The 282,555-nt window shown below is 39.4% G+C and overlaps 9 protein-coding genes across 15 annotated transcripts; 5 read left to right on the forward strand and 4 right to left on the reverse strand.

Annotated features, from left to right (window-relative positions):
- Positions 1 to 8,849: 8,849 nt before the first annotated feature.
- rnaseh2b (ribonuclease H2, subunit B) lies at positions 8,850 to 12,233 on the forward strand. 2 transcript variants are annotated; one of them, XM_077216536.1, is made up of 11 exons: positions 8,850 to 9,230; positions 9,513 to 9,584; positions 9,720 to 9,827; positions 9,945 to 10,021; positions 10,113 to 10,227; positions 10,330 to 10,394; positions 10,980 to 11,082; positions 11,176 to 11,257; positions 11,397 to 11,442; positions 11,754 to 11,831; positions 12,070 to 12,233. In XM_077216536.1, exons 1-11 carry the CDS (start codon positions 9,167 to 9,169, stop codon positions 12,178 to 12,180), a joined length of 921 nt encoding a protein of 306 aa, XP_077072651.1. In that variant the 5' UTR covers positions 8,850 to 9,166; the 3' UTR covers positions 12,181 to 12,233. The 2 variants fall into 2 exon arrangements, with proteins under 2 accessions (XP_077072651.1, XP_077072652.1); XM_077216537.1 differs by lacking the exon at positions 11,754 to 11,831.
- A 101-nt stretch (positions 12,234 to 12,334) lies between these two features.
- c9h13orf42 (chromosome 9 C13orf42 homolog) lies at positions 12,335 to 15,803 on the reverse strand. 2 transcript variants are annotated; one of them, XM_077216541.1, is made up of 4 exons: positions 15,684 to 15,803; positions 15,001 to 15,518; positions 14,309 to 14,453; positions 13,665 to 14,044 (listed from the first exon to the last, which is right to left on the reverse strand). In XM_077216541.1, the coding sequence occupies exons 2-4, from the start codon at positions 15,412 to 15,414 to the stop codon at positions 13,794 to 13,796; spliced, it is 810 nt and encodes a 269-aa protein (XP_077072656.1). In that variant the 5' UTR covers positions 15,415 to 15,518; positions 15,684 to 15,803; the 3' UTR covers positions 13,665 to 13,793. The 2 variants fall into 2 exon arrangements, with proteins under 2 accessions (XP_077072655.1, XP_077072656.1); XM_077216540.1 differs by having other exon boundaries at positions 12,335 to 14,044; positions 15,001 to 15,789.
- Positions 15,709 to 19,868, forward strand: LOC143723763 (TLR adapter interacting with SLC15A4 on the lysosome). The gene is made up of 2 exons (XM_077216539.1): positions 15,709 to 18,084; positions 18,860 to 19,868. The coding sequence occupies exon 2, from the start codon at positions 18,860 to 18,862 to the stop codon at positions 19,688 to 19,690; it is 831 nt and encodes a 276-aa protein (XP_077072654.1). The 5' UTR covers positions 15,709 to 18,084; the 3' UTR covers positions 19,691 to 19,868.
- Positions 19,869 to 20,944: 1,076 nt separating this feature from the next.
- On the reverse strand, positions 20,945 to 25,054 carry LOC143723751 (nuclear factor 7, brain-like). Its single transcript, XM_077216514.1, has 6 exons — positions 24,527 to 25,054; positions 23,155 to 23,250; positions 22,835 to 23,065; positions 22,724 to 22,746; positions 22,525 to 22,646; positions 20,945 to 22,437 (listed from the first exon to the last, which is right to left on the reverse strand). Exons 1-6 carry the CDS (start codon positions 24,965 to 24,967, stop codon positions 21,896 to 21,898), a joined length of 1,455 nt encoding a protein of 484 aa, XP_077072629.1. The 5' UTR covers positions 24,968 to 25,054; the 3' UTR covers positions 20,945 to 21,895.
- Positions 25,055 to 39,784: 14,730 nt separating this feature from the next.
- il1rapl1a (interleukin 1 receptor accessory protein-like 1a) lies at positions 39,785 to 145,657 on the reverse strand. Of its 3 annotated transcripts, XM_077216501.1 has the most exons (12): positions 145,213 to 145,577; positions 132,227 to 132,324; positions 98,870 to 99,155; positions 91,149 to 91,335; positions 90,348 to 90,501; positions 79,382 to 79,456; positions 47,264 to 47,396; positions 46,129 to 46,274; positions 43,323 to 43,469; positions 42,987 to 43,157; positions 42,292 to 42,336; positions 39,785 to 42,119 (listed from the first exon to the last, which is right to left on the reverse strand). In XM_077216501.1, exons 2-12 carry the CDS (start codon positions 132,309 to 132,311, stop codon positions 41,398 to 41,400), a joined length of 2,151 nt encoding a protein of 716 aa, XP_077072616.1. In that variant the 5' UTR covers positions 132,312 to 132,324; positions 145,213 to 145,577; the 3' UTR covers positions 39,785 to 41,397. The 3 variants fall into 3 exon arrangements, with proteins under 3 accessions (XP_077072616.1, XP_077072617.1, XP_077072618.1); XM_077216502.1 differs by lacking the exon at positions 42,292 to 42,336 and having other exon boundaries at positions 145,213 to 145,657; XM_077216503.1 differs by lacking the exon at positions 98,870 to 99,155 and having other exon boundaries at positions 145,213 to 145,226.
- A 72,241-nt stretch (positions 145,658 to 217,898) lies between these two features.
- On the forward strand, positions 217,899 to 223,306 carry cmss1 (cms1 ribosomal small subunit homolog). 2 transcript variants are annotated; one of them, XM_077216533.1, is made up of 9 exons: positions 217,899 to 218,004; positions 218,454 to 218,662; positions 219,816 to 219,893; positions 220,246 to 220,381; positions 220,475 to 220,534; positions 221,525 to 221,627; positions 221,709 to 221,857; positions 221,944 to 222,032; positions 223,031 to 223,306. In XM_077216533.1, exons 1-9 carry the CDS (start codon positions 217,956 to 217,958, stop codon positions 223,112 to 223,114), a joined length of 957 nt encoding a protein of 318 aa, XP_077072648.1. In that variant the 5' UTR covers positions 217,899 to 217,955; the 3' UTR covers positions 223,115 to 223,306. The 2 variants fall into 2 exon arrangements, with proteins under 2 accessions (XP_077072648.1, XP_077072649.1); XM_077216534.1 differs by having other exon boundaries at positions 217,908 to 218,004; positions 218,463 to 218,662.
- Positions 223,307 to 223,611: 305 nt separating this feature from the next.
- tmem30c (transmembrane protein 30C) lies at positions 223,612 to 228,223 on the forward strand. Its single transcript, XM_077216531.1, has 7 exons — positions 223,612 to 223,940; positions 224,709 to 224,825; positions 225,443 to 225,550; positions 225,720 to 225,810; positions 225,893 to 226,042; positions 226,128 to 226,340; positions 227,295 to 228,223. Exons 1-7 carry the CDS (start codon positions 223,743 to 223,745, stop codon positions 227,480 to 227,482), a joined length of 1,065 nt encoding a protein of 354 aa, XP_077072646.1. The 5' UTR covers positions 223,612 to 223,742; the 3' UTR covers positions 227,483 to 228,223.
- A 1,361-nt stretch (positions 228,224 to 229,584) lies between these two features.
- Positions 229,585 to 250,785, reverse strand: dcbld2 (discoidin, CUB and LCCL domain containing 2). Of its 2 annotated transcripts, XM_077216507.1 has the most exons (15): positions 250,454 to 250,785; positions 247,743 to 247,967; positions 247,093 to 247,230; positions 244,294 to 244,345; positions 244,139 to 244,211; positions 238,984 to 239,117; positions 237,979 to 238,019; positions 237,574 to 237,789; positions 237,363 to 237,487; positions 233,581 to 233,728; positions 233,371 to 233,499; positions 232,095 to 232,188; positions 231,877 to 231,923; positions 231,684 to 231,797; positions 229,585 to 231,598 (listed from the first exon to the last, which is right to left on the reverse strand). In XM_077216507.1, the coding sequence occupies exons 1-15, from the start codon at positions 250,557 to 250,559 to the stop codon at positions 231,228 to 231,230; spliced, it is 2,013 nt and encodes a 670-aa protein (XP_077072622.1). In that variant the 5' UTR covers positions 250,560 to 250,785; the 3' UTR covers positions 229,585 to 231,227. The 2 variants fall into 2 exon arrangements, with proteins under 2 accessions (XP_077072622.1, XP_077072621.1); XM_077216506.1 differs by having other exon boundaries at positions 233,371 to 233,728; positions 250,454 to 250,774.
- Positions 250,786 to 270,166: 19,381 nt separating this feature from the next.
- Positions 270,167 to 278,779, forward strand: col8a1a (collagen, type VIII, alpha 1a). The gene is made up of 3 exons (XM_077216505.1): positions 270,167 to 270,255; positions 276,322 to 276,541; positions 276,821 to 278,779. Exons 2-3 carry the CDS (start codon positions 276,325 to 276,327, stop codon positions 278,743 to 278,745), a joined length of 2,142 nt encoding a protein of 713 aa, XP_077072620.1. The 5' UTR covers positions 270,167 to 270,255; positions 276,322 to 276,324; the 3' UTR covers positions 278,746 to 278,779.
- The last annotated feature ends 3,776 nt before the right edge of the window (positions 278,780 to 282,555 follow it).

The raw sequence follows: 282,555 nt of genomic DNA on the forward strand, positions 1-282,555 counted from the left end.
AAAATTATGACGGCGCACTGTTTTTATATAGTATGTGCAAAAAAAGCGAGAGAAAAGGGCACCCTGGTCATCGTCGCCTTTTTTCCGCTGAAAGAGGAACAAAAACTGTAGTAAAGAATAGGACAGTGTTGGTCGGTGTGGCATCCCGGTGTATCGCTCGCTGATAGGCTGTCGGGGTCGCCGGCCGTCTCGCTCACATCACCAATCCCGCTCAAACTTAACGTTTAAAAAATGCACAAAACCACCTCGCTCCACCAAACAACCCACGTCATTTTATTCGTCGTCGCCTGCGATAATTTTTCGAATTTTTTATTGATTTTTCAAATCATCCACGTAATTGTTGGATTTTTTCGAAAAAATAATACAAAATATATCGTTTCCACAGCGCGGCTCCAATCTGACGCCCCTTCTTGGCTGGAGATGCTAGCCAGATTAGCCTGCTAGCTCACTTCAGACTCCACTTCACTATTTGTTGTCACTACACATCGTCTTTTGTGTCCGCTGCATCCATCCACCAGGAAACAGCCGTCTAAAATTTGTGGTAGATTTCAGGGAAAAAATCCCTCTTTGTTCTCTGGAAACAAAAAGAAAGAAGTGTCCCCTCGCTCAAATTACAAGACTAACGTTACAGTACGGAGCCTCTCTAGGCAGCTGCTGTTGATATAGCTGCTCACTCGAAAATGGCGCCGAAAGCTCTAGTCTTCATTCAAATTGGCCGGAGCCTCCCCCTGCCCGCATTGGGCATGCCGGGACCTAGAGCACCGCGCAGGATTGGTCGAGACAAAATGCACCCTTAAACCGGCTAGCAACCCAAAACCCACGCACAATATCCTTACACGGCCAACAGAGCACGGTTTAACTGTAGCTCTGTCGGTCTGTGTTTGAAAAAGCGATTGTTACCAGTGCAATAGCGTTCACACCATTGATAATTTTAGGCGTAACGTTACGTAGCCTACATGGTTATATGCAATACATAGCTCAGGGATTTCAATTGCTTCCAAAATCAGATAGCTTTCAACGCTGTCAATGATAAATTCACCCTATAGAACGTGATTTAACCCTAAAATGAACATGAAATGAATCGTCTGCTGAAGTATTGGTTTTCTAGTTACTATATTGAGCGTTTTACCAAGCGAAGAATCTTTATTTATTATTTTTCCATCATTCGTGATTTTAAGAGGGAATAAAACGCTATCGCGGTTCAGATTTCTTTTTTTATGGCCAGTTTTGAAGGTGCGTGTACTGTTTCTAAAAGAAGATGAATGCATGCATGACCGTAACGTTAACCGTAAAGACGAAGCAAACGACCACAACACTGACTGCACGTAGCTTGACAACAGATCCTGTGCTGCTTTTCTACAGCAGACAGCAGCAGCAGCGAGAGCAACTGCGAGCTGCGTCACTCACACCACCAGCAGCGTGAAGGTTGATTGGGAGAAGAAAGAAACTGCGCTCCATCTGTCAAATCCGCCCCTTTCTGATGACTGCTGACTGCATCATTCGGATAATGACTTAAAATTTGGCACCGCTTTGTGATTATTTGACCAGCAAACCCCGATGATTCATTTAGGAATATCTGGTGGCTATGTGACTATTGCTTTCTAAACTTCAGCCTTATTTTGGAGGCATTAACTGTAACTGTACACCACAAAAGCTATCTAGGCTATAGTAGTTTTTCTATAAGCTATGTCAAAGAAAACATGATGGCTTAATTCCACAGCCATAATCTGCCCACCTTTTTAGCTATATTGGGTGGCATCATTGCCTCATGCATATTTCTTATTTTTAGACACACCCACATAAACTCACATGCCACTGCTGACTTAAACAAGCATGACATAGGCTATCTGCCAGTGAGTGTTCCTACATATGTGAGAAAGTGTAAGGTGTTATAAATGGATGTAGACATTGGGGAAAGGAAGTGACTCCTCATTTTATTTAAAGATACACTGTAAAAGAAAGGAAGTGTGTCAGCAGTAAAAGAAAATAACAAACTGTTCTATACTTATCCGCCATGGATGACTAGGCCGAACACTACAACTCTGATCTGTGCTAAGCCTATATGTGAAACCTTATGGTCCTCTTTTTAAAGTAAAAAGATTTTTGGACAATTTTATGCTCTTTGCATGTCATATTGAATTTAATGATAGCCTACACCTTGGACTTGAATGGCCATTATTATTGTTATGGTCTATTTCCTATTTACCCATGCCATATAACAAATCCCTTGTTTTAATTTTCTTACTTTTTTTTGCACACACAACTTTAGACCATTCGTGTTATTTCCACCCCATCACTTTGAACTGCTACAAAACCTCTGTGTAAAAGTTGAAGCATGTCATAAGCTATTTTCCTCCCACCATCACAATAGGTGACTAATTATCTGAACATCAACACCACCCCCCAACATTCATGTTCACACCAAAGTTTCATCTTCTCCTTTATTTTCATTTATCCACCAGACTTATTAATGGAATTACTTAGTACCCTACTTTAGGCTATTTAATAAAATCATATAGCCTAACTTTTATCCTTCCGCACAACTTTCAAAGTAACCAACTTTACATTTATTAACCACAACAGATCATTCATTAACCCTTCATTGTAAGAAAAAAAAGAAGAAAAACAAAAAAGAAGTCTATTGTTCCTATGCTTTTAAAATCTTGAAAGAATATGCTTCGTGTTTTGATTCGTGAAGGTTTTTATATAGGCGACTGTATATATTTTATCAGCGGTGAAACTAATAACAAAGCGCACTGCAGGCAAGTCCAGACAAGCGCGTCAATCCTTGCGGATGTCCCGCCCCTCAAAGGCAGTCCTCCGATGATGTAACTCTTTCCAAATATAGCGTGTTGCCGAAGCAACCGTGCCACGCTATTGGTGCAGCGCTCTGTCAATATTGAAACGTCATGAAGCTAGTGTTATTATTGTAAACAGGGTGCTTACTTTCCACGGGCTCTCGGGTCCCGAGCCTTTGCTACGCGCTTCTTTGTTCTACATGAGAAGATCAACACGACAATAGACTACTTACGAAAAGACGTTGTAAACGTTATGGACCTCGTGTCGGCTAATCGTTAATGAACAAAACAAATAAAAACGGAGTAGTTTAATACGGTTCTCAGTCAAACCCTTAGACACTTTAAAATGACACGATATCTTCGAAGACAGCCGGTAACTTGTGCGTATACAAAAATGTTGCTGAAGTTTTGACAAGCAGCGCGTTTTTGAGACTGAATCTAACGTTGTTCAATTTGCAGTAGGCTAACGTTCTTAATTCACGGAACGCTAGAATTGAACAACTTTTTAGAACATCCACATCATGATGTAAAGCAACAACCCGGTTGAGTCAAAAACTTTTCGACTGTAGTTCGACGTAGCTTGTTGTCGAATGTTGCCACTCCTGCGCATAAACAGTTTGTGTCATTGTTTCAACAAAAACACATTTCAGTTTCCACTATGCCACTGAAATTCTATTTCACAAAATGCTCAAAAATCTATCAAAAGTTACGCCAATTCCCTATGCGACGAGACTGATCAGAATCTACATCAAAGTCGATCTGAAAAGGACTTACCCAAAGCTCTGGGGGGAAATTGAGGATGTGTATGAAGACATCACTTAGTGGGAGTTAATAAATCGCCTACTCAAGCACGTTAACGGGTTAATTTCAGTTCGCACAACAATTTCAGCTTATTTAGGCTACTACTACCGTTTCACAAGGTATCGAGGAAGTTCTTTTGTTCCAGTATTTATGCACAGCGTCAAAGTTGCGCGTTGAGGAGGCGGAGCGGTAGCGCTGCGCGAGAGGAAGAAAAAAAGACCAAACACCAGCGAAAGACCAAGCGCCAGCGCTCGACCTTAGATACTCAAGACTCAAACCCTACGACCCACACCGGATCAGATTAGGTCACGTGCTGGCTGCAGCGGCGACCGAGTTGGGTGTCATAACTGCAAACTATCCTGATCCCAACGACATGATGAGACCGGTGTTCCACAGCATGACGCGGGAACGTTGCTTTACCTTCAGCTGCTGAGATGCCAAGTGTCTTACTATGATCCGTTCAAGTGCACGTTCACAGATGACTATTATTGCTAAGTCTCCTTCCAATGTGATATTTGATTGAATTTATGATAGAGGTAAGAAACTTCCATCACGAAATTTGAGATTTCTTCGAACTGATAGCCTACGATAACAAAAACAACACCCAACAAAAATCATTTTATTTCAGCCCAATAAAGACAATAATGCATTGTTTAATTTCAAAGTGTAAGGTGGCTCTGAATATTTCCCCCCCACCTTTCTTTCTTTACAGTATACCATTAGATAATTTGAGCATATATTTGTGTTTTATGGGGAAACAAAGTATAAAAGAGAGAACTTACTGTGATTTGAAACAGCTGCCTTCTGCTATTGGCTGTGCGTTCAACTGCATCAGAGCATCTAAAGCCTGTCAAATATCATCTACTGAGCCCCACTTTGGTTTGGATGCGTGGCACGAACGTTCAACAGTAAACAAAACTGCTTAAGCACATGTTTTCTAAACAATTTCATTTTTAAACCTATATAACATAGTTCATTATAAGGATTACAGTTTTTTTTTCTGAGGCAAATAAGCACTTTTCACCTTTAAGTATTTTTTGTTTCGTGTCAAAATGCACTTATTAAAACAACTTTATGGTTAGGCCATACAAAGACATTGACTTAAAAGTAATCCAGCTGCTGTAAACTAACAGGGGATTCGTACAACTAATTCATGCAAAATTTTGCTTACAATGTGAATATTTTATTTGAAGAGTTTTATTTTGGATGGCACGTGGCGTTATAGGAAGTTAATTTGAAAGTGGTGCTATTTATAACAAGGAAAAACACACGGCCTGTTGACACAGCTGAGGTGAGGTTTTCAGCATTTTCCAACCTTGCTCTCACTCTCAACGAGCAAATAGCCATACAGGCGGACGACAATCACGTGGCTGTAAAGTGATTTTAGGATTTAGTAAAATATATAAACAGGTATCCATCAAAATAGCATGTTCAATAAAATAACAATCACCTAAACAAATCAGGCTAATTGATTTTATATGCCGTTCATCAGTGAAAACAGTCAGATATTGCCTGATTTCGTTATTATTATCGTTTCTTTTAGTGATGAATCAAAGCATCTTGACCAATTCCAAACACAGTCAATCTGGTGCAGCCTATTTCACGACGACTCGAGACATAAAGTAATGGAAGTAAACGTGAAAAATTGCGAAGAAAAGTTTAAAGCAATAAACTAGTCTCTCTGCTAAAGAAAATCATTATTCTCGGTTTTCAACAACACAAATGAAAATGTAGAACAACGAATTAATTAATTCGACTAATTAATTTAGCCTATTAACCCAACAGGGTGGATGTACTAATGACTAACGAATTTGTTCGTATCCTTTCAGTTACTACTATAGTTTAAAAGTGTGAAAATGTAATTTTTTCACAAACAATTTTCATGTATGACAATAAATCCATCACCACATCCATATCGTAAAGTTGCTTATGTAAAAACGCTGATTATGTGATTTAAATAGGCTATACAATTTGTAAAATGGCACACAGTTTATATAGCTTTGTTACATTTACAGCATTGTTATAAGGTTAAGATGACATTGACAAAATTAATTTGATTTTATTATCACGGACGCCTCAGACTTTTTCATCAAGCTTGATAGGCTATATCATACCTTCACGATTAAATTTTAGCCTACACTGAAACTAAAAACACTAGTTCGTATTATAATCGCGAAAAAACATATTCTTACGACCTATTTGTGGAAAATTATATTTTATCTGATAGATTGGGCTCTTTTTGACTCATCAAACCTCCTAATGTCAAAACACGATATTTTCATCGAGTTCAAAATGAAAATGAACGACGATTGGTGGTCATTTTATGCAACGCATCTTTATAAGGTTGCCCATCGTACTAAAATATCTATAAATTCAGATAGACCTCAGGTAGTTTACATAATCCACACATTATAAAAGATAAGTTAGCGCTTCAATTTTAGTTGATGATGAGCGATGAGATTGCACGGCTCAACCCAGTTTAAACTGATGTGCTGGTGCATATGTGAATTTCCCTCCTGAGTGTGTGTTCATGCAAGAATAAAACTAAAAACACGTCCCCTGTAAAATGCCACTATTTTCTTTCCAACTATGTTAATGTGCAAGATAATTTTGCATGTGTGTGGGAGGAGGTAAGGCTTAGATGCAAAATAAGAATCGTTATTCTGATCTGCGCCTCCATCAACCAGATTATGAAACAGAGCAACAAGTCAGATGTGGAGAGCGAGTCTGAGCTGGAAATGTCACAGTGTGCATGCCTTTAAGTTTTTTCCAACCAGATTTCGTTGTCTGCCTCTTACAACACAAATTAAGTTTCTCAATATAGGCTAATGGTGTCTGTGGAAGAAAGATAAATGAGCAGTGAATGGATGAGAGGGAACAATACCTTCACTATTAGAGTATCTTAGACAGATTATTGTTGTTAAAGACATGTTAACCAGCATAATATTTTAGAATATTAAGAATTCATATGGCATTCAAATTGTTATATATTTTTTCAAAACTAAACTGTGATGGGCCTTTTTATTAAAAATGATCGGAGCATAACATATAGGCCTATGACAACTTACTTTGCTATATAAAATAAACTTCTCTTTTCTTCTTCGATGGTTAATTTCTTGTACAGCTGTGACGTCCTGGAGTCCCTGCTCCCCCTCCATGTCCTTGCTCAGCAGACCTTGCTGACCTGAATACCACAGACTTATGGCAGAACAGGGGGTCCCTGATTCTCAACCAGCAACACATGAATGCACACCCATAGATTGTGTCAATGCATGTCTTGGTTTGTTATTTTAATGAGTGACAAAAGTGTAAAAAGACACATTTCCTTTGCTCTCACAATATAAAGTGAGATAAAAAAAAAAGAATGGTAAGCTGAGTCACATTCCGAAGTAGCCAACAGACTCTACGAATAGCCTTGTTGTTATAAGATTCTGAAAACCAAATGGGGGGAAAAAGAAAAGAGAGGAGAATCTGCATATTCAGTCTCATGGTAAGTTTTCAAACACATACTGTAACACACTCACACTTATTTATTGACATTATGTAAACTATATCTCTCTTCTATTTTTTAGCATTTGGTCTATTTATTGTAAATAATTTTACTTTTACCATTCCTGTGTCTAAAATATTGTAGGCTATGTTTGAATTCTTTGATATTTTATTGAAATATGTAGCCAGTAAAGCGTTGTTCAATGTGATTGAGAAGACATGGGAATAAAGTCATTATGATTTCTTGAAACAATGTCTAGAACTTTCCAGCAGATAATCAGCAGTGCTATAGGTGAATTCTGCCTGAGGGAGTTACATTATGCATTTTCAAGATACTGGCGCCATCTTGAGGTGACTTATAGAACCATAAATTTTGCATAGAGGTTGGTAGGCCTGTTTTGTTTGAGTTTTGATCTTTTGTGCTGAAATTTGTTGATTATATTAAATGTGTTGTCTTTTGGTCATCAATTTTTAAAACATGGATTAACCCTCATGTTTTCAGGTCATTTTGATCCGGCAGTGATTTTCTTGCTTGTTAACATTATCGCATTGTACTAAAACTTAGGCCACTGGCTTTAGCTACTCACCCAGCGTATCACTGCTTCCCCAATTTTCTTTTGATGAGAAATTTTGTTCTTTTTTGTGACCCCCTCTTTTTTGTCAACTTGTTGTCTTTCAGTTAGGACAGGTTTTGTATTTTTTTTTTTAAACTGATTGTTTGTAGGCCTCATTGATCTGAGCTTATATTGGTCAAAAATGACCATCCATTGGGAGAGACTGAAAATATGAGAATCATTTAGTGTTAAGGAGCATGTTCATCCTGTTCATGTTCACATATGTATATGTGTGCGTGCAAAGATAAAGGCCTCGGACCTGTGCATGTATCCACACACATGTACTCACACTACCACGCACAAACACACACGTTCATGTACACAGAAAACTATTTTGAGTAAGGCTTTCTTTTTAACAGAGATTAACTTTGTCCTCAGATCAATGAGGCCTATACAAATCAGTAAAAAAAAAAAAAGAATACAAAAAATGTCCTAATTGAAAGAAACAAGTTGTTAAAAATAAGCTCTTTTTTGTAGGCTAGTCATTTTTGCCTGGAAACACCACAAGTGTGACTTTGACATTTTGTACAACATGAGAATATTGCTTAACGAGCGATTTACGAGCAATTTTTAAAAGGCCGGACATTTTTGACTGGGAATACAAAAGGTCGTAGGCTATTAGGCTAAAGGATTTTCCACACGGGTTAACATGTCACACCTCCTAACCTGCCTTTAAATAATGTAGAAACAAAATGTTTTCACTTTTTGTTATTTTTTTATTTGATTTTTTCAAAATCATGACATTATACTGTCACTAATTTTTTTATTAATTAATTTAGTTGAAGTTTTCTCAACATTGATAAGACATTTTAAATTGTAGCCGAATAGTTTACACAGAAAAATCAGAAGGCTGTACTCAAAGTTAAACAGATACATTTATGTTCTTTATACATAAACTATTTTTGTCTTCTGTTTTGTTCCAGTACAAAGGGTAAAATTATGCATTTATATAATTTAGTCATTTTAAGGCTACATAGATTGTAAATCAGTAGTTATGCGACAGGCAGATAACTTTTAAATAAATAGCATATTACAAATTATATATAGAAAATATGTGAAGAATATCGAGAAATATCTTACAACTGTATTTTTAATAATGCTTAAAAATGTGCTACTATGTCTTTAAGAAATTCTGGAAGACTGAACCATTTTGAGAGAGGGGTAGCTGTGTATACGCAATTTCAAATGAGGTGTTGTTCTGTATTCACATTTGTTAGACATTTTGAATAGTATTAATGTTTTACTTACTTTTAAGAAATCTATTATGTTTCAAAGCCAGGCTATTATGTTATATTTATGAAACATAAATATTGTATGCTTCACACACCTATTTGAACTGTACACAAATATTTGCCGCCATTTTTCTAGAGGCAGAGCATCTACTCATCGGTCTTGCGCGTTTACTTTATTATACACATCAGAAAACCGGTTGTTACAGATTAACGTTTTAACTCAATCCTTGAAATGACCACTAAAAAGAAACGCACTGCGCACACCGACAACGACAGCTGGGTTGTCATTGCTCCAGGTACATTTACTAAATTTACTCTGTGTTCCATGCTAACGTTACACACTTTTAACGTTACTTGGAGAAAAGTTGTATACACAGTTTTCAGTGCACATCTTTTTATTTACTGTGGCTTTATTGTGGAAAAAAATTGTTTAAATGTGCATTATTAATGTAAACGTTGGCGTGAGTGTAAGTTTCTTTTTTAGCCCACCTAAATCTACTTGCAGTTCGGTTATGCAGTTGATAAATCCCTATTTAGTTGAGTTTTATGGCATGTGCTGACCCTTCATTCACTTTCAGATTCCACACTGGACACAGGCAGATCCGAAGACAGTGATCCATCCTTCATCAAATTAAAGAATCCTGCTACAGGTGGCTTTTAGTGTTACAATAACAATTTAATCAACTGCAACTGAGAGTTTAGTGGATATATAACTTTATTTAGTCATCCTGTCTATCAGCTAAATAAACTGAAACTGACTGACAGATCTATCATTGTGAGTGCAGGAAGTTCTTCGCTGTACCTATTTAGCTGTGGTGATATCAGTGTTTATGAAGTTAAAGCCTTTTCTGAAGACTTTCGATCTTGGTTTATTGGACAGACAGTGCAAAGAGGTAAGCTCACCTTACAGAAAGTGAACTATTCATTCAACATGTGATTGTACTAGTTGTCTAGTAAATTGTTGATGCCATTTAAGTGAACTAACAGCTCTTCTATTCCTGTGTCCTCAGATGGTAGACTGCTGTATGTGACTTCCATTGATCCTTTATATCTGCTTTTGCCATACATTAGCAGTATCGCCAACGAGGTAAACAATTAGTTGAAATGCAAATATGATTGTAAAAGTCAGTTTGTTTTTCACATGAGCTTCACGAGTAATGCTAGCACTATTCTCATAGGGAAAGTTCCAACCGGTGAAGCAGATGGTGATGGATGAGGATTACCCTGGATGCACAAGACTTCTGCAATGCAAACAGGGAATAGACTCTCTTCATCATGTGGCTGATGAGAAAGGTGTGCGAGTCTGTAGGCATGTATATAGTGCCAGATCATGTACAGATGCAGTATGATGTCCAAATTGTGTCCCACATATATAAATTGAATCCTGTTTTTCAGAGTGTGGTGGCCAGAAGTTTCACAGATATAACCATGAGAAGACCTTGGAGTGGCTTAAGAAAAAGGTTCAAGCAATTTTGAACTTTTATGATATAAAACCCCATTTCGATTAGGGCTGTCACGATTCCTCGATTAAATTCGAGTACTCGATTTTAAAAAATTTATCTGTTTCGAGTATCTGGCAAAATACCGGAAGTGGCGCATTTTACAGAAGAGAATCTGTTATCCGCATTATTAGACCGTTTTCTAAGGCTAACCGATGTAAAAACCATACTATAGCATAGTGCCAGTTTTGAATTAACAAAGACTACGATTCAGTTGAATAAATATATTTTAATATATATAAAAAAAATATATATATATATATATATATATAAATGATATGCCTTGTGGGTTAAATATATACTATATGCGCTGTGAGTTTGGGTTGCTTATAACGTTCATCTGAGAATATGTATTTGTATATATGTATTTTAGGTCTTTGCTTAGGTCTATTTTTATTACCACAAAAATATCTGATTACTCGTCAAAATAATCGACTGATTACTCTATTGCCAAAATATTAATTTCTGACAGCCCTAATTTCAATAATAAGAATTTTCATTCTTACCTTAACCCTATTTGAAAGGAATTTTGAAAAATTCTTTCAGGTTCAGCAGACAGTAGGCACACTCAAAAAGAGCAACTTATCTGTGGGTGGAGGAGTGAAGTCCAGCACATTTGTCAGAGTCAAACAGGAAGATGCTACTGAAGGTAAAAAAAAAAAGGATGAATAAATAGTGGTAAATAGGATCATGCTTGTATGCAATCTGTTGCTAATGAAATGGTGTTTGTTATTCTTTTTAGAGGACTACCTCCGTTACGCACATGGTCTCATATCAGAGTACATTAGTGAAGATCTGAGCAAAGATCTCCTCAAGTATTTGCAGTATGTACACATACATGTGTTTTCATGCACTCATCGTTCACATAACCTTACAAACTTGTCCTCACAAACAAACATTGCCAGACTGTCATTCACATTTTTACCTTGTCATCCAGTCACATTTAGTCTCTCATGTTACAAGGTTGCCAGAGATCTCCAGCCCTAAAGAGACAGAGCCACCTTTTAAGGTAATCTTACTGCTTGAAATACAAAATATTTTCATGTTACCGCCATGCTTGAATTTTAATATTTAAATTATGTCTGGTCAAGCTTTACTTGATTTTATGCAATGTTACCCATATCTGCTTGTAATTGTGTTGTGATTTGTTTTCTGAATTCTATTTCTTCTCAAACTCAGTCAGCTTTTGTCAATGCTTCAAGAAGCATCATAAATGCTTGTTTCTGAATGCAGTTAGTGGAATGGGTGTTTCAGTTCACTTCGGTTCAAAAAGATCTTTTGGTGGCCTTTTTTTTCTGACTGCTGTCTTGCATTTGATAGAAACGGAAACTGTCAGATAAACCAGTAGAGGCCGGAGAAGACTACACCAAGTTCAACAGTGGCGATTTTGCACGAAAAGTGAGTTAGAATAACAAACAATGTGGTGATGGGATTAATGATGCAAACATTGAAAGAAAATGAATGCCGCACTTCTGCAAAACTATCTTTTCCTCTCTGTCTATGCCTAAAAAGAATCATTCAGCAGTTCTTGCTTCCAATATTATTGGTTGTAAATGTATGTTTTCTGATCAATTTTAGTTACTGTGCTACAATTTTAATAATTGTAATATTTTAAATATGGTCTATGTTATCTCAGCCACCAAAGAAGATGACTGCAGCTCAGAAGAGTCTTGCCAAAGTAGACAAAACTGGGATGAAGAGCTTGGCAGTGTTCTTCAGTCCCAAAGTCAAACAAGAGAAGAACTGAGTGTTTGCGTGAGTGTCAAAACATTTTTGTTAATAAAGTTATTAGAAAATAAATTCTGCTCTATTTCTTTTTTCTTTTTCTTTTTTGCCTCTCACATTGTGCTGTGATATACAATATGACAATGATATACAATACAGTTCAGGAGTTTGTGGTCGGTAAGATTTGTTTATGTATTTGACAACATGTCAAAGTCTCTTTGGCATGGAAAGAGTTGGTAAGTCTCTCCTCACCAAGACTGCTTATTTGGTCGGAAAAAATAAAACGAACCGTAATATAGTGGAAACAGTATTACAATTTAAAAATGTTTTCCATTTTAATATATTTTAAAATGTAATTTATTCCTGTAATGCAAATCAGAATTTGTAGCAGCCATTACTAGTCTTCAGTGTCACATGATCCTTATAATATGTTGATTTGCTGCTAAAGATATTTTTTTTCATATTCTCAGTTAAAAAAATAGTTGTGCTGCTAAATATTTTTGTTTTTTCAGGATTTTTTTAGGAATAAAAAGTTCAAAATAACATCATTTATTTGAAATAGCAAATTATTGCAATAATGTAACCTTTATTGTCACTTTTGATAAATTAAATACAATACTAAATCTAGCGCTAAATTATTTAGAAACAATCTTACTAACCCCTGAAATTTAAACAGTAGTGTAAGTAATGTAATATAACACATTCTTCTTTGGATAACTTTAGTCGTATGTTGTTAACTTCTTTAACTTTATTCTCTATTATTGATAAACACTCATTGCACCTGGTTTGGTGTTGGTATTTTGAGTTTAGTTTTAGTCTTAAAGGGTAATACCCGATTCCTACTTCCTTTTTTCAAAAAAAGAAACCTGACCTATTTAGCTCTGGATTCAAACACATGTGTTTAGTTCCTCTTTATAGGTTTTAATGCTAAAAAACAGTCTCAATAGTAGAAATACGTAACTTAAACTAGTTAATGTAGTAAGCACGATTTAGCATTCTTTTCCGGGTAAATGATATACTTGCAGATAATCACAAATCATCATTAACAATCATAAAAAAATAACCAACGAAAAGCACCTACTACCAGTTTGAGGGATATCATACAAAGAAAGACTAAAGTAAAAAAGTTTTACTGTTAATGTTGTCTTAGCTGTCAAATTGTCTTAGTTTTGGGTTTGGCTAATAAAGTCTTCTCACCTATCGTGACAAGGCAGTAAATAGCTGGCCCCTTGGCCTTGATGTGTTTTGGATCATTCATATGTCTGATTATCTGGCGCGCGGGTCTGAACCCACTCCTGGTGGAGCTGCTGCCCTGGGCTCTACTGGTGATCCTCAGATCTGTGTAATTGTGATAAGGAAATTCCAGTTGCTCTGTCTGGAATCGGTGCGTAGGATTGTTCCACGTCAAGCAGAATGGTTACGCTCTGCTGATTGCCTTAAGTGTTTGCTATGGAGAGCAACTGAAAAAGAGATTCTAATCTGCTGTGGATTATTTATGAAGCTTGGGCAGTGAGTAAGCACTGACATGTCACAGAGCTCACGTCCTCTACCAGGCCTTACTTCTTGATCACCCAACAGTGAGCACTCAGTTGTCCTCTGGGCACAAACAGTGGAATAACAGTGTTGATTAAGCAGCTAGTCTTTCTTCTTGAGCTTGGGCTTGAAGCGCAGAGTCTGAAAGGCACTCTCTACCACTTTTGGCAGGTGGATAGGGTTTCGTTGCAGACATCTCCTGCTGCCTGTGCTTCCCATGTGTCCCTTCCGTTGGGCTGCTTGCCCATAACTGATGTGTGAATTCTTGGGCTGTGACTCCGTCATGGAGATTCGACGAGGGTCCCGAAGCACCCAGTTTGAGTGAAGGTCATGCTCACTGGTACTGGTTGCCACTAGAAAACATTAAAATTGGAGGAGGGATAGAATCAGACATGAAAAAAAAAATCAAACAAAAAAGAACAACAACAGATGGCTTAACAAACTTTCATTTTTTGATGTTTCCTGAAGGTTCAGAAAGTACAATATAAAAGTAAAGTATACTTTCTATTAAGATCTATAAAGTACAACATCCCGCAACTCCATCTTCCATGCTGCCTTTTTTGGAGTATTCTAGAATTTGAATGTAAAGATAGTCTTATGTAAAGTTCCATACACACCTATGAAGTCCACATCTGCATGCCCGTTGTCCACATGTGGTTTTCGACTGGGTTCTGGGTCACAGCTTGCAATGACTGCATCAAAGAACTGGAGAGTGTCTTCCTCATTTGGGATTGGTGGAGCAGAAGGTTCAGGCCGTGAAGTCTTTGAAATACAAAAGATGATGTGTGTATTATGATTATAAGTTGCATTCCTAATTCAAAGAGTATTTCCTTAGGTTTCTTCAAGGTTGTTGTTATTCTTAAAACTACTGATAAAGGATCAAACTAAAACTACTGTACCTCCTTAAAATTAAAAGCCTGTTCACACAATCACAATTTTCAAACTGAATGATCCAAGATTTTCCTTACAAAATTAAACCTATAGCATTCACACAAATTTTAGGGAACTGCAAAGCGGGAGCAACATTCTCCTAATCCCTATTGTATTGAAATCTTTGGAATATTAAATCTTCTCATGGTTATATTATGAATATCTTTAACTAAATAATGCAAACTAAGATTGAACTTTAAAAAAATGCATCTTCATATTTTAACGCAGATGAAAAAACTAAGAACACGTTTATGGCCCTTTAATAGGCTATAGATTTCACAACTTACCTTACTTTGCCCTACAATAATGTTCACTACTTCTTCAATAAGGCCTAAACTTACTCAACATACAGTATAAACCTTGCCATGTTGCATCTCACCTGTGCAGCTCTGTTTTGCGGTGGCCGAGGAGCGGGGTTCTTCTTGCGGGACGCGGTCTCTTTCCGCTCGCTGTTGTTCAGGTCATTGATGCTCTTGGTGTACTGACGCCTTAGCGCGACCAGTTCCTGTAAGTACTCTAAGCAGTTCTGGTTCTGGGAATAGAGCCATACTTGGTCCTCTCGACTCTGGTAGTAGTACAGGGCCGTGCTGGAATGAACACTCACGGCGCTTACGCTCCTCTTCAGTGTGGAGTCCTGCTGCGCGCGACTGCTCTCCCCGACCACGAGCATCGACGTGCTCCGGACCAGTTTCACGGTGCACGCGCTGTGGTAATCCTCATTGGACCTGAACCTGTCCCGTGAGCGAGGCCCAAGATGGTTCGGACGGAAAACTGCGTTGATTTTCTTAAACATCACAGTCGGGGTCCGGGTGCTGTCGTTTAGTGGTTAAATATCCGGGCTGACGACTGAAAGGATGCAGGTTCAAACCACACGAGGGTTCTATCATCATTGTGCCCCTGATTTATACTGTTAGTAGCGTAAGATTAATAAAATAAATGACTGATTAGCTTGCTTGTTTAGTAATGTATAGTAATGTAGCCTACTATATAATTATTTATGACATTCAGCCTGTTCTGTTTCTCCATATCCCTCTCCACTTTGCACCACGCGCGAAAACTTACTTTATATCTTCTTCATGAAATTCAGATCCAAGAGTTTGTTGGTTGATCTTGTCCATGGTGCTGAACTCCTGTTTTGTTCCTGTGATGACCATTTCTCAGCCGTAACGAAGGTAGGTTTCTAACACACAGCCATGACAACGGTGCGCTTGTAACTCTACACTAACAAATTAATAATGAACCAACCTTGGACATATTGGGCTACACACATGTGCTGGCCATCACAGTTAGCCCTATGATGCGTTGGATAACATTAGATGCATTTTCTTATGCATAAATTATTTAATCACAATGAAGGCCTATGTGTGTTCACTTGATTTTTAGAACGTTGCGGGTGGAGTGTTGTCATAATGTAAATCGCCTATAAATGTCGATGTATTTAGGCTAGCTTACCAAAAAATTATTTTTTACATTGTAGGTTGGTTTGATGGAAACATAGGCTATCACAAAAGAACTTGTCGTTTTTCTTGACAATCTGCAAAAAAGATAAAGATAATACCATCACATTTTTCCAAAATGACCACGTGGATACATCTGAGATAATTTATCTGATATTGACTATCAAAATTTGTTAAAAAAGGTTTGAAAAAATATTAAATTATATATATTTTAAAAAACAAAACAAGTTATGACAAAGTGATTTTGGATTGCTTTAACTCATCATTATAAGTAAAGCAATTTTTTGTAACTTTTTTATAACTTACAACTTTTTTTATAAGTTAGTTATACAAGATTCAACTAATTTGTATTAAGTCATTTTAATGTAATTTAAGTTGAAATGGCTTAAACATCCAAGTTGATTGAACTTTAATCACAATGTAGATTAAATGTAGACACCCCCCCCCCCCCCCCCCCCCCACCACAGTGTAGTGCTTAGATCCATGTGTTCATGTTCAACCGAGTCAGACACTTGAGCTATAGAGCCACTATGACAGGATGGCTAAAGTTTCTGGTGAGGTATTGGGTGGATTCTAGGAGCTGTGTGGTCACCATAGAGAGAGTTTATTATTTTTTCCCTAGGTTATATATTAGATAGTCATCATTTTAGTTGTTTATTTTTAACACTTTCTCTGACCCTTTTAATTAAATGGGTTGTTAATTTTTTTTGGTAAAAATTAACACCTTTATTACAGTTGGTGTATAGACTGCACCTTATTCTGATCAAGAACCACCCACTTAGACTGGAAACGACATGTAAAGCTACCAGTTTTTTTGCTTTTTACATGCTGTTTTTGGTTGGGTTGTTTGAAATATATTAAAGCACAATAGTAAACCAGTAGGCAAAAAACTTCATACAATGGGTCGCACTCTCAGGTCGCTATACACCTTATAATGGCAGAAAATTTGACTGACTTTGTGATCAGAATTTCTGTCTGTCTAAAAGTAATACGTACTGATTAATTCACTGACATTACTCTAAAAACAAGTAAAAATACAGTTCTTTGTGTGCCTTATATGCTAAGTCCATACTGTGAGAAATAGCCGAATGCATACAAATCTAAACACTGTATAGAAATGTGTTGAGTTTGTGCTTGTTCAATTGTTTGTTGGTTTATCTTTCTTTTTACCACAGATAGACAGATGATCACATGAATTATGAATGTCGGTGATGCAGCATTTTGTCACTAACCTTTTCTTTCACAGAATAACTAGTGCTAGAGGTGTGTACAATCTACACATGACACACCAACAAGTGGTTTCAATTACACTGGAATTGGATTATTTATGGTTTCAATGAGGAAATGAAGATTACATAAGAATCCAAATAGCTGCAGGTGCAAACATTGATGTTAGAAGAAATAGACTATAGATAGTTTTTATTCTAATGAAACTGCAACATATAACAGCTGCATGAAGTGTAAGAGTTTAAGAGAAAAACATTACAGATTACAACTGTGTGCCAATAAATACCCATAACAGGACCATGGTCCATCTCTTATTAGCACAGGGTTTTTTTATTCACCAGAAAAAAAAAATATACCTGCTATAGCTTTTATATATTTAAAGTTAGTATACTCTCCATTAGGGAAATTACCCATGAACCCCTCTTCCTAAAATAGGAAATCTTGGGGGAACACATTAAAAAGAATTGGGTGTGCTCATCTGAGATGCTGTGGAAATACACTTAACATGGCCATGGCTAATAGCACACTCCATAAATTCAAACAGCAATTTGAATGTGACAAGCTTGTATCATGACAAGAGGCATGCTCAATAAATGCACTATACAGTGGTTCCAAATTTACACAATACTTTCACTTCCTCCCTTACTGGAGCATAAAACTGAAGAATTATAGCACAACTTTCACTATAAAACCCTATACAGCAGTGCTTAAATACTGCAGAGACTCGGAGACAGAACCACCCCAGCTCAAAAGCCAGAGATTCTTCAGTAGAAAAAAAGGTACGCTTTAAGGAACTTTCTATCTGGGTGATGTGAGGTGGACAATACAATTGAATTGTTGGGGTCTCAAACTACTGGCCCATGGGCCACATTTGACTTTGATATTTCATATGGCCCCTCAAGTGTTAATAGTTTAACCTTAAATATATTTATATAAAATCATCTATTTAGTATTTTTAATTACATTTATTGTTATTCTTTTTTTAAGTATGCACTACTGTTCAAAAGTTTTGGATCTGTAAGATTTATGTTTTAGAGACAAATCTCTTTTGGTCACCAAAGCTGCATTTATTTGATAGTGTAAATACATTTTAAAATATTATTACAATTTATAATAACTGTTTTCTATTTTAATATGTTTTAAAATGCAGTTTATTTCTTTGATGTCAAAGCTGAATTTTCCGCATCATTACTCCAGTCTTCAGTGTCACATGATCCTTCAGAAATCATTCTAATATGAAACATTTTGACAAAAGTTGTGCTTTGTGGTGCTTAATATTTTTGTGGAAACAGTGATACATTTTTGTTTTCATGAACGATGACTAGAAAGCTCAAAAGAACAGCATTTATTTAAGAGTAGTGTTTTTTTGTAACAATGTAAAAGTCTTATTGCACTTTTGATCAATTTAATGCATCCTTGCTCAATAAAAGTCTGAATTTATTTATTTATTTACTGACACCAAACAACTCTAGATCATTTGAGTTTGAGACTCCTTTTCTAAACGGTTTAGTGTGAACTGATGTCCTCTATAACTTCTGTGTATGTGTACTGTAGATGCTGTGTGAAGGTAAGCTGTGGTGTTTGGTGTTCGAAGCTGAACCTGAGTGTGTAAATCCTCCTACATGTGACACGGCCAGAGCACCATCATCGTCTCCGCTGACTTATCCCCTCTCAGCACAAACCCCCGTCCTCTCACCTCTAGAGACCCACGCTAATACGACCCGGACAAAGACCCAGCAGGGCGAAGCTTACCTTTCGTCTACCGCCCCTTCGGCAGGACGGCAACCCGCCCTAAGTGTGGATATCCCCAGGCAGGCAGACATAATAGAAACAGAGGCATTTTTAGTGCCTTCCAGCTGCCAGAGTATCTGTCAGCATTACAACGATTTACACATCGCTGGTGGCCAGGTGCTGCCGCTCAGCCCCAGTGCAGGGGACGTACAGGGCAATCACATTCAGGACCCCCAGGCTGGGCCCTTTCTTCTGTCTGGAGATGTCCCCTCACCCTCCCTCCTGCCTCCTCTTGTCCATGAGTACAGGAGCTCGAGGCGCTGGAGGGAGGAAAGCGGGCGTGAACGGCCCTCTCTTCTGCAGTTCAGCCGGCCCCTCTCTAACTCACAGCTCAACGGCTACCTGGAACAGAAGCTTCTGGAGCTGTACAGGGAGTACCTGACCGAGGGACCCACGGCGACAAGGCCGGTCATGGCCTCTGAGCTACTGCAGACCAGCCTGGACCTAATGACCCTCCAGCTGAGCCGTGAACAGAACATGGAGACGGCACGGGCCAAAGACATGCTGCTCAGCTGTCTGCTGAAAGTCACCAGCAGTTATCAGTCCAGCGAGATCAGCACCCCTCTACTGCAGATCTCCACTGAGACAAAGTGAGCTGGATACGAGGCAGAAAAAGAAACGTTGTATCAGTAAGACCAAGGAGATGGACTTTCATATAACTTGCAACAAGTTCTAGCTTGAAACACGTTACTCAGGGATTTCTGTAAATTATAATGTAATAGTAATTCTGAAAAATGCAACTGTGCAAAATAAATAAACATTTTAATTAGAATGCTGATGATTATTCAAGGTGTCTACAGTTATTGAAAGTCTGGATGAATAAAATCTAAAAAAGGCATGGACATTTTTCTGTTGAATATAAAGCTCTAATGTTTCATTACCAAGAAATTACTCTCTGCAAGTCAGCGTTATTTTAATATTTTTTTATATACCATTATAATACTTATTCATATTTTATATTAGCTATTATTTTCCATTTTTGTTTAAGTTTCTGTAATGTTATTAACTTATTTTTTATTAGTTTTCTATTTCTATATAGCTATATTCACTGTATATATATATATATATATATATATATATATATATATTATATATATATATATATAATATTTCAATTAGCAAAAACTATTTAAATAGTTTTAGATAACGACACTGTCAGTGCAATATTAATATGAAATCATTCAAAAAAAATCCAGTCATCACAAATGTATATAATCGTGGAATTTCAGTCAACTGGTGTTAAAAAACTGTTATTGTTCTAATGGATATAATTAGAGGTCAAATCCGATTCAACTGACCTGAATGTGAAGAATAGCTTATCAATTTGCACACACACACAAGCAAAAAAGCAATATATATCAAAAGCTGTTCTGTTTTACATTTTCTTTTATATTTTGCTAATAGATCATTACAATCTATGAAAAATTATTGACTTTCCCTTTCTCAGGCAAAATGTTTAACAACATTTTGATCAAATGTTTAAATGTTTAATGAAAAAAGTGAAAAGGAATACTCAACCTAAGAAATCCTCTCATCATTTACTCCTTATCCTGTCTCAGATGTATATGACTTTCTTTGCTGAACTCAAACAAAGATTTTTAGAAAAATAATCAATCTCAAGTCCATACAATGCAGGCGTATGGTCCATCAAAGTTGACGCTTCAAAAACCACGCAAAGTGAACACGACGGTAATCCTAAATTACGACTCCAGTTGTATGAACCCATCAATGAACCCACTGACTATAATCAAGCTGTGAAGCATAATGTAAACACATTGTGAAACTTGCTGTTTGTCTGATAAACAAAAACATGTAATGGGTAATAGAATATATTGAGAAACTCTCTTCTGCCACCTACTACACAAATTGTAATTTTTAATTATTTACATTTATATTTCCATGCCTTGATTGTATCAGAGCATTTTGGGGACAACTGCACCTAGTTACACAAAATACCACCATTTACACTCTTGCATTTAAAAGGTCAAAGTAATATTAAATACATAAATGCCTTAGTCTTAGCATCAAGAGGTTACTGAGCATTTATTTTATGTAAGGAATAATTGACTCTGGGCTGTTAAATTATTAGAAAAAGCGGAGTGGCCGTTAAACATTGGGTGTGCATTATTTTTCTAATAATTCAACTGCCCGGAGTCAATTATTCCGCTTGTACTACAGTTACCACACCTCAATACATTGTATTTCAAGACATTTGTCAGGTTTTTGTCAATGTCGGTGTAATAGCGTCGTTATTACACCGTTAGTGAGAAATATCATGCAACTTTTAAGTTGTTTAACTATTTTATATATAAAATTGCCAGAGCAGCGCTGACAACATTTCTGTGCGAGTGTGTTTCCGTACTGAATGTGTGTGCGTTTGAGAGGAAGAGAGAGTAGGAGTATGTACTTTTCCATAAAAAAATAATAAATGCATAATAAAACGAGATTATGTGGCAAAAAACCCCTATGGAAATCATTTGTAATTTTTATCCTATTGTATAAAATGTTTATTTGCTTGGTCAGTGTCGTTGTAGTTTTTGGTTCTTTTGCTGTTATAGGCTGAAAAGACCTTTCAAATAACTAAAATCATTTGGCAAAGTGATATAGACTTGTAATGCGGTCAATACCTGCCTGGAACTACTTTAGCCGTGCGTCTCCTTAATTGCACACCTTAGAACGTTCATAAACCAATCAGATGCAAGCATTCAACAGCCCCGTAGTATAATTATTTATATATGACATACATCATCAGCACAGTCAATTATATAAAAAATAAATAAAATTTAAAACTTCTAAGATCTAAAGTGAGTCTTTTTTTACTGAGAAATTTACTGGTAAGATGAGCAGAGGAGAAATATTACAGCCAACACCGAAAAATGGAAATAATCTTTCAGTAAATGTGTGTGTAAAAGAATATATGTGTGTGTCAGTAAGAGGGTCAGAGAATGAGAGTTTTCCACTGTCCCAGTCCAGATGAACTCTGATCCTCTGCAGTTTCTCTTTCACTGGGAGGAGAGCTGGTGATTGTGGTGGTACATGTGCTTTATATTCACCACAGAAATGCCCCACCAGCCAGATTCCACTCCTTGAGAATATTTTATTCCTCCTCTGAGCGGATTCATTCATCACTCCGAGGAACCAGCCCGTACTGTCTCCGACCTCAACATCCCAGCAGTGAGACCCTGAGTCAAAGCCCTCTGAGCCAAGAACACACGCAAACATGTCGAATCTCTCTGGATTATCAGGAAGTGTCTGTTCCTCATCGCTGTATGTCACACTGGTCAGATCATCAGACAGGATGAGATTACAGTGAGCAGTGTTGGGGTCAAAGGTCACAGGAGCTGAAGCAAGAGAAAGACACTCAAACATGAATCAAGACAAATGACTCTTATGATGGAGCTGAATTCATTGTTGTGTTCTGTACTCACTGTATTCAACACTTTTCTGCATCTTCTGTAACACAGTGAACTTCAGGTTACTCAGGTGTTTTGGCACATTGATCAGCACTCCAGAAATGTTCTCTGGATCCGGCAGTCTACACTGGGAAAGTCTGGAAAAACATTCAGGAGTCAGTGATGATGTAAGTTTGAGTTCAGAACAACAGAAAAACAGGAAAAAAATACAAACCTTTTCATAGTGGCCTCATAATTCTGTAATAACAGAAATAGATTAAATAAATTAACCTTTTTTTAAAAGGGCATATTTGCCTTTTCGTAAATAAATAAACATGCTTCATACTTGTAAGAATAAAGCATCTTCAGCGTTCATCTCCTCCTCTATAGCTGTGATTGTGACAGAAAGACATGACAACTCTCTGCTCATCTTCTCAATCTTCTTCCTCATCATCTGACTCTTTTGCTCTTCTTCCTCTTTCAGTGCTTTTTTCCTGGCCGCCTCTTCATTACATAAACTTTGGTGAAGTTTCACAAACTCATCCTTGATCCATTTCTCTGTGTATTGAGCCTGAAACTGATACCATTGACATTCCGGATGAAACATAAACATACATTTTACAAAGATGGGGTGCTTCACAACTTTATACTATATTAAATACTAACCTTAATATGTTCTGCAGTTTGAAGTGAAGTCTTTTGAAACTCCTGAAATATTCTCAGTCTTGCCTGCAGTGGTTTTAATGCAGTTTTGAGTTTCTCCTGGAAGAAATCAACAGAACCGGTAAATATGAAAATGTCTGTTTTCAGCTCCTGTATATCTAATAAATTAAACTTATATTTGGGTCAAAAAACCTGATCAAAACATATTCTACAATTATTTTATATATGTGAGCTTATTGTGAATTCAAAATGTTGAGCAGGTTGAGAGGAGGCAGTTCAAATGTCAGTCACTGGGGGGGGGGGGGGGGGGCATTATACTTTATACATAACAGGGGATTATACATAACAGGGCAATGAGGGCATTATACTTCCTGTTTCCCAACACTGAAAAAACAGTGTAGGATAATACCGTAGGATTTGTTCATATGAACATATTATATTATAGTATGCACTGTGGCCTGGCCCAGTGTTAACATAGCACATGGCCAGATACATGTGAACCGGCCATCTTGCCAGCTCAGATGTGGAATCACCTGGCTTCAGTAACCACTCCAGCTGATTTTACAACTGATTGCATTGACATATTGCTCTCTGTGTTTCAGGTTGTGTCAAATCTTTGCAAGGGGAAAAATAAATAGAGGTTAAGTGAAAAGGAGTAACCAAAACAACACCTGAATCTGAATGCATCCGTCAAATAGAAATATGGCTGAAAAGAATACAAATTAAATAAGGAAACTGATTTTTTTAAATACTTTGATGAACTTCTAAAATATGAACTTCTACATTATGCTTGTGATATAACTGACCAATATCAGATATATCTGAGCTCACAGTGAGTGCGCTGTGAAGTTACACTTTTAGCTCGCAGTGACCTCACAGTGTGACCACACCATGAGTGTCCTTGGAGCTCATGGTAATATCACTGAGAGATCAAATTGTCGACTGGGATCACAAGGTCCCTTGACAAAGTGCAATATTATCAGTTTAAGTTTTATTTCCTTGATACAGATTTTTTAAGGGTATTTATTGTAATTATATATGTCCCAGTTCAGTTTGTTGCAAACACGAATCATCTAAAAAATACGCAATTTAGAACATAAATATAATTTACATTAAACAATACAAAAATGATTTAACGTCTTTCGGATGAAAAACTTTTTTTCACGTAATACATTACCACAACGTTTTGTAGGAATATTTCCAGAAAGTCTTCTTTCTTAGCATTTTTTATATGGCATTATGGTTTTATATGGAGTCAGATAAAACAACAACAACACAGTAACTTCAAAATAGTCTTATTTAAAGCAGATAGTATTTTGTCCTAAAATACAAGTCATCATTGGTCGTAGTGTTTCCAGAGATCAGATAACTTTACCTTTGCTGCTGCAGCGGTGTTGGTGGAATGTAGTGGGATGGATGCAATGTTGTTGTCCTCATCATATGCTGCTGTGTCCACCAGTTCTCGTCGTCTCTTCACTTCCAGTGAAGGAGTTGACTCCGCACATCGCTTCTCTCTCATCTTCTTCCACGTATCTTTAATAAGCCATTTTATTCTCTCCGCGTCTTTGGACACGCGATCGTACCTCAATAACAGAGTTCTGCATATGCCGCAGACGGCCAGAGTCGTGTCCTGAAGTTTGCCAACTAATTCCTCCAACACAACCGTATATTCCGCTTTGTTTTCAGACTTGTGTCCGTGATAGAGTCGATGCTTATTACATTTGGTTGGATAGAAGTCCCTACCACAAAGCAAACAGCCATTTTCTACTTTCTTCGGTTTGGCCTGTACAACGTTTCGCTGAGACTCCTGAGCCATTATTATCAGCGATTTCAGATTTACCCGCCCCTAAAAACGAACAGTATTTTTAAAAGCGAACCGTGATTGGTCGCTTTACATGTCGGTCACATGATTTCTTCCGGTCTAATTGGGCGGTTGTTGGTCCTTTTTGTCCCTGAGCTAAAATATACAAATATATCATATTGATATATGGATGGAAAATGACATCAACATTAATTTAATGTTTAGTTTTATTTTAACACAACAAGAAGGAATGAAAGAACGAGCTTTGTCCCTGCAAACGCATAGAGATAATAAAGGGATAGTTCATCTAAAAAAAAAAAAAGTAATCGTTTAGCTACCCTTACAAAAGATTACAGCAGTTTTTGTTACATGTAGAAGTTTTTTGGAACGGCGTCGGCAATATTGCAGTAGCCTATCCTATAACAATAGATGTATTTAATTTTACTGGAGTAGGGCCTACAACTGCAGTTTTACTGCAATAGCTACAAAGTAGCCTACTATTTAACTTAAATACAACTGCATTACAGCGGAAGTATTACTGCAATACAGCTGATAATACTGCAATATAACTGAGGTAGTACTGCAATACATAACGCAACAAAAGTACAATTACAATACTAGTCTACCGAAGAGCAATATGCCTACTAATAAAATGGTGTAACACCATTAAAATAGAACCAGAATATCCAGAATAAGTTATTTTCACACATCTGCAATATAATGAATTAAGGTAGTCTACAAAACCACAGTGGATGTCTCAAACGGCAATGCAACAATAAATGTGATTTTACTCTCACAGGCTGTTAGACAATGTATTTATCCACTATTTCAGCTCTCTCTCTAGCTATCATCTTCTCCGAGTAAGAAGGACATTTTTTCAGTGTCACAGAGTTCAAAGAATGATGGAATCAAGGTTTCAAATCTGGGCAGAAAAGATTCTCTTATACTGGTATATTTTGAACAGATGAGCAGAAAGTGTTTCTCATCCTCTATGTGCTGTAGATCATAGATAGATGTCTACAGATCCTCTGCTCTCTCTCTGTCCATGTTTGTCTATGTCTTCCTCTCTCTATCTCTAGTCTAGATCATGGTCACTTAATCTGTATTTGGAGAGGATTTGTCTTCCTTTAAAATGTTTATTAAATAGATAACTGGCCAATTTAGTGGTTCTATTGAGGGTCAAGTAACATTGGAGTTTATTCTGGAGGTCAAAACTTGCTTTTAGTGATTGATCATGAGTGTGTTTACCTGTGTGTGCATTTCTTTAACAATAGTTTTGGGGCTGTAGCTGTGGTCAGTGGGGGGTGTAGTCTGATGGAGGAGTTGTAGAGCGACTGTGTTAGGAGGATGAGGTTCTGCTGAGGTTTCATTGGCAAAAAGGGCTTTATATTGGACTGACTCTGGAACAGACTGATGGAGGTGATGCCAGAACTGGACACATCTCTTCTGGATCTCGATGTCCAGCGGGTACAAGCCTAGCTCAGCCCTGCAGGCGGCAGTGGACGTGTTTCTATGAACCCCTAAAATATTTTTGGCAATTTCCAATTGTAATTTTTCTACTGGTGTTTTATCCCAATTTTCAAAATTTAGTACTGGTCCCCAAATTTCACATCCATATAAAAGAACTGGTTTTATTATTGAATTATATAATTTTATCCAGGTTTTAACGTGTAATTTTAAGTGGCCACAACGTGATTTTATAGCATAAAAAGCCCTCCGAGCCTTTTCACTCAGTGTTTTGACAGCCAGACCGAAGCGTCCCGAAGCACTGATGTCGATGCCCAGATAGCTATAGCTAGTGCTGTGCTGCAGGAATAGTTTATAAAATAAAGAATAAAGAAAGTAACTTATTGCCCACCATTATTTGAGTGCTGCTTTGTTTCACCGCAGCCATTATCTTCAGTTGAATAAATTTTTTGGTCTTCTGTTTTTAGTTGTTACCAGTGCATTTTCCTGAAAATAGCAATCACACAATAAAAAGTATGTCTGAAAAATGTCCTTTTCTGCACATTAATCTCAAACTATTGAATATAATTGTTTGTGTACAGTGCTGTGAAAAAAGTCCTGATTTATTCTATTTTTTTTATAGGCTATCCAATAGTGTCAGATATTCCAAAGAAACCTAACATAAAACAAAGACAAGTACAATTATCATTAATAAACATCATTTTGTGTTTATTCTGGTTGCCTTTGTTTCGTTCTCTTTTGTCTGAATATCTGAAACCAATTTATGTCAAGTCACCATTATTTATAAAGCACTTTATACAATAGATTGTTTCATAAAAGCGTAAGGCCTGCAGTAGCAAAAGCGCAATCGCTTCGTTTTTTAAGTCTGGATCTAGGCAGGAGTAGACAGAGATCACTGGATCATCAGAGTTCTAGAAGGAGTGTATGGACAGAGCAGATCGATTCATTTGATTCACATTCCATGCACATTGGATTCGATTCACATTCAATTCATATTGGATTCGATTCACATTCATTCAATTCACATTCATTGGATTCAATTTACATTGGATTCGATTCACATTCAATTCATATTAGATTCGATTCACATTCATTCAATTCACATTCATTGGATTCAATTTACATTGGATTCGATGCGTGATTTTTTTTCCCAAACCACTTCAGCGGAAATCCCGCCCTGCAGCCGATTCTAAAGTTTTCATTGGTCATGTCAATCACTGTACTGATTGCCTACACCAAACACTGATCCCTAAACCTACCCGTCACTGTAACCTAAACCAATGAAATCGGCTGCAGGGCGGGATTTCCGCTGAAGTGGTTTGGGAAAAAAAATCACGCGGATTGGATTCACATTGGATTAAATTCACATTCATTCGATTCACATTTAATTCACACTGGATTCGATTCACATTCATTGGATTCAATTCTAAGCTTCCGACTACTCTTTCAGTTTATATCTAAAAACATTTTCAGATATAATAGTTTATAAGAGCACAATTAAAAGCACAATGAGGCTGTAAAAGCAGACTGACTTTACCTGTTCGACGTGATGACGTTTAATGTGCCCACAGCCTTGTTAGCAACTGCCTTTTCAAGACACATAACAACTTTTAAAAAACTCTAGAGGCGGGTAATATTTATGTATTTTATGTCATAGAATAAAACATGAAATTATCTTGAGCTTGTGTTCACCACAGACCCAATTTCAAAAAAAAAAAATTGGCTTATGAAAGATGGAACAGTAAGTGCTAAAATGCTAACTCGTTTCTGCGTTTTGGTCTACAAAATATTGTCATACTCTATTCAAAGTCAGAAATGACTGCCAAAGAAATAAATGGCAAATTCAAAAATACAAAGTGATTTTCTGGGTTATAATCTTCGAATCAGGCATGATAAGGTATTCTTTCATAATGTCTAAATATATAGAATATGCAACTGGAAACCTATTGAAAGTAATTATATCTGACAGGGAATGCATAGACTTATGGCTATACAGGTATACAGCGGTATTAGACAAGATTTTCTTTATTTCTCCCACAACATGGCACAAATCCCCCTTAAATGCATTGGTTTAAAAAGTCTTACATTAATTGAAAATATTTTTATTTTATATAGGGCCTAAAAATAAATGGTGAATAATTTAGAGAATAATGTAGAGTACCATGAAATTCCCTCAAAATACAATATATTAAAGAATAAATATTATAGAAAGATAATATACATTCCTTATTTTTAATTTAATAAATGTATGCTTATTGTCTTTGGTCCGTTTTGACCACCTAAGAACACAATTGTGACCCCTAAGTGAGGAATACCTGAGAGTTGATGAGGGTGAGAGAGCTCCAATAGAAAAGGGCAAGATTTCAGCAAAATTCATTTATAGGTAAGATAACCAAAGGTGAAATGTTACAGCCAACACCAAAAAGTGGAAATAATCTTTCAGTAAATGTGTGTGTAAAAGAGTATATGTGTGTGTCAGTAAGAGGGTCAGAGAATGAGAGTTCCCTTTCGTTGTCACTCTGAGTTTCGTCGGATGACGACGAATGGGGTTTCGCTTAGAACACCTATCGACTTCAAGTATTACAAAACGAGCCAATGGCAAAGAAATGCCATGGGTCTGCGGCAATTTGCATAGCGTAACTCCGCCCCACCTCGTGGGTATAAAAGGAGGAAGCCGGCAACATGCAGATATGTTTTCGCTTCGGAGCCAAGAGTATTTCTTCACTCCACAGTCATCTCTGACTTCGCTCTACGAGACGAGCTTCTCTCACCGGTGTTGGTGTGACGGCGATCTGCAGCGAGCTCACAGTGCCTGCTGATCTGTGCAGTGATCTGCCAGTGTGTGTGTGTGTCTCCCTGTGCGCTTCAACATCGCAGAGTTTTTTTCTCCTCTCATAAAAGAGCTTGCACGCGGCACGTCTTTTTAAAGACGGCTCGCCCGTGCATTTCTGGTTGCAGCGGACTGGTATCGGACTCTGATGGGCACGAGCGCTGTCTAGTGTGTTTGGGCTTTGATCATGCTTGAACAGCGCTCGTGGGTGACTCATGTTCTCGCTGGGAACGTGATCATCGCGTCATATATAGGTCGAGACTCGGTGAACTCCCAAGACTGAGAGTCCCCTCATCCATCCCCTGATCTTCGGCTGGTGGCCAGGGTGACCTGAGGGTTACGGTCTGGATCAAGGCGCCGACTATGTGTCCGCGACCCCAGCCCCCCTCTTAAATGACAGTGCCCGCTAGTGAACTGCTGATTCCCGGGAGTCTACCCTCTGGTGGCCCGCGTGTTTCAGTTGAAGCTACAGAGGAAGGAGGTCTTCTCGGGACCGCTCGCTGATCTCATCCGCCTTTCCTCCCCTTGATGGAGCCGCTGCCCATGGGTACACTGGGGTCCCCCCAGCTGAACGCTCTGTTGCGATGCTATGTGTCCTCAGAGTGCTTCTTCTCGGCGCAATCCTAAGCACCCGCCCATGGCCTCTAGTTTTTCGTCTACACTCGTGGCGAGATCCTATACTGCCACGGGACTGGCAGCCGCCTCACTGCATGCCATGGTCATTCTGCTGGTCCAGCTGACCCAGATGCTCATTGACCTGCACGAGGGCGGGACTGACCCAGGGCTCTTCACTGAGCTATACGCCGCCACTGACCTTGCTCTTCGAGCGACGAAAGTGGCCGTACGCTCCCTGGGTCAGGTGATGCTCACCATTCTGTGGGTGAACCTGTCTGATGTGCTGGATGTCGCGCAGACCCGTCTGTCCGACATTCCCATATCCCAGGTCGGCCTCTTCGGCGGTGCGGTTGAGGGCTTGCCCAACAGCTTTCAGCCGCCCATGAGCAGACTGACGTTGATTCTGTCCCGACGGCTCCGCCGTCCGCTCAGATCCCTCGGTCTGCCCACCGCCGAAGGCGCCCTCCCGCGGCTCCCACCCCGGACGAACTGACTCTCCCGTCTCTGAGCACAGAGAGTTCTCGGACGTCACAGAGCGCCGCCCACAAGCCGTGCTCTCCTCGTCCCCCTCTGTCCCAGAGGTGGTTGACAAGGCGTGCCGTCCACGGACCGCTTCGCCACTGTCCTCCTCTCTCGCCAGACCCCTGGCAGAGCAGGCCCCCGTGGGACGACCAGCCTGGTCCTCCCCTGGCCCCCTCTGCCAGGGCGCGGTTGCTAACTGTGCCCCCACATCGGGCCGCTATGCCGTCCACATCTGGGCCAGTTACTCCGCTGCGCTGCCCCTCTGGGGGGACGCCTGTGGTTAGCATGATCCCGCTGGTTCAGTTCCTGGGAGCCTGGTTAGAGCTTCCCTGTCTGTCCCGCTGGGTCGCGCGGACCATCAGGCTCGGCTATGCGATTCAGTTCGCACGGTCTCCTCCCCGCTTGGGGAGTCCGCTCCACTTTGGTCGGTGGCTATGCCCCCATCGTGAGAGCAGAGATTGCCACCCTGCTGGCGAAGGGTGCAATCGAGACTGTCCCTCCAGCCGAGATGAGGTCCGGCTTCTACAGCCCCTACTTCATTGTCCCCAAGAAAACCGGTGGGTTACGGCCGATCCTGGACACGCGCGTGCTGAACCGCTCTCTTCAAAGGATGCCGTTCAAGATGCTCACCGCCAAACGCGTTTTCGAATGCATACGGCCCCAGGATTGGTTTGCAGCGATCGACCTGAAGGACGCCTACTTTCATGTCTCCATTCTTCCTTGACACAGACCGTTCCTTCGGTTTGCTTTCGAGGGGCAGGCATCCAGTACGCGGTTCTCCCTTTCGGGCTAGCCCTGTCTCCTCGCATCATAACGAAGGTCGTCGAGGCTGCCCTTGTTCCCCTTTTGGGAACACGGGGTTCGCATCCTGAGTTATATCGACGACTGGCTGATCATAGCTCACTCTCGAGTTCAGGCTTGCGAACACAGGGACCTAGTGCTTCGGCACCTAGCTCGTCTGGGCCTTCGGGTCAACTGGGAGAAGAGCAAACTTTGCCCCGTGCAGAGGATCTCTTTTCTCAGTATGGATATCGACTTGGTCGCCATGTCCGCGCAGGTTACGAGCAGATGCCTCCTCCACGGGCTGGGGTGCCATGTGCAATGGACGTGCTGCCGCGGGCTCCTGGACAGGACCCCGTCGCCTCTGGCATGTCAATTGCCTCGAGTTGCTGGCCGTACGTCTTGCTTTGCGCTGCTTCCGGGCCGTGCTCAAGAACCAACACGTACTAGTCCGCTCAGACAATACCGCCACTGTAGCGTACATCAACCATCAAGGTGGTCTACGCTCCCGCCGTATGTCGCAACTCGCTCGCCACCTCCTCATATGGAGTCAGAAGCATCTGAGGTCGCTTCATGCCATTTATATCCCGGAGCCCTGAACTGTGCGGCCGACGAGCTCTCACGGCTTCAGCCAATCCCTGGAGAATGGCGACTCCATCCCCAGTCGGTCCAGCTGATTTGGGACCAGTTCGGGGACGCACAAATAGATCTGTTTGCCTCCCACGACTCGACCCATTGCGTCCAGTTTTATTCCCTGACTGAGGCCACGCTCGGCACGGATGCTCTGGCGCACAGCTGGCCGCAGGGCCGCAAGTATGCGTTTCCCCCAGTGAGCCTTCTTGCGCAGACCTTGCGCAAGGTCAGGGAGGACGAGGAGCAGGTCATTCTGGTCGCGCTGTACTGGCCCGCCCGGACCTGGTTCTCCGAACTAATACTCCTCGCGACAGCACCTCCCTGGCCGATCCCTCTGAGGAAGAACCTTCTTTCTCAGGGACGGGGCACCCTATGGGACCCTCGTCCCGATCTCTGGAACCTCCACGTGTGGCTCCTCGATGTGGCTACCCTACCAGCAGCGGTGGTGGCTACCATCACTTCCGATAGGGCGTCGTCCACGAGACACGTCTATTCTTTGAAGTGGAACCTCTTCGTCAGCTGGTGCTCTTCTCACCGAGAAGACCCCCGGAGATGCTCGATCAGCGTTGTGCTTTCCTTCCTTCAACAGGGGCTGGAGCGAAGGCTGTCTCCCTCCACCCTGAAAGTCTATGTTGCCGCTATTGCCGCACACCATGACCTCATCGAAGGTAAGTCGGTGGGGAAGCACGACCTGGTCATCAGGTTCCTGAGAGGAGCGAGGAGACTAAATCCGCCTCGCCCTCCTCTCGTTCCCTCTTGGGACCTCTCAGTGGTTCTAACTGCCCTGAAGAGTGCTCCATTTGAGCCCCTGCAATCAGTCAAGCTTAAATTCCTGTCTATGAAGACAGCGCTCCTGGTTGCACTGGCCTCCATCAAGAGGGTAGGGGACCTGCACGCATTCTCCGTTGACGAAGCGTGCCTGGAATTCGGGCCGGCTTACTCTCACGTGATCCTGAGACCCCAGCCTGGATATGTGCCCAAGGTTCCTACCACTCCCTTCCGGGACCAGGTGGTGAACCTGCAAGCGCTGCCCCTGGAGGAGGCAGACGAAGCCTTGGCACTGCTCTGTCCAGTACGCGCTCTCCGCGCCTATGTAGACAGAACGCAGTGTTTCAGGACCTCAGACCAGCTCTTTGTCTGTTATGGGGGGAAGCTGAAGGGAAAGGCTCTCTCCAAGCAAAGGTTGTCTCACTGGATAGTGGACGCCATTGCTTTGGCTTACCAGCAGCAAGGTCGACCCTGCCCCCTTACTGTGACTGCCCACTCCACCCGGAGTGTGGCATCCTTTTGGGCTCTAGCGCATGGCGCCTCGCTAACAGACATCTGCAGAGCTGCAGGCTGGGCGACAACTAACACATTCGCCAGATTCTACAATCTCCGAGTGGAGCCAGTGTCCTCTCATGTACTCGCTTCAACCAGCTAGTACTGGATCCGCTCAGGTGTCTTCGCTTGCTGGCCATTCCACTCCGCGGACTGGATTGGTGCGATATTCTCCTCAGGTGAGCTTCTCCGAAAGCCCTGAGTTCCTCCAGCACTCCTGACGTCGGCGCCAGTGTCTATTGCCTGCGCGTCGGCTAGGTGCCTCCCGTGTCCATGGTCCCTCCTCCGAGCGACCCCCACATGTGTATTTCCACTTTAAGCCTCTCTGAGCATGTGTCTTTCCCTTGGCAAGCCACCTGGCCACCCCTGGGGTTGAAATATTCCACCTGAGGCTGGACACCCCAGTGTTCTCCATATGCATCCTTCGGGTCATATGTGTATTCTCTAAGTCCCCCCCGTTGGGCTGGCAATAATTGCATATTTCCTCTAAGCTATGGGATATGCCCCCCAGTGTACCTTGGTATTCCTGTGCTAAATAGGAGTCCTTCGTCCGTGCCAGTCTCACGACAAGGATCTCAAATTTACGCAGGGCACTAGAAGACAGCCGAGAAGGTGGCGTGATTAGACTGGTAACCCCATACGTCGTCATCCGACGTAACTCGGAGTGACAACGAAAGGGATCGTCCCGGTTACATATGTAACCCTCGTTCCCTGAGTAGGGAACAGAGACGTTACGTCTGCCTGCCACTTTCCGCTGTACCGCGGGGATCGACTGAGCTCCGTCTTGGCTCCTCAGCGAAGAAACATATCTGCATGTTGCCGGCTTCCTCCTTTACCCACGTGGTGGGGCGGAGTTAAGCTATGCAAATTCTGCAGACCCATGGCATTTCTTTGCCATTGGCTCGTTTTGTAATACTCGAAGTCGATAGGTGTTCTAAGCGAAACCCCATTCGTCGTCATCCGACGTAACGTCTCCGTTCCCTACTCAGGGAACGAGGGTTACATATGTAACCGAGACGTTTTCTACTGTCCCAGTCCAGATTAATTCTTCAGCTGTTCAGAAGCTTATTTTTCACCGGGAGGAGAGTTGGTGATTGTGGTGGTACATGTGCTTTATATTTATCACAAAAATACCCACCAGCCAGATTCCACTCCTGCCAAACAACACAAACCTTGTCATAGCTGCATCATAGTTCTGTAACATTGCAGATCATACAATGTAACTTGAGTTCAAACTTGCTTTAATTTGTCTCCAGTGAAATCAATCTGCTGTAAATAAATATGCTTCATACTTAAAGAAATAAAGCATCTTCAGATTTAATCTCATATATGGCTCTGATAGTGTCTGAGAGGGAATCTCTCTGTTCATTTTCTCAATATTCTCATTCACCGTCTGACTCTACAGCTGTTCTTCCTTCCTCAGTTTAGCTATCCTTACTGATTCTTTCACAAACTTTAAAGGGTTGTTTTTAAAAGTTCACAAACTCCTCTAATTCCTCTAGTTCTAATCTGCCTCTCTGTGTTGGGCCTGAAACTAAAACACCATATCTTTAAGACAAATATATAATGATAACTCTATGGTCTATCCACCTTTTTTAACACAAATTTGTGCACAGCCATTTTTAACTTGAATGTGATCTGCGTCAGGTGTCATCTGCTTCCAGTTAATTTAGCTGTACAAAAACAGTCCATAATCAAACAAACTAGTTTGTGAAGCAAATTATTTTACCTTCTACTGCACTTTGTTATTATTTGAAAAAAAAAAATTCAGGCAGGATCACGATACACAATCTCATCACAGTTCTTTCTCAGGTTGGTTTTTAAGACAATTATTTTTGTAAAATCAAAAAAAAATGTATGACAGACCATTTAGTTATGTGCCTATAGCAGATAATTAAGTCTTGCATATTCATAGGAAAAAAGAACAATATATTAATAAACATTTTCACATGGAGTAACCTGAAAACATGGTTTAATTATGACCTTTTGCAGTTTGATGCAAAGTCTGTTGAAACTCATCAAATATTCTATGTTTCCCCAGTAACGGTTTGATGCAGTTTTAAGTTTTTCCTGGAAGAAATCAACAGCTCATAATAAACATATAGTCACAATTCAAACAACTTTAATAAATGAGATCTACCAAAGTTCTAGTGTCTCACTCCCCAGCTACATTGCTCCCTCTTCACATGTGTTAACTTGAGTCCAATATGCATCCTAGAAAAAAGCAGTGTGATAATTCCAAACACAGCAATTTTTACACAAAACGTTTTATTTCCATGGTGATAGACACCACTCACATCCAATTTCACGAGGTCACGAGAAAAACGGTATATACAGTCTGAAACATTCATCGAGTAGTAATGCCAACTGTTCACTTACTATTTAAACATTGCTGGCACGTAATGTTTAAGGTAGCATTTTATTCTGAACATAGAAGAATATATGTAGAATATATATATATATATATATATATATATATATATATATATATATATATATATATATATATATCACAATTCTAATGAATTTATTATACTATGCCTGCATAATCTAGGTTTGTGCACAATCATTTTGCCAGACAGTTTAGCGTGTAGCCTACTTGTCGCCTGCAGGATTTTACCTCAAGGTACGCACAAAACTTGGTATTAGTGTTATTATAATAATTGTAGTTGTTACATTTAATTTATTGCCACACTTCAATATGTAAATTATATTATCAGAAAACTACACACATTTAGCGTTGTCAGGGTTTTAATTTTTAATAAATAAAGAGCTGAGTTAATTTTGAGCTTAATGAATCACTCAAATGAAACTGCATGCTGTTTTCGACACTTAATTAGTTTTCGGCTTAATTTCTCCATCCCTAATAGTTTTGGACATTCTTGTTTTAATCAAATTTAGCTTTTTTAGAGAGCGTTTACTTATTTCGAGTCTGGTTTTATTTCTCTCTGATCTGGTCTCTGTGAATGTCATTAAGTTTTGTGAGTGTGTGAAAAATTACAAATTAAACAAAACTAAACTGTTCAATCAGATTTCTTGGTAACACTTTACAATGGTTAGTTAACTACTTTAGTTAACATGAACTAAGAATGAACAACACTTCTACAGCATTTATCTTAGTTAATATTAATTTCAACATTTAGCCTACTAATTAAAATCAAATGTTGTGTTTGTTAACATTAACGCACTATGAACTTACATGAACAAACAATTCCTCCAGTAGCGGTGGAGGAATACGGTATACGGTGGTGAATCAATTTACCACCGTATAATCCGCATGTTCGCAAGCTTATGCCCGTGAAACAGTCGTATTTATTACATCTAGGTGGTTTGAAACTCTGATTACATCGACTACATGCACTTGCATCTTTCGGCGGAGATTTATTTTACTGTCAGCCACTTCTTCTTCCCTTGTGTTACACGGTGGTTCATTACAGAAGTTGTGCATTATCGCCGTCTATTGTACATCGTATGAATCACACGTCGTCCTCAAAGCCAAGTGCGAGTGTCTGCATGTTGGAGAAAAGGGCGTGACGAAAGGGTAGTTTCTGTTGTAGCAATTCACCTTTCGCCACGCCCATTGCCCTGACCTACTATCCCCGTCTCCTCAAAGGGGCGCTTTAAAGGGATAGTTCACCCAAAAATGAAAATCATGTCGTTCCAAACCAAGCGTGCCGCACAAGCCCTGAAAAGTGAAGCCAAAGCGTCTCGATCGCCCCCCGGTGACTGGTCCTAGTATAGCTCATAAACCCCGCCTCCCCATGGTATTCAATGGGACATGAGACCAACTAAACAATTAAATTACACTTCACATATCTTTTTTCCAAAGATAGTTTCTGTCATTTACTGTAGTTTTCATCACGCTGATGTAATTTCAAGTGTTTGTTTTTAAAATAAGTTTGTTTTTAGTTAGTTATCTGATGCTATAAAAACGGAGCTGTGGCGTATATGATTGACAGCTGTGATTGACAGGTTCTCTGAGCAAAGTAGTCACTGAAGCGACAACGGACTTTTTTTCGGGATCTTTGGAGGACTGAGGAGATTGGAGCTTTAAATTTAATATGTAAATTTCTATAATTAATTATAGATTATATGCTTACGATTAATTCAGCGAGGGTGAGGGCGGGACCAGAGCGGGACGCGATATTTTTTTTCACAGGATGGTAGGGGAAGATGCATGAATATTCATTGGGGAACTCATCCCTGATTGGTCTTAACCCCAGTGACTGGTAGGTTTAGGGGCGGGGTTAGGGGTAGGTCATCAGACCCCCAGTGACGGGTAGGTTTAGGGGCGGGGTTAGGGGGTACCCAGCTAACAAAAAAAGTTCCCAGAACGTCCCCTAAATGGCCTGTGCGAACGTCCCCCCGAACGTCCCCGTGTAGGGTCCGCTTGATGTCCCGCGGACCTTCGCGAAGACGTCCTCCGGACGTTCAAGAGGACGTTCCCAGGACCACCAGCGGCCATTCGGGACGTTTATGGGACTTTCGCGTTTAGTCCCCTGAATTTTATTTTATTTTACTTCTGGCTAAGCAAAGAAAACAGACACGGTGTAAGGAACAAAGTAAATTGTTTATTTAAACAATTGTAAAGGTGTTGTGCTATTTCCGTGTATGTGTCTTCAGGTCATCAGACCAATCAGGCATGAGTTCCCTAATGAATATTCATGAGTCTTCCCCTACCATCCTGTGAAAAAAAATACCGCGAGCGGGACGTTGATTTCTCGGCTTTACTTCCTGCTCACTACTGCGCATGTCTGGTCCCGAAATCGCAACTGCGCAGACTCAAGACCCAAGATGTCAGCGCCATATCGGGACTCTTTGCAAAACAAATGTCTTAAATTGTATGTAACATCAAAATATTTATAAACCTTTTGGAACAAACTAAAAACAAAAAAGCATTGAAATGTATTAACTTTATTTGTCTGGTAGCTATGTTGTTAATAGTGACTATGTAATACATATTGTTCTTGTGGCTTTGAATAAAAAAATACTAAACATTTATTTTTTCTCTTTACAGACATTTATAATGTGTTCATAAGTTATTAAACTAGAAAAAGTTGAGTAAACCAAGATAAACTTTTAATATTGGGTTGACAGGCCTTGCCTGAGAGTCTGAAGTAGTTTTAAAAGCTTAGGTTTGAGGTATCAGGATGGGCTGAAAGGGAAGGTTTTAAAGGTGTACTGCACAACTGGGATCGATGTTTGCTCAAATGTTTAAAAAAAAAGTTATAACCCTGACCTGGAAGGACATCACTCATATCGCTGTACCAAAAACTCCATGTGCAAAAATGCTTTTATGCCGTTTGGACCATTGATGGTACATCAGTACTCCTTAAATGGATAGAGCATCTACATGTAAAGAATTTTCATTTCAAAAAGTTGAATTTATGGACACCACGCTATTTGCTTATCGAGCTAACATGTGCTGGATAAAGTCCAGCAGCATTTGAACAAAATTAATGCCTTTAATACAGGCACACCCCAATGTACCTACTGCGTGATGTAAATGCCAACAGCGAGTTGGTCCTTGCATCAAAGCGCTGCTTCAGCAAATCCGTATGAACAGCACTTCATCCGACTGGCGTTCCTCAGGGATGTGTGCAACTGTATCTCCCCTGTTATATCATGTTAATAGCAGTGAAGTTCAATGTAACAACAGTGACCTGCTCCTTTCAAGTAAGCAGATGTGAAGTGAGCTTTGGTCACTTGCCAGAAGGATGTAAATAGTCTATTTCCAGTATGTTGACAGCCGTGTCTTCTGGTTTGATAACAGCTCTCTACGCATTAATATCACCAAGATGAAGGAGCCATGATTAGAAAGTTGCACTCAAGCTGGCAGCACAGGATGTGAAGCAGGTCACTGTGCACTATAATAGACAGGAAACTTGACTTTCAGAGCAACACTGACTACATCTGCAAGAAGCCAAAGCAACAAACACCATTTAATTGTGAAAAATGTATAGAAATCCTGGTTAAACATTACAGTAAGGCTCAATTTGTTAATTCATTAAATATCAGAAACTGCTATAATGTTAATTTATACATACTAATTACATTTCTAATATATAAATTAACATTATTTAATATATTATGAAATAATATGTATTAACAGTGAACAACAGTATGTTTATAAATGAACATTAACCTAGATAACAAATGCTATAAATGTTTTGTTCAGTTAGTTGAATTGAACGTCACTGTTACTATTGGCAGTAATCAAGTTATTCTGTTTAATTTTGCTGTTGTGATGTAACTTTACTATTTGAATTTGGTCCATACTGCATGTCTGCTTATGTTCAATGATTAATTAAAGTCTATAAAATAAAATATTAAATATTTATAAATGGTATCTGTCTGCATGCTTTTAGCCAGTTTCAAAGATCCTTCTATGACAATAAAATAAAATGTTTTCAGATATATCAGTCTGTTTGTAGTAATACATAAATAAGTGCATATATTTCAAAATAATTTTTGTCTATTCAACTGTAGTGTACAGTATTTAGCATTTTGCTCATAATTGTGAAATTCAGTTTAAGAAACTCACCTAGAACCTAGAACCTTGAGTTTGGCTCTCAAACTGTCTGTCTTATAGACAATGCACTGAGGCCTGACACTCCTCTCCAACCATACACACACACACACACAAAATTTTACCGACCAGCTTATAGTGGTTTGTGACTTTACTGTACACAGTGAGAAACAATATAAAAAGAAAAATGATTGTGCCTCTAGAGAGATCACATATCTCTCTGTGATAGCTTTTGTTCATAATACAGTAAATATTCAAATCAGGATACACAACTAGTCTCTATGCATACTCAAGAGGTGAACATTCATACATAATTCTAATTATTTTTATAAACATTTTTTTTTGCAACTGAATCAAAAAAAAAGGAAAAATAGGAGAAAAGAAATTACAGGAATAGTTTCAGATTTTTTTTGTTGTTTTTTTAGTTTTGTTTACAGTTAGACCTCTGTTTACTTTCAAACAAGTTGATTCTGATTCTAGCTTTGTGTTTTTCCCCCTTAGAGTCATCAGTACATGCTGCCATAAGTGAAAACCCCTAGATCAGTAAAACCTCTAGACAACATACAACAAACATATGTTGTCTTTGGGCATTTATTAAATCATATGGTATGTGTTCAAGCGGAGATTATTTGCTACCCTAGAATGCGAGTATACAGGCCCGTGTCCCTCTGTGAAACATGCCAGCATGTATCTGAGTTACACAGCAGCTAGAGGAGAAAAAGACAAGCATGTAACCAGTGAGTTAGACATCAGACTGAGAGTTAAACGGATTAGAAATGTGAAAGAAAGGTGAAAAGGTCTGTATGTGGATCAAAAGTCCTAGACTATGAACATACATAAAAAATACAAACAAAAATGCAGCTGATTATTGTTTCAGAAGTTAACATAAAACATTTACTTTTCTCCACAGATGAGAACAATGTAGCAAACTGTATAAAATACCCAAATTCACAAATAAGAGAGTCTTCAGTCCCATTGTCCCAATGACCCTGTGGTATTAGAGAGAAACAGCACTCTTCAGATATAAAAATAGATTTCTCGTCTTTTAAAATCCCCTTAATATTTGAGAAATAATGCTGTTCCTCTTGTAAGAGAAGACAGCACCGCTCTCTGATCACCTCCGTCGACCCCTTTAGGCTTTCGTATATTTTGCATAATTTGTAATATATTTCCTTCTTGAAAATTTTGCAATTAAAACCATAAATACATACCTTACATTGGACAACAGAAAGAGGGACGGAACAAAACGCAGTAGCTTCCGAGCAGAACGACAGTAGCTAAAATCAAATGAGGAATATTTCAGTCCATTTCAAAAGAAGGTAGAAAAAAACAAACAAAATCTCAATCAAATGTCCAAGTCCAACCTAAAAAAAGAAGAAAAAGGGACAACAAAAAAAAATCGAGCATTAACAAGTAAAAATAGATGGAGTGATCAAACCAAACATGGAGACAGGAAGACAGCGTTGCTACAAATATAACGCTAACATCTACACGAGACCCTGTATACCTCCGTGTGGTGTGACTTTATATGCTCAGTTCACACCTACAGATATGGCACTACGTCGTCCCTCGCAGCTGGAGCAATGCCCAAAAAAAGACTCAAATCCTCAGACCCACTTAGCGTGGACAGAACGATCATTTTGCTCACAGGAACCCACTAACCTCATTGTGTCCTGTGCTGTATGCCAGCTTATTTAGTCCCCCGTGTGCCAGGTGGCCCATACTGAGTGCGTTTCACTTCCTCTGTCTTTACCAGATGACGCTGGAGATGCTCGTCTCTCTGGGCAGCAGCGGGAGCATGGCGTTGTTGGCGTGGTGCTCGTCCAGGCTGTGTTGGCGCAGGGCCTTGTTGTTGACGGGCCGCTGGCCGTTCAGGAGGGTGAGGGGCAGGTTGCAGTAGGTGTGCTGGGGTGGCAGAGTGCCTCCGGCCGTGAAGGGCAGCTCGTAGTCGTAGCTGCGGTAGTGCGAGTGTTTCTGCCGTGCCAGCGAGTGCGAGCGGTACGAGCTCCGCAGGGACGGGCGCAGCTCGGGGTGAGCCGGTGCCAAGGCGGCGGACGTCGCCGTTGCCATGGAGATGGCCGAGACGGTCTGGAGGTCGGCGAAGGGACCGGGTTCGCTGGCGTCCAGCGCGTGATTGGTGAGGGTTTGCTGGGGGCGGCGGTACGGCATGGTGTAGCGGAGCTGCTTCCAGAAGCGCGAGCCGGGCTTGTTGCTCTGCGGGCCATTCCAGTGCACCACGCTCAGGCATTTAATGGACTGTTTTAACTCCTCCACCTCCTGGTAGTTAATGACTCCTCGCAGATCGGCACACTCAATTAGGATCACTTTAATGTCCCCTGAAACCAGAGAGTTGCGGAGACGGGACTCCAGCTCAAATATACTCCACCCGCGGCGCAGCACGTAGCTCGGGGTCAACACGATGATCAGACGTTTACTCATGTCTATGCAGCGGGACACGTCCTCTATGTAAGCTACATGACAGACAAAGAAAAACAAAACTGTAACACCAAAATCACAGATTATATGAGGGCTGAAAATAATGGACATTTGAAGACAAACACACATTTAAGACACAACAACCACAGTCATTCATGAACAACAATCTGTGTGTGCGCGTGTTTTTGCATTCAAACAAAGCTGTACCTCTAAGAAGATGTGTGTCATCCTGGTAATGCTGACTGCTCATACCTGGACATAAACATTCAGCTTTCAGACAAAGCACACATACAGGGCAAAAACACCTGACATATGAGCAAAACAAACACAGTGTTACATAAACGGTCTCTGACGGCTAATAAAAAATATATATCATTATTATTTTGGTACTTGTCCACATTTGGAATATTAATGATAGTTAAATTATCGTTGGGTTCTACAGAACGTTTACACAGAAAGTTTTAAGACTAGAAGTTATTTTGTTTTTTAACTAAGTTTTTTTTCTAGTCAACATAAGGCTTTCTGATCATATTAATGCTGATGAGGGAGTTTAATTAGTTTTAATTACAAATGATTAAATTACTCTGCAGTATTAGGAAGCAAGGTAAATCCAGTGCTGCTACCATGTTTATGAGATGAAAATGTCACACTTTATTATGAATGAATTTTCATTAGCTCTGTACAATTAGTGCTGTTTGTCAAATCTGTCCATACAACTTTTTATGATTGTTGTGGGTTTCTGAATACACTCCTAAAACTTCTCAAGAAATAAATGTCTCTGATTATTTCTGTGAACATCTGGCTTGCGCTAATGAAAATGTTTTACACATTTAAGACAACATTTACAAACACACTAACAAAGACATACATGCATTCACACAAAACACACATTCTGCACATACTGCTGGTAGGAATGAGATCTCGGTCAGGGATGAAGAGTTTGTATCCATAATGTTTCTCCAGGACATCAGGGAGAATCTCCAGAGCAAAGCGTTCCTCCTCCTGTAATTCCTGACCCCACTGATCCAGCTCCACCTTACTGTAGGACAGGTACGCATCATACTCTTTATTTTCTGAGGAGAAAAGAAAGAAATAAGAGGGTTTAAACAAAATATTTTGTAAATTATTCTGATGAAAAAAGAGTCCTAATTACATACAGTAACAATCAGGATCAACAAATATGTAATTGCTGCAGTGTTGTGCTCAGTAACTCCTGTAGGGGGAGTGTGTGTCTTTACCTCCGTCTGTATCCTCCCCACCAAAGTGATGCCTGTAGCAGAGCAGCAGCTCAATCCTGTAGCATTTATACACAGACAATAACAATGCCAACAGCAGAAGAATCGCACCCAGACCACCGGCCAACTCAACAGTGTACATCAGCTCCACTGAGAGACACAAAATGAAAAGAGAGACAAAATAAAGTGACAATTCATCCTAGAACACATTAACATTAGCATATCATGTATTTAAACCCTTCAGCCTGTAAAACTACTGTGCCAGTAGCATGAGTGCTGGGATAAGCAGCAATTCCACATACTACAAATCAGAGAATACCATGGTATTGCCATCATATTTGTGTCCAATAAACATGGTATTGTTACATAGTCATCTCATATAATGACCTCTCTGTTTAAAAAAAAAAATACTGTAGCTGTATAGAGCAGTGCCCATACACTTTTTTAGCAGCCTTGATTCCGGAAGTATTTTTCCCATACACACACACACACACACGTCACATGTCAAATGTACCATCATTCATTACCCACAGATCTAGCCAATCGTCACTGGACATCTGGACAAAATAAGTCTGGTTCACACCCAGACTTACTACCCATTACTACGTTGGCAGATACTGACGCTAGCGTTCACCCCCATCCTCCCCAACACCACCAGGTCGGTCCCAGTCCATCCATCAGGTGTAGGCTCCACCCCTGCGTTCATCTTCAGGCAGGAACTGCAAGTTTCTATTACCCTCCGGATTTGAACTACGGACGGGGTCTACGCCAAAGAACTTTATCATTTCTATTATCTATTTAATACTAATTTGCATATAACTGTTAAATAAATCTTATTCATATGTTCTCTTGTCTCCTGAGTCTTTCTGGTAGAACTACAATTCCATGAAGCATTGTGAATGAAAATCGAATTAAAAATTTGATTGGTGGAGATTCTCTGCGGAGTCATGGGTAAGTTCACAAGGACTTTTTTCCCCAAGGAATTCCGCCGTTAGTTGAATGCTGGCTAGCAATATGGTCCATGATCCCTAGCATAGGATTCTAGGTTTGCTGGCATCAGGCTTCTTGGCGAGCTAAACCGGCAATACTTCCTTTGTCAATTAGCTTCTCAAGCAAATCTACCAGTCAGATCAGCACCAAACCAGCCTGGACCAGCATGGAAATTCATGCTGCGCTAAGGACATACACAAGGGGTGAGAAATGCAAAATGACTTCAGAATGATTAAGTGCTAATGATGTTCATATTGTTCAAAGCTCCTTTGCGCTACAGCTAATGGAGGAAAATACGCAAGATATACTCAGATGCTTCAGAGAAGCTGAAAGATTGTGAAAACATGTTTGTTTGTGTGCTCAGCAATGAGCTGAAGGAGAGAGAGGGGGTGCATATGGAAGATTTGGTTGTGTGTGTGTGGCTTTGAGATTATCAGCAGAAATGTGTGTGTACAGCTAAGACGAGTTGAAAGAGATAGAGAGTGTGTTTTTTCATTTGTGTGTGTGTGTGTGAGAACAGTTGAATCAGTTTTGAGTTGGTCTGAGAGGGAGAGAATGTTTGTGAACTGCTGGAGCCGTCTCCTCCTATGAACTGCCATTAAAAGAGAAGATAGAATGCCTTCAAAGCAGCTCTCTTTAAAAGAGTGTGAATTTTAGATGTTGATGCATTTCCCTAAAGGAGAGAAAGAAAGGGACAGACAGAGAAGAGGAGGGAGACACAGGAACATGCTGTGCTGTTTATGTAAAGAAATCCCACAGCACATTAAAGGGATAGTTTGCCCCAAAATGAAAATCCTGTCATCATTTACTCACCCTCATGTCTTTCCAAACTAGTATGACTTTGCTTCTATGGGAGAAAAAAGGCGTGGCTTTGAAGAACGCCCAAGCTGCTCTTTTCCATACAACGAAAATACTTGCATGAAAGTATGGTAACAGTAGGGGACTAGAGTCTGTCAAAATACTGATTTTATTTGATAGAACAAATATGTAATAATTTTCAATAATATGTTATTATTGTTCAATATTCATTTATTCGACTCTTTAGGTCTTATTGTGGTCCCCCCATCCCCAAAGGAATGTGATTTTTAATCCTCACCACTCCAGAATTTGGTAACTTTACCCATTATCACCAGCAATTTAGCTGGATACTGAATTACATACTGGACTCCCATCAGCTGTAGCTTTTGCCGTACTGTGTAGAACTCGTTGAATGGCGGCAGAAAAATCTTGATAAAACCAGATTCTGCTGTTCTAAAACATCAGGTCCACTTTTTGCATCGCACGTCTACTGGCAACCAACACCTGCTTTGTTCCCCGAAAGTTGGATCCGAACAATAAGCGGACAGAGTTGACCCATGCCATCATTGTTCGGTATAGAGATTTGATGAGCTCCCTCAAATTTAACCAGACCCAATTTGGTTTTAAACCGAGGAACTTCGGCAGCCATGACTAAATAAACAAGTTCGGGGTGATACCTTCAGCATTTTCAGGCAGACCAACTGTTTTGATAATAAGAAATCTTTCTTGTGCACCAAATCAGCATATTAGAATAAGTTCTGAAGGAGCATGTGACACTCAAGACTGGAGTAATGTTTATTTATTTTATTATGGTGTTTTGTTTTTTTATATGACAGCCCCTGGTCAATGTCTGCTGAAGAAGATCAGCCAAAACATCCTTCAAAGTCTCTTGAAAGTCATACAAACAACATAAGAGTGAGTAAATTATAGAATTTTCATTAGGAGTGAACTATCCTTTAACTAAGAAGCAGCTGGTATGACTATCGATTGAGCTCATGTGTGTTACAGTTGAATGTGTTACCTCGTTTCCCAATCTGTACATTGGCTTGTCGTCTCCCATTGCCGTTTTCCGCATAACAGGAATAATTACCCAGATCTACCTCCTCCAGTGAGTCTATGGTCAGAGTAATGGACACTTCCTGTTCACCCAGGTGTTCTCTGACGGTCCTGGTGGAGAGAACGAAACAATGAGCCATTGTTTACCCTGGGCTGTGGAATCAAAGTTTTTTAATTAGCCCCTTTTAACAGAGGATTTTGGGGATAAATTTTAGACTGAGCAGCTTGTAGAGATTAGACATTTTGGGAGGAAGGGCTTTGAGTTTGGTCGGCACTCAACAAATGGGGCTCTCATTTAATTATAACAAAACATTCAGTCTCTTGTTTGTCCTGGCTGAATCATTTGAAACTGAAATTTCATTTAAAAGATGCTGACATCGCTGCTCCTTAACTGCATGTAAATGCAAATGCATTCGGTGCATGGTGCGCGATACATTTTGCTGTGTTATTAGGATGTATTCAGAGCAGCTCTGATCCAGCTCTCTTTCAGACAGAGGAATTAATAATAGTATGTCATCACAGCGACCACCCCAGCTAGATATTAATAGGCTCATATACAAGCTTGTGATATCAGTAATTGAAAATGTACTGTCGACATCTTAGTGAACATTTAAAGTGTGCTTTACGGTGCACCATCTATTGTATTGAATAAGTGATTTCACAGTGGAAGCTAGTTTTAAAAGTAACTGTTTCTTGAATTCCATTAAAAATCAGTGAGGTGGAACAGTAATACTAATACATTCCAACTTTGATATATAATGTGGTACTGAATTATAACCTTATTCTTTTACCATGGTATTTTACACTGAACTAAAAAGTATGACCAAATTTGTATTTTTTTTAATAAATAGCCAGAATAAAATGATCCACCAGCTAAACCAATCCAAACTGTAAATATAAATGTTGAAATATTTGATATTAATAAAAAAAAATCAGTCTAAGCTGCTTCTATACACCTAATGCGCAATATTCTTGCAATTCTCTTGTTTGCACATGGTTTTCAGTAAGACATCCTTAATTTAGCACATGGGCTTTTTTTTATAGGATTTGTTATTGCAGCAAAACATGTTTCCTCTCGCTTCCATTGTGTTCCTCCTTACTTGATTTCACTCTCTCGAATGCGACTCTGGTCCATGTCCTCAATGAACTTCTCTCCTTTCATCCAGTAAACAAGTGGACTGATGTCCCCACTGTACCCGAAGAAGGCTCGGCACGTCAGGTTCAGCATGCTTCCTGCAGGGGGAAGGGAGGTTTGTGATTACACATTGATACCAAACTTCTGTTTTCTATATTCAATCGTTTCTCTGCCCACTGCCCAGGGATTTTGGTCTTATGTAAGAAAATGTAGGGCCCATACTGTGTTTGTGAAGCCAGAGACAATTTCCCTGCACTGGCCACTAGTGGCTCTCCATGTAATCAATGGCAGCTGACAAGCTCACAATGGCATATTGTAGATTAATGAGACTCACCAGTGTGCTTAAAAAAAGGAAGAAAATCATGTTTTTCTTGACAATACATTATAGTAGTATACTATTTCCTACTGAGAGCATATAAAATGCAGTTTATTTTCAGTTCTTCGAATTTAATTTTATAAGATTTATTTTAAACACCCTGAAAGGGATAGTTCACCCAAAAATTAAACTTCTGTCATCATTTACTCACAATTATAATGTTGTTCCAAACCTGCATGCATTTCTTTCTTTTGAAGAAAAGAAAGAAAGCATGCTATGAAGAATGTTGACAATCAAACAGTTTCAGTTCCAATTGACTTCCATTGTATTTTTTGTCCATACAAATTGACACATGAGAACCAAACTGTTTGGTTTCTCAGAATATCTTCTTTTATTTTCCACAGAAGAAAGTAAGTCAAAGCAAGACTCTTTAACAGGGGGGCCATGAAACTTAGGAGTGTGCCAATTATTGATCACACACAAAATACATTTATACAAAATATGCTTCAAACTTATAATTTATAACTTTAAATGATCATAAGCCAGTTAAAATGCTACACTACAATGTGTAACAGCAGGTTCCTGTTCTGTTTAGCCATCCTTGGTCTTAAAAAGGTTGAAGAGCCCTGTTTTAAAGTATTTACAGATAGCATATAAAAAGTACATATTTTATGTACCCCCTTTCACTTGTAATTTAATTTCTTTAAGTTAACTTTTAAAAACTTTCAAAGCTTCAGTATCAGTGAGATCTATACTTGTAAAGCAAGTGGGGGGGGGGGGGGGGGGGTTTGTTTTAAACACAAAACTGAGAACTACAATCCTCCAAAACAGTGAGTTTATTTATTACTTTATGAACATGTTTATCCTCAGTGTTTTGAAGTGCTATTTCTATCTTTCTTTAGTTGCGGTTGAGGTGGTATTTCCGCCTTAAGGTTGTGATGTTTGTCAGTTGTATGACGTTAATTAGGCATGTCTTTAGACTACCAACGAATAAGGCCCAGCACCAGTGAAAATCTTGCTCCAGGCCCCCAAAACAACCCAGAAATAGTGTCTGTCTCTCACCAGGATGTGAAGTACATGCAGAGCATCTGATCAAAGAGATACTGAGACCATGAGTGTGTTAAACAGCACCATACACGCACACTGTGAATGACATCATGTCACAGAAATTTAACTGATACTGGGTTTGATGTGTTGTTGACATATAATAATAAACACAAATTACATTTCTGGAATGCTAATGTTTAGACATTCACAGTTTCAGACCTTTGAATCAATTACATTTACATTTAATCATTTAGCAGACGCTTTTATCCAAAGCGACTTCCAAATAAGGGAAAACACAAGCTATTTATCATTCAGGAGCCAGCAACATTAGCAGTGCCACAATGCTGAATTTCAAGAGTAAACAAAAGCTAGAGCAGAAATATAACTGCAAAAGAGCAGAGAAAAGAGATTTGAATTTGATTAGGATGTCAGCGGAGCAAGCCCGAGAGGGGTGAGATGTCGACCCTCTCCGGCCTGTTAATGACCAGAAACATTGGCGTGTTCTTAAATTGTGCAGGCTTAATTGCGCTAGATTGAAGGCTGGCCAAAAAAGCACCGCAGTACTCAAGTCTCAAAATGACAGGATTCTGGATTAGGAGCAGCCCCTGTATAGGACTGTGCACTAAAACACCCAAGCAACCACAAAGAAACAAACTAACAACCACTCAGAACAAACATGAGCAAAAGCCAAAATACAGACAATTAACAGCAGACTAAAACTGTTACACTACAATTGGCTTATGCGTACCTATATAACTCCGGTGAAACTAAACAAAATTTATAGCAACAAACCGGATACCTGTTTTAAATGTAACTGTGTAAAAGGCACATTAATTCATTGTATGTGGGAATGTGATAAAATAAAAGCGTTTTGGAAAGAAATTAATAATATGAAATGGAAATATATTCTCAGTAAGATTGCCACTGGATCCTGGGCTTTTCATTATTGGTATTCATCCTGATAACTGAAAAAATTAATAAGGACACTCAAGTATTGATTGACATGTTTATTCTACATGCCAAACGGCTCATCGCCATTTATTGGAAAAAGATAGAAAGGCCTACTATAACTCGATAGTTAAGAGAAATATCTTCATGCATTGCAGTGGAAAAGATAACATATATTCTTAAGGGTAAAGAAGACGAATTTAATAGGATTTGGAGTCCCTTTTTATTATTTATTGAGCAGGGGGATATGAAGAATATAATAGAGGAGGAACAAAATGTTTGATTAGGTATTATATCCATTTGAAAATATATTTTAATTTGCACTAACCCTATTTTATTTTATTTCTCTTATCTGTGGCTATTGTTGATTGCAGTGTATTGTTTACTCAGACTTCCAAAGTGCATACTTTATAATCCAATGTTGGTTTGTGCTATTGCACTTTTTCGTGTAATATGAGCCCCGGTGTTTGTTTGTTTTTGTTTTTTTGTTCTGTTTTGTTTTTGTACATTATATGCGATGTTACAGACATGTGATTTACATTGTTGTGTAAGTGTTTAAGAAAATATAATAAAAACAGTATTACAAAAAAAACAACCACTCAGAACACCAGCAACTGTATAAAATTGAAATACTGTTATTGCACAAACCTGAGATAGTTTTTTTAATGCCACAAATCAGTCCTTCGGTATGTCTGTCTGACTGTACTATCTGTACTGTACTCTAATTAACCTGACTTTTTTTCATAGTGGATGCTGAAAAATCTGACAGACATCCATTGAAACTTTCTGAATCATCTATCTTTTTGATCTCTCAAGTTTTCTGGTTTTGTATCTTTCTCTCAAACTCTTAATGCTATATAACCTTGAAATTTCAAGGATTTTTAAAGCATTTTTTTTTACTCTCAGAAAAAAACTTTTCTAGGTATTACAATGCTTGTTAGGCAGTACAGATATTCCCATTGAAAATCCTCAAATGCTATGTTTTGTTGTTTTTCTTCTTTCTCAATTTTTTTGCCATTACTTTAGCCCAAACTGTTATGTAGACAGTTATCTACACTATCGTTCAAAGTAATGGGGTTGGTAAGATTTTCTAATATTTTTGACTCTTATGCTCACCAAGGCTGCATTTATTTGATAAAAAATACAGTAAAAACAGCAATATTGTGAAATATGATTACAGCTTAAAACAAGAGTTCCCCTTCGTCAGCTCACTATGACGTGAGTCATAAGTGATTCTGATGAATGAGGATCGCTTGCGAGAGTCTATCTACTTCGTGTGTAACTAAACGAGCCAATGCACATTGGCATGTGATAATTGCACCAGCTGCTGTGCATCGCAGCGCATATTGGCGCCAATATGGCAAGCCAAACATGCCAAAATCTGCAGAAAAAGTTTTTCCTCTCTCACTACCCATGGTGGTGGGGTGTCTTTAATGGCAGATCGCCTCTTCCCTGCATGTGATGGCCACCCTACAAGTCTGTGGAAGACCAAAACACACAATGCACTAGGGGAGTTCTGAGTCGGGGTTGAGCTGTGCATAGTGAATGACCAAGGTTTAAGTCACAGCACTGGCCCTCGGTCAGACGATGTCCACGCTGGTGGTCCAGAAGCACCCCAGGGCTAAACCTTGCAGAGGTGCAAGACATCGCACGCTTTCAAAGCGTTTTTCAAAGCTCGCTTTCTCGATGCTCTCATCTCACGAGGTGGCCTTTTTTTGACATGTTGGAGACTGTGCCCAGTGGTTCTCCACAGTTCAGAAGCAGGCTAAGACTTAAACCATGAGTTTTTTTTCCGATGTGCTACCAGAGTTACTTGTGGGCTACCCCTCAGTCTGTTTGTCGCCAAGAAAACAAAACAAAAAAACAAAACAAAACTCTGTCACAGCCAGCTACAGCCTACTGTGATGAGCTTTCGCAGGAAGACTGCGCCACCTGTCTCAGCAGCCCAGCAGAGTCAGGTGCTCTTCCCTGGTGACAGGCGGAGAATCTTTTGTTTATTCAAATTCTGTTCCGCCACTGGCGTCTCAGTCAGCGGTACCCAAATTCTCAGTAAGAGCAGTTTCTCTATCTCTGGGTCTCAAGAGGGCGTGGATGGCAGTGAACGATGCTTCCATGCCTTGCCACTACCATCCCTCTCTATCGCCAGCAGTCAGCAGTGTGTGGTTCGGGGACGCTACCAGGCCTTCCCACGCACCCTCTGCCCCACCCTTGAACCAGGTAGTATTGCACAGCACACTCAGACCCCACTTCGGGCCACCTCAGTGCCTCCCGAGTCGAGTCCCTGTGTTCCACATTGCTGCTCCACCCCGGATCCGTCCATGCTCCCGCTTGCACGGTGTCTGGGAGCCTGGCTAGCGCCCCCAGCCCGTCTCGCTGGCTCATCCGTACAGACTCGGCTATGTGATTCAGTTCGCCCGATGCCCTCCAAAAATCAGGGGCATCCACTTCACCTCCGTGTGGAGCAGCGATGCCCCTGTTTTGTGGGCAGAGATCTGTCCTACTGGCGAAGGACGTGATCGAGCCGGTCCCTCCAGCCTATATATGAAGACAGGGTTCTACAGCCCCTACTTTATTGTACCTAAGAAAGGCAGTGGGTTATGGTCGATCTTGGACCTCTGAACTTTGAATCGGACCCTGAACAAGCTCCCGTTCAAGATGATCATGCAGAAACGCATTTTTGAATGCATCGGTCCCCAAGATTGGTTTGCAGTGATTGACCTGAAGGATGTGTACTTTCATGTCTCGATTCTTCCTCGACACAGACCGTTCCTGCAGTTTGCTTTCGAGCGATGGGCATATTAGTACAAAGTCCAACCCTTCGGGCTGTCCCTGTCGCCCCCGCGTCTTTACGAAGGTCACGGAGGCAGCCATTGTTCCACTCTGAGAACTCGGCATTCGTAATCTCAACTATCTCGATGACTGGCTGATTCTGGCTCAGTCTCGGGATCAGCTGTGCAAACACACGGACATGGTGCTCCGTCACCTCAGCCTGTTGGGGCTTCGGGTCAACTGGGACAAGAGCAAACTCTCCCCTGTGCAGAGGATCTCTTATCTCGGTATGGAGTTGGACTCGGTCAACCAGATAGCGCGACTCACAGAGGAGCGCGTTCGGTCAGTGTTGAACTGCTTGAGTACAATCAAGAGCAGGATAGCGGTCCCACTGAAACTTTTCCAGAGGCTCCTGGGATATATGGCATCCGCAACCGCAGTAACGCTTCAGCACTGGGTTCCCGGCTGATTCCGGAGACGGGCGTGGCAGAGCGGCATGTACCAGGTGCACGTCACCCCGCACTGCCTCCAACCTTCAGCCCGTGGTCGGACCCTTCGTTTCTACGGACAGGTGTTCACCTAGAACAAGTGTCCAGGCATGCTGTGGTCTTCATGGATGCCTCAGCCACCAGCTGGGGGGCCACGTAGGATGGGGGCATGTAGTTTCAGGTCTGTGGACGGGACCTCAACTGCATTGGCACATCAATTGCCTCGAGTTGCTCACAGTACGCCTTGCGCTGGGCCGCCTCATAGGGCCACTACATGGCAAGCACGTACTGGTCAGTATGGACAGCACTGCGTCCGTTGCGCACATCAACCGTCAAGGTGGTCTACGCTCACACCGCATGTCGCAGCTCCCCCGCCATCTCCTATGGAGTCAGAAGCATCTGAGGTTGCTTCGTGCCATTCACATCCCTGACGTGCTCAATAGTGCAGCAGATGAGCTCTCACGACAGCCTACGCTTCCGGGAGAGTCTCCATCCCCAGGTGTTCCAGCTGATATGGGACTTCTTCGGAGCCGCTCAGATAGATCTGTTTGCCTCTCCGGACTCAACTCATTGCCAGTTGTTTTATTCCCTGACCGAGGGGACAGCACTTCGTTGGCTCATTCCTCTGAGGAAGGACCTGCTTTCTCAGAGACCCCTGAAGATGTCCGATCAGAGTTGTACTTTCTTTCCTGCAAGATGGGTTGGAGTGAAGGCTGTCTCCCTCCACCCTCAAAGTGTATGTTGCCGCTATCGCCGCACATCATGATACAGTTGAAGGTAAGTCATTAGGAAAGCATGACCTGATCGTCAGGTTTCTGAGGGGAGTGAGGAGACTAAATTCGCCACCTGCAAGCGCTGCCTTCGGAGGAGGCGGACCCAGCCCTAGTTTTTCTCTCTCCCGTCCAATCTTTGCGGTTATACGTGGACAAAACACAAAGCTTCAGGACCTCAGATCAGCTCTTCGTCTGTTACGGAGGCCAGCAGAAGGAAATGGCTGTCTCCAAGCAGAGGATGGCCCACTGGACAGTGGATGCCATCGCCTTGGCTTACGAAGCCCAAGACGTGCCTTGCCCGTTCCTCCTGGGCGCTGGCTCAAGGTTCCTCGCAGACAGATATATGTAGAACTGCGGGCTGGGCGACACCTAACACCTAGATTCTATAGCCTCCGTGTAGAGCCGATATCTTCCCGTATACTCATCCCCAGTGGCCAGTAGCGTGAGGGACCTGTTCTTAGTGTCGGCTTGCAACACCCCTCCCGCCCCCATTGGCCGGATACATGCATCTATTTGCTCCAGTAGTGTTCCCCAGAAATGGCTAACCCTGTAAGTTCCTCCATCACCCCTACGGCAGTCAGACGTTGCGGAGTGTCTAACGCCAGGCCTACAGTCGTATGCATATTGGAACCTGTGTTAGGCTGGGTGTCCATATGTAGTGGTCCCTGCGGCGACCCCATATGTGTATTCCTCCATGATCAGCTCCTCTGCTGGTATTCTTCCCCCCTATAACTAGGCTAGAACCACCCCAGAGACTGCCATATGTTGTACTACCCTGCTTGGCTAGTCCATATGTGTATCCGTCACAGTGCCTCCCTTCAGGGTAGGATGTGTCTTCCACAGCGTTCCCTTCCCTAAGGGCACGCTTTCCCAGCGTTATCCAATAAGTCACACTGAGTGGGTCTTGCGGAACAGCAGTGACTGACCTTCTCTGCTTAGAGCTCCTACTTAGAGCTCCCAACACTGTGGTCACGCCAAGAGGCTCAAGCTGAGCGCTGGAAGGGCCAGCAGCCGTGCCGTTTTGTTAGATATCCCCATTTGTCAGAATCACTTCTGACTAACGTCATATTGAGCTGTCAAAGGGGAACGTCTCGGTTATGAATGGTAACCCTCATTCCCCGAGGAGGGCACAGAGACGTGAGTCCCCTCGCCACAGTCACTTAGCTTCCGCTGTACGGCCGAGTCACAGGTCCGGCTCCTCAGCGGAAAAACAAGGATGCAAGGCACTTGGTGCAATTATCACATGCCAATGTGCATTGACTCGTTTAGTTACACTCGAAGTAGATAGGCTCTCGCAAGCGATCCCCTTTCGTCAGAATAACTTCTGACTCACGCCTCCGTTCTCTCCTCGGGGAACGAGGGTTACCATACGTAACCGAGACGTTTTCTATTTAAATATATTCTAAAATGTAATGTATTCCTGTGATGCCAAAGCTGAATTTTCAAGCATCATTACTATAGTCTTCGGAGTCACATGATCTTTCAGAAATTACTGTAATATGCTGATTTGGTGCTCAAGAAATATTTCCTACTATATTCAATGTTGAAAACAGTTGTACTGTTGAAACTGAGATCTTTCAGGATCACATTTTTCAGGATCTCTTTCATAGAGAATTCTGATTGGTCTAATCATGCGTTGTGTGTTTATTCTCGTGTACAGGAGTGTATGTGCTGATTGCCATGACAACAGCAAAGTGGCTCTGATGCGGAATAACTATGTATGTGTAAACCCAAGCTTAACTAATACTTTAACAATATTCATTTGCAAGCTCTGATATTTCCTTTAGAAATTGTTGTCTCCACTGTTATCGCCACAATCCCTTCGGCCTCCAAATCATGGGATAACGCACAACAGATATGGAATAATTGAGCAATTAGAAATACATCATTTACGAAGCAGTTAGAAAAAGCATTTGTTTAATAAGGTCTGCCACCAGAGAGAGCTCTAAGCTCTATCCAGGGCCATTGTGCTGTTTGGACTGTGTTTGAATGAAAGGCAAGTGTACTGAGCTGTTAGCTTGCGGTGTTTCGCTCCATTTACCAACACAGCTGAAATACTGACCAAGCATTCCTTTGCACACACACACACACACACACACACACACACACACACACACACACACACACACACACACACACACACACACACACACACACACACACACACACACACACACACACACACACACACACACACACACACAGCCATGAATGAACGAATAGAGACCTACGTCAACATTATGACCTTCACTGAGAATTCACTTCACTTAAAGAATAAATCTCACAGCACTGCTGCTTTAGCAGACTGAATGCACAGATTTCTTTGTATCTTTTCTCCCCTCCTCCAATTCTTCAGCTGATTTGTTCCTCAGCAGTGCAACCCAACGGGGACATGTAAGACTTTAATTATCTGTATAGAATAGGGCTTTGTGAACAGGTACTCCTCCGCAGATCCTTTCATACTCCCTGTCCTCCCCTCATCCTTTCTTTCTGATGTCATAATAGAGACCCTGCCTCAGCACCTCTCTCACCGATGTTACAGCGTGTGTGTCTGACACTGAAAGAGTGTGCAAATGAGAGAGAAAAGACAATTAGTGCAGTTTAATCCATTTTTTAGAGCTGTGAGCACATTTGAATTGTAAAGGGAGATTCGTGAACAAAGAGAAAGTTTTCTATTATAAATCAAAGACTCACACACACATTCGATTTAAGCACTAACTATTCTAGAGGTTTTAAAATGGTCCAAAAGCACACACACTGACACATATGTGTCCCCTCCCCCTCACACAGGCGGCATTTCTCCAGAGGATCTGTTTCAATCTCCAAAATAAATCTAAATCCAGATATACCAACACGTCAGCAGGCCCTTACGTATTCAACCCACTGCTTCTATTCTTCTCTCTCAGCATTCTCTCTCTCTCTCTCTCTCTCTCTCTCTCTCTCTCTCTCTCTCTCTCTCTCTCTCTCTCTCTCTCTCTCTCTCTCTCTCTCCCCGTATAGCTTTCTTCCGCTGACAGCGGGATCAAACTCCGTCAGACCCCTGGGAGATCATGTGTGGAAATCGTATGCGTCACATGACTTCCTGTTGGTATGTGACTATAGCACAAGGCTGATTAACTGTGGTAGGCAATTTTGGAGATTAAATCACATTAGGATGGACTGAGGAGTCAATAGGATGGTTAATTCAATATATTCAAATGTGAGAACCAATTCAGTTTGCCTTTAAAAAAGGTTCAAGGCTTGGCTGGTTAGCAAAAGTAGCCATATATTCTGACAGATTAAAAAAAAATATATATTATACACATACCATTCATAAGTGGGTAATATTTTTCAATGTTTTGGAATGTATTCTCTTATGCTCACCAGGGCTGCATTGAAAAAAACAATACAGTTAAATCAACAATCTAAAAATAACTGTTTTCTAGTTTAAAACATATTTTATTCCTATAATGGCAAAGTCATCACTGCAGTCTTCAGTGTCACATGATCTTTCAGAAATAGATATAGAGGGCTTTGGAATGACATGAGGGTGAGTAAGTGATTTTTGGGTCAACTATTCTTTTAAATGTATCTTTTTATATTTGTATTTAATAGGACTCACATTCTCTTCAGTTTCTTTCAGCTTCTAAGAGCCAGCAATGAGGACTGTGCGCTCAAATCCCCAAAGGAAAGATAATAAACTCTGGATATCTGACAAACTGCCAGGATGGACACAAATGAGGTGTTTTTTGGGCTGCAAATATGATTTGATCTGATTATTCTTCTAGCTCAGGCTGGGAAAATAAATAAAAATGACAGTTTGTTCAAGAATGTGTAACTCCTAACAGTTTGTAGATGACTGACTGTGAAATGCTCTGTGTTTGACACGATCAAGTGTGTGTGAATGTGTTTGTGTTTTATACTCCTCTTTTCTGAATGCAGGTGAGTAAGAGTCTGTTAACAGACTGACAGGAGGTTTATGTATGGTTTAAGCTACGCCTGAAACTAAACCTCAGCAGAAGGGAGGCCGGATGTTGTGGAATGTCAGATGAAAGGATTTCTTCTTATTAAATTGAAGGATAGAGATCAAACAATATAGAGAGATGCTGAGGATATAGTGTCATGGGTTAAGAATGAAAGAGAGGTGGAGAGACAGAAAGTGAAATGACACTGTATTTGTTGTTGTCTCTATGCAAGAACAGATGATTGGTTATAAATTTTCTCCTCGGCCACATTAGAGACTTTTGATAAAAGCTGTGTCCTTTTTGCTGTTATTCTGGCCAGGACTAGCTTACTTAGAAAAGAAGATATTGTCTGGATGACATATATGACCAACCAGCATTTATTTTTGTCCGTCTGACCAGGATGATTCTGAAACTGGAAATTCCAAATCCCAAACACTGTAGTTGTAGCTATGAAACAACATGTCTAGATGGAAGATGGATATAGATATGGTAAAACCGACGCCATTGTTACTGTTTATATCACTGTTTATACACTCTCTAAAGAAGCCTCCAGAGCTGAATGTAATGGCTGTTTTGTTTCCGACACGCCCTGTAAGCAGTAGACCAATCACAACAGACTGAGCCGTCTGACCGCTCAGAGCAGAGAAAGCTCTCGGAAAGGAGGGGTTTAGAGGGGCTGAATCCTTTATTGAGCCATTTCAGACACTGACAAAAAAGGTGATGCTGCAATGTAAATTATGAGAAAATCAAACTGTTTTCTGACTTTGATGCATGCAAACCTATTGTAGGAGACCTCCATAACAACATTAAGAACCTTTGAAATAGCATAATAGGGGCACTTTAAACAAATTCATACACTCAAATCCTACCGTAACACCTTACAATTAAAATATGAAATTCCACATTATACATTACACAATGAAACACAATTATTCATAACATTCCTATAACAACGCAATTTCAGTTAGTAAAAGCCCTACTTTATTAGCCAACTGACATAGATCACATTAGGACCAACTTTGCAAAATTCCTTGCAAACAGACTTGCATTACATCCTTCAGCTTTCTTCCTTTGTAGTGTGAAACATTTTTCTCAGATATTAAAGGTCCCATATTATGCCCCTTTTCACAAGATGTAAAATAAGTCTCTGATGTCCCCAGAGTGTGTATGTGATTTTTTAGCTCAAAATACCCAACAGATAATTTTTTACAGCATGTTTAAATTGTCATTTTTTGGTGCTCAGAAAAACACGCTGTTTTAGTGTATGCCCTTTAAATGCAAATGAGCATGGCACAGGGGGCGGAGCTTCAAGAGCTCGCGCTCAGTCTCAGGACAATATAATCTCACGGAATGATGATAATAATATCAGAAACTCTCAGTAACGGTGTTCATTTCGACCCGGAGTCGGACAATAATGCCTACAGAGTCAGAGTGCTGTATAGAGATGGAACAGGTATAGTTTAGTAGTTTAATTACGGTTATAACGTATTTGCTTGTATGTATCCACTATTAATAGCTGTGAGAAAGTCTCACTAATGACACTGATTTGTGACATGGATGTATAAGTGTCTCTTCCCGATCGCGGGGACTCTTATTTTGGCGGAACGCAGCTCATTCGGTGGATTGCTTCAGAGCACAGTGCGCGTGCGATCCAGTCTGTCATCAGCCGTCATCTTCAGTGAGAACGAGCCGTAAAATTCCCTTACTGAATGCCGTTAAAGGATCGTCGTTATGTTCCTTTGAGTGTTAAAGTTGTGTGCGTCCAGAGAGAAAGTGAGTCTTGTAAATTTCACTATGTTACACGAGTTGAGTTGATTGTTGTTCACTGAATAGAGAAGTTTAAAGAGTGATGACACAAAATGGATGCTAATGTGAAGTATAGCAGTATTTAAGTTATCATCCAGTACAGTGTAATCATGTAAGCTGTGTGTATGGTTTAAGTTCTACTGTATTCAAAGGCAACACTGTGTTGACGATTGGGGGATGCCAGTAGTTTTAATGCTATTTATGTTGTTATGAATGTGATTGTAATAAGGAAGAAGCATTGTTTGTTAGAGCATATCTTTTATTTGTTTGTTACAGACCACACACATATATGCTGACCCACGTCTACGGACATAAGCACGAGACGATACCACTCAGTGCCAGTATTCATGCTCATCCTTGATATGTGTACAGAGAGCACTGTTTAACTCAACCTGATAGGATCTGGCCCCCCCTCTGCATATGCTTGTTCAAATAAATCTGTTGAACTGGATTCCTTCTCCGACTTTGGTGTTCTAACCGGCACACCCGTATCAGCTTCATCTCATTAGCAACAGCTAGCACCTTACAGTCCTTAGCCCCTCAGCTACATTGGTCCTTCGAGCCGGATACAAGCTGTTCCGGGAACATGCAACAAAGCGGTGAAGCATCCTGGATCCCATCGACTCGACCTAAGAGGCAGCGGAGACCGCCGCAGTATCTTGAGGATTATGAGGTTGGTCCAGTGAGCCAACAGACACATGTTTCACCTCATACAAGTTCGTTACAGCATATGCAAGGGCTAGAGGGGTGGAGCTCTCATCATGAGGGAGCGGTTATGATGACGCCCGCTGAAAGTGCACATGTCACAAGGTCCCCTCGTCAGGTTCAGTGGGACTCCGATATTAGTGAGCACGACGAAGAGTACTCTCCCAGCTATGATATACGTTCGACTGGCCGACGTGCGGAGTGGACAGACACTCTGACACCCTATGCAGAAGACGGAAATGAGCTGTATGAGATGCGTAGAGAGAACACATCATTATATCGACCAGAAGAGAGCAGGCAGATCGGTCGTGCACGGTTTTGGGGGATCCAGAGGGAAACGCTTTCTCCTGTAGCCTCAGTTAAGACACTGCAGAGGGCACGTCAAGAATCGTGGCCAGTACCACCCCCTCCTCTAGAGGATCACTTTCCGACCCGAGGGGAAGAAGAAGAGGAGTATGACGACTGGTTACCGCCTCCACCATGGCCCTCTGCTGAACCACCGTCAATGCCTCCAGAGGGTGAGGAGACACAGATGGTCACTATGATTGATAGAATGATGAAGGAACTCCAGCTACTCAGAGATAGTGCTGCATCTAACTCAGCAACTAGAAGTCATCTTTCTTCAACCCCTAAGAGACCACCAGCTAGGACTCTTCATGATACTCAGCCTCTGACTCACTGGTCGCAGTATTACTCACCAGGCATCAACTCTCCTTCTGTCATGAACCCAGCTAAATCTGGGCCTCCGCCTAAACACGTACCAGGACCTCATATGAGTCATCGTACCCCCTCTCAAGAAGTACCATATCGGCCTTCATCAGCTATGGTGAAGGAAAAGGAATACCATGGGCCAACACCGAAAATTCCCCTCTTCATCCATAGGGACCCCATGGAATTCTCCCGCCTGAAGCTCGCCCTAACCAATCTGTTGCCAAGGGACGCCACTGAGCTCTTCAAATATCAGGTTCTTGTGGACCATCTGAGGTTGGAGGAGGCTTGCCTTATAGCTGACTCATACATCAATTCACGTATGCCGTTCTCCGATACAATGGCCGCATTGAATGAGAAGTTTGGTCAGCCACATCACGTCGCCTTAAAGAGAATTGCTGCTGTCATGGACTCACCAGAGATAAGGCGGGGAGATACAGCAGCCTTTGAGAAGTTTGCTTTGCATGTTCAGTCGCTAGTGGGCATGTTGAAGACCCTGGGCTCTGATGGAGAAGTTGAACTGAGATGCGGCTCACACGTTGCACGGCTGCTCACGAAACTTCCGCCTGAGTTGAGGGCAAATTTCCGCCGTCAGATGTTCCATCGATCTGGCTCTACTCATACCCTGCTTGACTTGGCAGAGTGGCTCCAGTATGAGTCGTGGTGTCAGAGTTATGACGTCCCATCCGAGACCCGAGTCCAAGGGTCACTGAGCCACAAAGCTGAGAAGCGACACAGTAGATCAGCGGCTACTGTGTTACATGGGGCAGAGAGCTTTGGAGATACTGAGGCCACAAAGCGAGAAGGTCAGAGTCCCTCAGATTTCAAAAGGAGAGGCAAGATAAAGCAGTATTGCCCATATTGTGAGAGTTCAGAACATTTTCTGAATAAGTGCCCAGCCATTCAGAAGTTGACAAGGGAGGAAGTCATAGAATGGATCAAGGTGAATAAGAGATGCTGGAGATGTGGGAGGTCCCACCAAGCCGCACAGTGCGACCTCAAAAGACTTTGTGACCTGTGCCAAGGAAAGCACTTGAGAGTTCTCCATAGTGTGAATACCCGTCCCACTGCAGAGCCACCCAAAGTAGAGAGTTGTTTAGTTAACAATGGTACCGAGGTTCTTTACCTGGACCGTCCATCAACTTCCACTCGTGTCCTATTAAAGGTTGTGAGAGTGCTTCTTCGGAACAAGGACCGTACTCTTGACACCTATGCGGTATTGGATGATGGATCAGAACGCACAATGCTCCTGCCAGAAGCTGTTGACCGACTTGGATTGCAAGGTAGACAAGAAGATCTTGTCCTCCGCACAATACGTCAGGATGTTCAAACGTTGAAAGGATCATCCGTCTCATTCTGCATATCACCCCTTGCACATCCCAGAAAAAGCTTTCAGGTTGCAGAGGCGTTCACTTCACAACGTCTCAGCCTGGCGGATCACTCATATCCCATCTCCATGTTGAAGAGGAAATATAAGCATCTGGCAGACCTCCCTATCGAACCATTCGAGCATGTCAAGCCACTTGTATTGATAGGAGCTGATCACCCCCATCTGCTCACTCCAGTCGAGCCAGTGAGGTTAGGCCCTCCAGGAGGACCGGCAGCTATCCGTACCAGACTGGGTTGGACGCTTCAGGGGCCGACTCACCTCATCCAGTGGATAGCATGCACACAACAGTGCCTCCTTACCAGTGTTTCACCGCAGACAACAGAGTTGATGAGGAATGTTGAGAAACTCTGGCAAATGGATGTGCTGCCTTTCCAGAGTGACAAGATGGTGGTGAGATCAAAGCAAGACAAGGAGGCAGTAGAGCACCTGGAGGCAAAGACAAGGAGGGTAGAGGTTGCTGGCATCCTCCGGTATGCTACTCCGTTGCTGCGGAAAAAGGACATGCCCCTGTTCCAGGCATCCAAAGAGGCCGTTCTACCGAGCTTGAGGAGTACAGAGAAGCGATTGGCAAAGGACCCTCAACGTGCCAGAGCCTACTGTGAGGCAATCAATCAGCTGGTACAATCAGGAGCTGTCAAGAAGTTGGGACCAGACGAGATCTCAATGACTGGTGAAACATGGTACATACCTCATCACCTAGTTAGCCATAATGGGAAGAATCGGCTTGTTTTCAACTGTTCCTATCAGTTCCGTGGACTGAATCTGAATGATGCCCTTCTTCCAGGACCGACCTTGGGCGCATCTCTTCTTGGTGTCTTGCTGCGCTTTAGGCAACAAGCAGTAGCAATTAGTGGAGATATTAAGGGTATGTTCCACCAAGTCCAGCTTCTGCCAGAAGACCGGCCACTTCTCAGGTTTGTGTGGAGAGATATGAAGCGAGAGGATCCCCCTGATACCTTCGAGTGGCAAGTTCTGCCCTTTGGCACCACCTGCTCACCTTGTTGTGCCACCTTTGCTCTTCAACGGCATGCCAGAGATCACAGTGTTCCAGAGGATGGTGTCATAGACTCTGTAGAACGCTGTTTCTATGTCGATAATTGCCTTCAGAGCGTAGCAACTGCAGCTGAAGCAAGGGGGTTGGTGGACAAACTCAGAGAGATTCTGGCGTCGGGTGGGTTTGAGATCCGTCAGTGGGCATGTAACATCCCCAGTGTCATTGAACATCTGCCGAAGGAAGCAAGGTCGGATAGTATGGAGCGCTGGCTCTCACATGATGACACAGGTCTGTCCGAATCAACTCTTGGACTTAGTTGGCATTGGGAATCGGACATCTTGGGGTATAAGAACCGCCCGCTGGACTATGGCATACTGACTATGCGCAACGTGTATAAAGTTCTGGCTCGACAGTATGACCCTCTGGGGTTCATATTACCCTACACAACCCGCGCCAAGTTGCTTGTCCAGAGCATGTGGGATAAGCATCATCACTGGGACGACCCCCTCCTTCCGCAGGATCTCCAGAGAGCTTGGAAAGAGTGGGAAGCCGAACTCAATCTGTTGCCTCGCATAACCTTACCTCGATCATATGTTCCAGCTCATGTGGGCCAAACGGTTGTCTCTAGACAGATCCACATATTCAGCGATGCATCTGAGAAAGCATACGGCTCGGTTTCCTACCTGCGGACTGAGGATGCCCAAGGCCAAGTCTACCTCTCATTCCTGGCAGCGAGATCAAGAGTCGCTCCTCGGCGACGACACTCCATTCCACGTCTAGAGCTCTGTGGTGCCCTGACTGCAGCCCAACTGGCAAAGATGTTGGAGGGGGAGCTGACCTTGAAGGTTGATCAGACTATACTTTGGAGTGATTCAACCACAGTGCTTACCTGGCTGCAGTCAGAGTCGTGCCGTTTTAAAGTATTTGTGGGAACCCGTGTAGCTGAAATTCAGGAACTCACAGAACCCAGCGCCTGGCGTTATGTGGACTCCTCACTGAATCCTGCCGATGATGTCACACGGGGTAAGACTCTTGGGGAGCTTGCCTTGCCTAATCGCTGGAGCCAAGGGCCCCCTTTCCTCCTCAAGGGACTCGACGAATGGCCGTCCCAATCACCTAAGCTGTCTGTTTCAGATTTGTCAGAATACAGGAAGTCAGTCTCTTGCGGTATTGTGACTAACAGTGACTGGCCATGTTCTCTACAAGGAGGCCAACACACTTGGAAGGATCTCGTTGAGGCTACGGTGCGTGAGCTGCACGGGGCGGCTGGACAGGGTAGCGCTGTTACTGCTTCAGATTATCATCAAGCAGAAATGACAATCTACAAGAGAATCCAGCAAGACTGTTTCCCAGAAGAATGGCATCACCTCAAGAAGGGCAAGTCAGTACCGAATAGTAGTCGCCTACTTACCTTGTCCCCAGAGTTAGACTCTAAGGAGGCGATCATACGTGTTGGTGGGAGATTGCGGCGTGCTGAAGCTCTCGATTCTGCTTTTAAACACCCGATCGTCCTGGATCCTGGTCATCCAGCCACCAAGCTACTTATACAGGACTATGACACTCGTCTCTGTCACCCTGGACCTGAACGGGTATACGCAGAAATGCGTCGCGCTTTTTGGATTCTGCGCGGGAGAGAGGCAATCCGTCAGATTCAACATCTCTGTAAGGAATGTCGAAGATGGAAGGCTAAGCCATCAGTGCCCAAGATGTCAGACTTACCCGTGGCCCGTCTGCGTCTATATAAGCCAGCCTTCTATTCCACAGGTGTAGACTGTTTTGGGCCTTTCCTGGTGAAGTTGGGACGCCGCTCTGAGAAGAGATGGGGTATTATATACAAATGTCTCACTACGCGAGCGGTGCACCTGGACCTCTTACATAGCTTGGATTCAGACTCGTTTCTAATGAGCCTCAGGAGATTCATTGCCCGTAGAGGGACGCCGGCTGAACTCTACTCGGATCAGGGCACAAATTTTAAAGCAGGAGAGAAAGAGCTTCGCGAGACATTTGACGGTCTATCCTCAGAGCTTCAGCAACTTCTAGCGAAGCAGAAGATTGCCTTTCACTTCAACCCTCCGGCAGCACCCCATTTCGGTGGGGCATGGGAGCGAGAGATAAGATCGGTCAAATCTGCTTTGTATACAGTTATAGGAGCTCAGCCGGTCTCCGAAGAAGTACTCCGTACCGTCTTGTTGGAAGTCGAGGCGATACTGAACACAAAACCCCTGGGATATAGCTCAGCCAACATAGCAGATCTGGATGCAATCACTCCGAACATCCTCTTGATGGGGCGGCTCGATGGTGCTTTGCCCCAGGTGGTATACAACAAGAGTGAAGGCTTGAGCAGGAAAAGATGGAGGCACTGTCAGGTCTTGGCAGACCACTTCTGGTCTAGGTTTATAAGGTACTACTTGCCCACCTTGCAGCCTCGACAGAAGTGGCATATAACCACAGGGGATCTTGCGGTCGACTCTGTTGTTCTGATGATGGACCCGCAGCTTCCCAGGGCTCTTTGGCCAGTCGGTAGAGTGACTAAGGTACATCAGAGTGCTGATAGTCGTGTAAGGTCAGCAGATGTCCGGATCAAGGACAGAGTCTACACCAGACCAGTTGCCCGTCTCATCGCCCTTCCAGCTATCCCAGATTCATAGGAGGGAAAGAATTCCGTCGTAGTGTCCACGGAAGATGCTGAACAGTGAGCCTTCCTCTGGAGCAAATTGCATGCAATTTGGGGGCGGCTGTGAGAAAGTCTCACTAATGACACTGATTTGTGACATGGATGTATAAGTGTCTCTTCCCGATCGCGGGGACTCTTATTTTGGCGGAACGCAGCTCATTCGGTGGATTGCTTCAGAGCACAGTGCGCGTGCGATCCAGTCTGTCATCAGCCGTCATCTTCAGTGAGAACGAGCCGTAAAATTCCCTTACTGAATGCCGTTAAAGGATCGTCGTTATGTTCCTTTGAGTGTTAAAGTTGTGTGCGTCCAGAGAGAAAGTGAGTCTTGTAAATTTCACTATGTTACACGAGTTGAGTTGATTGTTGTTCACTGAATAGAGAAGTTTAAAGAGTGATGACACAAAATGGATGCTAATGTGAAGTATAGCAGTATTTAAGTTATCATCCAGTACAGTGTAATCATGTAAGCTGTGTGTATGGTTTAAGTTCTACTGTATTCAAAGGCAACACTGTGTTGACGATTGGGGGATGCCAGTAGTTTTAATGCTATTTATGTTGTTATGAATGTGATTGTAATAAGGAAGAAGCATTGTTTGTTAGAGCATATCTTTTATTTGTTTGTTACAGACCACACACATATATGCTGACCCACGTCTACGGACATAAGCACGAGACGATACCACTCAGTGCCAGTATTCATGCTCATCCTTGATATGTGTACAGAGAGCACTGTTTAACTCAACCTGATAGGATCTGGCCCCCCCTCTGCATATGCTTGTTCAAATAAATCTGTTGAACTGGATTCCTTCTCCGACTTTGGTGTTCTAACCGGCACACCCGTATCAGCTTCATCTCATTAGCAACAGCTAGCACCTTACAGTCCTTAGCCCCTCAGCTACAATAGCCTACAAGTCTGCTGTTTCGGACCAGGTCCGAATGATGATCAAACATATACTGATGAGTTTAATAAAGTTTATTGTACATAACACAAAAGATGAAGCGTCAGTTTTACTTCAGTAACTCACCGTAAGAGCAGAGTAAACAGTAAGATATAAGAAGTGCGCAAGTACATAAACGAATTTCGGTAGAGTTGAGGGAGCATTTTCTTTAAAAACAAAATATCCACCTCGTCTTCAGCGGCTGCCTCAGATTTCGGGAGTATATAGAGAGACCTATGTGGATTAATACATCCAGCCACACAACACCTACAACACTGGGAGACATTCTCGGAACTCGATCAGGGCGGGTCTATGTTAGAACGGTGTCTGTCAACACTCGTGGGCGGGGCCTGTACTTAGTGACGTCACTAAAAACAGCATTCTGAAAACAGGTCGTTGGGAGACACTGCTGATGATTTATGGGGATTAATAAAAAAGGAGTGAGTGGATTTTTATCACTATTGGGTGGTTGTGTACACACACTGCCAACACACATTTATGTCCAAACAGCATGCAAAAGTGAATTTTGCATAATATGGGACCTTTAAGCTAAATCTCTCGGAATGAAAGTCATATAGGTTTGGAATGACAGGGAGGGTCAATTAATGATAACAGAATTTTGGGTGAACTTTCCTTTTAAAGGGCATACCAAAAATTGCAAGTGCAGTAAAGGTCATGGCGGCTCTATCAGGGTCATACGCATGATTAGAAACCATGGCCTTGTGGGTCAAAAATGTGTGACAAAGGACTCTGGATTGGACTGAAGACTTCAGAATAGAGATAACGCGACTTCTCTGTCAAGTCATTCCTCTTTTGTGCTCTCTCTCTCTCTCTTTCTCAAATTAAGCTGAAAATGTATGTGCTCAAAAATGTGAAGCGGATAACTAAGCTGCTGCTCATTGGCTGTTACGATCCCTCATTTGCCTACTGCGCATTACATACAAATGTTTATTAAACAAAGATTAGATTTAAATTAACAAGAAATGGCACAAAAATAATCATTTAATTCATCATTTAATCCACAGCTGTGGCCAGATAGCTGAAAATGGACTTGTAAACCACAAATATCTGGTTCCAGGCTATTTAGCCCAACATCCTAACAGCAGAAACACGGTTTTTGCACATTATCCACTGCTTTTGTACTGTTCCTTTAAGGATATCAGTGGCCAATCTTACCCAATAATAAATTTAGATGTTTATTTAGAGAAATGCCCTCATCTCCCGATGGTTGCTTAGCGACAACAGTATTATTTTGGGCAAGGGTGATTAATATTAAGAAGAGTTCTCTGAATACCTCTGCACAAATCCTACCCACTTCTGCGTTAACGTACGTCTGTGTTTCTCTGTGTGTGTTTTGTGCCATCTGTGAGAAAGCAAAGCATAGGGCACACAGCGAATACATTTAAATCAAGTTAAATTATGTTTAGTTAACCCTCATGTTCATTTGAGATTGTTTTTTTTTTAAACAAAACCCCCAATGACACACAAAGAAGGGTCAATGACAAATCTTAAAAAAGGGTAGATTTAAAAAATCATTTCAAAATTGATGTAATGCGTATTTGAGTCAGGAACAATGTTTTTAAACAAAGTTTTTTGTTTTGAATATATACATTCTATATAATTTTATTGTGAAATGTTAGTAAAGTAACCATTAGAGTGTCTACAGTGCCTATCACATTTTTATTTTATTCATATTAATTCATAATTATTGTATTATAGTGGCTAGGGATTTAGTATCTTTAGCATCTGATTTTACTTTTAAATACAGAAAAATAATCATAAAATTATACCAGTAAATGCATTCAATACAATAAATGCATTCAATACAATAACTGTTCACAATCTTTTTTAGCCATTTGTTCACTTTTACCTATTATTTATTAGTTTAAATCAAGAATTTACATAGTTGACAGGGAATATGCTGAATACTGGATTTTTTCTCTCTCAATTTCAATTACATATAAAAATAATGTAAGTGTACCAACCTACCCATACTTGAAAGTAGCTATTTTGATCAGAATTAGAGAGAGATCTACAAACCTTTTCTCTCTGCCACAAGGATCAATTGGGTTCCCTTTCGAAGGGAACTCGAACTGCGTCAAGCGCTATGGGGAACGCCTCAGTGTGACTGATGACTTAAACACTGTAGAATCACGACAATCCTATTGGCCGGCGTCAGCCATGACGTCATGCTCTAGCGCGACCAGGAAGTATAAGAGGAGTGCCTAGAGAACATGTCATCCTCTTTTCGTCTTCAGGGACTGTTTCACTGACACTGTGAGTAAAACGAAACTATGGCAAACAAGGGAAGTGTGCCGACCCGTGTGAGAGGTTTCTCACACCTGGTGGCACTCACTACCTTTGTGGGCATGGTCTGGGTGAAGAGCACGCGCGCTCTGTTCTCGAGGGGTTAGAGTGCGCCGACCGTGAGCATTTTACTCAATGAGAACGCTCCGTTCTAGTCTGTCTTTTTTCCTAAGGAAGGATTGACAGTCATCTTTACCTCGGGTCTCGCTCATGCCAAGGCTCAGAGGAGACTAAGATTGCGGGGATCTCAGAGGGAGCTCATTGACGAGTTTGAGAGAGGAGTGAATCTCTCTGACTCGTCGGCGGGTGACGTGAACGAACCTTTGGGCGGGGATGCGCACTCTGACACATCCTCTGGTCCAACAGTCAGTGCTCTACTGAACGCACCCGCCAGGCTTGAGTAATGCCATGGCAACGCGTCAGAGTGGAAGCGAAGAAGAGAAAAAACTCAGGAAAATAGAAGAGAACTCTTGATGAGCGCTTTCTCTCTAGCCACACCCTACCAGACACCATTAACAGAGTAGTTGGCACTACATGCCTCCTCTAGTTAAAACGAACGTAGACAGGCTCTAATTAACGGCATCCGTTCCCCTCCTGGATAGGATGGGTTTCCCTTACGGTGTGGTGAGATTGCTATAAGGGACTCTGTCGCTTCCTTTTCATTGAGATTCGGGTAGCCCAGATCTAGGTCTCCTCTCATGCGAGAGTCATCATGCTGAGACCTCTGGCCCTGGAGCTCCATGCAGGCAGCACGGCTGCTGCAGGTAGAGGTGGACTAGGGATCACTCTCTTATGTAAAAAAAAAAAAAACGCAGAGAGGTTTTCCTGGCCCTCCGCCTCTCGGGCTCTGAGCTGGATTTAATTAATATAGTTGCTTCCACTAATAAAAAGACTAGTTTAAGACCACTTGGGTGCGAGTATGGCAGGCCTCCTCTTCTTAGAGTCTTTCTGCTAGGCCCCTGCTCCCCATAACCCTGTGGAGGCAGTTTGCGTCTCTGAATTTGAGACGGTGGTCAAGTCGCTCCTCTAGAGTAGGATGACGTAGTACTCCCCTAGTTAGCAGGGTGTTTCTTAGAGTGCTTAGTAACGAGCTAGCTCTCCTAACTATATATATCAGGCCTCCTCTCCTTTGAGAGTCATCCTGCTGAGTTCTCCATATGTACAGTTAGACTGTGTTATCTCTTTATAGCATGTGTCAGGCCTCCTCTCCTTCGAGAGTCATCCTGCTGAGGCCTCAATGATAACAACATTTCAGGTGGAGCTTGAGAAGTGGCCCCTCTCTCTCTGAGGAGGTGCTTTAGGCCCTTCGCTCCCTGAGCTCTGATGATCGTTGAGCTAGCTCTCCTAAATATGTGTCAGGCCTCCTCTCCTTTGAGAGTCATCCTGCTGAGGCCTCCATATATACATTTTGCTGTGATTGACCTGTTTTATAGCATGTGCCAGGCCTCCTCTCCTTCAAGGGTCATCCTGCTGAGGTCTCCATGCAAACAGACGTTGCGAGCTAGCTCCCCTAAATATGTGTCAGGCCTCCTCTCCTTTGAGAGTCATCCTGCTGAGGCCTCCATATACAGTTAGGCTGTGTTATCTGTTTATAGCATGTGTCAGGCCTCCTCTCCTTCGAGAGTCATCCTGCTGAGGCTTCCATGCAAACAGCATTAAAGGTGGAGCTTGAGAAGTCGCCTCTCTCTATCTGAGGAGGTGCTTTAGGCCCTTCGCTCCCTGATCTCCGATGATTGTCGAGCTAGCTCTCCTAAAATATGTGTCAGGCCTCCTCTACTTTGAGTCATCTGCTGAGGCCTCCATATATACATTTTGGCTGTGTTGATCTGTTCTATAGCATGTGTCAGGCCTCCTCTCCTTCGAGAGTCATCCTGCTGAGGCATCCATGCAAACAAGCTTTGCAGGTAGCAGGAAAAAGGCCATCTCAGCAACAGAGCGTTGTTTAGGCCCCTCACTGCCTGAGTTCTGCATCATGAACTTTATTCACCCTATGAGGAAAAGCTCTAGACCACAGTGGTGTAAGTGTGGCAGGCCTCCTCTAATCTCAGAGTCATCCTGCTGAGGCCTCCGCTTCCCATAGCACTGTGAAGGAGCTATCGTCTGTGGCTAAGGACTGTGGTTGAAATGTAAACCCAAACAGGTTGTTGGCTTCAGGGTTAAGCATGATAGCCTCCCTGGTATGGGGGTTGACATTGTCCCCCCGAAAGTAGCAGGCTAGGGCCCATAGGCTCCGGGCTATACTCCCTTAAAGGAACCCCCCTCTGAAAGTTGGGCTGTGGTTCCCATGCCCTCGAGCTGGCAAGCCCTCTGTGTGATTCACAGAGTTGCCCTCGCTTAGCATGGAGCTCGGGCAGTGGCCGTAGTGAGTAGTGCTACAGTTAGCCTGACGTGTAAGCAGTAGGGGGCTTAAACTTAATGAGAAACTTTGAGAAAATATGAACACATCACACCAGTCCTCAGGTCTTTACACTGGCTGCCAGTTACATTTAGGATTGATTTTAAAGTATTATTACTGGTATATAAATCATTCAATGGCCTAGGACCTCAATACATTGCAGATATGCTCACTGAATATAAACCCAACAGATCACTCAGATCATTAGGATCACATCGGCTAGAAATACCAAGGGTTCACTCTAAGCATGGCGAGTCTGCTTTTAGCTACTATGCCAGCCGCAGCTGGAACCAGCTTCCAGAAGAGATCAGATGTGCTCCACAGTAGTCACATTCAAATCCAGACTCAAAACACATCTGTTTAGCTGTGCATTTACTGAATGAGCACTGTGCCACTGTTCGTCCGACTGTTTGCACTGTATTTTATTTTATGTTTTAATTACTCTGATTTCATTCGAATATTTCTGTATTTTATCTTTTATTCTAAACTTTTTTAATTAATCTGATTTCTTTTGATTATTTTAATTTCTTCTATGTAAAGCACTTTGAATTACCATTGTGTATGAAATGTGCTATATAAATAAACTTGCCTTGCTTTGCCTAATGTGTTTTTGCTTGTAGCCATAGTTGCTAAAGCATCCCCTCAGCATGGCAGCGTGGGTATCTCGTTCCCTGTAGCGCTTGACGCAGTTCGAGATCCCTTCGAAAGGGAACGTCTCAGGTTACGACTGTAACCTATGTTCCCTGAGAATAGGGAACAAGACACTGCATCTCGTCGCCATGCCTCCGGCCTGCTTTTACAGTCCCTTCAGACGAAGAAGTTGATGACATGTTCTCTATAAGAGCTCCTCTTATACATCCTGGTCGCGCTAGAGCATGACGTCATGGCTGACGCCAGCCAATAGGATTGTCGTGATTCTACAGTGTTTCAGGCATCAGTCACGCTGAGGCGTTCCCCATAGCACTTGACGCAGTGTCTCGTTCCCTGTTCTCAGGGAACATAGGTTACAGTCGTAACCTGAGACGATTCTTTGCATGCTGCATTATCTTTCTTACTGTTATTACTTTGTCAATTCATAAAAAAGACCCATGTTTGCAGTTGTGCCACCCTAACATTAGGAATATACAAATTCCCAGAAAAAAGTTAATTATCTAAACAGCTTTAGAACTACTGATATTTATATAAAAAATGTAAATTAAAGTTTTCAAACATAAAATTATGTCATTTTATTTTTTAAATGTCCTATTATTAAATAGTCTTTTTAGTCGGTTCATTTATGCGGATGGCTGCTCCAAATGGCATTTTGGGGTTTTAAGATAACAAAACTGGTAAAAAAAATTATATTTATTATTTGAATGTACTGAAAATGAATTCAAACTAAATAGGTTTTATAGAATAAGTGATACGTCATGAATTTATCAAATTATATTAAAAGGAAATCTTGACCTTTGAACTTGTCATTGACCCATAAACATCAATAATGGTAGTAGTTATAAAATTAACAATTAAATAAGTTAATCTACCCTAATCTCAACCCAGTACACACATACTGTATATAAAAAGCTTTTTTCCCTACACTTGTTCCAGAAATCTATTTAGCATCCATCACAGTAACTTCACAGCAGTTCAATGTTGAGTTTGAACTCTTTAAAAACATTTTTGAAAAAATAGAATGAAATATTTAAAATAAACAACTTACAGGAGTGTAAAAAAAATGTTAGCATGTGAAAATTCATTGCATTTATTAATGGTTTGTATCTGGGTTCTCTGAGACTCCAAACAAAAGTAATTAAGCAATTTTTCATAAAGGACGGCTGATGCATGCTATCAAGCTGAAATTTTGTTTATAATCAGATCTCATAAGATTAGAACAAGCAATGGTGTTTCACCCTGATACTTCAATGTTTATTGGTAAATTTTCTGAGCCCTTGGGGCTCTAAGACCCCAAACAGAACATGAGGGTTAAGATAAACTCTCATCAGTCCAATGCAATGTATAAAATACAGATAGATAGTCAAGTCTTTCCTGTATTTGTTCCTTTATATCTGTTCAGCTTGGCTAGTGACTGTAAAGAGACAGGAAGAAAGGTAACCTCTTTTTCCCTCTTTCCATGTTAAATGTGAATCAGCCCAGTCTCTTTCGGTCTCATTTTTCCTCCTTTCTTTGTTTGTTTGTGATTTTTTGAGTTGTGCTTTTGTGTGTGTGTGTGCACACATAGGTGTGTGTGAGTACCCCTGTTGTCATTAATAATGTTTGGATGTGATGGTTTCACACTCAGCAGACTCTATCCGTCTCTCTCTATCCTTCACTCATCATCCCATCATCTCACATCATCATCTGTTCCGCGTCTATGGCAGGGAGCATGAAAAATGATTTCGATAGCTCATCTCTCATAATAAGCATGTTTATAGCAAAGTAATGGCCATATACATCATACATATCCCATAGTATTACACAGTGGCATCAACAAATGCTGGAAATAACTAGTATTAGACCAGCAATATCCTCTTACCTGCAATATACTTATACAACTGTGTGTGTAAGTTTGCATGTGTGTGTGTGTGTGTGTGTCTGTATTTGTGCGTGTCCAATAAGATTTCTGCAGGAAGTGCTCAGCGAGGAGTGATTCCCTCATGAAACGTTCTAAAAGCTTTAAATATTCTTCCACCAGCCCAGAATTCTGTCTCCATCTCCCAGAACCTCCTCACTCGCTCTTTAATACTCTTCTTTCCTTGAAAATTGCTCTCTCTCATTTCCATCCGTCACTAAATTTCTTTCATTAGATGTCACCTGCAACTTACATCTGTACACCACATATTGAGATTCTGAGTATGTATACTGGTTCATTTTAAAGGGGTCATGAATTAAGAAATCAAATTTTCCTTGATCTTTTGAGATGAAAGAGGTCATTGTACTGTAAAAACATCCTGTAAGTTTCAGAATTCAAAACCTACTTTTTCATCCAAAAACAGCTTTTATTGAAAACAAGCTCTGAAAACAACTTGTTTCGGATTTTTTTCACATTATGATGTAATAGTGCGGTGGAAGACCGCCTCTGCAGAAGAAAACCGATGCCTACTTCCAAATCATCACACCTTTGGCCCCGCCCACAGGCACGTTAATGTGGATGAGAGGAGAGATACTGGATCACTGGACTAAAAATAACAATACCTTCCAAAGAATCCTAATACTAGGAAAGTGCTAATTTATTTTCAACTACGTGAATGTCTCAGTGCATCATTTTTTTGTTTGTTTGTTTAGAACATTTCACTGTGGATTCTTTGAAAAAGCAAAAAGCAATTTTAGCGCAGGCTTTGCTAACAGACTTTTACTGTAAGCTATGGACTCGACGGTAATGCCACAACATGTAAGTTACCGTGTTACTTCTAATGCCTAGTCTGTGTAGTGTTTTCTGATATGTAATGGTTCAAGTAAGACGTTCTTTGTCTCAAAATGGTTTATTAACATTTATGTGTCAGTAAATCTCTGGTTAAAACTTCTGTTATAATCAATGATGCGATCTACACTCTTACATCATGTTTGAACTGTTAGTTATGATGGAAGCATTCGTGAGAGTGCAGAACGGTCATCGTCTACAATGCTCATCGCTGCAACCTTTCATGTAAAAGGAGTAGACTGAAATATAATGCTGTAATCAACGCTTTTAACCATTAGTTAATCTCGACAGCTGTATTAGTAAAGAAAAAATAGTAAAAGTTTTCGAGAGAGTTCGATATGTAATACTTATTTTTATATGCAAGATCTTAGCCAATGACAGCCGTGGGCGTTTACAGTGAAGTCTCAAAGCAGACACGCATTTTTCTTTAGATTATTCTAAATGTCTAGTTCAGTTAATGATGCCTTAATTTAGTTTGATTAAATTATTTGTTAAATTAATAGACACTTTAATCATTACCAACTCTTAATTATTTATTTTTTTACAAATATTTTGCACTATTCATATTTTATTCAATTTCTTAAAGGTAAAATAAGTAATTTGCGACATTACAAAAATTTTGTACACAAACAAATAAGTACTTTTAAAAAATATTTTTATTTTACAAGGAGCAGGTCACTTTATGAGGCCACCCTGGTTGAAATCCCATGATCAGCGTAAAAATATATGTTGTATCCCAATTATTGTATATTTTCGCTTATAGAATAAATTAATCATGGTTCACTGAAAAAAGTACATTACATCGGTAACTGAAAACCTTTCCGTGATGCCACATCCTCGCCATTAGGTGTCATTACAAGTCCAAGATGACATTACATTGTACTGAACAATGATTTAAAGGGTTAGTTCACCCAAAAATGAAAATTCTGTCAGTATTTACTCTCCCTCATGTTGTTCCAACCTCGTAAGACCTTCGTTCATCTTCGGAAAACGAATTAAGACATTTTTGATGAAATCTGAGAGCTGGATCACTCCTCCATAGGCTTCTTAAGGGATTGAATCTTGCCAGCCCTGAAAAGTTATTAAAGACATCGTTAAAATAGTCCAAGTGACTACAGTGGCCCAATCTTTATCAAGCGACGAGAATACTTTTTGTTCGCAAAAACAAACAAATGTTAACAAAATAGCAACTTTATTTCAACTATTAATTTCCTTCTCTGTGGGCCTCGAGTTAGTTCAGTAGTGTAATAGCTTAAGCTTATGTTGTTAAACGTCACACGCATCACACACATGACCAGCGTCGGCCAATAGTGAGCCTACGTGTGACGTAGCTCTACGCAATCACACTAAGTTAACTGACTAGAGGCCCACAGAGAAGGAAATGAATAGTTGAAATAAAGTCGTTCTTTTTGTTTGTTTTTGCGCACAAAAAGTATTCTCGTCGCTTGATAAACTTAGGATTGAGCCACTGTAGTCACTTGGACTATTTTAACGATTTCTTTAATAACTTTTCGGGGCTGGCAAGTTTCAATCCCTTAGAAGCCTATGGAGGAGTGATCCAGCTCACAGATTTAATCAAAAAAATCTTAATTCGTCTTCCGAAGATGAACGAAGGTCTTACGAGGTTGGAACAACATGAGGGTGAGTAAATTTTGACAGAATTTTAATTTTTGGGTGAACTATCCCTTTAATATTAATTCTTTACTACAACTGTAACTATTTTAATTAAAATTCTAAAAGTTCCCATGATGCAGCAAAGGATATAGAAAATGTAGATTTCAATTGTATTGAAATTGAACTGAGAAAAGAGAGAGATGAAACTGAACAGTTTCAACAAATACAACAACAACATTCACATTCACAACACGACAAAGTTTGACTCAATTGGTTTCTATTAAACTGCTAAGCTGCCCACAATGCACCCACGTCTAAGCCTCAAAATTACTCATCATGTGTTCACTGGTCAGTGTGTCTCCAGTCGATGAGTGGTGTCCTGCTCTCTCTGCTCATTCTGAAGGCAGAACATGGTCAGCGCTGCCACAATATGTTCCAATCTGCTCCTGTTTCCAACATGCCTGGATCCAGAGCCTACGCCAAACAAACAGACGAGGCTCCATCCACCACATACATACACACACACGGTTCAGTTCAATGCACACGCTAACAGACTAGCGCACATGCGCGTACAAGCACATCTCTGTCCATTACATTATTAAAACGGATGGTATGCGTTTGTTAACATGCACAAGGAGCTTGGATCAACACACACACATACAGTGAAATCCAAAAGAAGGCCCAGTGAATGTTTCGGCACCATATGGAGCGGCTATTGTTGGGAGACAACAGCACATAATTAGCATAGAGGATTTGCATTTATGAGAAAGACTTCCATTCAGAGCGCAAACAACATAGCATCATAATGCTGACTATAGCAGCTATCTGTCTAGCAGGGGGACTCCTTTCTCAAACGTTGTCAACAACACACACACACACACACACACACACACACACACACACACACACACACACACACACACACACACACACACACACACACACACACACACACACACACACACACACACACAAATGGTGCTACTGCTGAGTTAGTGAATAACTGTGCATGGCATGAGTTTAAACATTCTCGATGAGTCTCCTTTAGTAACAGTTTGACGTCTTTTCAATAACAGAAATAGATCACACATTTTTTGAAATTGTTTTGCTTGTGTTTTTGTGAGTAAAACATTACAATTTCTCTCGTTTTACTTACACAATTGCTTGCATAAACACAATGCAGAAACCACACCGGCTGTGTTGGGAATGGAATTCTACTGTACGGCTTACTCCGCAGGATATTGCACACTGCCTACTACAGTACACACCACATTAAGAGGAAAATTCATGGATTAAAATTGAATTGTGCCCTCTATTTGCATGCACTTTCTGCTATTGCTTTAGCACCTGATTCAGTAACAGCACTTCAATTGTCCTGTGCACATTTCCATCAGCAAAAATGTCGTTTAAGTTGTGAAGGTTGCAGCAGAGAACCGCAATTATGGGTTATTTTGCTGGGACTGTAGAGCAACTCGCTTTTTTAAAAAATGCCAAAAATGCACTCAACTGCACCAAACACCTGCATATATGCCTGGTTATAACGCTATTCTAGAAAATGTCATAATAATTTAATTAATTAACTGCTGCCATGATCAGTAGAAAGTGTTTACAAACATTTGTAAAGTAGTATTCAATATACTGCCATCTTTCTGTAAGTGATAATGTGCCAAACAAAACATTATTTGATGCAAACTTTAATTGCATCAAATTCTGATGATTTTGTAAAAATAGTATATATCAAACTATGCATTATATACACTACCATTTAAATGTTTGGGGTCAGTGATTTTTTTTGTGAAAGAAATCAATACTTTAATTTAGCAAGGGTTGCTTAAATGGGACAGAAAATACATTTAAAATGTTACAAAAGGTTTATATTTAAAATAAATGCTGTTCTTTTAATCTTTAAATTTATCAAAAAAATCCTAAAAAGAATTGTAACACTGTTTCCTCAAAACCTTTAAGCAGCACAAATGGTTTTAACATGTAATTTGAAAAATAAGAAATGTTTCTTGAGTATTGAATTAGCATATTAGAATGATTTCTGAAGGATCATGTGCCACTGACAACTGGAGTAATGATGCTGAAAATTCAGCTATTCCATCACAGGAATAAATTACATTTTAAAATATATTAAAACCGAAAACTATTGTTTAACACTTTAATTGCAATATTACCATTTTTACTGTATATTTGATCAAATAGCATAAGAGATTTCTTTCCAAAATATTTAAAAAATATTACAGAGCCCAAACGTTTGAATGGTAGAGTACACTGATAAAGTCTATAGCACTTGACAGAAGAAGAAGCACCATGCGTCACTGGTGCCCCCTCAAGATGCCCTGGTTATTTTGAGAAGTGAGTGATGTGACAAGCAGACCCAGCATTTCATTCAGAAACACGTTGGCTAAAATGGTGCAACTGTTTGAATTTGTTTAATTCAGCAAGCATTCCAGTCAGCATCTCGGAAACAAATAGTTATTTTTGTTCATTTTTAATTCAGGTTTGTGCAAATTTTTTAGCAGACCCATCAACAACAACAAAAAAAGAATCAACCAGACAATTAGAAAAAAAAAAACATGATTGATATCGCCTCCAGTTTTTTTTGTCACCCTGGAAATAAAAGGTCAAGTCAAGTGCAATGCATCATGGGATACAATATTCCATGCAATGTGCTCTGGTTCTATACTGCATATTTTTACAAATGTAGTAGGTCATTCGGGTAACCATGCGTTCAGAAAATTTGCGTACTGTGCACAGTGAATATATTACATACTATGTTCTTTCAAAAATAGCACATGCCTTTGCGAACAACCAACCCCCCCCCCCCCCCCCCCCCCCCCCCCCCCCCCCACAGAAGCTGTTCTTACCGAGCTGCACATCCATGGCGAGAAGCTTGTTTTCAGAGGGAAACAGAATCCTGGGGGGCTCTTCAGTCAGAGGAGCTGAAACAAACACAGAGCGTTATTTTACTAAGTGACATCAAGCACCTCTGATGAAGCACACACTCTCTCCCTCTCTCTGCCCACACGTTCGTGATTGGATGAGTAAACTCCAGCATCTCACATCAAGATCTCAGTGAGAATTGTCTTGGTCCAGTCCCACCCCTCCCCCATAAATCAATCCTCCCCACATCCTTCTCTCTCTCCAGATCTTCCTCTCCCCATGTGGGCATGATACTCCAAATTCCAGCTCATTTCCTTCGAGTCAGAGGTGTGTACGTGTCTTTCTCTCTGGTGATTATGCTGACTGTGTTTGTTCAGTTGGCTTTTCCCAAGCACAGGATTACTGTAGGTAATACTACACGCACCATGCCACTGCATACGTGTGTGTTTGCATTCTGCTTTATGTAACTCTTAAAACTCGAGGATGTATATTTGTGTGTTTGTCGCAGCTCCAGATTGGTTATGGGCTATGAGTGTGTGTGTGCCTGATGTGGGGGGTGTACTTAATAGACAGCGAGCTGGTGGAAGTTTAAGCCGCGCGATCGCTCATCCAAAATCCAATTTTCACTCGGCGGAGGAAAGCGCACTGGCCCCTCCCGACGGATTATTCCGGGTGACTGACGGATAGCAAACAGCAAATTAATGAATTATGCTTCCAGAATATACACATCTCACTGTTGACCCATGCAGCACATTTCCCTTTTAAAGTTATAAGGGAAAAGGACACATTAGAACCTTAAGATGGAGTGACTTAAATCACATTATGAGAAAACCAGTATCATGGTAACAGTGTACATCACAATTTAGTTTTAAGCTAAAAAAAAACCCCATTAAATAACAAATTGTCACCTGGTAATGCTTAATTTTGGATAATCTAATATGTTATGGGGATAGTTCACCCAAAACATGAACATTTTGTCATTACTTCAAGGCTCAACAACGCTAAGGATGTTTTCTACTGAAAGTCGGGCCAGTGGTTGAAATTTTTACATGCCCTGCCAACATTTTCAATGGCCCCACAACAAAAACAAAAGTAAAATAAAATAAAATGGGCCTATAAAACAAGCCTAGTATTGTTCTCGTTATTTTTGATACATGTAACCATAATAAATAAGTTTATGACACCAAAAGCTACTAGATTAACTCATTTAAACAGTAAGTAATAAAATGGGAACAAATAGTCAAATTACAAGCAATCGCACAAATAAATACATCAGAACAAACATATAAATTAAATAAACGGTGCTTTCCAGGTTTTTCATGTAGGTTTCACAGGAGATTTTCAGGTGGAGGAATTGTAATCTAATGTAACTATGTAACTATAGATCAACCTTTTTAAAGTGCAGTTAAAGATGCATAAACAATGTTTTGAAATGTTGAACATATAAAACGTTAAATATGTTATTTGAAATTATTTAAAAAATGAAAAGATAATTTAAATGTGAAATTAAACCCGCCTGGAGGTGGCAGCAAGTCACTGTAAATGAGTGAGTCATTGAGATTCAACCGATTCATTCAAACGGCTGATTCATTCGTTAAGGTAGCTTATGGGCCCTATCTTGCACCCGGCGCAAATGACTTTGTACACTGACGCATGTATCATTCCTATTTTGCACCCGCGCAAAGCGGACTTTTCCCTCCACAGACACACGTCGGTTAACTAAGAAATACACTTGCGCTCCCCGGGGTGGTTCAGCGCAAAGAGGAGGCGTGTTCCGGCGCAAACTTTCCCTCATATTATTTTGCTGTTCTATAAAACAATTGCGCAACTGACCAGAAAAAACCTAGTCTAAAGTCAATGGCACGTTGTGCGTACATTCAGATGCTATTTTAATCGCGCATGCTTGGCCATAATACACAGTGTGAACAACGCGCATACACTGTAGATGATTCTCTCATCTACACAGATGCATTTAACTTTCTGCAAATTATACATTATTAAGTAGGAAAAATATTAAAACACGAGGGAAATCATTGTTGTTTCCATGTCGATGGGGGAAATAGGCATAAAGCTTACACATTTACCCAAATTATTATATGCATGTTTAACCGAAGCTAATTTGGGTGGGTTTGTCCCAACCCCAATGTCACTTCTCTTTCTTTTACGGCCCTGGCGAGAACATCGATCTCCTCGGCTGAGAACCGATTCTGAAGCGCGCCAGGTAAATGCGCCGTTATAACAGTATTGCGCCATGGAACAAGCGCACCTCGTTCATCATGCTCTTAAAGGGAATGTGATATAAAGCTCTTATTGGTTTGTTTCCCGTTACGCCCAAACCACACCTATGAATAATGAAGCTACTCCAGACCAACCCCTTTTAGATTTGCACCAGGCGCAAGAGGCATTTATCCCGCCGGGAAAATAGCAACAGCGCCGTGATCCGCCCACAAAGTTACTTGCGCTTTGCGCTTTGACAGTTGCGTTTCAGATCGTTAAAATAGGGCCCTTAGTGTCTTAATGAGTGAGTCATTGAATCATTGATTCAGCTGATTTGTTGGAAAAGCTGATTCATTCAGTAAAGATACACCGTTGTGTGTTGCTCAAAGACGCAAATCAGTGCTGTGGACTTTGTTTGGAACTATTTTCATAGCACAATATATTCATGCTGATATTTGGAGAAAAACTGCGCTCTTCGTGTAATATTGTTTATTAAATGATATAAAAATATAAGACATACAGGCCCCTTATCTTGAATCTGGGAGCATTCTAAATAAATTTAATTGACTAAATCACGCCGTAAAAGCAAAGGCCTACACTATGCACGCGCTCTATTCTAATCTACCAGACATTCCTAGTGTTTGCGTGCACTCAATAGGTGTGTTTTTGTTTGGTTTTTGTAATGAGAGGGGCATACTCGATAATGTCAGATCGTTAAATCAACAATTACAATATCATAGACGATATATAGGCTATATATATATATATATCACCCCCCTACCATACAGCACTGGCCGGACCGGGCAAGTGACAGCTCCGTCGACTTGTCATGAGCGTCGTTCACACTGACTCCGAGCCATCGGGCAGTCCTTATTTACTCACCCTCAAGTTGTTTAAGTAATGACAATATTGACACCCATTTTTGGGTGAGCTATCCCTTAAACACATTTAGACAGTGATAATAGATGTAATTTTAAAAATATGTAAATTAATTAGCAGAAATATTAATGCAGCCCCTTAGTTTTGACCCATCTACTGGGTTGACTAGTAAAATAAATTCAGAAATAAAAGTACTTTTAACACGCAGTGGTCAAAATGGAGATTTATTTATTTTAATAAAGGCAGAGATGTGGTTTTCGGACAGCAAATAAATTACCAACCTTGGTATTTGTCAAATAAATGGTCGGTAATTCAGCTGGGAATTTTTATTTGGGTGATGGGGGTAAACTATTACCGTCCGAATAAAGCTTATGACTGGTTTCAGTGCTTATAAGGTGAAGTGAATTACAACGTCGATTTTGGATTGTTTCTTCTTCACAAAGCCAACAAATGACTTCAGAAGAGTTGTAATACAGCTCACGAATCTTATAGACCACTTTTGTGGTACTTAATTTAAGCTTGTGACCTTCATTGTAACTGCATGGAAAATAGAGCCAGCACAACCTTCAGAATAATCCTTTTGTGTTCCATGGAAGAAAGTCAGTCATATGAGTTTGAAACAACATGGGGGTGAGAAAATGATGAAAACTCATTTTTAATTTTAGGGTGAACTATTCCTTTAAAATAATTTGTTTTTGAGAATATGAGAGTCTTTAATGAGCCTGTCAAGACTGTAACAATCATAACATGCTTTAAACGCAGCTTGAGGACATGCAGAGATTGAGAGGACGAGAGAAAGAGAGAAGGCGAGAAAGAGAGAGAGGATGAGTCACCATACAAATTGCTTGCTGTCTGGTAGAACAATTACACAGCTAATCTAAGCAATGAGCAATGTAGTGTCACCACGACTCGAACCCACAACCATGACAAACACCCTCAATATGAAGATGCTATCGTCTCCATGTCTTAAAGTAAAAAGACAGAGAGGAGAATTCACTAAGATTGAATTGGGGCCACTGACAGCACCATTTATTTGCGAACACTGTCTGCATTGTTTGAGCGCCCAATTCACTAACGTCCACAAAATCCGTGCTGAATTCAGATAAAGGAGGTCTTTGCACTAAAAAGCATCAGCATAGTTAAACCTGATTGTGATAGTTAGTAAATAAGTAGCTATTTTTTGCATTAAAATACAGGATGCAAAAAAGGCGCAACTGTTTAGTGAATCCGTCCCTGAGAGAGGAGAACACAGAGAGAGAGATGAAAAGAGAGAGATAGAGTGGAAATGTGGGTTGGCTTAGAAGCAAGGGATGAGTGTGACGGAAGGATAGCGTGATGCAGAAGAGGAGAGAAATAAAAACACTCAAGCCAGCACTGTGGGGAGACTGGTTACACTCAGCAGGGGGGAAGCTACAACCCAGAAAAAACTACAAGAATCAGTCCGCTTTTAAATTCCTTCATGCTCTGTTTGTGTGTTATCGTCCTCTTTCACACACACTCACACACATCCGTAGAGTAGCTTCTGCGTGTGAGATGAGTTCACAGAGTTTGAGACTGATATATTGACAGACTGCGAGTAGGAGAGGCGTGATAGCGCAGGATCCCTCTGAGGTTCACAACTCTTTTTCACCAACACACACACACACACAAACACGCACGCACGCACGCACGCACGCACGCACGCACTTAAAAATGTATAAACGTCTATGCATTAGATGCATGTTTCCAAGTTGGAAGTCTGAATTGGAGTGTTGCTCTATTGCACTTTTCCAGGCACGTTCTGAATCTGGACATTCTGATTTTACGAACTGAATGGGACACAGCATCACTTGAGGAACCTGTGTAAAACTGACTCTACAGCTCCATTAAAATTGTTGTGTCATAGTATGGCTTTAAGTGGTTAAATAGTTTTGAGGGCCACTGTAGACTCACACATGCACACTTAAATTGTATATTTTTTTTAGATAATTGGAATGAGGCAATATTAATATTATCAATATTATCAATATGAATTATTATAATTATAATTTAATTAATTATTACTATTATTAAATAAAAAAAATATAATAAATTATTTGATAATATTATTGATATACACTACAGTTCAAATAAAAAAAATACTACTTATAAAATATTAAATTCTACTTCATAAAAATGCTGTTCTTTTGAACTTTCTATTTTGTTACTACTAAATGTTGTTTGGCTATTGTTATTAACGGTCATCTTCTTTTTGGATCATCAGTCAACAAATTCTCTGAAAACACCAAAGGTTTCATAATGATCGCACACAGACGTGCAGTTTTAATTTAACAGAGATAAGTGGTAAGAGATAAGTCCCTAAAACAAGTCTCATTTATAGTTCATCATTTTAATTCTATGTTGATGTTAACCTAACAGAAAGGGATGTCGTCTGAGTGGGCGAATAATTCACTTTGTAATTTGTTGGTACATTTTCTCTAGTTTGAACCATTCATGCAGATTTGTGGAGCACTGCTATACAATAAATACTATTTCAGTTAATATTAAGAAATAAATCTTTTGTGGCATTTTTTTTTAATTTTGCCTATTTTTGTTTAAAACGCCTCTGATTCTGATGTAGGAACCAGACAGTTATTTTTAATCTCTCTGTCATAGTTCATATTGCATAACTCTTTGTGCAGTGTAGGGTAAATAATTCACATGCCCCTCTGACTGCTGAAACACAATTTTTCCATTACATATAAACCCAAAACAAGGGAACAGCTAATCAAAAACACGCACCTTAAACGGTCTGAGAACCTTTTCTAGAACACAGATGTAACCCACACCTAACAGCATTTTACTTAGCTGCGGCTTAAACTACAAGATAAACCTTGTGTGAACTTTAGCCGGCAAAAGTGTCCTAGCATTAGCCAGAGAGCACGGTTCGCAGGCAAAACTAGGGCAGATTTGATGCTTGGGAGAACACGAGAATGTATTCATTGCGATCACTGCAGCACACTGCGCTGGATACGATTCACTTTTGTAGAGCATTCAAAATATCTGACTCTATTTTCAGTGATGACAGAGATTTTCATGCTATGCATTATTCCTGTTCAGATGTCCTTGAGAAATAAACTGTGAGATAAAAGTAAGCTCTGAGGGGAAGAACTACTGGAGTGGAATATAAAAAAGGTGGAATGTGTGTTACTGCCGTGTGCGTGTGCAAGGTCGTAAGCTGATTGGGTAAAAGATTTCTACAGTTTTACGTAGAAGGACATAAAAAAATTATCTGGTGGTTAGAAGGTCTTAAAATTAGGTAAATACAACCTCAGATGAACAACAACACACGACACTGTGGTCCTGCAACCTAAATTAAAAATAAATATTAGATTTATAATATAATAAATATAAATAATAAATATTTTATCCTATTAGGATAAAATAAAGTGGATTCATACTTAAAAATACTAGCTATGCCCCTGTGTGTAAATAACATAACAACATAAAAACAGTAGCAGTGTTGGAAATTCCCCAACATGCAGAAAAATGTGTGTGCATTATTGGGCGACTAAGAGAGAGTTAAGTTGTCGCACTCTCACTTAGCGGCATCTGTAATTATTCCTTAATTAAATATGATTACATAACTCTCTACTGATTACGGGCACATGTGCACACAACACACACACACACACACACCGACATTTGCACAAAACACACACACACACACACACACTTATCTTGTCCTGATTAGACTTGACAGATGCAAGGTGTTGGGAGCATGTGTAAAGAACGTGCTATCGCAGCCCCAATGCACTAAAGGGGATTTCAAGACAACAGGGCTCCAATCAACACGGAGATCAATGGATAAACAAACAAAACACTCTCTTACCCGTGTATCATTTTGTAACCATTTAATACCTACCCTTCCACTCAGCAACGCTTCCCCTGCAGGCTAGAGTACCCACAAACCCTTCGTCATCTATGGGCGACTGGATCGAATCTGAGCGACTGTCCTCGCCTGACCGTTTCCATAGAGATACCGTGGGAAGAGCACAAGTCGGTACAGGTGGGAGAGGTAAAGGAAGGTTGGCATTGTCCCTGGAACACTCTGTCGCAAGACCCTCCTGGGCGCACACGCTTACACTGCTCCAAACCTGCCGTTGGCATGGACACCACGCAAGTGTCCATGGAAACCACATTGTCTGTACTAAAATAGCAATAGGAAATGCAAGCTACTTTTGGAAACTGTTTTCCAGCAAGCGCAACAACACACAGCTCTGCATCCGGAAGCTGGACACCTCTTCTAAAATTATTCTAAAATTCCTTGGCAGAAAAAAAAAAAAAACAATACAAATGAGAGATAACTAGGGGTTTTGTTTTTTCTCTGGAGAAAAAAAAATTCTGAGAAGCAGGTATCTTGTGTAATAGCCTCAATTTGATCTCCATTTTAATCACATTGCTGTCTATGGCAAATAATCAAAATATTAAAGATTTGTGATTACTTTTCTAGAAGAAATGTCTGATAGTTTCAAGGACATTCCTGTTCTTTTAAAAGTATTCATTTATTGAGACATGATACCAACTTTAATATGTAAAAACAGCATTTTATATGACCTGTGGTTATTAAGGGATGCTCAAAGCAAAAGTTGAAGTAAAATAAAATAATAATGAATGACCTGAATTATGAATAATTCATTTTCATGGTAGTTATGATAAACTCAATGGTGCTAGAAAAAAAATTGGGCATAATATATAACGACGGCATATATATTTTTTTTATATATTGTAAGGGAAATTATACACACACAGACGCACGCACGCACGCACGCACGCAAGCACGCACACACACACACACACACACACACACACACACACACACACATATATACTGTTCCCTCACAAACTGCTGGTTTCAGAGACATTTTCCCCCACATGATTTGACTTCTTATATAATGAAGTGATATAAAAACAAATATGATTTGTCCCATTAAGTGTTCATTATTTCAAAAAAATCTGATGCTTGTATTCATTACTGAGCACCTCAACCATTTCTAATGATTTTATATTCTCTGTTGCCATTTATCTAATATAAAAACACATTCAGCCCTTTTTCTTTTTTTGTCTGTCTTTGTAACATTATCTTGTTTTCTCCAATACAGGCAAAGCATGATGAATCACTGGGTGAGAAAGAGGGCAGCAGACCAGCCAGGTCAACGTGCAGGACATCAGACTCTACAAGAGCATGACGCTCCTGTGTCCTTCAGATATATCATAGGACTACGGTAGTGTACTGAAAGGAAACTTATTCCCTGTTAAAAACCAGCCTGAATTATTTCTCTCTCCTATTACTATAATAATCAGTTTCTATGACTAATATGCAGTTCACACACAAATGCACACATACAGCTCACACAGAAAGTAATTTTATCTCTGTTTGTGTGTGCAACGTGCATGATTAACTGTTTAAACACATTTTTGGCCCTCTGCCTCGAGAGAGGATGTACAATTGCACTGATTCACATCATTGGGTGTGTATTTTTGTAGGTCAGTTTCACGCTTCAAATTTTCAGAAATCCACGTGCACAAAAAGGCACAAAAAAACCCACCGCTCCAATCGTTGTTGTCGAAAACCATGTCCGCAGTAATAGACTGTCTGTAAGTACTCAAAAACAAGAAAATGATTCTGTGTTCTTCCGCTAACTTCCTCCCTCGGGCACACAGGCAGCTCCACCAGATAACCCGCTGCAGAGATGTACCATCGAGGCAAGTTTCTGTAGCAATTATAGAGGCGTACTACTGTAACCAACTCAAAACAAATTGAGCTATAGTGCTTTGATTCTGCTGTAACTGCTATACGACTCCTAACATCAAAACTCTGTCTCCATGACGAGGGTTAAATCGATCTACGGACTAAATTTTAATGTTAATGGTGGTTTTTCCGTTGAGAATCATTTGCTGTCCTGGACTATAAGTTCCATTCAGGAAATCATCCCTGAGAGTCTAATGCCATCCTAAAATAGGCTTTAAATGAGCACGGGAAAAGCAGCGCAAAGTGTTTTAATAGGTTTCAACTGAATCAGGGTTTAGGAAGGAAGAGAGAATAACATTTGACCTCTTTTCACCTGTATGTGCCGTTTTATTGACCTGCTATAGTGGCAGAAAGGACAGAATCCACAAGGGGCCAATAACAATATGTTTAATCGTAGGCAGAGATGTTTAAACGTAAAAATATAGATGAAAATGACCTTTCCACTGCCGGCTTAGAGTTGTGTCTGTATAAATGTCATTCTATATCTCTCTCTCTATCTCTGTTACTGTGAGTGTAGAGCGGTAATAGAGGTCAAATGTGTGTAGTGGGAAGAGCACATGCTCACGACACATATGAACAGTTGTGCTCACGGGAAAGCAGGTCTGGCCTTGTGTCAAAACTCAATCTCATTCTTCTTCATTGTCTCTCTTGACTATCCTAAAGGCCAAAAGCCTATGAAAAATAATAAAAAATGGCTGTGTTTTCATTAACCACTAAAAGACCCTGGTTACTGTATACACATTATTTAAAAAACTGCAGTGTATAATTTCAGTGGCACTAAATGCTATTTTGCATGCCTAGTGCAAGTCTGCACAAAACACTTTTCGCCTATTTTATCTATACACTGTATTAAATGTCTGTAATATTTACAGAAAAACACTTTAAAGATATCTTACCATTAACTGTGAAATTTTAAATGGTTTAACATCACGTTATACTGTAAAATACAGTCAAATGCATGTTTTTTGCAAGTAAAAACTATGAATTCCCATATAATTTACAGTGAAAAACAGTAAAAGGACAGTTTCAGATGTTCAACAGTACAGTTTATGCCAGTATTGTGCATTAGGTTGTTTTGTGTAACACTTTGTTATTTAGTTAATTATTGAATTATTTTAGTGTCATGTGTGTATATGTGTAATGTTTCGTATGGTTGTCCATGTTTTATGGACAAGCCATTTACGATGAACCCTGATTCCGCATGTGGCTTTCTAATGTACAACCTGTATCATTATGGTGGTTATCAGTACATATTGCAGTACAAAGCAGATTCTAATATATTAACATTATATAACTTAATGAAATATAGTTATAAGTTGTAAAATATACAGACACCTATAAGCCATCCTGTAATACCTGAAACATTTTCACTGTATATCACATGTTGAATTTCTTGCAATCACAGCAGCCATTTTTTTACTTTAAATTTAATAGAATATGTTTTAAAGTGTATCATAAAATGCGGGACGAGGTACATACAGAAGTTTATTGATTAGTGTTTGCGTTTGTTGAATAGTGAATAACTACACTAATGAACACTAATGAACGAAAAACTTTTTTTGTCACTATCTTACACTGTCCTGTGATTTTCTGTATTCGGTCTGTGTTACAAAAATACATCTACAATACATTCAATTACAGAAAATGTCTTTTAAAAATAAATTAAAAAAACAAAAATGAAAGAAATGGTTCAAGCACTCTCATTCTAAACTGTATGATTTTTTTTAAATCCGTGAAACATAAAAGGATATAAATGAGGGATGATGACTTTGTCTATCATCAAGCTCAAAAAAGCAGTCTATATGACTCACGTACTATATTTTGAGTCTTCTGAAATCATATGATAACTTTGCGTGAAGAATAGACTGAAAGGTTGTATTGACTGAAAACTTGTACATTAATGATACATACACCAAAGTCATTGTTAACAAAAGCATGACACAGTGAGTGTGCCTGAAACCAAAAAAGAAGCAAAAAAATATAAACAAAATAATACCATACGCTCCAAAAAACAACCGACCTCTCTCAGCAAGACTATCACAGCAAGTGCTCGCACACACTGAAGAGTCGTCACACGTTACTACCTGTCACGCTCAAATAGGTCGTCCTCCGCACCAGGAAGCCTCCGAAAACCAGCTCACAAGTGTAGTTGCCGATGTCATCCTCCCTCACTTCCTGTATGGAGAGCAAGTCTGCGGTCTGTAGCACGCTGCTCCTCCACTGCTGCACATTACACTCCTGCACACCCGCAGGCAAAGAGAAATAGAGAAAAACTATATAGAAACAAAGAGACTGCACCATATTGCATGTGTATACACATTTGTATATTGTCATAATGAAAAAACTCAGAGGGGAATTCAATAAGAATAACTGTGCTTGCCGACAGCAAGCAAATCAAGTAATGACACAAACACGCCCCACAAAAATCAGTGCTAAACACAATTTCTTGATTTTGCGGGTCACAATGCAGCGATCCAGACACCCGAATTGGCTCTTTAAAATGCAGAAAGTGCACTCGACTCTATTTTATTATGCTAATTTGATCATCATTTGATGAATTACTGCTACCATGATAGATAGAAAATGTACACAAACACTCTCTTTTAAATAATTTTCTGTTTATGGCTTTGAATGTGCGGTAAAAGCAGATTGTTAATTGCCCTAGGCAAATAGCACTAACTTTTGTGAATAAGACAAAGTATAATTACCCTAATTTACATAAAAATTAGGTGTGTTTGCACTGAAAAGAATGACAATGGCTTAATTTAATTCAGGGGACAGGTGCCATGACGCTGGATCGCAGGTGGTTTGTTATTAAGATGCTGTTTGTGCACTGAATGGCGCAACTGTTTAGTGAATTCACCTCAGAGTATCTCACACCGTACCTTGTACCACGTTATCTGCGGTTTTTCCCCAGGCTGAACGTAATCCTGGATATCAGGACAGGAGATGTCTTTACTCTTTCCCAGTTCTCCTTTCTCAGTGTAGCGCAGTTTTGAGTTATAACATCCTGCTGTGTCATTATCGGCAACCAATAGAGTCATAGACACCTTCATACAAAACGTGGAATTCCTGTAACACACACACACACACACACACACACACACACACACACACACACACACACACACACACACACACACACACACACACACACACACACACACACACACACACACACACACACACACACACAGACAGAGTATAAAAACTGCTTTCTGCAATTAGATTAACACATACTCACCCAGAGACATTAAATGTGTTATCTCACAGATCCTATACACTAACAAATTAAATCAGGTTTTATTCTTGTATAAATGTTTATTCAACCATGATAGATGTAATTTGACCACGAAGGAACACAATTTGTCTGCAATTTTCATGTGGGGCTACAAATAAATTAGCGTTTTACTGACGGAATATGAGAACCAAATGAATAGAAAATGTTTTCTCAACGGTTTTAAAGGGTCCTTTCATAATTTTTTTAGCACTTTACATTTGTTCACTTATAATGTTCGTTAATGTTTTTCATAAGAAAAACACGTCAAAATTTATTTCCACCCTCTCTTTGACCCTTAGAATTAAACTAGATTTGTTTTGTTTTTTTCTGCAGACTTCTATCAAAGATGTGAAAGTATGGAATGAGACATTATTGAGTTATAAAAATTACAGTATGTTTTCATAGTACAATGAGCATTTATTTATTTATTAAAAAACAATATTTCTCATTATATGACCCTGCATTTTGTTTGCATTAAATTCAAAGTCAAAGTAATTACACAGCTCCAAACACATATTCAGATGCATACACGCCAATATACACACTCTGTAACTAAGAAGCATTTCATGTCAACAAACACCTCTCTACAATGATGTGTCTCCATTAAAAGTGTATTAGTGTTTGTTTTGTCAAAGGGCTTTGAGTTTAATAGCTGCTGATAAGATTTGTGAAATTTGACCTTTTCAGTGTAATGACCTCACACCTCCTACCGGGTTACCATGGTTACAGTGTGCTTGGGGCGGCAACCTGCAATGCACTTGTCTTTCGTAAAATGCATAAACAAATGAACCCAAAAATATAAAAAGTACCTATAAGCTCTCTTTGTGCCCTATTAACCGTATAGCAAAGACTATTTTTACACACTCACTATTTTCAGACACCCCGCACATGTCAGCAGAGTCTTGTTTTATCACCCTATAAACCTAAAAAGAATACTAAAATATCTGCTCTCTCCTGTCGGTGTGTTGCTGAAAACTATTGTTTATGGTTTAATCAGCTCAAAGAAAGCCTCAGAGGAAAAGAACACAACAACAACAACTCTATTTCCTGTTGTTAACTGGGTTCTCTTAATAAAAAAGCCTACACAGGCAGCCTCTTTCTTAGGCAGCATCCTAACTGGACTGGAATCTCATAAGTGACAACTAGTGACAATTAATTGGTTTCTAGGGGATCAATGTTTGGCTAGTTAGGCTTTAGGCTTTTATTCATTGCTGGTAAATGCTCTAATCTCAACAATATGCTGACAAAAACTGTTTTTTCTCCATTGTCACTATTCTAAAGTAGCTGTGCATACTAACAAAATCATACTGACTAAAATATAAATCATCAAAATTGAATTACTGATGTGAAAAGGCAGTAAGGAGAAATTTTAAGATTAAAATATTAAAGCTTACATACAAGGGCTGTTTACGAGGGCGATAACTATAACAATGACTATAACTATAAGTTTGAATACTTGTTCTAATACAGTGAAAATAGGGAAGTCCACACCCCAACGAGGAAAAATATTGTTGGAATCACTTTTAGAAAGATTTTCTAGCTGATGAATGATTAAAACAGCCAAACAGGATTCATCCGACATAACTGCACCGAGGACTTGATAAACAGAGGATTATTGTCTGTTGCTGTGGACACTTATATAGTTATCATTATAGTTATATTTATAGTTATCACTCTTGCTGACAAATACAAAATAAAAAAACAGTATTTAAAATTAGATTGGACTTTTTTTTTACCAATACCTTTAAGTATTGAATGCAATGTATATTTATTTAAAAGGATAGTTCACTTAAAAATTAATATTCTGTCATCATTTACTCAACCTCATGTTGCTCTAAGGGCATGTTTACACGACAGTGACGTACTAAAAAATGTTTTTTTTCTTTGCATTTTCACGTATTTTCACACGGATCCACGTAAACTACTGAAAACTCAGTATTATGCATGCCAGGCCAGTCAAGTCACCTTTATTTATATAGCGCTTTTAAGTTTTAACAATACAAATTAACAGTCATAACAGGAAAATAATGCAACAAAGTTTGATCCCTTTCAAGGGAACTCGAGCTGCGTTGAGACGCGGTGGGAACGCTCTGCGTGATTGCGCCGGTGAAGCACGTGTATAATCAGTCCAATGGAAGAGCGAGACGTCATAGGCGGGTGACGTCATCGACCAGGAAACTATAAAGCAACCCTGAAATCAGACCGCGACAGCTTCTGTGCCTTCAGCAAGCGATCTGTGTATTCTGTCCTTGTCATATTTATTGTTGTCTGTCAAGTTGCAATATATATATATATTGTGGCAAAAGAGAGCAAGCAGCTTTGTGTTATTCCCTGCCCACGTTACATCACGGGTGGGGACACACACATCAGCTTTTTGTTACTTTTTGGGAGTGGAGTATGCCACAGTCAGTTCTTGATGGGACTGACTGTGAGCATTGCGAAAAGCTGTCCATGAGGACGCTCCGCTCCTGCCGGGCGTTCTTCGAGGAGGACAGTTCCGTTCGCGCTCCCCGCGCGGGTCCCGCTGTTGCCGATGCACGGCGGCGACTCGCATTTTGGGGTTCGCAAACGGATCTGACAGCGGGGGTTGGGACGGTTCCTGCCCTATCTCAGCTTTCACCTGCCAGATCCAGTGCTGGCGATTTCCAGTTCCGAGGAATTGCTATCGTTAGTGTTTTGTTTAGAAAAAGAGAACAAAACAAATAAAGATATTAAGAAAAAGGCAGATGTTTGAGTTTTCAATAAATGAATAAATAAGTTAGCTCATAACTCTGTTGAATAAAGAGGAGCTTTAAAAGGAGGTTTATCTAGTGCTGTTGCTAGTTAAATATTTTCTGGCCAGCTGAACATTATGATACTGAAAATAAAAAGAGTTTATTAGATGAAATATATCTAAAAACAGAAAAACTCTGTATCTCAGCCTCCTCGTCGTTTCTCCTCTACGTCCTCTGGGGGGCGACTCTCTGAGGAGGGTCGCAGCACGGCCAGTTCGGTTGTTTTCCTGCTGGTGGCCACGGAGTGATATGTGTATATATATATATATATATATACGTTTTTCTGATTTAAAAATAAAGAAAAATAAGAGAAAATTATGTCTGTTCTTCTGGACGCTCCGCTTTCAAAAAACTAAGAAATAAACCATTCAGCGGCGTTCCAGAGGTTTTTTCCTCACCAATCTAATGTTCCTGAGACTGCTGGGCGGAGCAGTCTCGGTCTACTAAGCTCCTCGCAGCACAGAGTGCAAAACGAGCATCACCATTTGGGCTCCTCCACAATCGAGGGGGACTTGGGTGGCGGATGCAGTCTAGCCAGTTAGAGATATGCAAGATCTGAGGACTATTTTATCTCTAAAAAAGCTTGGACAAATAGGAAGCCCTGACGCCGAGGCTATCAGGCTTCTAAAGGGTGGTCCCCTCCGGAGTAGGGATGGTTTTGAGAAATCGTTTCTCCTCGGAGAACAAATTCAGAGGCCAGTCTTGAGAGACTGGTTCCCCTAGTAGAATTTCTGGCAGCGTGGAAACTACTGCCACATATTTCTCGGTGGGTCCTGCACACTGTAGAAAAGGGTTCAGAATTCGGTTCTTGTCCGCCCAGATTTCTAGGGGTCCTCCTCACTGTGGTGGACCCCGAGCAGGCTTTGGTTATGGAGCAGGAAGTACTGACACTTCTGCAAAAGGAGCTGTAGAAGGGGTTCCTCCTCCGGGCAGACAGTCAGGGTTTTACTGCCATTACTTCATTGTTCCAAAAGAGGATTAGGGGTTGCGTCCTACTCTAGACCTGCATCAATTAAACAGCAGGTTTCAGAATCTTAAGTTCAAAGTACGCTAAATATGATTGTGTCACAGACTCAGTCCGAGGACTGGTTTGTCACAATAGACTTAAAGGACGCTTACTTATCTATCCATCCTCATCACAGGAGGTTCCTGAGGTTTGCTTTCAGGGGCGAAGCATACCAGTATCGGGTTCTTCCATACGGCCTAGGTTATCACCCCGCAGCTTTTACAATATGCGTGATGCAGCTCTGGCTCCTCTGAGATTCCAGGGCATTCGCATATTAAATTATATCGACAATTGGTTGATTTTAGCTCAGTCCGAGCTTTTGGCAGTTCAACATCGTGATGTCGTTCTGTCCCACATAAGGAGGTTGGGGTTGCTGCTCAAAAACCAAAAAGAGTGTACTCCTCCCAGCTCAGAGGACCACTTTTCTAGGTGTATTATGGGATTCGACAACAATGCAACCACGTCTGTCTCCTGCACGTATTTCTGCGATTCTCACAGCCGTAAAGAATGGTCAGTCACTCACTGCAAAACAGTCTCTGAGACTGTTGGGGCTCATGGTAATTGCGTCCAACGTAGTTACTTTTGGCCTTCTCTACATGAGACCCCTGCAGTGGTGGCTTCGGGACCAAGGGGTTTTCTCCGAGGGGAAATCCGTTTTCGCATGATCAAGGTCACGTGGCTATGCCATCGTGCCTCGATCATGTGGAAGAAACCTTGTTTCCTCGCCCAGGGCCCAGTGCTGGGGGCTTCTTGTCGACGCATAATGCTATCGACGGATGCTTCCCTCACAAGTTGGGGGCAATCATGAGTGGTTGCTCGGCAAAGGGTCCGGACAACACACTGATTGTCTCGTATATCAGAGCAGATATCCTGTTGAGGCAGGGGCTGTGGTCCGGGGAATGGAGACTTCACCCCTAGGTGGTGGAGCTTCTTAGGTAGAACTTCGGTCAAACTACAAGTCGACCTTTCGCATCGCTTGTACAATGCATTGCCCTTGTGGTTCTCCCTCACGCATCCAGCTCCGCTTGGACTGAATGTGATGTAATAGGTGTGGTTGCCGCTACACCTATACGCTTTTCCCGATATCTTTGCTCCTGGCAGCTCTGGAGTTGTGGATACTGTGGGCTCGGCCTCTGAGGGGGCCCAGCGCATAGATTCAGGTCTCTCGACCGAGGTTGTGGAGACCATACTCCAGTCTAGAGCTCCCTCCTGCCTGGTGCAGAGAACGCCTTCTGAATCTTGTTTCTGCCCTGTTGGTATAGTACTTGATTTCTGTAATGAATGTTTCTTTGCTGGGTTATCTCTGAGGAGAGATCCTTAATTTCGTCTTCTCCGTGGTACATGAGGCTGAGGCCTGCCCTGCACGTACTTGGATTTGCACCTGGTTTGGTGGTAGTACTTCTTCACTCCAGGTCGGGTTGTATTTCTAGGTCCCTACTAAATGTGCGGGTCATTTGTGCTCCAGGCCTTCTGTCCTCCACCTTTAATACCCCAGATCAGGAAAATCTTAAATCTGTTATGCCCTGTCCGGACTTTGGATGCGTATGTGGTGTTTATCAGAACAATTCTTTGTCTGCTTCGGGTAACCTAAGATAGGTTGCCCTGCATCTAAACAGATAATGAGCAAGTGGGTAGTTGAGGCTATCTCACTTGCTTATGAAGCGGCCGGACAGCGTTTACCTGTGGCTGTTCAGGCCTGCCTCTAGGCTTTAGTTTCGGGTGTTTCCCTTCAGGATATTTGTAATGCGGCAGGCTGGTCCTCACCACATACATTTCTCAGATTTAATGACCTACACCTCTCCACTCCTGGGGCTAGGTTGCTTGCTTCTAGTGTGCGCAAAGACTTCAAACAGAACGGGCATTTGTCTTTATGGCGTAGTGGGTATGGGGTTCCCACCGCGTCTCAACGCAGCTCGAGTTCCCTTGAAAGGGAACGTCTCAGGTTACGTATGTAAGCCTGGTTCCCTGATAGGGAACGAGACGCTGCGTTTATCTGCCATACTTCCTGCATGCCCTGATCGACTTGCTTCAGGCCTTTCAGAAGCTGTCGCGGTCTGATTTCAGGGTTGCTTTATAGTTTCCTGGTCGATGACGTCACCCGCCTATGACGTCTCGCTCTTCCATTGGACTGATTATACACGTGCTTCACGACGCAATCACGCAGAGCGTTCCCACCGCGTCTCAACACAGCGTCTCTTTCCCCATCAGGGAACAGTAACCTGTTACATACATAACCTGAGACGTTTCCACTATACAGCAGATCTAGAAGAAAATAGTTTCATTGTCCAGCTTAAGTTCGTTCAGTGATGGTTCCCATTTTTGTTGTAAAAAAGTTATTAATTTAGTTTTTCTATACAACCGCTCTGGAGTAAACATTGATGTCATCATCCAGCTCAGTTCAGTTCTTATATAATGGTGTCAATGCAGGCAGATCAATAATATTGCTGAATATTAAGTGTCCCCAACTTAGCAAGCCAAAAGCCAAAGGCGACAGTGGCAAGAAACCAAAACTCCATCAGGTGACAGAATGGAGAAAAAAAAACCTTTGGAGAAACCAGGCTCAGTCAGGGGGCCAGTTCTCCTCTGATCAACGAACGAACCGTGTACGATTCTGATTCAGGCAGCATTACAGGTCAGAAGTCAGATTGGATCAGAACATTCAGAATATTTATCCAGTTCCATTTGGCTGAAAATCTGAGTCATCACGCCGGTATGGCCGGGATGATCAGTAGTTGGTGATGTCACTTTGTAAGGAAACACTACTCGCCTATTGACTGAACACGTAATCCGAATAGCATGACGTCTCGGTTTTCCCAAATTCACATTTTTGTTGTTTACATGGAGACAATAACAGAATCGTTTTTAAAAAAAGTTTGTGTTATCAGGCCGCCTAACATGCCATTGTCAAGTAAAAGTTTTCCGTTTTTAGTTGAAAACAATGTTGTCTAAACGGCCCCTTAATCTGTATGATGTTTAGTTCTTCTTTTTCTCTCTCTCAGTTTTTTTTGTTTTCTGTACACTCACACATATACAATGAGAGTGACATTTTGTGATGCAAAAGTGAATATGATGAGTATATTATTTGCTTTGACCTCAAGTCAGTTGGAACCTGAGCAAATGAGGACCCTGGAGAGTTGCCTGACTGTTTAATATGTGTGACAGTGGCCTGCGGCATTATGGGAGAGTGCAGGAGTGTCAGTGTTTGATTGATGGATGACAGAACATCTCACTGTCCTCTGCCGTCGCTTACTTATTTCACTTCCAGTTTTACTGTCCCTGAAAAGATTCAAATACAGACACACAACCCTAACACACACATACAATACACGCAGACAGTAATACACACAAGCTAATTTTCTCAGCATGAAGCTTTTCTTGAAGGCTTTGAGAGACAATCAAAAAACATCAAAGGATGAAGTTAAGCATGTTCCCAGAACCAGCTAATGTCCGAAAGGCAGAGTGTGTGCGTGTGTCTCCCTGTGGATTTGCATATTTAAGCGTATGAGTGTTCATACATACACATGTGCACACATTTCACTCTCTCACCTCAGAACGCAGGAGTACAGACCGGCGTCCTGCAGCTCAGCAGGCCGAAACCAGATGGCGTCTTCCTCTTTGCTCATGCGTACCCCGTCAAAGGAGATGGGCTCCTCAAAATCGCCATGTCCCAACCCAGAACTCCGGTACCACATCAGACTAAGTCCAATGCTTTGTGCCTGGGTGTAGTTGGCTCTGATATAACCATAAAACAGAGCACACTTTATCCGCACCGGCTCTCCGTGTAACACCCGGTACTTCAGATAGTCCACGGACCAATCAGTGCAGCCGTCCACTGCAGAAAGACAGGAGGACAGAAATATAAGTCTCCACCCCTTTAGAAAGTTTCTTAGTTAAGTTAAAGTAAGTTTCTTTATTAAAGTGCCCCTATTATGGTTTTTCGAATATTCCCTTTCATGCAGTGCGTAATATAGATATTTGTGAATGCAAACGTTCTGCAAAGTTGTAAAGTCGAAAGTGCAAGCTTTATGAGTCATTTTTCATTCAAATCCTACTACTTTACGGTTCTACGTCACTAGAAGATATATTTGCATAATGACCGCCTATGTTGAATGTTGTTTCGCCCGCGAACAACTTAAAGGATTAGTTCACTTTAAAATGAAAATTAGCCCATGATTTACTCACCCTCAAGCCATCCTAGGTGTATGACTTCTTCTTTCAGACGAATACAATCGGAGTTATATTAAAAAATATCCTGGCTCTTCCAAGTTTTATAATGGCAGTGGATTGTAACCAACAGATTAAAGCTGAAAAAAAAGTGTATCCATCCATTATATAAGAACTCTAAATGGCTCCTGTGGGTTAAAAAGGTCTTCTGAAGCGAAATGATGAGTTTGTGAAAGAAAAATATTCATATTTAACACGTTACAAAGTTAAATTCTAGATTCAGGCCAAACGCCATACTCAGTCTAATTGCCCCTTACGAAATTTCTGACGTCAGAAGTAGAGTGGTGCGTCATGGCGTAGTGTAAATATCAGCAGTGAGTCGCATTACTGCATAAGTTGCGCTTTTCACTTAAGTGGAATCCACATTTTCATTTGGCCGGAAACTAGTTATTTTAATTCATAAAGTTTTAAATATGATTTTTTTTTTATACAAACTCCTCGTTTTGATTCAGAAGATCTTTATTTACCCACAGGAGCCATGGATGGATGCACGTTTTTGAGCTTCAATCTGTTGGTTGCAATTCACTGCCATTAAAACTTGAAAGCCAGGATATTTTTTAATATAATTCCGATTGTATTCGTCTGAAAGAAGACGTCATATACACCTAGGATGGTTTGAGGGTGAGTAAATCATGGGCTAATTTTCATTTGAAAGTGAACTACTCCTTTAACCAGCCCACTCAAATCTCTAAGTTCAACGCAGGATTCACAAAACGCTTGCCCTTGAAAGATGGGTCAGTACCCAGTATATTTAGACAAGCTTGCTCCTCAGAATCACAACCTGTATGAATAATTATTGATGTATATATATTTTCTACCAGGTGTTCAAAATACAAAACCGGCTTACTCACGTTATTTCTCTCTTTCTGAAATACTTCAGCTAATCAGCTGTGGGCCACTATTACCCAAAACTGTGTCAATTAATGCAGACTGTCTGTCATTCTCACTACTCGTTTGTTACACCGGTCATTCACGTTAGTGTTGGGCCAACGCACTTTTATACAGTTACGTAATATAGTTCCCGCATGTGCACCGCAATAAATTAGAAATATACACATCAGTTTGTTGATGGACATACCCTTGTTAATGCTGATGGTGAGGAACTACAGTTGAAACATCTCACAATGTACCTCAAACTAAGTAGCGTATCACAATGAGAAATGTCCTGCTCGAGTCGTCATTGCGATGGAGGTTTGGCTTGAATAACTAGTTCTTCTAATGTTTTATCATCGGACTCATGCTCAGATTGATATGGTAAAACTGACATCATCCTTACTGTCTTTATAGTTCAATAGCTGAGCTGTAGGAACTGAAGCCTCCGGACAGAGCTGACGTTCAGTTAGATTCTGACAGGCGCTGTACGCGTAGACCAATAACAGACTGGGCCGTCTGACCAATCAGAGCAGATTAAGCTCTCGGAAAGAAGCGATTTAGAGAGACTGATTCATCCGACGAGTCGTTTGAGAATCATTGAACAACGTGGTGATGTGCAAGTATATTATGAGAAAATGAAAGTGTTTTTTGACTTTTGCTGCATGTAAACCTGTTGTAGGAGACTTCCAAAAAAAAATTAGGAACCTTTAAAATAGCATAATAAGGGGAACTTTAAACACCATTTGATGTCACTGGCCATCCAGCAAAACATAAGACATGCAATGTAAGTAAATCATGACAGAATCGTCTTTATAAGGTGCAATATCTCTTTAAGTTACATTATATTTCATTGAGCTAAATTATTTAATCCATAAACACACATCAGACCCTGTAGGTTGAAAAAAAATCATTACATTTTGCAGATAAAGCTTTAGATACAAACACACACACACATATGCCACTGTGATAAAAGTCAAATCTTTGAGATATTGAAATGCAGATTTTAAGACAGAAAATCTTATGATTATCAAGATGTTAAGTCAATGTGAGTCGGAGTTCATTTTAAAGCTTGGATGCTATTGGATGCTCGTGCAAGTAATTATACTCTAACTAATTATGTTTTATTGTTGTAATTAACTGCTGTGTTTTGTAATGTTTGCATATGCAAGTGTGTGTGTGTGTGTGTGTGTGTGTGTGTGTGTGTGTGTGTGTGTGTGTGTTGGAGGATTGCTGTGCGCATGTGTGTGTGTGTACACAGGAGATGAAATGAGCTTGTAATAAAAGCAGTTAATTGCTTTTTTTAAACTCTGGAGATGAAGAAAATAGAGCTATTAAAATCTGATAGGACAGTCAAATAATCTACTGTAGCGTTAATATCCTAGATCTAAACGGCCCCACATTTTACATAATGTGATTTTGCAAAGTGCCCCAAACAAGACCAACATTTATGTGCATTACATCATTTGATATGGCACTGGTAGCCTTGAACAGTGATGATTGATCTGCCTCTGTCTGATTTTCTTCCCAAGTAAAAAAAAAGCCCAAATTGTGACAAATACTACTGCTATAGCAACTCAAAAGCAATACACTTTATATATTGGGTATACAAGTATTAAATCCTTCAAGCCCTATATTGATGTTGAGATTAATTAATAAGTGAACAGTAAAACACACAGGAAAATCACTAAACCGTAAAAAGGTTTTCTATTTCCATTTCTATTTGACCTGGATTCTATGTTATTTTTTTCATGATGTGAAAATTAGCCAAGTGAATACTAGTGTGATGTATACATACAATTGTGCAAATATATACTTCACAATTCAAAGGATTTATCATTAGGAGAGGATAAATGAGTCTTGAAAATAATCTCACAATGCAAAAAATCTTAATTCTCTCAAAATGGGCAGAAATTTGTCCAGGATATTTGAGTGTTCATGAGAATCAGCAAACAAAAGGAAAACATCACACACAAATGTTATTTATCTTCATAAACACACACACAAATGTAATTTTACTTGTTGTGAGAGCATTAAAAACACAAAGGCGTATTATAGAGCCTTACATCCCCAAAATTATTATATTTTTCAGGAAAAGAAAAGCACTTGTCATTGAGCAAAGTCCTCTGTGTTCCTGCTTGACTGCATTGCCCTTGACCAAATTCACAAATGGCTAAATCCGTCTCTGTAATAACTTCCCAATTGTGTTCAAATTAAGTGAAACCTATTACAGAACATTTCCTCCCGATGCGGAGGACAGAACTTGCACTCATTATTTCGCTTTCCGTCGATGCTGAAAGGTATGAAAATAAACAGCATAAACTGTGCGGAAATGCTTAGTGACACACTGCTCATGTACAAAATGCACCCCTCAAGACGTTTTCCTTCATGCCGAACTTGGGTGTTCGTCACTTATGAAAATGCTGAGGCAATAGATGGCAGTCTGCTGAATCTTTTAAATGAATAAGATAGCGATTAAAAATTATCTGATGACATGCGCATTCTGCCAAATCAATTACATTTATTATGACAATTACATCACCCTTCTCTCCCACAACACTCTCCTTCTTCCTCCATCTCTCACTGTTTTGTCTTACATCTGTCTTGCATCAGTATGCTGTAACTGTACTGTCTGATATGACTCTACTAAACACAGTTAACCTCTTCAGGTGTCATCATGGTGCTGAAGTCCAGCTGTTTCATTTTATTTTCATGTTCTACTGTACTTTTTATGTTTGGGGTCACAGAGACTTGAATGATGTTTGTGCAATTTTGTAATATTAACATCTAATTTTTACTTGAAATTGTTTAAATCGGTTAATCTGATCTTAAAGGGAAATTTCACCCAAATATGAAAATTCTGTCATTACTTACCCTAATGTTGTTCTAAATCTGAATTAATTTAATTCTTCTGCTGAATACAAAGGAAGATATTTTGAAGAATATGGACCATTTTTTTTACTGACAATATTCAAAATATCTTCTTTTGTGTTCAGCAGAAGAGAGAAATTCATACAGGTTTGGAACAACATGAGGGTGAGTAAATGATGATACAATTGTTTATTTTTGGTTGAACTATCACTTTAATCAAATTCCAAGAGAAAGATATCACTGAAGCTTTATCTCTCTTTGTCTTACCACAAAGTATGTACTTTTTTTTCTTTTTAGAATGGTGCACGCCTATCCATTTTAGTAACATTGTTTCAATTTGGGGCCAATTTGTCCTCTGTAGAAACAACTACCAGTAATGTACAGTGTGTACACCAATCAAAGAATCTAATCATGCAATTTGATAATTAATTAAAAATAATCCATGATTTATTCCTATTTTATATATCTCTAACATCCCAAACACAAGCAAAATACTGTATATACACTAAACAAAAGTTCTGTCAGGACCATAATTAGCATACAGTTTGGACTGGAGGTATGGTTTTGTTCTGGGCAAGAACTCCAAGCCCATCTATGCAGCCTAGCATGGATAAAAGCAGGGAGAGCAGCAATAACCCCCATGGTCAGCTGATGCACGTTTGATTGACGTGATCTGCCAGAACTAATGCTACGCTTGATTATTATACAACTATATTATATATTTAGTTTGGGGATATGATTTTTGAAAATAAATTATTAATTTTATTTAGGAAGGAATCCTTAAATGAATCAAAAGTGACAATAAAGTCATTGATAATGCTACAAAAGATTTTATTTCAAATGTTCTCTGGAACTTTCTATTCCTCAAATAATTCAGAAAAAAATGATCCAGTTTAGTATAAGTATGATTTTTTTTAAAGCCATTATTAATTCTATTCAGCAAGGAATGTATCACCTTTTCACAAAAAATGGGTAACACTTAGTATAAAGTAATAAAGTACTTACAAATCATTAAACTATTAGTTTATACTTAATTTATAGTTAATATGTTGTAGTCTTTACATTGTTAATATATTTATAGGCTATGTACAAATAGTGAGTTATTCATTAATTGTCACTGTAATTAACACAATTATTATTGTTTAATTAGCTCATGTAAAGGAATTGTTAATTGGTTATTAGGAGTAAATAGGTCTCAATTTAGATTCCCACAAAAACTGGGAAAATGTCATTAAGTGTCTTAAACCAACTTTTCTTAGACATTAATTGCATTCATATTCAGTGTTCCTTAAAATGTTCACACACCCATGCACACGTTGGCATATGTAGTTTACGGGAACTCTCCATAGGTGTAATGGTTTATATACTGTACATTCTATCATCTTACACTAACTCTACCCCTAAACCTGCCCATGACAGAAAAACTACACATTTATAGTTTAGTCCAAAATTACTCATACCCAGGTAAAATGTTTAATTATGGTGAATTTAGGCATTTTCTGGCTGGAAATGACACAAATGGTGACAACAGAAAGAAAGACCTTGTGTTAGAGATATTAATGAAGAAAAGTAGCTTCTTTTCTTTATATTTTGACAAAACATTTAATGTGTACAAGTATTCATACCCTTTCTCAATAACCAATGGCAAAGCCTTTCTTTTCATCACAGATGTCAAACGTTCTTTGGACCATTCCTTTTTTGCATAGATCTCCAGGTCCTTGACGTTGGAAGGCTTCCTTACCATCACTCTGGTCTTCAGTTCTCTCCACAAATTCTCAATTGGATTCAGGTCTCGACTCTGGCTTGGCCACTCCAAAACGCCTCGGTTACGACTGTAACCTCAGTTCCCTGAAGAGGGAACGAGACGCTGCGTTGATTGCCACTAAGGGAGCACTTTGCGTGATGACGTCTTGAAGCACATGTAAAATCAGTCCAATGGTGTGACGGAACGTCAGAGGCGGGTGACGTCATGAACCAGGAAACTATAAAGCCTGTCCAAAGCAGAGCCGAGCTAGCTTCATAAAAGTCTGAAGTAATGTAATTGTTTTGTATAAATAGTGTGTAAAGTATTGTATATATGTGATGTATGTATATAATGTCAGAGCGCGTCACGTGACGATTCTGAACAAATCATGTTGTCAGAAATTGGCATCAGCCGATGAGATTGCACCCCCTCGTGATGCCCCTCTGGAAAAACCCTTTGCTCCTGAGCCATTACAGCAGGGGTCTCATGTACAACAGTCCAAAAGCTACGCTGATACCCTCATAAACTTGGGTGGGCGAGACCTGAACTGTATTTGATACCCTTTTTCTATCGTCTGCAGGGCCAAACGAGAAACATTTGGCAGTAGCTTCCCCGCTGCCAAAAATTCTACTAGTCGTACCAGGCTCTCAAGACTGTCTTCTGTTTTTTGTTGTGCAATCAGCCCGTTGCCCTGTAACAGCGAACCGGCAGGGAATGACCGAACTTACTGCTCTGGAGCCCTCCTCGGAGGGGGCAGGCATCCCAAGGCCACTACGTTTTCGGGTGGTCCTTGAGATATCTGCTCGTCGGAGACCGCTACGCCCAGAAGCACACGATGTGGCAGGTTTGGCAGGACGGTTCCCTGAGGGCACCGAAGGGAAACAGGCACCGTATAATGAGGTGTTGACCGCCCCGCTCTGGGTGGTCTCCTTGGTGTCCCTGAGAGATAAATCTGTGGCTCGATGCAGTTCGCAAACTACGTCAGGGCCAATGCCCCCGCCATCATCCATGTCTCCTAACAATTCAGCTTGGTAGGCTTGCAGCAGCGACATTGCTAAGGCATGCTGCAGCATGACCACCGGCTGAATAAGCTTACCCACACAGGAGAAAAGGGTCGGCGTTGAGGTTGTGACCGTGATGATAGGAAGCAATTGCCCAGTTTACTTTTGAAACGAATGTCCTGTTTATCTGCTGGCCAGTCAATACTCAGTCTTTCAACAGCTCTTGTCACAACCTCAACCAGCTCTTGAGAGATCCATTTGATCCATTTACATCTGAGAGATCCATTTGCGAACCCCATGTCTGTGATCGCCACCAGAGCCCTGGGGAACGTGAGCCTGAGCATCCCCGCTAAAGAATGCCAGGCGGGATCGGAGTGTTTGCATTTGAAACACATCACAGTGCTCACAGCCAGCACCCTAGAACGCTGACTGTGCATGCTCCTCACCCAAACAAGCTACACAAAGAATGTGTGTCCCCCCACCCGTTACATAACGCGGGCAGGGGTGCACACACATCCTGGACTGCTGCTTACTCGCCATGACTTATATATATATATATATATATATATATATATATATACACTCACCTAAAGGATTATTAGGAACACCATATTAATACTGTGTTTGACCCCCTTTCGCCTTCAGAACTGCCTTAATTCTACTTGGCATTGATTCAACAAGGTGCTGAAAGCATTCTTTAGAAATGTTGGCCATATTGATAGGATAGCATCTTGCAGTTGATGGAGATTTGTGGGATGCACATCCAGGGCACGAAGCTCCCGTTCCCCCACATCCCAAAGATGCTCTATTGGGTTGAGATCTGGTGACTGTGGGGGCCATTTTAGTACAGTGAACTCATTGTCATGTTCAAGAAACCAATTTGAAATGATTCGAGCTTTGTAACATGGTGCATTATCCTGCTGGAAGTAGCCATCAGAGGATGGGTACATGGTGGCCATAAAGGGATGGACATGGTCAGAAACAATGCTCAGGTAGGCCGCGGCATTTAAACAATGCCCAATTGGCACAAAGGGGCCTAAAGTGTGCCAAGAAAACAGCCCCCTCACCATTACACCATCACCAGCAGCCTGCACAGTGGAAACAAGGCATGATGGATCCATGTTCTCATTCTGTTTACGCCAAATTCTGACTCTACCATCTGAATGTCTCAACAGAAATCGAGACTCATCAGACCAGGCAACATTTTTCCAGTTTTCAACTGTCCAATTTTGGTGAACTCTTGCAAATTGTAGCCTCTTTTTCCTATTTGTAGTGGAGATGAGTGGTACCGGTGGGGTCTTCTGCTGTTGTAGCCCATCCGCCTCAAGGTTGTGCGTGTTGTGGCTTCACAATTGCGGTGCTGCATACCTCGGTTGTAACAAGTGGTTATTTCAGTCAAAGTTGCTCTTCTATCAGCTTGAATCTGTCGGGCCATTCTCCTCTGACCTCTAGCATCAACAAGGCATTTTCGCCCACAGGACTGCCGCATACTGGATGTTTTTCCCTTTTCACACCATTCTTTGTAAACCCTAGAAATGGTTGTGCGTGAAAATCCCAGTAACTGAGCAGATTGTGAAATACTCAGACCGACCCGTCTGTCACCAACAACCATGCCACGCTCAAAATTGCTTAAATCACCTTTCTTTCCCATTCTGACATTCAGTTTGGAGTTCAGGAGATTGTCTTGACCAGGACCACACCCCTAAATGCATTGAAGCGACTGCCATGTGATTGGTTGCCAAGATAATTGCATTAATGAGAAATTGAACAGGTGTTCCTAATAATCCTTTAGGTGAGTGTATATATCGGATATAAAGACAAAAGAACACCAAGTAGACAAGGAAAGTTTTACAATGAGCACTACTGTAGACACATAAGCTGGTGCGGGACTGTTTTAGGCAGGCTTTATAGTTTCCTAGCTCATGACGTCACCCGCCTCTGACGTTCCGTCACATTTTACATGTGCTTCAAGACGTCATCACACGAAGCGTTCCCCAAGCGTCAGCTTGTTCCCTTGAAAGGGAACGTTGGTATTGTCCTCTGCCAACATTTTCTTGACCACTTTTGCTGTGTGTTTTGGATCGTTATCTTGTTGGAAGATCCACTGCGTCTCCAGGCCAGGTTTTTTTTTTTCAGGAAACACAGGACGAGATGTAATACATCCTTTAAGTGCAAGCGCGTACCAGGAGAATGTACTTGACCTTGGCAATGTAGTTGTCATTTTTGGGTGGGCATCCTCCCTTGATGGGTGATCCGAGGGACACATCGTCAGTAGTACACCTCAAACTTCATTGGATGTTTCGGCCATTATAACTAGACATCGTTGGCTGAGGAAGGCCCTACGGGGGTGATCAAGTTCCCGCAGTGTATACCCCAATCACCTAATCAAGCTGGAGCCCAGCAAGAGTCTTGTCTCTTTATCCACAGCCACTGGCTGCTTCTCTCAGCTGCCTCAGACATTGCTTTGATGGCCTGGTGCAGACTCTGGCCTCCGATTCCCAGGTCTCCAAGCAGTCTGGTGGTAGACATTGCCACAAACCCCCTGCACCCACCTCCACTTGACGGACTTCAGTTTTCCATCCGCGATCTTTTGCTTCAGCAGCTAACTCAGCATACCGTAGTTGTTTTCGCTCATATGCCTCATCCACTGAGTCCTCCCAGGGTACAGTGAGTTCGATGATGAAGGCCTTCTTCAGAGAGGGGGACCAGAGAACTATGTCAGGCCTAAGTGTGGTGATTGCAATCTCCGGAGGAAAAACGAGCCGCCGACCAACATCCACTAGAATCTTCCAGTCACAGGCCCATCGAAGCTGACCATGCTCCAGAGAAGTGGGCCTGCAACTGGCTACCTTTTCCCCCATGCAGACAAAGTTGATATGCAGTGGACTGGGTGCTGATGGTGGTAGGGAGTTGGAAGCAGTCCGTTTGTTTTCCAGGGTGGCTGCGAGAATCTTAAGAACTTGGTTATGACGCCACGTATAACATCCCGGGGTGAGGCTGACTCTACACCCGGTCAGTATGTGCTTGAGAGAACCTGGCCTGGAGCAGAGGGCACATCCTGGCTCTTCACCCAACCACTGATGGAGATTGCTAGGTGTTGGAAGAACATCATATGTAGCCCTGATGATGAAGCTGATTCGCTTCGCTTCCATGCTCCACAACTCCTTCCAGCTGATCCTCCTCCTCTCCACACTCTCCCACACTGTCTGATGCTTTGCTCCAGAATCTTAATGTAGTCTTCTTTTTTCATGATGCCATTTACAATTACAAAAACAAAACAAAAAATCATAAAGTATTATGTCCCCACTACCATGCTTGACCATGGGGATGGTGTTATTGGGGTTGAATGCTTCTTTTTTCTCCAAACAAAAGCCACATCCCTATGTCCAAACAACTCAATTTTTGTCTCGTCAGACCACAGAATAGATGCTTCTTCTTTGTTCAGGTGAGCTTTTGCAGAGGTTAGGCAAGCTTTTCTGTGCCTTTCTTAAAGAAGTTGAGTCCTTCTTGGTCGGTGTTCATGGAGGCCAGCCTTGTACAGTGTCCGCTGGAGTGTCTGCCTAGAAATGTTGGCACCAGCATTACTCGGCTTATTCAGGATGGCTTTGCAGGTGATCCTTGGATTCTTCTTAGCCTACCGCACTACCAGTCTTGCCAGCGCAGGGGTCACTTTTTGCTTCCTAGACCTACCAGGTCCTTTTATATTTTTTACAGCGTGAAACTCCTTGAACTTTCTAATAATGCTTTGCACAGTAGCCACTGGAACTTGAAAACATTTGGAGATACCTTTGTGCCTTTCACTTTATTGTGAGCATCCACAATGCGCAACTGGAGGTCCTCACTAAACTCCTTGGTTTAAAGCATGACTTGCAATTGACCAGAAACTGACTAGCAAACAAGTGTATCAGCTGTTCTGAATTTATAGCATTTAGAATGGTGCAGAAGATTGCAATTCCTGAGAACTTTGCAATAAAATGGGATATGATTAATTTTGAACATGGAACATTTTGTCAAAATGTAAAAAAAAAATACTAAAAAAACCCTAATATTTTACATTATTATCTCTCACACAATGTCTTACAGTCTTTGGCCCTTACTTGTGTCATTTACCCATTGAATTATTATTTTTAAGGAACACTTAATACTAATTCAATTAATGTCTAATAAAGGTTGGTTTAATGACATTTTACCATTTTCAGTGACTTTATTGCTTTATTACTGGATACTTATAAAATGTTACCAAAAAAAGCCAATTTTCAACATTGATAATAATTTGAATTGTTTCTTGAGCACCAAAAAATCATATTAGAATGATTTCTGAAGGATCATGTGACACTGAAAACTGGAGTAATGACAGCTGAAATTTTTGCTTTTAAATTTTATTTATTTATTTATTCAGTTAGTGGGCCATGAAAAGTAGGCATTACATACCAGAATGGAGCCAGACCAAATACATGTTTGCTAAATGTGATTATTGGTTACAATATCAATTAGTTCACATTGCATAAGTGAAGTGAGAAGAAAAATTATAATTTTTTTATTTTTATTTGGAATTATGTTCAAGGATAAATGGTTCACAATATTACCAGGAACTTGCATTGAGTAAAAAAAGTAGACAGGGTAATTCTATGTTGAATTAAAGTGTATTTTTCAAGCTATTAAAATATTATAGTATATTTTTGTATGGCCTTGAGGTCTCTGAGACCCAAGCAGAACATGAGGGTTAAATCTAAGGGGTTGTGACACATCACGCTAATAACACACTCTAAGAGAGATGAGGCAATTACATACTCATATTAAACCTGAATGCTCTGACCCAATAAACTATGGGGTACGAACCCATACACCACAGGCCTGTGGCTCTCAAATGCACACATGCAAACACACAGTTAGCTTTGGTCGGTTGCACATTACGCAACGATTTTCAGATGTATGAAGGCTGAGATATGTAGAGACAAGCTTCCACTCTAATATCAGGTGTGCTTTAAACAGCTCCCCACCGCTATAAGAAACTCTGACCTTTTTATATAAGCAAAGGGGGAAAGCAAGAGAAGCAATGAGAAAGAGAGATGTTTCATCCTGCAAAGATTCCTATATTTCTTTGCCCAAGTGATGTTAACAAGCCAAGCTTCCCTGAGGCACTCTGGGTAACAGATAAAAGAAACGAAATGGAATCAAACTGGTATCAACTGCATTATTTTCTCCTTTCCACCCTTTTCTCTCTTTCCGAAAGCTCATATCAATTGCACACCTGAAACCTGGTTCTTTCCCCCAATGTTTCTTTCTCCAACATTCACTTGTATCACAAATGTATCCCATAATGCTCAGTTCCTCTGCATGTACATGCTTTTCTCTCCCCTCTCCCTCTGCATTCCCCATTCTCGTTTCATCCTCTCATCTACCCCCACCCCATCTATCTATCTTGTTTTTCACTGCTAAATGAACGATAACGAGGTCGGTTGTCTCTGGGGTGAGGTCCCTTATGTAAGCCTATAAAACATTCACATGTTCTCAATCCTGCGCAACCTACTGCACTAAAATAGTCAGAGAAAAACAGGAGGTTGAGAAAACGAATGAGAAGTTGATTGAACTCTCCCTCTCTTTCTCTCTCTACACTCCCCTTCCTTCCCATTGTGTAAGATAAAACAACCAGCTTGCAAATCATTAAGATTTTGGATGCATTTCATGCAAATTACATCTGAATCCCTCCACGCACACTCAAACAATCCTATCTCAGGTCTCTGTAGCAGTGCACTTTCATCTCTCTCAAGCTCTGTGTGACAGGGCTGTGTTCACATTGCAGCTGAATGTGGCCCAAATATGATTTTTCTTCTCACTTTTTTGGATAACAGTGTAAAAAACAACAACATTTAAAATTATATTTTTAATTCTGATCTGTAATACACATCTGATCTTTTGAAATGTGACTTTATCTACAGCTTAGAGTTATCTACAGCTAGTATATACACTATATTGCCAAACGTTTTGGGACATCTGCCTTAACATGCACATGAACTTTAATGACATCCCATTCTTAATCCATAGGGTTTAATAGGGAGTTGCTGCTATAACAGCTTCAACTCTTCTCGGAAGGCTTTCCACAAGGTTTAGGAATGTGTTTATGAAAATTTTTGACGATTCGTTTAGAAGCGCAGTGAGGTCAGGCACTGATGTTGGACGAGAAGGCCTGGCTCACAGTCTCCGCTCTAATTCATCCCAAATGTGTTCTATCGGGTTGAGGTCAGCCAGTCAAGTTCCTCCACACCAAAGTCGCTCATCGACGTCTTTGTGCACCTTGCTTGTGTCATGTTGGAACAGGAAGGGGCCATACCCAAACTGTACCCACAAAGTTGGTAGCATGAAATTGTCCAAAATGTCAGGTATGCTGAAGCATTAAGAGTTTAATTTCACTGGAACTAAGGGGCCAAGTCCAACCCCTGAAAAACAACCCCACACCATAATCCCCCCTCCATCAAACTGGCACATGGCACAATGCCCCCCTCCAACACATGGCACAATGCAGTCAGGCACGTACCGTTCTCCTGGCAACCACCAAACCCAGACTCATCCATCAGGTTGCCAGACAGGGAAGCGTGATTCGTCACTCCAGAGAACACATCTCCACTTGCTCCAGAGGCTTTACACCACTGCATCCGACGCTCTGCATTGCACTTGGTGATGTAAGGCTTGGATGCAGCTGCTCGGCCATGGAAACCCATTCCATGAAGCTCTCTACGCACTGTTCTTGAGCTAATCTGAAGGCCACACGATGTTTGGAGGTCTGTAGCTATTGACTCAGCAGAAAGTTGGTGACTTCTGCACTCTGTGATTTTTACGTGGCCTACCACTTCGTGGCTGAGTTGCTGTTGTTCCCAATTGCTTCCACTTTGTTATAATACCACTAACAGTTGACCGTGGAATATTTAGTAGTGGGGAAATTTCACGAATGGACTTATTACACAGGTGGCAACCTATCACGATACCACGCTGAGCTCCTGATTCACTGAGCTCCTGAGAGCGACCAATTCTTCACAAATGTTTGTAGAAGCAGTCTGCATGCCTAGGTGCTTGATTTTTATGCAAGTGTGGCCATGAAAGTGATTGGAAATTTTTGGCAATATAGTGTATATAGACTCACTGGCCACTTTATTAGGTACACAGTTAATGTTCAACTGCACATTAACACAAATATCTAATCAGCCAATCACATGGAAGAAACTCGATGCATTTAGGCTTGTAGACATGGTAAAGGCAATCTGATGAAGTTGAAACTGAGCATCAGAATGGAAATGAAAGGTAATTTAAGTAACTTTGAATGTGGCCTGGTTGTTTGTGCCAGACTGGCCACTCTAGGTATTTCAGAAACTGCTGATCTACTGGGATTTTCACGCACAACCATCTCTAGAGATTACAGAGGATGATCTGAAAAAGAGAAAATGTCCAGTGAGCGGCAGTTCTGTGGGCAAAAATGCCTTTTTGATACCAGAGGTCAGAGGAGAATGGCCAGACTGGATCGAGCTGATAGACAGGCAACAGTAACTCAAATAACCAATCGTTACTACTAAATGCACAACATGTCGAACCTTCAAGCAGAAGCAGCAGCAGAAGACCACAATGAGTGCCACTTCTGTCAGCTAAGAACAGGAAACTGAGGCTTCAATTCACATAGGCTCAGCAAAATTGGACAATAGTTGATAGGAAAAGCGTTGCCTGGTCTGATGAGTCTTGATTTCTGCTGCAACATACAGGTTGTTGGGTCAGAATCTTGGAGTAAACAACATAAAAGCATGGATCCATCCTGCCTTGTATTAATGGTTCAGGCTGGTCGTGGTGGTGTAATGGTGTGGGGGGTATTTTCTTGGCACACTTAGGGCCCCTTAGTACCAACTGAGCTTTGAAGACCACAGCCTACCGGAGTATCCCATACACAAAAGAAATATATTGAAGTATATTTTATAGTCTCAAAAATATATGTGGCATACATTCCAAATACATTGAAATATATTTGCATTGTTGTTCACTTATATTTATCATTTTGAAATATATTTACAAATATAACAAAAATATATGATGTTAAGTGTGCAATATATTTACATTTATAACGTAATGTAAAATATATGACAAAATATATGGTCATAAAATGTTTAGCTTGTTAAAGATGCTAAAGATAGGTCAAAAATGTATTTTGATCATAGTAATTCCTCTACCTTTTCCCCTATACACAAAAGTAGGCTACCATATTTTAGTACTGTATTATGACACACAGATATAATAAATACTGTACTTACATTTAAATGACTGCAATGTAAAATGACAGGTAGTTGCTTTCCTAGGACTATTAGGCCATATTAGGTGGCACTTACCTAACACTACGTGCAATTATTAGATTTATTGTTGTTTTATTGACATCTTTCCTGAAGTCATTTAAATATTGAAAATATGCACAATATTTATGATGCAAGTATAACAGTGACACTCCAACAGTGAAGTACACTTAAAGAATAGATAGAACTCAGTGTCTAACACTGCACACACACTATTAAATAACTGTATTCAATTCCGAAAATATATTTCAAATGAAACCATTTGCAAAAAGTTAAAACATATGAACATATATGTTGTTAGTAAATATATTGACATACAAATATATTCACATATTTAACTAAAATATATTAAAAATAAAATAAAAATACATTTAAATTTATTTAACTAAAATGTATTTATTGGGCCAATTTCAAATATTTGCATATATAAAATACATTTCAAAAATATTTATTTTGTGTATGGGATTGTTGCTGAACATGTCCATCCCTTTATGATCTTTATTTAAGAAAACAGTTATTTAGCAGAATTACTGGTCAATCTTTAAAGGTTTTGTGTGTCTTACATTTTGTAACCCGGCTAGTTATCACCATATTTCGCTGATTGTGTGACATCGATTGTGTGATGATGCAATTGCTAGTACTGAGGATTTGAGGATAATTTATTACATTTTGTATTATTTTATTGATAACTCTAAAACTCACTGTGCTGACTGCTTGTTGCATTTCTTGTGAAAGGTAACTTATACATGATTAGAAGAGGACATGGTAAGTTGGCTGATTTTAGGTTGATTTTACTTTTTCCTGGCGAGGGAAGAGGGTGAACGGGCCAAGGTTCAAGAGTCATGGTTCACTTCAATATAATTGAATCATAATAAAATACATGATCAAATTCTATTGTTTGCAGGGGTGTTTAAAATTGTTTGTACAATAAAATGTTCTCTTGATTTATGTCTCCTTTCCCTAATACCACCTGTCATCAAGCAGCTACAGAGAGTAGTAAATCATAGTTTTGCTAGGCTGTGATATTCTGCTTAAAAGCAGTTGGCTATTTGAAAAAGTATAAGCCTTTCGATTTGTTCTGCCTTAGCTACCCATTTCAATAGGAAATACTGTAAATATAGGAAATAAAAATTTCTTAAACCATTTCATGGAGTCATTAATGGCAGTATAAGTAAAGGGCTCCATTGAAACTTAAAAACATTTTAGGGAGGTTGAACCACGGCCCTGGCCTAGAGAAAGATATTAGATTTTTAGTCCACTTGAGTTTTTGTTCTTCTGAAGGGTCATTAGAAAAAATGAGCCATTTGTTATGAGTAATTTAAACATTAAAATGCTTTGTATATTAAAATAAAATGGAATACAAAGAGATTAGTGTTCCCTCACTGTGTGCTTACTCTAAGATGTTTTTATTTGTTTGTGTGTCCCCCAAGTAAGGTACTAATGATCACTCGACAGTTTAAGACGCTAACTGTCTTGAGCAATCCCATGACTGTGTGCATACAAATGTGAGTCAATCACCCAAACCTCAATGAGTTTAAAGCTTGTAGCTGCTGCAAAAAGGTTGTTTGGCTTCTTTCTGTGTGAGATGTGTTCAGCAGAAAGACTGAGAGGCTGTGTGCTTAGTGATCCGACCACCGGGGAGTGTCACTGGCCAAGATTACTGCTAATCCACCATGATCCAATGCCTCGACACACACACCAACAATAACCTCTCTATGCATACACACCAACAACAATCATCTAGCTCTGCAGAAGACCCTTGAACACTCACACATTAGCCCCTTTCACACATGTAGTCTTTACTGGTAAATTACCAGTAAATAACCGTTAAAATATCATGTGTGAACAGGACTTTTTCAAAAATCGTTTCAGGCAATTTACCATTATGAGATGTTGTAACATTACCAGTAAATTACTAGCATGATGCTGTGTGTGAACGAAGAAAGAAGATTACCGGCACTTATGAGCACATACAAGGTCTGAACGTAAGAAGTCTGCTTTGGGCCAATCATAAAGTTATTATGGAGATGACGCAATTATTCAGCCCTGTTTACAATAAGCACCGCTGCTTTTAAATAGTTTTTCTATGTAAATATGCGCTAGATGGACATATTTGACCATAGCGCTGGGGCTCTGCAGTTGGATACTATCTCTGTGTGGCTCGTGTTTTTAAGAGCAAAAACGGGTGTGATTATCTTATTTCGCCTGTCACTCAGAAAATTTCGTCAACATAAAATCAGGCCTGTTCTTCTCTCGATCTTCAGCGTTGTCGCTCCTCCTTTTATGTTTCCGCTCCTCCGTGAGATATGCGAGACCAGTGCGTCTCACGGGTGTCATTCATTATCACTCACGCCACCGGCCTCGCGCCGTTCTCTCATGTCCCCCTGCCTCCTCCTGCTCGCCACATGGAGCCTCCCTCCCTTGTCTGTTGTCAAGACGTTACAGTACTCTCTCAATATTCGAAGTGCAAACAGAGACCATAGCCACAACTAAACAGTCCAGAGATGGGTCTTGGGAGACAGACTATTGTAGCTTGTGTTTTACTTTCTCTTTCAAATTCGTGATTGCACACGTACTCTGTGTATAATGGTGCTTTTCCACTGCATGGTACGGCTCAATACGGCTCAGTACGGTGCGGCTCGGCGCAGCACGGTTCGGCTCGCTTCGCTTTTCCACTGCGGGGTACGACTCGGCGCGAAGCGGCACGGCTCAGTTCGCTTTAGCTCGGTTGCTTTTCCACTGCAGTTAGTACCGCTTCAAAGTGGGTGGGATTATGACTGATCGTTATAGTTTAACCGCTCCTCGTCAACCAACGAGAGGAACATCTGCACTTCTCATCCACAGACCACGATTCAGCCATTTCTTTTTTGGAAGTTTTTTTTCTTCAAGCAAGTAGTTTAATAACAGGTGCTACAGCGGTGGCTGTTACTGGCTATTTAAATCTAATTGGTTTGATGTCTCGCAAATACAATGACGCTGGTACTGACGATTCTGTCTGTCTGACCAATCAGTGATCTGCAGTGTTTTCACGTCACATTTTAGTATCAGTATAGTACGCTTGGAACCTCAACAGAGGTGGTACCATTTAAAGCGAGCCGAAGCAAGCCGTACCGTACCGTACCATGCAATGGAAAAGCGCCACAAGTGAGCTGTACCGAGCCAAGACGTACCGTACCATGCAGTGGAAAAGCGCCAAAGCGTGCCGTACCGAACCGTGCCGTACCGTACTATGCAGTGGAAAAGCACCATAAGATGCAGCGGCGCTGAGCGCGCATTCTACAAGATAAGACGTTTAGGCTCTGTTGCCTAACAAATCCTCCACCAATTTTACGCGATCAGTGAACTGCGATTCTTACTGCACTGACGGCTACTCGTGCTGGATGAGCAGAGCAGACTTTTACATTAGTTTATAATGGTCTTTTTTTTTATAAAACAGCAAAACGACAGTTGAGACGAATGTGAGTGTAGCGGTGGAATATTTTATGCTTATATATCACACTCCGTCATGGCGATATCGCTAGGCAACTTTTCACTCAACGTGAAATCTCGTCACATTTAAGTCTCGATATCTCGTCACAACCCTAATGACTGACATCACAGAATTTACCGGTATTTTGGTACAGATACCGGTAGAATGGCCAGAGCGCTGTTGCTTGTTTGAACAGCATATTTGTGTAGGCGGTAAAGTATTCTGGTAATTTTAGGCACTGTGTGAAAGGGGGTGTTATGCGGATGGAAGGAGAACACAGGCGCAGAAAGCAGATGACTTTCAAGGGATTTATTAAGGACAAAAACAGAAAACAAAACCCACGAGGGGGCAAAGCAAGACAGGGTAGAACACACCAGACTAAGACTTGAAACTAAGAGAGAAACAAAACTAAGACAGGTACAGACACTTCTCGAATAACAGACTTCTCAATAAACTACTTACAGCTAGACTCACTCAACGTCAAACAGAGTCAAACAATGAACCGACACAGGACAGCAAACACAAGGGGATTATAAAGGGAACACTAATGACAAGGACAGGTGAAACTGACTAGACAATAATGACGAGACGAGGATAACAAGGGGGCGGGGTAACGAAACGAGACAACACAAGCACATGGCCCAAACAGCTGGCCATGCGCTTGCACACAAAACATGATTCTGTTATGATCCTGCCTCATGACCAGAGAAAATCAACGACAAGAGGGCAGAATCATGACAGGGGGTTTTGTCAAATATAAAGTTATGAAATGTGCAAACAATGCACTTACAACTGAAGTCTACGATGTAAGCGACTTCATCAGGACAAAATGCTAAATTATACCATGTATTAAAGTATAGCCTCAATAATTCAATATTCAATATGTTAACATACATCCAACAATACAATTAAGAGACTGTTTGCATATACAAAAAACACACCCACAGGCCTAACATCAGCACTAACATCTCCTAAAACAGGGTGACATGGCTGATTTAAACTATTTTAAAGCTCAAATAACAAACATTATTGCATGTAAAAAAAATAAAATAATATAAAGTACTGTAACATTCAGATTCTGACTTTTAAACAATTGTTTCCAGTTGTTTGTACAATAAAATCCTTTCTATATTGATGTTTCTTTTCTCCTTCAACGACTAGCTATAGCGAGTAGTAAATCATTGTGAAAGGCTGATTTAAACTATTTTTTATAACTAAAATAACAAAATTATTGTAAATAAAATGCATATAAGCACTTCATATTTTGACTATTACACCTTCTAAAATATCCTTCTCCATAGAATTGAATTTTAATGCATTACTAAAATTTTGAGTGTAAATAAATGTCTGTGGTATCCAACAGCATTTCAGAGATTCTGTCAAAAGCGCTTACCTTTATTGAATCCGTAAGATTCCCCTTTCCTTAAAAAAAAAGAATGCTGACATTTCCATTAATTAAATCATGATGACGTACAGCATGTACTGCGCAAACATCTAGTCAGTTTAAAATTGCAGTTCTAGGGCTGACCCGTGCTTGTACGTTCATGTGTGCACACGTGTATGTCTGAGGGTGAGAGAGAGATTTTAGAGAAAGAGGAGGATTTGAAAATGTGTGACTTGCAGACTTGTGTGTACTTTAACGCAGTATTGATCATGCTACATGACTGTCAGGTCAAGGAATTCCGCCTCCACACACACCACAAATGCACAAGACACAAACAAAGCACATAGGCCTCTAGTGAGATGTGTGTGGTTTAATGTTTTAAATGCTGCCCAGATGCTTTGCGCATAAAGCAAGGATATTAAATAAATAAAAGGGAAAGAGGATGAATAATCCTGTTAAAGATCAAACAACTCCCTCTCCTTCTCTCCCCTCTACAGTCCCCATGGGAAATATAATGCGCACACACACACACATGAAATGAAAGCGCATATATACAGTAGAACCCAATGACAGTGGTATTCCCTGGTCACAACAATGCATGACTGCATTTACCTGTGAGGAAAGATTAAAGGGGGAAGATGACAACAAATGAGAAGGGGAAAATAAAACATGTTGATGTTGCTGTTATTGATAATGCTAGTTTTACAGTTTTTTACAGTCGCTAGGACACATTTCTCAATACTTAGGTCACTTTTCAAAACTCTTCACACAGTGAGCACAACAGAAGTATATGTGGGCTAAACTGTGGATCCTTTATCATTGCTTTGGCACAAAATGCGTTCAATGACTACATCTTTCAAATTACATTAATTGTTTTCTCACTTCGACACAACAACCACCAAAACTCTGTGTACTTACAGGCCAATTTGCACATGCTTACATACTGTTTTCAAAACTGTTAAACTTATGTTCAAAACAATAACATAATACAAAACTGAATATGACAGCAATTTGCTACATTTCTACAGTAATATTGTAATGAAATATATTTCGAATCTAAAAATGAAATTCTATAAAAACAATTGGACAATTGGACCAACCACAGCTGATTCCTATTGTATCTGTATCGGTGAATGGTGTGTACCAGTTCTTGTATTTTGTAATTAGTCTCTGCAAAAAAAAAAAAAAGACACAAAATATATTGAAGCATACTGCATCATGTCTGATTCATTCCAGTAAAATATATTGCAGTGATTTCTAAACAGTAGAGAGGTCTGCTTGTTTTACAGAAGAAATAATTGTATAATGCTACCTGTTGTTAGTATTTTTTAAGGTGTTTTTTTCATTGTTTTGTGGGTGACAAAGTGTGTTTGTTGTCTGTCAACCTTTGCTAGTGTGATGGAAGAATATGTTGATTTGAGACGTGTATGAAGTGATATGGTAGTTTCAGTGCGTTTTGAAAGTGAAATGAACTGCTGTGCCGAGCTGAAAGTTGGTTTGGAGAACTGTGTGAAGAGTTTTGAAAAAGTGACCTAAGTATTGAGAAATGTGTCCTAGCGACTGAAAAAAACTGTAATGGCTTAAGATTGAATCGCTATTAATCTTGCTCATACTTAGCATTAGCACTATTCACATTCATTACTATTCAACTTTGGTACTCAACTCATCCTGCACCATCTTTGCTGCATGAATTGTGCAGATTATTGAGGTGTGCTCCTACCTAATATTTTTCTAAGCAACTAGACTTTGTGAATATGAATAATTGTATTAATAAAAAAACAAAACATAGATTTACAATAAAGGAAGACCCTAAGTTATATCTAGAGACCAGAATGTTATAGAGATTTTTGACTAAACACATATCAAATTATCCAGAACCAACTGAATAGTGAGGTCCTGGCATATGTTTCCAGCATGGATGGAAAAATCTAGTTCTTTACATCTGTTGTTGAGATGATGCATGAGTGAAAATGAATTTAATGCATTGAAAATAAAATATAGGAGTAGATAAAGAGAGATAATCTTACTTGATAATCATACTTGCAATTTTCTCTCTGTGCACTTGTTTCTTAAATTTGAGGGAATCACTCATCTTCAAGGGAGCTGTGTGTGTGTGTGTGTGTGTGTGTGTGTGTGTGTGTGTGTGTGTGTGTGTGTGTGTGTGTGTGTGTGTGTGTGTGTGTGTGTGTGTGTGTGTGTGTGTGTGTGTGTGTGTGTGTGTGTTTGGATGGAGGTGGAGAATTAGTTTAAGTGGGTTTCTGTTGCTTAGATAAGAACCTTGTTAAAATGCTTCACTACAGAGTTTCCATAACTACAGACACATTTCCAAGCAGAGAGGTCATGATTAGCACATCAGATTGGTGTTTTGCACTAGAATAAAATGGCTACATGTAAGAAAAAGAAAATCAAAGGCAACAAAATGTATGGATGGAATATTTCTTGTAAAAATAATAATTCTGTCATCATTTACTCACCATCATGTCGTTCCAAACCTATATAATTATATGACACAAAAAGTGGTTTAGGATAATAATCATGCTGCAATAATTATATTGAAAATATTGATATTGCTCATACAATTAAAAGTCAACTTTTTGAGCCTTTGAACTCCATCTATTTGAAATGTCAGAATCATGGGGAGAAAAAAATTTAGAGAGATGTATTTGTACAAATAAGACATACATGTATGACAAAGTTATTTTTTCTGTTATCATAAGAGTTAAGAATAAGAACAAGAACAATCATCTAACTGGACTGAACAAATCTACTCCATCATGGTGACTTGGAATTAATATTTGTTATGGAATTTGTTTTCCTCTGCAGCCATCATCCTTGAATATACATAATTGCGTAATTCAACATCTAACAGAAAAGAAAGAGAAAGCACAGGTCTAGTCTTAAGCCTCGTTTCCTCATTAATTCGCCCCCAAATTGGCCCTAACTAGGTCTGAATAAATATTCGTCCTCCGAAGATATTCTGTAATCAATTATGAAATATGCTAATCGACTGCCGTTGGCCTTGAGGTAGCATGTTACTGTCACTAATTGTAGGTCACCTCATCCCTGGAGGTCTGTCACTCTTACTCTCTCCTCCTGTCTCTCTCGCTCTCTTTCAACCAGAAAGGCAGTCCTCCTCTGTGATATTAGCATGGAATGCCCGACCACTGGAGTCAATTACAGTAATATTAAATTAACCATTGTATCTCATTTAATTCAAATGTTCTGCTTTAACAAAGAGCCATTTAAGGATACGGAGTATATCTTGCGCTTACTTAAACTGGAACATCTTAATAAGACTTGGCAAAGGCCTCTGATCAAACGAAATAAAGCAGAAGTACGCTACACGCTGTCATCCTGCCACAGGTGGGCTAGCGCTGAATTCGACAGACTCGTGCAGGATTCCAAAGGCTCTTATGCTCAATCAAAAGAAACCTCGCAATGAGTCTAAAGCCAATTTGGAGTGCCGCAGTAAAACAGAAAGAGCTTCTGAACATGACAGCCTTCTGTAAAAATGGCTTTTCAGCCTTAATTACAATCAATTCACTGCATTCAGAAATAAATACAAGAGTTTGGATGGAAAAACCAAGAGGTCTGAACAAAAGTCCTGTTTTCCATTAAACGAGAGAATGAGAATTTCAAAGATGAAACAGTTATTTGCAATTTAGAGATAGGGTATATAATCATGCTTGGAGGGATCTAAAATTCATTTTGACAATCTCGATTGGCTCTTTCCACGCAAAGGCCCATTAACAGTCATTCTTTTAAGAGGAAACTCAAATGTTGGTTTCTAATTTCCTATTCCCTGCTTGAATTTGAGCCGGCAATTTCTCTCTGTGATATTGAGGGCAAATGCAAGTCGGTATTTAGTGCAACAGTAAATGGCTGTTTGCTTTAGACACTGAGAGCAACCGCACCCCAGTAAAACTGTCATGTTGACTTTGAGTTACCACTGCTCTCTCAGACACTTTGTGTCTTAGTGTGTGTGTTTGCGTGTGTGTTTGTGCTGGCTTGATGCCATGCAAATCCAATCACCCAGACCCATAAAGTGTGCATTTCCATTTCCTACTGCTCTCTGTAGAGACAGAAAGAGAGAGAGTGAGAGGAAGCTCAGGAACGGGGCTCCTTTGCTTCGCCATGCTTTATGGTTATAGCTGTTTTGAGTAGGTATATTCATATAAACTCATTAAGTACCCCATATTTTTTTCTAAGCTGATGTGTTTTGGGCCAAACAAGTGATTTTAATCTCCCACAATGCACTGCAGCTCTTATTTACTGTTCCCATGGAGTCTTACCACTCTCTCGGATCAGCGATCGCAAGAAACGCTTTGTCTGCCTCTAATTTGTCTTAGTCAGAATGCAACAGGGAAATTGAGGACATTTCCATGACGACGCACCGTGCCGACCGGGCGTCTTCCTCCCCGCCCCTTGTTTTGACCTTTCCTCGACCGCGCACTGACCTTTCCGAGTTTCCGCTAACCTCGAGCAGGTCCCTGTTGGACAATAGCATGACTGTTCGTCCCTGATCTTTTCCCATACCTCTCATCTCACCTCCGCCTCTGGCTTGCCATGGCGACGGAGGTCGAGCAGGTTCACTGGGCGAGCAGGTGGCCTGTTAACCAATGGGAGAGAGCGATTTTCTCACAGCTCGGAGGGGAATAATGGAAAAATTCAGTCGACTAAGATGGAGAAAAGAGGGATTGAAGTCTTTTCTGTCGTTAGAACCCTTTCATTTGGGCCTCTTATTATAAGAAAGGGTCCACGGGTCACAGTAACATGACAGCAGGAGAAAAGAGAGAGACCTGAGAGAGAGAACTGAAACAAACATGGGAAGAAAGGGAGAAAATCCTGAGGCCAGAGCACGGGCTAATCCATCATTAGCATTTAAAAAACAGACATAGATTGAGAGAGAGCGAAGGGAACTATAGTGTGCTTAATGAGACAGGACGAACTGACACTTTGAGTGTGCTTGCATGTGTTTGTGCATGTCAGAGTTGCGTCGGTTTGTTCTTCTGGAATTTCTGTAATTTATAATGTCAAACTTTAACATTCACTGCTTAAACACACAGATTTCCATCATTAGATATTTAAATACAAACATCTCTCGCTCACACATGCTATACCACCCCTTAACCCTTAAAGTTTCCCTCATTAAAAATGTTTTACATGTGCAAGATGCACATATCAAAATAACTTTTTCTTTAAATCAAGCAGGGTTGCCAACTTTTGAGTTTAGCCAGGAGTGAGAATTACAGAAGGTGGGAGGAAGGGTTGTAAAAAAAAAAAAGGCAATTATTTTTTTTAGTGCTTGACACAAATTTCGCGATTTCAATTCAAAAGCTTGCAATACAATTCATTTGATTTTGTGTGCACAAATACTACGCTTCACAATGCGCCTGAACATCTTACAGGTGGGGTAACCCCCACCTGCGCAACATCACTGAAGATGTTCAGGCGGCATTGTGAAGCGTAGTATTTGTGTCAAGCAACTTGCAAGGTGTGGGGAAAATGTGATTGGTACAGACTGGTCCAATCAAGAGGTTGCAGGTCTTCATTGGTTAAATTAAAACCCATACATTGTCAATACTTGTGTTCAGCCTCATGCGGCACTGCACAGACCGAATGGTGTATGACATCAAAAAACCGTGAGAGCGACTCAAAAGCACAGCTTTCGAATTGATGTCATACGCCAAAGGAGAGACATTGGCGCAACACGTTAACTTCTCGTGAGATTTAATTGGGCAGCGTGAGATCGTGAGACAGAGCCTGAAAAGTGTGTGTCCCACGCCAAATGCTTGAGAGCAGGCAACCCTGATCAAATCTTAACAGTAACTTAATACAAGCTGTTTTATTCTACATGGCGCAGGTCGCCTCATGGGGGACGCTATGCTGAGATACTAAAAGCCTCATCTCGGTAGTCTCCATAATAGGCTGATTTTGAATGTATTTATACACTGGCATCAGTAACTGACAACATTTGCATTTCGTGTGATGCTGCATCCACACCACTAGATGTCAGTATAAGGAGAGGATGACTGGCGCAACAAACCAAAGAGGCAGCAAAGTTATGAAAATTACCTTTAGGTTGCTTTCAAGTCATGTTGGAAAGATTGAAATTGCGAGTGGGAAACAAGTGTTTTCTTTGATCCTCGAGTTCCCAAGTTGGGGGTGTGTCATTGAGAAAACAAGGCGGACACAATGGATGCAGCATCTGTGTTGACAGCAGATTATTTGAAATATATGAACTTACTTTTTTATTTACAGTAAATCTAGCTAAGTTGCATGTACAAAAAAACGATATTGTACAATTACAATAGAATAAATGATTCAGTTTACAGCACCTTCATATATTGAATAAAAACAAAGCAAAAACGCACCTGATGCACATTGTTTATTCTTAATTTTGTAGAAGTTGAGTTTAAAAACTTGCTGTATTTTTTGTAGAAAAGGTACTCTGACCAGTTATTTGAACGCACTTGACATTGTAATTAGTGATACACCAAAATGAAAATTCTGGGCCAAAACCAAAACTTCAGGATGCACTTAGCTAAAAACTGAAACAGCAAACTATTTATTTAATAATAAATAAAAATTAATTAGTTAATCAAATTTAATAAACACTCAAATAAAACTTAGTTGTAGAAATAATATTTAAATTGCACATACGGTAGTTTTTTATTACCTTTTTAATAACAGAAATTTGTTTCTATTCTAATTTATTGGTAAAATTTTAACATTTAAATCAAGAATTAAGTGTAATAACTTGTTTTCATGACAGATTTAATCAAACTATACATTGAATGAAATAATGAAGACATCACTAACAGGTTAAGTAAAATTGTAATGAATACGTATACAGTGCATACAGTCATGGTCAGGAGAAAAGACCAGGAAAAAAGGTTTCTCCGTGTTTTGGAGAAAAACATTTATTTCATAATGTGATTTCCCCCCACTTTCAATTCTTTTGCTTCAATGAAAGGTTAGATTTGTGGTAATTCTTTGAATGAAAGATCAAAAGGATAAACGATGCAGATTTATTTTTTACAGCCAGTTTTGATCATATTTACCAGGGGTGCCATTAATTCTGACTATGAATGTATTTATCAAAATGCTCCTCTCAAGTTTTTTGTTTCTAGTTAACTAACAAGTTTATGATTATTAAATGGCTTTGAGGTAAATGTAACATTAAAGCCCTATCCAGAAGGGATTAGTTTTACAAGGTTAGATGGAGTAATGTAATTTTACCACAGGACGTCTGTAATAATAATGGACGTCTGTAATAATAATGGCCAATTCGCACGGAATAAGAAATCTCAGTAAAATTAGCAGAAGTGGGAGGAGTAAATCGATTTACGCACCGCCGTCCCTCCTGTCGTCATGTGCGCAAAACAGTAAGGTCTGGTCGAACGATGTATTAATTCAATTCAGATTTTATCATGTTGGTAATAGTAATGCTAAAAGAAGTTTTGTGCTTCTAACAAGTGCTTTCGAGCTTCTGTTTGATCTGAATGGTATGCGGAAAAAACTTGGTTTGCCACAGACTTGTCCCACCACCTAGAACACAACTGAATGTTTTTTCAAGCACCTCGATACTTGAAAAACGTGGAAAACTACTTTTTAACAGGAAATGACGGAATATTTACAAACATATTTACAGCGGGTCTATTTGCACGGGATTAGTATTCCTTGAGGTAATTTTTCCTGACCTTTTTACAGAAGGTAAAATTTGCCGTAATCTTTACTGACATTGTCCGTAATGATTACTGAGATGGCACATTCGGACAGGACTAAAATCACTGAGAAGTTCTGGTAATAATAACCTCCATGTTAAACTTATCCCGTCCAATAGGGTTTAAGTGACATTGTTTACAAGCTCGTCTTTCCCTGGTTGATACACTGTCTGAGCGATTACATGAGAACATGTTAAATTTTGTTTCTTTCAACATGCCTGTGTGACGTTCATTAATGTTTATTTTTTTTGATCAAATTTTTGATCAAATAAGACAGATACTTTAAAACGCAGATACTTTAAATGTTTAGTGAAAATCAAGAAATCGATATTGTCAATCTAGCCCTAGCGTCCACACAGTTCACAGCAGTTTTAGTGTGCACAAAATTGACGCTGACACAGTCGAAACGTGCCATGGGAGCTGTGATAATTAAACAGCATTGATATTTCGGTCACAAATTTTGAGTAGCTGAAATTTCGTTGTATCACTAGTTATTATGACTTCCCAACATTTCAGGAGGACTTGAACGCACATTTTAATCTTCTGCATTTCACGGATAACTACAACAAAACATTTGTGAGGAGGGAACTAGGATTGGCAACTTCAGAAAAGAAAAATAGGGGACAATTGTGGTGCTTTACAGGAAAATAAGGGACACTCAAAATATTTGTACTGTATCACAGAGTACATGTAATTTCAGGTTTGTATGCGTTTAAAAGGTTCTCAGACATAAACACATTTGTTTTGCTTAAGCCTACAATTTAATTATAAAACATATTTTAAGGTTACACAAAAAAAGTCACATTACACACAATCCATAGTTCAAAATAATAGCATTTATCTTTTAATTTTTTGTAACATTATACATTATATTTAAAGAAATTTAAAAAAGCAATAGCCTACTTTTATTCAGCAAGGACCCATTAGATTAATCAAAAGTGACAGTAAAGACATTTATAATGTTACAAAAGCTCCTTTGAACCTGCTATTCATCAAAGAATTCTGACTTTTTTTAAAAACATTAATAACAATCAAAAATGTTTCTTGAGCAGCAAATCACATCAGCATATTATTCCCTCAGGAAGATTTCATGTTTTCTTGCGTGCCTGCATGTTGTACTCATGAACAAAAATCACGTTGTTTGAATTCGCCAAAACTGATTTGCCGAAATCAAAACCCGGCCGGACAGTGAAAGGGATTTGCCGTTAGCGCGAGTCCGGATCGAACGGGAGCGACCAGACAGCAGAGGATTCTGTTCGCAAATCAAACAATGATTTGTCCCAAAAGAATAATTAATTCTCAATTTAGAGTTTGTTATTCGTGTGGTCTGATGGGCTGTGATTGGATGATGACCGGTGTCGTGATCATTCTCAAGTGTCTTGTTGCTGTTGTATCAGTCAGTGGTTAGATCAGCGTAGAAGTCAATAAACGGGACAAGTGAGGTCCCGTATGGGACAAAAAAATTAGGCCCAAAATACGGGACGTCCCGGCTAATACGGGACAGTTGGCAACCCAAGAGGGAACTAGTTAGGACAGATGCAATATTTATTTTATTTTAATAAAAAAAGGCTGTAAGGAATACATTTACAGTCTGTGAAAAGGGTTGTATTGTTGTTAGTCAATGAAATATGGCTTTTTAAAAATTCAAGTGTACAAAAAAAAAACTCCATAAACGTTAAGTTATGGTTGGTTTGTGAAAATTTGATATCACCTAAGACAGCACAACTCATGAAACAGACTGCACTTTTGGCACTCACAGCCTTGGTTTCATTCACATCAAATTTACCATGATGTCTACCGTGACTAAAGTCCATTTGCAATGTTTTTTTTATGAGGTCTTGCCCTTCCTTGAAATTACCAAATGTTCTTTTCACAAGTCTAATATGAATAATATACGCAAAAATCTTGTAAAAATGCACCATTGAATTGGCTTCAAATCAACTTAAATAATTTCTTGAGAAGCATCCCTCCTCTTATCTAAGGATGACATTTTCCCCTCATTTCTCAAATCTCTTTTCATGAATCTGCACTCAAATCTTCATAATCCATAATGCAAGACAATTAGAGCTTGATATTTCATAACCAATCAGAACATGGCCCTGTTCAATTACAGCTGTGAAGTCCTTTAAAACACATCAAGAGGAATCCACGCTGAGCTGATGAGATGTGTGTTTGTTTCTCTCAAAGTCACAAACACACACACACACACACACACACACACACACACACACACACACACACACACACACACACACACACACACACACACACACACACACACACACACACACACACACACACACACACACACACACACACACACACACACTGCTGTTTGGGCCATGCCTTGGGCCTCTGCTGAGATGATCAGATGGAAAAGAGTTATTATTTCATCTTCAGCATGGAGAGTGATGTTGATGTGTCTGACATTTAATAGTGTCTTTGAAGTGTTGATTCTGCCACAATACAGTCAGAAGCATCACTGAGCACACAAAAATTCCAATAAAACTCTCTTGTTGGTTTCAACATACTTCCCGATTTCATTAAAGGAATATTCCAGGCTACTTTCGGTCTTGGTCCTTGGACAAACATATAAAGCTTGTGCTTTTATTAAAACTGTTATTTGAATTCTGTGCGTTACCTAAGTTGTAAAGTTATCTGAATCATCCTGTTGAGGTGGGACTACTTTTCCGGGTGGACGAACTTGTGGATTCATGCATAAGTGATGTAACTCCTGTTAGTGCAGTTTCTAACAGTTGCTCAGAATGGATTTACTGCATACTGCATAAAGTATTATGTACTGTATACTACTAATCTTTTTAAGTATGTGAAACAGCATGCTGTATGCAACTGTCACATGACCTCACTTCGGTGCATGTGTACTTGAGGGAGTGGATTCACTTTTGCAATCGAATAATGAGCCAATATTTTTCACAATGGAAAGACAATGGAAGACAAATGAAAGTTGAGCACATTGCATTGTGGGATACCAAGCGGAAGTAACCATGTTTATTTTTAAATTAAGAATCAAAAGTTTGTATAGAACATACTAAATTATGTAAATAGTGTGATTTCAAATGTTTGTTCGCAGGGCTGCTGTTTGCCTGGTTTCTACTGTCAATGTATTATTTATTATACATTAATTTTTTTTTTTCACAAAGGAGCGCAGCAAAATTATTTGTGGTAATCAACAACAAGCCACAGATGTTGTCCTCAGACCTTCCTAAAAGAGGAAAGCCAGCACATACACACATTTGAGTACATCTTTGTACGCAGTCAGTGGCAGTCCAGCACCACAGTAATTCTAGATTGCCTTCAGAAAAACCTTTAAAGTACTGTACCTTCAACACCCCCATGGTCAAAAGTCTCTGTAAGGCTGTGCTTTAAGTGATCTCAAATGTGTGCATTTCAAGTGTCTTTTCAAGGCTGCATTGAAGTGCATTTTTAAGTGTATTCTTAAGATGACTGTGCTCTGAAACATGCTTTATAAATTCACCATGAAATCAAAATATACTATTTACTTTCTTAAAGTTGCATTAAGTAATATTGTGCTCATTAAAAAAAGTTTTACACCGGCTGAAATGAATAGTACTTGCTGAACATGCTTTAAATGTATACTCACGTGAGATGTCATTAGCCTAACAAAACAGTTTTATTCTACATATGGTGGCCAAATACTGCTCATTATCTCGGTAACCCTTTTATTATCAGATAACCTTAATGGAACAAATGAATCAAAGCTGACTGCGAATAACACATTTTAAAAATACAATAGGTAACCAAAACTTGTTTTAGGGTACAGTGATGTGCCAATTTAAGGCTAAGACAACCACTGCAACATAAATAAAAACTTGACCGAAATAACGGATGTAACTGAAATATCTTTTATTTTGTGACTTATATCAGAGTGAAATGGATTACTGAAAAAAAGAAAAAGAAATATAGAGCAGGGACGTTTGAGCTGATAATAATAATAATTAGATAATTAAAATCTAAATAATTAGATAGGTCCAGCATATACGTCACCAGAGAAGAAAATTGAGCTATGACATTTTAAATAAAAATTATGAGGTAAAAAAAAAAAGGAACATGCTTGGACAAATTGTTCTTAATAATATCATTAACATGCATTTAAGAATTATAGGGTGTTTCAGGGATTTCCATTTTATGCCGACTGTGCAGGCTTTTGTATAATGCTGGATTGAATTGAATAACCCAACCAATTACCAAATAGCTATTTAGGTACTGTTTTAGCATAAAAGCATTCAGATCTGGCTCTATTCTGGTATGTAACGTCCACTTTTCACAATCCAATCAAATCCTTACAAATAAAATCCACTCCCATTCTACATTTTTTTCCGCTTGAATATCCTGTTTCAATCGGAAATACGGATACTTACTGAAGTATAATGATTTGCGAATGCCATTTCATGCTGACTTTACGCCAAGGTACTGGAGTTGTCCTTAAAAGACTTAAAGGCAGTTTCCAACAGACTGTATATAATAACTGTTCCTTTAGCCAACGCTGAAATAGGGTTCATATTTTTAGATTATTTTCAGTGAATGCATTGAGTTTTAGTAATTGAGTAACTCTTTTTTTGTGTTGTCATTATGCTCCAGGAGAAAAATTAGGTATCTGGAAATACATGGGTAATACATTTTGGTCCTGGGGAACATCAAACTGCAGCTGAACTCATAACACCTCCCTGCACCTAATTATCTGGAGAACATGGTGGTCTTGGCTCACATTTTGTGCTCTTTTTCCCAGTCAGTCATACACACACACACACACACACACACACACACACACACACACACACACACACACACACACACACACACACGCATTTTCTCGCTCCCTTAAACACCCACACCCACACACCCTCCCTCCCTCACACACACTCACACACATTAGAGTATCACCTCTGACAGATGGGCTGGCACTGCTCTCTTCCCAACCTGTTCCCTGTTGCAAATTGTGTGTGTGTTTACACGTGTTCTCATTTGTGTGTTTGTGAGTGTGTGTGTGCAGTTTGGTGATTATGTACATGCCTACTTACGGGTAAAAGGAAAGCACACACACACACTGTCTCAGCATACAAAAATGACCTTCACCATCAATGCTGCATTAAATTATGCTTTAATATGTACAGTCACATGGCCCGTGAGAGCGGTTTAGCGTAGCAGCTTTCATTATGCCATGAAATAATATTTGATGTTACACGTTAATGCGAAGAGCAAGCCCTCTGTGAGTAATGAGAGAGATAGAGAGACAGAAATTGGACATACCTGAGCCTCTCTTTGACACCACCTTCAGAGTCAGAGACACAGAGACACCGCAGAGAAGGAACAGCACTGGGTTGAGGGCTGTCATCTTCCTCTCCAGCCTGACGGAGACACAGAGAGAAACCTCACATGTCAAACTGGCAAGATACAACCATCAGCTACCCATGTACAGACCTGCATTTGCTTTTCCGCCAAGCACAGGATTTAAAGGTGAAGTGTGTAATTTTGTCAATCTTAAAACCCATTAGGCTGACTTCCTGAAGAGGGTAAACACAGTGATGCTGTTAAACATTGCTCTGTTAGTTTGAGTGGCACGACATTAACTTCTGAATTTGGGACTACGAACTATAGACCTTATTTAAAGTAGGGCAATCTTTGATTTTTAACGGGAATGAAGGCGAGGCGAGGGATAGACATACAGTACATCTCTTCAGTGGCTTGTACTGTTATTTAATGTGTTTTTGGATTGTTCTGCTGACGAAATACTGCAAAAATAGCTTTCTGGATATTTTCGTCTACTGAATTTTCTTGGATAGTATGAGCTGTGGAAAATTATAAGTGATCTAGGAGTTTTATACAGCTTTTTACTGTGGATGCCATTGAAAACGCGGCAAGTCTATCCCCCACAGCCTCACTTTCATACCTGTCATGGCGCTGCTCTGAATACGGTTTATAAATGGTGAGTTTGAGAAACCTGTTTAAAAATTTTAAACCACTGAATTTTTTGGGTGACAAATCTGATGGAAAAAAACATAGACTAACATTAAACAATACTACAGACATTCTATTTTGTCCTGGACTAGTCCACATAGCAACCACACAGCAACGCACTAAAAACAACTAGAAAACCTTAGTAAGTGATTAACAACATTTATTATGCTAATGATTTTTAACATACTTTATAAAATGGATAGTTTCAGTCCTTGTTTATGATTGGCTGAGTGTTGTAAAAACAGCTGAGATCTCATTACATAAATATTACTGTGCCACTGCATCTTTGAGTTACGTGTCAACCGTTCTGCTGAACATTGCTAAAGAACTACATAGCTTGGCTGAAGAATTATTATTATATATCAATAAATATTTACATTTTTGTCACTTTCTGTGTGTTTGTTGTATGAAACCTCGTCAGGTATAACTGTTTCCGGCTCTTCTTTGTGCCTAACAATGTCTCTTATTCCAAAAGCACTGTAAACCAAACCAAATTTTCGGGGCTTATTGCTTTAAAACACCACTCGGAATACCTTGGCAACCACATAGCAACATATCAAAAGAACACTCAGAATAGCAACCACCCACAACCCATTTTATTCAGAAATGTACAAATCTAGTTGTTCATACTGACCACATAGTATCACTCAGAATACCTCAGTAACATAAGAACTTGGTAATAATATGATTGATTTTAACACACTCAGAACACCTTAACAACTGTCCACCACCCGCTCATTCTGTATTCAGTAAATGTACAAATGTTTATACTGACAGATGAGAATACTGCTTATTTACTATTTTGCTAGTTGTGAAAATTGTGAAAACTAGTTGTTCATACTGACTAGTGTTGTCACAATACTGCAATTTCTAACTTTGTTACAGCACAATTTTCTATACCACACGGAGGAAAAATTGTCACAACATTTAGGGAATTAAATTTTAACAGTATACTTTCGATAATAATCTAAGTATTTTTATCTACTAAAACTCTTTCGTAGTCCTGATAGCTCTGAGGGTATTATGCTATATATTATTTTTATAATATATAATAATGCTTTATTATTATTTATAAGACATAAATGTATTACTATTGTAATACAACTGCACTGTAAAATCCAATTTAAAAATGTATATTTCATGAATGTATATATTAATGATTTATAAAAAAAATGAACATTTCTGAACATAATGAAAATGGCAAATGGCTTCCATGCATTTACACTTATAAGTTACTCTCTTTCTACTCTCCAGCAAAAATGTAGAAAATTTAATTTCCCTGGATTCCAGATATTTTTGCTTATTATTTCCTCCATATATATATATATGTATATGCGTGAGACAAAGCTGAGAGAGATGCAATCTTTAAGCATTTCTTTCATGGTCAAATCATATTAAAGTATGACTTTTTCATATTTTATCTGATTGCTGTGCCTTCCCACAAAGCCACTCAATCACCTGAGTTCTGTGTTCATATCTGAAATCTATTTTAATCTCCGTTTGCTGTCTGTGCAACAACGTCCACACAATTCCCCCATCTGAGCGGTTATAGAAGCCTGAAAATGGGGAGAACCCAGACGATTTCCATAATGGAATAAACACACATATTTCTGTCTGCATGAGTATTTCTAAACCTTAATTGTCTGAGCAATGTAGGACATACACGATTATAAAAAATAACTCTGGGTGCGAAAAGTTTTAAGAGAATTAATTAAACTTGTTAACAAAGAGGTCAAAAATTTAAAAAAGAGCAAAAAAGTAATGATTTAGTGTATTCATCTCTCTTTAAAGTGCAAGAACAAATGACGTGAGCAATCAGAGAGGCCAACAAGAAATCTGAACAAGCTTCTGAAGTATAACCCAAGTTTGACCCAAGTTATATATATATATATATATATATATATACCATTTAGCTTTTTGAAATTAATAGAAACACAAAACCATTTTTCAAAGCACAAGTACAAGAAGTATATGTCAACCACTCATAATCACCACTGTTTACAGTTTTATTTGAGGTCTCCGGCTGACAAAGCACCTTAACATAATTTCAGGTTCGTATTTTATTTCACAACCCTGTCACATGACTCCCCCATAATGCACTGCTCCTGTCACTTTAACGCAGACCTCTAAATTACTCCCTGCAGCTATATGGTATTCTTGGATTCCTATCCAAGGCTTGTTATATCAAATCAAATAACACCTATATTCCCTTTTTCCTCAAATAAATAATGTAAACTTAATAAGTGTGTGCAAACCCTTCCTCTTCATCCGTAATTATCTTACAATAACATTATACTGATGATGAATTGCATGCCAAATTCAGACACTGGAAGGCCTAAATCCCATCAGGAACAGTAGCATTTGAGAGGTTAATAGACTTTATTTTGTGTGTGTGTGGGAGTGTTTGTGTTTCTGTGTGTGTCTGCATTAAAAAGGCAAAGGGGCGACAGAGAGAGAGTGCTCTTGTGATCTCTTTAAAGGGCTTATCATCCCTCTCCCACACATAATCTCAGGGTTTTGAAAGAGGAGAGATAGAGAGAGAGAAAAAAATGAGAAAAGGTAGAATATAAAGATTTCACATTTTCACAGCCACCAGTTAATGTGTATGAGATCACTTATTACTGTTTTAATTAAAGGGATAGTTCACCCAAAAATAAGACATTCTCTCTTCATTTACTCACCCTAATTCTGTTCCAAACCCAAATTACTTTCTTTCCTCTGTGGAACAAAGGGTAAGTTTTATAGGACTAGTTTGGAACAGACACATTTTGGCAATTATTCACTGAAAATCTTGACATCCGGCCTTTGGCGTGTTCATGAGAAAAGTAGCGATGTCTAAATCATGAATGAATTGTTCTTTTCAATGAATTGTTTGATCCAGTTAAAAAAAATCAATCTGAATAGTTCATTCACAAATCCGACTGATATGTTTTTTGAGTTCAACTCGCTGTGATTCATTTAATGAATCAATCACAGAAGAAAATAATCAGTGAACCTTGACTTAAATTTCATTTAAGTTATTGTATGATTTTGAATATAGTACATATGGGCTGATTTTATGGGATATTTTTTGATATTTTTATGATGCTTTATCAATTTTAAAGCTTAAACGTTCCAGCAAAATTTAATAGTAAGGTTATAATTTAATGGAAAAGAGCAACCCGTATTAAATAAAGAATGTAAATGACTAACTATTCCTTTAAAATATATAAAATAAAAATGACCAACCCAATCCCATGGGATAATGTAAATAGTTTACAAGGTGTCGATTGTGTATGTGAAAATGTAAGATTTTTAGAAAAATAAAGTCCACCCATCATCCTCATCCCTAAACATAAGGTCTAAGATCTTTAAAAAAGAAAGAGCCCGAAAAAAGGTTAGGTTGTTGTGAGTGGTTGCCAGGTCGTTGCTATGAGACATATTGGGATGTGGGAAGTTAATCAACCACAAAATCTAAGTATATAGATTTAGCAAGATTTTGTTCACCCAGCACAAAAAAGAAATAAGAAAATAATAAGCAAATTATATAGGAATTGTATTTATTATGTATTATATAAAATAATTAATTGGTGTAACTTGCTATTTTGCCTATATATATTTCAAGTTTGGTTGCTTAGAAATGTAACAGCATATCTTTTTTCAAAAAGCCACATGATTTGAGGTACAAACAAACAGTGTGGGATGAGTTATGTCATATTTTAAGCCTTAGGGTTATGGCTTTTTAAAAAATGACTAGAGATGCTTGACTTAGAAAATAACACTAATCACCAGCATTCATACACCTGTTAATCATCATGGTCACATAATCATTTTCTAGACTGGACAATTTTAAGATCAAATCAGTCCATATGAGCAGTGCTTTTTTTCCAGTCACAATTGGCAATTCAATCACCGTCCAGTTAGAGGCAACATAGAAGGTCTTCCTCATTGGACCTAATATCCACATACACATGTACGGTCGCTCACAGGACAGGCGTGTGGCGGTGGGCCCAGCTGTGAATGATTGATGTGTTGATTTTATGATTTAATCCAATTTAAACTCTCCACATCTCTAGGCCTGACAGTCAACACATTTACCATGCGGTAAATATAACAGTGCCCCTGGAGGAAGAGTGCTGCGTTATGCGCGCGCGCACGCACGCACACACACACACACACACACACACACACACACACACACACACACACACACACACACACACACACACACACACACACACACACACACACACACACACACACACTTGCGAGACAGTAGAACAAATGATTCAAGGACAACCTGAACCACATCTATATTCAGACATTACATATATGACAGTTCATGTATGCATTTGTGTAATTGTGTTACTGTAGGTGTGGGCTTGTGTTTGTAATAGGGGGAAAAAAAGGACAAAGACCACATTAGTCTTTGTGGACTCCATTATTTATTGTGGCAGTTCCAGCTTTCTCGTGCCAGGCAAATATCAGAGTAGAATTCGAACATGCTCAGGGGCATCAAGTGTGTGTGTGTGTGTGTGTGTGTGTGTGTGTGAGAAAGAGTGAGTGAGTGCAAAAGCAGGAAATGAGAAACAATAAATATAGACTCAAATATAGACTCCCGAAAGATTTTTTTTTATGACATGGACTTGTTAGTGTACATGCAACCTTGACTACAGGTGCTCTATCTTGACCATACATCACAGTCATGAAAAAGTCACACACATGTAACAGTCTTTCTGTGCCCTTAACATGAAATGAAATTCAGAATATTGATCATGTGTGTGTGTGTGTGTGTGTGTGTGTGTGTGTGTGTGTGTGTGTGTGTGTGTGTTAAAGCAGCTTGCAGACTGTTCACACTTCACTGATCGGCCCCGGCTAACAAGGGACCCCTGAGTACTCTTCCATGCTCTGCCCTGCTGATGGTGATTAATTATTGAGTATTACTGCTCTCCGACACCACCTCCAGACACAGCACCACTAATCCCCTTACCAGACACACTCGTTCTCAGTCAGGAGTAAAAAAAAGAAAGAAAAGATAATAGGTGGTCAAAGGGCTAGCAAAGATAATGGATAGCAATGGGAGAGAAGAAAAGAGCTATGTGCAGGAAACTTGTGGTTTTCAATTCGAATTACATCTGACATGACTTTACATGATGAAAGGTTTAGATGTCTGCAGGGCTCACATTTCTTCTGACTATTCCACTTGTTTTTGATGCTTGAAAAACATTGCCGATTCTACTTATTTGAGCAAAAGCATTGTGAGATTTGAAGGCCGTTGACGAAGACTCTCACGTTGGCTACACAAGAATATAATGATATTTATAGAATGATTTTTATACTCACTATATTATTTTCTACGACGTTTGAGTTTGAATTGACTTCCATGAGATTTCCAGGCCTGGAAATCACTAATTTCCAATTCTGTGGATTTCCATGACTGGGAAACCTGCCACTGGCACATCATGAATGGATAAATTAGTCAAATTAGCTATTTATGCAAGAGTCAAACTATCTTCCAATGCATGAAAAACTATATACACATGTGCATGAATATTAGTTCACAACATGGATGATACTATAAAAAAATACACAACATGTACAAGCCAGGGATTAGAAACATTGTTTTTCATTTCAGAGCAGAAACAGTATTTTTATATTCTGGCTCCGGCGAGCCACTGCTTTATTTCTGAATGCTAAGTGGTTAGAACTATATCAAAGAATGGTATATAAGAATGTTAACATTCTAATAGAGTAGGCTAGAAAAAGCTTTAACAGTAATGATACCAAATAAACAACAACTGAATTTATTTAAAAACAGATGCTGTGACCTAAACATGTTATTTGTGCATTTAATTATGTAGGCTTATGTTTAATTTTTTATTTTTATTTACAAATGAAGGGGGGGGGGGGGGGTACTGATGTTTCATAGATATAGCACAATTGTTCACTGGACTGTTTCTGATCACTTGTCCACATAAACAAAAAAGGACTGAGACAAGTTGTGTCACAATTTTTTTTTTTAGTTTTTGTAACAAAAATGTTCTCCTTTAGAAGTGAGGAATGGGGCCATTGCAATTTGTATGTTAATCATCAGTTTAAATCAATACATTCTGGTTTACTGTTTGTTACAATTGAGAATACTATTGGCGCAACAGTTTCAGACTCCTACTTCTCAGACTTGTCTGCTGAAAAAGACCCTGGTAATCTCACTAGTATTCCCTCTTGAGTTTCAGAAGAGGCATTCAACAGCGTCTCAAACAGCGCTCCAATCTGCTGAGTTATTGGAATGAAACATCAGAGATTTCAATACAAACTCAAACTTTCACATCAAATTCCGTCCAGATTATCTGAGTTATGTCATCCATTTTAATACTAAATCACTGTACTATTACAGTATGTTAACAATGGTCTCACTTGTCTGGTTTTTATTTTCCTTCATCTGAGATGAAGTTTTAGATTGAATGAAAAATAACAAAGTTTTCAGTTATTTTTCATTAAGTTTCCAGAGTTCTAAAAAAAACTGTTTCTGTGCTGATAAATGTTATAATATAGTGATGCTCATAAAGCCTATTTAAATGTACCTCATGTGAAAACAATGGAATTTAAAGGGAAAAGGAGACAATTACTTCTAAAATCATTTAGGGTATCATTAACAGGAAAGCCTCACAAGGGCAGAAAATCCAATAATGTTGAGCAGTACACTTTTAAAAATGATACTAGAATGTACAGATCATTGTCAGAGGCATTACTCACCAAATGATACTCCAGTGCTCAAACCAATTCAATTTCAAAAGGCCTATAACAGTACGTTACATTTTTAACACAATTCCCAATCCCCAATCAAATCTAAGCATAATAACGCAACTCCAAATCATACCCTACTCCCGTGATTTTAATTAGCTGTATAGGCTACAACGTACTGGAATGATTTCTGTTACAGGAGGACATATTTGAATCAATGTAGCTACAAGATGTTACCTATTCATAATAGACTGTGGTTGAGTTTAATGTATCATATCATATGCAACTTCCTACAATTGCCTTGTTCAAAAGTTACTGCAATTACAGTACAACCTATCAAAACAATGAATAATATTGATGACTGTCATTGATTTACTTTATATATATATATATATATATATATATATATATATATATATATACACTGAGGGGTCTGAGACCACATTGGAAAACTATGATTTTTAAAAGGTTGAATAATAGGCTAAATGTAAGATTCTGCACTATTTCTAGGTCGCTAATGAGCAAATTTGTCAAATTGACCATGTGAATTCTTTTCTAGAAAAAGTAAAATGTTCTTGCATTCAAGCACAAGATGTACTTTGGATCATTCTCAAATCATGCTGGAGAACATGATCAGCAGGTTTTACACAATCTTGTGGAGTTCATGCCAGCTCAAGTGCCATTAAAGCAAAAGGAGGACAAACCAAACACTAAGCCATTCTGCATGTCATTAATTTTTCAATTAAAATTTTCCATCAAAATGCTATTCTAAGATTATTTGAAATGAAAAGTTTTGCATTGAATTATCAGTAGTGGTCTAAGACTTCAGAACCCCACTGTACAGTGTTTAAATGTGTCTTTTTCCCTGTTTTCCTCTGGGAAATTAGTATTCTAGCTCATTCCAAATCTTGACTGCCTGACCAATGCTTTCAGAATTACCGTGACTGGCATTATGGGACTACTTTTCTAACTGATGACTAGGTTCCTGACTCACTTTCGCCAACATAAATGACTGCACCATCTCATTTACAAGGAGAGAACTGAAAATTGAGGCAGATTCTCAATTCCATCAAAGGTTGTCAGTCCTAGAATCCATTGCATTTGTCATGAGCTTATACTTCAAGGTTAAATGGCGAGAGAGAAGCAAAAATGAGGCTTCTCTCAAATTGCGGCCACTGTAAGTCATATGAATAAAATCGAGAAACTTTGAAGCCATGAACATCAGGTGTTGAATTTTACTGTCTGTTTGAAATCAATAATGAATAAATGAAAATCTAGAGCTATTTTATGAGTAAAATCAGTGTAGGAAGTGCTGTAAAAGCTGAATACTCTCGTTGTACTGCAAACACCCTGTTGCCATCATATAATATGAGACTAAATTGGGTCTACACAAACACACACTCATAGGGATTCACACACTGCAGGTTTCAGTACTATTCTGAGGGAATCAGTGAGGATTCTGACAGTTTGACAGTCCTAAGGGAGAGAGAAAGTGACAGTAATAGAGAGGGAGAGAGCAAGAGAAAAAAAAGAAACAAGGAAAGATTACATGTCAGACTTCATCAGCAACAGGGAAACCAGCAGTAAATGAGCTTGTGTGCTTGCATAAATGTGAGTCGAATTGCATATTCTGTGCACACAAATATACAAATAAATGAACTCATTGTACTTATTTATTTGTGTGCACGTGTCATTTGTACGTCCTTCAAATTGAAATTCCCTACATGAGTTATGTAAATATGGGATGCGAAAGCTCTGATGCGTGACGCATCACCTCCACAGGTGCACTCCAAATGGAAAGCACACCATCAAGGTCAGGAAACCACGATGGGAATCCCGAAAAACCAACAACTTCTCATCAACCCAAATCAATGCATTCTCTTCTCGTATTACTAATCGATTGCTATTCTTTTGAGACCCGATGAATCAGCATGGACAGCAGGTCAAAAAACATCACCAGAACAAGAGCTGACAAGAGCCCAAGACCCAAAAAAATTCCAATAGAAGCCATTACCGACAAGACAATGTAGAATTAGCTTATTGTTTCAATCATCTAGCAATCCACCTGAGTATCCTTTACTTGCTTCCTCACTCGCTGTGCTTGACTTTAATGGCCTGAGAGCTCAAACTGTTTTATAATGAGGGCTTTCCCACAGCATACTCTCCTCATTATGCACACATACACACAGAGAGAGATAGCGAGAGGCTTCTTATTGATATTGTGCCCAGTAAAGTGGTCCCTAAGAAACTGGAAGGGGGGTCTCAAGAGTGTGTTTTATTCGCTGGGAAAACAATACAACTATATTTCATACATGTAAACACTCACACGCACAAAGGAAACCTATGAACTTCCAAAGTTAACCCCATCAAAGATTTTTAGCCATTTAATGGCAACGATTGGCACTGCAAACATTCTCCAATCTTAATTGCATTTAAAAGCGCAACAGTTTCAGAAATGAAATACAGAGTTCAATTTGAGTGCGTTCAGCGACGCATGCTTAAAAATGACATATGCATGGTTTTATCAGAATGCCACAGACGTGACTTTTAGCTTCCCACAGATCAGGGGCATCAGTCAGTGTTTTTGTAATTTTAGTGACATGCGAGTTGACCTGCTGATGTATCAAGGCAGAAAAGCTTCTGACAGATGTGTTGTAGTTTATTGAAAGAGGGAGCTGTTCTTTCAGCACCACTCACAGTCAAATGGCCAAATCACATCAAAGTGCATTTTAACATATTGGTTCTTGTGCAGATTCTTCTTCACAGATTTTATCGACAAGTGGCTGACCGATGCCCCTGGCCATTCAGTATAAGCCCATGACAGAACATGCCTTGTTTATTAATAGGCCATCCAAACGCCGCTGGTGATGGCATGCTCTATAGCCAGATCTCTTTGGAAACCTAAGTAGGGAAGTGTGTGTGGGTCCATCTTCAAACTCACCCTAGGCAATAAGAGCTCCACCATGGGACTATATGCATTCTTTATAACCACACATACTGACACAATAAACCCGGGCTGTGCCCCATGCCACATTGAAACCTGAGTGACAGTTCCTTTAAGAGGAGTCAATGGTGCTGTCAACGACAATTTTCCCTAGCATTTCATCTGTGTATTCTAGGCACACATTTGCAAAAATAACCTAAACTAATCATTAGCATTAGGAGATTGGCTTGTTTATTCTGATAATGCATCAAACCGAGGAAGTCAACATGTTCGATTGAGAATTTTTCCGGCTGCACGAGGTAAAAGAGGCCAATGTGAGTTTATGAATATGCATCCATGACGAGCATAATGCACACGCCTTGGGTGTGTTCTCACATGACTCTTGGATTGCAACAGCAACACTAGGCCAGCCAAAAGGGTTTTCACGCTATGCTTAACTGGGTTAAGGCCACTTTTAACCCTGGATTGAGTATTAACTTTCACACTTATTTCCAAAGAGGGTTAGCAAGGCTTTTAACCCTGGGTTATGAAGCCTTGCTTTAGGCTTTTGCAGTGCTAACACATAATAAACTGGTATACAGTGAGAAATGAAGAAGAAATATTACAGCGAGTTGTTTAGCAACAGAGAACTAATTATAAACTAACAGAGCTTATCTCATTAAGTATTCATGAGCTTTGTGTCACACAAACTTTCACGTTATGTCCCCCCTCAGAGAGGCTAATGAAAAACTGTGACAAAACACGTTAACAGGAAATAAGAACATTAAAGTATCGTTATTGCTGTTTTATAAGGATTAAGACAACCAGAGCCGAATCTACGTGGCGACATTTACACATTTATACAAGCAGAAACCAATACGGAGTAGGTGTGTTTGTCCAATCAATTTCATAAATATGCAAATACGATAACTCGTCGTTTACAAATGTGCAGGGTGAAATAACCCCGGATTAAGTTACCCAATGTTAAGATGTACCCTGGGTTACAAATTTCAAGCATGGGAAGCACAATAATGCGGTATTAGACCTCTCCGGCGAGTTTAACAGAAGTCAACCAATCATAAGATAAACAATTGCTTGCCTCATTAAATATTAATGTCACAAACTCTCACGCTTTGTTTCAGCGTGTAAAAGGGAATTGTTGAAAATGTTTAAAACAGTGACTCTAACACGTTAACCAGGGTGAGGAAGAGACTAATGTTTAATTGGTCAGAAAAGTTCATACACGACAGGTCGCGTGCAGTAGTCCTAGGCCTATTCGTCCATTTCATGTTATTGACCTCATAAAAGTGTGAAACCACGTAACCACCATGAGCTAAATATTAACCCAGGGCAGTGATTGAGCTGTGGAAAACCGTAAACAATGTAACCCAGCAGGGATTAAGTTAACCCAGGAATAAAAATGACCCTGGGTTTACAGTTTCAAGTGTGAAAAGCCCACGAGATGTGTGCCGGTGTCGGCACAGATTCTCATGCGCACGCTCTCTCGCTCACTTTCTTGCAGACTGTGATCAGACGCCACTGCAGTGTGTGAGAGAGAGTGAGTGTGTGCGTGTGTTCAGTCCGTACAATCGCAGAAGGGTGCAAATACTCCCGCAAACACCGCCTTTTAACAAGCCATCTCAAACGCTGCCGCACATCACGTTGCGTTTTCTGCATTTATTTCGAGTCAATCCAAACTAAAACGAGATTAGGCTATTTATCTACATGCGTGTATGAAACAGTGGTTTGCCACAAGCCGCACAACTGGAATAAAATGTTAAACCTTAGTTTAGTCAGTAGCTAATGAAAACACATATTAAAATGTCGTCTTTTAGGCGCGTATATGAAAAGACCGCGGCTTACATTGAGATTTTAATTAATTCCCACCTGAAATTCTGCTTTATGTAACGTTATGGGTAAATGCGAAGAACAAATGTGCAGGTTATATTTTACCCTAGAGAAAGTAGCTAGAACTTGTAGAACAATTAAAATGTTTTTTGTGCCATTATTTTCATGTCAGTGTAGCATATTTCTGCCCTCAATTCGAATGTTTTACTTAAATTTGTTTGTAATTGTCATTAATCTCAATGAAGATTCTTAATGGAGTCGCTTTACTGTAATACAGTAGACTAATAAGAAACATCCTCTCCAGCCATTGATTTAGAAAAATAAGTAAATTAAAAGCAGAGCAGCAAAAACTACTTTACTTTTATATAATTACAGCTATATAGGCTACATAATCATGTTTTCACAATTATACTAATAAGGGAGGAGGAGGGGGGGGGGATTGAATGAATGCTTAACAGTCGTGAAATATCGTCACAATCACATCCTAATGATGCAAAACACGGCTTACTGTCTTTCACAAAACATTATTTTCCATTAATTTTTTTTAATTAAGTCAAAATATGATTCGGACGTGTTGACAGGTTTCATTCTGCAATTTAACATCAATGAAATTGACTTATTATTTAAGCGTCAAACTCCACATTTACATGATTCCGAATTTTTCTAAAGGTTCGATTACATAGGCATCTCCACGAGCCGGAGCAAATCAACTAGCCACCCCCGCATCACCATGAAACCTCTCCACTTCAAACTTCGCATGGGTAACTAAAACAGAGCGCGAGCTTACCGTCAGCCAACGTCCAAAAAATTGATCCGCGGTCAGTCAATAAGACACTTGTAAACGGAATGAACGCGCATCACGATGAATGAGGAATCTGACCAAATCATCCATCCGAACAGAGAAATTCACCAGCTGATAGTTTATTCCAATATAGACGCTGCCTTAAGGAGAATTTTTCAGGATTTCCAGGGGTCTCTATGACTTCATAATGCATTAAGAACTCAAATGTGCGGAAGAGGGACCCATGACCGCGCGCCCTCGTCCAGCGGACAGTCGGTCACTCTTGCGCATTCCGTGGCGCTTGTCGGTCAGAGGGATGATTTGAGATGTCTCAGGTATCCGGCAGCGCGAGCTCCTGTGGGGGTTTCCTCTTCAAGACGCGCTGTGTGCTCCCGCTGCTGTGGGAGACCTCTCCATGGTCCTAACGTCCGCCTCCAAACCAAGCATGCGTGCGCAACGACTGTGGTGGGCTGCCTGTATGTATTTAGGAACATCTTCAGTTAAAGGAATAGCTCACCCCTAAAAATAAACATTCTGTCATCATTTACTTACCCTCGTGTCGCTCCAAAACTTCATGACTTACTTTCTACTGCGGAAAACAAAAGGCAGAATTTTTACTTCTTTCTTCTGGCACAATGAAAGCATGTCGTATATTCGACCCGTGAATTTTCATCTGACAAAACAGCTGACCAAAAGCACCATAAGTTCAATAAAAATAGCCCATATGACTCTTGCATTATAAGTCTTCTGAAGTCATATTATAGTTTTGTGCGAAGGATACTTAAGCCGTTATTCACTGAAAATATTGCCCTCTTATAATAATATCTATAATGATCACTATTACCCTCAACTTATCATGGCATTAAAGCAATATTGTGTTTAAGCTGGAGCTCATGTAAGAGAATACTGTAATTACGTAAATGTGATTATGGTTATAATTATAATCACAGTTAAATGTGCAGTACACAGGCATGTTTATTGCATTTATTCCACTCTGACCAAAGTGTGCATGTACCAGTGTTGTATGTATGCCGTGTCACACACATGAACAGGTCAGAAAACAGTGTAATCGAAGAAGCCACTTGGCCATCAGCAACCACGAAAGTGGTTCTAGGTGATGAGGGAGGCCCCACTAAGGTCCTTTAGTACAGCCTACTCAGTTGGCCCAAGGAAAAGGGGCATACAAATAAAAATGTTGTCCCAGGTCATGAGAGTTTTAGTGGCGGCCCTGAAATGCTGCTCTTTTAGGAAGAAAAATAATTTATTCTTACAGCTTTACGTGACATGTTTTAATGATGGTTGGAAACACCATCAGTGTTCAAACACATTTTGGATTTGTTTAAAAAACAAAAACATTTGAAGCAAGCAAATAAAAACACTATCAACAAACAGACCTACGCCTTTGGTATGTAACATTTTGTGTTTTGGTGAATAGCGACAAAATAGCAGTGTAACCACCACATTTCATAGCAAATAATCAAAGTAATGCAAGAAGTAAGTAACCAGCATTGAAGATGTTGTCATTTAAAATCTTATTCTTTTCTCTGATTATTGGCAATATTCAGACCATTGGTGTACTTGTAAACTCAGACACTGGTCATAACTGAATGCACATGAATGCAAACGAGATTTGACGGCTACCGCAGAAGAAAATCTGTTCGGAGAATAAACTCAATTTCAGTCTGTTCCTCACACAAAGTTGTTACATGACTTCAGAAAACTTAATATAACCAGAAGTCTACTACACTTACAGTACTTTTTTGGTGCCTTTTTAGAGAATTGCAGGAGTCTGTTCTGGAATGGAACAGAAAAAGAATGTATTATTTAATAATATAATTATACACACACACAGACACACACACAGTATTCTGTATATTTAACACAATATCAATTACCATATATGGCACAAATATCAAAAAAGAGGAAAAACCGCAAATAACAATTATACAATAACAATAAATCTACATCCAGTAAATCGTGATTTATTTTTGACCCAAATCTTAGCATAACGAGTGAATTTACATTAATTGAATGTTAAAGAGTAGCCGGGCTGTTATGCAACTATTAAAAAGGGAAGTCAGGTTTGGAATAATATGAAAGTAAATGATGACAGAATGTTCCTTTTCATTTGTAGGCGAACTATTCCTTTAAACGTATGTATGCATGTATGTACTGTATGTGTTTGCATTTTATACGCGTGTTCTGAAAAGAGATAGCCTTGAGACCCAGGTGTGTGCATTGGTGTGTATGTGTGAGAGAGAGGGGGGAGAAAGAGAGACAGAGAGTGAGAGTCTTTTCCAAAACACTTTGCTGTCCTGTCCAGGGTGAGTCTCTTGCTCTGTGAGTTGCATAACAATGAGGAGGTTCACAGCAGAAGAAAAGCCCACTCAGAACACAAACACACACAAACACATACTCTTTCTCTGGTTTAGCCTGTTTCTTTACCTCACTCTCCTCTCTCATCCATAAAACCACACACAGTCCTCATATATTCCTCCTGCCCAAGGGATAGAGTTCTCTCCTGCATACAGTCCACGTGTTTTTATAACTTCCAGTATCTGCTGCCCACTCTGCTGATGTCATACAGCTCAATCTCTTGTAAGGCTGATTCTGAACTGTACATCTACAGTAATCTCTTTCCACACACTGCACTATAAAACCTGGTTCCACAGACTGGACGCTTACACTGTATCGCCGTGAGGCTGGTCAATCACCAAAAGCAAATGCATTTTTTTATTTATTAAACATCATCAATTAATAAATAATGGATTGTGCTGAAAATCAGAATAAATGCTTTGATCAAACTGGATAAAAACTTTGCAAAACTCCTACAAATTAGCTCATTCCATGAATGCTGCAATATCTCAAACCATTTAAATAAATACATTTACTTTCTGTAGATGGTTTGAGATATTGCAACATTCATGGAAAATTTTATCCATTTTGATAAAAGCATGTATTCTGAAAAAAAGAAAATCCTAGTTACAAAACCCTACACAGTAGCCCAAAAAAGTATCTTAAAGCTGTATTTTACATCCTTTATAAAATCATATTTTAACAGTATTTTATTCAGCAAACAGATGATGCTAGATATTTTCTCAGAATTTGTCTGAAGAATTTTTACAATTACAGTTATACAGCTGGTCTCAAGCTAATTTTAGTGGATGAATGAAGAACTTCCCTAAGGATAAATGTCTCTCTGAATGATGTTCAAAAAATATACTGTAGCATAAGAATAAACAAGAGAAATATCTCTTTCCATTGCCCTCCATTTTATCTGCCATTTATATGTGTATATGTCTGCCTCTCTGTATTCCTATCTGTCTGTCATAGTGTCTGGGTTGAATATAATTTTAACGGAAATTAGAACAGAAAGGAGAATGTCAAGTTTTAGCAGCAATTTTAAGTCTTTCCCCCTAAAGACAGAATTCATTTTTCATACAGTATGTGATTTTTTTTCAGGGGCTCTTAAAGGTCTTTTGTCAATTTATCAGGTTGTGAGGAGGGATGCAATACCAGAAAAAGGTTCTTTATTGGCATCTATGGTTTCATGAAGAACCTTTGGAACATTTCTGTTGCACTAAAGGTTCTTTAAATTGGAAAAGGTTCTTAAGATTGTTAAAATGTTCATCACACTAAGAAAAAAAAAAGGTTATTTTAAGAACTGTTCACTTAAAGATTCTTTAAAGTTTCCAAAAGGGGAAGTTCAAACAGCATAAAAGACAACATGTCTCTATTTTGTAGTGGAGCAAGAAAGACAGAAGAAAAAAAATGGACAAATTAATGACTGTTTTCGAACAGGTTTCTTCAAGCAGTCCCCCTTATCTGTCATTGGTCCTCAAACAGATAGTCCCATCCCCAAACTGTGCCATTCCAGGAAATCAACATAGGAATCACTTGTTTTTGTTACTGCACATTAAGAGGTTTATATGATATTTTAACATTAAAATAACACTTCTAATTATAAGTAAATCCTGAATCTGCATAAAAGGCAAAATACTAATTTTATGACTGCTTAAATCTGAAAAAAATGACACAATATGCTACAATAGGACAATATGGCAAAAAGTACAAGAAAAATATAAGCTTGGTTAAAATGACCTTTAAGCTGACAGGTGTACAATCTAACCTTGCCGAACCTCATTACAGATTAAGAATTTAATATTTCTTATGTATTAAAATTTTTCAAATGAAATCCCTATATCTGAAAACATAATGTGACTGAAGGGAAATGAAGATATAGAAACAGATTTCAGCACTAAAGTGGAGATATGCATGTTCTGATATGATAATGTTTGACTGGTGCCAATCATTTTAATGTAATTGTGTCATGTTTGTCCATGGGGATAAGATACAGTGAACACAATGATGTGATATGATGTTTAAATGTGATCTCGTCCCTGATGCTCAACACATAAGTTACAGGGAGGTCTGTATACCTGGAGAGAGCGTTAGCATTTCCATTCATCTCAATAGCAGATGCTCAGCTGGGGTATTCAGCTCCTGAAGTACACAACCTGCAACCTGCCATCTTTGCTCCTCCATGGGCACTCAGTTCCAAACACATATTTTGAGCTTCTACAATGACATTTTATATATTTATACATATTTACCCAAACCTGTAATAAAAGTGCAAAATAACCAGATTTATCTCTGAGATAACTAGAGGCAATTACTGAAATAAAGGTGCACTAATGCAGACATTTTCAGTTACTGTTGTATGTTGTTTGTACACAAACTTGGCCCCACCTTGTGGGTGGAAAACTGCCAGAAGTGCACGCTAACAAACAATGTGTCATCATTAAAACGTAATTACACTGTCTAGTAATCTGTTAAGTTACAGTAGCAGTCAATAAGGCAATAGCAACATTAACGAATTGTTGTGTCGAGGCAGGAGAACTTAACAAGGCTTTCCAGACTTCAAAACGTTACAGCAGTTAAAGTCCCGCCTTCACATGCACCGCCCGTCGTTATTGGCTGGAATGGAAAACTCACTGGCCAAAGGTTGCAGCCCAGAAAAGTCCTGAGTACAGCAATTCAGGAAGAAAACAAGAAATTACAAGCAGAGCAGTGTCCTTGTAGACACAGACACCACCACGCTCTTCTAGTGGATCATAAGTAATGATTGAAAGGGATTTTCATTATAAGGGAGTTTATACTTTCCTTCTATCTTTTTGGAAAATCCAGCATTGTGCACTTTTTAAATATGCAATGCAGCAAGCTGCATTCTGGCATTTGAAACATTCATCATTGCATATATAAACCGTTTTATTTTTTAATTATTACGTAGTTTACATTATGTACTGCACAGTATGCACTAAGCAGCAGCATATGTTAGTAATCCATTCTGAAGAGCTATTCTCTTTCTCTGCCCTGATTACCTGCAACAGTGTGTTTGTGTTTGCAGTGATCAAAGCCACTTTGATGTGTGTTACGTGTTAGCACGTGGGCTCCTGAAGTGGAATACGTGTCATCGTTTGAGTCCATCCCTTCTCTGCTATAATCTGCATTGATCGGCTGAATCTTAGCCCTTCCCACTTCATTTGTAGTAAAGGACACTGTTCTCGGTGTTGAACTCCAAGTTTAAAACACAGAGTTCATGGATATGTGTAAATGGAAATTCCAATATATTTGCGAATTCCTCATATGCAGCTTGCAGATTAACTGTTTCTTGCACCATATTTAGTTTTTGCTGACTTGACACCTCTCAGGCTTAAAAAGGAAAAAGAAACAACAGTTCCCTTTCGTTGTCACTCCGAGTTACGTCGGATGACGACGAATGGGGTTTCGCTTAGAAAGCCTATCAACTTCGAGTATTACAAAACGAGCCAATGGCAAAGAAATGCCATGGGTCTGCGGAATTTGCATGACGTAACTCCGCCCCACCTCGTGGGTATAAAAGGAGGACGCCAGCAACAGGCAGATATGTTTTCGCTTCGGAGCCAAGTGTAATTCTTCACTCCTTAAGCTATCTCTGATTGTCAGCTTCTTACGAGACGAGCAACTCTCCAGTGTTGGTGTGACGGCGATCTCCCGGCGAGTGCACACTTCCTGCTTATCTGAGCGTGGTTTGCCAGCGAGTGTGTTCTCCGCGGGCGCTTCAGCACTGAGTTTCTCTCACAAAAAGAGCTTGCACGCGGCACGTCTTTTTAAAGATGCCTCGCCCGTGCACTTCTGGTTGCGGTCGACTGGTGTCTGACTCTGATGGGCACGAGCGCTGCTTGGTGTGTTTGGGCTTTGATCACGCTAAAGCAGCGCTCGTGGATGAGTCATGTTCTTTCTGTGGGAACATGACCATCGCAACACTTAGATCGAGACTCAAGGATCTCGCAAGAGTGAGAGTCCCCTCATCCACACCCCGATCTAGCGCCTCCTCGAGAGGCTCTACTTCGGCTGGTGGCCAGGGTGATCTGAGGGTGACTGTGTGGAACAAAGCGCCGACTATGTGTCCGTGCCCCGCAGCACCTTCTCCAGTGTTGCAACCCGCGAGTGTTCAGGGGATCATCGCGGGACCGTCCTTTGAGGTCCCGCGAGTGTCCTTTGGCGCTCCAGAGGAAGATGCGATGTCGATCGCAGCATCACTAGGCGGGTCTGATTCGTCTGGAAGTGACGACTCGTCACAGCTGCCACCCTCGGGTGTGAATACGGCTGTGGCTCAGTCTGATCCAGAGATGACGGCCATGCTTTCCCGGGCGGCCGCGAGCATTGGTTTGGAGTGGAACCCTCCACCCTGTCCTGAGCGCTCGCGGCTGGACGATTGGTTTTTGGGTGCAGCTGCGGCTTCCCGTCCTCAGCCTGCCCCAATACCTTTCTTCCCGGACGTGCATGATGAAATCTCGAAGTCCTGGAAGACTCCCATGTCTTCCCGCGACCGCTCGTTGATTTCATCCGCCTTTCCTCCCCTCGATGGGGCAGCTGCCCGTGGGTACACTGGGCTCCCCCCGGTTGAGCGTTCTGTTGCGATGCAGTTGTGTCCTCAGAGTGCCTCTTCTCGCGGCGAGCCTAAGCACCCATCCAAGGCCTGTAGGTTCTCGTCTACCCTAGTGGCGAAGTCCTACAGAGCGGCGGGACAGGCGGCTGCCTCTTTGCATGCCATGGCCACTCTGCAGGTCTATCAGGCGCAGATGCTAAGGGACATGCACGAGGGTAGGACGGACCCAGGGCTCTTCGATGAGCTGCGCGCCGCCACCGACCTCGCCCTCCGGGCGACGAAGGTGACCGCACGCTCCCTGGGTCTGGTGATGTCCACAGCTGTGGTCCAGGAGAGACACTTGTGGCTGAACCTGGCTGACATGCGGGACGCTGAGCGCTCTCGCCTGCTCGACTCCCCCATGTCCCAGGCCGGCCTATTCGGCGGTGCGGTGGAGGATTTCGCCCAACAGTTCTCCACCGCCCAGAAACAGACTGAGGCCATTAGGCACATTCTGCCCCGACGGCCCGCTGCTGCCTCCACCTAGCCGACCGGGCAGATCCCTCAGTCTGTTCGCCGCCGAGGGCGCCCTCCTGCGGCTCCCGCCCCTCCCGCCCGGCCAAAGCAGCAGCCTCCACCCAGGCCCGGTCGCGGAGGAAGCCGTAAGAAGGCGCCCCAGCCCTCTCCAGCCCCGCCCCCCGCTAAACGCCGGGCCAAGCGGCGCTCCTGAGACGGGCTGCTCAGGGATGCTGAAAATTACTTCTCAGGAGATGGTAGCAGGACCACTCCTTCCCCCGGTGGAGGGCCGGGGGAGAATCTTTTGTTCTCCATTCCCCGCTGCTCACCCACGGGTGGGCAGCACCCTAATGTGGTTAAAGAAAGAAGTAACATTTCCATCCCTGAGCACACAGAGTTCTCGGACGACACGGTGCGCCGCCTCCGAGCCGTGCACCCCTCGTCCCCCTCTGTCCCAGAGCCGGCTGGCAGTGCGCGCCGTCCCCGGACCGTGCCGCTCCCTTCCGCCTCTGTCGCCAGCCCCCTGGCAGAGCAGACCCCCGTGGAACGTTCTTCCTTCCCTGGTCTCCTCTGTCAGGGCGCGGTTAATGACTGTGCCCCCACACCGGGCCGCTATGCCGTCCACGTCCGGGCCAGTCATTCCGCCCTGCTGCACCATCGGTGGGAAGTCTGTGGTCCGTATGACCCCGCTGGTACAGTTTTTGGGAGCCTGGCTAGAGCTCCCCCTCCTGTCCCGCTGGGTCGCACGGACGATCAGGCTCGGCTACGCGATTCAGTTCGCGCGGTCTCCTCCCCGCTTCAGGGGAGTCCGCTCCACTTTGGTCGGTGGCAACGCCCCTATCATGAGAGCCGAGATCGCCACCCTGATGGCGAAGGGTGCGATCGAGACCGTCCCTCCGGCCGAGATGAGGACCGGCTTCTACAGCCCGTACTTCATTGTCCCCAAGAAAACCGGTGGGTTACGACCAATCCTGGACCTGCGTGTGCTGAACCGTTCCCTTCACAGGCTGCCGTTCAAGATGCTCACTGCCAAACACATTCTCGGATGTGTGCGGCCCCAGGATTGGTTTGCAGCAATCGACCTGAAGGACGCCTACTTTCATGTCTCCATTCTCCCTCGACACAGACCGTTCCTTCGGTTTGCCTTCGAGGGGCAGGCATACCAGTACGCGGTTCTCCCTTTCGGGCTAGCCCTGTCTCCTCGCGTCTTCACGAAGGTCGTCGAGGCTGCCCTTGTTCCCCTTCGGGAACACGGGGTTCGTATCCTGAACTACATCGACGACTGGCTGATCCTAGCTCACTCTCGAGACCAGGTATGCGAACACAGGGACCTAGTGCTCCGGCACCTAGCTCGTCTGGGCCTTCGGGTCAACTGGGAAAAGAGCAAACTTTGCCCCGTGCAGAGGATCTCTTTTCTCGGTATGGACATCGACTCGGTCGCCATGTCCGCGCAGCTTACGAGCGAGCGCGCGCAGTCACTGCTGACTTGCCTGAGACAGTTCAAGGGCAAGAGTGCGGTTCCACTGAAACTCTTTCAGAGGCTCCTGGGGCATATGGCATCTGCAGCCGTGGCAACACCGCTCGGATTGCTTCATATGAGACCGCTACAGCTTTGGCTTCGCGACCGAGTCCCGAGGTGGGCATGGCAACACGGCACCTTCCGAGTAACTGTTACTCCGTCCTGCCGTCAGACCTTCACCCCGTGGTCGGACCTCAGTTTTCTACGGGCCGGAGTGCCCCTGGAACGAGCTTCGCGGCATGTTGTTGTAACGACAGATGCCTCCTCCACGGGCTGGGGTGCCATGTGCAATGGACGTGCTGCCGCGGGCTCCTGGACAGGACCCCGCCGCCTCTGGCACATCAATTGCCTCGAGTTGCTGGCCGTACGTCTTGCTCTGCGCCGCTTCCGGGCCGTGCTCAAGAACCAACACGTACTAGTCCGTTCAGACAATACCGCCACTGTAGCGTACATCAACCATCAAGGTGGTCTACGCTCCCGCCGTATGTCGCAACTCGCCCGCCACCTCCTCATATGGAGTCAGAAGCATCTGAGGTCGCTTCATGCCATTTACATCCCCGGAGCCCTGAACTGTGCAGCCGACGAGCTCTCACGGCTTCAGCCCCTCCCGGGAGATTGGCGACTCCATCCCCAGTCGGTTCAGCTGATTTGGGACCAGTTCGGGGACGCACAGATAGATCTGTTTGCCTCTCACGACTCGACCCATTGCGCCCTGTACTATTCCCTGACCGAGGGCACGCTTGGCACGGATGCACTGGCGCACAGCTGGCCGCGGGGCCGCAAATATGCGTTTCCCCCAGTGAGCCTTCTTGCGCAGACCCTGCGCAAGGTCAGGGAGGACGAGGAGCAGGTCATTCTGGTCGCGCCATACTGGCCCGCCCGGACCTGGTTCTCCGAACTAGTACTCCTCGCGACAGCACCTCCCTGGCCGGAAGGACCTCCTTTCTCAGGGACGGGGCACCCTATGGCACCCTCGTCCCGATCTTTGGAACCTCCACGTGTGGCTCCTGGACGGGACGAAGCAGGTTTGAGTACCCTTCCACCTACGGTGGCGGCTACCATCACTTCCGCTAGAGCGTCGTCCACGAGACACGTCTACGCGTTGAAGTGGAACCTCTTCGTCAACTGGTGCTCTTCTCTTCAAGAAGACCCCCGGAGATGTTCGATTAGTGTCGTGCTTTCCTTCCTTCAAGATAGGCTGGAGCGAAGGCTGTCTCCCTCCACCCTGAAAGTCTATGTTGCCGCCATTGCCGCACACCATGACCCAGTCGAAGGTAAGTCTGTTGGAAGGCACGACCTGATCATCAGGTTCCTGAGAGGAGCGAGGAGACTGAATCCTCCTCGTCCTCCTCTCGTTCCCTCTTGGGACCTCTCAGTGGTTCTAACTGCCCTGCGGAGTGCTCCCTTTGAGCCTTTGCAATCAGTGGAGCTTAAGTTCCTGTCTATGAAGACAGCGCTTCTGGTTGCATTGGCCTCCATCAAGAGGGTGGGGGACTTGCATGCATTCTCCGTTGACGAAGCGTGCCTGGAATTTGGGCCGGCTTACTCTCACGTGATCCTGAGACCCCGGCCTGGATATGTGCCCAAGGTTCCTACCACTCCCTTCCGGGACCAGGTGGTGAACCTGCAAGCGCTGCCCCCTGAGGAGGCAGACCCAGCCTTGGCACTGCTCTGTCCAGTACGCGCCCTCCGCGCCTATGTAGACAGGACGCAGTGTTTCAGGACCTCAGACCAGCTCTTTGTCTGTTATGGTGGGAAGCTGAAGGGAAAGGCTCTCTCCAAGCAAAGGCTGTCTCACTGGATAGTGGACGCCATTGCCTTGGCATACCAGCAGCAAGGTCGACCGTGCCCCCTTGGTGTGACCGCCCACTCCACCCGGAGTGTGGCATCCTCTTGGGCTCTAGCGCATGGCGCCTCGCTAACAGACATCTGCAGAGCTGCAGGCTGGGCGACACCTAACACATTCGCCAGATTCTACAATCTCCGAGTGGAGCCAGTGTCCTCTCATGTACTCGCTTCAACCAGCTAGTACTGGACCCGCTCAGGTGTCTTCGCTTGCTCGCCATTCCACTCCACGGACTGGATACGTGCGATATTCTCCTCAGGTGAGCTTCCCCAAAAAGCCCTGAGTTCCTCCAGCACTCCTGACGTTGGCGCCAGTGTCTATTGCCTGTGCGTCGGCTAGGTGCCTCCCGTGTGCATGGTCCCTCCTCTGAGCGACCCCCACATGTGTATTTCCACTGTAAGCCTCTCTGAGCGTGTGTCTTTCCCTTGGCAAGCCACCTTGCCACCCCTGGGGTTGAAATATTCCACCTGCGGCTGGACACCCCAGTGTTCTCCATATGTCTCCTTCGGGTCATATGTGTATTCTCTAAGTCCCCCCCCCTCTGGGTTGGCAGTAATTGCATATTTCCCCTAAACTTTGGGATATGCTCCCCAGTGTACCTTGGTATTCCTGTGCTAAATAGGAGTCCTTCGTCCGTGCCAGTCTCACGACAGGGATCTCAGATTTACGCAGGGCACTGGAAGACAGCTGAGAAGGTGGCGTGATTAGACTGGTAACCCCATTCGTCGTCATCCGACGTAACTCGGAGTGACAACGAAAGGGAACGTCTCGGTTACGTATGTAACCCTCGTTCCCTGAGTAGGGAACGGAGACGTTACGTCTGCCTGCCACTTTCCGCTGTACCGCGGGGATCGCCTGAGCTCAGTCTTGGCTCCTCAGCGAAGAAACATATCTGCCTGTTGCTGGCGTCCTCCTTTTATACCCACGAGGTGGGGCGGAGTTACGTCATGCAAATTCCGCAGACCCATGGCATTTCTTTGCCATTGGCTCGTTTTGTAATACTCGAAGTTGATAGGCTTTCTAAGCGAAACCCCATTCGTCGTCATCCGACGTAACGTCTCCGTTCCCTACTCAGGGAACGAGGGTTACATACGTAACCGAGACGTTCTTTGGCATCTGCAATATTAAAATGTCAGGAAAATTATGTCTTAATCAAGAGGTAATAATGTATTAATAATTCATAGATTATAGTATCCATCCTATATGCACACACACACATCTCAACCCCCGCCGAGAATTAAACACAGAAGAAGAGTAACAAAGGTAATTATCTTATTCTGGTTATGTGGGTTAATAAGGCCTTTTTTTCTGAAGGCCACAAGATTAATGTGAGTCTATATAAAACTCCTCAGCTCTTGCCAAACTTGAGTGTCCGTTAGATTCCAGAATCCAGGGATAGAACTGCGTTAATGTAATTATGTATGTGTCAAAGAGGAGACTTTTAAAGGAACAGTTCACCAAATATGCCATCAAGTAATTTCAAATTAATAAAACAAAATTATCCATGGAGCACAAAAGATGTTCTTGAGAACATCTAATGTCGTCAACATCACTGGTTTATGTATCACAAACAATCACGATCACATTACAGAGATACTGCCGAGGGGACAATTTTCAGTGAATCATGACTGAAACCTCATTAATTTTCTCACCAAGCTATTGTTATTTAAATTTTTTTGTAGGACTGTCAATTTAACATGATAATGGTTAATAATAAAAATATTTTAAAAATACATTTTAAATGTACAAAGTTAGTCGTCAAGTATAAAACATAAAAAAAGGAAAACAATCATTAATTATTAAAACATGTAAAGCATGTGTAAAAATAATGCATTTAATAATTAATTACAAAGCAATCTTAATGCATAAAAGCAATTAACGCAATTTACCATTTTTATTGTATGAGCTGTAGGGCTGCCAATTTAACATTTATTATTAGGCTATTTTTATCTAAATCTACAAAATAAGTCATGAAGTATAAAAATATTTAAAAAGTATAATGAATTGATGCCAATTAATGAGGCCCCTGTACATAAATTCATTATAAAAATGCCCTCCCATTTGAGCAATTTAAGCTATACTTTTTAATATCACAATATTTTTGTGAGCAGAGTATGGAAGCTTGTTTTCGCCACTGAATGAAAAAAAAGATAATTGTGAGTGCTCTCATCTCACAATTCTGACCTTTTTTTCTCACAACTGCAAGATATAAATTCCGAATGCCAGATATAAACTTGCAATTGTGAGGAAAAAGTCAGAATTGTGAGAGAAACAAAATTCAGAATTGTGAGGGAAAAAAAGTTGCAATTATCTTTTAAATTGTTTTATTCCTTGGCGGAAACAGGCTTCACAGTGCACAGTGGAATGGGTCTGAACACAGGGGTCTTAAGACATGCTTTTTAAAATTGAACTTGACACTGCATCTTAAAAACATGGCATGAGATGCAGAAAACCAGCGAGATGCAACACAGCGACCAGACATCAATTTGCAATGCATGGCATGCACTGATGCACACAGACAAAAATGAAAAAATAGCTACTTCCGACTGATTGACAGTGATTGCAACATGGACTGCAGTGAAATTATATGGAAATAAAACTATATATATTGACTTTTAAAGCTACTTGTTAATGTCTATTCATGGAGTTACTCGTCTGCCACAATAATGTGCTTAAATCATCTTCTTCATAGGGGATTCTTTTAAACACTGATATATGTGGTTAATGGTGCTTAATGTTGTTAAATAATTGGAATGAATTTCATTAAAATCAAGCATTTTAATTTTGGAATCCCATGCAGTCACAATTTCCTTTCATTGTCAGCATGAACATTCTGTCAAACATCTACTTTCATGTCCCATAGAAGAAAATGATTGACAAAACTAAATAATGGTAAACGACAACATTCTTATAATTGGATGAACTCATACATAATGTCATAATTTATATTCTGTTTTCATGGACTTTTAGTTGTATCACTTTGTTTTCTTATTGTATGGTTTGCTTTATCCTTGTTGTTCTCCTGTTTTTCTTGCGTGTTTTGTTTTTTGGTTCTTTCGTAAATAAATATCAGTGCTGCAACATCTACTCTCCCTTGCTGCAACCCAAACATGTCACATATTTAAAAGTAAAGTCTTTAAAAGTAACAGTGCAGAGAAGAGAGATGACTTTTTTTAATAACCCAAATATATAGTATAATGTACTAATCATTGTTTTTTTAAGCTTGAACTAGCATTGAGGTCTGAAATTCAAAATTAATCATTTTGGACATAAGTTTCTAAATGTTTAAACATTGCCTGCCTCTATTTTTGAAAGTGAATCAATGCAAGAAAAATTAAATCTAAGGTATCTATGAATTTGTTATGGGTTATTTTTTGCATTCCTGTAGCATTTCCGACTTCTCTGAACATTGCAGATGGTGTTTAGACAGCCGTATGTATGTATAACTACTGTGCAGAAAAATGCATGCCGAGTGCCTTAATATTGGCCGCTTAAAGCTGTGCATTTAGAAATGAAGCTGCAAGCTGTGAGATGAGAACAGCACTCGTTCTATCGACATCATGCGTAGTTTATTGATTCGAGTCACATTAGTGGACAAAGGATTCGAAGTTTCGACATTTTGGTGTGATGAGTAAATTGACTGTTTCTTTCCTTTATCTCCAAGCAAACACACACACACACACACACACACACACACACACACACACACACACACACACACACACCGATCAGCTGGTGCAGACTCGCTTGGCTACACTCACAGTCTGTTTTTCATCCAGATGAGTCTTTACAATTGATGCCCAGTGTGTGCGCATGTGTGTGCCGTTTTTGGCATTTCCTTTAGTTTAACAGCACTCCTGTGCACAAACCACAGGCTTGGCTCTGTTAGATCATGGCAGTGGTAGATGACAAGGTTTAACCTCAGTAACTGTATCTGGTTAACAGCAGGGTGACACCAAATGAACAAGCCCTGCTTTCACATCGCTGACCCAGAACGGAGAGCAGGGACAGGGCGAGGTAAAAACCTGGGATAATGCCAAGGAAACAGCAGAAGCACAAATCAAATGTGCAGAATATCACATTAATCCATGCTAGAACACTCTGACAGTGGCATTTTGCATGAAGCATGGCTTACCTAACACGAGATGCAAGCAGTGAAAGGCCTCCAGGTTTGAGATGAAATATGGACCGGTACATCACAGGGATCTAATTTTGATTGTCACATCCTCAAGGTACTAATGAATGCCGACTCTGTCGTTGCTCTCTTACGAGCGCTGTCATAGCAATCCATAAAAACAATACATTATGCATTTCAGTCGGGGGAAGATAAGTGTAGCACTCGACTGTTGCATGCTCAGAATCGGCATAAAAAAGATAATAAGGAAAGGTGGGCTATTTTAAATCTGCATTAAAGGCAATCTCTCAGGAAAAGAGGGGAATCAATCACTCAACATTCAACAATACTAGCTGCCCTGATGACACACGGCATTTAAACCGAGACACAGGTAAGTACTGCTGACAAGAAATATACAGAGAAGCCTAACAGAATTGGCCAAATGTATGTTGACACTACCTGCTAATTAGGTGACATCTGAAGATTGGAAGAAGACATTTTGTAAATAACCTCTTTGGATGTTATTAAAGATATAAAAAAAAGATTACAGTATTGCTCGCTCGCTCACTCACACACTCACTCACAAATAAGTAAATAAGTAAGTAAGTATGCATGCATGTATGAACAAACGTATAATCAAGCAGCATGCCATCATTACTACCCAAAAATGTAATCTAGGAATTTTTTTGGGAAAAAAAGAGCATGCTGCAAATTATTTGCAAGTTATTAAAATAAATTATAAAAAATAAAATGAAATAAAAAATAGTAACAAGCTATTTTTCATTATGACTCTAAAAGGCGATCTACAAATTTTGATCAATTGAGACCCAGATGCAATACGGCCTCAACACTGCCTGGAAAGTGCCTCTCAAACCAACTAAATCAGTTTGTAGAATATTTGATTAATGACATTAATGACTATAAAAGATATAATCTAAATAATGAGAGGGGGGGGGGGGCCTTGAACATATGGAGCATTTACAATAATCACAATAATCACACTTGAGCCCTAATAGAACATATGGAGCATTTACAATAAGCACTTCACAACGAAAAAGAGAGAAGGGAGTGAGAGGGAGAGACAAATCACAGAAACTCCTGCTTTTAACACTTAATAAAAATAGACAGACGGTCGTTAGATTTATCATTTCATTTTTGTAATTCTCATATAGTCCAAAACTATATTACTCTCACAGACCTCTTCCTGTATAGCTTTTGTATTAAACAGCCAAGCCACATACAGGGAAATCTGGTCAGAATATTTTAAATATGCTATTGAAACATTATGATGTAATTATCATATTACATACAATAACCCCTTTCATAAAATAACCCCCACAGCAAAAAGTGGTAATTTCCTTCTGCATTTTATTCCTTTCCTCAAAAAAGACTTTCTAGGGACCTAAAAAGCAAATGAGCATGTGCAATAATTTTATCACAATAATTGTATAACTTTTTGAAGTCTGAGTTTCAACTAAGAATATTTTTGTACTGGCCCCATACAAATACATTTTAAATAAGTCAATTATAAATTAATTAATAATAATAATTTAAAATAAATAAATCATTTAGAAAAAAAGTGAATAAATAAAGTTTAAGCATAAAGAGATGATTTAATCATAATAATGAATAATTTTATGTTATGTTTGTGTTTCCTTTAGTTCCCATGTTTCCTTCCTGTGTTTAGTTACGGTTCCCTTGGTATTCACACTGTTAGCAACTGATATAATTTTTACAATAAATTTTACAACAACATATTATTCATGTTTTTATGGTAAATGCAAATGCATGATGGGAAATGTATGGAGAGTTATTGGAACTACACTGTAGAAGCATTATTTTACAGCCACCGCATAGCATTGTGGGATCGCTGCTGTTTGAATTTTGAAATTTCAGTACCAGTACCAGCCAACAGTACCAGAATCAAACATTTTTGGAAGAAGGAACACATCTCAGGTATGAAACATTAACATGAAATCTATTTTATAAGTCTATGGATATATTAATACTGGACCCAGTGATACACAGCAAAATCCCCATTGTTAAATCAACATTGCTCAGAGCACATATGGTCCCACTCTACAGAGTGTTAAAGTAACACTGAAGCAGTGGTAAAGTTAATGAGATAATTAAGTGATTAATTGAGTGATGATTGAGCATTAATGATGAACACCTACTGTTAACAAGCAGAATCACTGAAGGAAATAGAAACACAAGAACTACAACTGACTTCCAGCCACAGCCTTAAATTATATCAGATGAAGATAAAAAGACGACACTAAATCTCTGAAGATCTCAGCAGAGGAGGATTAAACAACTCCACAGCATTACCAGCTTCACTTATTACTAACCAGACTGACTTTATCTTTTGTCATATGTCTATGAACGGAGGTTTAGATGTCGATGTTTTAAAATGTGTGGTCGCCATTGTGGTGATCAGTGTTTCCTTGAGTTGGGCAGTTTGACTCTTGACATTTTAATTGCAATTTTGGTCTTTCTAACAGTGTTTACCAAAGCACAAAATTTGTTACAAAATAAATCAAAAACAAAGGCGTTCAGGAGTTTTCATTATCAAAAAGTAGAATGATTCACTAATCTTATCCCTGAGCAAAAGTTGTAACTTGTTATGTATAAATAACTTTCACCTTTATTGACACAAAGCAGACATTCTGATTTTTTATATACATTGAAAATCTTTATTTATCATTATTATTTTTTAGAAAGAAACGGACATCAAGAATCAGCATATGAATCTCAACAATGGTGACATGATTAATGCTACAATGCATGCTGGAAGCCAAGAGTTTTAAACGATGGTGCCTCCTGGAATGCATTGCAGCATAAAGTATGTCACCATTGTTGAGATTCATAAGTGGATTTTTGATGTCTCTGTGTGTGTGTCCAAATATTACTTTCCCAATATATAAAAAAAAAATGTTGTTGAAAAAAATCTATTATTAACAAATAACCACTTTCGGTCAATTTTTGTACTTAATTATGTTGTAAACTATAGGTCTATCAACAGACCACCATTGTGTCTGGCTTTCTTTGCAACAAATTATGTGTTTTGGTAAACATTGTTACTTAGACCATAAATTCACATAAGTAGTCAAGAACAAATTGCCCAAATAAAGGCAACACCGTTCACCATAATGGTGATTTTTTAAATGGTGATTTTAAAACATCAACATCTAAACCTCTGTTAATTCACTTAATTGAGGATATATACAGTATATTGAATTACAATATTAAATTGTAATTTTGTCCTGTGAAATTACAGGAAATTTCTGGCAAACTTAGTTGCAGTAAATTGTAATAAATTACAGCATTTTACTGTAATAATGCAAGTATAATACCAGTAGCACTGCTATATAAGTACAGTACTTTATTGTAACAGTAAACAGTAAAAATCCTGTATATTACTTGCTGTAAATTTACTGCAATTAGTTGCCAGGAATTTCCTGTAAAATTACAATAAATTGTTAACAGTGAATATACTCCCAGACCATGTTGCAGTTACTCTTTGTCGGTTCTCATTAATATGTTGTTTGCATTCCTCCTACAAGTTGATTTTTTAAATAAAGAGTAGCTTATATTTTTGAATGCCCTGTTCATCTTTGTATTGGCTACCACAGATGTGACAGACTTGAATAAAGCAAGTTTATTTACTGTTAATACATTCTTAGGTTATTTGAGTGTTTTCCAGAATATTACTGCTCAATGTTTTTCAGGGACAACCAGTAGAATCCACAGTGTCTGATAATATACAGGCTATAATAAACACACCGGAGGCAAGGGCCTGTCCGCCCCGGAGATAGATGACCCATCTGAACCATGCCCTTGGTTACGGCTCCATAACTCCTTCCTCAAGCCCAGATTTGGCTCATAACTCTCGGATCTAGACATATTCAGAAAGTTCACTGGCCGCATTTCATTCAGAAACATTAAAACCGTCACTCTGTCAATAAGGCAAATGAGTAAGGTTGCTATAGTTACTTTTGTCAAAGTTTTCCAGTCTTCCTTTTATCAAAGATGGAAGTGTATTGTCATTTAAGAGCAATAAACCACTATAAACAAACACAAATACATGTAAACAGATAAAACACACGCACCTATTGATTTATGGTTGAGGACGCCTGTCTTTACTTTTTAACAGAACCCAAGGTTCACAGCTGCCTATATCATTCATCAAACAGACTTTTTCCAGTACAAATATGGCCATTGTTAGCCTTTCTGGATTTCAAAGCGTACAAATAGCTTTCTAGCGGGAGCACTTCTCTCGTATATAGTCAATAAATGCAGCGAGATGGATGTTGAAATTGCCTGTGTCAGTTCACTCTTTGGGTGGCTGCATTTGTGTCTGAGCCATTGTGAGGACCCGAGACCTTGAACGGCACCCCGGATAAGAGGAGGTGAACAGGTGAAAAATGTGCCTGTCCACACACACTCAATCTTGCCTACACCCTCGGCATCGCAGAGCATAAATACACTCCGAAAGCAATCAGCCTTCACCTTAAACATCCATAACAACAGCATGACTAATAACAGTGCTAATGATAAAAGAAAAAGAAAGAAAAGGGGAAAGTAAAGGATTTTTGTGTGGTTTTCTCCATCTTTATCTATCGCTCTAGTTCTGGCTCAGTGATTTGCCACCATATGGCCTGGCTCATGTACTCTAATATGTGAATGCTAAAACAATGAAATCAACAGCTGCTCCAAAGAAAAACAGATCCTGAAGTGGAAAACAACAGGAAGACAACCGCACAAGCACCAAATATCACAGACTTAAATCTAGCAAACAAAGTCTATGTTGATGAAAATAAAATGAAATACTAGCATACTCAATGCATACTGCACATTATTTACTGTATACTACATGCTATTTAAAAAATGCATCAATATGTATTATGAAACGATAAACATTTCAAACAGTAGTATGCCACATTGTTGTCATGACATGTCGTTAATATATAATTCACCAAAAACTAAATATATTCCCAAAAAGCTTTTTTTTTTTTACATTATAGTGTTAAAATACTTTAAAATGGACTTTAATTTAATCACATCAAAAAGTTAAGCACTTTTACTGGTTTGCACTCTTTCAGGGTTAGTTCAACCAAAAAGGAAATTTCAGTCATTAATTACCCGCCCTCATGTCGTTCCGTCCAAAACCCGTAAGAACTTCGTTCATCTTGGGGAAAACAGATTAAGGTATTTTTGATGAAATCCGAGAGCTTTCTGACCCCCGTAGACTGTAATATCATTATCACTTTCAAGGCAGTAAAGGTAGTAAAGACATCGTTAGGAAAGGTAGTAAAGACCCGAGACCCGAGAAAGGTAGTAAAGACATCGTTAAAAAAGTCCATGTGACTACAGTGTTTCAACCTTAACTTTATGAAGCGACGAAAAAATAAATAAATAAAATAATGACTTTATTTAACCATTTTTTACTTTTCCGTGTCACTCTCTGACACTGTTCACGTGAGCACCCCAACGCATGCGTGTGATTCTGACGCAGGAGCCGGCCAATAATGAGCCTGTTCTGACGTAGAACCCGGAAGCGCTGCACTGTTTACAACGTGAACATCTTCAGAGTTCAGAGACTAACACGGAAGAGAAGAAATTGTTAATTAATGACAAAAATTAGTTTTCATTTTTGGGTGAACTAACCCTTTCAGCCTTTTTGCTCACGCTGAGAGCTGCAGTTCGTCTCAGTTTGTTTTATTACTCTAAAATTCATTGCTTGTTTGGACATTTTTATTTTTTCACTCCTAATTATTCTGTTTGGAATGGGAAAGTGTCAAAAAATTATGGTTGATTTGTCACGATGGAGAAGGAAGGTCGCGAACACTGCAATGTAGTGTACAGTATTTTGGCATTCAAGTATTTGCATAGTGTGCAGTACATAGCTACATTCATACATTCATACATAAAACATCAACAACTTTTATTCCTGTTCACACAGGGATTGATTAATAAAGACTTATTTTTGTGTGGTTCCTTCCTTGCGCAATAGATTGTTATGACCACAAAACACTTTTACCTTTTTACCACTTACCTTTGCATTGTAATCTAATACATTTTGACAATTGCATCACATAACCAAACTTACTCGGTAGCTAATCTGGTACAGTCCAGTGAAACATGAGTCATGATAAAAGAGCTCACTGACCTGTAGAAGCAAGCTAAAATGGCATGGTTACTTTACCAAATGTGTTTTCATTTTACATTTCCTTTTATTAACACTATTGTTTAGGTTTATAAAAGGGTTTGGTGTAGGTGGTAAACCAATGTATAAAAACAATGGCATATTCATGTTCATCTGTTTTTCATAAAACTGAACACGTTTTTGTGGTCCTTTCACTTCGAAAGTATTGAGAAATGTGCAAGAACCAATGTAATATCATTTTGCAGAAATGATGCCATAGGCACATTTTTCCAATGAGCTGGATAAAAAATAAATAAAATTTAAAAAACGGTAAGAGGGAGAATATAAAGCACTTCAGATATTACTTATCACAACTGTGATACAAATTACAGGCAGGTCTGATATATACATTTGTGATATATTCTGATGTTTGCCATTACATCAGACATGATATATGCCTAACGTTTCCTATTAGATAACTCAGAGGGTTTGAATAATTGTTCATCTTTTTTTATTGAAATAAGTTTGGATATGAAACAGGTAATACGTAGCAGGCTCTAAGCACTGGCCCAGCTGCTCGTTGTTGTCATGGTGATCTTAATCACCACACAAACACCTACAGAAGGACAGAAACTATCACCCAACCAGAGCCTCATAAAGAGTGTGATTGTGGAGATTCAGAATCATAAGATACAATCTTCTGCAGACAAGCATGTTATTCCTATCATTTCTTGCACTGATTTTAAAATGCCTGATTAAAGACTGAAAATATGTGCGTCGATTCACTCCAATAAAGGAATGCTTGTGTTATTGCAACCGACAAACAAGATGACATATGCAAAGTAATGCATATCATATTGATATTTAACACAATATGCAGAAAATCTATATTATGTGGGTGTAGGTATGTGTGTGTGTGGTAATTAACTGCGAAATGATCTCTGGTGCTTAGTGTTTCCAACTCTCTCTTGTGTAGCGGCAGCTAATTAAAAAATAATTAAGAGGTAAAAAAAAAAAAAAAAAAATCAAACATTGTTTGCGATCAAGCGCCGCATGCTGGGGGTGGGCATAATTATGGTACGCCGTCGAGAGGGTCATGTCATCACCACGGCTACCTCTCAACATCGATTAAACACATGCCTTATCAGTGACACAACCCGGCCAATCCACTTCACAATCAAAGAAAGGCAAGGGACGGACACATCGTGGAATGGCCTTCTCAGTGGAACGCCAATTATGTGCAATTACTCTGAGAGAGTGTCAAAGAGAGAGTGGAGCACAGGAGGGGTGGATACATTAACTCCTGTACGCTCAACGTACAGTCGCCGTAGTTACCAGTCTATTCTGGGATGTGAGCCCAGCTGACTGCACATTTATCTCGACTCTCATCTGCGAGCCATACAGCCTTGTGTAGGTGGGCACAGAGAAGTTCGCGAGCTTGGACGAGAAACAGAACAGACAAAAAGTTTGCACAGGAGCTAAACAGGAAGTAGTGGTAATGTTACATGCAGTGCGTTTCAGCAGAGATCCCTGGTGGTCTGAAAGGCATCGTAAATGCATCATGTATTGTGCAATATTCTTTTATCCTAACAACCCCCCCTCCCCCCTCAAATTACATCAGGCAAGCTCCAGAAGACTCAAAGTGTGAGTGAATAAAACGCCGTAAGAGTGAGGGAGGACACCAAGATTAATGACACACATCTGCATTTAAATTATGTCTGATTCCTCATTAACTCTCCAAGTTCACGTCGCCTCCCTCCACCCCCTCAAACGTACCCTTTGGAGGAGTGGTGTGGTTTTACAGAGAATACATCAGCCCTAATGATAACATGACCTCCTGATATGGGCACTGAGCAAATGACAGCTAATTAGGAGGAAGTTCACCCTTAACACACACACACACACACACACACTCACACTCAGATAAGCAGGTGTCTGACTGCTAGAAGCCATCTGATGGGAGTCTTGTTAGGATGTAGAAGCGATTTAAGCCCAGGGAACAGGACATTTGTCCCACAGTATATCACTGCAAATTATATAACGCTGTGTATGAGTATGTTAACACATATTTAGCATAAACTAGGACCTGTAATTGGATTAAATATATACAATTTACAAATAATAAACACTTCATATGTGCATATTTCACTTTTTTGATAAAGTAATTTTTAATCAAAACAACCTTCTGATAAAATTACAGATATTTCTCAAACGATTTAGTCAGATTAAATCCAACCCATTTCTTACAATTGTCTGCAAGCTCAAATTCAGAGCTGAATTCTGACCTCCATCCAATCGACAATTTTTAAAAAAAAAATTTAAATTATTGTTTGACACTACGTTTACAATGTGGAAGAAAACATCTGACACCGTTTCCGTTTCATCGCAACTTTAACAATCAACTTTGTCTGAGATGTCTCTTCACGTCCTTAGTAGAAAAAAAGACAAAATTATACATGTTGACAAAGAGTGCACATACTTATAAAAATAACAAGAGTAACACCACTGTAAAAATTAAAGGATTGCACCATTACCAACAAAAAAGAATCCATAAGTTCCTTCAAAAACTATAGGCCTGAACCCTAAAGATTGCATATGGCAGTACCCCATCATTAGGGATATGCTTTGAGACAATATAGAATTTTTTTTAGGTACACTACAGAACATTTGAGGCAACTGAAGACACACATCTGAGACACATCCCGAAGAGACGCATCTGTTTGGTGAGCACTTGACTGAAATCCTGTTAATGCACTTACTTAAAAAAATCTTAAACTTATACTTCTCACTGTCATCTCTATTCTACTTATCTGAACAGCTATGGAATACCGCAGCACTTCATATGTCACTGCCTCACTTACGTTGTATTCCTCATATGCAAGTCGCTTTGGATAAAAGCCTCTGCTAAATTAATAAATGTAAATGCAAGGGTACTTGCACTCACTGTGAATATGAAAGTGTGATCCAAGGAACTCCAAATGGTTTCTCAAGTATATTTTAGTTTTTACAGAATACCCCAGATATTTGGTCTTGGAGGAATTTAATGAGATTCATGCTCATATCAAAATCTCTGACTTTCGATTGCAGATTTTGATGTATTGGCAAAATTGAGTAGACATTGAGGCAGTATTTGACCTCATATGAGGTTATTGAGGTCTTTTTTTCAGGATGAAAATCTGAATAATTAATTTCATTTAATCATATTGTCATGTGAGACTACATACTAAGAAAAATGAGAAATAAAAACTAAACATATTTTTTTGAGAACGTCCACCATTGTGTCCTTATTAAAGATGCTTAATCCTCAGGTTACTCCAGAGGGACTGTCCCAAGAGTGTCCCATAAAAAAGCCATCACCTGTGTGGCAGTGCTCTATAAGTCACTTAAATTTCACACATCCTGGTCACATGGCATATATAGATTATTCTCCATCTGCATGAAAATAAAATGGAAAACAGTAGCATCTGGCCTTTATTTACTGTACATAAACCTTTTGCACTGGACTAGCACAAGGCATGTACTCGTTCTAAACCTCACAATTAATCACCCTCCATTAATTATGAAATAAATAATTAGTCTCCAAAGAAGACTCGGAAAGATGTGATTAAACCAGACTAATTAATGTATTAATTGATTTTATGTTAATTTAATTTTCTGCTAGAATGGCCGAATCTGTAGAGAATCAAACTGAGTTTAATAGAGAACCTGATGACAAAGGTCAGCTTAATGAGAGGCATGCTGTTATATGACTAGCCAAGTTTACTTTAACGTGACATTTACATTCATGATGGGAAGTATATTTAAAAAATAAATAAATAAAACTGGTTAGTTGGAACATTCTGTCAGAGTGATATTTAAAAATAAATAAATAAATAAATAAATACAAATACTGAGAAAACAATTGTGCTCATTTTTAAGCACGAAACAGTGAGGCTTACAAAAGAACTTCCTGCATTTTGAATATTTGGTAAATTTTTAAACATAGCTTGTACTTCTACAAAGTGCCGAACACTTAATCTTTCCATTGCATGAATATTAACAATCCAGCATCTGTTTAGCTAGAGGAGCTACTTCTCCCTTTGGATTCTACAGAGTTTAAAAAGTTACAGGCCTACATGCAAAGTATTTTAACATAACTTCCATTAACTTGCTCAGAAAATCTAATTTTCTACATTTATATTTTCTTCAGACCACATGAAGTAGACTGCTAGACCAGTTTACTGCAGACATTTGAAAGCATTCAAACTGCATACATTTTTTCTTCAGGGTCCATTCTAGAAATGGAATACTCAGATAAACCCATTATCAATGTATTAGGGAGAATCTGTTTTTATGCAGAAGGGCATTTTTTGTTACTCTGCCAATGAGGTATCAGCTGAGGTTACTTCCACACAAATATACCCATAATTCATCAGTAACCAACTCCAGCTAAACACAATAATCGACACATGAGAGTTTAATTGGCGTGATTTACTGAGGAGGGACATGGGAAGAGGCGTGACAAATCAGCTGTAGCTCTCAAACTCATTTCCACAGATTGTTCCAGAAGCTTTGATAGCTCAAATCAAAGAGTGCGCTAGTGCCCATTTAACATTCAAATAATGCTAATGTTGCAGCAAACTAAATAATAGATCAAAATGCATTTATCACATCTGTGAAGTCCAGTGAATAACCCAGTTACAAGTGCGGTCTGTCAGCTCAATAACAGCTGTCAGATTCACAGTGATGGAATGGGTTTAGATTCTGTTTCAGAGTATGAGTACTAGATTATTAAGTGATTTTGGGAAGCATTATATAACATTTATGTAGCGCTTTTCTGGTGCTATTTATGAGATTTTCTGGCGCTATATATTAATAAGGAAGAAGTACTAGAAAGAATGCGTATAAATCAAGATTTGCATATATACACTTTATGCATAAAGATCTATACCATACTGCAACATCCAAGATGAGAGGTGATGTTCTTCACTGATGTAAGTTCATGATAGCATATTCCATTTGAAATGCACAATACCTCATGCGTTTGAAGTCACTTGCTTATTTGAGGGCTAAAAAAAGACACCATGTCATCCTGTCCGATGGGTGATGGTATTATGATGGTGTTTTAGTTATCAAACCATCAAAGGATGTTGATTTTGTGCTCGTTCAGCTATACTGAGGTCATAACAGAGGGTTGTTACTGTTGTTGTTGTGAAAGTGGGCACTAAATGATGTGGCTGTGACAGTGTAACCATGGGAACCCTGAGATGTCACAGCATCTGAGAGACTTAATTTTATCAATGGAAACCATTGTTGGGGAGCAATACTTTAAAAAGCAATGGATTACATTATTGTGTTACTCATTATAAAAAGTAGTTCAATTATGTTACATCATTAGTTTTTATTTTTTTTTAAACTCAACCCTTAGACAGTTGCATTACATTAACATTAAAAGGACCATTCCACCGAATGGGTGCCATTTCAAGTTTTGGTAAGTCAATAGAATTTGCTCAGTTTCCTCAAGCTGTCACGGATTTTCAGGAACGAACCCAATTGCAGACAGTTTGCTGACACACAAGGTTTATTGATAACAAAAAGGGAAAACAAAACCCCACGAGGGAGGAAAAACAGCACAGGCAAAGCAAAAGACTAACAACAATAGACTAAGACTTAAACATAAAACTTCACAGGAACAAAATAACTATAACAAGAAAACTTCTTTGTTTAGACAGAACTCAAGACAAGGTACTCACAAGTATTACCGTGTGTGGATACACACACAATCAATCACAATGAACCAGCACAGGACAGCAAACACAAGGGGATAATATAGGGAGAACAGATAACGACAGCAGGTGACACTGATCAGGCAATGAAGACAAGATGAGGATAACAAGGGGGCGGGGAAAGAGAACGAGACAACACAAGCACACAACCCAAAATCAAGGCCATGTGCCTGCACACAAAACATGGGTCTGTCATGATCCTGCCTCAAGACTAGAGAAAGGAAATGACAAGAGGGCAGAATCATGACAGAACCCCCACCTTAAGGAGCGGCTACCAGACGCTCCAAAAGAGGACATCAAACACGAGACATGACAGACTGGGAAACAGACACAAACCAACAAAACATGACAAATAAAAGCAACGGCATACAAGAATATACAATAATGGGGTTGGGATGCATCAATAAAAATAAACAAGGGAGGGGGGGTGGGGGAACAAGAAAGTTCATAGGTGGTTGACCAGGGAGGGTAGGAGGACTGGGGGTCTTGGGTTTACGGGACAAGGGTTGAGGACGAGGAATCCGAGCTGACTTGGACGGGGAGACACATGGAGAAGCCTTGGGGGAATCAGACTGGGACAGGGTGACACGTGGAGAAGTGCTAGGAGAACTAGACTGGGAAGGAGACGGTACAGGACAAAAGACAGGGCAAGATGTAGGCGACTGTGGGGCGGAGATGGGCAACACTGTGGCTGGCTGAAGAGCAGGAAAGGGGTCAGTGTACTCAGTAGCAGAACCAAAAACAGCGCTCATCATATCAGATTCAGAAGAGGCGCTACTCATGTCAGACTCTGAACCTGCGATGTCTGCAGCTGACACTGGAAACGAGTTGACGGGAACAGATCCTAGAACAGTGTTGTCTGAAACCGGCTCGGGAACGGCTCGGGAACAGCGCTGGCAGAGACTGGCTCGGGGCCAGCGCTGGCCGAAGCATTGCCCTCAGCAGCTGGTCCAGGAACCGTCGCAGGTTCAGGGGAAGGAAGAGACAGGGAACGGGAAGCCCCCTTTCTCCTCCTCTTTCTCCTAGGGCGGGAAGCAGAGACCATAGCCAGATCTGTGACCGGTTGGGGAAGCGCAGCAGGTGCCGTGTCGGGCAGAAGAGGAGCTTTCTCTGGGTGGGTTGACTCAGTCGCTGAGGACTCTGAAGGGGACTCCCACGAGGTCCGCCTCCCTCGTTTTCCACGAAGACCGAAGGAAACAGATGGAATCTCAGGAGTCGTGGAGGAGCTAACCTGGTTCCCAAACGTCACGACGCCTAACAAACGACCCTCAGGAATAACAGGCAGACAGGCAGAAGGTGAAGACCTCGTGGAGGAGCCCTGCAGCTCCTCCTGACACAAACGGTCCACCACTTCCCAAAACGGACGGCGAATCAGCCCCTCCCGTTCAGTCAAAGGAGGAGGACCATTGAGACCTGCGATGAAGTACGAGTTGAGGAGGATCTCAGGCAAGAACCTCCTCCTCTCTTCCACGGCCTGGGCATACTCTCTCAACGACCTCTCTCCCTGGGGGGAAAACGGTGCCTTGCCACCCTTCATGTCGGAGGTAGTCGACAGCCACCATTGTTCAAGGGGATCAGATTGTCGCTTGGCAGAAAAAGACAAACTGTCTGCTGGGTTCTTCTTTGGCTGGTTCATTCTGTCACGGATTTTCAGGAACGAACCCAATTGCAGACAGTTTGCTGACACACAAGGTTTATTGATAACAAAAAGGGAAAACAAAACCCCACGAGGGAGGAAAAACAGCACAGGCAAAGCAAAAGACTAACAACAATAGACTAAGACTTAAACATAAAACTTCACAGGAACAAAATAACTATAACAAGAAAACTTCTTTGTTTAGACAGAACTCAAGACAAGGTACTCACAAGTATTACCGTGTGTGGATACACACACAATCAATCACAATGAACCAGCACAGGACAGCAAACACAAGGGGATAATATAGGGAGAACAGATAACGACAGCAGGTGACACTGATCAGGCAATGAAGACAAGATGAGGATAACAAGGGGGCGGGGAAAGAGAACGAGACAACACAAGCACACAACCCAAAATCAAGGCCATGTGCCTGCACACAAAACATGGGTCTGTCATGATCCTGCCTCAAGACTAGAGAAAGGAAATGACAAGAGGGCAGAATCATGACACAAGCTATTACAATGTGACAATATGTCATGTATTTGCTAATTATGTGCTTAAAAACTCCTGTTACTTTCAGTCTTGTTACTCATATAAAAAAGTAAAAGGACTGAGTATATAGTAACAAGAGAGAGTAGCGCCCTACTCCATCATTCTTTATTCTTTCAAGCAGACATATTTATTTGTATAAATTAAATATAATGAATCCTTATTAAAGCTATTAAAGACCATTGAATGTTTTTCTTTTTTTTCTTTTGTCGTTTGTTGTTGTTAAGATTTAAGGGATAGTTCACCCAAAAATGAAAATTACCCCATGATTTACTCACCCTGAAGCCATTCTAAGTGTATATGACATTGTTCTTTCAGACGAATACAATCGGAGTTATATTAAAAAATATCCTGGCTTTTCCAAGCTTTATAATGGCAGTGAGTGGCCGTTTATATTTTGAAGTCCATAAAAGTGCATCCATTCATGAGAAAAGTGCTCCACATGGCCCTGGGGGGTTAATAAAGGCCTTCTGAAGTGAAGTGATGCGTTCATGTAAGAAAAATATCCATATTTAAAACTTTATCGACTAAAATAACTAGCTTCTTGCAGACGGCCTACGCAAGTCGACTTTAACAAAATGAAATTAACACTGAGTTAAACCACTATTTTTGGGGGGTCCATCATTTATACAATTTTTTAATAGATGACTTTATTAAAAAAAATTAAAAACTTGATTAAAGAAGTTACAAGGGTCTTCTTTAAAAGGAAAAAAAGACTTTGCATTCAATAGAAAAATACACCATTCATTCATCCATATAAAGTGATTTTTTTTTTGTCACAAATGAATTATGGCTATTTGAACATGTAACGGTCCGTGTAACGCTTTGCAGTTCTTTGTTCAATTTGCACCATCAAAATTAACCCAATGAAAAATTGGTTTCGAAATTTCATTTTCCACTTTTTTGGAATAATTCACAAACGGATAATTGTCTCTCAGTTCAATTCTCAATTCTACAAGCTTGGGTTGTTGCGTTCGAGTCTGGTTTTTGAACAAACAAAAAAACGACTCATTGCTCTGATTTTCCATTTCTCTGCGTTTTGCTGTCGGTTGGACCGTACCAGTTCCGTCGGGCGTGGAGCGGGGGGGGGGGTGGGGGTGGGGGGGGGGAGCGGGGGGGGGGGGGGGTGCACGTGGATGCATTTACCCAGAGCGCTGTAGCGTTATGGATATGGCATGTCTGAGTCTGACAAAATTAAATAATTTATCGCCAGTGGCAACGTGCTGAGATAGCTTTCAGACAAGACATTCTTCTCTTCTTTTTTAGCTCTTTTGAGACAGTTTCTATTGTGTAATTTTAATAACAACTGTCAAGAGCGTATTATTGTACCACTAGAGTGAACGTTAATGCGCGAGAGCGAATCTCATCGCAGGCGAATTCACTCTCACACGAATCTCGGGAGAATTATCTTATCTCTTTTATAATGTGTTCATAAGTTGTCAACAAACAGAATAAGACATCACTGATTAAATAAAATAAGGATTTATTATATAAGTCATCATTAGTAGGCTAATTATTGTTTTAGGTATTTATATAGGCCTAGGCCTACTGTATAGGGTGAATTCAGGGTTTTCCAAGTCACTCCAAGACACATTTCTAGAGAGAGAGAGATACAATATGATGTCAGATAATAATAAAATGCTATAATAATGATGTTGTCTATATAAGCTGGTCTCAATTGCAGCTGTGGTTGTAAAATGGGTACTTGTAAAATGTAAGGCTATACAAATACAGACAGATCAAAAGATCCAATTGCAGGAACCACAGGAATTTCAAAAGCCATGCAATCCAGGGGTTCCTGAGGGACACAACCCTGCTCCAACACTGTTTTCAAATAATATTCTGATTTATAGCTGAAGCAGGTGTGTTATAGGATTAACTGGTACGGTCCAACCGCGAGCAAAACGCAGAGAAATGGAAAATCAGAGCAATGCAGGGGCGTCATGCAAGCCAAAATTCTGGGGGGGCACAATCTGAGACGTTGCAATTGTTTTCTGACGGGTGATATGGATCATGTTAGGAGGGGTCAGGGGGTTTCTCCCCCTGAATTTTTTCAATTCTGGCTGCTAAACATACCATTTCAATGCATTTTGGGAGGGACAGAAATACCTTAACGGAGCTAGCAGCAACCCTCCTCTATCGGACTAAGTTAAAGTATCTATTTTGTACGTTTATGTAAAAGACAGGTTGATGAAAGAACAGTAAGCTCAAATTCAAAAGCTTTTGAAGTCTACTTCATTAAAGCATGTTTACACACACACTTACTGTACACTTAGGCCTACTACACATGATTTTAAAAACAGTACCGTTGCAGTTTTTATGTTATGATTTTAAATTGGTATGTGACCTAAGAACGATCTCACATTAAAGGTACATCAAGGTGCTGAGGTCTGACTTTGTGGTGCTCTGAAATTAAATTATTTTAATATTAAAATGTGATGAAGGACTTTGAAAGAAGTTTGACAGATTTCAGTGCTGAATAAGGTTAACACTACCCCGTTTATTTGAAAATGGTTAATCAACCGTGAATAACAGTCTATGGGAGAAACATCAAGTCGATGCCTTGATAACGTTAGGTTGGATTTTGCAGTTAGCCTACAACAAATTTAACACCCTCGTTTCTATGAAACTGAAAACAATTGAACCAGCTGGAGACTTTGACACAAGACAAAAGAGAACAGATGTTTCAAAACTGATCAGATAACGTTACTATGGCTTATTGGCTTTGTATGGCAGGCAGTAATGTTAGCCAATAGTTTACGGTTAGACTAGGCTAGCTATCGATAACGTTACACTGACACAACTTAAGTTAATGCTCTGAATTCGCAGCTAATATCAAATCCATAACTTTTTGATCAAGTTAAAATTTCCAGGTCAACCACAAATACTCCCACTACCTTTTATTATCATCGGATAACTAATTCAATGCCGATTTGTTGCTTTGCCCACTTACCACTTCAAGACCATCTGTAAAACATTGCCAGCTCAACGTGCGAGACGAGCGAGTTGCTTGAACATACACAACAAAGATTCTAGAGCGATACGCGCGTAGCGCAGTGTTGCCAACTATTTTCAAAGTAAAGTAGCTAACGCCTTACCTAAAAGTCGCTAAATGTCACTAGATGACGTCATACGTCAATAAGCATATTCGTGACGTCATCGCGTCGTACTTGCGTTCTGCTTGTCTAATGTGTTTTCTCTATAAATTAATGCTCAGCTCACATACTGTATTTAATATATTATAATATAATATAGCCGAATGTAAAATAAAGCTGTTCTCATTTCCTATATATGTTTTGTCAGACAATAGAACAAGAAGCTATGATATAGGCCTAGTGAATGACTAACTTTTTTTATAGGCCAATGTGGAAAATTATCTGAATTGAGAGAGTTCGGGAGCCGGATGAACAAAAGCTTTGTGATAGTGAGTATTACAAGTAATACTGTAAGCACAAGAAAAGGAAGGAAACTAAATTATTTAATAAAAAGAAAAAAGAAAAGCAGATAATAAATCCATGGAAAACACTGCTCATTCACGTCTCTCAGCGGCCGTGCGCTCAACAGATGAATGTGCTGCTGCTCCTCTCAGTCATTTACTGAACAGGGTAGACGTAGCGAGAGTGAGTAACGTTTGAAAAGTCGCTAAAAATAGCGACTCATTTGCGCGATTCTTTTGCAGTCTGTACGCGGAGGGGTGCTCTAACTGCAGCTGGGAGGGGCTGCTGCGCGAGGACTGGGACGCCTGTTAGTGCTTTGGGATGGGGGTGGGACCCACGGCAGCACCCGCTGCTCGTTGAGAAGAGTAAGAACGATATGTGCTTTCACGTCAGAGAGTCTCCTAAAGTCTCCAATAACACCAGAAAAAGTCGATAGATTTGTCGCTAGTCGCTTTTTTGAAAATGTGTCGCTAGAGGGTTCTAAATACTCGCTAAATATAGCGACATAGTCGCTAAGTTGGCAACACTGGCGTAGCGCTCTAGATTTGATATACACAGACACCATATTAGGAAAAAGGGGCGGGCTGATGCTGACCGATTTATTACACATCCAGAAGAATACATTTGAGTCGTAATAGGCTCTGGTAATTATGGAGCATAATAGGAATAAAGTTGTGACAAAAAAATTATCGGGGAGGAGAAATCTGAGGGGGCACGTGCACGTGCACTTTGAATGGGCATGACGCCACTGGAGCAATGAGTCATTTTTTTATGTTTGTTCAAAAAACAGATTATTTTAAATCCTTATGTTATTTAATCGGTGATGTCTTATTCTGTTTGTCGACAACTTATGAACACATTATAAAAGAGATAAGATAATTCTCCTGAGATTCGTGTGAGAGTGAATTCGCCTGCGATGAGATTCGCTCTCGCGCATTAACATCCACTCTAGTGGTACAATAATACGATCTTGACAGTTGTTATTAAAATTACACAATAGAAACTGTCTCAAAAGAGCTATAAAGAAGAGAAGAATGTCTTGTCTGAAAGCTATCTCAGCACGTTGCCACTGGCGATAAATTATTTCATTGTCAGACTCAGACGTGCCATATCCATAACGCTACAGCGCTCTGGGTAAATGCATCCACGTGCACCCCCCCCCCCGTAGCGTTAATAGCGTTGTAGACTAGTTATCTGGTCGGACTCGTCACACCAAAATATGGACATAAGGAGATTTTTAAAACGTCGAGCTCCAAATGACACAAAGTCATTCGTCGGGATCTAAGGATACAACACAAACAACAGTAACATTATAATAGTATAGGCTACAATATATAATAGTAACACAGTAATATGTTTCAAAAGTGGAGAGTATTGTGTGACTGTTCATTTTTCTCGCGTCTCAAAATGTTTTAAATGTTTCATGAAATAGGCTACAACAAAATGCGAAATATAACTTGTTTTTTAACTGGGGCTGGGGGAGAGTACCGGGGGCCGGAGTGCCGGTACTCTCTTGCATTGGCAAATCATGACCTTTCTACTGTGAAAAACAAAACTTGGAGATATTGCAGGTACAACAACAATTTATTGTTATTTATTAACAACATAAATGTATTTAAACAAGTCGTGTGTGTGTGTGTGTGTGTGTGTGTGTGTGTGTGTGTGTGTGTGTGTGTGTGTGTGTGTGTGTGTGTGTGTGTGTGTGTGTGTGTGTGTGTGTGTGTGAAAACGGAACTCCTCTAAGTGTGCAAGTCCAAAAATACATTTATGGTGAGATGACTAGCCTACATTTTATTTAATTAAATGCATTTATGGTAAGATTATTATATTTTCATGTCAATCTGTGCTAATTTTGACCACGAACCATGCGCTGTATCTTTAATTCAGCACGTGCAGCGCAGCAGAAATAGACTGTGTGGAAACGATCGCTGCACTGCTGTATAGGCCTAGCCTACACATCGTTCCTGGAACTGATCGCCGGGGCGCATCCGCGTGCAGTGTGAACGCTCTAACCTGTTAACACGGGTGCGGAAAAAATACGCACCACATACGCACTGCAAATGGAGTATATGGCTACGTTCACACTGCAGGCTGAAACGAACCAGTTCCGATTTTTTTGCCCCTATGCGACCTGTATCTGATCTTTTCAAGACAGTCTGAACGACACAGATCCGATCTTTTCAAATGCGACCCAGGCCACTTGGGTATGTGGTCCAAATCCGATCCGATCTTTTGAAATGCGACTTCAGTCTGAACGGCCAGGTCACATGTATCCGACCCGCACGTCATTGATATGCGACAAACGTCATAATTCTGCGTTGAAGTAGGCGGGAATGAGAAGATAAACAACAACTATGGCGGACGATGCTGAAACCAAGGGGGTAATTGAACTCCCATTCATTTTGGCGTCACTTTGACAGCGAATAACTTTACATCTGAGGCGTCCAAAGACTTAATTTGTCCATAATTTATTTCTAAATAAACACGACAATGTATAAAAGGCTCCATTACTTTGTATCTTACGTTACGGCCCCGTAAAAGCCGTTTTTGTTAAAAACAGGCTAACGATTGCGTCATAACCACGCGACTTTATGTCACACAATAGAGACATTACCATATAGACAGGAGGAGAAGCTCGCATGCAATCTTTTACTGTCATAAAGTCAAGGGAGAAGCCCATAGATAGAGAGTCCATAAAAACAACTGGACAAAATATTTCCACAACGTTTTTGAGGAATTAGGTGATTCCGATTAGTTTTGCCACAGCTACTAGAAGATGTACAACTGTCAGACTGTCGTCACGCTCAGTTTGAGCCTGTGCAGTCGCTCAGCCATCAGACAGGAAGTGCAATATTCGGGCTTCAGTCTTCTCCGTTGAAATCAATGTCTCCATTTCTTTTACTGTCTATGGCTGAGACCAGTCAATGGAAGGGAAGCGAGGTTTCTGATTTAATTAATATTTGGGGGGACATCTCTATTCAGGCCATGTTTAGCTACTTCCGCAAACAACAAGTGGTTGACCGTTGAGTAGTCTTCTGCGCATGCAGGTCACTTCTGGGTCATTTCACGTTCATGTTCACGTTCACACAGGAGATCACAAAAGGTTGCATTTAATTCGAAATGTGAACGGCCTTGCAAAAAAATCGGATTTTTTCAAAAAATCGGAATTGAGCATTAAGCCCCTGCAGTGTGAACTTGGCCAATGTGAAACGGGCCTGACACTGACGCTTTTTCTGTCAGTGGTAGAGTACCGGCTACATGCGAGAAGTAGCGGTACGCAAGAAAAAGTGCAGGTACGTTTAAGAGTAAAATGTAGAAGTGTACCGCCCCACTTCGACCACTGGTCCGAACGAAGATGCGATGCTAAGTCAAGTGGCTGTTTATGCGAAGTTCTACCCGTTTACAAATATGATTGTATTGTTGTACTGTTTTTTCTTGGGTTAAAAATAAATATGTGTTTATTTAGCATGTTTGTTTTGTCCATATGTGCTAGTGCTGAGTTCCCCAATTGATAGGCCATGCAGGTCCCAGCTGCTACAATGATTTTTTTTATTGCCCCCCCTGGCTCCAATGTCAAACTCCGCCTATGCATTAAAGTTTGTAAAGCAAATCTTCCTCAATCCTTTATCATTACTCAGAATAGTAAGAACGACAGACAATCTGCATTAGGCTAACACAGTTTTGGGTAACAGCGGTCCACAGCTGCTTAGCATAACTAACGTTAGCCTATTTCAGTAAGACAGTAATAACGTGAGTAAGCCGGTTAGTCAGAGATATACACAAATTGTAAAACACAAAACTATGTATTTTAATCACTCAGTAGAAAGTACATCAATAATTAATCGTACTTACAGGTTGTGATTCTGAGGAGCAAGTTGGTCTAAATGAAGTAGGTACTGTCGCATTTTTAATGGGTAAGCATTTTGTAAATCCTCCCTCACAGAGATTTAAGAAGCAATGTCAAAAGGTTATAGGCTACTGCAGTTGTATCGCTGTGGTAATTTTATCCACTGACTCTTCACATCCTCATCCTTTAGCCTACAAAGAGAATTTGCTTTTGCAGAGCAGAAAACAGCATTTTCTCGACATGTAGGCTACACAGGATCAGCTACAGCGTTTGTGGGCAGGTATTCGCGGGCGAACAATGTAGAACATAGCCCGGCATTGGGCAAATATGTTATCCAGTGACGTGTAACAGTAACTGAAGTGGAATTGACGACTCGTTAAGGCGGTTCAAAGTCAATTCTTTCTTTTGAGAGAAAATTACTTTTTACTTTCGGTTTCACAACTTTGCAGATCGTTTACATTCACAGGCAGCTACATTACACGTTGCATGAGAGGTAATATTCGAACAAAGCATAATAGGGGCACTTTAAAGGGGTGGTAAAGTATGTTTCACTTTTCTAACTTTAGCTATAGTGTGAAATGTGGCTGTTTGAGCATAAACAGCATCTGTTACAATTACAGTTACAACGCTCAAAATTCAAAGCAAAGGGAAATAATAATAATAATAAATTTTTTTCTTTTTTTCTTCATTTCTTTTCTTGTACCCAAAGCTCTACAAGTACAGTACAAAAGTAAATACATTAAAAATTAAGATAAATTAACATACAATTAAGACACAAACACCTTCTTAAAAAAAGATGGGTTTTTAACAGTTTCTTAAAACTCGTTAATGTTGTAGCATTTCTAACTGTTAAAGGAAGTGCATTCCACAACCTGGGGGCTGCCACAGAGAAAGCTCTTTCACCCATCGTTTTCAGTCTGCAAGAAGGCTGTTTCAGTAGAAAAGAGTGTGCGGAGCGGAGAGAACGAGAGGGCATATATGGCGTAATTAAATCACATATGATGGTGCAGTTCCATGTACAGCTTTATATGTTAAAATAAGAGTTTTAAAATCAATACGGGCATGTACCGGAAGCCAACGCAGGTTCCTAAGCACACCAGAGATATGCTGACGAAAAGGAGTATGTGTAAGAACACGTGCAGCTTACAATAATCAAGCCTAGAGGTCACAAGTGCATGGACAAGCCTCTCAGCATCAGGTAATGAAAGAAAAGGCCTGATCCTGGCAATATTCCTTAAATGGAAGAATGCAGATTTTGATATGCTCTTGATATGTGCTTCAAGTGTTAAGTGAGAATCAAAAATTACACCAAGGTTACGAACTTGAGGTGATGGAGACAGTACATTGTTTTCAATGTCTAAATTAAAATTTTTACCATTACAGGTAACTGCAGGGGCACCAACTAAAAGAACCTCTGACTTAGTACCATTTAATTTAAGAAAATTGTGGTACATCCATAATTTAATTTCGTGCAGACAGTCATAAAGGGTTGCTGATGTACCTGTGATATTAGTTTTTGTGCTAATATAAATCTGAGTATCATCAGCATAGAAGTGGAACCCCAAACCATGCCTTCTAATAATCTGCCCTAAAGGAAGCATGTAAATATTGAAAAGTATTGGGCCAAGGACAGACCCCTGAGGGACACCATGACATACCTGTCCAACGTTAAATGTATTATTTTCTAACGTGACGAACTGGGTACGATCAGTGAGGTAAGATTTAAACCACTCCAACACTGTACCGGAAATACCAAGCCAAGTCTCGAGTCTGTCAATCAATATAGAGTGACACAGCGTATCAAAAGCTGCACTCAAATCTAACAGCACCATGATAGTAAGGGCACCAGAGTCAGCAGAGACGAGGAGATCATTCATAACTCGGACCAAGGCAGTCTTAGTACTATGTCCTGATCGAAAACCAGATTGAAAAGGTTCTAAAAGCTCATTCATGGACAAGTGAGGATGTAGTTGTGACATAACAACACGTTCCAAAACCTTCGCCAAAAAAGGAAGATTAGATATTGGCCTGTAATTAGACATATCAGACACATCACACCCAGGCTGTTTAAGAACGGGTGTGATGGAAGCAAACTTAAAGGCTTGGGGAACAAGTCCAGTAGTAAGAGAAGCATTAAAAATGTTCAGAATGAGAGGACTGATAGTTGACAGACACTCCTTGAGAACACGAGTTGGAATAGGATCCAGAGTACAGGTAGAGGAACTCATCGTCATAATTAATTTGGAAATGTAATCAATGGTGACCGTTTGAAAACTAGGAAACCGGGTAAGTGGACAATTTACAGGCTGAATCTCAGGAGGTGCACACAAACAGACAGAAGTAATAGACTGATAAATATTCTCAATTTTATCAGTAAAGAATATCAGAAACTTATTGCACTGCTGCACAGTGGAACAAATAAGTGAATTGGTAGGTTGAAGGAGTTTGTTTACTCTAAACATCTTGTTTGGTTTTGCAGTACCGTCATTAATGATTTGAGAGTAATATTCGGTTCTTGCTATTTTGAGGGCATCGCTATACCGAACCAAATGCTCATCATACATAAGTTTATGAACAGTGAGCCCTGATTTTTTTATATTGTCGTTCCAACTGCCTGTTCTTTGCTTTAAGAGCCCTGAGCTCAATAGTAAACCAGGGTGAAGATTTCGAAAATGAAACGACACGTTCCTTCCTGGGGGCCAGCACATCCAGAGTTGATGATAAAATTAAATTATAGTGATCAACAGTATTACCTGCAGCACTCTCATTGATCATACATGAAAACTGATTAAGATCATTATTTTTAAGATTTCTAAAACTAATAACCCTCGTTTGTAGTTTTTGAAGAGGAACACATAAGTTAAACCTCAAGAGCTTATGGTCACTGATAGACAAATCTTTGCCTTCAAGCTGATTAATATCATCACTCTATGAGTAAAAACAGTTTACATGTTGTAACAGGTTAAAACAATCCAGAATCTCCATCAAATGAGTAGTATGATTACAACTAGGATTATCAACATGAATGTTAATATCTCCAATAAGAATCATAGAAGGACAGAGAGGATTTACAAATGCAAGTAGCTCTGTGAGTTCTTCAAAGAACAGAGGGTTAGGTTTCGGTGGCCGATAGATAAACAAGATCAAAACAGGAGAAACACCACTAACTTTAAAAACAATACTCTCAAATGATAAGACAGGAGGAACAGCAATTTCAGTAACAGAGACCTCGGTACTGTACACAACAGCAAGGCCACCCCCTTTACCAGTTGCTCTGGGTTTGTCAAGATATCTAAATCCCGTTGGAGTTCACAGATTGAGATTTAAAAAGTCATTCTGTTGATGCCATGTTTCTGAAATACAGAAGACATCAAGTTTTTTATCAAGGATGATGTCATAAAGTAAATCAGTCTTTTTGTTTAATGAGCGTACATTAAGGTCCGCGAACCCGATGAAATCAGGGCGTACTTTGTCAGAGTTTATAGTAGACACTAGGGATGGGCATGATTAATCGACGATCGATTATTGATCATTAAGAATTTCGTCGATCACGTTAATTTCTTATCGATTATCATTAAACTAATGCTGCTGCGTTGCGTAGTGTGAGTGGAAAGTGAACGTGTTCCCCGGGCTGGTTGGTCAAGTTAGCGCGGAGGTACCTGTGCATCCCGGCAACGTCAGTCCCCTCAGAGCGGGTGTTTTCAGCGGCTGGACTGAAGCCTTGTTTACACTCGACGCGTCCGCACGAGCGCGAAGGTGAGCGCGGCAAAAATGACGTCATTGCGGTATTCGGTGTTTCACAGGCGAGCGCGTCGAGTATAAACGCCTCGTCTGTTTGGGGAGGTGCGCGCGCAGTCTGTGGAGACTCGCGCTGCAGAGCCAGGCGAAAGTTTAAACGAGGCTTGACGGTCAGGTTGCGGTCGCGTCTGACCTCAGATCATGTCATCAACATGCTTATCTTTCTCAACAAAAATCAGTAGACTGGTGTAGAAGTTGTATGTGAGTTACTAGTTATTTTTTATGAGGCTTTGTTAAGTAGCCTAGCCGAATTGATTGTTACAGTATGTAGGCTAATTAATTTCTCTCACCCTCTTTCTCGACTCCGTTCTTGGATAGTTTTGAGTTACATTTTGACAAAACCTGTCAGATCTAAGTATTATTATGTTTTTGGTTAAGTTATTGTTTAACATGATTTTTTTTATTATTTATTATTTTGGAACAAACGAGGGTCTCTGTTTAAGAACGCCAACTCGCAGCTGCAGGTTCCGTTGCTTTCGAGCACCGCAGCGCATATATCTTCAAGTTTAGCCTAACCGAACGTCCAGTTTTACTGCCACAAGTTGATCATCTTGTAATAAAGACCTAATCGAGGAAAAACGCGCTGTATTTTTGTATTTTCATTGCATTTTTAATTTATAAAAATAAATAATAAATTTGAATATAAAAATATGAATGATTAATCGATAGTCGATCGTTAATTCTCCCGACGATCGACTAAGAAAATTTAATCGAATGCCCATCCCTAGTAGACACTTGTGGATAGCATAAGTTCGCAGGGCAAACACCACGAGAGATGTTTTGATTAATGTCAATACATGTGCGACGGGAACATTAGACTTTAATATCAGTCCCTGTGATGTTAAAATTCCGCTGCGATCCCCTATGGACATATTTAGGCCGACGTAGAAGGTGAAGTGATCGTAAAGTTTCACGGACACGTATGTTGAGCAATAACTGGTGTTTCTGTGAAAGCAGTTCAGGTAGAGAGTACCTTATCATAACGTGGTCCAGGTGTTCGAGGATACGCACTCCACAGAGCTCAGTCAATGTTAAAATACAAATGACAGCAAATAGTATACAAATCCACATAGTAATGTCCAATTGAGATCAAAATGTTGTGATGAACCAAAGATCAGACACTGCTACACAGGACACGGTTTGATCCAATCCAAAATGTCCAGGGTAGAATCCAAAGCGTTGTAATAAAACAAAACTTCTAATGCACTGTTATACAGAATCACGGAGAGCACAAAGCAGTGAAAAATCCAGTGTTTTGTCCGATCCCAGTCAGGAATGAAGAAGCACGACCAGGTAACAAGGAATCCAACAATAACATAATAATAATAATAATAATAATAATAAATTAAAAAATTAAAAAACAAGTAAAAACAATTAGAAGTACCGAGTGAAGAAGCGGCAACCAAACATGCCAGCGTTCTCTCCACCGGAAGTCGGAGATAACAGAGATAGTGGTATTAAAGAAAGATATTTGCTTTTAAAGAAAAGGACTACAACAAACGGCTGGTAGGGACTACACGACATTCCTCCTGGGTTTAGTGACATCAGCAACCCTAAAATGTACATAATCCCCGACCCCGGGAACACGCAGTCCGTGTTGAGAAGAGTAAAAGTTGTTGTATTTGTGAGTCAGCTCAAACTTTAGCATCCTTCTTTTCACATGCAATAGAAAGTCACTCTGTGTGCATCTCACAACAGTTCCTATAGGAGCGATTTATAGATTAACATGACAGAATATCCTAATTGAAGATAGTTAACTCCACATCAGCAACATAAATTCATCACCTAACCATTCAGAGACGTCCTGTTGCATTCTACATGTTGTCACTTCTTGAGTCTCTCCATCTTTGTCTGACTCCGTTTTAACATTAAAGGCAGAACAGTTTCTGTCATTTTAGTGTCTGCATGAGGTAATTGCAGCTGCCAACACACAAGAGCTCTTGAAACCCTGCCCGCTGCAGCAGCTCATTTGCGCCCCCCCCCCCCCCGCCCCCGCCCCCCCATTGATCTTCTGCTTAGAAACCTTGTAAAAAATGAATTAAATAAAGTTACCTGAGATTGACCAATATACATTTTGAATGGTTAAATAAATAGGCCATAAATAGGCCTATTCTATAGTCAATGTTGAAAAAAAAGATAAAAAATGAAGTTTAATTTTGAAGAAATACAACAAGTAAATGGCACCAATTTGGGGGAATGCACCAAAAAGTGTGTGGTGGGTAGGCTACTTTAGACTTTAGACTAGTATTTTATTTACACAGGAACAGCAATCATATAGCAACGTTCATTATCACACTCATCTGACAGAAATCTAAAGTAGGCCTACTGGTTGTAACACAGCGCTATTTAAATAAACAATAAAATAAAATAAAAACGATTATTAATTAATTACTATGTTATCAATATAATAATAATAATATACAATAAAATAGACAATCAATATAAAAACTATTGATCAAAAAAATCAACGACCGCATATGGAACAAGCCAATTAGGCCTAGCATACTGCATAAGTGACTAGAAAATGTCAAAAGCTGTGACTGAAAACTTTACTGCGCTAAAATTAAATTTTATTTCTCAAACATTTCTGGCTTCTCGCATAGCAGAAGCTAAAGAGGATGGAAGTTATTAAAGGAACACGCCAACTTTTTGGGACTTTAGCTTATTCACCGTAAGTTATCCCCCAGAGTTAGATAAGTCCATACATACCCTTTTCATCTCCGTGCGTCCCGTAACTCTGTCTGACGCACCCACCGCTAGCCTAGCTTAGCACAAAGACTGTAAGTAATGGCTTCAGCTAGTATACTGCTCCCAATAAGTGACCAAATAACGCCAACATTTTCTTATTTATATGTTGTGATTTGTATAGTCACAGTGTGTACAAATAACAAGGTCATGAGACACAAACATATTTTAACTGTATACATACTGGGAACTATATTCTCAGAAGGCGAAGCACTGCTACTTGGGTCGGAGTGATTTGCTCGCAGCACCTGAAAAGCCCGTTGGTGAGGACCAGCCCAAGTAGTGCTTCGCCTTCTGAGAATATAGTTCCCAATAGTACATTTTTGGGTGAACTGTCCCTTTAAGCACAGGAAGCCGCTCGGAAAGACTTACCCGTATTTTACTTCCATTGAGAGTTGCGAGTGTGAATCTGCCGTCGATGAGTCGAGTGTGTGTCTGTCTGGCTGACTGACTGACTGACTGTCTGTGCGGACGAGGACGACGCCGGAACTTCAGTGACGCTTAATAAATTAATATTTCCATATATTTTTTACATATGGAACCGTATATTAATGGCCTATAATTAATAGAGTGATATTTTATTTTTTTCCTGCCTTGTGCGTTGTGCCCATTAAATGTTCGGTGATATGTCCAGAAACGCTTCGAGGCTTCAGGAATGGCGACACACCTGGAGGCGCTAGTGCGTCAACCGTTAGAGATTTGAAATTATTTGGCAGGACATGAACTCAAAATATAAACTCAACGTGCAAAGTTTCACGTTAGACATTTTCACAAAGAAAACCATTATAAAAGAAACTGTTTTGTTAATGCTCAATGTGCAATAGCCTGTTGGCCAATTATGGCAAGCCGTTTTAACATTTAATCATTTTAACCAACTAGTCTCTATTTTCATGCTACTAGTACTTATTTTTTAGATACTAGTATCTATTCCATTAAGTACTAGTACTTATTCATTAGCTACTAGTGCTTATTATTTAGCTACTAGTGCCTTTTCTTTAGATACTAGTGCTTATTCTTAAGGTACTAGTACCTTTTTAAAGATACTAGTACTTATTCATTAGATACTAGTCCTTATTTATTAGATACTAGTACTTATTCATTAGATACTAGTCCTTATTTATTAGATACTAGTACTTATTCATTAGATACTAGTCCTTATTTATTAGATACTGGTGCTTATTTATTAGTTACTAGTACTTATTCAATAGATACTAGTACTTATTCATTAGTTACTATTACTTATTCATTAGATACTAGTACTTATTCATTAGATACTAGTACCTATTAAATAGATACTAGTACTTATTCATTAGATACTAGTACTTATTCATTAGATACTAGTACTTATTTCGATAGTCACTAGTAACTATTCTTTTGTTACTACTAACAAAAAATTTTTTTTGCCATTGACTTCTATGGGGATCTGTCATTTAGATATCAACTATTCAGTTCTGACTAGTATCTATTCCAATTGTGACTAGTACATATATATTAGATAATGGTAGTTATTCTTTAGGTACTGGTACTTATTTTTTAGATAGTACTTATTCATTAGCTACTAGTACTTATTCAATAGATACTAGTACTTATTCATTAGATACTAGTACTTATTCATTAGATACTAGTACCTATTAATTAAATACTAATACTTATCAATTAGCTACTAGTACTCATTCAATAGATACTAGTACTTATTCATTAGATACTAGTACTTGTTTATTAGATACTAGTACTTATTCATTAGATACTAGTACTTATTCAATAGATACTAGTACTTATTTAATAGATACTAGTATCTATTATTAGATACTAGTATTTATTCCAACTGTTACTAGTACGATTTTTTATTTTACTAGTAAGATTTTTAATTGAACTATACAGTGGCCGTTCTGACTAACATAAGACTAGTAAAAAAGCAGTTGTGACTAGTAAGATAAGAATAGTTACTAGTAACATTTGGAATAAATACTAGTATCTAATTAATAGGAACTAGTATCTATTGAATAAGTACTAGTAGCTAATTAATAAGTACTAGTATCTAATTAATAGGTACTAGTATCTAATGAATAAGTACTAGTATCTAATGAATAAGTACTAGTAATATTTAAAAAGATACTATTCAAAATTGGAATACTTACTAGTCATAAATTAATAGATGATATAAAAACAGAATAGCTACTAGTATCTATTAATTTGTAGATATCTTCAACCTCATAAGGAACTAGTAAGGAAATATTAGGAGATATCTTCTTTCAAGCAGATTATTACATAAACATGAGTACTCTCAGCCATCCAATCAGAGTTCATATGGTAATGCAGGCTAAACTATGGCAATAGAAGAAGCTGATTGGTTAAGGGGAGAAAAGATGCGTTTAATATGTCTTTTACATATAGACCATACTAAAGACTTAACTGCCAATAATAAAATCCAAACAACCGGTTCATAATTACCAGCCAAACAACCACAATCCAGAGATTGTGACTTTTGGAGAGCATTCATAATTCACATTAAAAAATTGGGATAGTCTGCGTCTGATATGCGATTGAATGTCAAAATTAAAGTAGCATGCACCAATTAGGCTACATGCCTATTCATTATTATATTTTTTATACTGCTCACTCGCACACAGGTCTGCAACACAAGATTTTCATAAAGGTAATAACTTGTCATTTTGGTCTGCTTGGGTTATTTTACGACAGATTTGCATCGGCTTGATTTGTTTTCTTTTTCTTTTTTTAAATCCACCATGACATTAAATGGGCAACTGCGAGCAGGACTTTATGTGTGTGTGTGTGTGTGTTCCGAAAAAAGAAGGTAAGCCTTTAGAACAACATAAGGTGACTGAGTTACTATAGTTCACAGTTCCAATACGTTTTTTTATTAGTCTATTCAGCAATAGTGTAAAAGGCCGGTAAATAAAATACAACCTTAACATTGTAAACACTACATGTAGGCTATGCGAATTTTACTTCCCCTTACTTTATGACAAAGCCAATAAATGGTATTCAGAAAACAAGATTTAAAAAAATAAGTAGCCATGTAGGCTATAATAAAAAATATACAGTAGCCTAAAGCCTTTTGTGCTCTTTATTACAAACAAGATTTAGCCTATTTAAACGCCAAGGCTAAACGAATTTATTTGTATCGAAACTGAAATTGTACGCACGTTGGGTTCGCGCATCTCTCATTCGGTCCAAAAGTTTCCATATTTGCAATGTAGGCCTAACATTTGCATCTATTAATATTTAAGTCGAGTCCCAACATAGGCTAAATCCGTGACTTCACAGCAAAGGAAATGAGTTTGACCAACCGGCACAACCTTTATAGCCTACTTTAGGCCTACAACAGACAAATTAAATTAAGCATGAATAACTTTCTATGTTTTGTTGACTGTTTTATTTTGATAATGCCAGAAGTGACTGATAATATTGTGTGAGCGTGCGGTGGGTCGGCGCCAATTTGTTCCTCAGGGAAATAACTTAATACACTGTCATTTATATTCAACATATCATTTCATTTGCATACTGATTATTTAAATAGTACTAGTATCTATTAAGTTAAGGATATCTTTGATCTAAAATGTTACTAGTAACTAAAAAATAAGCACTAGTTCTATTTTTTCTTTACAAGTTGGGTATAATTAAATACTAGACACTATTGGAATAAGTACTAGTATCTAATAAATAAGGACTAGTATCTAATGAATAAGTACTAGTATCTTTAAAAAGGTACTAGTACCTTAAGAATAAGCACTAGTATCTAAAGAAAAGGCACTAGTAGCTAAATAATAAGCACTAGTAGCTAATGAATAAGTACTAGTACTTAATGGAATAGATATCTAAAAAATAAGTACTAGTAGCATGAAAATAGAGACTAGTTGGTTAAAATGATTAAATGTTAAAACGGCTTGCCATAGGCCAATAGCCTACTGAATTTTATATTTTAATATATCAGTCTTTGTACATTCAGCCACGTTAAGTGTTATAGAATGTGCTGCTTTGGGATTTTTTTTAGAGATATCAATGTGCGGTGGGTCCTGCATATGGATCGCAGGTGAAGTTTGTTCACAATGGCTTCACCAGCTATTTGTAAGTTCTACTTATAGTCTATTTGTGTATTTATTTATTTTTTGCTTTTAGTTTGAATCAGGTATGAACATTTTGGCCTGTTATATATAAACTGGGGCGCTCCAAAACAATAACAAAATTTGCATTTAGAATATATAAGTATTCAAAATTTAGTCTCTCACTTCCTTCAATAGAGTGGTGCAGATATGCAACGCTATCTCACGACCAATTCGTACGAATTTGTACGAGTGATTAAAAAGTGGCTCATTCGTATGAATTCGTATGACCTCACTGGTACGAATTTATACGATTTGTCTGAACCCACGTGATGGGTAGGTTTAGGGGCGGGGTCAGGGTAGGTCATTCGTACAAATTCATACGAATTGGGCAACTCGTAAAATATGTACGATTTAGCGAATATCGCACTAATTCATACGAGTGAGGTCGTATGAATTCGTACGAATTAGCCACCTCGTAAAATTCGTACAAATTGCCGTGAGATCGGGCTGAGATATGACATCACTTAGTAGACCAAAATGCTGAAGTGAGTTAGCATTTTAGCACTTCCGGTCCCATCGTCCTGAAGTCAATGGGTTTTTTGAATGGGTTTTTGGTTTTCATTGGCTTAAGCCATGTTGAGTTGCTCTCTGCCGTGCGCGCTTTTTGAACATACTTATTCATCGTAGTGTATAAAGTGTATAGGCCTACTTTACCCGGGACAGGTTGTTAAAAAGAAGAAAAATCTCGGAAAAACCGGGACGGGTGGCAACACTATCGGGAATACGTGACAAACCGCGTCCCGTATTGATTCAAAACCCGGGTTGATCCCGGGAAATTGCCGGGAAATTGCCAGAACGCCTTCTGTGTCAACACAAACACGACCCGGGATTGATGCCGGGATCGAGGCCGGGTTGGGGACCTAGTAACTTTGCTGGGATCAGTCCTGGAACGCGCGGTGTGTGAACAAAAGCCGTAATCAGTGCCGTGTCGTAATGATGACGCTGAAGTGAAGTGAAAGCAGGCTAGTGAAACGTCACGCTAGTTTATGATCGAATCAGAGAAAAAAATGCACAAGAGAGAGAAATCGCAGCTCATAAGCAAACTATAGACGCTGCTGAGACATTACATGTCACATCGATGTCGCGTGTCTTTACGAGATTTTTACGGGTTGTGTGTGAACGCACTCTCTGGTTTCTCCAGAGAGAAATCGCAGCTCATAAGCAAACTATAGATGCTGCTGAGACATTACATGTCACATCGATGTAACGTGTCTTTGCGGGATTTTCACTTTTTCCTTGTATTTTCCAGAATCTCTGTGTGAAAGGGGCTTCTGATTCCGGAAAATCACGGCAGTGTGAATGAACCAAAATCAAACGAACCCGGGTCAAATCCCAGGTCACTTTATCCGTGTATTCGGAAATATTTCAGTTGGTGTGCAATGAATCTAAAATTCGGAAATTCGGAATTTCGGTGTCACAGTGTCCTTAAGTCAATGGGGACTGTGCTATCGCTGCACAGTGCAGGATTACAGTGGGTGGTATGTTGAAAAGGGCATCTAACTTCATCTCAATAATCTCTGTCCTTACAAAAACCCACTCGCAAATCCCCTCCAAAAGATTCAGCCCCACGATACATCACAGTTGACTGCTCTTCCATCCTACTGCTTTTCCTTTACCTCTACCTTCCTTTTACCATCACGCATGTCATTCTTTTCTCCGTCATCTGTGGTCAGGGGAACTGTCCCAGAAACAGCGCTGGGAGTCCTGATCCCTCTCTCATATGTCCTCTCCTGTTCCTCAAAGAAAGTCCAGGTGGACGGCTCTAAAATAACTCAGCTGAAGGGCATGGTCTTCCTTTTTCTTGTAGAAATGAGTGGGTGTCCTCCTGGACCCCTTACCTTTGAACATCTTTATACAGGTGATATGAGAGCAGGTGACTTTCTTTCTTTCAGTGAGATTAATATAGAAATTAAATTAACTCTGGATTTCATATAATGCACCAAAGCCCCGGTGATTCTGAACACATCCCTGCTACATCCCAGAATATGTGGCTGTCCTCTCACCTCTTAATCCCCTCATCACTGCAGGGCTGGGACAGTGCTGCTCACTTGCATATACAGGTCCTTCTCAAAAAACTTAGCATATTGTGATAAAGTTCATTATTTTCCATAATGTAATGATAAAAATTAAACGTTCATATATTTTAGATTCATTGCACACCAACTGAAATATTTCAGGTCTTTTATTGTTTTAATACTGATGATTTTGGCATACAGCTCATGAAAACCCAAAATTCCTATCTCATAAAATTAGCATATTTCATCCGACCAATAAAAGAAGTGTTTTTAATACAAAAAAAAGTCAACCTTCAAATAATTATGTTCAGTTATGCACTCAATACTTGGTCGGAAATCCTTTTGCAGAAATGACTGCTTCAATGCGGCGTGGCATGGTGGCAATCAGCCTGTGGCACTGCTGAGGTGTTATGGAGGCCCAGGATGCTTTGATAGCGGCCTTAAACTCATCCAGAGTGTTGGGTCTTGCGTCTCTCAACTTTCTCTTCACAATATCCCACAGATTCTCTATGGGGTTCAGGTCAGGAGAGTTGGCAGGCCAATTGAGCACAGTAATACCATGGTCAGTAAACCATTTAACAGTGGTTTTGGCACTGTGAGCAGGTGCCAGGTCGTGCTGAAAAAGGAAATCTTCATCTCCATAAAGCTTTTCAGCAGATTGAAGCATGAAGCGCTCCAAAATCTCCTGATAGCTAGCTGCATTGACCCTGCCCTTGATAAAACACAGTGGACCAACACCAGCAGCTGACATAGCACCCCATCACTGATGGACCCCAGTCTTCCTCCAGACTCTGGCACCTTGATTTCCGAATGACATGCAAAATTTGCTTTCATCCGAAAAAAGTACTTTGGACCACTGAGCAACAGTCCAGTGCTGCTTCTCTGTAGCCCAGGTCAGGCGCTTCTGCCGCTGTTTCTGGTTCAAAAGTGGCTTGACCTGGGGAATGCGGCACCTGTAGCCCATTTCCTGCACACGCCTGTGCACTGTGGCTCTGGATGTTTCTACTCCAGACTCAGTCCACTGCTTCCGCAGGTCCCCCAAGGTCTGGAATCGGTCCTTCTCCACAATCTTCCTCAGGGTCCGGTCACCTCTTCTCGTTGTGCAGCGTTTTTTCCCACAGACTTCCCACTGAGGTGCCTTGATACAGCACTCTGGGAACAGTCTATTTGTTCAGAAATTTCTTTCTGTGTCTTAGCCTCTTGCTTGAGGGTGTCAATGATGGCCTTCTGGACAGCAGTCAGGTCGGCAGTCTTACCCATGATTGCGGTTTTGAGTAATGAAACAGGCTGGGAGTTTTTAAAAGCCTCAGGAATATTTTGCAGGTGTTTAGAGTTAATTAGTTGATTCAGATGATTAGGTTAATAGCTCGTTTAGAGACGCTTTTCATGATATGCAAATTTTTTGAGATAGGAATTTTGGGTTTTCATGAGCTGTATGCCAAAATCATCAGTATTAAAACAATAAAAGACCTGAAATATTTCAGTTGGTGTGCAATGAATCTAAAATATATTAAAGTTTAATTTTTATCATTACATTATGGAAAATAATTAACTTTATTACAATATGCTAATTTTTTGAGAAGGACCTGTACATTAGCTCCAGAAGCAGCCACATCATTTAAATCCCTGAGAACATCATAAATAAGCCTATACTAAAATGAATATTGACATATATGTGAAGTACAGGCTGTGACCCTGAAAAAGGGGCGAAGACCTCATTAAAGAAAGGTCTTCTGGGATATACAAATCATGAATGTAGTCCCCTCTCTTAGCTAACCATTTGAAACCCGAAACTGTGATCCAGCAGACATTAGTTGCATGACTACAGCTCTCTTAAGCTCAAAGAGGATTAAAATGTCAGGCACAAGAACAGAGCGTATCTCAACAAACTCATAGCGTGTGTTAAGCAAATGATCAGATGGTTATTTGCTGCTTTTTTATTTACTCTGGAGTCAATTATTTTTATTAGTATAATTGTTTTCAATCACTCTCTGTTTACACAATAAGAATCAGCTCTGTTTAAGCAGCGTTAATTAAAATCCTAAATCTCCTACCAGATACCCCAACCAACTAATCAAATGTTATATAATTAATGATGATGATTATCATTTTGATTATAAAACTTTAATAGAAAACAAATATGAAACGAATGGATTGATTTGCAGAAATGGTCCATGGACCATGCAGACAAATCAAGTGTTTGTTTTTTTTGCTGAAAGGTTCTACAAAGAATCATTTAGGATACATTTATAGGCATTTTCTATTTTACACTGAGTGGAAAAGACCAAGCTTGTTAACAAAGGCTCTTTCAACCCGATCTCCCGGCAATTCGTACGTATTTTACAAGGTGGCTAATTTGTACGTATTCAAAATTCGTAGGATTTTTCAAAAAGCGTCACCAGGATGGGCCACCTCTAACCCCACCCCTAAACCTACCCATCACTATAGACAAATCGTACGAAAATGTACTAGTGAGGTTGTAGGAATTATTGTACAAATTAGCCACCTCATGAAATACGTACGAATTGCTGTGAGATTGCGTTGGTTATTTCCACTAACTCACCCATTGTGTAAACAAGAGGCTATTTGTTGTTATATATGCTTGGTGCAAATAGTATCAATCACTATTTACACTAATCTACCCTTATGCAGGTGTGATATGTGAAAGCATTAAATAAGTTACAGGGTCTTTCCCTATGTGAATTGAGTAAAAACCCAAACTTAATTTAATATGATTTGAAGGAAGTTTGTTGACAAACTGTCCTTTGATAAAACAAATAATTTTAGACATGGCAGCTGAACTAGGATCATTTAGACATAATTATTGCAATGTTTGCTTTAAGATTAGCCATGACTCTGAAAACAGCCTCCTTGGAGACTACAGGCCCATTTATCAGAGCTGTCTTTGAAGTGTCAGCTAGTGTAGAGTTCAGGATGATGTTGGAGTGTGACAGATTGCATTAAATGGCCCATGAATCACTGGGGCAGAAATAGCAGGAGAATGCCTGTCAGAATAAACCTCACAGGTTAACACTTAAAACTTCAGCGATCCTGAATTTGACCCCTGGCCATATGTTTTGAACTTTGCCCTGATTAAAGCTGCTCATGTGCATAAGAGCTGAAAAGATTTAGGTTAATGTATGAAGAGTAGAGTTGAGTGAGAATACATGTGGTAAAGTGGAACAAATTGACTTTTGAGGGGCAAATATCTGCTTGCATAAAGAAACATTGCATGCTTTCCATTTATGTCAAAAAGTGAATTAATTTTTTTAAAGCTGAACAATTATGGCTGGGGATTATAAAATCAAATCAATATCAAATACAAAAGTGCTAGAAAGATAATTGGTGGGCTTTCATGTTGGATTATTCGGTTCACTGTCACCGTATAATATATGAAATGTATGTAATATAACACCGGTTCCAAAAATTTCAGGAATTTGCCACAGGGACTTGCCACAACTTTTTAATTATTTTATCTCTTTCAATTACATTTCTGTCACACAAACATACACATATAATTCTAATATTGCAGAATAACTCAAATCTTTGCATTTACCACTGGTTACAAAAATAGTTATATTACGCATAAACAAATAAACTTTCCTTGGAAGAAGAATCCATATTATTATTATTATATTTTAATAATAATAATAATAATTAATCATGACAGTTGTTATATTAATATCTAGCATGCAGCTTAACCTCTGAATCAATGCTCATGCTCTTTTAACAGTGTTCACTATATTCACTGAGCTGTCACAGTTTAGATCAGGTGCTATATATAAATAATGACTCTGCAGCAGTTTTTCAAATTTAGTTTGACAAGTTTAGTTTTTAGCCTAAGAGCAAATGCCTAGGGTTGAGATGGCATTGTGATAGTGGTTTTCATAGGAAATCAAGTCGTCATTTAGTTTCTCTCTAGCCCGCAAGCATTCTCTGGGCACGCTTCACGACACAATGTGCAAAACCAAACACTCTGACAGACTTTTCTAACAAACCTTTAATCATAATCACCAACTCCTAATTATATTTATTCTAATAAATTTATTGATGTCTTAGCCCTCTGAACACCAACACTGTTCTAATAAAGGTTCATTTAGGGGGGAAGATTAATGTGTGTGTGTTCGTGTGTTAACGGGCGAATGTACCCGTAGAAAGGTCATCAGCAGAATTAGCATTGTAATGAATTATTGCACTTTGTTCCAGAATACAGAACAATAACCCATTTCTCAAACTGACAATAACGTACTAAAATTGGCGTGATATCCAAAAGGTTCAGGGCATACACACAGTCATGTAGACACTCTCCAAACAATTACACACGCTGACACTCTTTTTTGACCTGTAGTGCGCTGTCTTGTTGACCGCTGAAGAGATACCTTTCTATGGTCCCTGATAGCACAATCCAGCCCTTACATTATGTCTGTGCCATGCTGAAAAATACAGATACTACAGTAAAACCCGATTCTGATGTTTATCTGGTGCATCACATGGTTTTTAGGTGATTGAAGCATCCCATTAAATAGTCAAAGCTGGTTTAGATGGTTGGTGAGCAAGATTACTGCTAGGTCTGACAGAAACAATTCCTGAATTTGAATTGAGTTAACAAACAGGATGCAGAATTGCTATTAGAATTTAAGTGTAAAGGTCCTTGCACCCTGAGTCTGAAATTTTCGTATGCATTTTTTCATATTCATCATTCGTTGGCTCTGAATTGTAAAAACACCTCTCTAAATGCTTGCTACGGATGCGAAAAACACAGAAAATCGAACCTGATCCAAATTTTTTTATGACGGACAAAAGTTTCGGAGGCAGTGTGTAAACGTGATTGACACAACGTTAGGACACATTTATTTTTTAACGTGCAAAAATTTTGTACGAAAATTTCAGACTCAGTGTGCAAGGACCTTAAGGAAGTAGAATTCAAATGAATTTACATTTATATTGACAAAAATCTTGTTTAAAAGTTTTAAAAACAGTTAAAAAAAATCCTGATAGATAGATAAGATAGATACAACCCTATGGTGCTGTCAGGTCTTGGAATCGAACAGTGTGGACTCAATTGGCAGATAATCAAAAGAGGCAGGTTTAGAAGGAAAAAAACAGGTAGTCTTTACATAGTTTTCTTTCCTGAGCATGAACAAAGGATGCAGCATAAATGCTGGGTTGAGCAAGATACAAATCCAGACTGGATGATGCAGGCAAAAGAGTCCAATAATATTAAACAAAGATTAGCCTACCAGTGAAGCTGGTCAAAAGGTCTGAGCTAAAGTCTTCCAGGTTAGACAAAATGGGAAAACACAAAAGCATTGGCTAGGCAAGAGAACTTCAAGACTGAGCAAAGATACAAGCAAATGCAAGCCTTTAAATATACAACTGTGAACACACTAACTAGCTAGGCACAGGTGATTTCATTGAACCAATAATGAGATGTGGATTAGGACGAAGATGTGGAAGGTCTTGTGCTCTCAGTCTCCCTCTGCTGGAAAGACCCTTGTGTGACAGGCTGGTATGTAACAGGGCTCAACTTTTAATGGCAAGTCCTTAGCTGAGAGCCAGACTCTTTGTCCGATTCTGAAGTGTGGAGTTGCCCTTCTCTTGTCTGCATACCTATTGTAGCAGATGGAAGCACTCTTCAAGGCTACGTTGAGCCCTTTTCCAAGTCCTTCTGCAGCGCTCGACAAATCTCTTAGCATTAGGGACTCCAACCTCCATCTCTTGGCTGACGAACAATGGTGGCTCAAACCCTAATTGACACTTAAATGGAGATAGACCAGTGGAGGAGCTGCGTAAGGTGTTGCGTGCAAGCTCTGCCCATAGGAAGAAGCGTCTCCAAGAGGATGGCTGATGGGACGTGAAGAACTGGAGATATTTCTCCAACTGCTGATTTATCCGTTCTGTTTGGCCGTTTGACTGAGGGTGGAAACCTGAGGAGAGACTGACAGAAGAGCCAAACAGAGACCAGAATGCTTTCCAGTAACGAGACATAAACTGGGGACCTCGATCAGAAACAACGTCCACTGGAATTCCATGGATTCTTACCACATTCTGAAGAATAAGGTCAGCAGTCTCTTTGGCAGAAGGGAGTTTCGGTAACGGAATGAAGTGTGCAGACTTAGAGAAGCGATCCACCACCAGTACACTAGTGTTACCTTCAGATGCTGTTCTGTAACCACTGATAAAATCCATGGAGATTTGAGACCAGGGACGTTGTGGGATAGGCAAGGGATGTAGAAGGCCAGCAGGGCGCTGATTAGAGGATTTCTGTTGAGCACAGACTGGGCAGGCTTGTACAAAAGATCGGACCACTCGTGTCATCTCTACCCACCAGAAGCGCCTCTGAATAAAATCCAACGTCCTCTCAGTTCCTGAATGTCTAGCCAGGGCAGAAGCATGACCCCACTGGAGGGCTTCAGACCCTACTTCCTTGGGCACAAACAAGCATCCTGCAGGGACTTCATCAGGAATGTTTACACCCTGTAGAGCCTCAAGCACCGTGTCCTCTATAGACCGACGAACCGGTGCAAGAATGCAGTCTCTGGGGATGATGAATCCTCGGATGAACGGTCTCTCTGGGAACAATCATACTGGCGTGACAAGGCATCAGCCTTAACATTCTTAGATCCAGGTCTATAAGAGATAACAAAATTAAAACGGGTGAAAAAGAGAGCCCACCTGGCCTGCCAGGGGTTAAGGCGCTTTGCCTGCTGTAGGTAGGACAGGTTTTTGTGATCTGTCCACACAATAAAAGGATGCTTAGCCCCCTCCAGCCAGTGGCGCCACTCTTCCAGTGCAAGTTTCACAGCAAGAAACTCTCGATTACGAACATCATAGTTTCTCTCAGCTGGTGACAGGCATCTGGAAAAGAAAGAACACGGATGGACTCTGTTATCTGTGATAGGCCTTTGGGAGAGCACTGCCCAAACTCCCTCTTCTGATGCATCCACCTCCACGATAAATGGCAGTTCAGGGTCTGGGTGTACCAGGATTGGGGCAGAAGAAAATAGTCCCTTTAACCTGTTGAACGCCTGCTCAGCCTCAGCAGTCCAGTGGATACGAGCGGGTGATCCCTTAGTAAGTGTGGAGATGGTTGCTGCAAAAGTGTTTAAATTGTGAATAAACTTCCTATAGAAATTGGCAAAACCAGGAAATCTTTGTACCTGCTTTAGTGATTTGGGCTGGGGCCAGTTGGTGATGGTGGATACCTTTGTTGGTTCGATCTGGATGCCTTCTTGTGAGACAACATAGCCTAGGAATGAGACTTGGGGCATATGGAACTCACATTTTTAAAGTTTTACTCAAAGGTGATTCTCAACAAGCTTCCTCAGCACCTGTTGGACATGGTGAATGTGTTCCTGTAGAGAGTCTGAGAAAATCAGTATGTCGTCTAGATAGACAAACACAAAATGGTTCAACATCTCCCTCAAGACGTCATTGATGAAGGCTTGAAAGACTGCTGGGGCTTTAGCTAACCCAAAAGGCATGACTTGATATTCCCAGTGGCCAGTTGGGGTACTGAAGGCTGTCTTCCATTAGTCTCCCTCCTTTATGCTTACCAAGTTGTAAGCACTTCGCAGATCCAACTTTGAAAAGATATTAGCTTTCTGGAGTAGTTCAAACACCTAGGACATTAGTGGGAGAGGGTAACGATTCTTAACAGTCACTTTGACCCACGATAGTCTATACAGGGCCTAAGACTACCGTCTTTCTTAGGGACAAAAAAATGAAACCAGTACTAGCTGGTGAAGATGACGGGCGAATAAAACCAGTACTCAAAGCATTCTGGATATATTCCTAACTTGGGGCACGAAGAGCGCAGGTAGTTAGAGCCACCACAATAGAAACGCAGACCTTATATCATGCGTCTCTCTCTCTTCTTAGGTGAAATGCAGGTCCTACCAAGCTGCATTGGCTCTTCCTCCGTCTGTGGAGTAGAATAGGAAACTTCTGGGGCGTTGGGGGATGATAACATGGGCATGTCTCGGGAAGTGCAGTGTTCTCTTCTTTCACGAATATGGTTATCAATTCGGACAGCCAAAGTTATGAGTTCCTCCAGACTTGTACCCCAATCTCTACTGGCTAATTCATCATTAACCCCTTCAGAAAGGCCACGATAGAAGATTGAAATGAGCGCCTCTGAATCCCACTTACTCTCAGAAGCCAAAGTACGGAAATCAATGTCAAAGTCGGTCACAGATTGTTGCCCCTGGCGTAGATCTAGTAGTCTCCTTGCTGCCTCACGGCCACTGACTGGATGGTCAAACACTTGTTGAATAGTCTCTGTGAACACTTTTAGATCAAAGCAGATGGGGGATTGTTGTCTGCAGAGGGTTGAGGCCCAATCCAGTGCACGGTCACTCAACAAGGAGATAAATGTATGCAATCTTAGTCCTCTCAGAAGCAAAGGAGGCTGGTTGGAGTTCGAAGATGAGTGACACTTGAGTCAGGAAGCCCTTGCAGATACCAGGCCTCCCACCGTAGCGCTGTGGGGTTGGAATCTTTGGTTCTTGGGACATTGGTGCAGTTAATGGTGGGGTTTCTGGCACTGGTAGTACCACAGGTTCTCAAGGTAAGCATGCTTGTATTTATCGCAGCGAGTCCCCAATCTGGTTCACAACGTCTGTCAGTCTCTGGAGCTGTGTCTCATGTGATCCAAGCAAAGCACCCTATTTGCTGATGGCTCCGTGAATCAGTTCATTATCTGCCAGGTGCATATCTTGTATGGCTCAGTCTTGCTGTCAGGTCTGGGAATCGAACAGTGTGGACCCAATTGGCAGATAATCACAAGAGGCAGGTTTAGAAGGAAAAAACAGGTAGTCTTTACTTAGTTTTCTTTCCTGAGCATGAACAAAGGATCCAGCATAAGTGATGGGTTGAGCAAGATACAAATCCACACTGGATGATGCAGGCAAAAGAGTCCAATAATATTAAACAAAGATTACCAGTGAAGCTGGTCAAAAGGTCTGGTCAAAAGTCTTCCAAGTTAGACAAAACGGGAAAACACAAAAGCATAGGCTATAGGCAAGAGAACTTCAAGACTGAACAAAGCTACAAGCAAATGCAAGCCTTTAAATATACACCTGTTAACACACTTACTAGCTAGACACAGGTGATTTCATTGAACCAATAATGAGCAGTGGATTAGGAGGAAGATGTGGAAGGTCTTGTGCTCTCAGTCTCCCTCTGCTGGACAGACCGTGGTGTGACAGGTACACAGTCTGCATACTTTTGTTGTCATGGAGAACACTTAATGCATTTATTATCTGATTTATGATAATTTGTTGACATTTCTATATTCATTGCCAGTTTCTAAGTTTCAAAACAGCAACATTTAGCCTGCAGTAACATACATTTTTTTATTGAATATCAAAACTGGGAGAGTAACGAGAAGTAGCAATTCTGAGAAATGAATATATAATACATAGACAGTTGTATAATTATAGTATAATTACAGTTGTACCCCTCATTTGCGTAATATAATTTCAAACACAAACCACAATTAACACATTTGTTTTATCTGTGCATTTATGTTTGTCTATATCAATTTTACATTCAGAGTACCTTATTACCAGGTTTAGGAGCACACTGGCTGACAGAGGTCCCGAGACACTGGCCCAATTGGCCTGGGGCATGATCAATCCATCTTTGCCATCAAGCAGTGGGTAACTGGTATTGAGTTTACACTTAATTCAGCATCTAAATCTTCTTCCACTTCAGCCTATCACTTACATGAAAAGAATGACTTATTTACACCTGGGAACAAGGCTAAGCAGAGAAGTGCATATATTAATATTGCAAACAATCATCTGAGGGCAGTCTTGTAAGGCGATCAGAGGCCAGTGACTAAATATGACAGTGGAAGCAATAAATCTCAATCATTTATGTAACATCCGAGTGAACAAAGAGAATGTAGTTCATTCTCTTCTGACCTATTTCTCTTTGCCCCACTCATCAATAATGGATGAAGAAGATGAGGCTGCCTAGAATCCATCTGGAGAGGACCAGGCCTGCCTTGGTACATTGGCTCCACTCATATTTTTTTTTTAATAAATGAAATAACAATATTTCCTCCAGCTTTTTCTCAAGATGCTCTAGATTAGCTATTCAGTTTCATAAGGCAACTTGCGAGCAGCCTGCCGCGCAAATCAAAGATACCGTAGATTTAATCGAGGACGTGATGCGTTGCAGCACAGGGTGGTTTGCTTGCTTGCTTGCTTGTTTGTATGTTTGTTTGTTTGTTTGTTTAAATATGGCTTGGAAAACTCGCTTTAGCGTGCTTCTCCTTTGTGAGAGCTATAGTGCTCGAGTTTGATCTTTCACAAGGTAATGAATGAGTCACAGACGAGAATAAGACAAAGAGGAGCAGATTTTGTTTGGTGCTCATCACATAATGATGTGAGCTGGTACAGTGTGAAGCACACCGAGTCAGGTTTCAGGGAAAAAAAGAGATATATTTTAATCAAAGCCCACTCCTTGACAGAGAAAGAGGGAGGGACGGATTGAGAGAGTGAGGAGACAGAAAGAGAGCAAAACTGAAAGATGAAGGGGAGAAAAAGAGAGCTCAAGACAAGAAGAAAGCAGAGAAAGAGAGAAAGAGAGATAATGATGAAGCAGTTTGTTGTAACTTGCATTTCTTCAGTTGAGCAGCTTTGTGATGTGTGTGCAGAAGACAGTTTCCTCCTGTGTACAGTCGCTGTTATTTTGGGATATGAAATCATGGCTTTTGTTCTAAAAATGGATGTCCTGAATGTGGGATGATGGTAGCGGCTGAAAATACACATTCAACGTCAACATTTTATGACCTTAAGAAGTACTCAGTCCGAATTGATGCTGACATCTCAAGATGTTTGCAGGCAAACCTCATATCATTCCACGGGACAGATTCGGCACAGCACTTAAGCAAAAATCCCCTCATGCAGAATTTAGATTCTATAGGAAATAAATTCACAAATGAGATCTCTTTAACATGGCTGGCGTTTCTGCTAGACAGCAATGATATTAATGGGAGAGCGAATGGAGAGCTTGCTTACGTCTCCTGCTGCTCAGACTTTTCCCCAGATAAAGACTCCAGGGGCCTGTTGCATGAACATCATGTTAAGACGGTGTCTTAAGAACTATGAACAACTAGCAGTAAGTTAGGGGTAATCAATCTTACTTTTGGGTATCAAATTAGACCAATCTACATGTAACTGACTTAAAGAAAAAAAACTGATGACTAATGTAAGACTAGTCTTAGACGTTTATGCGACCGGCCCCAGGTTCTCAAAAGGTTTTGCGTCATGACCCAGATTTTACATTGGACAGAAACACAGAACACACATTATTAATAGTATTAATATTACCACGAACACACTCACAGGCCCAAAAAATACAAAATCACTGGCAAGACATCAAACTGGAAAAATTTCAATTTTGGTTTCTATATATTTCTCTTGAATTTAAGTGTTTCAATGCTTTGGCAGTCAATAAATAACAGTACAAAACTAAAAAGTGTGGTCAGCACAAACCTCATTTATTTTTGCTGCAAGTGAAGCTGTATTAATTGTTTTACATTGTGTAGTTTTGTTCATGGTTTTCAAGGATCAGTTGGGTAATTTGGTAATGCTGGCCTCTACCTAATTTATTTCGGTTCTATCAAGAGACAAATGATTAGACGCACAACCATTGACATCCACAACAAAAATAAGGGTTTTCTCATCATTTTAAAAGTTGTTAAGCCCAGTATATTTTGTTATCCTTACTAATCATGATTAAATGTTTGGTTGCATCACATTATTTGCATTTGCTTTTAAGTTTTTAATCTCTCAAAACCAAATTATATATTTAAAATAAGTATTAGCAAATAATAATCAAATATTATTATGCCATCATGTCAATTATTATGTGGTCATTTTTCAATTATTAATCATATTATAGGAATTTATATTATATTCAAGAATCTATATTCTTGTGTCAACAGCGCTATCTTTTTTTTGTCCACAGGAGAAAATGAAATGAAAAACGATTTCAGACAGAATTGATGCTTAAACAAAACATAACTCCATTAACCTGAGATATGAAAGAGCAACATCTCTAGCACAAAAAAACTCTGCATAGTCAGGGTAGACATTTTTTTAATAAATGTGTATTAAATGCACAAAAACTGAATACGTTCCCTTATTACTAAAAGAGCAGCGACTTCATAATCAGAGCAGAACACTGTGCAATATAAAAGTGAGTTAAACTGATCTTTACAAAATACTGCATGTCTTTCACAGAATACAGGCTTCACAGTAAAGGCCCCTGGTAAACGAGATTAGTTCATGTCAGCATTGAGTATTTTGCACCGCTTTGGGGTTTCTTATGGAAATGGAATTTCAGTAGATCATTTGGGACATCAAGTATGCATGTCCTGTAATGTTCTTCATTAGGCATATTGATACTTCTGAGAGGGACAGAGAATGAGAATGGAATAAAAACCTTGTTTATGACTGCAATAGAAGCTCAGATCACTGTTATTGATGGTCTTTGCTTAGTCAAAAGCATTAAAGGCCATGTTTGCATGTGTATGCACAGCATTTTGTTTAGTTTGACCTGCATTACAGACATTCTGCTTTTGTTATGATGCTTTGTGTACAGTGACACATCATTATGATAAATCTGTTCCTTGGTGACAAGATGAACTACACTTTGAAAGACATGCGATTTCTCTTACTCCTCCCTTGCCACACACACACACACACACACACACACACACACACACACAATGACCCTGGTGTGAGACCAGGATAGATTGCTGTCAAAAAGACAGACACAATAAATAAACAAACAAAGCTACAACAGGCTATTTCCATGCAGTTCCGAATGCATTCATCAATAAACACCTGAACATCTGCAGGCGGGACGTACGTATGCGACGTCTCAACGTGGAGGTATACAGCTGGGTTATGAATGTAGTCGTCTCTGTAATCTATCAGGGCTGGGTTTTAACTGCAGTCTGTCTCTGTGGGGGCCAGGAGTGTGTCACAATGACAAATGCAGCGTTTTACCACTCATCAAGTACTGCTAATGCGCTCCAAGAAAGAGCTTAGAGACTGCTTCCTGTGCTCTCTCTCTTTATTCGCTGACATGGGTTGACGCGGCACGATGAGTTGCTCATTTCTGATTTTTTTTTCTTCACAAGCTCACATCTGCCTTTCCGCTAATTAGCTGTGTTTACGTTAAGGTGTCACTCACAAAGACCTGCATCAGAAAACTAATCACAGGAGCAGTGCATAAAAAGGAGCTGGTCACGCCAGGCTAATTATTTTCTTCAATGGGATTCTTTCTTGAGGAGTAAAGAAAGTAATGGCCCCAAAAGGTATTTTGACACTTAAGCCACTCTTAAAAAATATGGATGCCATTTGCTTTAGATGGCAACATATTAAACCTAGTGAAATCTTAAAACATAAATATGAATATAAAATTTCATTTTGTGAAATGCTTTGGTTGAAAAGGGTCTGCTTCCGCTATCATTCTTTTAAATAAATATCACTTGGTTTCATATTTCACCTAATGCAATGATATTCATAAATTTTTAAGCGTAGCTTCAGTGTCCAAATACTTTATGAAAAGTTATGATGCTGTTGAGGCTAGACTCAACGTCAGGAAAGCTTTCATATGCAAACCAAAATGCATGTTCAACTCTAAAATACATTCACACGGAAAACTGATAATAACATCTATGCCACTTAAATTATAGGTGTCATCTGTTTTTCTTTTTTACCCAGCCCATATTTACAAGTAGTAATTTCCAATAATGTATAATCATCTACTAGCGCCATGGCAGAAACACTTTTTTAGGCTTTCACCGAGATTACATTAAGTCAAATAGTCACTGGATTAAAGTCTTCAAAAACCCTGAAAGTCTCTTCTGAATTGTAAATGTAGGTGTAGTTCTGTAGTCACAATTAGAAATCCTGCAAATACATAGGCAATATTGAGCCGAATGCAACTGACAGTGCCATTCTGACATAACATTTAACAACATCTGCAACATACAAACAACAAAAAAAACATTACATGCTGAGAAGTGCTCAATAAAAACACAAAAAAGATATATTAAAAAAAGCTTTCCTTGTAAGTCCAGCAGTTGCCCTTTAATAACTTAAGAAATGTAAAACTTCTATATAGTTTGTATTTCTACATATCTCATCTACATCTCAAACTGTTAAATATCAACTTTATCTCAGACATTTGTCCAAACGATTAGAAATCACTAAAATAGACTCAACTGAGACAACTGTTGACAATGATTAAAGCGATAGTCCACATAAAAGTGATAATTCTGTCATCATTACCTGTAGGAACACAAAAGATGCTCTTTTCAATATGCAAAAGTGCAAATGAAGTAAGAGATTTTCAGTGAATAATTACTGAAATTTGAATACCTTCGTCAAACATTGCTAGTGGCGTCAGAAGAACAAAGAACATTTGTCATTTTGGAGCTTGATAGGACCTATGGTGACTGCTTTTGCTTTATTGATAGCCTGTACATTCTCCAAAAACATCTCCTTGTTTCAGATATGAAAGAAAGTGGATGACAGAAGTTAATGTGATAACACTTTACAGTTTCATTTGATCACATTAGTTGGTTAATTAGTTAACATGACCTACCAATAAGTTAGTTAATGCACTGTGAACTGACATGAGCAAACAATGAAAACATTTGTTTTTATTACCTAACAAAAAATGCAGTAAAATTATATTGCTCCTTCTTTGGTTATGTTATCTAATGTTAACAAATGAGACCTTATTGTGAAGTGTTACCGTTAATGTTTTTATTAAAGATTACGAGGCTGCATGAATAATAAAAAAAGTGCATGTATATACAACAAAAAATTTGAATTGTCTATTTAGATTTCATGGTGACTTTAAATTTGATTAAATGTGATGTTTCTTGAATACCATAATATTAATAGTGCTGTTGTGGCAGCATTCGTGGAACAAACATTATTAGTGTGCAACATTACGAGCACTGACCTGATAATAAATACACATTAGCAGCCTGCAGTGCTCTGCGGTTAGGGTTCGATGGGTAATCTCCATGCAGGTCTTCCCAGTGATACAATTACACTTGGGACTCATTAATATTAAATGAACTATTAACGTATATAGGCTGTTTTATACCGAGGACTCGCACGCTGGCATGTAGCCGAGGTTGACGACTCTCTGCGCATGCATATGCAACGTATGCACGCCCACACACAAGTACACACACACAAAGGGGTGCAGCTGTGCTTACTTGTTGGATGAAAATACCCCAGCAAAATGGGTGCTGTGTTTTTGCACATGACAAAGTGCTGGAGGGGCGGGTTTGGAACAGGGATTGATTTTTGAATTGAAGAGTGCAGCAGCGGCTATGTATCATCATCTCCCTGCTCCTTCCCTCTCTCTATCTCCCCTCCTTTCAGTCTTCTGATGTTGGCGTTTAGCATGTGTGTGTGTGTGTGTGTGTGTGTGTGTGTTTGCCTGCCTGCCTGAGTGCATCTCTAGCAGAGAAGCTCAGAGGGAAAGTGGGTCACACTCGGCTCGCCTCAAGACTAAGACCAGATCTGCTATGCACACACGTTTAAACACAGCACAACGCACCTACACACACGCACACACAAATCCACCTTCACATAAAACTGCACATCTTATTGCCCCTAATCCTCCAGAGAGAGGATCTTGATACATCACTATGAGTCTTGAGTTATTTGAGTGGACAGTTCACTATTCAGAAGAGTGAATTACCCTGCAGCTTTTCAAGGGAGAATAGGACAGTTTGTGAGGACTTACCTCTCTCTCTCTTTCTCAACCCCTCCTTATATCTACTGGGTGGATTAAACCAGTGTCTCTTTCATCCTCATTTGGCAGTATGAGCGCTTCTCTGAGTCATGCTCTTCCCGGGTTCTGCTGAGCTGTTGGGTATGTAAAATCTGTGCAGGCATCACCTGGGAATACATAACTGTACCATACTGTCACTCAGTTTTACAGCATGGTGAGCATTTCAGCCATTTAGCATATTGAGGACATTTTGTACAGGATATGGATATAGTTTCCATTTCATATAATAACTGTTCTGTATCCAAACTGAAACTATACCTACACTAGGCCTATGTGAAGAAGAAGCTTACCGTAAGAAAAGAAACATCACAAATGGGATCTAGTTAACGTCTCATTTGTTTAAACAGCTGTGAGATTAAATTGAGAGCAAATTGAGGTTTTGAGCGACCTTCTGCTTCTCAGAATCATCTGCTGGGTAAAAAGACCTGGGTAATCTCACATTAGTCATCTAGAGATCTCTATGATGTCTCAAACTGCCCTCAACTGTACCAGGATATCAAAGTCTGCAATCAAAAGTCTGAGATTTTAATATTAACTCAAATACTTCTCATCAAACTTGTCCAAGATCAAATTAACTGCGCTGTAAAATCCACATTAATCAATTATCATGCCAACTGTGCTTTAAAAAAACCCATTTTATTACAAAGATCAGTATTAGCTTAATCATTTTGTCACAATCACGTTTCTTCTTCTTCTTTAGGTGCTTTATGGCGCTTGGCAAACCAGGTTAAGATGCATTTACCACCACCAACTGGACAGGAGAAGCGTTGACAAAGAGTAAAGTAATTATAATTATAAGAAAAAAGAAAAAGAAAAATCCTACACTATATTCTGTTAAACAGTCCTGTTTCCCTTAGGTACCTCAGTACTTACTTAATTCCTAGGTAACTTCATAATTCTGAAAGATTGATTCTTTCTCTATTATATTCTGTACAATGAATCAACACGTGCCCAACTGTTTCTGACATCCACATTGCGCAGAATTTTCAGACTCTCTTTTCCCTATGAGAAACAATGAGTAATTAAGTGATGTAAGTCCTATTCGAAGCCTCGATTTATGGAATCTTCCTTTCTGCTTACGTATTTATTTCTCTCAACCCCAACTTTACTTTGAATATTATAGATGTCTACCTTTTATCTCCTTATCCGATTTCTCTTGCCACATCCTGTTTAGAGCAGATTTTATTGATACTTTAACTTTAGTTTTACTCAGTGATACATTGATATCTATTTCAGTGTGTTTCAGGGATCTCTTTGCTAACTGATCTACCTCCTCATTACCACTACCCCCACATGCGCTGGAACCCATAAAAAGGAAACGTTTACTCCTATTATGTATGTTCTTTACAGATATTGTAGTATTTCATCCTGCCTGGACGTTGATTTTTCACTGTTTAAACTCATTAATACTGAAAATGAATCGGAGCAAATCTCTACATCCAGATGAACTTCTTTAGCCATTGAAGTGCCATTAAAATTCCAATCATTTCTACTGTATATACTGAAACATGATCTGTAGTTCTCTTTCCAATGCTGTATTCAAAATGGGGAAGGTAAACCACTGCTGTATGTCCAGAGTCTGGATTTTTCGATCCATCTGTGAATATTTGAATACTATTGTATAACTCCTGGCTTAGGTGCTGATTTACTACTATATCCTCTGATATGACTATATCCTTTGTTTGTATCTTGTTTGCAATGTTAGATCTACATCTGGTTTAGGTAAAAGCCAAGTAGGTATTGATGGTATTACCACTGTGGGACTAATATTTATATTATTTATTTTTATGTTCTGGGCTTCTTTTTCTACATTCCATCCAAAAATGTTTATTCCTTCTTTTCCCTGTTCCCAAATTTTTTCTAGGACCTGTTTCACTGGGTGATTCTCCTTGTGTCCCTTTAATATGCTCCAGTAGGCTATATCATTTTTAATTGTAACCTCCTAACTTCCAGGGGCATTTCTGCCATTTCTACATGTATTGCTGGAATAGGGGATGTTCTGAATGCCCCACAACTTATTCTTAAAACTTGCGACTGAATAAACTTTTTTTTTAGTTTTTTTTTAAACATAGATGCTGATGCTGAGCTGTATACTATGTATCCACACAGTACGTTCTTTTTAATAACACAATCACGTTTGTTTGGACTCTTTGTGTTTTGTCATCATCTGCCTTAATCACTCATTTGTTGTCATGGACACTGATGATTTTCAGCTGTGGACTCATCAATCACCATCATTATCACCTGTATTTTTGTTCAGTTCTGTTTCAGTCTTGGGTCTGGTGTTGTCTTTTGTATTGTATGTTGCTCTGTGCCAGTTTGGATTACCCTTTGGATTTATTAAATATTGAATTGCCTTATTGGCGTCATCTTCTTGTATCTTTATACAACCAGCCCTGTGACACAAAAAAGTTATTAACTATTATATTATATTATATTATATTATATTAAATACACACATAATCATATATATAATTAAATAATAATGGCTGGTACAATTCAGTATTATTTAAATAAGACAGTTCCTGTTATCACTCTTGCATGGTTGCTACATGCTGTTTTTTAAACTCTGGTAGTATTTAATAGTTAGTAGTTAGGTAGTTTAAAGTGATGAAATACTATTTAACTATAATGTGCAATTATTGCATATAGTAGGCTACTAATGTCAAAACTAGCAGTGCACTTTTGGCCTCATGTTTTGTCAATACCTTGTATGCATGTGCACGACTGCACGTATGAGTATTTCCACTCCATGGAGTGCATTGGCATGGGCTAATGAACTATTCGGCGTGAGACGGCAGGGAAAAGATGCCACACTCAGTGAATAATTTGTTTATTGATTGCAGCATTTAAATGCAGTATTGATAAAGAGGAAATTCACTCTAATGGAAAGGAATGGTTGCAGTATCAAAGACTTATTGCATCTGGGAGAAAGCAGGACTGACAAATTTTATTGAATGATGCTGGGAACGCTCGAGGGAAAGATAAAAAGATAAAGGGAGAAGCGGAATGGAGAGAAAAGAAAGAGCCCAGCATTGCTGTTGTTTTTCCATGCTGGTGGGCTGATGTCCACCAGCCAAACCAGCACCAAACCAGCCTTGGGAATTCATTCCGGTTTAAGCTGGTCTTTTCACCACACAAACGTTATTGTTTTGCCAGTCATTTCTTCCAGGACATCAAGAATCATCTTTAACCCAGTTGTAGCTCAAGCCTCACAATCCATATGGCAGAAAGCTGTGTCCTTGCGTTCGACCACACACTAACGGCAGCATGTGTCACTGTGGGTGGATCGTTCCCGTGCGAGTAACAAGCAAGACGACGTGGGTGTATTCATTGGCCTTTCCCGGCAAAATACTATACGTTATATTTGAATTGAGTTCAAGATGTGTTCAAACGCACATATAAAGGAGATGTCACTACGCCATGTGTGCGAAGCTTCGCTAAATGATGTATGCACTGTATGCACATGGCCTGCTTGAATGCAGGCTTCATAAATGATTAAATGTGGAGCGGTACACTCTGTGCTTGATCCGTAGACCGTTGCTTACACACTTGCACTAGATTATATATTACATACACTGTGTAATTTATAGACGGTACTTTGGGTGCCATATTAGATGCAGAAAAGAAAAAAGGCCCAGCATACCAGAGAGATTTGACTATCGTCATTTGCCGTTATTCTCTATTCTGAGTCATAAGGATAGTAGAATAGAGAAAAACCTCATGGGTCTGTCAAAGAATATTAGACTGCAGATATTCAATTCAATGGTGACTTTATGAGTTTCTGCATTACCGTAGAAACGACTGTGGTAGTGGCATCGAAAGCATCGATGACAACCTTTCTTTCTATCTCTCTTTGATGTCAGACGAGACATAAGCGAAGGAAAGAGAGAGAGAGAGAGAGAGAGAGAGAGAGAGAGAGAGAATTGGAGCGTGGGTAGAGTCCCATGCTGCCACAGTAGGGGTAAATTATCCATAATCAGGGCATCAATGTGGATGGGTCCATCGGAACCTAACACTTATACCCCATAATCAGCACCTCTGTGTCAACCAATCGCTTATAGCCACACAAATTGCCACCATTTGAGTTCCCACACAGTATATATTACAGTTGTGTTTGAGTGTGTGTTTGCGTGTGTATCGGTGCACACTGCCTCGGCACAATAGAGAGGTCAAAGAAAAAAGGAAGAGCAAAATAAGCGAGAATGATTAGAAAGAGAGAGATTAGATTGTTGCCTTTCAAAGCCGAGTTAAATCACCTTTCTTCTTTCAGATAGGGACCCGGCAAATTGCCCTCTAATCTTCAAATCATCATCATAGGAAGGAGGGCAAACGGTGACAATGACAAAAATGACGGAAAAAATGTAAAAGAGATTCTGCACCTCGTGAAATTAATTGTGCCAGTTGTTTCGTACTTTTCTGCAGCATTTGAATCTCCAACCACAGTAAACTCTTATCATTTCCAAGAGAGAAGCTCTGACCTGGATTTGTCAGCACTGCGTTTGAGTAAGGACTCTCAGCTCTGAACATAAACCGCACTCTTTTGTGCTGCTTAAATTGGGGCTCTCAAAGCTCTGTTAGAAACTCTGGCATGACCTATTCCTGTTATTTCTCAACCTCTTGCAACTTCCAGCCAACCTAACAGCCCTGTCTCTTGTTACATTACATATGGTGCACATATATAAGAGATGCATCATATGCCATGCTGATATTAAATAGGCCACTGCAATGTAAAGTTTGCATCCACACTGGGAGTCTTATTTGTTATGCATACTGAACCCATACTCAACCACAGATTGGTGCCGTACCTTGGGATGTACTGAATGTTATGCCTGGATTGAGTGAAGGGCCTGCTTGGGGCACAGAATAGTCAATATTAGTGGAATGGAGCTGTACAATTCATTCCATTCTTAGGGTACGTTTAGACAACTAAAAACAGAAAAGTTTTTCCTTTTTGTTTTTCGCGTACAGACGACAATGTTGTCAAAACAATCCCCATTAACGCGGATCTGCGATTAATAATGCGGTATTATGTAAGCAAAGCCAGTAGTTGCCTGAGTCACTTTGTAAAGAAAAACTAAGCATGCTGATGACATCACAGTTTTCACAAATTTGTGTTTTTGTCATTTACAAAGAGACAATTATGGTATCGTTTTCAACCAGTTTTTAAAAGTTTGCATTTTCAGGCACCCAAAACACTGTTATTGAGTAAATGAATGGCCAAAAATGCATTCAAAGTTTCAGTTTTTAGTTGAAAACAGTGTCGTGTTAACAGCCACATTTATTTGTATAGTGTTTTATAATGGATTTTCTGTAAAGCTGCTTTAAAACGATGTGTCTACATTGCAATTTAGAGTGATCTGTTATCAGAGGTGACTGTGTTTAAGTTATTTCAGAAATGTGCATATATACAAATCAAGCAGTTAGCTAACAATATATTAATTTAAACAATGCATTAATTTAAGGCAATTCTGTCATCATTTTCTCACCTTTCCTGTATGTTCCAAACCTGGCCTTCTTTTTTCTGTGGAACACAAAAATCAAGACATTCTGCGGAACGTTGGGAACCAAACATCATTGAGCCCACTAACTAACTTTTATGAAAAAAACAACAACACTGTAAAAAACTATAGGCTTATTCAGGTAAATTTTTGTTTTAAGTGCCTATACTGAGGTTCATTTTCATGAAGGCAACGGGACAAGAAGTTGCCCTACCTACATCAATATAAAGGCCAACTTATTTTATTATCATATAAAGTTAAGTTACAATCAAGGAAGTCTATATAATACCTGTAAAAAGTTATCTGCTTTCCCACTCATCTCAACAGCACTTTCTCAGCTGGCGCAGGACCCCCAAGAAGTACATGGTTGCCTTCTTAGTTCTTAGTTATATATATATATATATAGTACTAGTACGCAATCCAGAAAAAATTTATCACGGTTTTCACAATATTAAATAGCTCAAGTTTTGATAATAAGAAATGTTTCTTGAACAATACACCACTGGAATTGTTTCACTATGCAGCTGCATAGTATTCCAACACTTGATCTTGCTCTGGCTTCTTTTGAGATCATTTTCATTAGCGGAGCAAACATAAAAATATATAACTGGCCATGTTATAACTGAAATGTCACAAAATATTAAAATCTTGTTTATAAAACTGTAGGGAAAGCAACATCACATAAGCAAGAGCAGGGTTGTACTGAAAACCAGCGTTTAAATGAATTGTGCGCTGAAAATCCACAATGGGGTGATCTATGAACTACAGTATAACCATTGTGCTCTTGATCAAAGCACTCAACCTCAGGTAACTCCAGAGGGACTGACCTGTAATAAGGTAAGGTACTGCAAGTCAGTTTGGATCAAAGCGTCAGCTAAATTACAAAATGTAACATGCCAGTGACTACAATCTGCACTCTTTTAAGAATTTATTTGATTGCTGCATTACTCCATTGCGTCCCCGTGGGTCTAAAGTGTTGTTACCCAAAGGAGAGCTCTTAATAACACAGAAAATCTACTGAAACAATGAATCCCATAATGCAGAGAACGCATTCCACACTCCATCAGTCTTTTGACCAGCGCGGCTTGAATCCAACGCAGCTTCACAGTCTATTTCAGAGCATGTTGCCATGACGAGAACCTACTTGTTACTAAGGATCACTCAGGGAGAGAAGAAAGGAAGAGGGAAAGAAAGAAAGAAAGAAAGAAAGAAAGAAAGAAAGAAAGAAAGAAAGAAAGAAAGAAAAAGAAAGAAAGAAAGAAAGAAAGAAAGAAAGAGGGAAGAAAGGAAGGAAGGAAAGAAAGAAACAGAATGGTTGCAATTAGGGGAAATTACAACGTTGAGGGTAGCTTATATTTCTCTCTTCCTTGTGTGTGTGTGTGTGTGTGTGTGTGTGTGTGTGTGTGTGTGTGTGTGTGTGTGTGTGTGTGTGTGTGTGTGTGTGTGCGTGTGTGTGTGTGTGCGCGCGCGCGCGTTTAAAGGTTGCACTTGAACGTGTAAGACTAAAATATTCCTCCTCGAGTTGGCATTGCAATCTTAATTTTATCACAAAATAAAAAAGCTGAAAAACAGTTCATAAGATGAACTTGGTCTTGACTGTAAAATTCAGAGAATTTTCACCAGTATTGGGGACAACAGCATTAAAGCAAACTAGTAGGCACCCTTCTCTCAGTTGCCAAGTGCTCTTGAATAATTAGATATGGCTTTAGAGAATTTCTCTACAAAATCTTTTCCATCTTTGGATAACCACAAGTGATCTCTGTGTTAGATGAACAGCCTGTGAAGTTTCCTTCAGTGCTTTACGCTGAAGGGAAACAGAGATTTTTAATTCATGTTTGTGATGAATAAATAATTGCTTGCGCGTTCTTGTGTGTCTGCGTGTTAGCATGGAGGGAGGCGCGAGCTCAGAACGAGGAAGGAGAAATTATAGAGTTATGGACAGTCAAACAAGTGTGGTGGACAAGTGGAACAAACGAGCACACACACACATCTCAAATTCTCCACCCCGGTCCAACATTCATACATAGAGACGGTAAACACCCTGCAGAGTGATAATTATAATTGTATAGGACTCAGCGCCGCCTAGTGGTTTAGACCTAGTTAATCTGAATACCGCATAATGAAACCACATGAAAACCTAAATATATATATTTAGGTTACAATTTGTTTTTAGATTACAAATGAACCTCAATAACAAACAAGTAGCCTAGGCTAACTAAAGAACAATAGAAAACAACGTAACAGTTTTGTATACTCGAATGCTCTTTCTGCTTACAATTTTTAAAGTCTTATTGTAAAATAAATTAATTTGATTAATTATTTATTTCAGATAATATAGTCTTGTTTTTACCGGGTATATTCGCGCAATTTTTGTACTATGCGAATCTGCCGCGCGCAAACTCCAGACATGCGATTGCGGTTTGAGACATGGCTGATGATTTGGGAGACGAGTGGTGGACCCAAGGAGACAATTTAGGTAAAAAAAATAGGTCTTTTTTGTTTATTTGAACTATGTCGCGATGTAATATGTGTGTGTGTGTGTGTGTGTGTGTCATGTATTTATGCTCTGCGCGTGTCGGTTTTAAGCAGCCTGCTGTGACAGGGCACGCTAATGCTCCAGAAACTTCTGCCAAGCAAGGTTCTGTTAGATCGTTAATAATTCTTTTTAACTTACATTAAACTAGATTCAATAAACGAGCATTAGTTGGAACTTGGTTAGCCTCGGATCTATAACATTTCTTACTAGATTCAAACTACGCAAAACACGTGTTTGCCCTGTCTGCGGTGCATCTTGGGATATGTAGTTTTCTCCCATATAAAGAATTGTAGTATTGTTTGTATTTGAGCTTTTCTGTTATTATTATTCATTTGGTTATTCACGTACATCATGACATTTCATTTATGTGCAAACTTTGTCCCATTGAGGTGTGTCAGAGGTAGAGGAGGACACACAGCCACTTACAGAAGAACAATCAAATAAATCCACATCAAAGAAAAGGAAGGGTGATAAACCGATTCAAGAGGAGGACACACAGCCACTTACAGAAGAACAATCAAATAAATCCACATCAAAGAAAAGGAAGAGTGAAAAAAAGATTCAAGACGGCACCAAGGAAAAGAAGAAAACTGTTAAGGTAATACGGGTAATACACACACAAAAGTGATGATTGTGAGGCAAAAAACAACAACTTATAAACCATTAAAGACAGATCTACTGAGATGTAATTAATTGATGGAAAATGCTTTTTTTGAAGTCATCATTTCACACAATTTAACATATCCGTATTCATTATTTGCATTCAAGCTGAATTCCTGGTAAAAAACATTATCCATGATTCAGCAAAGAAAGCTACTATCAAAATCACAGCAAACAAATCTCGTCAAAAGAGCTCTGCAGCGACCGCCCACATCAATGAAGCACTGCTAGTGATGTAATCTCCCTATGCTCTCAAAAGACAAGAGATTTTTATATTGTCACGTTGAAAAAGTGTGTTGCCACTGTTGCACTCTGTTAAAGCTCAAGTGTGGCTCAACCAATGCCGTGGGTTTGGGGTGGGGGTTCCTTTAGAAGCCTGTTAAAAATATTTAACTTCTATTTAAAGGGCTCTTATTATTTTACCTTTCCTTTAGTGTGTAATATAGCTGTGCATGTAAACGATCTGCAAAGTTGAAAAGATCACACACAAAAGAGAGTTTAAATTTACATAATGTCTGGCTTTGACCCACCCCCAAAGAACTGTCGAATAAGTGATTTTGCAAGCAGGCACTTTTTTTCGCTGCCAGGGCAAAAAAACAACAACTATATTTGGGCTTCCATTACCGATGTCATCCTAGATATAATAGTTTACAGCTGCGCTTGAAACCTCAGGAGCTGAAACCCGATTATGTTAAGGGACCAATCACAACAGACTGGACCAGCTGGCCAATCAGAGCAGACTGGGCTTTTTGGAAAGGCAGGCTTTAAAGACGAAGGAACTAAAACAGAGCTTTTCAGACAGAGGGTGTAAAGAGGTATAATATGAGAAAAATAATTTTTTTGAACTTTAAGTCATGTAAATTTATTCTAGCAGAATTCTATTTTGAAAATTTCTTCAAAAATACAATTATGAACTACATGAGCATAAAATGGGCACTTAAGAAAAATGTAGAAACCTCGACTTTGCAAATCTTTTTTTCTTGGGTTCAGGCATTTAAGTCTTTCATCAAAGAGATGTCTTTGAGACAAAAGGTCTTATGAGCAAAAACAGAACCAGGGCATCTTTAAGTAAAGACTTTCTTTCCCTGCAGAAAGAATGTTTCATCACAGAGGAGAGATCAGAGGAAAAGGGTGATAAGGAGTCCAACAAAAACAAGAAGAGAAGAAAGGTAAGAATTATAATTCACATGTCTGTTAATGTTACTGTAGATGTCAAACTCTTTTGCCCAGTTCAATATGCTGCTTTAGAAAAAAAAATTATCTTCATGCTCAATAGAAAAGTGACAAAAAGCACAAACTTACCCCAGAGATTTTTGGGTTTTACGGACCATAATTTGACAGTTCATTTCTCAGTTTTCATAGGTCTTGGTTATTATTAGTATGTTAAGATAATTGTTTCTTAATTTATATTGGAGATGGAGCTCATCTGCATTCATTCATTCCGTTTCTTGTCACTGTCTCTGCCACTGATGTATTTGCTTTAAAACATGTTATTGTTGCATAATTCTCCTTTGTCTTTAGAAGAAGAAAACTATCACAGATGTCCTAACAAGCTCTGAACCTGCGCCGGGCTCTCCAGCTGACCTTATGAGCCTTCTGAAGAATCACTTCAGCCTGACTCGCTCTGTTATTGAGCAGGAGGACCTGACGCTAAAGGGTGAGTTAATTAATGCGTGTTTGTGTCTGCTTATGTTTGAATCTGGATATTGGATGAGGAGGTTGATTTTGTTTGTTGTCTTTTCTGTTTCAGACTCTTGTTTCCTCAGCAGTAATGACCTTACACATAGCTTGTCTTCTTACCTCAAAGAAGGTAAAACACCATATATATATATGCAGTGTTTGTCTTTTTATGCAGTCTTTCAGTTTCTTAAAAGGACAGTTCACCCAAAAATGAAAATTTTGTCATCATTTAATCACCCTCAAGTTTCTTTCATCTGTTGAACACAAAAGATATTTGTAAGAATTTTGGTAACCAAACAGCTGACGGTAGCCATTGACTTCCATAGTAATTTTTTTTTTACTGCTATGGAAGTCAATGACTACCGTCACCTGTTTGATTATCAACATTCTTTAAAATATTTTCTGTTGTTCAACAGAAGAATAAAAGGATTGTTCCAAATAAAATAAATATTGACCTCAAACCAGGAGAATCTGACACACTCATTTTGAATAAGCAAAGATTTATTCATTACAGAATATGAATTACCATTCAAAAAAGTTTGGATTTTTAATGATTTTGAAAGAAGTCTGTTATGCTTGCCACAGGTGCATTTATCTGATCAAAAATACAGTAAAAGCTGTTATATTGTGAAAAAATTATTACATCAAAAAACTTTTCTGTTTGAATATATTGTAAGTGTAATTTATTCCTGTGACAGCAAGGCTGAATTTCCAGCATCATTACTCCAGTCTTCAGTGTCACATGATCCCTCAGAAATCATTCTAATATGCTGCTTTGCTGCTCAAGAAACATTTATTATTATTATTATCAATATTGACAATCATAATTTTTTTCAGGATTTTTGATGAATAAAAAGTACATAATTAAAGAACATCATTTATTTTAAATATAAATCTCTATTAACATTATAATGTTTTTATTGTCAGGTTTGATCAATTTAATGCTACTTTCATCCTTCCTGAATAAAAATATTTCTTTCAAAACAACTCTTACTGACACCAAATCTTTTTTATTGCAAGTCAGAGGGCTTTATTAATTGTGTCCATTGTGTTAATTGCTTAACAAATACATGTAAATTGTTTTTATTAATACATTTCATATTAACACATTTTATTTCAGTTTGTCCAAAGTGGGCTAAAATCCAGAAGCAGCACACCCAGACCCAGTCAGTGGTGTTGCTCATCATTTGCGGATCTGCTCTCAGAACTATAGATCTCATTAAGTGAGTCTCAGTTGTTCTCTTTTGAATAATACAGAGTTTGTCTTCCCAAGTGTTAGACTTTTTTCTCTCTTTGCATTTAAGGCAGCTGATAGCATTTAAAGGCCAAGCTAAAGTGCTAAAGCTGTTTGCGAAACACATAAAAGTGGATGACCAGATAAAGTCACTGAGTAAAGGTGTGACCCATATTGCTGTTGGAACTCCTGGGAGAATTGCTGCCTTGTTTGAAAAAGGTTTGTTAAATGTTATTTTAACATACTAGCATTGTTTTCAGTTTTGTGAAACGTTTTTTTTTCGTTCCTTGATTTTTGTGCTTTAGAGGGTTTGACTGTGCAAGGACTGAGGTATCTGGTACTGGACTGGAACTACCGAGACCAGAAGCTCAGGAGAATGGTGGATATACCAGAGGTAGCACTGATATACTGTTTTTACATAGGACAGACATGTTTGTCACAACATTACAAAGATACTTTTTAAAGAATTATAATACCGATAGAGATTAAATATACATAAAATATTGATATCTAATGTAACCAGCCAAAATTATGGATGATTTTGATAAACACTTAAATGGTTAGTTCACCCAAAAATGAAATTTCTGTTATTAATTACTCACCCTCATGTCGTTCCAAACCCATAAGTGTTCGTTTATCTTTGGAGCACAAATGAAGATATTTTTGATGAAATACGAGAGTTTTCTGTCCCTCCATAGACTGCAACTTCATTACCACTTTCAAGGCCCAGAAAGGTAGTGGTGCTCACGTGAACAGCGTCAGAGACTGACACGGAAGAGATGAAATGTTGAGTAAAGTCATTATTTTTGTTGTTTTTTTGCACAAAAAAAGTATTCTCGTCGCTTTATAACATTAAGGTTGAACCACTGTAGTCACATGGACTTTTTTAACAATGTTTTTTATATCTTTCTGGGCCTTGAAAGTGGTAATAATGTTGCAGTCTATGGGGGGTAAGAAAGCTCTCGGATTTCATCAAAAATATCATAACTTGTGTTCCGAAGATGAACGAAGGTCTTACGGGTTGGAATGACATGAGGGTGAGTAATTAATGACAGTAATTTCCTTTTTGGGTGAACTAACCCTTTAATACAGATCATTTACTGCCAACATATTTCCTGTAAAAATGGGACATATCGACAGTACACAGCCAAAAGGGATTTGTTTACATCACAGCCATTAAAAAATATGTTTTGCTACTTGCTGTTGTTAGTTGTGTGAACAAAAACATCAATATTTTTGCTCCGTTTTCCTAGAAAGAGACTAAATTTTAAATGTGGATATCTGATAAAGGAAACTTTGCTTGTTTGGATTTAATTGGGTTTAACTGACTTTAAACTGTATTCTATAATTAACTGGAATATATAGCGTCAAACATATATTTTTGTTTTTCAGGTGAAAGAAGACTTACTGAAAATGATGGACCGTGGTCTAATTCAGAGCTGCAGGGAAGGAACATTTAAAATAGGACTCTTTTGAGCAGACAGTCTGTTCTCTGTTATTTACACGTTCAAATTCATTTACTTGCTCAACATGTATTTGATAGAGCTATTATAATGTATTTTAGTGAAATATGTCTGCTGCAAGAGAAAAATATTATGTGTGAGTATTGTTTTCTTTGTTTTGTTTTTTTTTTACAATAAAAAATAAAAATATCTGATTGGACAAAAACAATCTGTTCATTTTTTTGTCTTCTGCATCAGGAGCCCCTCCCATTTTAGACCTGTTTATACTTTATTCTGAATATTTTGCTTAATGCAATATCCTGTTACAACACACATGCTCAGGCACCAAGCGCACACACATTTATTCAAATGCAGCTCCCACACATTACGACAGAGTCCAGGAATGAGGAGAGACTCAGTTCTGATAGAAAAGAATGTGTGGAGCGCTGGGGAGGTTTACAGTCAGAGCTAAAGACAGGGAGAACTGCTCTGTGTGTATAAGGTGGGGTGGTTGTAGTTAATAAGTTACAGTCACTCAAGGTTCAAAGGTTCAGTCATACTGGGAACTGGGAAAACTTCATTCGGTGGCAGTTAAAGGAAACACTTTCTTATTTGAATTTGTGTTATAATTACTATTTTTGAGAAGTTGCAGAGAATCTGAGATGGGAAAGAAGCAGGCAGGTTCAGGGCCATTGTCGAGGCGTCCGGATAACTCCGCATTTAAACAGCAGAGGTTACCCGCCTGGTCTCCATCTTTCACGGCACAGACCGTGTTGCCAACTTTCTACATCCTCTCTCTTGTGTGCTTGTTTCTGGGCATCTGGCTCCTCATCACTGTTCAGAAAACACACGAACTGAAGGTTAGATGTTTTTTTTATAAAAAAAATAGTATCAAGTGCCAATGTGCAAGACAGCCGGAAGTAGGGAAACAGACCAGAAGGATGTTTTCCTCTGGAAACAAGATCAACACAACCCACAAATGAATTTACTGTGGTCTTATAGTGTAACTTCATGTATTAGTCAAGTCCTATTGCTAATTTTACTCATAATGTAGACCTAACATTTGTCATTTGATCAGTTCAAAATATCGGTTTTGCTATTTATAAACTTTTCCTCAAGGTTGGTGGTCAAAAGACAAAATTGTTTGACTTTTTATTCAAAGTCATTACATTAGCACTTATTAAACCATTCAATTTAGTTGTTTAATTAAAGTAGCGGACTAACTACATATGACCATGAGTGTTGTCTTGTTTGTTATTAGCATGGCTTGCTAAGGCAGCCATATCTACAGACCAGAATATCATAGCCTTGGGGGTGCGCTATTTTAAATTGGGCCAGTGAACAACCACCCTGAACATCTTAGCAACCATATAGCAAAATTACAGCAGCATTTGCATGGGCATCACTCGGTTTTTATTAAGCAAACAATCTGGTTTGCAACATTATGGTACCTCTATAAAGAAAATTGCTCTGTACAGTCACATTGATAAATGATGGAAAGAAAAGGGGTGAATGGGATTCAAACCACACGACCACCACATCACAATATTTTGGAGTATGTGCTGCCATAACTCCAACCACAGTCACATTTTACACTCATGTCGTATGTTGTTCTTTCTGCTGCATAGGTGGATTACACTAATGCTGGAACATGTGAACGATGCTTCGAGATGCGGAAGCATTCCATCCACACCATAACGCCCTGCACGTGCTCAGTCAGCTTCTACATTCCCAAAAACTTTTCGGTGGGTCAGTTCAAGAAGTGATTTGACCGTTCAAAAGTTTTAAAGATTTTTTTAAGGAAAGTAATGCTTTTATACAGCAAGGATATATTAAACTGATCAAAATGAAAGGAATAATGAAAAGGAAAATTGTGTGCAAATTACAACATTAGTTTTTATTTATGTAAACATGATACTCGTGTGTTAAAATCACTCACTAGCCTTGTCTGCACAAAGTTATATCCAATATTTATAAATAATATACCATTTTTGAACTCCTGGCATGACTATTTAAAACCAGTAAACCTAACTTTGGTTTCATGCAGTTTCCAGTGGATTTAGAGCATTTTCTGCCTAGATCAGTCCCACTGGTAAAACCATGATTTACATAAAATCAAATAACATAGTTCATTGTCTAATTTTTCTAATTATTTTCTATGGTGAAGTTTCTGTGCTTCAGATTTTAGAGTATTCAAACCGTACTTAAAAAAAAGAGAGAAGACATCCTAAATTAAATTCATATTACAAATGTCTGATTCCTAATTTAAACGAGACACCATATGAGCCTCATAATTTGTCATCAGCGTGTTTCCTTTCAACATGATGTAGTACTATGTCTGATAGCATGCTGTCTCCCTCAGGGCGATGTATTCTTTTACTACGGTCTGAGGAACTTTCATCAGAACCTGCGGAGGTACATGGACTCCCGTGATGATGCACAGATGGTGGGGAGGAAGAACAACCTGAAGGTGCTGGACGTCTCTTTCACTCCCCTTCTGTTTGCACTCCTTTTTCACGCTCTTTCCTCATCCCTCCCACACACTGATTAAAATAACGTCTGTCTTTATTTGATCTCTCACTATGCTTCACATTAGTAGCGCTGTTATCACATCCAAGATGTTGTTATTGCTCACGTAGGCACCGAGTTCGTACTGCGCTCCGTTCGATTACGATGCAAGCAGAGTACCCGTTGCCCCATGTGGTGCTGTGGCCAACAGCATGTTCAACGGTGAGACACGTGTTAATATTATGCTATAAGCCATTTTGCTTGCTGCTTGTGATTTGTTTATACCATTTTATTTTTATTTTAGACTCATTTACGGTGATTTATTATCCAAAGAATGAGGCAGAAGTACAAGTTCCACTCTACAGGAAGGGCATCGCTTGGTACACGGACAAAAATGTCAAGTTCCGTAACCCTCCGACCAACAACACATTCACACTCCGACAAGCCTTTGACGGTACACGCCATATGTTCCATGTGTTATGAGCAATGAGAAAACCATGAGCTGTTTTTCTCATTGTTGTCTCTCTGTTTGTTCTCAGGCACGATTCGGCCCTTATACTGGCAGCGTCCGGTTTATGAGCTGGATGACACAGATTCCAACAACAATGGCTTCATAAATGATGACCTGATTGTTTGGATGAGAGAGGCGGCCTTCCCTAATTTCAAAAAGCTTTATGGGATTCTCAATCGTGGTCAAGGGCCTTTCAATCAAGGTCTGCCCAGTGGCAACTACAGCCTCTCTATAATTTACAGTATCCTTTGCTCATGGAGGACAGAATTGGCTGTAAATGGAAGGAAAGGGTTTGGCAGCACTGTCAGCCAGGCTTTTGGTTTGGTGACAAAACTTATTACTACACCACTGACAAAATTGGATGGTCATAATGGGAAGTTTGCTTTTGTTAATTTGTTTTTGCCTTAGTTCATTTTAAGGGATAGTTCACACAAAAATTAAAATTCTGTCATCATTTATGCACTCTCATGTCATTCCAAGCCTCCATGACTTGAGTGATAGTTCACACAAAAATGAAAAATTTGTCATTACTTACTCACCCTCATGATGTTCCAATCTTGTATGGGTGTCTTTCTTCTGTTAGAAGAAGATATTTTAAAGAATGTTTGTAATCAAACAAATATCTTCTTTTGTGTTCAACAAGAAACTCCCTCAGGTTTGGAACAACATGATGGTGAGTAAATGATGAGAGAATTTCATTTTTGGGTGAACTATCCCTTTAATTTCTTCAGTGGAACACAAAATATTGTATGTATGCTCTTACATTTCTAAAAATAACTTCTTTATGTTCTACAGAAGAAAGAAAGTCTTATAGGCTTGGAACAACCTAAGGATGAGTAAATCATGAGATGATTTAAATTTTTGGGCCAACTATCCATTTAAGACACTAACCCCTTGTTTGGCAGACAAGGTTTAAGATAGTCCCAGACTAAAATGATAGTCCTAGACCAAAGTTTGAGCTGTTTTAACTGAAAGCAACTTGCATATCTGACATATCTTAAAATAGGTCAGTGCCATGTTTTGACTCAAGATGCACTCCATGTTTTTTTCTGAGGCACGTTTATAAAAACTACTTAAAGGTCCTAATTAAACTAAGGCCTAATCCTGGCTTAATCTAAGCCTTGTCTGTGAAACCGGGCTTTTATGTATCCATTTAATTTCTATCTTAGATTTAGCCTCGACTTTATACCTTCAGATTTTCCCGTCGAGCCCTTTCAAGGTCAGAAGGAGCTGGTGATCTCCATGGTGACCTGGTTTGGTGGGCAGAATTACTTCCTGCCCATAGCGTACCTGGTGACCGGTGGACTGATCTTGGTGGCAGCTATTGTACTCACAATGGTGTTTGTGAAAGTGGGCAAAAAGGGCAAGAACATGGAGGAATAAGCCAAAGGAAGAAGGAAAATTTACATCAGAAAAGAATGACAAACATTGCCCTTAAAAGTCATTATAGGCACATTGGAAGCAATTAAATTGTACATATACATTGTACATATCATCCTCTCTAATTATGATAAAACTTTTTTTTTGTTGCCAAAACCCATTTTGTATGGTTCAATAATAATATATAGAATATAATAGTTTTATATACAGTGGCATTCAAAAACATACATTGAAAATCTGGGATTATAAATAGAGATTAAGTGCGTGATCTGTGCTAATTTTTCAATTAAACTTTTCATGCAAGTTGTAATGCTTATAATTTGTAATTGAAACAGATTAATCTTTATTAAAGTAGAAAATTGCAAAATACAACATGTTTTGCAAGTGGACTTTTGAACCCCACTGTATTATTATGATGAAATATAAAAACTGGCCTGTATTTCCAGACAGGAAATGAGTAATGGATAATTATAATTTACAGCTGTCTAAAATCATTCCAATAAGGTCTCTTCACATCTGACATAATCTAAGTTTGGAATAGCATACTACTAACTTATGTATGCTTATGACTATATTGTGCATTGTATGCAAATTTACTTTCTACAGTATACTCACATGCCTCACAATATTTGTAAAAGTGCAGTTTACAAAGGGGACACTTGACTTGATCTTCCATTTCCAGAGTGATTAATTATCCAGAAAGAATTGCATAATGTTTAACATACTAATAAAAAAAGGATACAGTACGTACTCCATGAGTAAGCAGTATATCAGTGAACTACCAGCAGGGGGCGTCTGTGACAATACGAAATATTGATATGTGAACACGCGATAGCAATCCACCTGTGTTTGCTCAACTCTACATTTACTTGTTATACAGCATACAATGCGAGTTATTTTTGAATAAGAATGCATCAGTTTACACATTTGTCATATGTATTTATGCATATATATATTTTTTTTTTTTAAATTGAAATATTTCTCTTAAATTGTCATCTACCAATTAATATTTTGAAGCTCAAAATATTTGATATTGTGCTTTGGGATTTCAACTGCTCAGGTCACAATTAATTAAATTGTGTATTATATTAATAGTAAATAAATAAATAAATATGAGAAATAGCACTGCTGCATAAATTAAAAGGCCAGTAAGCGATTCAGCAGTCTAAAGAATGAATTTCTAGTAATTACATTTTATTTTTTAATAAAACTTCAATTTAAAAATTTTAAATTGTTTTTCTATACAATCAATCTACAGTACCAATCATCATTTAAAGACAGATGTACAGTGAACGGCAGACAAACATGAACACACACAGGCTTGTGGATACAGTGCACAGATACACATTACATACAACTCTGATAAGATTTAAAAAACTATAAGCAAACATGCACAAACACGACTGAATCTGGTATACTTTTAAACTCACAAATACATTGAAACACATACATATCCATAGTGCAAGCACTGTGGACATTTCATTGCTTTAAGCCAGTAAACTAATGCAAGTACCGAAATATGACTTGTCAGATATTGTAGTAAATGACAAACGTAACAGTGTACAAATCTGAGTTTGAACATGCAACATCCTGGTATCCAAAGTCCATAGTGAGAGGCAACATTTGGTCTGATAACATTGAATCAAATGGATAATATATTTGGACTGATTATCCATCAAGTTGTTTGGTCTTTAAGTCAACCACGAAAAAAAAAAAAAAAAAAAAAAAATATATATATATATATATAAAGACAAAATTTTGCACAGAGTGAATCCTATTATAGGCAAGAATGTCGGCATCCTGTATCTTGTTCTTTAACCTTTGACCACTAAAGGATCACCTTTCATAAAGGATCGACTATGACAGTGTAACCATGGAAGCAGTGCATGCTTGGTAGCTTAAACTTAACCTGTTAGTGGTTTGGGAATATTAAAACAAGACACATCAGCAGGAAAAAATTGATCTTTGCATGGCACAGGTTTCCATGTGCATGACTAAAGATATATCTGCATAAATGAGTATGTGCAGTCATGCACAGAGGACTTTTCCATGGATTTTTTTTTTTTTTAAACAAAGGCATTGCTATTTCCTGTGTTGAATAAATGTTTGTCAGTCGGTCCTTCTTTAATTAATTCAGACTTAACTAAATGCTGCAAAATCAAAAAAAATCTGTTCCAAAACCTTGCGAGTTGCCAACCAAGTCAACATTTTAAGGCATCAGAGTCATGCTCCAAATGGCAGGCTTTACTGCAGTGACATCAATGAAAAAATTAATCCAAGATGGTGGATGAGTGGAGACAAATGTTCTGATGATTTTAAATAATCACATATTTCTTTCAATATGAAATTTATTAATAAAAACTAGTTAAATATAAGTAAAACTGAATAATTTGATCAATATTTGTGTGTATAACGTATTATTGTGCTTATTAGAGTACTGGGGTGTTAGCTTAGCAACATGCTAATATCAAACCATAAATTGTGTGCAGGCGAGTTGCTGCCTATCTAAAGCATGACATCTAAAGACTGGAATACACTACAAGCTTTTCAAATCTGAACAAGTTTTAAAATTTTAGGCATCATATACTTATTGACGGAGTCATTCTTAACACAAACTCAAAAAGCAGAAGCAGTTGCCTCATTGCAAGGAATTGCATGACAAATAAAAACACAAATCAGCTCAAAATATCAAACATGTTTGATATCCTCTGACTGGATGCAATTAATGTCTGAAGCTAAAAAAAAATCTGTGGTTAAAAGCTAAAAAGTATATTCTTTCAGTACCTAATTTTGTTGTTTATGTCCTAATGGGGATTTGCACATTTTGGGAGCACAGAAAACTGAAAGACTTTCTTGACTGTTGTCATTGCTCATCTCTATGCATAAGCAAATTATGATTTTCATTATTTATTTTTCTAAAGGTAATATTCTGGGTGCATTTGCAAGTTAATAAAAAAATATGTAACTGGTTGTCTTAAATAGGCATCTAATATCAATATTGATTGCAGGCCCCTTTATCTAATAAAATTGTAAATGTTTTGCAGCATGTTATGAGGTATTAGTAAATATCGTATTGCTAGTTAGGAGAATCAATGTCAAATTGTATCATGATGAAATGTCTAATTCACTCCCTATAAGTTGGTATACTGCACTACTAAGGCAGCTGTCTATTAAGGCAGTACAAAGCAAATTAACTCACTAGGTTATGGAACAGAAGTAGAGAAACCAGTATGTGTTGCTATGTCACAAAGAAGGCACCTATGTAACAGCAGAATACAATACAACAGTGCAAAATGACAGTGAATCACAGTGTTTGTCGATTAATTTGAAATTCGATCATTTGTTATTCTGATCAAAGGGCGGTTTTGATGAACATATCTTTGCCTAAGGGGGAAAGGGAAAAAATGTGCCTTACAATGAGCGATCGAGATGAATACATCTCCGCTCTCAAAAAAATGCACAGATATCTAAAGACTCACAGTTTGATAGCAGAGCATAGTCACATATATGCACTCGTACACACACATTTGAACACAAAAAACACCCACCAAACACAGTAGTGTAACGAGATCTCTGCTGTTCTCTCTCTCCTGACATTCCTTTGTGTTATTTCAGTGATAGGACTTGCACGGCGTACAATTTGAGATGGCTAGGAACGGAACGTTTGCGCACATTCTGATCTGCAGATTTCTAGCAAAGGTAGTGTTCAGCCGAGGGTTTCCAAAAGGGTCCACTTTTCAGTGATTGTTCAGTCTATTTTCTGACACGGTGCATTGTGGGTATTCTGTGGTACTTGGTACTGTCCTTCTGTGGGTGTGGCTTGATCAGATGTGCTCTTGGGTGTGTCATAGGCTGAGCTCGCTGATTGGCTGCTGTCTGTCCGAGCCACTAAACCACAGCCCCTGAATGGTAGAGTGCCTCCCGATAGGTGGTTTGCCCTGTCGATCATGATTGGCGTAGCGTATTCAGTGCCAGAAGCAGGAAGGGGCTCAGCGTAATCATGGTAATGTTCCGGTGGAATAGGTGCATCATACTCGGGGGCATCGCCCTCTTCAGGTTTAAACGTTGACCTTTGTCCGAGAGAGGCCATGGTATCGGTGACAAGCGGTTGGGCGTATTCTAAGCAGATGGGAAAGGCAGAAAATAGATTGTTAAAAAGGGTTTGTTGGGGAACATAAATCTACAAGTTTGTTTGCATGTGTACCTGCAGGCTCCACTCGGGGTCTCTGGTGGTCCACTCGGGCTGTGGAACTGTAACGAACACAGTCGTCTCCATCCAGCTTAGAGGGCAACAGCTGTTTCATACTCTTCCACCACACTAAAACACAAATTTACACACATTTAATAACTCATGTAGGGAAAAATGCATAAGAGGAAACAAGTGAGAAAAGACGCACCTGTGCGTTCCCAGTGCGGAAGTTCATAAGTCACCTCTGGACTTTTTCTGTAGGTTTTAATGCAGATGAACATGTTATCTGAAACCAGTAGTCTTTTAGGCCTACTCGCCTCAACTTAAATTTTTTTATGAACAACAAGGTTTTAAAAGGAGGCTGAAATATTTTGAAAATAAATAAAATTACCAAATAATTTGATAGCTAAACGTTTTTTTACTGACCTGTTCTTCCACAACCACGAGCACACCATCACTAAAACGGGGGTTGTCAGAACCAGCACTAATACAGGGACCAACACTGCCACCAGCGCCACCTCTGCAACATTTACACAGTAAATTAATAACATTAATCTAGCGTTAGAGCGGTTCAATACCTAGGTAGCTGCCTACCTAGACAATATTTTTGGGCATCATAAGCATGCTCCTGACATAAAGGCTATTCCAGTTAAATGTGAAATCTGATAACCAATATTAAATATCCAAATGTATACAATTGTGTCTTAATAACTGAAAAATAAAACAAAATAAATTGTTTGAAATGCTGCAAAGTGAATTTTGGCATCATAACATTATAATATACAGTATAAAAAAAAACAGTAAATTCAATCAAATGGAGGTTTGTTAACGATTAAATTTAACAGTTATCAAATTATTAATGTTTAAAATATTAAGTGACTAAGTTAATGGCGAAGGTAATCTAAATGTTAAATTGGAAAATAAAAAAGCACAATTATATATCAAATGATACTGAAATTAAATGAAAAAAATAATATCGGCCTATAAACCATAAAAGTAGTGCTGATATATTGTGCATCATTATCCGATATCTAGATAGCACTGCTTGTGCCCTTTGTGAATAAGGCAATCCCAGAAAACAAATCAGAAATTTTCATGCAAAATAACACATCGATTTAAGGATTGATTATATTGATTATAAATGTTGTATTGAGTATTAAACAGTATTGATAGATTGATTCAACTAATTAAAAAAGGACAATTTCACCCAATTTTTGCACATGGTTTGTATTTTTTGTTGTTTACTTTAAGTTTTAACTTGCCAACATACTAAAATGAGACTACTGGAATCAACTGTAAAACCTAAATCAGTGCACTTCATATGAGAAGCGGTCTATATAGTCTTTGAAGAAAACTAGTCTATATAAAACATCTTAAATCAGTATTTTATGATGTTCCATTTTACTAAGAATGCTGCCTGAGAGGCCGTTCACACAGAACACGTTTTGCATTCACTGCCTGCTTTTCCATTGTTTTTTCTATGTAAACATGCGCTAGATGGACATATTTAACAGCGTTCTAAAAACCTGGAGCTCAAGTTCAAAGTAACTCAAATTTTAAAAAACAATCTTTTTTTCATTTCACAGCCCTGCATCTTGCATTTTTAAACAAATGACCCCTCAGAAAGTAGATGTCATTGCCTAAATATACTGCAAGGCAGCTCACTAGCACATATGTTAATTTACTTAAAGAATGCTTTTACCATCGTGAGAGTGCGGAGGCATGGTGGTGTTTCGGATGTTGGGTGTGTGTGTCGTCCTCTCCTGTAGGGGGGGCACTGTGCTTTTTCTCCGAGGAGGAGGAGGGGCTGGATGGAAGATTCTTGGCCTCGCTGACCAACAAAAAGAGATCCAATCATGTTTAGCACAGCTACTTGGCCAAATCGGAGACAGATTTCTCAGATTAGTCTCACCTGCATGCGGCTGGCAGCCCAGCAGCTCCATTTTAAGAGCAATTCTCTGGTGCCACTGGAAGGGACATATTCTGATAAACCGTGCTTCAATTGGAGGAATAAAGTTGTTCCGTACTTCCTGGAAATAGTTGGTGTTGCCTTGGAAAATCTGTTACAGAGACACAAGGACACATCGTCTTGGCAACAAAGAACATTTGGCCTCAGACCAAGGACCATCTTATTTACGCCTAATCAATGCGCTTCTCGTTAAGCTCCCTGACAGTCGATGGACATTCATTATTAATGACCACAGAGTGCACTTTAATTTCAGGGTCCTTAAACCACAGGAATGTAAAACCCTTTTTCCTGGAAATATACAAAGTGATGTCATTCTGCAGCTGTTAGAATACGACAATACACACACACACAGATATACACTTACCTAAAGGATTATTAGGAACACCATACTAATACTGTGTTTGACCCCCTTTCGCCTTCAGAACTGCCTTATTTCTACGCGGCATTGATTCAACAAGGTGCTGAAAGCATTCTTTAGAAATGTTGACCCATATTGATAGGATAGCATCTTGCAGTTGATGGAGATTTGTGGGATGCACATCGAGGGCACGAAGCTCCCGTTCCACCACATCCCAAAGATGCTCTATTGAGTTGATATCTGGTGACTGTGGGGGCCATTTTAGTACAGTGAACTCATTGTCATGTTCAAGAAACCAATTTGAAATGATTCGAGCTTTGTGACATGGTGCATTATCCTGCTGGAAGTAGCCATCAGAGGATGGGTACATGGTGGCCATAAAGGGATGGACATGGTCAGAAACAATGCTCAGGTAGGCCGTGGCATTTAAACGATGCCCAATTGGCACTAAGGGGCCTAAAGTGTGCCAAGAAAACATCCCCCACACCATTACACCACCACCAGCAGCCTGCACAGTGGTAACAAGGCATGAGGGATCCATGTTCTCATTCTGTTTACGCCAAATTCTGACTCTACCATCTGAATGTCTCAACAGAAATCTAGACTCATCAGACCAGGCAACATTTTTCCAGTCTTCAACTGTCCAATTTTGGTGAGCTCTTGCAAATTGTAGCCTATTTTTCCTATTTGTAGTGGAGATGAGTGGTACCCGGTGGGGTCTTCTGCTGTTGTAGCCCATCCGCCTCAAGGTTAATAAATAATAATAATAAATTTTATTTGTAATGCACTTTTCATTTGCGAACAAATCTCAAAGTGCTACAGCAAACCTATTTCAAAAGTAAAAACAGGGGCAAGAAAAGGAAAACGTAAAAACAGTTAAGTTCAGCATTAGTTGTAGCTATTTTTAAATAGAAAACTCTTTAAGCCTTTTTTAAAATAGTCAACTGACTGTGGAACCCTCAGGTGGTCTGGCAATGAGTTCCACAGTTGTGGGGCAACAGAGGAGAAAACAGAGGTTGTGCATGTTGTGGCTTCACAAATGCTTTGCTGCATACCTCGGTTGTAACGAGTGGTTATTTCAGTCAAAATTACTCTTCTATCAGCTTGAATCAGTCGGCCCATTCTCCTCTGACCTCTAGCATCAACAAGGCATTTTCGCCCACAGGACTGCCGCATACTGGATGTTTTTCCCTTTTCACACCATTCTTTGTAAACCCTAGAAATGGTTGTGGGTGAAAATCCCAGTATCTGAGCAGATTGTGAAATACTCAGATCGGCCCGTCTGGCACCAACAACAATGCCACGCCTAAAATTGCTTAAATCACCTTTGTTTCTCATTCTGACATTCAGTTTGGAGTTCAGGAGATTGTCTTGACCAAGAGCACACCCCTAAATGCATTAAACCAACTGCCATGTGATTGGTTGATTAGATAATTGCATCAATGAGAAATTGAACAGGTGTTCCTAATAATCCTTTAGGTGAGTGTATATATATATATATATATATATATATATATATATATATTCTCATGGTCAGAATTAATGGCACCCCTGGTAAATATGAACAAAACTGGCTGTAAAAAATAAATCTGCATCGTTTATCCTTTTGATCTTTCATTCAAAAAATTGCCAAAAATCTAACCTTTCATTGAAGTAAAATAATTAAAAGTGGAGGAGAAATCACATTATAAAATATATGTTTTTCTCCAAAACATGTTGGCCCCAATTATTGGAACCCTTTTAATAAATACTTTTTGCAATCTCCTTTTTTTAAGAGAACAGCTCTGAGTTTTCAACTATAATGTATGGAGAACACTCCTATAGTTTACAGAACACCTGACAGGAGATCAGAGACCATTCCTCCATACACAATCTCTCCAGATCCTGTAGATTCCCAGATCCATGTTGGTGCTTCTCCTCTTCAGTTCACTCAACTCATCAGGTCAAGGAACTGGGACGGTCATGGCACAAGCTTCATTTTGTGCTCTATAACACATTTTTGTGTTGATTTTGATATTTGTTTTGGATAGCGGTCCAGATGGAAGATCCAAACATGGCCCATTATAAGATTTCTAGCAGAAGCCGTCAGGTTTTGATTTTTTATCTGTTGATATTTGATAGAATCCACGATGCCATGTATCTGAACAAGAAGTCCAGGACCTCCAGCAGAAAAATATGCGCACAACATTAAATTGTACAAATGGGGTACTTTTTATCCTTGTGTGCACCAAACCCATCTAGCGTGTTTGCTGCCAAAAAGCTCTTTTTTTAGTTTCATCTGACCACAGAACCCTGTGCCGTTTAAAGTTCCAGTCATTCTGACAACTGAATATGCTGGAGTTTGTTTTTGGACGAGCGAGGAGGATTTTTCTTGAAACCCTCCCAAACAACATGTGGTGATGTAGGGGTTGTTTGATTTTTTTTTTAAATAGGCTTTCTGACCCCAAGACTCAAGTAATCTCTGCAATTCTCCATCTGTGATCCTTGAAGAGTCTCTGGCCACTCAAACTCTCCTCCTCACCGTGCATTAAGGCAATATAGACACACGTCCTCTTCCTGGCAGATTCATAACATCTTTAGTTGATTGTAACTTCTTAGTTATTGCCCTGATGGTCAAAATGGGGATTTTCAATTCTTTAGCTATTTTCTTACAGCCACTTTCAATTTTGTGATGCTCAACAATCTTTTGATGCACATCAGAACTATATTCTTTGGTTTTACTCATTGTGATGGATGAATAAGGGAATTTGGCCTTTGTGTTTCCTCATATTTAAACTCCTGTGAAACACGAAGTCATAGCTAGACAGTTTCATGTTCCTAGTCACCCTGGTGTGCTAAAAAAAGGTAAACATTAATGGGAATATACTTCAGGGATATTTTACTCGTAAAAAATTCTTGGGGTACCAATAATTGTAGCCAACGTGTTTTGGAGAAAAACATCTATTTCATAATGTGATTTCCCCCCCACTTTCAATTCTTTTACTTCAATGAAAGGTTAGATTTTTGGTTATTTTTTGAATGAAAGATCAAAAGGATAAACAATGCATATTTATTTTTCACAGTCAGTTTTGATCATATTTACCAGGGGTGCCATTAATTCTGACCATGACTGTATAAACTGTGTGTGTGTGTGTGTGTGTGTGTGTGTGTGTGTGTGTGTGTGTGTGTGTGTGTGTGTGTGTGTGTATAAATATATATAAAAATCAAGGTGGTAGATGGGACAAGTCAAATATTGATAATAAACCTAGCTAATTTGACACTTAAAAGAAAAAGTTTTTTTTTTTCATTTTACCCAATACATATATATATATATATATATATTTTTTTTTTTTTAGGTGTATTACAGTACTATGGAAATCCTCCATACCTTGTTTTTATCTGATTCCACTTCTTGATAGGGTTTCCATTGCCGTCCATCATGGCTAAATAACACCTCATAGGACGAAATGTAAAACTGATATTCTGGGAGGGTGGAGCCAGTGGTCATAATACCTGAGAAGTACATTCGACTGAATGATCAATCAAGACATACAGTAGATGAAAACACTGATCTTTTCTCTCTCATACACAGACTCTACCTGTTATTTTTTTCTCTTTCTTTAGGTCCACTTGAATCCATTCTTTTGTGTCGCTGTTGGCTGCTGCCCACGGCCGTCCTGGTGTTTTGAGGCGGGCCCCTGTGGGGCCCCAGACGATGGGCTCCTTTCCGTGACCGCCCCATTCCCACTCCGACGAGGCTGTGATCTGAGAGTCGCTGACCACCCCCGACTCCAAACCCAAAGTGCCATAGCAACCTTGCAGAGAAAGAAAGTTTCTATTATTAGATCACTAAGGTGTAGGTCATTTCTATAGAAGCGACAGGAATAAAGAACAAACTTCTTTATTAAATCAAGTTATATAAACTTTTTTGGTTTCTGGAGAGTATTGCACATCCATAAAATAGAGAAGAAACAAAGAGTTTGATACGTTACTGATTCACTCACCGCTAGTCTTGAAAGTAAAAAGGCTGGGGGAGAGATTTCCACTGTAGGAGGGAGAAAGAGACAGAGCTATCATTCTGTCTACCAATCAATCAACTTATTACATAGACTGACACAGGGCTATCATTCTGTCAACCAATGAATCAATTTATTACACAGATGGGAAAAAATTCAACCAAAGAGGAATCAAACTAGGTTTGCATTTCCCGAAGGAAATACCAGTGCTTGCAAGGAAGCAAAATGCTTTAGTAAGTCTAGGTTGTGGGCTTCGATTCGGTTTAAATGAAATGCTGCATCAGAGATGTTTTGCACACAGCATGCATCTAGACTTGTACATGAGAATAAACATGATTTTTGCAGTGTAGACGCCTAAAGAAGGTTGCAAATAAATGCGTCCAGTATGCAAATGTTAAGCTGTCACTTTTGCTGTGTTCACCTCATGTTGGAATTACCAGATGACAATTTAGAGCAGTTCGGGTCCTCTGACTCAAAGTATTTGTTTCTATGGCAACAAACGATTCATAAAGCCAAGATGGATCCATGTGCTGCTTTGATGTTTATGACAGTACTTAATCATTATTTCACCTCTATACGCTCTTGCAAAATAAGAGTGCAATATATGACTACATCTTTCATAAAATCTTGTAAAATCATAAAATGCTTTCCAACTTGAAAGTACAAGTTCAAGAAAGACAAATGGTTTTTACTAGTTAGAAAACTTGGAAGTACTGTAGACTAATTCCATAATTGTACAAAAAAACACAATAGATATATATTACAAATATGATACATGCATATATTAAAAAAAATCTTAAAACGTAATATTTTCATAATAATGTTTCCTAATGCAGTACCCCTGCATTAAGCAGTTCAACAGAATGAATTTGCAGAACGATTAAGAAAAAAAGTTGAGACATTTCAAAACTGCAATGCCTTGCAAGCCCAGTAATCAAATGAAATAGATTTTCCCATGAAGAAAGCAAGCAAGAATGCAAATGTGTTACTCACGGCACAGATGTCACATTGTTAGCCAGTGAGCTTTCATAGTGTGGGATGCCTTTGCTGCTGACCACACTGATTTGCCCCCCCAGAGTGTTGGAGACCACACCCGCATGGATACCGGCCAGACAGAGAGGAGAAGACTGCAGAAAGAGACGGTGAGACATTAAGACAGCTGACACTGATTCACTCACCTAAAACCCACAAGCTGTGACTTGGCATGATGAGGTCACATCCTTGAAGCAGAATTGCAGTGGTATCATTTATGCCACTATGATAAAGAATGATGGATGAATCATAAGAGGAACTTCTTTAGAGTTTAGAGTAGACTGAGTTACACACAGACACAGAGTTCTCAGAGACACATTGTAAAGTTTTTGGAATGACAAATGCGTATACAACGTACATACAAGGTTTGGGGTCAGTATGATTTTTTTTTTTAAAGAAATGAATTGCTTGATTGAATGAATAAATTGATCAAAAGTGACAGTAAAGACATTTATAATGTTACATAAGATTTCCCATTTCAAATAAATGCTGTATTTTTATTATCAAAGAATTCTGGAAAAAATGTATTGCAGTTTCCACAAAGGTATTAAGCAGCAAAACTGTGGACAATAATAATATTTCTTGGGCAGCAACATTTGCATATTAGAATGATTTCTGAAAGATGGAGTAATGGATGATTAAAATTGTTTTTTTTCATCACAGGAAAAACTTCAATTTAAATTGCAATAATATTTCACATTACTGTTTGATCAAATAAATGCAGCCTTTGGTGGGCATAAGAGATTTCTTTAAAACATATTTTACACTTACCAACCCAAAACTTTTGATTGGTAGTGTATACACGGGAAAGAAACTTTCAGTGTGTGCCGTGAACAGAATAAATGAGTACCTCATATAACCTTAAACTGAGGATTACTGCAGACATTGTGAAAACCATAGTAACATGTAAGGTCTTTTTCAACAAACTAACCTTAGCGACCAGAAACCTATTATTATTCTGTAATTCTTAGTAAACTACAGCTGGCAGAAATGTACCAATGCATTTTTGTTCATTAAAGGGATAGTAAACCCAAACCTTAAAATTGTGTCATCATTTACTCACCCTCATGTTGTTCTGCATGTGGAAAACAAAACCCCCACTGATTTTTATTGTATAGACTTATTTTTTTTTTTAAAGAAGAAAGTTTCCACAGAAGAAAGTTAGTCAAACAGGTTTGGAATGACATTATGATGAATAAATGATGACGTTTTTCTTTTCTTCTGCTTTCATCATTCATCCACTTTGTAGAGTCGTTAAAAAAATTAAAATAAGTTGTCGACATGAATTTGTGAATTCTAAAACTAAATATGTTTGTGTCCATTAAAGAATAATGTCAGATGCTACTTGGTATTGGCATTAGGTTTCAATTGTGAATGTTGACTATACAGTGTTTTTCTGCATACATTTTGGGGACTATTGAAGAAGCATATCAATAAAGCTTGCCAGAAAATACAACTCATTTAGCAGCTTATGAGGTGACAGGAAATGTACCACATTTGCCATCTGCTGTGGCAGCACATAAAGGACAAAATGCAAGTATCATTTACACACCTAATGTGCATCCTTCCCTCATTTTTGTTGAATTAAAGCTTTAAAAGGTTCATGTCTTTCTTAATAAGTTGTCTTTGTCCTAAGGATGCACAATTAATCAAATAAATAATCAAGACTGCACACTTCAGTTACGGCTGAAATGTCTGTAGTGCATGTGAAAGCAATAGAATCAGAGGCATTTAAATCAGTTTTATAAGTCTGTCAGAAAGAAAAACACTCCTAATAAACACTTTTAAACAATCTGATCCACAGATGCGCGTTTTATGTTTCACTTACATTCGGTGACACTCGAATGCACATCATACTGAAATCACGACTTAAAGCACTCAGAAGAGAAATGTACACACTATCTGCAGTGTGTACATGGCCAAGCCATTTGCTGCCCGGCATTGGAATAATAGTAAAATTGCTAGTTTAAAAAGGGAAAAAAAAAATACAGGTCTGATTATACACACAGAGTTGGGACTCCAAACCAATAAGAGACCACAAACACTAGACAAACTCTCAACACCCCCACACACTAGGCAAACACTCAACACCCACACAAAACGACACCGAAAACATACACCACTTCCTCTGGGCAAAATAAAACACTGCTCTGGCCACAAAAACGCGGTGCACACACACACGTTCGCAAGGCGTCATATGGGCCCCACACTAATTCTGAGGGTGTATCTGAGCTGAGAAACAAGACCGTTGTCAGCTGGTCTGCATTAGAAAAACCATTCAGCCAAACCTGATCTAACATCTCCCTGAGAAACACGCTGTCATACACACACAAAAACACGCGCACATACATCCAAACGCGCATACCAACACGCCCCTAGGAGACCAAGAGCTCTGAAAGTGACACACAGAATCATTTACAATGACTCAACTTCAAAAGAACGCCTGCTTCTCACTCTGTCTTTCCCTCAAACTCAACCACGTTCAAGCTTAAAAATACGCTCTCAGAAGACAACTGCTTATTGTGTTCAAACTGACAAATTCATGATGTGAAATCATCCAGTTTAAAGCTAGCAGGAATCATTAAAGCAATGATGAGGTCATCAGAAATGACCTAATGTACAGATAAAAGAGTTTGTGGTCACTCTTAGAAATATTCTGCTCTTAAATACAACTGAAAGCATCTTCAGCATGCTTTTGATTACCACCTTAATTTGTAAAAAAATGTATAGGCGATGCACTTACAATGGAAGCCTGATAAGAAAGCAGGCAGAAACGCTAAATTAAATAAGTGTTTAAAATATGCTATTGCTTTGAAGTATAAACAAATAGTTAAACATTACATGATAGAATCGCTTATCTGTGCAATTGTGCAACCTCAAGAGCCTGAAAGACTATTTGCTGCAGCTACCAATGTTTTCAATGACCAACTAAAACGATGCAATTCATTGAAGAAAGAATTTCTAAATAGCTTCTCTCTTGCACCACATTAATACACATTTCTTATGGAATGAAGGACAATTTTTATTAACATTGCTGAAGAATGTAAAGAATTCAGATAGAACATTTTAAACATGGATCCAAAGAGAATATTTTACTCGGAAGAGCAATAACTGAATCACCACAATTAAAGAGGATAAACAAACCATATAATGAAGAAGCAAGAGCACTCACACTTGTGTCCCTGAGCGGTGTCTGGTTTGTCTGACTCAGATATTTTCAGTGAACTCAATGACTCAATCTGGTCGCAGTGGTTCTCAAATTGAGAGCTCACTGGAAGAGAAGATCATCAATGAATAGCGGCTTAAAATGTCAGTCGTTTTCTTGTACAACTTATGAAGACTTGGAATATAGTGCATAAGTCAAATTGAGCACTTTTAAGATACCTTTAGGGTGCTTTTACTTCATTTTTGAGGCTTAAAAGCTTTGACCCCCATTCAATGTAGTGGGATGAAAAAGAGTGATTAAAGCCCAAAGTATGCTTCGGTTTTTAAGTGTATGCTAGGTATGCGTACAGTGCATGTGGCGTGAATTTCATCATCGGCATAGTACGCTCGTATTGTATGTGCACAGACAGATTCTACTGACTGCGCATACCCTGTACGCTCATTTCGAATGTGTGCCTTAATTTTTTCTAATTAGGGGACGGGGAACAGAACAACAGTAACAAACTACACAAGACCACAACAATTGACGACCGCATTGACAAACGCTTGTGTGAGGAGAATTAAGACGGTCGTTCTAGAGAGAAATAGCAAAGACACTGGTCAAAGATAAAAACTTTCAAATGTGCATGTGTCAAGGGTCTGTGTTCACGCACACCATCAAATGCAGTGTTCGGCTATTAAAGACTGCATGCTCGGCTTTTTAGTGTTCACGTTAAAACTGAAGTATACTTTAGGCGTAACACATTATTTCTCCTGATTAGTCTGTCCACAAGTTGGCAACACTGGCCCAGCCACTGTTTCACAGTAGTAAAAAAAGAGAAAAGAAACAGAGATGGAACAACAACAAGAACTACAACCCACCCAGGACCGCAACAAAAAAATTTAGCGATAAAGTGAGGGGATAATACACGCGACTCAACAGTCCGACTCTAGAGTACAAACAAAGAAATTTTTATCACTCTTTACTTCTGGAGAGAAATAGCAAAACACTGGACAAGAATGTAACCTTATACTAGTGTGAATGTGTTCACCACCTGCGTTTGCACACACTATCAAACAGAGTATACTTTGAAAGGCTGCACATTTGGGTGTATGTGTATGCTCATGGTCATGTTAAAAAATAGGCTCATTCTAAGACTCCTCCAGAGTTAAACTGTTGAGTTTTACCGTTTTTGAATCCATTCAGCCGATCTCCGGTTCTGGCGGTACCACTTTTAGCATAGCTTAGCATACATCATTGAAGTGGACAAGACCATTAGCATTTCTCCAAAAAAAAAAAGACCAAAGTGTTTCGATATTTTTCCTATTTAAAACTTGACTCTTCTGTAGTTACATCGTGCACTAAGACCGACGGAAAATGTAAAGTTGCGATTTTCTAGGCTGATATGGCTAGGAACTATACTCTCATTCCTGCGTAATAATCAAGAAACTTTACTGCCGTACCATGAGTGCAGCAGGTGTAATATGACGCAGCGCAGTTGACGGAAGGTAGCCTATTTTCAGGCGCTGCGTCATATCATTACGCCTGCTGCACTCATGGTACGGCAGTAAAGTTTCTTGATTTCTTGAAACACTTTCGTCATTTTTTTTTGAGAAATGCTAATGGTCTTGTCCACTTCAATGATGTATGCTAAGCTATGCTAAAAGTGGTACCGCCAGAACCGGAGATCGGCTGAATGGATTCAAAGACGGTAAAACTCAACAGTTTAACTCTGGGGGAGTTGTAAAATTAGCCTATTTACAAAAAAAGTGGAGTATCCCTTTAAGTATACTTTGCGCTTAGGGATAGTTCACCCCAAACATTTGTCATCATTTACTTGGGTGCAAACATTCCTCAAAACATCTTTTGTGTTCAACAGACGAAAGAAAGTCATACAACATACAACAGAATTTTAATTTCTGCCTGAACTAACCCTTTAATCCAACATCCACTCAATAGTGGCATACTTACGTCTTTGTATCCGTGTGGTATGGTTCCCGAAACCTCTCCAAAATCAGTCAGGCATCCAGCAGGACAGAATTTACTGCAAATGCAGGTTGGGAAAATGAGACACAAATACGAAAGAACATGCACACACACACACAGACAGCTATAAATGTGGGTACCTGAACTCCGCTTCACTGAAGTGCTCTCCTTTCTCCAGACAGGTGATGAGGTCTGAAAGATGAGAAGAGAGAGACGCATTTTATAAAAAACCACTTTAGATGGTTGCCATGGTGACTATTGAATAATGTCATCCTTTCATACAAAGAAAATATGCAGCCACTTGTGTGTGTGTGTGTGTGTGTGTGTGTGTGTGTGTGTGTGTGTGTTAAGTGCACACTGGCCATTCAGTAAGTGGTGTAACAGATTGGTGTATTAGGTTTCATATTTGTGGATGAAAGCCTCTATCTGAATGAACAGATCAATACCAACTAGATTTTCATCCGTTACTTTTTCTGAAGAAAAAGTGAGTGGTGCAAAATGTCCTGCGACAATTGTGTATGACTGTGTGAGCGCATCTAAGGTTCAAGGTATTTTGTGGTGTTATTGTACCCATTACTCATACCCACAGCATGGATTCATCTGTCTCTTTCCTGACTCATGGGAAATATGATCTCTCTCTCTCTTTCGCGCGCGCGCACACACACACACACACACACACACACACACACACACACACACACACACACACACACACACACACACACACAGTACTGCGGTAAACAGGTGTAGCTCCCACATGGCAGTGTGAACCCCTGACCTCAAAAAGCCCTAGAGGTCAAAGTGCAAATGTTATTGTTAAGACACATCAAACAAAAGAGTGCACAGCTGTGATTCCAGAGATTTGGAGGCTCAGGATGTGCCATGCTGTAAAGAGCACCTTCACAAATATGCTTACACTGAAGTTTCAACAATCACAAACTGAAACCTTCCTGTAGCATTAGACATTATTACAAAAATAACTAGCACTATTTTCTCTCATGCTGAGAGTTTAAATCACATCACTAATTGAAAAAATCCAAATGTTTGCTCCGGTTTTTACATGTACATAAGGGTATGTGTGTGACGCACACAGCAATAATATTTAAAGCCTTAAGTATACACTAGTATGTGTGCAGTGCATGTGACTAAAATTTCATTATTAGCATGTACACACACAGGCAGATTTTTCTCACATACGTTCCTTGAATGTTTTTTTAATTAGACTAATTAGTACTAACACACAATAGACCCGGCCTACTGTTTCACCATCAAAAATGGAGACGGAACAACAACAAATTATTGGAGACTGACTCAGCAAACTATTGCTCAGACTCTGAATTATGCGTTTCTATGGCAACATTATTAACACCAAAATAAATCGATAGTAGTGATCAATAGACACAACCACAATATTACAAGGAAGCGTTCCACAAAGATGCAAACGCTTCTTACAATCTCGAGTCAGATTCCGTTAACTGTGGTAATTTCAACATGCCGTGAACGCAACTTATGTATGCTGTATGTATACGCTAAGCATTCGCATTAAAGCTGAAGTATACTTTGGACTTCTCTAAATGCTAAACTTAGACATCAGTCTGTTTATGCTACAGACATGGACGCTATTTTTCTTCATTCAACGTATTTAACCTACTTGTGCCATTAATTAGAACTGCCATTACTGATCCCAGAAATTGAACTTTGAGACCTTGGCTTGGCTTGACTTTCTAAGCAATCTGACTTATGATTTCCACCTGATGTAAAGATGAAAAATCCTAAAGTCATTGAAGGAAGGAATCAAGCCAAAACTAGGGACAAAAATATGATAGAATCTCAGGAGTTGGCAAGTAAGCAACCACTTGGCAACCACCCACAACACCCCAGCAGCATGGCATCCACTTTCGCACAGGAAAGTGTTCACATTTGTAAGAAAGTGGAAAGAATCTAGTTGCTTGGATGCATTTCCATCTCTGAGACATCTTTGCACAGTATGACATAAGAACCAAAGGCCATTACATCATTTCCTGAATGACTTTAAATTATTGACAAATGAACCGCCTGTCATTCATAAGCTCTCAGGACGCACCCTGGAACCAGGAAAAACCCTAACACCCAGAGAGTCAGAGACATACTCCTGAAATAATCAGTTCCGCATGATGTCCCTCACTCTCATCTGGATGGACAAAGACAGACACAAAGTTTCCATAGCTGCTCTTTTGTGTGTCCCGAGACATCCAAGCCTACTTCAACAACACTAATTCATACAAATCACAAGTTTACACACATACACTGCCCTTTAAGTTCTTTTTTTTTTCTTAAGAAAGTTTTTTCTTCAGCAAGGACACATCAAATTGATCAACAGTGACTTTTGAACTTCCTATTCAAAGAATCCTGAAAAAAGTCACTGTTTCCACAAAAATATTAAGCAGCACACCGATTTTTCAACACTGATAATAAGACATGCTTCCTGAGCACCAAATCAGCAAATTAGAATGATTCTGAAGGATCATGTGACACTGAAGACTGTAATGAACAATTGCCGAAATAGAAAGGGAATAATACTAATCTTATTCTTAAACATTTTGCAAACACATTTTGCATCTAAAAGAGTATGCACTTCAAATCCCTTCCCCCAATTACAACAGCACCATAAACTGCAGTGTATGTTGCTGAAAGTTCCAGGAATATTGACTGACTTTTTTTATTTATTTAAATAAAGACAGTTTGTTCAGTAAACTACGGTTTAATAAAACAACAACAGCAACCAACAGGGTTTGTTTCCCCCCCTGCTGTGCTGATAGCATACCAAACCAGGGAACGTACCGAACCATCATTTTTATGTACCGTTCCACCACTAGTACATGGTCTGTATCTACACAAGCTTTTAAAGAGGCGAAGACTATCAATAAATATATTTAAAAAAACTGTTCCAGAATGGTTACCTGTGTGCTGACTACTGGTGTATGAGAGGAAGAGGCCACGGCCGTTGTTGTGTGGTCCGCTCATGAACTGAACTGTGACCTGATGCCCCTCCGACTCTATGTCAGTGTCTCTCCATTCTCTCCCTCCACAAAATTTCACTGTAGAGAGAGAAATGAGAATAATACTCAATTTCCATTTACTTGGCAACAATCTGTACATTAGTGGGCATTTTTGTTCCCAATACCAAGACCATGTTTACACCCATTTTTAAAGTTGATGTGAAAAGGAAATTGCAAACATCTTTTCTTCCATATTCAGATGTAGCCTATATTAGAATGAAACGGCTTCTTGAACAAGAAAAACTGTAGGTCAGGACTTGATTTTATCCAGTGGGAATCGATTGGATCATTGTTGCTTGCTGCTTCTTGTGGGTACTTCTCGCGATCTCGTGGGTGCGAGTTCATATTTTAGCTTAAAGATTATAAGGGCACATGAATTTTGATATACGTGTATACTGTATTGTGCACAGATAAAACATTATTAACAAACATTGCAGTATTCAATTAAAAAATAATATTTGTCAATTTTGATTTCACAGTGACTTTAACATCAGTTTCTGGCAATTTTTTAGCAACAAATGTTATTATTACCAGGTGTAAGTGTTTCTCACCAATTTCCGTTCGTCCTGGTCCGATGCCATTATAAAGTCGCAGGTAAGAGACCTGGCAGTTATTTGTATCGATATCAAGATCCGCAATGTGCACAAGGACTGTGTGTCCAGCGGCCACGCTAATTTCCCACTCACACACGGAGTGCGAGGGATAGGACAGAGGGTACCCCAATGACGCCAGGCTCCCACTGCCCACACCCAACACAGTGTGTCCACAGCCGTCCCCTGAAAAACATCCAGAAATGATCAAGCACCCTGCAGAGCTCAAATTCAAAGGTACTTATATATATATATATACAAATTATGCATCTTCAAATGTTATTCCAGGGTAATTCAAAGCATACCATTTGACAACCAGAAAGTACCCACATTTTGTCTTAAGAACAGATTTTTTTTGTCACTTAAAACTTAAACTTCATTTGGTTAAATGTTTAGCTTGGAAATTGTGCAAAAGAGCTCCTTGTTGAATCTCTAGAGGGGAGAAAGAGAGACAGAGAGATGAGATCGCATTGCATTGCAGCTGCTTGCGCCGCCTGTCACGCGTTTACACACCGAATGAAACTCAGCTTGCGTTCTTGTTACGTAATCCTTGCCGGACAATATTCAGACCCCCGGAGCAAAAACAACAGCACCCTACACACACACACACACACACACACACACAAACACAGACTCAGTGTTTCCCTCACCTTTACTCCACCCACACAAACCTTACATTAACAAAGCTTTATGCACAGAACGTATTGTCAGCTAATTCAGATAACAGTCAGTATGACAAACTGGGGCTAGTTGTATGAAAGTAGTATGTTTCACTAAAAACGTCTTATTAATACATTTATAAAGCAAGGATGTATTAAATTGATCAAAGTGACAGTAAATATTTTTATAATGTTGCAAACGATATCGTCCTATAACGTCCTATTACAAAATCCTGATAAAGATTTATCACGGTTTCTACAAAAATTAAGCAGCAGAACTGATTTCAATATTTATGATAATAAAATATGCTTCTTGAGCAACAAATCAGCATATTAGAATGATTTCTGAAGGATCATGTGACACTAAAGACAATTTCAGATACAGACAGCTATTTCAGGAAATAGTCTAAGAAACTGAGTCTCTGTTTCAAAAAAGCTATTGAACATTTCCATCTTTATTGCCCAGGAAAACTTAAACAGTTTATTTAAAGGGGTTATCGGATGCAAAATTCACTTTTATATGGTGTTTGCATATATATGTGTCTTTGCATTGTGTGGACACAACCACTATACAATGAAAAAAATTCATTCACTCCTTTTTTAATCCTAAAAAAGTCTTAAACACTCACAATAATCAGGCAATTTGGATTTTCTGAGCACTATGATGATATAATGCTTATGCTCCGCCCAGGACCACTGATGGACTGTCCCCCCCCCCCCCCCAAACCCACATGGAAGAGAGGGTGGGGTGAGCAGTTGCTCATTATCATTTAAAGAGACATGCACCGAAACAGGTCACTGTGAACAAAGCTGTTTTTGAGGAGGTAAAAAGGGTTTTGTTTTACACCATTGAAAAATTTTAACCTAAGTAAACTACAAACTTTACATGAACACCCTAAAGAATCATACCAACTTGTGGAAAATGGGCATCTGATGACCACTTTAACAAACTATGCGTTTCAATGGTAACACTATCAATGCCAAAATGAATCAGCAGCAGTCAGGTGGTACAGGTCAGTGCTCTTTGAGTAGGTTATGTTCATTATTGTTGTAATGTTATATGCTTTGAGACATGAGGTAGTTAAATGCGGTCTCGTGGCACTTTTGTTTGCTCCCTGCTGTACGCATTCATGTTTTTTGAAGGAAGCGTGGCTTTGTAGAGCGCTATGAAGGGAGGGTGGGATTGTATGCTTACAAAGCTAGCTCACTATTGCTAGCCTCTCAGAAAATTACCTACTCTACCTTTTAAGAGTTGGAGAATAAAAAAAATCTAGTAGGCTAACAGTAAAGTAGGCTACATGACAAATCTTGTAATATCAAGATGGTGGCATCCATGAGGGGGCAACTCGCTCCATGTAGAATCAAACATCTTTATCTAGAGGACTGATATATCTGTAGTCTTCAATCTTGAGTGAGTGTGCATATTTTAAGATATTTCGCAAAAGTCCTGTTTTTGTATGTGTAAAACTAATTGACAAAAACGTACTGCGTCAACTTCAGATTACATGAGAAGGACTAAATCTGTTAAAAAAAAAAAAAAAAAAAAAAAACACGTACTGTTAAATGCAGCAGCTTGACAATGGACAGCACATGAACTCACTACATATTTAGGAAAGCAGCGAGGGCAGCACGCGGCCCATGTCAGGCGTTGCGTCATCACGTTCTTCTGTTGCTCCAGCTGTAGCACAGCAACAATGTAAGAATGCAAGAATGTACTTGCACTCATACAGCACAAACTCCATTATTTACCTTACCCATTGAATTTAGTACAGGTTCAGTCCTGCTAGTCTTGGTTAGTTATTGGTGTGGATAGTGTCTGTCTTGATCGAAAACGCACAATTGTGATTATTCATGAACCGAGCCTGCACCTACAACCTTTCAGACACCACTATACCATTACACCACACCACCCCGAGAGTTTGTTGTGAAACCACAATCGGTTCCAAATCCAGAGGTGGTGAAGCAGTTTATGAGAAGTTTACCAACTTTAATCCCCATCGGAAGATCACGTACCCTTCTGCGCCCGCGAGCTTCTGGCACCGAGGAGTACGATGAAGACGATCAGGATGAAGACCGCAGCCCCTCCGGTCCCTCTGCCCACCATTACCGACGCGTCCATCCCAACAGCCTGCAGTCCGAATGCATAATGCAAAAGTGTCCTGATCCAGCCGCGCGCGTTTCACAGTCCGATAAGTGCGCGCGAGGAACTGTGTGTGTGTAGTACCTGAATGGTTTTATTGACGCTGCCTAAACTCTTGCGGCGCACGGTTAGAACAAACACGGGCTCTTCATTCCCATTCCCCGATCTAATACACGACTTCCTCAACTTCCGCTCCTCCCACCACACAGCGGCCCCTAGATGGGAATTCTGTGGTATTCCATATTGTTGTGGATAAGGAGTGATAATGGTTTGTTTTTGTTTGACAGAAATATATACTCAGAACAAAATGTCAAAGTTATTCGGGAAATAAAAACACAAGTAAAAGTAAATTATTAAAGCTGAGATGTTACGATGATTGTAAAAGCTAAAAAATATATATACAGGCTACATTTTATATGGCCTTATATGTTGTTGTTTTTTATTTGTAAATTGTTTTATTAATGATAATAATAAAGGTTTTTAATAAATTGTACTTAGTCTTATTATTATTAATAATAATCAGATATATGACCTTTTTTATAAAAAAGCTTTTAAGCTGTGCATAAATTAACATTTCTAATGGTTTTACTAATAATAAATAATCAATTTGGCATTTAACGTTTACTTCAAGGAATAAATTTTTTTAACTGTCATTGATCTACTGATTTGTCATCTCAGTCAGACATAAAATTTATGGTTTTGACAAAATAATCATATTATGAATATCACACTTTTATTAAACAGTAGCTATTTTGTTTTTCAGGTTCAAATAGCATGGTTGTCCTACACATGATATAAGCAAACTTAGTCCTACCTAAGGGTGAAAAATAGAAAGAGGACCTTCAATATAAAGACAGACACAACTCTGAAATATCAACAAAATTGGAGGTTTAATGTCACATTCCCTTGCAGATGAAAATGTGATGTTATAGAGTGTAACTGAGAGGACAGCATGTGTCTACATTTCAAGCTTTCAGTTTCTAAGAATCAAAGAGGCTTTGGGTAGTTTTAATACATCTACATAGTATGCTATGGTTCTTACAAGCATAATTTTAGAACAAATTTTAATTTACTTCAATATGAAAACTGTCAACCACAGCAAGGATACCATGAAGAAGTATAGGCCTACAAAAGACTTGTAATGGACAGTTTTTGATACAAATAGTTTTTGTTCTCTTCTAAATACCTCACACTTTGTTCAAAATATCTGGGAAGGGGTTTAACTCTTGTATGTTTTTATCCCCTGAACCACAAGAACACCAGATTCATCTCTCTGTTTCTTACTCATTTTGTCTCGCTATATCTAATTTCCTTTCTTTCTGTCCTTGGGATAGCTCAGTGGTGAATCAGTGTCCTTCAGCCAGGGTTGTTATCTTTTATCTACACAACAAGGTCTGCTCTGCACGTCCACATTCTCTGTGTGGACATGGGAAATAGTAGATCATCATAAATTCTAACGCTGTGACGCCACCTAGAGGTGCAAGACTCCTTGCCATCTTGATAAATTACTAGAAGAACACTACTGTCGCACCGTGGAAATACGAGGTAGTGCAAGCAGTCTGATACGCTATGGACATAACAGTGGGCCCAAAAATAATGATGTTTTGCTAATTATGTCACACTTAGATATAAATATCATTGTATTAAATAACAAAATATAAAAACCACGTGATATTTAAAAATATGGAAAATATCACAAGCTTGGCATAAATGTCCAAATACTTTCTGTGGTACTTAATCTTCAACAGCAATAGGCCTACACATTAATTTGTTGCTTTGACCTTTTTGTTGTACAACAGTCTGTTACATGTTCTTGGACTAAAAAGCTTGTTTTCAAGTCTCCTTGTTCTTTTAATTTTGATTTTGGGTTGATGTGGGTCAGAGATGTCTGCTGTGAAGGAATGAGTTGATGAGAGCACAGACATGTCACACCATCCTGTCTTGCCATGTATGTCAAACACAGATGAACAAACCACATCATTTTTCCCTCTTTTGTGCTTTCCATCAATCTCTATGTTTAGCTTACTAAAATATTTCTGTCTTACTCTAAGATCTCCAACACTTCAGTGGCCCCCAAAAAATATGGCACTTTTGGCACTTTTGGTCTTGGTGCTGTGCCAATACCACGGAATTCTTTATTAATATTATTTAACACAACAAAACAATAGAACATTGATCACAGATCACACGTACATTCCAGCATAAACCATAGATGCTTGCATAGTCAAAAAACAAAACAAAAACAACAACAACTGCATCAACAAAAAACAAAAAACAAACAAACAAACAAACAAACATACAAAAAAACAGTTATTGCTGGGTATCTGAAACCGAACACTGCAATAAGTCCATTAGTTCTGCTGTATTTCTTCATCTATTGAAATTTTCCAACAAGACTTGGTCTGGATTTCTAATTCTTGTACTGAATGTTTACAATATTAATCACTGTATTTTATGTATAATATACTACATTCCAAAAATAAAGGTTATTTATGGCATCATGAAACATTGGCAACCATGAAACATTTCCATTGCACAAAACGTGCTTTATAATAAAAAAAAAAAATAGATATTTAGTTTATTCATATCTGTGGCATCAAGGTGAAAGCATCCTTTTGGAATCGTTATTTTTAACATTAGGCTGCATGTTACTCAAAAGGACCTCAAAGAATACCATGTTATGATACGTTTTTTCATTTTTTCTTTTTTGTTTTAGCCTTTGAGCCTAAGACTTGATGAACTGCTATTGGATCTGTTTAAGGCACTACACCTCATTAACTAAGAAGAGACAGAGTGAATCTCCTTTGCCTCTGTGACCTCTGAGAGTCGACATTGATCATCAGCACCTCGGTGGCCGAACTAAGACAGTCTATCAAAACAAAGAACATCTAGATCACACAGTCTGAGTTTCAGCATTGCTTTGCAGTTGGGAGACATGAGCACATCAGTCACAATACTTAAAGCTTTGAGCGTTTCATCAAATAGTAGACAGAGGGACCCAGGATATCTAATGGACACCTGATGTGTTTTATATGGTTCATAACTCTCTTTTTTTTGCCCACCTTTAATACGTAATATTCTAAATGACATTTTGCTGCTTGAACCCCATATTGATAATTTAGTAAAGAAACAGAGGTTTCATTTTTAGAAATAACTTTCAGCAACAAGGAATTTGTGATATTTTATACCGCTTCTTCATTACTGGTCCTTGATCCTGTTTATTAGCTGTGCTATTATTTATTTCTGGATATGCAGGTTTAACTCATCATTATAAACTGTACACAGGCTGTTTCATTGCTGCATCTTTATTTATAAAGCACAAATTGGTTTGCTGGCTTCATATTTAACAATAAGTTCATTTTGCAGTGTAAATTACAACTCATAATAAACTGATTTATTGTGGGCATCATGCAAGGATTGAATTTGAAATGAAAGAGCCATTTCTTCTTTTAATGGTTTTAGGACAAATCATTTTGTCAATGTTTTAATGTAGGCTATGTCTTGAAATGTTAATGATTTTGTTCTTGTCATGTTGTGTTGTTTGATATGAAATATTCATGGTTGTATAGTTTTATGTTGCTACTTTGTCCTATAAAAACACAATGTAATGTATAGGCCAGGTTGGGGAGGGCAGGGGACAAAAGACCTTTTCACTGCACATATGGACAACACACACATAAATATACACAGAATACTCATATAAATACATAAACGTACGTACACACAGCTCCTTGAAGATCATAATGGACATGGGAGTTTACAATTTGTTTTGTTTTTTGATAATAAGCATTATATGTTGATGTTTTTCTTACTCTGTACCTTCTCCAGTAGTAGCTGTGTGTGAGGTATATGGGGCATAATCTACTCTGGGTCACAGTGTGTGTGTGTGTGTGTGTGTGTGTGTGTGTGTGTGTGTGTGTGTGTGTGTGTGTGTGTGTGTGTGTGTGTGTGTGTGTGTGTGTGTGTGTGTGTGTGTGTGTGTGTGTGTGTGTTCCACCCAGGGGCGTAGCACCAAATGTTGGGCCCCGGTCACACCAAGGGATGGGCCCCTTACATCACACAACACCCAAGATTGCTTTATTTTCACTACTATGCAAAACTTTTTCTATTTTCACAAGGTTAAATTCAGTGTACAGTTGCAATAACATATCAAGACATTTTAAAACAGACTAATTTTAGTTATTTAATTTATTATAAAATAAATAAATAATTAGATAAGCGAATTATTAACATTAATAACATATAATAATAGCTACATTAAAATGTAGGTCTACTTCAAATATTTTTCAATGTTCAGCGGACGTGAATTCTAATATGTTTCTACACTCATACGCTCAACAGACTTCTCTGTGATTGGCTGCTGTGCTCAGCGCTGCAAACTGGAACGCTGTAAACGTGGACCGTTTGAATGCAGCCGTCTATCTGCGTCTATCTAATTAAGTGTCTGAACTCAGTAAAACCGTGCAGAAAGACTGGTATCGTCACATTTGCACAATTTTATGATTTACTTTGTATAAAGTACCGGTAGGCTACTTTTGACAAGACTACTTCACTGAGGTAAATTGATAAGTTACACAGTTACACTTTTCTCTCGCAAGCCTCATATTCTTCCTCCCTTCAAAAAAACTAGTCAGAAGTTGTCTGCCCTCCTGCAGATTTCTTTCCCTTTCTCTCCACTCTTTTCTTTTTTGATAACCTGATTTAGGCTACATTTTTTTTAATGCGAGCCGAGGCTTCTCCTTTCCATGCCTGAATTTTATCGCTTCGTTGGACAACAAGGTCAAACCATTTCTGTTTTAGATAGGGTGATCGCTAACATGGGAGGGCACAAGCTGCTAGTTAAATAAAGAACATTTCTCAGTTTTACGTTTGTAAAAAACTGTCACTCACACAGAGTGTGGTCCATCTCACAAGTTCATGAGTCACAATATCTTCCTGTGCTCTTGAGGAGAATATTTATTGATTTTGTCTGTTCTGAAGGATAAACTACAGCATGATTTGTATGAGTCTAGCCTACAACACCAACTTTTTTTCTCTCTATTTATAAAGTGGTCAAAAGTGTTTGATTTGAGAAGAAAGGACGTTTAGATGCCAAATTTAATATATTATTTAAAGTGTAAAATTAGTTGTCTTTGTGTGTATTGTGACTTATCAAGACCGATTTTAGTGTAACCGGTTGATTTTGTTTTTTCCCCAACTAATCAACATGCAGGATTTATGAAGAAATTTCAAATGGTACACGAAACACTTAAAACGGAAGATCTGCTCAGAAAGTGGGCCAAACTTTCAAAAAACAGGTATGCACAGAAAATCTAGAATTCTTTAAGAATTGTTAAAGTCATTTTATTTATTATTTTGTTTATTTCATGCTTATGGCCTGGTGGTTGAGTCTTGGCTCACAAAAAACACCGTTGATGAATCTGAGAACATTTGCACTGTACATGTAATTGGAATGCATGCATACTGCATATTGAGACAAGATATAATGGCATATTCTCTGAACACCAGAACCTCAATGCAGAAATTACTGACTTGGATGAAGCATATAGACTTTGTAAATCATGTTGAAGTCTCTTGATCCTTCTGGTTTCCCCTCTCTCTCTCTCTCTCTCTCTCTCTCTCTCTCTCTCTCTCTCTCTCTCTCTCTCTCTCTCTCTCTCTATGAGATCTCCATCAGTACTCTCTCATTCCTACTTCATGTGTATTTTCCTTTCCAGCAAGCATGGATTCCCACTGTAAACGCAGCCCTTCCAAGACACATCTTCCTTGATTCCCTCAACCCCACCTCACATATACACATCTATACACACAGCCCTTCATTCCAATAAACAGTATGCCTATTTAACCTCGAGGTCAGAGTCTCTCCACCTGTCAGTCACTTTCACTGTGGAAGCGTTTGTTTAATTTGTGGGGAGATTTGGATGGATTCCGATTTGGTGGGTTGCAGAAGAGAAGAGTTTGACCGCTGTGCAGTAACGTTTCCTTCACAGCTGACCACAGAGAGGAACTAAAAACAATTATTATTTTATATTATATATTTTTTAAAATTTGTTTGCTTAAATGTTTAATTAATTATTAATTTAGTTAGAAAGAAATAAAGAATTTTAGTTAAATTAAAGATTAGTTAGAAAAAAAGAAAGATTAGATAATTAACTAGGCTTTTAGACTGGAACTGGTAGATTGAACGAATTGTCACTCTCCAGCAGCTGACACCAATCACTGCAAAACCCTGGATTTGTGTTTTCCGAGTAAAAGCCTTACATTTCTCCTCGTTTTCCTCTTCCAACATAACCTAGAGGATTCATAAGAAAATTGTGAATACAACAATAATTCCAATAAATCAGCATTAGCTTTATTCTAAACAATAGATTAAGTTAACATGTTAACAAACACCAATATTTAATGGTAATGGTAGCGTAGTATTTGTAGTCAATGGTTGCCCCTCACAAACCAGGACCACACGGTGCACAAGCTGCGTTTCTACAAAAGATTAAATTATCCAATTAAACTAAAGTAGGCACAGATACACTGTCTCTAATATAAAAGTTAAAATCCAACTTACATAACAACAATTATTTATTAATCCGATAATTAATTTACTTACCGCAGCAAAAACCGCTGCCATTACTGAAGATTCGCCGGCTCCACCATTGACCATTGGCTGTTGTCGCTTGAATTCCAGTTACATCATGTGATTGGTTCCTTTTTCGTTGGACGATACTGATTCCCTCCTAATTTGGCAGGGCTTCCGGCTGTCAACGGCAGCTACTTCCTGCTGCCAGCTGTCGATTTTTTTTACTGAACCCCTACTGGAGACCCCTTCAGATAGGCTATTTATCCTTGTTTTGCAGACAAACGCATGGGCCTGGTTGCAGTCTCTTTTTTTCTGTAGCAACTCCGAAGTCCAAAGTCTTTTGCGTTTTACAACGGGTGAATCTCGAGTTGTCACTGGTGATTGTCGTTTGAACCTTTCTGGATCCGCCATCAAATGAATACGTTTAATTATATCAAGTGCTGTGAGAAAAGGCTATAAATCTCCACCTCCAACATCCTCACACGCATCATAGCCTACTAACCGAAACACCTTCTTTATGTGTACAGATGGGACGTAATGACGCAAAGACATGCTTGAATTTCCCGCGGAAATCCACCAGTACCACTGGAATTAAAAACATTATTACAAGCTTACCGTTTTGAATCGAGCTAAGGCAAGCAGATAGTTTTGAACACTGGCTGGTTATATACTAGCTCAAAAATGTATTTAGGATAATTTTTAACCCAAAAAAGTTACGGATTGAAACTTTTACTATAATAATTTACATTCAATTAATTTGAAGCCATAACGCTTATTATAGAACCCAAAATATTTGTAACAAGCATTTAGATGAAAACAATAATGATGATAATTATATAAATTGAAGATAAATCTGTAAACGATCCCTTAAAGCAGAAACACATGAAAATCACAGAAATACATAGTAGGCTACTATTCTTCAGCATACCGCATATATTCATAGTTTTCAGTTTGCGGCGATCTGGAGGTAAAAACATCTATTCTACAGACCTGCAGCACAGGTCTGTCAATTGAGTCAAAATCTGTTTCAATTTCAAGCCTTAAAAATTTACTGTAGATCAGTTAAGCACTGTCTTAATGCAGTAGCCTTCCTACGCATTTTCTTTATGGTTTTCCATGGAAAGAAAACACAAGAAGAAGAGACAATGATAACAAACCAGTCATATAAACACACTAACAAAGAAGAGGGCTGATAAGACCAAACACATGCCACTTTCATCTTCTGTCCTTTAAAATTCTTTACACACACTTGTAAACCAGTTACAGTCTCACAAAGCTTATCACCCATCTATATTTTGGATTTTGCTTATATTGCTATTGCAGTTCAGTATTTCGGTAAAATGTTCTGTCAAACAGCATCACTAATCTTTGACTGAATAATAATCCCGCAGATAGGGCAATTGTGTATGTGTGTTCATGTTTGTTCCAGGTAAACATGCTAGACATTCTCTACATTTCTGCACCTCAGTGTTACTCACAATCTTCCTTCTCTTCCAAGTGACCACGTTTATTATACACCGTGTGTGTTTGTAGGCACGTGGGGGTGATTGTGTGTATTTGTATATTAAAATGATTACAGTTATTTACAGGAACCGTAGCATTTACTAAACCATAGTCATCTATTATAATACAAGTACTATATTTTAGAAACTAATTAGATCAGATATTTATTTATTTACATAATTGTAAGCATACTTTTTTTCATCATGTTATTGGGTTAATGGTTATACTGTTAACTTCCTACTTTCTGCAGTGAAGAATAAAATAAGTCGGATTAAAATGAACAGATTCAAGACATAACACTCGTTGAACAAACATATATGAAGATATATTACTACACTTCCATTTAGAAGTTTTGGGTAAGTAATATATTTTTTAAGACATTAATACTTGTATAAAGCACTACTGCTTTAATCTGATCAAAAGTGTCAGCAAAGACTTTTACGTTGTCACAAAAAAAAGTATCACGGTTTCCACAAAAATATTAAGCGGCTCAACTGTCAGCACCAAATCAGCATATTAGAATGACTTCTGAAGGATCAAGACTGGAAACTCAAATAATGACTGCTGTTTCTTTTTTCAAAAACATAAGTGAATAAAGAGACTTTTTCAAAAACAAAAATCGTACCAACTCCAAACTTTTGAATGGTATGTATTTCTTAGTCGTAACTGTACATTCTTAATCATATCTTCATATTATATTTTCCAAGATTTATTTATTTATTCGTTTGTTTATTTGGCAGTACTTACAATCACTTTGCAAACTATTAGGTCCATAACCACTCCTGTCCAGGAATTTATTTTACGTGACTTTCTGACCCACAAGTCTGGAACTGGGTGTTTAAGCATGTAATGGGAATATATTGTGAAGCACATTCTGTACGTTTCAACGGCCCTAAGGTAAAGGAAAACATTCTGAGCAGTGAGCACATATAAAATGAAGAATGAAGTCTAAGACTTCATGAAGACTTCATAAAACTTCCACGTCACGTCAGAATGCTAGATCTGTCATATGTTTACCAAAACACTGAATCAGCAGAGCTGAGCAAACATCACATTCTAAATCTGACATCAAACATGTACTTGGAGACCATAACACACTCCTGTACAGACAACATGTCCGCAGGTATAGTTCAGTGTGAGAGAAGTCATTCATGTTATCACAATTGACTGTAGGGTGTGAAACTACAGCAGGGTGTGCTAGCTGTAGTTTTGAGTGATATCTAACATTGACTGGAGCTCCATCTGAGTTGAGAAGGCCAAAAGGTAACACCAGATATCTTTTTTTTTTTTTTTTACCTTACCTGCTTCTTCTAACATAAGTGAAAAGGCATCGATACCAATGTTTTGCAAAGTCAGTGAACACTGGGAACAGCAAAATTGTATATCCCTAGAACTACTCTCTAAAATAACGAGATCTATCTTTTTTTTTTAAGCTCTCTCTCTCTCTCTGTAGAAAATGACTTTTTAAAGTTGTGTTTCTTTGACAGCAGGAAATATACTGTAGTGTTAATACATATTATTTTAATTTTAGATTGTATGTTATAAATATACTATCCACCCAGTAGCACAGACAAGGCTTAAGCCTAGTTCCAGTCTAAAATGCATGTTTGAGCTGTTTTAATTGAAAGCAACTTGCTTAATGCTTAATATCTTAAAATATGTTAGTGTCATTGTCATTGTCAGTGTTTTGTCTCAAGATGCACACCAGTAATGTTTTTTATATTATATTTTTTTAAATCTGTTTGCTTAAATGTTTAATTAATTATTAATTTAGTTAGAAAGAAATAAAGAATTTTAGTTAAATTAAAGATTAGTTAGAAAAAAAGAAAGATTAGATAATTTCTATAATTAACATCAGTTTTGATTCTAAAATTATATTTACTGCTGTTAAAAAATACAGTAATACTGTGAAATACTATTACAATTTAAATAGCTTTTTATTTTAATATCTTTTAAAATGTAATTAATTAATTGTAGGTAGGCCACCTGTGAGTATGAATGCGCGGTGTGTTTAACTTTTAATTGTCTGACGAAGAGCCTACATGCTTGAAACATTACCACCTGTGTGTGAGTCTCTGATTACATTTTTTCACATTTTTGGAGCTGTGGTGTGCCGACTTTTTTCCTTTTTTATCAATTTCCTTGTTGAGCACCCAATTTCAGCAACATATTGCTTTGCTGTGGATGTGCATGCTTTGGATCTGATTTTACAAAGCTGAATTTTCAGCAATCATTACTCTAGTTTTCAGTGTCACATGATTTTTCAGAAAACATTCTAATATGATTTGGTGCTCGAGAAACCTTAGAAAACAGTTGAGCTGCTTAATATATTTGTAGAAACCATGAAACTTTTTTCCGGCCTTTTTCAAGTTCAAAAGAAACGCATTTATTTGAAAAAGAAAATCATTATAAATGTCATTTGTTATCTTTTTTTATTGTTATTATGTATTCACATTGAGGTTGTGACTTTTCATGCATACGTTATACAACATCTGGCAGTATTGCAACTTGACATGTCTCAATTTTTGTCCATATGTGTAAAAGCATTCGTGCAGGCGTGTGGGGTCGGGGCCTTTAGGGAGAGGGCTTTGCTTGTCCACCCTAAATTAAGCTTGGCAGCCATTTCCACGGTTCCCTGAGAACCGTCAGGCCACACACACGTGCATGCAAACACAAAGTCACAAGCTTAGGAAATGTGTGTTGCTTTAAACATGAACATGTTATTTGGCTTTCTGAATTTGTCAAAATATATATTCCGATGACTATGTCATTTATCTCATGTCGAGCTATATGGCTCCAGTACTATTAGTAATAGGTTTTCACACATGTGTGAGCACAGACACATAGACAGTGATGTCTCACAGAGGCAAAGGTGACAGACTTCAATGAGAGACACGTCAGCCATGCAGATGGAAACTGACCGCTTTAGGTGGTTTATTTTTGGGCCACTATTAAAGCTTTTTAAATTTAGAAATGTCAATAGTCACGATGCCATCTGACTTTTGCAGAATGATGATGTCACCTTCCCCACGACCGTTCACGGTCCTGGAATGTTACAGGCTGACTGAGTGTTATTGACTGAGACAAAGGATTCTGGGTAGTGTGTACGGAGGAACATGGAAGTGTAAGGGGTGAGCCATCTGCCTCACACACTCACAGTAAACTCCTACAGCTAAACACACAACCCACCCACACAGTGCACACTGTGCACACACACCCACAATCTGTTGGTCAAACATGAGGGCACCAGCAATAATGTAAGCATGACATTTAGACAAGTTCACACACAGAGTCAGATAGTTGTGCGATAACTTACTGACAAGAAAGTATGCTGTTACTAAACTAACTGTATGTCCACTGCGAGATGGGCTGACAGTGAGTGTGTGGTGGGAGACAGTAACACAGTTATGTGAAGTACACTGTCTCACAAATACATTATTATAGCATTACAGTGACCCTCTCTTATAGCTCTATCAGACACAACACACACACTCACTCAGTCACTCAGTCACTCAGTCACTCACTCACTCACTCACCCACTCACTCACTCACTCACTCACTCACTCACTCACTCACTCACTCACTCACTCACTCACTCACTCACTCACTCACTCACTCACTCACTCACTCACTCACACACACACACACACACACACACACACACACACACACACACACACACACACACACACACACACACACACACACACACACACACACACACACACACACACACACACACACACACACACACACACCAGTTGTGTGTATGTGTGTGAGCTCCTTAGTATTTGGTATTGCTTTAATTTAAATAAAACTTCAAATTCTTGGGTTCACATATGATAAACGTATTAATCCCATAAACTGATTATTGGAAATATTGGTTTTAGAAAACTTTAAACAATTTGTTTGGATTTGTAACGTTTATAAAATCTTCTCTGTTGTGGGGTGATAATTTAAAGTATTAATTATGTATAATCTAAGGAGATAACTACAGACAGTTTGTCCATATTTTATTTAATATTGTCTTTCATACACTAGTGCAGAATTTGAACTAAATGTGTTTCCCCCCTTTTCTTCTTCTTTTGTTTGTTTTTGTTTTGTTTTTTGTTTGCAGTGTTTAATGCTCACCAATGCTGCATTTTTTAAAAACAAAAAAGAATAAAAAATATTAATATTGTGAAACATTAATTTGTAATTTGTTCCTGATGGTATAGCAGAATTTTCATTACTCGAACCTTCAGTGTCCCATGATCCTTCTGAAATAATGTTGAGAACAGTTGTGCTGCTTAATACTTTTGTGGTACCTTTTTTCAGGATTCTTTAAGAAACAGAAAGTTCAGAAGAACAGCATTTATTTGAAATTTGATTTTTTTCAACAATGTACAAAATCTTTACTCTCACTTTGGACACTTTAATTAATTTTGAACGTTAGTGTAATATATCTTAATTGGACAGATAATTTTTTTTTATGATTAATTATGCCGTTTTCACATTTTACCCATTTTACGCTATTTTCATTTTGATGAAACTCTGGATCTAAAATCACTGTGATTCCAGATTTAGGACATTTGCAATAAACAATGAAGTTAAATCATTTTGATAAGATTTTTTCTATCAAACAGCATTCAAAGTCTGTAAGTGGATCCTCAAAAGCATAAAATGCATTGATTTTGTAGCTGTACCCATGAACAATAGTACCTTCAACTCATTGTAGTCTGACATATACAGTAGTGTGTTATTTCAGAGAAACAAACTTTTGCTGCCTGCTGTCAGACTGAAACTTTTAAAACCAGCAATGGGACCCCTAAATCTTACCGGTGACAGGTTTAGGTCTCTATGGCGATGGCTTTACAAGTCCCAGAGGAAGCAGCCAATCAGCCGCAGGTCTCCACAACAAGAACAGATTCCGGTCAGGTCAGCATCTTAGAACCAAGGGGGGTTCAGACCTCACACACACTCATTCAAACAACCGATTCCAAGTGCACACTGAGAATGTGCTGATGCATGATTAGTAGTTCATTAGATTTTTGTCCAGTAAAAAACGGCCTGAACCACCTGTGCAGGAGTGATTTTGATGATGTGTGTGGTGTCGGGTACATTTTACAAGAATGATTTGAGCTACTTTTGATTTTCCCTCTGTGGGTTGGCGTCCCATGATAGGTTTCCGTGGTAATGATTGCATGCTTTCTGCATTCCGAGGCCTTAATACAGAACAACAGCAGCTGTGGGAAGGTAGCAATTTTACTGCCATTGTTGACTATACAATCTACGAAGACCCTGTCACCTAGCAGCCTGGCTTACAATACATTTAACATATAATCGTAAACACTACAAATATTTACAGAAGTATGAGCATTGGCAAGCTACACTTTTTAAGAAAGTCAAAGATTATTTAGAAGACTAAAGATGTTGTAACATTTGAAATGGGATGCTGTTCGCATATAAGGGATACTTTTCCTAATATATTTATAAATATATCTCATTTCATTATTTGTCATTGCAGAGAAGTGCTATTTTATTGTATAGTTTTAGTATTACTATTTATAAACTAATTTCAGTTTTAGTTCAGTTTTTTTTTTTTTTATCTTTTTTTTTTTTAGTGCTTCAACTTAAACTTTGCCAAGACAACATTTCTATTTTACGTTTAGTTTAAGTTTTTCATGCAATATTTTATCTCAGCTTTATTCCAGTTAAAAAAAAAAAGTTCCCTTTTGAAAGGGAACTCGCACTGTGTCGATGACGCTATGGGGAAAGCCCTCCATGTGAACTGGTGTCTGAAAAGCTATCCAATCACGGCACACGATATTGACCGGCGACAGCCTATGACGTCACTACTAGTGCAACCCGGAAGTATGAAATGTGTGCTTAGAGAACATGTCATCATCTTTTCGTCTTCAGGGACTGTTTTGTTTCTAAGCTTCAACCTGAAAACTTCAAAAGGTAATCATGGCTTGTGAAAAACGCTTCAGGAAGTGGCTGATGAGGGTGAAGAGGATTTACAGCCCGAACCCTCACAGCCACCCTGCCCCGCGTATGATGATCTGTGAGTGTTATGGAACACATTCAGCAAGGTTTTGCTGCCGTAGGAGCACCTGAGGAAAGAGACCGCTCGTGGCAGACTTCATGAGCGGTTTCTTTCCAACCATTACGCTCCAGCTCCCATGAGCCTTGCATTCCTGCCCGATCTATACAATGAGATCGAAAAGGCATGGAAGAACCCGTGTTCAGCGCGCACCCATCGCCATCAGCGAGCAAACCACGCTGATGTTGAGGGGATGTGCGAACACGGGTATGTGTCGATGCCTCAATTGATGAGAGGCATCGACACTAAGTTCTCTAGCCATGCCTTTTAAATAAACTTTGCACTTAAATGGCAGGGCATACGCGATGGCGGGTCTGGCTGGTGATGCGTTGCACACAATGGCTGTGCTGCCATCATACCACGGTGATCTGCTGAAAGATTTTGGCCCACGGTCGGGGCCTTTTCCCTGACACAGTGAAAACGAGCTGCGCCGAACTACAGATTAGCTCTCCTGTCCACTAAACAAACAGCCGCCGCGATCGGACGAACTCGATGGCGGTGATAGTGGCCAGGGAAAGGCATCTGTGGTTGAACTTGGATGACATTGGGAAAGAAAGCTTTTCTTCTCGATGCATCAGTGTCGCCTTCGGAACTTTTCGGCACCTGCGTCGAGAAGGTGATGGGAAAGTTCAGAGAGGCGAAGGCACACTCGGCTGCATTAAATCATGCATAACACTGCGGTCCGAATCTGCACACATCCTACACCCCAGGCACTTCTTGCATCAGGCCTGATGCTGGACCTGTGATGAGTGATTTCTTCAATTTGTAACCCTTCTGTAGGTCTGGCGTCGGGTTTGGTAGAGAGTGCACTCTTTCGAGCTCTTTATGGTGATGTGCCTTCATTTTGTGAATGTTGTTTAGGCCGTCACTCTAAGGGCAGCAGGTTGAGCTCTCTAGGTCTCCTCCCTTTACGAGAGTTTTTTAGTAAGGTTGAACAGTAGACCTCAGTTCCCTGTTAGAAAGTATCAAGGAGTGTGTTAGGTAGGGTTTTATAGGAGTAGAAATAGGGCCCTGAAGTTCCCATATATAAGTAGGCTTTGCATACCCTTCCCATAGGCCTCCTCTGATTTAGAGTCGTCAGGCTTATATAGTGGGTGTGCCAATATGTGGTAGTGAACAGCTTGGCCTTATTATACAAAATATTTCAAGTCAGGCCACCGTTCATCCGAGCATCAAACAGACATTTCTGCGTGAGATGGCTTCCTCCCTATCGGGTGTTTTTCTACTGAGGCCACTGCTCTGTCAAGCTTCAGATAAAACTACAAAATCAAAAGTTGGCCCTCGTCAGGCCACCTTGATAGCCACCTTATACTAGAGCAATAGTTCTCCTCTCACTTTAGAGAGTCATTTTGAGATTATAGCTCTGAACTTCAGACATATAATATTCGTGTGTTGGTCCTCATGGGGCTGCCTCAATATCTAGCTTAGGCTTAGTATCTAGGATTTTTGGTGGCGGTCTGCTAAGCATTCTCGACTCGAGGGTCATGCTGATAGTGCTTCCCTTGTTAGGGTCATTAATTAGAGTACTTTACTACCCATAGCTCTTATGTTATCACATTTCACCTCCCAGGCTCAGGTAGAGACAGATTAGTTACTCCCTCTCACTTGGTATGTTTGAGTATGCTCCCTTAGAGCCAAAGCACTGCCCAGGCTGACGCCCATGACATTCGAAGCTGTAGGCCTTACAGTAGGCCTCCTCGATACTCCGGTAGCGTAAGATTGTACTCTCCTTGCTTTAAAGGATCGATGGCACTTCTGCTGAGTACACTGCCTGTGGGCAATGTTGAATAAGTATAACCAGGCCCACAGAAATGTCTGTGACAGCACCTAGGCTTCTGAAGGCTGGCTCTGCTAACATCCTCGCTATCAAGTAGTTAGGCCTTAACAGGCCTCCTTGAAGGTGGCTCCCCAACGAGTTGGATGCTTTGCATTGCAAAAGCATTATCTATCCGAGGATTGCTCTGTTTGAATACTTAACTCCCTAAGTCTGGTCGGAAGGTCGAAGGACTCTCACAAGGCCTCCCTGTTAGATCAGCTCAAGAGCTGGAGGCACCCGCCTTATTAGGGTCCCTTTAGAGTGCCCAGCCTCCAAAGGGCTTTGAAGCACTGTGTGGATCCAGGATCGAGTAGAGTTACTCCCCTCATTTGCAAGGGTTATAAAGCGCTATGCTGAGTTCTACTCTCCAGGATGCCCGTCTCTATGATCCAGTTTGTGAGTGAAACAAAAACATGTCCTGTTGGGGGTCCCTGCATGAGAAGGTTGAGAACCACTGTCTTAAAGGAACCTCTTCCATGGAAGCTGTTGGTTCCAAGCCTTTGAGCGGCCTTGATAGGCCTTCCGTTGTTCGGAGGCCATTTTAAGACTTGGGCAGTGACTGTAGGGAATATTGTCACTGACAGCCTGTATGTGACCTGAAGGGGGAGTGTTTCTTGGCATTTTCTGTTGAAATAACTGCCATTTCTCGTGTTTCTGTCACAAGCCCATAATTGGCATGCACTCCCCTCAGCATGGTGGGATTATATATTGTTACCCATAGGTCATCGACTCAGCCTTCTGATGCCTGCGTTCAGATGCCAGCTGAACAGTCCCTTCAGACGATAAGTGGATGACATGTTCTCTAGGCGCCCCTTTTTTACTTTCGGGTCGCATTAGTAGTACCGACTGTCGCTGGTCAATATCGATTGCCATGACTGGATAGCCTTTTAGACACTGGTTCACGTGGAGGGCGTTCCTTATAGCATCATCGACGCAGTGTCACGTTCCCAGTTCTCAGGGAACAGAGGTTACAGTCGTAACCTAGATGTTTTCAATGCTTTTAGCTTACAATAACCCTGCATTGTAAAGGCATCTGACTTGATTTAGGACATTACGTGAGAGATGTGACAGATAACCTGTACTCTTGCCAGAAAACTATGTAATTGAATTATGATACATTGAGAGGCTACAGTAGTGATAGCAATAAGAGAGTGCTAACAAGCTAGTTTAAAGACTTCACATCTGAGAGACTTTTAATCTTGTTCATGTCAATATTCATTCCCTTGCTTCTATTTCTCAAACCTTTTTCTTTCCTGTGGGCAAACCGTGAAACAGATGCCAGGACAGTGTTTGTGATTAGCAAACATGCACACAGCTAATTGAGCTTGTGTCTTTGTGAAAAGTGTGTGAATGAGCAGTACTGGGGAGAGTCCCATCCTTAGGGTGCTATTTATTAAGGGATTGTGTAAAAATTTTAATTCCAGGTTTCACAGACAAGGCTTAAGTCTATAGTCCCAAACTAAAGTGCATATTTGAATGAATGAATGAGTTTGAGCTGTTTGAGCTGTCTTAACTGAAAGCAACTTGCTTAATGCTTAATATCTTCAAATATATCAGTGCCATTGTTTTGTCTCAAGATGGTGTTTTCTAAGCCATGTTTATATAATCTACTTAAATGTCCTAGTTTAACTAAGGCGTAATCCTGTCTTAATCTGTGCTCTGTCTGTGACACCGGGCCTAAGATCATTAGCTAGGGTTAACACAAGATTTGTCATGAATTTCAAAGTTATCCACTTGAACAGAACGCACCATATCTGAAAGGGTTTTAATAGATCTGTATGGATGTTTCTGATATATTGCACATGCACAAATTCTGCACTTCATATCACATCTCCCTGTGGGTTTGCTTCATACAGCTGTTATTGCAAAGGTTAATGATGTGTTGGTCGAACACATTCTAGGAACTGAATGAATAGAAAAGCAGGCATGAACGAAATACTGAGTGAGTAATTACAGTTGATTTTGGTGCAACAGGCGAAGGTTTGAAAAGCATTTAGGTTCACATGGTGGCGTCACAGTGGACACACTCCACCCCCACTTCAATCCTCACAGCACCATAATTGACTGTTCATTAACACAGGGCTGAGGGCAATATCAGCCTGTTTCCCACAATGATTACCGAAGGCTAAGTACACTGATTGCACATGTCCCCATGACAACCCTATGTTGCTCTTCTACAACTAATATGCTTGTGGTGTTATGTCCCAAACTTTCATATCTCATATCTCCACTAATGAGCTCTGTTCAGTTGAGCTTGCATACAGCTTAAGTCCAATAGTAATTTGAATAATGAATTGCAAAAATATGAAACAATTTTACAGCACATTACAATACATAAAATCATATGCTTTTCAGCCATTTACACATTGTTAAGAATAAAAAAGTTTTGGGTCATTATTTGTTTTTTTAATAAATTAATGCTTTTATTCAGCAAGGACATATTACATTGAAGAAAAGTGTCAGTAACAATAGTTACAGTATCAGTAAATTGTAACAAAAAAAATCTATTTCATTTAAAAGCATAAAAGCTGTTCTTTTGAACTTTCAGTAACACTTTATTTTAGAGTGTCCTTGTTACATATGTTACATGTACTTACCATAGTAATAACAGTAAATTATGCATAATTACATGGAACTAACCCTCAACCAAATCCTAATCCTACCCGAACTCTATAGTAAGTACATGTAGTTAATTATTATTACTCAGTACTTAAATATATAATTACACTGTAACAATGACACCTAAAAATAAAGTGTAACAGAACTTTCTAATCATCGAAGAATAACGAAAAAATTAATCACAGTTTCCACCAAAATGTAAAGCAGCACAACTGTTTTCAACATTGATAATAACAAGAAATGTTTCTTAAGCATCAAATCAGCATATTAGAATGAGTTCTGAAGGATCATGTGATACTGAAGACTGGAATAATAAAGGTGAAACTTCAGTTTTTCCATCAAATGAATAAATAATAAATGTAATAATATTTTACAATATTGCCGCTTTTACTGTATTTTTGAAAAAGGCTGCCTCAGTGAGCATACTTCTTTAAAAAAAATTACCAACCCTAATCTACACACACACTTGATTATATTATATTATATTATATTATATTATATTATATTAATGTGTGTAAATTTAAAATATTCAATAAGTTTCATTTAAAACTTAAATTAAGTTGATTAATTTTTTACATAAATTATAATAAATTAAGTTTATTATTATTACAGTAAACTTAATATCAAACTCATCCTAACGTATCCTAAGAGGAATCTTATAAGTTTAGGATTATATAACTGTGCGCAGCTCTACCTCAACTGAGAATGTGATGACTAATCAGTGAACAGGAAAGGCTAGACATCATGCACCACAGTAAGGGTGTAGCTGCCATCAGTAGACAGCGATTTTGGAAAATCAAACAAATCTCAATGTCTATCCTGAAAACACTGCACCTTTATACTGTCACATGTTCATCCATACTGTAGCAACCTTTTTCTCTTCAATCGGCCTCTCTTCTCCCTCCCCTGCTCTCTGACTCCACCCTGTTGTGAATAAAAGGTGGTCGTCTGCAGACTGTTACTTGTTTAAGTCCAGTTTGCATTGGTCAGTTGGTCAAGGTGTGTGTTTCAGGGTCTTTCTGAGTGTGAGCCTGAGAATCCTTGAGATTATCTCCTTCTGCAGCCATTCAAAGGAAAGGTAAGAAAATCCACTTAAATATATTCATCGTTTTATTAGTCTGTAACTGCTTGTCCTGATTCTCATGGGACAATTTGAAAAAACTAATTATGATCAAATAGACAAGTAATGAAAAAGGAAATGGTTGAGCATAGATATAATAGATAATCATAGATAATTCTGTGTCAGTGTTTGAGGTAGTGTGTGTTGAAAACTAAAATTAAACCTTATTAGAAGCTGCCCTATTCTGCATTGATTGTAACAAGATGTGCTTTTGCGTTTCATACTTGATTGTAAAACACTGTTTATCTTTGGGCTCTTATCTCATCTCTCATCTGTCTGACAAATGAAGCTGATGAATTTTACTGCAGAAATGTAATTAATATAAAGCAAACTCACTTTTAGCATGTGTAATCATTTATGGGTGGTTTATAAAGTGTATAAATCACACATAGATGTGTATACAGCTGTACTGTACAATCTACAATCTACTGTACTGTATATGCATATTTTATTTTATTACAGAAATACTGAGCAGAAACATGTTGCTTTAACAAGTTTGGTGTGCAGTTTCTAGGTTAATGTGTTAGCTCCCCCTCCTGGTGGCAGCCATATGGTGTCTTTGCATGCATGTGTGATTGTGATAGTGTGTACCTGATAGCGGACTGTTAGATGAACTCTCAGCTGGGAGACGAATACAAAGCAGACATCCATTAATGGCACAATGGGATGTGACTTGTGTCATTGTTTCAACAATTCATTCATTGGAAGAATGTTTCAATACATTCTACATTTATTGCAGAAATAAATTGTCTGATTGTCAATCTAGCAGTTTCAGCATATACACTGTAAAAAACGTTGCTGTGCCATAGCTTAAAGATCATAATAATTTACAGTGTAGTGAGTGATTAATGCCACTTCTAGAAATTTCTATAGTGAGACTTTTGAGTTGCAATAAATTGATGGCAGATTAATCAGCTGATATATGGTCATACGCAAGCTACTTGGTCGTTTTTGTGTCAGCGCTCTTTCTGTCAGTAGTTTAATCGCTACAGGAATGTTAGAGGAGTGTGCCAGCATAAAGTCTCTCTTTATTAGTGAACAGACAGGTCAGAATGTTCATTCAAAAAACGAAACATAGTTTGATTCCAACCGAAATGTGGCTGAAATGAATTCCACCTCCTTATAAAAACTAATTGCAAAGTACTTGCTTTGGATTTACTATTAACATCACTTCAAAAAATATTCTCCAATAAAATAAATAAATACAAAATTTTGAACATTTTCAAACATATATCTTAACAAATATCTATATTATTATTATATTAAATATATTATATTATTGTTGGAGATTAACAGAGATTAAGAAATTAGCCTCTTTCTGCAAATATAACCAATCATTGTCAGAGGTAAGCGTTCAAGCCAGTCAGCTTTCAGTATCACTTTAGTGGGTCATCAAACCTGCTCATGAGATAACAAGTGAAAAGAAACTTTCAAATGTATCGAATTATCGATTCAATCCAGTTTAATGAAGGATCTCATAACAAGTGCAACTGAAAAACAGAACCATAAATTATTAGGATGATAGATCGAATGGAGCTTTCCATTCAATCATAAATGTTTGTAATGTTTTCTGTAACTGGTGATTTGTTCCATTGATTTACTAAAATAACAAGTGTTGCTTTGGTTATTATAACAGATTATAACTCGATATATAAAAGATTTTTTATCTTTATTATCAGTAAATAGATAAAAACAGATCTAAAAAGGCTACTAGATAGATGATAGGTAGATAGATAGATAGATAGATAGATAGATAGATAGATAGATAGATAGATAGATAGATAGATAGATAGATAGATTCCGACAGACATTCTTCACTTCCTCTCTCCACACACATGCACTTTGAGGCTAGCAGACCCTTGCCGTGTTTCTCACTCTTATAAACGCTCAGCTGTTAAAATGCTTCTAAGTAACCCAACAGATGCTCAAAGAGAATGAGGACCTTGTTGTACCTCAAAAAGGCCTGTTTTTTTCCTACAGCTGGTATATAGTCAATATAGTCCGTCTGCTACATCGTACAGTAGATAAAAGGATACATGAGTGTTACATCACAATATTCTGTAGGTTGACTGGCATATGAATTATTTGAGCACCGTCTGATTGGTCTGCTGCAACACATGCATGTTAGTAAAGCCACTCTTTCTAGTTTCCCAAAATTCAGTTGTCCCGGAACATCAGGTAATTCGACATGGGCATTGAAAATTAATTGACTAAAATATTTAGCTACAGTATATTCCACAGTATTATTGCTCTCACATGTTAAAATAATGAAATGAACATTTCTATTCAAGAAAAATCAAAATGTATTTGATATTAACAAACTAGTTAAAATCATAATCTAGAATATATTGTCTTACTGGATCACAGGCTCTTAAAGTCCTCCCTTGGTTTGCAGAAAGTAACACCCCCCTCCTTTTTTCCTATAGAAAGACAGAATAAAAGTGTTGCCATTGATGATTTATGTGTTTCTTTGTGAACACACTGCTCTGTAAAGATGGGGGGAAAGGGTGTGAAAGACTGAATGAAATAAAAGACAGAATGGAAGAATGAGGGACTAGGCAGACAAGACCAAGGAAGGGATTTCTGTAAACACTGTTGGCCATCTGTGTCTCAGTGAGAGGCCGAATGTGAGCATTTAACTAGACTTATTTGCCGTGTTTTTTCATACGTTCAGTTACTAAAGCAATGAGATTCTTGAAGAACATTTCACAAATAGCATGAACTTTCCTTTTTACTAGGGTCAAAGGTCATGTTTAAGTGTATAGGCTAAATGTAGCTGCCTGAGATAAAAAGTTTGAAAGAAGTTTGAAAAGAATTCATAATTATGGAAGGTGATATTTACATTGTAATCCACCATTTAAAATGCTGTTATGATTTTTGAATGTTTTTATACGAAGACCCTCATACTCACAAAGGCTGCGTTTTTGTAATAAAAATACAGTAAAACTGTTAAAAGTTTAACAATGTGCAATTTAAAATAAATGTTTATATTATATATTATATAACAGCATATTAAAAGGCTGTTTATTTATGTGATGGTAAAGTTGAATTTCCAGCATCTGTACTCAGTCTCATGATCCTTCAGAAATCATTTTAAAATGATGATTTGCTGCTCAAGAAACATTTCCTATTGTTATCAATGTTGAAAACAGTTGTGCTGCTTAATATTTTTTTAGAAACCCGTGACCCCCCCAAGAATTCTTTGATGAATAAAAGTAAAAAAACAGCACTTTTTTGAAGTAGACATCTTTTGTAACATTATAAATGTCTTTATAAACTGTCACTTTTGATCAATTTAATGTGCCCTTGCTGAATAAAAATATTAATAAAAAAACATACTGAACCCTACCCTTTAAACAGCAGTGTATTGCAAAATCAAGAGTTATGATATTCACAGATGATATGCCATAAGTGAATTAAAGTCATATGAAATGGAAGTTGCTACAGTCATTTCTTCTCCATTGTGATGTATATCAGAGTGAAACAGCTTTTTGAGCAGGAAAAACTGTAGGGCGGGATATGATGTGATTATGCTCATTGAGAATTGATTGGATTGTTGTGGTTTGCTATTGCTGTGATCTCATGTGAGTGACAGGTAGGTTGTTCCAGCCTTGTGCCAGTAAACACATCATCAGAGAAGAGATGTTGATGCAAGCAAGATGGGCATAAAAGATTATGAGGGCATGGTTTTTAATTCGACAATAATGATGTGCATGGATAAATAATTTATAATAAATTCTGCAGTATTCCATTAAAAAAAAATGTAATTGTCACTTTTGATTTCATGGTGACTATCACTGAAATATCTATACCTTTTGCTGATCATTTTATATAAATATAGACATTGACATATACATCTCTAAAATTCCTGTGAATTTATTATTATGTGTAAAAGTGGTTTCAGGACATTAGCATGATCTTTCACCTTTTACAATTTATGTTAATAACATAAAAAAAACAACTTATATTTTAACTTATTAGCAGGATTGGGGCCATAGTGTAAACATAAATTCTTTATTTCTTTCTAATCATGTTTTCCAATATAGTTATGACAATATTGTTAATATGTTGTTATAATGATCACTGTTATGTTACCTGTACATTGTTATAGTCATTGTATGATGACTAACTATTCAAATCAAATCAAATCAAATCAAATCCTTTTATTGTCACACAACCATATACACAAGTGCAACAGTGGGTGAAATTCTTAGGTGCAGTTCCGAGCAACATAGCAGTATGACACGATGTGACGAAAACTATTGCTAATGTTAGTGCTAATGAGTGACTTTTCTCCTTGTAACATTGTACTTGTTTACTGATTTGATTGCTCTATTTTTAGAGGGTGAATGTGACTGTTTCTGACCTTTGTAAAAAACTAAAATAAAATAAAAGTCCATAGAAAGGAGGGAAAAGGGGCCTGCCGATAGGGTGAAAAGGTCTACATCAGTGTTTACCTGTCTGCAGCTGTACACTTTGCTCTATTCTTTTTCATCAGCTGAGCTTACATTCCTCTTTTTTCTTCTCTTCTGCACTCTCCCTCTCTTTCTTTTACCTGGTTATGGAAAAGAAGGTTAGATATATTAGTCTTTCAGATAATTCTAACGCAATTGGATATGATCACTAGAATTAACATTCCTCATCACAAAATGACATCCCTGCAGACCTGATCTAGAAATATAGATTCATAATTTCACATAATGACGCATTTTAGAATGTGGGATTTGATTACTTTGCTCTAAACCATTTTGTAGCCAAGAATAAATTAGTATGGTTCGATGAACCTATATGTCTTATGCCAAACCATTTGATAAACACTGTCAAATCTTATGATAACATTTATATGTGCAATTAAATAATACATTAAGGTATGATAATGCTTATACCAACCTTTGTAGTGGATGTTATTATCAGCATTACATGAAGCTAAATCAACTGAAAAATGTTTTATGATAGTGTACGGCACATTCGAATTGGTCTTTAGGTCTTTGAGCCAAAACTATATCTCTCTCAAAAAGCATTAAACCTAGGGTCTATGGCATATCTGTGTGATTCTCAGCAGCCTGAGAAAAAGCCTAAAGGTCAACTCTGTCTCTCCCATCATCTTGATGCAATCTTCGTTTCTTTCACATCTAAGTTGTTATTGTTCTCCCATTAAAATTAAAGCATCACAGTAACATGTTATGAAAACTTACTTGGTCATTTAACAAGAGACAAGCAAAAATGTAAAGTGGTGTACACATAAATGAACATCTACTGTTTACTGTCTGGGATTCCTGCAGTGTGAAAGGTGAATTGCTGGAAATTTCTTTCTAGTTACTGAGAACTTCCCCAGAGATTCTTAGAAGTGAGAAATTCCAATAAAGGGTTTGCTTCCTGTTCTTTGCTTTTACAGTTTAAAAAGTCAGCTTTAAGGTCACGTTTAAGAGTATAGGCTGAATTTAGATGCCTGTGAAAGTAATGTTGCCTAATCTCAAATCAAGTTAGAAGGAGGTATGAGGAGATATAATTATGGAGGGCGATGTTAACATTGAAATTGATTATATTATTAATTAATATATATCGTTCAAAGGTTTTGGGTTGGTAAGATTTTTAATGTTTTTGAAAGAGGCCTTTTGTGTACTCAGAATTTGCTCTCAACATTTTAAACTAAATGGAGTGGTTCTTTTGTTTTTAGCTGAAAGAATATGAAATTGATTATAAAGAAAATTTCATAATCTTCCTTTGTGAAGGAAAAAGCTCTGTCCTGCAGATATTATATAATTAGTTGATACTGTTAGAAATATATGTACATTTATATTATTAGGTCCTTTTACAGACTTGTTAATGGTTATTTCATTTTAATTAATTTGTTATTTTTTAATTAATTGTTGATGGATAGAGATACATTTAAATTAATTATGTTTAATTACCAGTCAATCGGATTATTCACCTTTACTGATTTATTTCTTCATTGGATAATTAATTAATTACCTTACTGACCATTGACTGATTGAATAATTCTTAGTTTATTTTACCCCACAGGCCATGGCCATGGCTGCTTTCCTGGTAGTTTTCCTGGAATTGGCTCTACTGCCATCAGTTTTTGGGGGTGCATATTATGGACACAAGCCACATCCTCAACAGCACCAACCCTTACCACAGATGCCTCATATGGGCATGGGAAAGGATATGCCACACATGCCATATCCACACTACAGAAAAGACCTACCAATGCACCTAAACAAAGGCAAAGATACCAAAGGTATGAACACTTTTTTATCTTAGAACTTATGGTCACACTGTGTATGGTACACATGGTATACATTCTTATTTCAAATTAAACAACAGGGTTTGAAGTGATTATAATTAGTTGATACAGTATATAATATACATTTTACATTACTTATGAAGTCCCTTTATTCACTGGTTAATTAATTTTTTAAAATGTTGTTACTTTATTGTTATTTTTTTGTTACTTATGCTGACATGCCTTCTTATGGTCACTGTTACCTAATCCCATCTCTGCTTTTCCTTTACAAAGGAGAGACCATTCCCAGAGGTGAGCAGGGTGTTCAGGGAGAGACTGGACCTCAAGGGCCCCCTGGTCCACCTGGGCCCCAAGGACCATCTGGGCCTCAAGGTAATGGAATGCTAGGCCCTCCTGGAAGGTCAGGACCTCCTGGTCCTCCAGGATTCCCTGGAGTTGGTAAGCCAGGAATGCCAGGTATGCCCGGGAAGCCAGGAGGTATTGGGCAGCCTGGACAAAAAGGTGAACAGGGACCCAGAGGTGAAGAGGGACAACCAGGCATGACTGGGCCACACGGCCCTCCTGGACCCCCGGGCCTGCCAGGAATAGGAAAGCCTGGTGGACAAGGATTACCAGGACAGCCAGGTGGTAAAGGAGATCCAGGACATAAAGGTTTCCCTGGTCTCCCAGGGTTACCTGGGCCTAAAGGAGACAAAGGGATTGGACAACCAGGCCCACTAGGGCCCAAAGGGCCAGCTGGGCCACCTGGCCTCCCAGGGAAGGCAGGATTACCAGGTGTGGGTAAGCCTGGTCTTCCTGGTGTACCAGGTCCACCTGGTGTGCCAGGGAAACCTGGACAGCCTGGGGAGCTAGGTCCAGAGGGTCCACCTGGTGGACTGGGCCCACAAGGACCACAAGGGTCCCCTGGTATTGGAAGTCCTGGAGAAAGTGGATTACCTGGCCAGCCAGGGGCACCTGGCCACAAAGGATTACAAGGACCACCAGGGTTACCTGGGAAACCTGGATTACCTGGATTTGGCAAACCTGGATACCCTGGCCCAAAGGGTGATAAAGGGGTGGGAGGGCTTCCTGGTCCTCAAGGACCAAAAGGAGACAAAGGTTATGGTGGTCAACCAGGAATGACTGGACCACCTGGTCAAACTGGTCCTATTGGCCCTCCTGGACCAATGGGGGCACCAGGTGGGATTGGTTCTCCAGGGCTAAAAGGAGAGGGAGGTCTAGAAGGAGCCAAGGGAGATCTGGGGCCTATGGGGCAACCAGGTCCTCCAGGATTTCCTGGTCAACCGGGCCTCCAAGGTGAAGATGGAGAACCTGGGGCAAGAGGACCACCAGGACCCATAGGTACCAAAGGAGAAGCAGGAAGCAATGGTCTACCTGGTTCCCCAGGTCCATCTGGCCTGCCTGGTCTTAAAGGAGAACTTGGTCAACCCGGCCCAGAAGGACCACAGGGTCCTAAAGGCATTCCAGGTCTTACAGGGCCTGGAGGACCAATTGGGCCTCCTGGACCATCCGGGGCAAAGGGAGAAGTTGGTCCATCAGGTCAAGCTGGTCCACCCGGTGAAGGCAGCCCCGGAATTCCTGGTCCTCTTGGTCCTGCAGGTCCACCTGGCCAAAATGGAAACCCAGGTCAGCCAGGAATGCCAGGTCCACCGGGACCTCCTGGACCCCCAGGCCCCTCTCCTTCCCCTGACCTGATGGGTGTTCTTCCTGAGATGGGCCCTGCCCTTGATGGTATAAAAACTGGTGGATACAAGAAAGGGAAGTATGCCGGTGGGGGTGATATGATGGGTGCCAATGGTCTGGAAATGCCTGCTTTCACTGCCCAGCTGACCACACCATTCCCTCCAGTTGGCACACCAATAGTGCTTGACAAACTACTGTATAATGGGCGTCAGAATTACAACCCTCAGACCGGTGTGTTTACCTGTGACCTCCCAGGCATCTATTACTTCGCCTACCATTTGCACTGCAAGGGTGCCAATGTATGGGTTGGGCTCTACAGAAATGGGGAGCCACTTATGTATACATATGATGAGTACAAGAAGGGTTTCCTGGATCAAGCATCTGGGAGTGCTGTAATTCCATTACAACCAGGAGACACAGTTTATTTACAATTACCATCTGACCAGGCAGCTGGATTTTATGCAGGACAGTACGTCCATTCCTCCTTCTCCGGCTTTTTACTGTACCCAATGTAGATTGCAAGAATAAGTGAGAGAATTTGAAGGAGAGAAAGGGAAAAAAGAACTGACATTAAAATGTTTGACTTAAAAATGTCAGTATTTTTAAGTACATTCTCACAGGGAATAAAGAAGACTCAGAGACAGCCCTTTTAAACTCAACCCAACAATATCAATCTACAGACTGTATACGTATATGCAATGTTAAATTACAGAGTACATTGTATATAAAGATACAACCTGCACAAAGACTCTCAAAGATTGTAGTAAGAAACTTCAATTCAACACCACATTTAAACAGCTTTTTGAGAATATTGTTTTTGTAATGTATTTATGTATTTGCTTAATTGATGGTATCCAACATGAGTATACATGCTTTAAAATGTTTAGAACACTATTTTTAATGTCATTGTGACATTTGCATGATAAATAATGTATTTGCTTTAAATAAGATGAGAAAAGCCATTCAATTTTTCAAAAATATCACATCATATCTGTCTTTCTTTATCAATGATTTTAAAAATGTTAAAGTTTTTGCACACTTCTAATATTGTAACACATGCGCTGTGTGAACTGCAACCAAATTACAAATTTGTTTGTATGAGTTTGTGTGTGCGTGTGTGTGTGTGTGTGTGTGTGTGTGTGAGTGTATGAGAGAGAGCATGTGTGCTAGATTTTATTTGATCCCCCTCCCCCAACAATATTATTTTTAAACTATAAATACTAACTTGTCTAAAAACCACTTCTGTTCTTCAAGTGAACTGTCATAAAAATGACAGGTTTTTCTAACAATAATTTAAATCTCACTATCACAAATCATATTTCATATCAGTTCCCTTGTTTCCACCCAACTTTTTTTTTAAATATCGATTGTGTAATAACCTTTGTTTTTATATGTTGGTCACTGTGAACAACGGTGCTAAAATTGTCTAATCCAATGACTCCCCCTCCCTACTTATTGGTGACTTTTTCTTTGAATTTTGTAATAAAGATGATTTACATTCATAATTGTATGTCAATCAATTTACTGTACCAGAAATGTATTAATATATCTCTTCTAAAAACCATCACCTTATTATGATCATGTGGGGAATTTGCAAACCATGCCATATAGTAAGGGGAAAATACTTTAGACTAAAATATCTTAAATTTAAAGGATCAAGTATCTTAAATTTAAAGCATCAAATTTAGTATAATTTTTTACCATCTATGAAAATAGTACATACTATAAGCGCCAAATAAAATACTTTATTTTTTGTTAATAAAGTTTTTTTGTTTACATGCACGTCATGTCATCATTAACCAACATCAGAGCACTGAACATGAAAGTGTGTTGTTAAATTATTGAAATAATAACTATATTAATCTCAGGTGAACTTCAAGTAGCCGAAATGTTTTAAATTTACAGAGTTTGGCTGACAAAACCGTTTGGGAATCCCTGCCCTACAATGTTGAAGATCAGAAATAGTCATTGTATGTACAACTGTAAAATGGGAAAAATTCTTTTGAATAAGATTTTCAAATGTTAAACACGATTAACACAACATTATGGATGATATAATTTTGGATGATTTCACACCATTATAAAACACATTACATGAAAGTAGGTTGTTTTTCAGTGCAACACATGGTCAACAGTGGCAGCTGCTGGGCTTTCAAAGAGGGGAAGCTGTATTAAAGGGATAGTTCACCCAAAAATGAAAATTCTGTCAGTAATTACTCACCCTCATGTTGTTCCAACCCCGTAAGACCTTCATTCATCTTCGGAACAAAAATTAAGATATTTTTGATTAAATCTGAGAGCTGGATCACTCCTCCATAGGCTTCTTAAGGGATTGACACTTGCCAGCCCCGAAAAGTTATTAAAGAGATCGTTAAAATAGTCCAAGTGACTACAGTGGCTCAATCTTAAGTTTATAAAACGACGAGAATACTTTTTGTGCGCAAAAAAAACTAAAATAACGACTTTATTTCAACTATTCATTTCCTTCTCTGTGGGCCTCTAGTCAGTTCACTAGTGTAATAGCGTAAGCTTCTGTTGTCGTACGTCACACGCATCACACACATGACCAGCGTCGGCCAATAGTGAGCCTAAGTGTGACGTAGCACTACGCAATCACACTATTTTCACTTCCCTTGTCTTAAAGAAATCCCCACTGATGGTCAAATAACAGACATGATGTATGCTATATAATTGTGTGTGTGTGTGTGTGTGTGTGTGTGTGTGTGTGTGTGTGTGTGTGTGTGTGTGTGTGTGTGTGTGTGTGTGTGTGTGTGTGTGTGTGTGTGTGTGTGTGTGTGTGTGTGTGTGTGTAATATTTTTTATTATTAATAATATTAAACTTAATATTTATTATTAGAAGCAGTTCTTTATCGTAGATTCTTTCAACTTGACTTCAATTTGACTGTTAAAGAGAAACTTTATGTACTTGATGTTTCAAAGTTGTCGACTCTTTCGTTGGACATATTTTTAAAAATGTCTCAGTGTTTTTTTTTTATAATCAATGGGAGGAAAACGAGTATTTTGGTGTTGATAAAGGAAACTATAGACTTGAGCGATTGTGGAGGCTGGGAAACAGCCATAGCCTACAAAATAAATTAAGAAATCAAGAATGAAACAAATACTCACACCAGCCTATCTTATATACATTTTATTAGGGCACAGATACATTTGTAGAGGTTTAATTTAGGAATTATTGTCAACACTCTGCAGTAGGCTATGCTGTAGCCTATAGTCACCGAATGCCAACAATGTAAAACTTGTTGGCAGATAAAAATGTTTACTTTTTTTATAAACTATTCAAATTAAATTTAAAACCTCACAAATTAAATAAAAAAGCTTAAGACATCAAAGAGTAAAAAACTTAGTTTAATAATTTATTTATTAAATTGAATTGATTTTAAAATGTATCACTTCCTTGATATCTTAATGTATGTAAATATTTATAGTTTTTCTCGATTGCTTAAACACATTTCTTGAAACTATGTCTCGTATTCTCAAAACAGTAAACACAAATCCATAAGGTCTCACCCAATTCCCCAAACGTCCTATTTTCAGGTCAAAATGAAGCTCTACACTCAAAACCATTCACTCTTGCTGAAAAACCAAACTTTGCCCTCAGACAACACACAAAAGCCCTCACAAACACACACACTACAACATAGTCTTACACACTGGTGCAATAAATTTAAAACAACATTTCCAAAACTGGATACATTGGCACATTTTTATTTGTTAATGTAATACACAGTACAATATATATATATATATATATATAAAAATTAGTCCGCCTCAGCATCCCATCTTTGGTATATATATATATATATATATATATATATATATACGAGTCAATCTGATGCATTTCTTTTTATTACAGTAGTATAGTGCAACAGCTACAGTACATGTATGTGTTGTAACAGCACATAGTACAGCTCTCAAAAGTTACAGTAGAGAGCAGTCTGAAGTACATTTACCTGTTTTTCTCCCGGAAGGTTCTTATAATTGAGGCGACGGTGAAGCGACTCAAATGTGGCCTTACTCGTATTCCAGCCTCCCTCATAGTCATACCATGGACAAAAACACGAGCAACTAGAGTGTCTTGTCTCCTTGCCCTTGCCATTCTCCTCCTCCTCCTCAACATTTCTTATAGCCACTAATATGATTTGTTTGTTCAATAAAACAAAGATGTTACATATTTTTCGCTGAAGCTATATTGTTAACTTCAATTAATATTCCTGCACTGAGGCAGGTTATTGGAGTCTTAATTCAACATATGAAGATTTATTTATGGAAATATCATAATTCTATGTGTGTGTGTAATATTTATT

This window comes from Siphateles boraxobius, unplaced genomic scaffold, assembly GCF_051911475.1.
Source record: "Siphateles boraxobius isolate OS27281-9 unplaced genomic scaffold, OSU_SipBor_1 7, whole genome shotgun sequence".
Lineage (NCBI taxonomy): Eukaryota > Metazoa > Chordata > Actinopteri > Cypriniformes > Leuciscidae > Siphateles > Siphateles boraxobius.

Coding starts and splice junctions, on each gene's coding strand:
- rnaseh2b (XM_077216536.1), top strand. CDS start 9,167: ATGACCACTAAAAAGAAACGCACTGCGCACACCGACAACGACAGCTGG. Junction 10,022..10,112: donor TTAGCAGTATCGCCAACGAG/GTAAACAATTAG, acceptor CTATTCTCATAG/GGAAAGTTCCAACCGGTGAA. Junction 11,832..12,069: donor GTGGCGATTTTGCACGAAAA/GTGAGTTAGAAT, acceptor ATGTTATCTCAG/CCACCAAAGAAGATGACTGC.
- c9h13orf42 (XM_077216540.1), bottom strand. CDS start 15,414: ATGTTTAAGAAAATCAACGCAGTTTTCCGTCCGAACCATCTTGGGCCT. Junction 14,454..15,000: donor CGCAAAACAGAGCTGCACAG/GTGAGATGCAAC, acceptor TGTATTTCAAAG/ACTTCACGGCCTGAACCTTC. Junction 14,045..14,308: donor TGCAGATGTGGACTTCATAG/GTGTGTATGGAA, acceptor AATGTTTTCTAG/TGGCAACCAGTACCAGTGAG.
- LOC143723763 (XM_077216539.1), top strand. CDS start 18,860: ATGCTGTGTGAAGGTAAGCTGTGGTGTTTGGTGTTCGAAGCTGAACCT.
- LOC143723751 (XM_077216514.1), bottom strand. CDS start 24,967: ATGGCTCAGGAGTCTCAGCGAAACGTTGTACAGGCCAAACCGAAGAAA. Junction 23,066..23,154: donor AAACTGCAGAACATATTAAG/GTTAGTATTTAA, acceptor CAATGGTATCAG/TTTCAGGCTCAATACACAGA. Junction 22,647..22,723: donor TATGAGGCCACTATGAAAAG/GTTTGTATTTTT, acceptor ATGTTTTTCCAG/ACTTTCCCAGTGTAGACTGC.
- il1rapl1a (XM_077216501.1), bottom strand. CDS start 132,311: ATGACAGCCCTCAACCCAGTGCTGTTCCTTCTCTGCGGTGTCTCTGTG. Junction 79,457..90,347: donor GACCTATTTGAGCGTGACAG/GTAGTAACGTGT, acceptor TGTTTGTTTCAG/CTCCTCTGACTGAAGAGCCC. Junction 47,397..79,381: donor CGCCATGGATGTGCAGCTCG/GTAAGAACAGCT, acceptor TTCCCCCTGCAG/GAAGCATGCTGAACCTGACG.
- cmss1 (XM_077216533.1), top strand. CDS start 217,956: ATGGCTGATGATTTGGGAGACGAGTGGTGGACCCAAGGAGACAATTTA. Junction 221,858..221,943: donor TGCTGCCTTGTTTGAAAAAG/GTTTGTTAAATG, acceptor TTTGTGCTTTAG/AGGGTTTGACTGTGCAAGGA. Junction 222,033..223,030: donor GAATGGTGGATATACCAGAG/GTAGCACTGATA, acceptor TTTGTTTTTCAG/GTGAAAGAAGACTTACTGAA.
- tmem30c (XM_077216531.1), top strand. CDS start 223,743: ATGGGAAAGAAGCAGGCAGGTTCAGGGCCATTGTCGAGGCGTCCGGAT. Junction 224,826..225,442: donor ACATTCCCAAAAACTTTTCG/GTGGGTCAGTTC, acceptor TGTCTCCCTCAG/GGCGATGTATTCTTTTACTA. Junction 225,811..225,892: donor GGCCAACAGCATGTTCAACG/GTGAGACACGTG, acceptor TTTTTATTTTAG/ACTCATTTACGGTGATTTAT.
- dcbld2 (XM_077216506.1), bottom strand. CDS start 250,559: ATGGACGCGTCGGTAATGGTGGGCAGAGGGACCGGAGGGGCTGCGGTC. Junction 244,346..247,092: donor CACCAGTAGTCAGCACACAG/GTAACCATTCTG, acceptor CTCATCTTTCAG/ACCTCATCACCTGTCTGGAG. Junction 238,020..238,983: donor AACAATGTGACATCTGTGCC/GTGAGTAACACA, acceptor TCCCTCCTACAG/TGGAAATCTCTCCCCCAGCC.
- col8a1a (XM_077216505.1), top strand. CDS start 276,325: ATGGCCATGGCTGCTTTCCTGGTAGTTTTCCTGGAATTGGCTCTACTG. Junction 276,542..276,820: donor CAAAGGCAAAGATACCAAAG/GTATGAACACTT, acceptor TCCTTTACAAAG/GAGAGACCATTCCCAGAGGT.